At 40.4% G+C, this 288,358-nt stretch overlaps 5 protein-coding genes and 3 non-coding genes across 10 annotated transcripts in view; 1 reads left to right on the top strand and 7 right to left on the bottom strand.

Annotated features, from left to right (window-relative positions):
• Positions 1-5,771: 5,771 nt before the first annotated feature.
• LOC149313584 (protein FAM117B-like) lies at positions 5,772-43,093 on the bottom strand. 2 transcript variants are annotated; one of them, XM_089519381.1, is made up of 8 exons: positions 42,337-43,093; positions 23,811-23,959; positions 16,852-16,944; positions 15,661-15,774; positions 14,671-14,814; positions 13,241-13,466; positions 10,801-10,921; positions 5,772-8,679 (listed from the first exon to the last, which is right to left on the bottom strand). In XM_089519381.1, exons 1-8 carry the CDS (start codon positions 43,028-43,030, stop codon positions 8,361-8,363), a joined length of 1,860 nt encoding a protein of 619 aa, XP_089375507.1. In that variant the 5' UTR covers positions 43,031-43,093; the 3' UTR covers positions 5,772-8,360. The 2 variants fall into 2 exon arrangements, with proteins under 2 accessions (XP_089375507.1, XP_089375506.1); XM_089519380.1 differs by having other exon boundaries at positions 23,811-23,962.
• A 25,920-nt stretch (positions 43,094-69,013) lies between these two features.
• LOC149313585 (bone morphogenetic protein receptor type-2-like) lies at positions 69,014-187,095 on the bottom strand. The gene is made up of 13 exons (XM_089519382.1): positions 186,571-187,095; positions 138,122-138,295; positions 131,633-131,812; positions 95,819-95,929; positions 94,754-94,845; positions 91,349-91,579; positions 90,307-90,421; positions 88,422-88,582; positions 84,063-84,210; positions 79,876-80,012; positions 76,739-76,911; positions 74,063-75,345; positions 69,014-70,476 (listed from the first exon to the last, which is right to left on the bottom strand). Exons 1-13 carry the CDS (start codon positions 186,653-186,655, stop codon positions 70,226-70,228), a joined length of 3,141 nt encoding a protein of 1,046 aa, XP_089375508.1. The 5' UTR covers positions 186,656-187,095; the 3' UTR covers positions 69,014-70,225.
• A 39,935-nt stretch (positions 187,096-227,030) lies between these two features.
• LOC149313586 (nucleolar protein 58-like) lies at positions 227,031-254,330 on the bottom strand. The gene is made up of 15 exons (XM_089519383.1): positions 254,160-254,330; positions 253,531-253,607; positions 251,643-251,695; positions 250,083-250,207; positions 246,810-246,946; positions 243,729-243,793; positions 241,455-241,589; positions 240,631-240,776; positions 238,882-239,008; positions 235,523-235,686; positions 234,215-234,349; positions 233,100-233,161; positions 232,015-232,157; positions 228,630-228,790; positions 227,031-227,422 (listed from the first exon to the last, which is right to left on the bottom strand). The coding sequence occupies exons 1-15, from the start codon at positions 254,202-254,204 to the stop codon at positions 227,360-227,362; spliced, it is 1,638 nt and encodes a 545-aa protein (XP_089375509.1). The 5' UTR covers positions 254,205-254,330; the 3' UTR covers positions 227,031-227,359.
• Positions 237,732-237,819, bottom strand: LOC149313587 (small nucleolar RNA SNORD11). The gene has a single exon (XR_016281203.1). It is a non-coding gene; the product is annotated as a small nucleolar RNA SNORD11 (small nucleolar RNA).
• Positions 240,045-240,129, bottom strand: LOC149313588 (small nucleolar RNA SNORD11B). The gene has a single exon (XR_016281187.1). It is a non-coding gene; the product is annotated as a small nucleolar RNA SNORD11B (small nucleolar RNA).
• Positions 250,316-250,404, bottom strand: LOC149313589 (small nucleolar RNA SNORD70). Its single transcript, XR_016281185.1, has one exon. It is a non-coding gene; the product is annotated as a small nucleolar RNA SNORD70 (small nucleolar RNA).
• Positions 254,331-265,653: 11,323 nt separating the features above from the next.
• On the top strand, positions 265,654-282,276 carry LOC149313590 (small ubiquitin-related modifier 1). The gene is made up of 5 exons (XM_089519384.1): positions 265,654-265,933; positions 272,629-272,703; positions 277,656-277,733; positions 278,680-278,751; positions 280,055-282,276. The coding sequence occupies exons 1-5, from the start codon at positions 265,922-265,924 to the stop codon at positions 280,121-280,123; spliced, it is 306 nt and encodes a 101-aa protein (XP_089375510.1). The 5' UTR covers positions 265,654-265,921; the 3' UTR covers positions 280,124-282,276.
• A 2,040-nt stretch (positions 282,277-284,316) lies between these two features.
• Positions 284,317-288,358, bottom strand: part of KIAA2012 (KIAA2012 ortholog) — an 85,029-nt gene continuing 80,987 nt past the window's right edge. The window contains exons 19-21 of one of the 2 annotated variants that reach the window (XM_089519386.1): positions 288,304-288,358; positions 287,032-287,245; positions 284,317-285,532 (exon numbers count right to left, since the gene is read on the bottom strand). The exon at positions 288,304-288,358 is cut by the window's right edge and continues 118 nt beyond it. In XM_089519386.1, the coding sequence (XP_089375512.1) occupies positions 285,385-285,532; positions 287,032-287,245; positions 288,304-288,358 (417 nt within the window). In that variant the 3' untranslated portion in view covers positions 284,317-285,384. Of the gene's footprint in view, positions 285,533-287,031; positions 287,252-288,303 lie in introns of both variants that reach the window. The other variant, XM_089519385.1, reaches the window with a different exon arrangement.

Raw genomic sequence — 288,358 nt, forward strand, 5'->3', positions numbered from 1 at the left:
ATAATCATCCTGAACAAACTAGTGAGTAATGAAGGAATTTACTTCCAGATTCAAAATTAGGCACAAGGCTCCATCCTGTTTGGAGACAAAGAAGTAACTCAAATAGAACCCAAAGTGCACAAGGAATGGATTGATCCACTCTATCATTACCATCTCTAGGAGTGTTGCAATCTCCTGGCAGAGAGGTTTTGAGGCTCATGTTGTTAAAACAACAACAACAACAACAACAAAATCAGTTTTGGGTACAAACAATTATTCTGTTTGTTTCAAGGGACAAGTCATCTAATATTTCTGTGAATATGTATTCAATCCAATATAGCCAAATGTCATGAATTTGTTACTTGCGACTCAGGTTATCTTACCAATATTAGAATAGACAGCCTTTTTCTCCACCATTTTTCTCTCTGGAAAAAAATGAGCAATAAAAAACAACAACACCTTAGTTAGAAGTATCATGCTACCATGATCTTCCATTTAAGCTGCTGATAAACAGAGATCAGTCATTTTTCAGAATATGTTTTTATTCGACACTGTAAAATTCAATTCAAGCTTTAGTATAAATACACCATAGCATGCACAAATACTGCTTCTCCTCAACTCTTCTCCAAAGCATATTGGTCTTATGCCATTTGATAGAAAGGGAACTGAAATTTAGAGAAATTATCTGGCCCAAGAAACCTCGAGGTTTCTGCCAAATCTAGAATGCGAGTCCTGTTCATTCTTCCAAGATACCACCCATTAGAAATCCTGGTTCTATTTTTAAAAATATTTATTTTGTATTATTATTATTATTATTATTAGTAAACAACTGGGGACAAAATGACACAACAATAAACCAAAATAAAACAATTCATCTCACAACTCTGAATTATGTTGTGGGTCTCTAACTATTTTTAAAGAAAAAGCCTCCCACAAATCTGCTGTTTGTGTGGTTCTGTTTTCAAACAAAAAGTAAGGATGCCATCTTTTATGATTTAAAGGAATGGAGTCCATGGAACCCCCACTGGATGACTTTGAGCAAGTTACATGCTCTCAAGCCTTGGGAAAGCAATGGCAAACCTCCTCTGAACAAATCTTGCCAAGAAAACCCCATGAGGTTTGCCTTAGGGTTGTCATAAGTCGGAAATTATTTCAAGGTACACAACAACAACAACAAGGTGAAGGGTTGCAGTGCATAGGAGTGGCTGACATATACTTCCAAAGTAAACAATGATGTTGATAATCACATCTGGCCTCACACATTTGATCTCATTCTTTATTAACCCAGTTGCAGGGAAAAAAATAAGGAACACTCATCTTCACTTGAAATATTTATTGAAAGTGTGTGAATCCCATAAAGGTGAGTAAAACATTTTTGTAAAAAAATTCAATAAAATTTCTTGCAGACATAGGTCTTACATCAATCATTAAAATAAAAAACAATAGAAAAACAAGAAATGCCCAAACACACAGGTGTGCATTGAGAGGGAAAAGACTTTTTAAAAAAATCTTATATATGTAGACATCATTGGCCTTTGCAAATATAGTACATAGTTTACCAAAGTAGATGTGGATTTCTCCATAATGTCTTTTTCTCTAGTACAGGCATAAAACAGGATAGCCGGTAGCTAGTAAGAAAAGGTAAACCTGGAAGGGAAATACATCACATGCCACTGGCAGTGAACTGCTGTGATTAAATCACGCTACACAATATCCAGACAGAGTTAGAATGATAGGAGGAAAGATACATCTTCAGGAATATTTTATCAATTGAACATACTATAAATGAGACACTGACAGCAAACAAGATGGCGAAATCAGGAATGAGAATTCATACGTAGTAACTAAACCATCACAGAAAGTTAGTTAAATTTTTTGTTATCTAGTACTGGAGATATATGTCGGTTAAGCAATGACTCAGAGTGATCTTAAATGCTTCAAATTTTAAAGGTTCTAATTATGGACGACTGTATGTTTTTGTAGTGTAAAATCCAAATGATCGAATATACCATGAAACTTGCCAAAAACAGTGGTTAGGTTACAGCCACGTCAACATCTAGATAAAACAATACACCTTTTCTCTCGAATGGCTCAGTTTCTGGCCACTAATACCTTAAATTTAATGAAAGAGAATTTTACTGATTTCATCGCTCAGATGAAGAATTTGTGATAAGCAGCAACGTTTCAAACGCAAGTTAAAATTAGCAGCAATAATCAAGAGAATGTGTGTTTTCACGCAACTATCCTCGGAACAAAGAAAAATCGCATGTGGCAGTGTGCATGAGATTGATTACTTTTTCTGTAATTGGCTCTTTGAGGCATTTAACCATCTGCAATCTGGAATAAATCCCAACTGGAATATCAGTTTCATGACTTTGACTTTCCTCTAGAAAGTCAAGGACACAGGGACTATCAGGGAGAAATCCAATGTCAAGCAAGCACACTGGCTCACGCATGGAGACTTTCCCCACCTCTCCACTCTTGCCTTCCTCTCAGATTCTTTAACACTTTCCTTTAACTCTTAGATTGAGGACTGTAGGCCTCTCCTGTACCCTGCGATAGAGGAGGAACCAATCTTCTTTCCCTTCTTTGCCATTTTACCTCCTGGCTGGAAAGGCTGTAGCATGGGGGAAACAAATTCTCATCTTTCTCCCTATTTCTATGGTTCAGCTCGGGAGAGAGGAAGCTATCAGTGCACAGACATTGCCTTCTTCCTGTTCCCTGTACAATTCTAGAGCTGTGAAGAAAAAAGAGGGATGCTTCCAACATACACACATTAAGTTTAAGAACTGGGGAATGGAGGATGATTCATTTCCACTCTTTCAGGTCCAAATCAACCCCTGGCAGGTCAGTGGAAGAGATACTGAATAATGGATACCTTTCCATGTTTCCCCCTCTCTTTTCAGTTTCCAGAATTGTTTTGCTTTAGCATGATAGCACATGTACCTGGAAAGTAGTATTTTTAAAATATTATATGTCTTGTCAGTGAATGATTTGACAAAACCCAGGTATTCTCTTTAAACACTGACCTGGAAATCATAAGAGATAAAGGTTACAAATTTGGTTTCATTATTTTCAACTAGCATATTTATTCATGTATAAGTTAAAAAAAAAATGGACGGAAATTCAACCCCTGCAAAACCCTGGGTGGACTGATACACAGGTCAATGCTGGAATAGGGACCTAGTGCAAAGGCGTGACAAGAGGCAGAGATGGCAATCCCCTCTCTATGTGGCAGGGCATGGAAGCAGAACTCCCTCCCCCATTACCCTTTTCTTACCCAAACTTCGGAAAGAAAGGCAGCCTTCCCTACTTCTCCACCTGTTTTTTCAGCCTGAGTGGCATTCAGAAGCAATGGGAGAAACCAAAGAGAGACTGCAGTGACAATTTTTAACAGGGGCATACTATATAAGACTTGTGAAGCCTGGAAATCTCTGCAGAGACTTATACACCATGTCCCTACTAAAAATGGCCATCAGTTTTTCCCCCCCGAGTTCCTCCACGTTGCTGTTGAACACCACTTGGCCAAAAAGTAGGGAGGGCAGGTTGGAGGCCTGCCTTTCTTTCTCTGGTTTGGGCAGGGGAGGAATAATGGGGTGGGAGTGCTGTTTCCATGACAAGAAGAGCTTTCTGGCCTTTGCCACTGGGTCCCTAATAGAGACCAGATGCTTTCCTTGCTCTTCTCCCCTATTTTTATTCAAGCACATTCTCATTCTTTGACCTCATTTATATCCTTTCCCCTATCTGTATTTGTATAGATGTAGACATTTTAAGATCGGAAACTGGGAGGTGACTCCGGCACAGGGAATTGTTTTGGATGTACACACTACAAACACAGAAACCGTATGGTCTAAATGACAACTGTAATTGGTCTGCTGTTCTATAAGTATTTCAAATGTTGGCCTTCTTTTTTTCTGTTAATAATGGCAGGGACTGTTATTACTAACAGGATCGCATCCACTGCAGAATGAATTCTGATGAGATCTAACAGGTGCATTAGTTTTTGGTTTGCAAAAGGATTTAAATTTTTCCCTTTGCATAACAGCATCAGAGCTGACAAGCACTTGTGGGACACCCCAGCCTAGGTGAGTTTGATAGCAATTGGCTTTACACAAAACAGCTTTTATTGTAATCCATATTTTATCAAATTTTGCCTAAATTTTTCAGGCACGGCTCAAGGTCTGAGTTGACCTTCCACTTACCAAAAGGAAAGGTGGTTCCCACATGCTCTACCTTACAAGGTGGCTTAAGTAGGTACCTATACATTTACCATTTTCAAGCTATATGGTCTCCTTTATGTCAGTACAGTGTTTGATTTTTACTTATTTCATTCCCACAGTTCTTTGGACCACTGATGAAGACAATTGTCGAAACGCGTCTGGTCTTTTTTTGAATCTTTTGTACACTTTTATCTGCTTTGGGCATACTGTATATCCCTTTCCATCCAAGCCTCTGTCTGTGCACTCTGTAAATATAATAATATTGTGTGTACTCATTTCTATACAAGGTGTGAGACGCAGAGGAATTGTTATAGTTTTGTATTATTTTGGGAATTGCAGTTTCCAAGCCCAGTTCTGCCTATTAACTTACTAAATGTGGCTTATAAGCCAGATTAAGCCTCACAGCAGGTTTTAGCTCGTATTTTAGCATTCAACATATTGTTCTAATAAAATTACAGTTTTTTAGCTTTATTTTCCCCTAAACTCTGTGTTTTTCCATCGACATTTTAAGATCACCAATGCCATTCACTCCCCTCCCACCACCATTATAACCCCTCAAATAAACAGACCCTCTCTTTCTCTTTTCCGACATCCTTTTCTACATTTGTAAAAGGCTAGGAACCAATTTCTTATGGCCCCTCCTAAGTTCTACCCTTGACTTATCCATGGATCATAGCAAAATCCATAATTTTGGCCCCAAAGTTTCTCCTCAACTTATACATGAAGTCAACTTATACATGGGTATATATGCTAGTTAAAGATGGACTACTCTAATTCTGCCTCTCCTTGAAAGTACTTACTTTATCACTCTATCAGATAATGGCAACCAAAACCAAGTTGTAAACTAAAACCTGGAAGAATTTGCAATTGGAATTCCAAAGAACAGTAAGCAATCTGCCTGCTTCAGTTATTATTTGCTCTCAGCTAACATTTTTTCAGTGCAAAAGGAGGGCAGTATTATGGCATTTCATTTACTAGCCAAACAATTGCTGCTTATGACATTGATTCTTCAGCATTTTATCATTGTTTCTTCATACTATTACAGCCACTAAATACAGTATTGCTCTCTTAATGAAGGTTGGAGTGTCACCTATTTAATATGCACCTGCAGGCCAGCCTGAAGTACACTGAAGGCTATGTGCCATCTGCCTATCTTTTGCTCTAGCATAAAGTCATGGAAAAGTCATATCAACTTCTGAAACGAACACATTTTACCATAGCTTAAACACACCTTACAGAGAACATTCAGGTTGGCCAAGCAGCAAAACACAACAAAATCCACAACCTACAATGCAGCAATATCTTTATACACCCAACTAAAAAGGACAAAATACATCATGTAAACTTTTGAAGCTCCACTGGCTTCTTCATCAAGTAAAATGTGTTAAAAAATCATACAAAAGATGTCCATCTTTTGCCTGATGAAGAAAGCCAGTGGGGCTTTGAAAGTTCACACGATATATTTTGTCCTTTTACTTAGCTCCCCAAAAAGATCTTGCTGTTTTGTGGATTTTGCATTATGTTGTATTTTACATCTTACAGAAGCTCATTACAACAATGAAAACCTTTGAAGAATTTCAAAGACCTATATTTTCTACAGATTCCAAATTGAAATCTGGCTCTCAGATATTCAATGGAAACATTTTCACAAGAATCACCATTTAGTCTGGTAACTATTAACAGTCCAGAACATGAACTGTATTTAAAGAAATTGCAAATATCCCTCTTGCACAAAAGGAGGCTGCCTCCACATGTTTCACAAAGACCAAACATTAAGAGTTTCATAACAAAGTTGATGTGTGTCCACAGACAATACATACAACAAATATATCACACTGCTTAAATGCTGACTTAGTTTTGTCAATTCGGTTTGAAAGAGGTATGCCTCATATATAGAAAACAATATACAAGGAAAAGCAAAATAAAGAAAGAATAACTCTGTTCATTAAATTTAGTTGTCCTAGGACTTGATATGCCAGCAACTTAAGTCCATGGAATGGATGTGAGATCATCTTACTTGGCAAATACAACATTTGAAATTACAATAATACAACAGAAACAAAAAATAAGGCCAAGACAAAGTGGGCTTGGGGTATAATTAAGTAATACTTTAGAATTCCAGATGCATAGCTTTGTTAGTCTGTTGCAGCAAACACAACAAAGTCCAACAGCACCTTAAAGACTAACTAATATATTGTAGCATCAGCTTTTGTGAGTCAGAGTCCTCTTTGTCACATGGACAAAGTAGTTACTTAACTAGATAGGTACAGATACCCTGAGTATAAGGAGGTTTTAAAAAACCAAGTGAAACAAAGGCCAAACAATGCAGGAGATGGTACTGTCACATTACTAAGTAAATGCTACTAAGCATAAACAAATACGAAACCATGAGACATACTCTGAATCAGAGCTTGGAAAAATACATTATTGGATGACATTTTCCAAAATCTTCCAGCTAGCATGGCTACATGGCCGAAGTGGCAGTAGGATTCTGGGAACTGTTATCCAAAAAGGCAATGTTGGAAGTTCTAACAGATACTTTTTCCACCCAAGCCCTGCTGCTAACTACTGATGGCCAGTGATGAACAGATGCACCAAGATGAACAGCATAACTTTGCTGCTGTGGTTATTCATCACTAATGTCTGTTAGTCTGGAGTGGTTTATCCAATGCTGCAATATTTTTGTTAGTCTAAAGATACCAGAGAAATGTAACTTTCAAATGGTAACTTTTCTTTATCTCCCTAAGTTGGCCCCAGTTCATTTTGATCAATGTGCTATCAAGAGTCCTTAAATGTTGCTTAGTCCACCTCCCATGAAAATTTGGAACTCTAGAAATGTTTTGGAAACTTGACAATTTGGCCTTTAAGCAGCTGCTCTAAGTCACACTATGTCATTTAAAGGACCTCACTAAACACACTTTCATAACCAAATTATTTCAGTACCTTTCACAAGCAGATTTGGTAATATAAACTCCTTCCTATTGTTGATTGTTACAGTTACAGTTTACTTTTTAAAAGTGACACAAGAAATGAAATGGGCCACATCTGCAGACCAATGATCAAGAATCCCAAGGTCCTTAGCTTAACACCCTAATGATATTGCTCGTCAAAAAGACGTCTATGTCCACTGAAATAAACTGTTTTAACAATTACCATGCCTGACAAACTATTACCCTCCACAGACCCACAAAACAGTACTTTGACAAGCAGAAGAACCATGCATGGCCATTTCAAGGTCATATGACGACAAGATTAATATAGTACAGTGGCAAGACAGGATAGGATCAGGTATACGCCAAAGGCAATTCAAGATTTTGACAGCAACACAAGAAACCAAGATGTCCCAAGAGGCACTGATGTGACAGTTAGTTGGCATTTTTGCAGAAGAGGAAAGGAATATCATTCTGAAACATGAGTCACTCAATTAACAAGTTATTACTCTATTGGCAGAAGTGCTCTAAAATGCTATTTCCAGACAAGGAATTCTATGCATGTGCTCATCCATCCTGCCCTCACCAAAGATGTACTAATATTGCTTTTCTTTATAGTCTTGAGGATGTTAAGCTTATCTGGAGAGGGAAGGAAATCAGAGTGATCACACAGCACAATAGTTAACAGTTTCAGGTCTCTGTTCCCAACAGTGGAAATGATGCAGCAAGAAAGTGCAACCACTCTGCTCTCCGGGATGTGTTAATCCTTCCCCTCATGATATCTTAATAATTTTTGGTGAAAAAAATATTGATTTTGGAGTACCATTTGCTTGGTTTTTTCCCTTGTCGATCTTCTGTTAAGAACAGCTGGTACATTTTGAATTTTTCCTTTTCCAAAACTGAAGTTGAAACTGGGACACAAAGCCTCAGAAAAACTGGTTCCTCTGCTGGTTAGGAATGATGGAGAAAGTCTCCCTTTTTTATTGTACCAAAGCTTAAAAAAAAAAAGTGCAGGTGAGGGACTGAATTTCAGCTACCTCAAGACAAGTGTAGCAGTTGCTCAGCCACTCTTCTTTCCTAGATCTCACCATGGTCTAATCACGGAGATCAAGTTATTAGTATGAACTTTTTATGGAAATTGCCAACAGGAATGATGCAAACAGATGCAATTCGGAAGGCTTAATCGTAGCTAGCTTCAATAAAGTTCTCTTGAAAGTAAACAAAGCTAAATTTATCCTTCAGTTTCTTCAACATGGCCTGGCTGCTGGAGCACAGTCATTGGAGGCAGTATTTTGCTTGTTCCACGAGAAAGTCGGTCTTGGTCTGTGTTGGCTGACAGAGAGGCCATAGAAATAGGCTGCAGCAATGCAGGCGTCATACCAGATGTGACGGTTAGGTTATGAGTAGCACCTTTGAGTGTAAGATCTTGTGTGGGGAGAAGTGGCTTGAGGATACTGACAAGACAGAAAGCTGAGCCACTTTTTGGAATGAAGTTGACTTTATTCTTATCAGGACAATAAAAGGCTGGAATTTCATGCAATGGCTTTGGCCTACAGAGAGAAAAACACCACCACAGCAAAAGAAGCAAATGTTAATACAGAAATGTGAATGGTGCCATAAGTTACAGGAATTTTGGACTGTTTAAATTAATATATTAAATCTAAATAAACATAGAAATGTTATATGAGCATATTTATGTAGCAGGAGGGCATTTTAAAGTCAACTGAAAAGGCACCACTACTTTATTCTAATTTTCTCTTATTTTCATTGGTACATCCAAGATTAGGCAACTGTGTCCAGTTACAGCTATAACATTTACACTTAATTCTACTGACATTTAAATCTTTGAGCATTTTTTATTTCTCCATTGATGTCAAGGAACAGCTTATGGAAATATTTTTAGAATAGCTTCTCTTTATGAAATAGATTTCCCTTGTGTCTAGCCAAAGAGATTATTCACACACACACACACACACACATATATATATATATCCTTATCATCATCACCACCATCATTCATTAATTCATTCATTTATACAGTGGACCCTTATTATCCGCTGACGTTTGGTTCGAGGACCCCACCCTCCATGGATAAGAAAATCTGTGGATGCTCAAATCTCATTAAATACAATGACATAGCAAAATGGTGTCCCTTATATAAAATGGAAAATCAAGGTTTGCTATTTGGAATTTATACTTAAAAAACATTTTTTTCCAAGCTGTGGATGCTTGAATCCGTGGATAATAAATCTGTGGATAAGGAGGGCGGACTGTATAATGCCATCACTTCTCATGGTGCTTTACAAGTAAAAGAACAGTTCCCTGTCTTTGGGCTTACATTTTTTATACATCCACATGCCACTGCCTCTTTCTCTCTTTCCAAATCTTTCCACTCAGTGGTGCATTTTATTGCACTTCTCAGTTAATATTAAGTGCCACTGACAGGACTGTTTAGGGATTTTATTAAGGCTCCTCCCCTAAAGGTTTTTCCCATACACACAAACCTAAATAATAAGCACTTTCAACTGCAAGCTCTGGAGTTTGAATTGCCAAAATTATAAGTTGTTTTTTAAGAAAAAAATGAACTAAATTCAACTGTTAGTTCCACATAGAGCAGGCCCACTGAATGATTGAGACTTTCCAATACCTACAGTATGTAAAACCCGTTCATTCAACTGATCTATTTTGGTTATAACTAAGGATTTAATACTATGTAAGTAAGAACCAAGCAGCTTTGCCCTTGCTTCTACACAGTTGTGTGTGGATAAAAAGGCTAGAGATGACTGGATTGATGATTCCCAGCATGGTTTAATTGTTGACTTTCACCATCCATATCTATGGACAGCTCTCTTTTTCATTCTTGAAAACATTTAATATTTTTTCCCCAGTGTGCCAGGGATCCACACTAAATTACTGCCCCCTGAGTATGATTATTTATTTCTTCTCTGAAAACTTGCCAGGGACCAGCAGCCCATGGCTCAGAGATCACCACTTTGAGTAGCACTGCTGCAAGCTATATTCAGAGGAAGGCAATGGCAAACCACCTCTGAGTATTCCTTGCCCTAAGTCGGCAGGTGATTTGAAGGCAGGGGCACATGCAGATGCGCACGCACACACAAACAAGTTATAGAAAATTCTATGCTATATACTGAATTATCATGGGGTTGTCTGTTTTCCCCCTTATCCTTTTATTCCCTATCCCAGATTTTTAGCCTATCTCAAAAGCCCACAATTACAAGTCTATTGAAAACCCAAATTGGTATTAATGGAAGAGCAGTGGCTAACCTTTTATCTGTTGCCACATTGCAATTTTTTAAAAAGTATTGTGGGTGCAACCACAGCGTGACCACTTTTGGGGCATAGGGATGCTTGTACAAAAACCTAGAAGCCTTCTGCCACATACAAAGATAGAGGGAGAGAAAGCACATAAAAACATAGCCACATACTTTCCTCTTCTATTCAATTCAATGGAGCAATCTTCCACTGACTTACTTAAGAGTAAATCCTGCACTCCCCAAACTGGACTGCAAAGAACTTTAAATAATTATTGCATGTACAGCATAAACTGAAAAACATATATCAAACTTGAATGTATGAACCCTACCATAAAACAGAAATTCAGGCATTTAACATTTAGGTTTTAGAGGACTATAATGTGCAAGGCTACTTACAAGCTATCTTCAAACACTTTAACCTTCTCACAGCCCTCAGGAGGTTCACGTTTGAACATGTAGCTGTTGTTGGGTTTTGGTGAGGTGGCATATTTGGGCAGGGGAGAACTGTTTCCATTCTCTGTAGTAAACATATCAAAACATATAGAAAATCACTTTCCTTTGCATCTCCCATCCCTACCCACACCTTGTTCTGCAATAACACTGTTAAAAATTAAATGAAATTTTGTCCATCATATAGAAGCACCCTTTTGCTGTTATGTATACTTAAAAGGTTTTTATAGATTTAATAGATACTAATAGATTTGTTAACTTAATTTAAAAAATTTTTTTGCATCATGTAGGTTTTTCCTGTCCTTGTTGGTCCCATACAGGGGGAACGGCAATAAATAAATAATGTTATACGCACACACACACTTTCACTCTGTATGCGTACAGACCTCTCATACCAATGTTACAGCTGCAATATGACATCTGGCTGGATTTGCCTATACAAGTGATGGCGAAACTTTTAGGGGCTGAGTTCCCAAACTAAAAGGTCTTCTTGCACTGGGACTACTGCCCTCTTCCCCCTGCTCTCCCAGGCCTTCAGCTGCCTCTCCGAGGCCCGAGGGGTGGTGGTGGTGGGGGGAGGAACAGGTGTGTGCCTCTTTTTCCTCCTCCCCCCAGGCTCTCCCCTGCCTTCAGCTGCCTCTGGAGAGGCATCTGGAGGCCGAGGAGGGTTGGGAAGGAGGAGGAACAGGTGTGCACCTCTTCCTCCTCCTCCCACATCATATGCAGAAATGGTGTCATGTGCCAGCTCTGGCACGCATGCCGTAGGTTCACCATCACGGGCCTCAACGATCCAAAATTAAATTATAATTTACTTTGCTTTGTTTACTATGGAATAGATGAGAGTTATTTACAACCCAGGGGTGTTTAAAAGTGAAGGGTGTGTGCGAAGAGTGGCCCATGGACTACATGCAACCCTCAGGACCATTTTTGTGGCCTCCAGGCCCCCCAGGAGGTCCAAAACTCTTTCCCTCCTCAATTTTTTTTGCCCCAAAATGCATTTCCATCTTGTTTGGAGACCTCCTTGGACACTTCCTCTAGAGTTCAAAACACATTTTCTCAAACATTTTCTTTTTTTCCTTTTTGCCCACAAAGACTGAGAATGCCTTCTACAGGTCCAGGAAAGTCATAAAATGTGGCGAGAATGCTCAAATGTCCCCTAGAGGGTTATTTGAGGGGAGGGATTTAGGCCAAAAATGATTTTTTCATAGCCTCCCAAGTTGTCCACCCCCCTGTATTAGTAAAATAAAGTGGACCCTTGCCTTACGGGGGGATCCGTTCCAGATCCCCCCACCCCGTGTAAGGCTAATTCTGTGTATGCTTGAGCCTCATTCATTTGAATGGGGCTCATCTGTGCGGCAGCGCAGGAGCGCATGGGGCATCATGGGCGCGCCCCCCCCATTCATTTGAATTGAATGCACTGCCCCCCGCAACTTGAGCACGTATGCTCAAGTCCGCATATAGCGTGCCCACATATACCGTGGGCGCACTGTAGTTATTTATGCCTATTTATGTCATCTAAATGTTTCTTTCAGCAGTGCAAGGCACAACATAATCCAACACTTTATCTATGAAATATTCACCCTCCTCAAATTAATCAGACCACATCACATAATTATAAAAATAACTGCAAACCTTACATGTAGACTGCAAAAGGAGTTAAGTTGTGTCTTGTTAGCTTACGATAATAATGAAACGTTTCAACATAGCTTTTGTAAAAAGGAATCACAACTAGCTAGTTATTTGTAACTAGTTATTTTCAAGGTCTGATAGAGAATAACTCCATACCCGAAAGATGAGTACTCAATTCATGTTTAAAAGAAGGTTATTATATCCTCCACCACACAAAGAGTTTCAGCAACTAAGAAAACTGTTATGTTCCTCTACGAAAATAATGTATTAAAAGTGACAAAACAAAGATAAACTTGCCTGTAAAAGTAAGGCAACAAACTGGTGGGCAAAGGAAAGACAGAAAAAAAAGAACACAGTATTATAAGAAAGCTATTGAAATGCTAGAGGAACTAACAGCCAAAATACTTTCAAAACCGAAGAAGAAACCTTCCTTACTGAGTTCTTGGCATGCTACTCCTTCCAAAAATGAACAAATATAAAAACATACACCTTAAACAGGGTGATTTATTTTTGTTTTCAAAATGTGATATGAGCAGATTTTGTGGATTTCTTTTTGAAATGGTAATATCTAAGAGTTTATGATGTGAAACAAAGGTGAAATTTCACAGATCAAATATTCTTCATGAGCCTAAACAGTCCTCTGGATTGTAGCCCAGACATCAAAACCCCATGAACCAAAACAAGCTTTTATGGCCCAAGTTAAGGCCTAGTCTGTGTTATGACTGAGGTACTATAAAAAGTACTCTTCAGGGAGTACCTTTTTCTCTGGGGTCCCCAAGCAAGTCATCAGCAGAGCATGGGCTCTCCTCACTGCCCTCACTGGAGATGGCAAGGAATGAGCCAGGAGACACAGACTGAGATCTGCTGCTGTTGTTACTGCCCTTCTCTGCTCCACCCGGAGTCTGTGTATCAATGCTGCGAGTACTGCTGCTACGTTGCACCAAAGGAGGTGGAGCTCGATGCCCATCTGGAACATCTTGCGGCTGTTAAGTAAAAACACATTATGCATCTTGTGCTGTAAAGCAGACTATTAATCTTGTCTAGCTAAGAATTACATTACAGGTTAAGAGACTATTTTAGCTCTTTGTATAAATAAAGCTCTTTAGCAGATTAGTTATTTTTCAGACTCCAACAAAAAGAAAAAGATGGGAAGCCAAACTTAAGTAGATTTAGGGTCTTGTAAAGCATTTTAAGGAAGGAGAGGAATAAACACACACACACATTAAAGAGGATTAAAAGGGTGATCCAGTACAAAAACCAACTGAAATGCATTACATGAAATAGGGTGCCTCATGAATGACCCCTTTCTTAATGTCTTGTTTTTTTTCCTTTGGAAAGGCATTAGTGTTTGCATGCATATGTTTGGTCTTGGAAGAATTTCATGCACAACCAGCTGGATATGTTCTGAGATAATGAACTACCTTCAAAGTAACACTTGTGGCTTAATAGTTTATTATGTCAAAACATAACAAAACATAACATTCCTCTCCATGACTTTCTCCTGTTGCATCCCTACTTGAGTCTTAGTTGAATAAAATCAATTACCTATTATGTCCAAATTGAGGAACTATGATTTAGTTTCCTTTTATTAACCCAGATCTTAAATCAGTCTGGTCCCAATTTCCTGTATTATTATGTATTAGTTATATGTATTATGCTATTATTTCTTAGCTTGTATACCATGGGCAGGTTTACTCTTGTCTATTTTATTGTTTGTATGTACAGTGCTGTGCAAATCTACAGCACTATATAAATAAAGCATAATAATAATAATAATAATAATAATAATTATTATTATTATTATTATTATTATTTAAGATTATATTTAGAAAATATTAAATCACTGCTCTTTATTTCAGACACAAAAAGGGCCTGTAGTTTCAAAGAAATAAACTGTCAGCCTACTGCCCATTTCTGGCTTCCTAAATTATGGTTTAAGAAACAAAGGTCATTATGTCTAAAGAGGACCGGTACCTGCTAGTCCTCATAACGAAATGTTTGAACCTTCCCAGTTATGAATTCATTGCCAAAATACACCTTCACATAACATCTTTAATTCTCTGCACAGAAAGACTGCCCTGTCAGTTTCTAAGTGATTTGTTTGTATTCCAGGATCTACAAATCTGCATGACTGATCCATTACAGTTAATGGTAGCAAGAGATACTTGATTGCAATCGTTTACTCACAATAAGTTGTTCCTCTTTTTCGCCTGTCTCCTTTATGATTATTTCAATCTCTTGATTCAGCCCCTCTATGCTGTTACGGAAACGTGATCCTGTTGATTTGGCAATTGGTATCACAGGAACTAGCACACCCTTTGGGACAGGAGCCTGTAACCGCATACCAAAAGGAAGAGGAAAATGATGATTACATTTCTATGGACCATAAAGAAAAAAACAATGATACTGTAGCTTCAGTTCTCATTTTTATTATAAACATGACTTCCTGTCTGGACAAATTTATGTCACAATACCTTTTACTTATGCCCTTCACCCTCTTAATTCTTCATGATTCAGACAAGCATCATTTTTCTGAGTTCAGTCACTGAATTTATTTATTTCAAGGATTTATATCCTGCCTTTCTCCCACAGTGGGACTGAGCTAGATGCCATTCTGCCTAGGAGGCTGGCCAGGGATTAAGGGCCTAGCAGTGGGAATGCAAATGTTAAAATCCAAACAGGGCTGTATTTTAATAAAAGGATCTATGTAGAAGACTATCATTACCATCTCAGAAAAGGTCAGAAGAGACCAGTATTGTCACTGTCAATTCAGCGGTGGTTGTACTGCAGTCAGAAGTCATATTGTTACATCTTTGCCCCAAATACTACCTTAACACTTCCATTTGTTCTCCCTCCGCTCCCAGGGGAGCAGAAATGCACTATGTTTTCAAGTATTTGTTTACTGCTTTTAAAAATATCAAGATGCAAACTATCATAATTTAGAGATTATGACCTGAGTATTTCATCCAATATCTCTAATTCTCAGTCAGCTGCATAACTATGCCCATGCAGTGTGTGGTGAAGATTCAAAGCATCCATAATTATCTGAGAAAGATCATAGTCATCCCTCAAAACTTAACCCTGTCTTCCTCTTCCTCTATATGCTATACATGCTGAAATACACTGAATTTTCCTGACTCTGAAGTAACTCTTACAATATAAGTATCATAATCTTACCTGGCACTGGTTAATGGCTGCATGATTACCATGGAATGGAGACTGTCTTTCTTTGTCTCTATGATGCCTGCTACTGTGTTTACTTCTTTGCAGTTGCTGGCGAAGCTTGGCAATCTGAAAGGATAAAATGTTATTTAAAACTAATAATGAAATTTGCAAACAATAATGTCAAGATTTATATTATGTCCTATGAAAATTTATGTACTACAAGAACATGAAGTTTGCTGAAGTTAACACGTTTATTCTCCCTTGCCATTAGAGGCATGCTGGCAATAATTCTCTACACTGGCCAGAACAAGAATATAAATGTTTATACATTAGTGCAAGGGTGGGCAACTGTAGAGGAAGAAGAGGATCTCCAGTTAAATTTGGGAGGGCTACATCCCTCTACCACAAAGATCCCCCCCACTATGCATTTTTCCTCCAAACCCCCCCCCCCCCATGACTCCAGAAATTTCACTTATGTTTTTGCCTCATTCTGAGCTACTTTACTCCAGGAAAAGGCATTCTTTTCACCAGGAAATGACCCAGATTTGAACCTGAGAAGAGTGACAACTGACACTTTGGGGTGCAAATACTGGAAGTTTGCTGTGACAAAACAAGGAACTACTTATACAGTCATATTATGGTTCTAACTCTGGTAGTATGGGAGGAAAAAGGCAAAACTTAACCAAAAAACAAAACCCACCAAACCTATTTTGGATCTTATGTCATTACCATTTTCACTGTTACACCAGTGCCATAATATGGCACAAGTCATACGGTAGCAGGTTAGTCCCCAAATGCACGATGATGCTCTGCTGCCTATTATTCTAGCTTGGAGCCAGACTGCATTCGTGTCGACAAGAGCATCCCCTGAAAAAAATTCCACTTTGAGGGTGCTCTTGCCAGTTGGCACTTTTCCCTTTTCTTGTGCACGTTCTGAAAATCTATTTAAAAGACAGTGTGATCCTTCATAAACAATATATGTGTTGACACTGGAGACTACAGAAAGAATTGGCAAAGACTGTCTCACTTCCACAAGCAGGGTAACTTTTATGGATCAAAAGTCTTTTACAGACGGAAGAGTACCCAATTCTTATCTTGTAAATATCATTTTTGGCATCCTCTGTTTCAGTCAGGTGCAGACAAATAGAACTATTTTGCTAGACAATTATATTGATTTAAGTACAGCTGTGCATATATCTCAACCTCTTTAAGCTGATCTGTGCTGCCCCAAGACGCTGAACGCTTATGGGATCCTTTCTTCTTTTCCAAGTATTCTTCTGCCCAAGCACTCTCCGTCTAAAAAAGAAAAATAATAAACAAATGTGAGTGAACAAGCAGCAAAAATCTGATCAGAACAATGCTCAATGCCTGGAGATTTTATAAGACCTTTTGGACAGCCACACTCAATATGCTTCCTTCAAAATGTTACCAGTTAGCATAGGCTGGAAGAAGAGCTGCATTAAGTCACTACCTGATGACTACTACCTCTTATTGACATGCACTTCTGCACACATCCCTGCACCCTCTCCAAGATTTATATACGTGGATGGCCCTTCCCCATTCTCCCCAAAGGCAGCACTTGCACGTGACCGTTACAAGATGGTCGCATGCATGTCACACTGCCATTGGAAAGAAGGGAACTTGAGCTCGTGTGAATTTTGCTATCTGTGGGTGAGTCCAGAATGAAACCCCCACAGATAAAAAGAGCTGACTATATGTGGTCTTCCTCTCTTTCTACTGCCCTCCACCTTTCCTAGTATTATTGACTTTTCTAATGAGTAGTGCCTTCTCATGATGGGTCTGACGTGTGACAATTTCAATTTGGCCATCTTGGCTTCTAGGTGCCTTGACTTCTAGTTCAGTCTTGATCTGTTCTAAGACTCATTTGTTTGTCTTTTTGGCAGTCCATGGTGTGGTGCATAGAACACCCAACTAACCAATCAGAAGGCAGCTGAGGCTCAGCCTATAGAATGTGGGCTGGGACTTGTGAAAATTCTGAGCTGTTAGAGGAGAGAGTCGGTTGGGATTTGACAGCTGAGGGAACACTTAAGCCCAAGAGAGGACTGTGTTCCAGGAGTTCCTAAGGGAATAGTTAGGGCTTGGAATCCTGAGAGTGAGGGTTCCAGGGATAGAGAAAGACGGTGAGGGGTAGAGTCTGCGTGGAAGAGGGCTCCCTACTGTTATACTTCCAGGACTCTAGAAAAGGGAGTGGCTGGACTGTGATATCCTGTGGGATACTGTTAGCTTTGGTGGTTGTTAGGACTAAGTTTAAAAGAGGAACTTAAAAGAAAGACTGAGTGAATCTTAGTTATAAGAATCTAGTGATATAGATAGAGAGTTATAAAACCAATGGTAACCATAACAAAGTGAAAGTAACAATTACATAAGATATCATATCAAAAACAACACTGTTAAACCTTCTTATAAATAAAGTTTTATTTGTTTGATTCAAGGATACGCCTGGCCTTGAGTTAATATCATGCTACTCATATTACAAAACATTGGTGGCAGAGGTGGGATCAGAAAACCCTATAGGACTGCCATCTTAAGAAAAAGAAATAAGGTGAAGGAGTGTTGTCTTTACATATTTTGGTGGCAGCTTGACATCATAGGAGTGGTTTGTGGTGGGTGTGCATCACATAATTTGGTGGCAGTGGTGGGATTAAACAGCCCAAGGTGCTATCATCAATGAAACTTAGTTGTGGGCGTCACACATGGTATCTCAGCACACTCTCCAGCACCATACCCAAATTTCTGTCATCCTTCTTCACTGTCCAGCTCTCACATCCATACATGGGGAATACAATGGCTTAGACTATACTCACTTTAGCATTTAATTTTATGTCTTTGCACTTTAGAATCTTGTCTAGTTCCTTCATAGCCGCCATTCTCAGTTCCAGTCTTCTGATTTCTTGACTGCAGTCTTCTTTCTGACCAATGATTGATCCAAGGGCCTCATTCCCACTTATTTTTTGAATTGCTGCTGAATCGAATCCTGGATTCGGTTCCAGTAGTGAGTGTAATTCCTATTATGTTTGCGCCGGGTCAGGCCTTGGAGTGGGGGTGGGGAGCTGCAATGGCCCCGGCCATCTCCCCGTCACCAGCCTCTCCTGCCCCTCCATACTTGGCTTCTTCTCGGCCTTCCACGGCCTCCTTCCGCTCTATGACATCCTTCCCAGCTTCCCCAGCTTCTCTGCAACCTTCTTCCATTCCCCATGGCCGGCAAGGAGATCGCAGGAAAATCGCAGGACTTCCCCGGGCTTCCCTGCAACTTTCCTGTGACCTCCTTTCCCTGGCTGCGGGGAATGGAAGAAGGTCACAGAGAAACCGGGGAAGCTGGGAAGGAGGTCACAGACCTGACATGATTTGATCTAACTTTGCATTATATCCTTTCACTGATCTTGCTACATACATCTCTCCTCACTATTACTGCCACCTCATTTCTTCTTGTTTAATTTCCTAAATAATACACTGTATAATTGTCTAACTCACAATGACTCCATCCATTTTAATTCACTCACTCCTAGTATTGCTATGTTCAAACGTTCATATGTAAGCCACCCTGAGTCCCAATTTTGGCAGAAGGGCGGGATAATAATAATAATAATCAGAAGTAATTCCATTATGTTTTTTACTATGTTTAGCTTCATTCGGCTCATGCTTCTCACATTCCATATTCCTGTAATATGTGTATCACAACTTATCTCAATTTGTGATTGTCCTCTGACCCCTTTTAGCTTTCTGTTTGTGCTCTAGTATTGTCTTTTGTTTCATTTTGGGTTGTCCCATTATAGGGTTTTATTGGTGAGAGGATCTTGCAAGTGGCCTCTTTTCACACTGTTAGCTATGGTGACACTGCTGCCTCTGTAAGCTCTTCCACCGGTATCACCCACCAATGTCTTTAACTTTAACTGTAATCTAACCTAACTGTAATTTTCTTTAAAGCATTGGCGCTTGTGTGAGAGGAAAGGTTTAAGGAGACAGCAGTGGTTTCTTGTTGTTTAAGTATGAGGTTGCAAGTTGGTCCACTGTCATTTCCTCTTCAGCTCATTCTTTGTTCTTATACCATCGATCTTCCCCCTAACCTTCCTCTGATTCTAACAAGGGGAAAAGCTTTTATTCAGACAGGAATCTGAAGGCACAGACATTTCTTTTCAAAGGAATAAATACACTGTCCACATTCCTGGTAAGGTTTACACATCTCTTGCATTCCTCAGCTGGGTGGCTTTGAGTCTGGTCTGGTGAAGGAAGCTAACAAAACAAGCTAGTCTACTGTCCTCTTCAAAAAGTGGAACATCATTTTCTTCCTTTCCATATCACTATTAGTGACCTTATTTCTCATTTTTCCTATTTATTTATTGTTCCACTGAGTTATGTTATGATCACCCGGTATGTTTCCATGGCTGAGCTGGGATTTGAAACCTGGTCTCCAGAGCCATAGCCCAATGCTCAAACTGCTACACTAGACTGTCTCACCAGTTCTTCCTTACACTGCACTCATCCCTTCACATTCAGTGGGGAGTAGGGCCACAGGACCCCCCATGAATGTGGAAAAACTGCAAATAACACAAATACTATTTTTTATCTGAGAGAACACCTCTCTAGGAATCTCTAGGTCCTCCAGTGCAAATCTGTGGTCAACATCTGCCAGACACTGACCATAGAATTGTGCTGGAGGAGCTACAAATGCCTAGTAGAGTGTTCTCTCTAGGTCCTTCAGTGCAACTTTTAGTTAAAGTTGATCACAGAGTTGTGCTGGAGGATCTAGATATTCCTAGAGAGAATATATTAATAAAATCCATGAATAATCAAATCCTCAAAAGCCAAAGCCACAAATGTGGAGGATGAGTGTATTTGTTTTCCATTTCTAAGGGGAGCTTTTAAAAATCTTTTTGTCCTTTCCCTCCTTTTTAGGAACTTAGTGAGTTCTTTTTTTTTCTTCTTCACCTTTTCAGCTGCTTTTATTTTTTTTTATACTTTTTTTTTATTTCACACATCTCAACATGCTTACATTCACAAGATACAACATTTCTCTTGCCCACCTTCCTTCCAACCTTTCGTTATTAATTTACTCTACATTATCTTAAAAATACAGTTTATTCAATATTTTAAATGTGAGAACTCTCAGACAAAACCTGGAAGACAATCCTGTAGGAAAAAAACAGGAGTCTAAAATAAGAAAGGGTGCCCTCTGGTGGTCAACCACCATGTTTATAAGGCTGACCCTCATAAGTCAGTCTCTGGCACAGCTGACTGGGATGTCATTTAAAAAGTATTTCCTGCAATGAGCATTCTTAATTTCAAAAAGTCAAGTGTCAAGTTTATTCGTGCCTTCTAATATGAAACTCAGACTAAATGTGACTTTATAGCACACAATAAGGCAAGAGGATAAAACAGCTTCAAAGACTGGGAAGAGATCTCCACCAGTCTGAACGTGGCTAGAAGAAAGTGGCCGTTGGAGTCACCCTGCTTGCCACATAAATGGAGTCTTTAAAAACATTCAGACCCAGCAGACAGTTGGACAAGGCACCTGGTGACAGAGATGGAATCCTGACAGACCACTGCAACTCAGCGTCCTGACCCCCAAGTCTTGCCTACTACTATACACAGAACCCAGGCAGATAATGGCCAGTAACCCAAAGGGAGATATGCAAGAGTCAAAAAGACTCCGCCCATTCTCACTACAACACATTTATCTCAAGCCTAAACCACAACAGTCCTTTTATATTGTTCTAACAGATGACCACCAAAACACTTGGGTAACTTCAAGAAGTAATTTTCCCATCACATCTTCAACAAAATGGCAATCTGGACTATGGCATTTCCTAGTAAGTGGTGTAATTAAAAAAAAATTAGTGAACTAAATGTATTATTGGATCTCATTACAGATTCCCCTGGGGCCAGGTTTTTGTGCAATTAGCCAGACGTTTTCCAAGTTCCTCTGCTGTCTTGGGGAATGGTATATCAAGAGTTTCATAGTGTGTTGTTATGTCATACCAAAAGGCAGCTATTACACACCCTTGAATACCATTAACTTAATGGGAAACAACACTGTTAGCATATACCATCATCTTTTAAGGCAGTAGTTCCCAAACCTTGATCCTCCAGATGTTTTGGACTTCAATTCCCAGAAGCCCCAGCCAGTTTGGCCAACTGTCAGGAATTCTGGGAGCTGAAGTCCAAAAGATATGGAGGACCAAGCTTTGGGAATCACTGTTTTAAGGCATCAGAAAAATGATAAAGCTCCCTTCTTTTATGTTTCAGAAAATAAGTTTTGGTATACCATTATTTTAAAATTTTGATATTTGATTACTTGAAGTTTTTTGCAGGCACTTAATGGGTTTATTGGGAAACCTAGCAACTACATCCATCAGCTTCTTTAGATTCTGAGGGCATGGCTCCAGTGCTCTGTGCATCCATACTAGCTACTTTATCACACAATGAGCAATGTGTCTCCATCCCAAAAGAAAGGAAAGTGGGACCAATTTGAAAATAAACTCAATTACGTACCATCTCAACACATGCAAGACAAAATAGCATCCATTCAGAGGAGAAAGCAGGGTCAATTCGAATGAATTCATCACAGAAGTACATGTCGGTCTGCTTTCTATTGCAAATGAGAGCACAATCACATCTGGAGGATTTTGGAAAATTGGGTCTAAGAACCCCCCTCCACCAGCTATAGATCCCAGGGTGCATTCCACACCTGGCAAAATCGAATTCACTGCCCATTTGGAGGGGAACAGTTGGCAGTTGGAATAAGGCTATGAAGAAGTACTGAAAGACAATGTTTTTCTGAGGTTGCTCTTCAAACAGAGGTTGAACAGATGATGTTATCCAGGCCTTTACTTTTACACCATTGTTTGGTAGAGACTTTCCTTCTCAGTCTTTTTGTATCTTCCTGACAGTAAGGGCTGTTCGACAGTGGAACACGCTTCCTCAGAGAATGGTGGAGTCCCCCTCCTTGGAGGTCTTTAAGCAGAGGCTGGATGGTCATCTGTTGGAGATGGTCATCTGTTGGATTTCCTGCATGGCAGGGGGTTGGACTGGATGGCCCTTGGGGTCTCTTCCAACTCTACAATTCTATGATTCTATGAATTTATAAATCCTCTGTTTACCCAAATTTACTTAACCCTCAAATGACCCCCCGTTGTGTTTAAGATGCCTCTCCATTGTGTTTGGAGTCATGTTATATTCTTTTGCGTAAAAACTTGAAACCCCATGATTGCTCCCACATTGCCTTCACATTGACCCTGGGATAAACTTCCAATTTTGCTCGTGTGATAAGGTCCTAGGAGGTGCTTTAGTAGGTGTAGATCTGATCAGATGTCTACTAGCCAGGACACCAGTAAGTTAACCACATCTCTGATCTCATCACACACTGGTGGTATGCCTCTGAAGTGGAGATTTATTCTTAGGCTCTGATTGTCAAGATCTTGGATTTCAGTTTCCAGAATAAAGTGAGATCCTGGAGCTTTGTTCACATTTTTGAATTAGACTTGGAAAATGAGTTTAATTCAAAAATGTGTATAAAACTCCAGGATCTCACTTTCTTCTGCAAACCTAATCTCATTAGATATGCTCTCATTACTTATCAGTTTTCTCACCAGTTTTGTTAATTTGGTGTACAAAGCAGACTGTGCTCCTGTCCAATCATTTTGCTATTCTGATCTTAATTGCTGGAGAAATCACAGAGTTTCCATCTCCAAGAAAAACCTGTAGTCTTATTTTGCGCCCTAGTGCCATGGTGGCTACATCTGTCACTTTTTTCTATGCCATTTACTCAGTAGATTCTTTAGCAGAAAAATAAGCCTAGATGAGATATAATACACTTCAAAGACTAACTGTGCTGCCAAAAACTGTACTTGCTTACAACTTACCACACTTCAGCTTCACTTTTTCTTGGCCTTTAGGCACAAGTCAAAACTGGGAAGGTGAAGTGAGTACCATGAACCAAGGAAGAAGCTCCACATTGTCCCAATCCTGAATTATGAAAAATCTGAACCTTACTTCACTGTTAGAACATGACGTGAAATATGCCTGTTTGTTGTATAAAACTTCCTTGGCTTGAAGTTCTGTGAACTCACGGAAGCTGCAAGGAGTGGTCAGAGCAATCCCTTTACTTGGCAAATGTTTTCTTAGCTGTACATAAGCTCTCTTACCTGTGTGGATTTGTCCCTCATGCAAGGTGCAGCTTGTCCATGATTCTCACGAGGCCACTGTCCAGCAAGGTATGGAGCAGCAAGTAGGTCTAGGGAAGGGGTACGGCGAGCAATACTAGAAGGGCTTGATGATGGTGGTCGTGGCTTATCTACTAAAAAAAAAAAGATACACTCCATAAGTAGAAATAAAACACATTTTATGTTCAGGTTTTCATTCTGTTAATTTGTTACTAATTTCAGTATATGAGACACTTTTAGGTGTAGGTCTCTTATGCTAATTTGAGCAAAGTTCATTCATTATTTGACAGCAGAGATTTGCCTTGAACAGATGTACCAAAAACTACAAAGGCTTCCTTTGATAGGCCGTAAGAGCAAGCTTGGATCCTAGTTGGACATCAAGATCTGCCATCCTTTGACAATTGCAAGGGTCTCAGCACTTTTTGGATCTGTATCATCAAGTCAACTTCAATTTACGGTAATCCTGTGAATAACAGACATCTCAAAGATCCTACTATTAAGAACCCTGCTCATGTCTTCCAAACCTAGGGCTATGGCTTCCTTTATTGATACAATCCATTTTCAATGATTTTTTTTCCATTTCCTTCTATCTTCAATTTTCCACAGTATCATCTTTTCCAAGGAGTCATGTCTTCTCATAACAGGTCCAAAGTAGGATAGCCTTAGTTTAGTCATCCTGGCTTCTAGTGAGAGTTCAGGCTTGATTTGTTCTAAGACTTATTTGTGTTTTTGTTACCCATGGCCTCTAGGACCACAATCCAAATGATACCATACTGTGTTATCCTTTAATCAATTTCCCCAGTCTGGTGTTTCAAGCAGCATCAGGTAGCTAAGTTCAGTTGCTACTCAAACTTCCACTGTAGCATCACACTGAAGGACTGTAAAAAATTACGACTGCAGCCCAAGGCTCACTGCTGCCATCGCCACGAGTCACCACCCTGATCAGATAAGCATGCCATGGCGCACCAAAGTGCTCTTTGCCCACTCTCAAACCCAATTCCTACGCTCAATTCACTCCATTTTCTTTAGCAAATACCCTCAAGTGTCAGTGCGCAGTATCATTTAAGCTTCATATCATTATTTTCTTTTACATATTACTACATTTTCTGGGAAATTTTGCAGTTCTACTTTTTCTGTAAAATCTGCATCACTGTGCAAAACAATCTAAAAATGGTAACAGGTAAAATTGAAAATTGTTCTACACTTGTATTGAAAGGTAACATTGAACACATTTTTAGAGAACAAGAAACGGCATTTTTGAATTACAAATACTAAATAAAGAATTTCATTTCATATATTGGACATTATTTTCTGTTTGTTTTTTTTTTACATTTTATTTTAAGAACTAGTGTGGAGGGGAGGGGAGCTAGATTTGAGTTTAAGAGAGGAAAGACATCTCTTCCAGCAATTTTCAGGGAGTGCTGTGATCAAGAGGTGAGAGTTTTCCAGTTCAAGGGAGAATGATACTTCATATGCTCACTGGTAACATCAGCCATTACACAGATGGGACAGAGATTATGTTTAACTTGGTTTCATCTGCTAAACAAGAATGAGAACAACAGATGCCATCTCTATATATTCTGTCATATGCAAATCCAAGGATTAAGTCATGCAACCCCTTTCATATAATGACCCATCCCTAATAGCTTTCTTGCATTTAGTGGCATATAATTTGGTTCACCGCAAGTCCTGAGACTTATTTCTTCTAAACAGAATGTGTGATAAAAATCTATTTCATTTTTATCATACATGATAAACAATCAGCCATTTTAATTTATTGCAGTTTGAATACAATGCAAAGTATGGCTGGCCCTCCATATCTGAGGTTCTGACTTTTGTGGATTTGATTATTTGTGCTTTCAATTAATGTTCTCTCTGGAAATCTCCAAGTTCTCCAGTGCAATTCCACGGGAAGCTGGCCACAGAGTTGTGCTGGAAAACTTAGAAATTCCTAGAGAAAACAGTTCTCTGGCATGATTCTGTGATCAACCCCTAGCAGAGGTTGACCATAGAGTTACACTGAAGGACCTGGAGATTCCTAGAGAGGTGTGCTCTTAGGTAAAAAAAAAAAAATAGTGTTTTTTTTTTATTTCCAGCATTTCTTTTTTTTAATTTCTGGCATTTCTTCTTTTTTTTTTATTTCCGGCATTTCCACCTTCACGGGGGTCCTTCGCTTCTAACTCCAGCAAATATGGAGGGACCATGGTATGCTGATGCCCTGCTATGTGGCATAAAGACTGTTTGCACTCATTATTTTTAATGGTTATATCAAACAATAAATATGCAATTCTGCTTTTCAAAAGATGTCACTAACCTGCAAACTGGTCTACTGTTTTAATTAGGAATTTTGGAAATATTATATACTGGGGTCTAAAGTGCTTTGATTCAAGATCTCACAAAAACATCTGTCCAATTCTGAGGTCCACTTATTTCTGTTAAGCCCTTGAACACTAATAACCCATGTAGCTATTTATCCACATACTGAAAGTGTTCCTAATATACTGCTTTTATATTCCTTAACATCAGTGAAAAATATTTTAGAATTTTAAAATAAAAATCAGTATTATTTCAGTTGTCTGGTAAAGTACCAATTATAATGGCATGAATATCACCACATCTATTCATGAACAGAAACAGTCAGCTGGTCACCAAGAAAACACCACCATAGATAAAACTCTTTGTCCAGATAGCTCAGTCAATACACACCACAGGATTTAACTTTACCTCCTTTCATCAAATTGCTCTGCTTCTCATTATTTATATGAAGCCAATGTTGAATTTATCACACACATCATGCATGCACACACACAAAACACAGCTCTGTTAAGGACACAAGACTTGTCCCATAGCTGTATCATGTTGCCACCAAACTGACAATTATTATTTTAAAATGTACAAGTCATTTTAATTAATCTTTTATACACCACCCTGAGGTAATAATAAGCCATTGTAATTATGCTTCATATGACTTATGTTCTCTTATTTGCAGATAAATGCATGCATTTATTGGGTTGATGCTAAAAAATGCACATAAAACAATTAACTGTACTAGCCTGCATACACCAGCTGCTATTAATCTCACAATAAACTTTAATGCTATTTTAAACCATTTTATTATTTCTAAATCCATCCAATATGTTTACTCATCTAGCTTCCTAAGCTATTTGTGAATACTTTATTTTAAAAATCAACAACACAAATCACATAGTATTTTCATTGTCATTTTCCCTCCTGTCAGTCCACCCACCCCCTTTCCCACAACTGCTCAGCTGCTAGCTTCACATGATGTGACCTACATAACAAGAGATGCACTTGCTTCAAGATAGCAGTTACAACAGCTGGGCTGATGAACAATAGTGGTATTTCAGTAATGTCGTATTTTATTAGACCCAATTACACTAAGGCAGTGGTTACAAAAGTATGTTGATTCTGCAGCTTTAAGTCTTCCTCTCATAGGATAATCAAGTCATTGGTACTCTAATAAGGACAACAGCACTTAATTTTAATAATTGCAATTGTCAAGAGACAGTACTCACCTACAATAAAGATTAATATGTGTGTATGTGTATTGTGTAGTAGAAAAGAACTTAGTTAGAAAATTATAAAGCAGAGTGACTAATGTTGCGTTCCAGAATCTTCAATTCTGAAATAGCTATTTTACAACTCAACTAATCTCTTTGTAGTAAAACTGCACAAAGTTCAATACATCAAATTTCATTTAGCTACTGTATGAATGAAGAAATATGTACTCTTAGCAAATAGTATGACTTAACTTAAAAATATATATATATCCCATCATTCTACACCTTAAGACATTCTTTAAAAGCTCATAAACCACACACATAGCAAATATAAGGTTTAATAAAGATCTTTGCTCAGTGTTTGTGAGAATCATGAAAAGGGAGCTTTCTAGCTGCAAATGACAAGTATATATGGGTCAATAGGCAAACAGAATGGTCATTTCTATGGACTTGTTTTCAAGACTATTTGAAACTAAAACACATAAAAACCCATCAGCAACACTGATCATACTGACAAGTGTAAATGGGGTAGGATTTCTTTTTGTCTCCTTCGGGCAAGACAATTCAAATGTCCTAAACTAATGTGCCACGAGAACAGTTATCCTTCAAATGCCATCCTTCTCTGAATTCTATGGTACAGTTTTTGGCTTAAAATGAACAAAAATGTATTATTTTTCCATTAGATGCATGCACATTTTTGTACAGTTACTATAAAAACACACCTACAGTTTAATGCAGAAACAGACTAGGAAGACTTATGAATGAACACAAATTAAACAAAGAGGCTGAAAACACTGATGCATCTTACTAGCCAATTTTTCCAAAAGCCTGTCAAAAGGAAAATCTCTGCAGAAAGGATGGCAGCATAGAGAAAGCCATGATTCCAGTTGCCAGTCACATAAAATCAGGAAGGCAAGGCAGTTAAAAACCATTAGAGAAAGTAGACTGGTCAATTTTTAACTAATTCTAAAGAACAGCAAAGAGTATTGTGGCACTCACTTGAAACTGTGAATTCACAATTTACAGAACTGAGTATGAAGGATCGGTTTTACTCTGTGGAAATATTCCAAACTCACTGGCATATCTATGTCTCTGTTAATGTGAGTATCTAACGCTTTTGTTCTACTACTATGTACACAACAGGAATGGGTGTTTTTCCATAGTGCCTAGGCTACAATGCTTGCCATCTGGTAAGCAGAACTGAAATCCTACTGCTCCACAATCAGTACATGGATTGCTTCTCCATGCCATTCAGAGAATTCAGCTAGCCCTAATCAGATAACAGATGTTATCTTTCCTTGCATGCATCGCGCCACCACCACCATCACCACTTTGCAGGCAACAATCTAGAAAAGTCTTCAGTTCCCTCAAAACATGTTAGACGGTTTAATGTGTCAACACACAAGAAGTCCAAACAGAATAGACAAAGCAGCTTGCTAATGTTGTTGTGTGCTTCCAAGGCATTTTTTAAACTTATGGCAATAGGGTTTTCTTGGCAAGTTTCTTTAAAAGAAGTTTGACATTGCTATCCTCTTATGCTGATAGTGTGTGATTTGAACAAGGTCACCCAATGGGTTTTATGCTCAAGAACCTTCAGGTGCCTCTGGACTGCAACTTCCAGTATTCCTCACCATTGACTTTATTACTTAGGGGCTGTTGCGAGCTGCAATCCAACATCATGGGAGCGGGGAGGCAGGATGTTTCCAACGCCTGATTCTAATGGATGTCCAGCAGCAGTGACAACTGTAGCTCATGTTGGGCCAATTAGGGACAGCCTCCAACCCCTCCAAATTTTGGGGCGCAAGGACTTGAGGAAAGCCCAGCTGAGCCACAAGAAGCTCCTGGGTACACTTTCCCAACTTAGATTTAATCTAATTTCAAAACTGATGCCAACAACCACCTTTCACATGCTTCTGATGAAAGGGGCTGATTTTATAAAAGCTTGAGGTTGCACGTAGCCAAAGTATACTATTTACACTAAAACCTTCAAGGATTACAGCTTCCATAAAGATGTAGTCACTTCCACCACACTGCAACAAGGCAAGACAAAAATGCAGCACGTTAGCATTTACATATAATACTTTCTCAGGTCACACCAGTGGTAGCCATCTTTGCTTATTTCTTTCTAAATGTGTGTTAGGAAGTGAGGACCAGTTGTTTTTCAATCAGAACTCCCCAAACAGGCTTATCTACTCAAACACACAGTTTGCTTCCAGTAAATCTTCTATCATGCTTGCTTCATTCACAGAATTTCCCTTTCCTCTCATAACCCCTTTTAATTTCCCCTTTTTTCTTTCCACAAGAAAATTTATCAAAGGGGAAAAGACAGAACAGTTTCACAATGTCTTTTGATTGATGGCACCAGAGGTCTTCTGGCCAGAAAGCTCTGACACACACCCCCCAGAAGCAGCCTTTCAGCCTAGACCAGACTTTTCCAAGTTGGTGCCTTCCAGATGTTCCAGGTTATAATTCTCACAGTTCCTTACCATGACTATGCTACTTGTGGCTGATACAACTTGTATTACAAACATCTGGAGGGCCCTGAGTTAGGGCAGCCCACAAGACACAAATCTCCAGCCATTCAAAGAAAAGCCTGGCAGGTGATTTGGGAGTGACCCATAAATCAGAGTCACTTGCAGTAAATCAGCAAAGAATTCCTATTCCAACCTTACTGACAACAGGTATCTGAAATGAAGTAACCTTAGAACAGCCTAAAGTCAAATTTCCTGTGAAAGGACAAGCTCAGTTCAGATCACATACTTTAAATAAATTTAGTACTTTATTTGTGGTATTCTAAATAAATTTATGCTAGTGTTTTGTAATAATTATCTTATTGTATACTGATCTGACACACAAAAAAGATGTTTATGGTGAATGTAAAACTAAAAATTAGTAGAGCAGCACTTTTGGTGCTGCAAACCAATTGCAGTAGTATGTTTTCAAAGAGCTGAAATTAATTCTTGTTTAGATGAGAAATATAGTAACTCTATGGAATGATATGTTCAGCTTTCATTTTGTTACACTTATTTTATGTACTATATGTATAGCGTAATTTTGCTGTGACCTTTGACTGTACTACAGTTGTTGTTAAATAAAACATAATACGGTATACATTATGCATTTTAGTATACATTTAGTATCAGCCAGAGCAGTCACTGATTAGCCTTTTTACTTGTCTGCTGAAATGAATACGCCTTTAAAACCTAAGCACACAACATCAACTTTTACCAAAAATAACCATGGAGAATTAGAGAGCAAAACACAGGAAGAACTCAAAAGAGAAAATAAAGAATGTCACTGGTACCTGTACAGACAAATAAGGGAAAGATTTCAAATAGATAAAAAGTTAGACGGTATCCACAAAGAAAAGACGGAATGGGAAAAGATAATAGGAAAAGGAAAAGATAAACTGATCTCTAAATATTACAAACTTCTACTGAAATGGGATACGGGAAAAAAAACAATAAAGGATAGTATGGTGAGGTGGGCTCAGCATGTTGGACATGATATTGAATATGAAAAATGGGAAGGGATATGGGGAAGAAATCTAAAATAAACAATTAACCAAGATCTAAAAGAGAACACTTATAAAATGATCTACAGATGGCACCTCTCACCTCAAAAGCTATCCTTTATGTACAAAAAGTCTCAACCAAACTGCTGGAAATGTTCCCATAATCCCGGTTCATATTTCCACATGTGGTGGGAATGCAAGGTAGTAAAAAAATTCTGGATAGAAATATATAACATAATAACAAAAGAATTAAAGATACAATTAGCATTCTGCTCAGAAATAATATTATTAGGAATGTTGGACAACAAAACAAGGAGAAACCATGGTAGATTAGTGTTTCATTTACTTTCCTGTGCCAGAATTGTATATGCCAGACAGTGGAAGACTAACACGACACCTAGTATGGACGAGTGGTTGAATAAAGTTTATGAGACAGCGGAACTTGATGTAATAACAAGCGGGAAATTAGGAAGAATGGAGGAATGTGCCAAAAAAGAGTGGAAACCAGTTTTTGATTGGTTGAAAATGAGATGGCAAGGTTTCACAACTTTGTAGAAGCATAACGTAAGATACTGTATAAAAATATGGGAAAAGAGAAAAACCAAGTACTTTTTACTCACACAGTCTGAGCAAAGAGAAGGTCTAGAATATGTATTTGAACAAAGCTATGATCAATTTACTTTGTCTAAGATCAGTTTTACTGAAATATATCATAGTGTGCAGTTTGCATCCTTGTATGACTTATCGTATTATAAACAATACAAGTGCAAAGTTAACGCTTAGATTAACAATTAGATGAAACACGACTGGAGTCAAGAAGAATCCAAGTAATAGGAAGGACTGTTTTATGTTAAATGTTTTTTAAGAAAATCAACTGGCTTAATCACAATGTTGAATGTAACATGTCGAAGGTAGTTTAGTTGTCTCAGGGTTTTTTTTTTGTTAGGTTGTTACTATGTATGTATATGTGGTTTTTTTTACATGTTGGACTCTGTTTTTTTGTTGTGACGCACTTTATTTTAAAAAAAAAGAAACCAAGGTGTCCATATCAAAAGCTGCAGAGAGGTCCAGGAAGATCAACAGGGTAGCACTCCCCCAGCTTTCCCCCAAAATAGGTCATCAGTCAGAGTAACCAAGACCATTTCAGTGTCATACTGTGGCCTGAAACCAGACTGAAATAGGCCCAGATAATCTGTTTCCTCCAGGAATACCATCAAATGTTCAAAGACCTTTCCCCAAAATGTGATATTTGCAATCAGGCAGTAGTTCTTATATACTTCTGGATTCAGGGAGGTCCTTCTTCACACAAACATGTAATTATGAACAAACACTGGTAACATACCAGCTTCCCTATACTTCCCAAAGACTAATGATTCTGTAGCCCATGACTCTCATCCAGGGATTGCAAAATAGTCTCGTAAGATGTTTAACCCACACATTCACTGTGACTGATGTTATTCCAAGACTCTGACTCTCACCCAAGGTCTCTCCTGCTAAATTATGGAAGAAGGGTTGATGTCCCTGTCTCGATGTTTCCGCAAAGTGGTGGTCCAAACGGGACTATTATGAGGTTATTATGGAAGCTATGTAATCTTGAGTTGGGGCTTCTTATGGCAGGTACAAATCCTCAGAACATAATGGGCAGGGAGGGTATGTGGCAAGTAAACACAGACATGCAAGGATAGGTAAATAGGTACTTGGTAAGGGAGGAAGAATCCCAACATATCACAGAAATCACTGTTCTGCCCATTGAGTCTGGGCAGCTGCAGCATAATCCCAAGAATACGCAGCAAGGAAAGATCTGGATATCTATATGAACTTTGAGCCATTATGCAGCAGCAGAGGACATTTCACATAGAAATGTCCCTTGGTTATCATGGCCACTGGCACTGCCATTTCCCAGTTGTCAGTGGTGCCACCACCCCCACCCCCACCCCCCTGGGCAAATGCCATATGAAGGATTGTTCAGGAACCACTTTTCTTATGCTGGGGAAGGAGATAGAAGATTTATGAGCAGAAAGCAGAAACTGAAAAGAAACAAAAGAAGTGAAGAATAGGAATAGGTCAAGAAAAAAAATCCCAGCCCACATGGAGAACACAATGCAAACCTGAGTATAATCAATTCCAGAATAGGTACACATATATGGGCAAAGAAATTCAATCACCACATCCTGTTTTTTTTCTTCTTCCTACCCACTGAGATTGTTAAGCCTAAAGGCAGAGACCGACTAAGCACTCCTCTTTTGAAAGCCACTATGGGAGCCTTTTTTGGCTGAAGAAAAGGACAAAAATAAACAAATAAATGGCCTCATGTTTAATCTCTGAGCTTTCCATATAGAAGCAGGGCAGACTTATGTCTGAAACCCTGGAAAGCCAACCACTATAGGCAGTGCTGAGCTAGATGGACTCATGGCTAACGTAAAGCAGCAATTTATGTTTGTGGGTTTGTAGTCAGGTTTTAGTAACAGACCAAGACATCTGGTCTCCTCTGTACTGGCCTGGTGTTGATCAACAGCAATTTATGGTCTTGCCAGGAAAGAGATGGCTGACATAAAGAATGGCCCAAAGATGCCTTGCCTTCCTCACTTTACCATCAATATCCTATCACACACTCTTAACACCACTACCAACTCAATCTCTAGGTACCTCTAGAACCCCATAGAACGTTTTCGGATAGCCAACATCTCCAATTAACAACAACAACAAAAATAGGCAACTTTTCCCACTGAATGCAGAAACACACACTAGAAGAAGAAAAATAAAAAGAAACTTGCTGGTCTCAGACTTATGGTCCTCCATCTGCAAGAAATACCTCCTTTCCCACAACTGGCAATCTGGATGGCAGAACTTTAATTCCTTGAAGAAACAGGCAGGAAACCCACTAGTTATCTATTTAGATTAGCGCTAGAATACACAATAGGAAGGTAACCAGAAATTAGAATGTATTAGTGTCTGGAAACAGAAGCTAGTTAGGCAAATACATACAATATATTTTCAGTCACCAGGAACTATGTATCTAGATCAGTAGTTTGCCTAACATTTGCATGTGCTTATTTATATATGTAAATTCAAAATTACTAGAATTTAAATTATAAAAGTTAAGTCAAAATAACAGTGCCTCTGGGTATGAGCCAGCATGATATAGTGGCCCCTTGGTATCCACTGAAATTTGGTTCCAGGACACCCCATATACAGTAGCCCCTTCCAATTCACAGGGAATCCATTCTGGACACCACCACCCCACAAACATGGCGACTTGCAAATATTTGAGTCCCACTGAAAATAATGGTGTGCACGCTGCCATTTTGTCCCTCCTGCAAAGGGCAAGACCACAGACTCTTAAGTCGTGAAAAGGGAGGGACAACTGTATACCAAAATCTGTGGATGCTCAAGTCCCATTAACTACAATGGCATGGAATATAAATTCCAAAATGCAAACCTTGATTTTGCCATTTTATATAAAGCACACCATTTTACGACACCATTGTATTTAATGGGATTTAAGTATCCATGGATTGTGATACCCATGGGAGATCCTGGAGCCAAACCCCCATGGTCCACTGTACTTCCCTCCTCATTGTTTATAGATAGGTTCTTTTATCTGCAATGACTCCAGCAGGAACAGCTCAAAAGTTTCAGCACACATGCCCTGATATGCTCAGCAACACCCATGCCTAATGGGACAGAATTGCAAAAAGAGTTTTCACAGGAAGGTGTAAGAGTCAGCCCAGGTAAGATAACAAACCATTTCTCTGCTTATTCATATGTACTGAGGAACTACAATACACATTAATCTCTTAACATTTGGAGCGTGTCCAAAGTGAAGCGTGTCCAAAGGAGGGCGATTAAATGGTGAAGGGTCTGGAAACCATGCCCTATGAGGAACAACTTAGGGATCTGGGGATGTTTAGCTTGGAGAAGAGAAGGTTAAGAGGTGATATGATAGCGCTGTTTAAATACTTGAAGGGATGTCATATTGAGGAGGGAACAAGCTTGTTTTCTGCTTCTCCAGAGACTAGGACCCGGAGCAATGGATGCAAGTGATAGGAAAACAGATTCCACCTCAACATTAGGAGGAACTTCCTGACAGTAAGGGCTGTTTGACAGTGGAATGCACTCCTTCCTCGGAGTGTAGTGTAGTCTCCTTCCCTGGAAGTCTTTAAACAGAGGCTGGATGGCCATCTGTCGGGGATGCTTTGACTGGGATTTCCTGCATGGCAGAATGAGGTTGGACTGGATTGCCCTTGTGGTCTTTTCGAACTCTACAATTCTATGATAAGCATGAGTCGTGTTTCTTTTCCTTTAAATGTCTGCCTTTTCTGTCCAAAAGATTATCACTTTAAAAAAACAACCATGAAATATTTACCATTAGTTAGCAAGAAATAAGTGTAGCCAAATGCCTGCATGACCTAACATCTTGTTTTAATGAATATGCATTTATGAAGATATTTTTCAAATATGGAGGGAAGTTCAGAAAATGCAGTAAGGAAACTGCTACAGAGTCAAAACAAACAAGAACAATTAAGTATGTTTCCTAATTCCCCATATTTAGGCCAACACCAGTTGACTGAATATTCTAAAGATACTTTAATAAATAAATGCTAAACTGCATTTTAGGTAGATGTTGTTCTTGCTATCATTCATAAATGATTTGTTCAACTCTTCTCTCATTTTATATTTCCATTATGATTCATTTTAAGGCAGCACATTGTCTTCTCGTTTCAAAAATCTTTGTTTATTATCCTGGTTCAAAAAACATTTTGGAATAGCAGAGTGCAGTAAAACAGATTATTATAACAATGATTTCTTCAGCAAACTACATTTTCAGTGTTCTTTTCTGACTCTAAAATGTGGACATCCCAAAAAGGATATTGTAGAGCTGGAAAGAGTGGGCAGTTAAAAAAAAAAAAGGAGGGGAGCTATTCTCCAATGAAGAAAGGCTACAGCACTGGGAGTTCCATGTAGCGAAAAACACAAGAAAAAGTAAATGTGAATGGCACTGAAAAACTAGAAAGCTGATGGATGGGAGATTTGGAAAATAAGAAAGTGCTTCTTCACACAGTGTAATTAGCTACCAATTTAGACAGTTTTAAGGGGGATTCAACAATTAATGGATGAATAATGGCCTCCCCTCTGTACCTTTGCCAAAAATTATCCATGTCCTGATCATCTCTTGCTTTAACTACCATTATCTTCTCTCTGGTCTTTGTTCACTCATATCCATCCAGGTATCTCCTAACAACATTATCCATATTTCTCATCATGTTGTCCATGTGACAGCAGTCTCTCTACAGATTCTTCAGTCTTCTTGTCTATATTCAATCCCTTTATGTGTATGTTCCAACCCATCATTCTCTGTCACTTCTGTTTATACACCTCTACCAGTGTCAGCCGTTCAAAGGTCTCCTACTTCCTGAAACAACTGTTGCCTTTTCTTTTTTGCTGTCCTTGGAACTGCCTCTCAGAATAACAACATGTAACCACCATTAATTTTTTCAAAATTCAGATATTCCAGAAACCTAACATTTTACTAGTCTTAAACCAAAGTGCAATCAAATGAAATAGTCACATACTCTTCCACTTTTTACCTGTCCCTCTACCACATTTTTCTATATTTTAGATTGTAAGCCCCTTAGAGATAAGGACTTAAAACCTATTCTGATTAAGTTTAAAGACAGTACTTTATAAATAAAATGACAGTAGTAGTAGCAGTATAACCACTAATCATGATAAAGTACTACTACCAGGATCAGACCCAACATGCTTCCAAACTGCAGCTGCTGAAAAACAAAGAGATGGATGTTGCCTCTATACCATATTCTGTTTGTGGGTTTTCCAGAGGAATCTGCTTGGCCACTGGATAACAGGATGCTGTGTTAGGTAAGCCTTCAATTGGATCCAACTGGGATATTCTTCTGGACTAATTTCTTAACAGTAGGAAAACATGGGCAGTCTTGTATTTCAGCTCAGTTGGGCAGATCATGTTTTACTATGAATGGTCTGTTTTTGGCTTGAATCCAAACACTGAGCTTCATCAATAAAAAGCTCTACAACCTGCCTGAGATCAGAAGGGTCTCCAGCCTTCCTGAGTTGCTTTTCAGTAACCAATGAACCCATTCCAATTAACAGCAAGATTTCCAGAATCAAGCTCTTGCTTTGATAGACTGCACAAACAGAATTCAATCTACATAGCCACACATACAGGTGTTAACAGATTCAATAACCAGTAACTGAGGAACCCTGAAGTCAGTAGGTGGTTACCACATACAAACAAAACCAAATTTCTTTGCCTACTTCATGGTCAGAGAAGAAATCCTTTGTATTGCATTCCCTAACCAGACCTTTCCTAGTTCCTTCCATCAGTAGTAGTAGTTGTTATGGTGACTCAAAGGCAAGTCTATCACAGGGTTTTCTTATTTTTTTATTTATAAATTTATTTATTATTCTTGGCAAGATTTGTTCAAGGAGGTTTTGATAGTGCCTCTCCTCTGAGGCAAGGTCACATAGTGGGTTTCAATGGCTGAGCAGAGGTTTGATCCCTATTCCCCAGAGTCATATTCCAATGCTCAATCCGCTACACCATGGTGGCTGTGTTTCTTCCATCAAATACCAGTGTGTTCTTGCTGTAGTGCCTTTTTGCTATTATACTCATGCCCTCTTGCTATTAGTAAAAATATTATTTTTCCATCAGAGTGGCCTACACTAATAGTTTGTCTTGCTTCTTTACATTCCAGGCAACATCTACTGCAGACAAGCAGCCTAGAAGAAATGGGCTAGCACTACTTAATCAAACAAATGCACAGAAGGGCAAAAATATTTCATATTACACACTTAAATAGAAGAACTATTTACATTTGTAATCTGCTCTATATTCAAAGAGCTTGGAATAATTCACATATTTCCAGCTACTCTCCCATTCAGGTCCCATTGCTTCAGAAAAACTGCTTAATCTTCAAACTATTTCCCCTCTAGTAGTACCTTAAACCCTTAAACTGCTGCTTCAAATGATGTTTTCTTCCTTTTAATTAACTTTATAAAAATCTATAACCTGCTTTGCACATGTCAGTATAGATATAGAAAAGTTAATATTTCTGGGTTTCCACTTTCAAATGAAATAGCCAGACAACAGACCAAAAAGTTAAAGTCAAAGGCTTTAACGGCTGGCATCCACAGTTTTTTGTGGGTTTTTCGGGTTATGTGGCTCTTCCAGAACACGGCCACATAGCACAAAAACTATAGACAAAAGGCTCTTTATTATTTTGCTACTGACAAGTCAAGGCAGGTTTGGGGGCCAAAATTATGGATTCTGATATGAGGGTAAAACTCACAGGCATGTAACAAATGATGTAAGGGACACAGCAAAGGAACATTATGCCAAAGAACATACAACATTCCAACAGGCATAACTGTTTGTGCTCACCTTAAAGGGTGGATGGATGAAGAGGGAACAATGGTAAATGTGGCAGTGTGGTGTGGGTGGCAGGCAACCAGGCATGGGTGGAGCTAAGAAATCATGCATGTGTCAAAATTGTAAAGGCAAGAGTTAAGGTACAGTATTATCCAAAAAGGAACCATCCCTCCTCTGAGTAGAGCAGAGAAAGACAAGAACTTAAACTGCCCCAGAGGAATGTAAAGGAAGCAGTGACCCCCTCTATGCTCTCAGAAGTCCTTTGAGGGGAAGCACTGCAACTGCTATTTTCCCACCCAGGCTTTTCAAAAAAACTAGAAATGGCACCCCATGGTAGAGAGAGTAGAAGAGGTCAGATTAAGCTCTCACCTTTCACTATTTCACTCAAGAGAAGGGGATGGTTCCTTTTTATATATATGAGTCACGTGTGTGTGCGTGTATACAGAGTAGGCCCTCCACATTTGCGGGGGTTTCATCTGCTCCTGGGCTCAGGCATGGTGGCGCTGTACCTGCCTCTCCTTCTCTCTCCCTCCAGGGCCAAGGCAGTTGGGATGGAGGGCCTTCATGTGCTTTCATACTAGGGTTTGTTTGACTACACTGCCTTGTAAATAAATCAAAAAGTAATAGGGTCTTGCAACATTTCAGCAGCCTGCTTGCCTGTTTAAAAAATTATGGCACAGTGCAGGGGTAAGCGGCAAACTCTCCTATAATTTGCAGAAACTGACTGGCAGTACTTGATACTTACCAGAAGTTAAAAACAAAACAATAATATAATGTAAGATATAAGCAGTAACACTAGTTACACAAAATTCAAGACTTTGCCATATCACTGTTATGACAACATGCTGCCTCTTCTTAGCATTAAAGGTCTCCTCAAATAGTGGACAGCTTAGATATGCATTTGTAAATTATCTAGGGGCCAACAGCATTTCCCAGGGGGCACTATTATTGTTGTCTCTGACCCCTTTGCATTATGTATCTCCATTGAATAAACGCGTTGGAGCACCATTCTGCTCACACTTCTGTTGACTGACTGCATCGAAGGCTACTCAGTTAAGTTTATGTAGTATTTATTTTGGGGGGATGTTATTGCTTCCTTGCAATTCGGATTCAAGTCATATCCATGCACCTGCAAAAGCCCAGTCCTATTTTGAAAAGAACTAACTTTCATCCTAGAACTAACAAGATACAGAAATGAGAACAGAAAAACTCAAAGCAACATTCTCCACTAAGTATTTTTATCCATGTGCCTGTCCCATATAACATATAGAAATATGGCTCATTTGAGTCAGTAGAACTTCCCGGTATAGCCAGCCCTTCGTATCCATTGATTTTTTTATTCACAGATTCAAACATCCATGGCTTGAAATTTTTTAAAAAATATCTTGAATTGCAAGAAGCAAACCTTGATTTTGCTATTTTATATAAGGGGCACCATTTTGCTATGCCACTGTATTTAATGGGACTTGAGCATCCACAGACTTTGGTATCCACAGGGGATCCTGGAACCAAACCCCAGTGGATACCAAGGGCTCCAACTGTACTAGATATGAAGAATTCTGAAGAATTATTTATCTGGCAAGAGATATTAGTTGGGAGGTTTTCCAGTATACAGAAACATTAATAAACCTAGGAATGTTCTATTCTAAAAAACTGCTGGTTAAAATACATAAATACATCTCTTAGTATTGCTGTTGTTAACTGCAGTCAAGTCGACTTGGACCTCTGGTGACCCTAGGAATGAGAGTTTAATGGCATTCTAGCTCCCTTTCTTGAGAGTGAATGCACTAATAATCTTTACACCCCATGCCTCTGAGGAAGGAGGCTCAAGTCTATGAAAGCTCATGTTCCCAGCTCCTTTCTTTCAGTTGATCTCAAAGGTGCTGCAAGATCCCTTGGTGCAGATTTTCCAGACTAACATGGCCAGGTTTCTGAATTCTAACATGAGTTCTGGTATTCCTTATGTGCTATGCCTCCTTTCATCTGTTTTTTCTTCTCACTGAAGGTTATTACTATCCTCCCTCCTGAAGTACTACAGCAGAGCCTTCTCTCTTTGAATTGAACGCTAGAATTTGTGATGTTTACACCCCACTTCATTGTACAACTGCATTCGAGTCAGACATGTCTAGACGTGTTCATTTACCCCCTTCATTCCTCCCCTCCCTTCAATTTTTCAGGTGCTGCTTCATAACGTTTTACGTCATCCTCAGGTAGCTGCAGACCCTCAAAAGACAGACTCCCTGAAGGGAGATTTTTTTAAAAAGTAGTGCTCCAGTTACAAAGGAAAAAGACAAGGGGGAAGAAGCAGATCAAATCACAGGGTTGAAATAAGAAGATAGGAGAAGAAAACACATGCGCTCTCCCCCTCACACACAAAAAGACCCCCTTTGGCCTCCCAACAATGGGGTCGGGGCCCAAGGGGAGAGCGAGAGTTGGGAGGACCACCGGCACTTCAAACCTACAAAAGGCACCCCTCAGCCTCCCCACATCCAACTGGGAGGACCCCTCCCTTCTTTTTATATTTTATTGTTTTAATAGCTGTTAGTCTTCCTAACTGTTGGACATGTACTGTTTCTATGCGCTTTTATCTTTCACATTGCATTTTATTCTTTTAATGTTGCATTTCTATCCTGTACGACTAGGTTACCCGTATAAACTCGACTAACGTATAACTTGAGGGTTGGTTTTGGGGCCAACATTATGGATTTTTATATGACCTCTCAGTAAGGCGAGAATAGAATTTAGGGGAATGTAACAAAGGATCTAAAGGATGAAGCAAAAGAAACTATTGCCCAAATATGCCACTCTTTCCCCACCCAAGCATTCAAAAAGGCCAGAAGCGACACTGTTGTGGGGAGAGTAGAGGTGGCTGGTGCTTCTTTTAGGTTGGCAGTGGTCCCCAAACTGTGCTCTTTAAGGGATTTTGGACTTCAGCTCCCAGAAGCCTCAGCCATGTTGCCCAATAGTCTAGGATTCTGGGAGCTGAAGTCCAAAATCCCTTAAAGAGCACAGTTTGGGGACCACTGGGCTAAATTCTGGCCTTTTGCCACTCTCCTCAGAGAAGGGCATAGTTTCCTTTTTTGGTAAGAATTACAGTGCAGTTCTTGCACTGACCTGTGGCTAAGTCAACCTGGGACTTTTGGGGTCCATTTTTTGACTAACATTTCTAGACTTATACAGGGCTAGATCTAAATGAATCTGAGGAAGCAGACTTTGCTCTAGGAAAGCCCATGCTCCCAGCTTCTTTCTTTCACTTAGTCCCAAAGGTGCTACAAGAGCTCTCTCCACCCAAGGACCAATTCCATTTTAATGCCTACTTTTCTATATTTTTGATCATATTGTTGTTACTTTTCATTCAGAAGCCACTTTGTGTCCCAATTTTGGGCTAAAAAGCAATATATATATATATACACACACACACACACACACACCCCACTTTGTTATTTGCCTTCCTCTTCCCCCTCAGGGCCACTTTGTGGGGATGTACTAAAACAAATGGCAGCGCTTGCCCACAGAGAAACCACACTTGCCCATAGGGAATCATGGGGAATACTTGTCCACAGGGAAACATTGGGTGATACTAGGCTATAGAAAACCCCCATGATTCCCTACTATGGGCAAGCATTCCCCAATGATTCAGCATAGGGCCACCTGTGACTGAAAAGCAGCTCTGTCATGTGCCCTGGTGGCACAAGGGTTAAATGCCTGTACTGCAGCCACTCCCTCCCTCCCTCCCTCCCAAACCCTGAGGTTGCGAGTTCAATCCCAGCCAGGGCTCAGGCTGGACTGTGTGGCGGAGTCTCCTTCCTTGGAGGCTGTCTTTAAGCAGAGGCTGGGTGGCCATCTGTCAATGGGGATGCTTTGATGGGGAGTTCCTGCATGGCAGAATAAAGGGCTTGGACTGGGTGGCCCTTCTTGGGGTCTCTTCCAACTCTATGGTTCTATGACTCAGCCTGGCATCCTTCTGAGGTCCCTATAATGAGTACCAGGTGCCTGATGGGGGCAAGTAGCATCGTCAACCGCTTTAGGGAGCGCTGAAGAGCGGTCTAGCAATGGCCCTCTCACCTTTGCTCCCGGGGGAGCCGGGGCTCTTCCTCTCCGGGGAGGCCCTGCTTTGCTCCGGGGAGCGCCTCCGCTGCCGATGCCGGACCCGTCCCCCTCCGTTGGCGGCGGCGTTGGCGTTGGGGCTGCTGCTGCTGCTGTTGGCGCAGGCGCTGCCCTCGGGGTCCGGCGGAGGGGGGGAGGCTGGCGATGGGGCCGAAGGAGAGGAGGGCAGCCGAGGGGGGCTGCTGCGGGGGGGCGGAGAGGCCGGAAGGGGCCCGGCGCTGTTGCTCTCTGCGGCGGCGATGGCGATGAGAGTCTGGGTGGCTACAGCAGGGCTGCTGCTTCCGTTCGTCGGGGGCGGCGGCGGTGGCGGTGGCGCTGCTCCTCGGGCGCCGTTGCGCGTGGGGCTGGCGGAGCGAGGCGAGGGCGGCGGCGGCGGAGGTTGGCGAGGAATAATGCCTCCTCCTCCTCCGCTTCTAGTAGGGCTTCCGTGTTGCTTCAGCTGGAAAGGCACCGTCGCCCTCATGGGCTGGAGGCGGCTGCTGCTGCTGCTGCTGCTGCTGCTGGTGGCTGCCGTCGCCGCCGCTGAGGTAGCCGCCGCCGCCGCCGCCGCCGCTGCTAGTGCCGTCCCTCCTCCTGCTGCTGCTGCTGCGATGGCGGTTGGGGAGCCACTCGGCCTCACGCGCGAAGGCGGCGGCGGCGGGTGGGAAGACATTTTATTTGGCTTGAGGAGACCAGGGATTATTGCCGTTAACGGTCAAACAAGGCCCCGCCCCCTTTTCAGGCACACTCGCCCCCCCTTTCTTTAATCCTCCTCCTCCTCCTCCTCGCGCCACACCGAGAGAGAGAGAGAGAGAGGGATGCTCCTCCGTCCGCCGCCGCTGCTTCATCAACAATAGTGCCTGCTCTCCCTCCCCGGCCCTCTCCCATTGGAGGCGCCTCCACTCCGCTCCGGCCGCTACAGCGCCCTGATTGGTCGAGGGGCGTGGCCTACCTTGCGAGGGGGCGTGGCCAGGGTTAAAGGGACGTTAGGCGAGAGAGTGAGTAACGGCGGCTGCGTCGCCCCTCCTCCTCCTCCTCTCAGCGGAAGACGTTTTTCTGAAAGAAGGAGAGAGTATTGCGCCCCCAGCGGGAGAAGAGGGAGCAGCAGGTCCAAAGCAGGCCTCTCTCACCTCCTCCTCCTCCTCATCCTCACTGTAAGAGACGTCTTCCTGAAGGGAGGAGAGGATATTGCGCCCCCAGTGGAGGAATAGGGAACAACAGGCCCAAAGCAGGTCGCGCTCTCTCTCCCTCCCTCCCCCCCTCCCCATCTGTGGAGGTTTAAGGTGTTGTTGTTGTGTGCCTTCCAACAAGATGACCTGAGATGGCATATAACTAGAAAAGGAGGACCATGCACTGCAAAATGGAGGACCTGACCAAGCAAAAGCTAAAAACACCAACATAAATAGAGATGCATACTTCTTATTCGTGCTCAAAATGGAGGATGTTTTGGCACTCCTCCTGGACACAAGGCTGAAATGGAGGCCTAGGTGCCACCCTTTCCTGACCCTCCATCTGCTGGCTGGTGGCCTCATCCAGTGGCTTCTCTTTGCCTAAGACAGGAGCAGAGTTCATCCTCTCAATTTCATACATATTTTAGATCCATCATCATCATCATCATCATCATCATCTATTGTATTTATACCACCCCTCTGCAGAAATGCGCTCAGAGCAATTTACAGATTGTCACTTAGTTCCCTGCCCTCAGTCTTACAATCTAAATAGACATGACACAAATGGAAAAAGGAATGGCAGTGGGGAAGGACACTAAAGTCCAAAACACACTACAGAAATGATCCAGTTTGAGACCACTTTAACTGCCCTGGCTCAATGCTAGGGAATCCTGGAAACTGTAGCTTTGTGAGACATTTAGGCCTCTTCTGTCAGAGAGTTCTGGGGCCACAATAAACTATAATTCCCATGATTCACTGTCACTGAGCCAGGGCAGTTAAAGTGGTCTCAGACTGGATTATCTCTGCAGTGTGTTTGGGACCTAAATCCAGTAGATACTCCCAGTTCTTCTCTTCTTCCTCCAAGACCAGGGTGGTATCAGATAACATGGAGGGAGGGCCCCTTTCATCTTCCTCTGAGCCCAGGCATAGTGGAACTGTGCCTGCCTCTCCTCCCAGGGCCAGGATGCTAGCAGTTAAGATGGAGGGAGGGCCTTTCGTCTGCCATGTTGTTGGTGGGACTCTCGTATTATATGGGTGGGGGAATGGAAGGTAAGAGTGTATAGGATTGCAGGCTGAGGCCAAAGGAGGTACGAATCCAGGATTACTGTCTCTGGACGACCCAAATTACTTGTTTGAAAGGAGGCCTGAGACACAGAGCGCTCACTCATGGATTTGGAAATATCACATACCGCAGTCTTTCTAGGCCTGTATCACTTCAGAATAGACTGAGGAATCCCATGATGGATTACTCCCTTCATGTCCAACCTCCCTGCATGCATAAAATTAAGACAGTTTAGATCAACCTTTTCTCTTTCACCTGTGTCCAGACCACCTTCGCCTGCACTCTGATGTGGAAGACAAGAGGGCTAGACTGTATTGGTTTTGACCTTTTACAGTTCAGTCTGTACATGTCTACACAGTGAGCTCAGTTTAGGGATGGGCAATTGCACTAGATCTGAAGGCTGCTAGAACTGCCAAAATGCCAACAAAACAGAGTGGAATATTATGCAACCTATTTAAAAGGCAGATTGCCACTTCTGGAGGCTCCCACAAAAGGTAATCTCTCACCAAATAGAAAAGAGGGTGTAAAGGGGGCAATCCATTGAGTCTTGAACATGTATCCTCCTTAACTCAGCCTTTTCACTGACAGAGGAGAAACCATCTCATTTCTTTCTCCTTGCAAACTCTTGTCAATATCAAGGTAATTTTAATGGTGGCCAACGGAACAGAGTGAGACAATGCTTATCTAAGGACATCCCAAGATCAATACCTGAGCAAGGAAATTAACCTGGATCTCATGCTCAAGTCACTAGTAGACTCTTGATCAGGGGTAGGCAACCTGCGGCCCGCGGGCCGGATGTGGCCTGGCGAGGCCTTGGGACCGACCCCAGCCTGGTCCTGCCGCTGATTGCCGCCGGAGCCTTTGGGGGGCAATTGTCTTTAGAAGCCTCAGAAACATGCATTTATATTAACATTTTTTAAAAAATCAGCAAATTTTTTCACGTGTCCTCCATTTTTTTTAAAAAAAGTGTCTTCCATTTGAAAATGTTGTCCTACATTTGTCCTGGTTTATTTATATATTTAATTTTTTTAAAAAAATTATTTAATTATTTATTTTTTGGCTTCGGCCCCCCAGTTGTCTGAGGGACAGCAACCCGGCCCCCGGCTCAAAAAGATTGCCTACCCCTGCTCTTGATTATGTTGTACTCAAGCATCTGTTAAATCTCTTTCTACAGACACTCCTCCAAATTTGACCAGCTGTCGACAAGCCCAATCTTTACATGATGAAGAGCACGCAGAGATAAGTCCTTAATGGTTTGATTTTTTCTTTTCTTTTCATTTGTTGTTCTGTTTTGTTTGAAACTGCTCTGCCCTGGAGTCAGGCGTCAAAGTCAGGCTGACCTGGGAAAATATTTGTTCACCAGCTTAGTCTTAGAAGTGCAGTTGCCAGATTGAAATCTGGAGAATGTGCCTACACCTTTGATGGCTGCACAGAAGGGAGAATTTCAGCAGGTGCTGCTTGTCACACAGCCAGTGGAAACCCCACCCCTTGGGTCACCTGGTGTGGGGGCATGGAGCTGATGGGAGGACGACCAAAACAGCGTGCTTGGCCCTCTTTCGCTATGCCAGTGGTGGACTCCTCATGAGACCAGCACCACCACAGCAAAGGCAGAAGGGGACCGCTTGGTCCTTCTCACCTCTTCTGGGATGTCACCCACTGCAGGCCACATACTCCTAGTGACGTCACTGCACACAACCAGGTAACAAGCAACACCTGCTGAAATTTCCTCTTCTGCACAACTATTAAAGATGCAGGCAACCCTACTTTGAACTCTTAGAGCCTGAACAAACAGGCCAAGATAAAGCTACTTTGGGTCACTTTGGAGGTATGCTGTTTAAAAGACACATGCATCTTAAGAGGCCCAAAGCTGCACCAAAGCTGCGTCCAGTCCTTAGGACTGGAGCGCGGCTTTGGCGTGGCTTCCAGCCTCTTAGAATGCATGCAGAATTTAAACAGTATACTTCCAAAGTGACCTGAAGCAGCTTTATTTTGGCCTGTCTGTTCAGACCCTTAGTTCCTTTTAAACACATTCATTTTGTATAAAGATTTTAGCATGTTGTCTGTAGATCAACAACCAGTGGACCAATTGAGGCCTTCTGGGAGTTGCTACTGGCCCACTCCATAACCACCTTCAGAGGCAAAGGAGAAGTGGAAATGTCCAGGAAGTCATTTTGTGGCATAGGGTTTGTGCATTCCAGTGTTTCTTAGTCAGGTTCTCCTGCTAAGCATGGCCTTGAAGACCTTAGTTTAAGACTTTCTACCCATTGTTGTGTATGTTATTTCAGAACTTCCCTTTCTGTTCCCTGCAACCTCACTGCTTGTTCCCCTCTTTTTATGACTACAGATGCCCCTATGCTTTCTGGCAGGGCTGGAGGATTGATGCTCATTCAGATATTGTTGAATTCTGGCTCCCATCAGCACCAGTCAGCCTAACCATTGATGAAGAACCGTGGATGCATTAGTTCATCTACATCTGGAGGAACCTGTTGTTTCCCGAGCCCTGCTCTATGGCACCCTAAGCTAAACGCTAATGGCATCCGAAGCTAAAATCTACAACCCATTCCCATTGTAAGGTTTGTCTGCAGACTAGTTCTGAGGCTGAGGAAGGGGTGTGGAGCTAGGAAACAGAGGAAGGGAGAAAAGCAGCAGGTTGAAACCTGATCAAGAAGCCACCCCATCCATGCCTCCCACCCACGTTTCAGGCCCACTGGATGCCTCACTGCCGCAGCATGAAAATGAGAAAACCTGCCCATCTGCTGCTGCAGCAACTTGTAACAGCCGTCTTTTCAGCCTGTTTCCCACCCTGCCTCTCAGGAGCTCTGAATAACACTTGAGCCTCACCAAAGCCCTGTGTGGGTGGGGAAGACTGAGACAACAGCAGTCGCCAAACAGAGGCTGAACCTAATCCTGGCCAAACCATATTCCGCCTCCCCATCAGTCCAAACATCTTCTCCTTTAGAAACTCATTTTCAGGGCCAGCCTTTCAATCACTCATTTTTCGGTATCACAACCATAAATCTCCTCTTTCCTCGCCTTATGTCTCCATTGGCAGGAAGCACCACATGTGCCATCGTTCCCCCAGTGTCTGCAGAATGACTGTCCAGTGTCCACTCCACATGCCACAACATGTGCTCTTTACACACAAAGCAGACATGCATAGATGTTTGATTTAACAGATACACATTCTGCCAGCTTCTTACACAACCCCTGAACTGACAACTTACTTTGAAGACAGCTGCCTAGATGCAAACAGATGTAAGTCTAGGATATATACAGGGAGAGAGAGAAGAAAATAATACCTAAACCATCTTTAGAAATGTTTTCTAATACATGAATTCCTAACTTTCCAAACAGGAAAAAAAATTGTCTGCTATTTCATCAGACGACCATGGAATACGTTGACTTTCTTCACTTCCTTTTGAATCAGTTATCACATCTGACTGTACACATCTTTGAATTTTAATCTATGTAGTTAGAGACCCAGTGTCGCATAGTGGTTTGAGTGTTGGGTTGACTGTTGCAACTCTGGAGACCAGGGTTCAATATCCTTTTCAACCATGAAATCCACTGGGTGACCTTGGGTAAGTTATATACTCTCGGCCTCAGGGAAAGGCAGTGGCAAACCTCTGAAAAAATCTTGCCAAGAAAAGCCCATGATAGGGGTCACTATAAGTCAGAAACGACTTGAAGGCATGCAACAACAACAATTTTTTAAAAGTAATGTTGCTATGTACCAATGTTTATTTCATATTTCATGCGGTTAATTCTGACTGGTTCAGTTCAGAAAAACACTGTTTTTGTTCCTCCCCCCATGTACAGTACTCACAATGTTAGGAAATAGAGACTTCAAGAGGTATTAAATCTCTCCAAGTGATTTTATAATTGTGGCCTAAACCTATAGACGATTTCTTTCAATGGGAAACAGGTACTGAAAATGGGGGTGAAACTAACCTAAGCAGTATTTTTACAACTAAGATAGTTTGGGCATGACTCCATTTACAAAGGAACGTGGGAAAGAAAGTAGGAGAAGCAATTACTGTAGATAATTTTATCTACAGTGTAGTTCTGTCTGCCAGGGCAGTTCAGTGAGTATCCTAGAGCAATAACAATCTCCTCATGACACAAAGATTGGAAGAGCTTCAAACCATTATTCATGGCGCTCTGCCAGTTTTCCACTGTTTTGTTACTGCATGATAAATTGAGGAGGGGCGGGTGGGGATCTGTTCAGTCTGGGCCTGGAAGTCCCAGGTTCCACTTCTGAGTCAGCAGTGAATTCCACTTGGTTGTTCCAGAGCCATTTCCCACCACAGCTTAGCTTCCAGGAAAGGTTTCATGCAGTTCATGACAGCACCGTGCTTGTACATCACAGGACTCATTCACCCATGGGAAGCAGCTGCAGTCGCCCATTTTGCAAACCCATGGCATTTGGCTGCCATTAAAATGTAAGAGGGTCAAAACTGTTGGAAATTAAATCATCGCTGTTGTAAGAAGTAACCTGGGAATGGGATGTGTGCAGGATGACCAGGTGTCTTCTTTCCCCAGACATTTGGTCCAACCAGAATTTCAAAATGTCCTCTATTTTGAACATGACTAAGAAGCATTCATTTATATTTATATTAGTGGCTTTGGCTTTTATTTTGTAACAGCCTACATTTTTCTTGAATTCCTACATTTTGCAGTGCTTTGTCTTCCTTTGGGGTTATGACATCTGGTCACCATGGATGTGTGAGAGTCAAAAGGCTGATAGTTTTTCCCATATCTTTTCTAGATCTATGTGGCAACAGGCACACTTAGGTTTTAATTCTTCCCTGCTTGCTCTGAGCCTTCTTTGTGCTGCTTCTTCTGCCCTAGAGAGGGGCAGGCAGCATAAGCAGTCTTCATATCGGCTGTCTGAGAAGACTTGCACACACAGAAGCCACTTTTAGGGATTTCTGTAACAGAGACTGCATCCGCACTGCAGAAATAATCCAGTTTGACACCACTTTAACTGCCATAGCTCAGTGCTCCGGAATTCTAGGAACTGTAGTTTTGTGGCACCAGAGCTCTCTGACAGAGAAGGTTAACTGTCTCACAAAACTGCAATTCACAGAATTCCAGAACATTGAGCTATGGCAGTTAAAGTGGTGTCAAACTGGATTATTTCTACAGTATGGATGCAGCCAAAGATTGATGATAAATTGTGGGCTTCACTGTTATTAATAAATCACCCAGTCAGTGATGAAAAGCAACGTAGTCAGATATGCAGATACATATAAAGAAATATAGAGATAGATTTTTGATGTTAACCACCCTTGAGGGGATTTTGACCCATTTCAACCCTGTGGATGAGACATCTCCAACCTCTCTGCCCTCCACTGGCTCTGCTTAGTTCCTGCAAACTCATACCCGAGACCTTCCTAACAAAGTCCATCCATTTAGCATGTGGCCTTCCTCTCTATTTCCCTCCACCTTTCCCAGCATTATTGTCTTTTACAATAAGTTCTTCCTTCTCATGATATATCTGAAGTACAACAGGCTCAGTTTTATCATCTGGCTTCCAGGGAGATTCATGGCTTGATCTGCTCTAGGACCTATTTGATTGTCTTTTTGAGAGATATTATTTTATATTATTCAGATTTAACCAGCATAGAGAGCAGTGAAGGAGGATGAGAGTTGCAGTCCAACAGTATTTTGAGAACCATATTTTCCGCATTGTTTGTGTATGCAAGTAATTAAAGAAATAGTCTTTCTAAATGGGTTGGCTGGGCAAAAGAAGAGCAGATGAGATTCAGGTCCAATGGCATTTTTGTCACTGTTATGTGCCTTCACATTGACTCTGACTTATTGCAACCCGTTGTTGTTCTTGTTGTCGTTGTGTGCCTTCAAGTCATTTTCATCTTATGGCAAACCTAAGGTGAACCTATTGTTGTTGTTTTTTGGAGGGGGGGTATTCAGAGGGGATTTCCCATTGCTATCCTGTGAGACTGAGAGTGTGTGACTTGCCCAAGGTCACCCAATGGGTTTCATGGCTCAGCAGGGATTCAAACCCTGGCCTCCAGACATAGTCCAACACTCAAACCACTGTAAGGTTTTCCTAACAACCTTTATTCAAAGAGTGCTTGCCCTTGCCTTCCTCTGAGGTTGAAAGAGTGTGAAGGTTGAAAGAATGTGACTTGCCCAAGGTTTCCCAGTGGGTTTCCATGGCTGATCAGGGATTCAAACTCTGGTCTCCCCGAGTGCCAGTCCAATGCTCAAACCATCATATCACACTGGCTCTCAACCATCTAGGAAATGTTATTTGGAGCCACTGTAGAAGATCTGGTGGGAAAATAAGGTTGTTCTGCTCTAACATATGAAAATGGCAGCTATCGTAATGCCATTATATGTATCTGTGTTATATATTCCTTTAGAATCCTCAGTGCTGTTCTTTTTTTTCCTAATTATGTTTTTTATTGAGTTTTTACAATTAAACATATAAAGTCTGCATGACAATGACAAAAACAACAACAACAACTATTAACTACAAGGGCCAAGGGTATGTATCATAAATAGTTATTCTGCAGCAGAATCAGAGAATTAGTTCTCAGCAACAGCCAGAGAATCTGGCTTGTCAAGTTATAGAGTGTCCATCCAAAGATCCATGTATGAAGCAGGAGGTTGGATCCAGTGGGAGTGTTGATTAACAGAGTCAATAAAGATCATCCAGTCTTCTTGAAATGTGTCTGTCCTTTTGTGGCCAATGCAAAAACCCTTCAATAGCAGACAGTTTCTCCATCTACCACATACCCCAAACCCTAAACCACCTGACTTCCAACATATGGCTACTTCTAATCTGGCAGCAGTAATGAGAAAAATGACTAGTTTCCTTTATGTTTCAAGTTACTTTTAACAAATATAGAAGACGAAAGCAAAATTGGACATAAATTTACGGTTTGATCAGTGATACATGAAATGTGACACAGAACTGCATCCCAGAATTTTCTCACTTTAGGACATTCAATCCACATGTGCATATAATAGCCTCTAGATGTACAACCCCACCAGCAATCCGGAGAAAGCGTTTTAACCATTTTAGACAGCGTTACAGATGTGAGATACCATCTATGGATGTTTTCAATGTATTCTTCCTCACAGATGTTGAATGGGATTTGTATGGGGGTGAAGGCCAAGTATGAGCCCACGCAGTGTCTGAAATCATGGTTTTCAATTCTGCTTTCCAAAATGAGTGCAGATATTGGTCTTGCCCATACATGTGTTCCAGGAGATGTTTGTAGATGACTGTCAGGTAAGTATTGCGCTGTAGATAACTGTCGCCATTCCTTTAGTATGAGATGCGACATTCAAACAAAAGTTTTCAAAAAAGGAGAGCGGACGTGGAGATTCTCCTGCTGAGGTTAGATGTGATGCAAAGGAAGCATTTTGGTGTACTTGAAGCCAGGTATTGTTAATTTGGTGTAGGGAAGTTTTTATGGTGACAGTGGGCTTTGGTAATCCACCAGAGAACAGGTCTAAGGTATGGAAGAGTCCACATCTCAATAACCTTTGTGGGAATTGATCATCTACATGAGAAAGAGGATGCCCCCCCCAAAAGGGGGGGGGGTTAATGGGAGACGGGTTTGGAGCCAGTATGTTTTTTTTCATTGATGCCAGATGAGTAGAGCCCTCAGTGCTATTCTCATTACTTTATGTGTTTAAAAAGAAAGTAAAATAAAGAGTTAAAGAAGATATACAGAATTGTTGCAAGAGTGACATCTGTAGCCTTCCAGATATTGTTGGATTGCGAATTCCAGCATCTCTCATGATCAACTGTGCTGGGTAAAGTTGATGGGAGCTGTGGATTGAACCATGCAGCTCTCCAGCTGCTGTTGAGCTACTGATCCCAGCAAGCTTAAGCAAGCATAGCCCAAGTTCACAAATGCTGGGAATTGCAGTACTTCTAGCAGGCTGCATGATTCTAACCCCTGATCCTGCAAGCCATACATTCCCATAAAATTAACAATGATGGAATTTTGTTTGTTTTTACTAAATGCCCAATTTTTAAAAGAAAAATGCTGCTCTGAGATTTCTTATAAACTGTGTTAGGGAATATTTGAATTCCAGCTTAGATTTAATGTGAAAAATATGGTTCTCTTTAAATTCCACTGACAAAGTATAAGCATTGCTTAAATAGATACAGATTTAAGACCTCTTGGTTGTTATACTACATATAATTTGACATTATGCTATAATTTAAAAGAAAAAAGCCCTCTCATGTGGCTTTCTCCTGGCAGGGGGTCATTTTGTCTTTCAGCTGCTAGATTGTGGATAAATACCTGGCATTTTTATCAGGGTGGTTCTTACCCTCCACCCTATTAATTCCATCTAATTCCTGTTGGAAATTGTTCCACATTCCACTAATCTGCAAGATCAGTGGTTCTGAGCCCTGTATTGAAAACCAGTTAAATCCTTTGGTGCATGTGCGTGTTAAATGACTTCTGACTCTGTTTGGAGAAAGGCCTGTTAGAGAAGCTTTTCTGTCTTGTGAAGGCCAGACGTGCCCTGGAGTGTGAATAGATTATGAATTAACAGTTAGTAAAAGCTTGTCTTTCCAGTCTACTACGACAGCTCTAGCAGAGCCTGGCTCCTAGACTAAAGCACAGGCAGAGCTTGCATACCTTAGCACCAAGTGTCAAGAGGTGGTGGTCATGGACAGTGTGTTCTCTAAACCAGTGGTTCTCATGACATTAAATCACTTGGGAACCCTTTACACACTGATCTAATTGCTAGGCAATTGCTGCATATTTCTGAAGGATTTGCGGGTACACTACAGATTAACCTTTCAGTACACTTAGTGCACTTAAGACCAGGGCTTGGAAACGTTGCTTCCTCCTCTTTTTTATTTCTTCTAACCACCCATTATGCTTGTAAGGAAGTTCCCAGGAATTGTAACACTTCCAAGCCTGAAATAAGCTCATTCCAGTTTCACTGGGCAATGGCATCACTGGCTGAAAATAATTATGAGGGGCGACAGGGGGTGCCAAAAATATTTCTCACCCAGGGTGGCCAAATACCTAGAGCCAGCCCTGGTGCAGCCCTCCTGGCTTCACTGCTGACCAGCTCCCTCTTCATAAGGAAACCACATAGTAGCAAAGAAGGAGCAAGCCTGGCCCTCTTGGCTTTGCCTCCACCAGGCTTCCTCACCAAAAGCCAGGCAGAAGCAAAGGAAGGGACCCCTAGTGTTGCAGTGGTTAATGCCAGTTTTGCAGCCACAAGGTTGTGAGTTCGATACCAGGGGTAGGTTGACTCAGCCTTCCATCCTTTCATAGGTTGGTAAAATGAGTACCCAGCTTGTTGTGGGCAATTGGTTCTCTAAACCGCTTAGAGAGTGCTGAGTTCACTATGAAGTGGTTTAGAAATGTGAATTGTTAGGAAGGATCTAATTAGGGGAATTTCTGAATTTAGGTCAAATTGCTGAGAGGGAGGATTCTAACAACACCGTCACGAGACCATGTCCCATGGTGTATACCAGAGGTCCACAATAATCCCTTGAGAGACAACACTGAGATAGACTGCTCCAATTAAGTCTAAATATTTATTAAAAAGGGAAAACACCCATGCATGTGCTGGGTGACACATAGGGAAGAGGCAAGGCAGGATAAAGATAGGGTGACCAGATGTCCTAACTGTAAAGAAAGACAAGGGACTGTAAAATGTAAGGCATTCAAGAAAAATAGAAGACAATACAAAATAAAAGGGAAAAACACTAACATAAATATAAACTCATACTTCTTTGTCATGTTCAGAATGGAGGCCATTTTGGAATTCCTTCTAGAAGGCTGAAAAGTAGGTCATGTCCTGGAAAAGGAGAACATCTGGTCACCTCAGACAAAGAGAGAAATAGGGCAGGTTGTGTAACCTATTGATAATCACTCAAAGAACCACAGCTACAGGTAATCAGCCTGTCCTGCTTCTTTGCAGTCTCTGTGATGCACACAAATGGGAGGCAAGCAAATAATTGACCTGACTGGTGGGGAAACATGAGCCATGAGTCTTAAGAATCATAGGAAGCTGTACGGAAGAAATGGATGGCTCCACATCCTCCTCACCTTTGCTTTATACCTTGTCCTTCCTCTAATGAGCTCCAGGCAGAGCATGTGGATTTCTTCCTCTTCACATTTTCCTGACATCAATCCTGACACGTTGGTAGGGCTGAAAGAGAGTAACTGCTCACAGGCAAGTTTTATGGCTCCATGGGGACTAGATCTTGGAAATCCAATCTGGAGTTTCTCAATCAGAGTTCCTTACATTCTTGGGGTTGTGTGAGAGGCTATTAGAGGTTCAGCGAGAAATTATGATTGAAACAAACTTATTTTAATCTGTAGATATAATAATTTTTATGCAGGCCTTCATTGAGCCTGATAATTATTTAAAGGGTTCTTCGGGGTCAAAAGGTTGAAAAAGGCTTCAATCACAATACCACACTAGCTCTCACTTATCTAGTATTCGAGGCAGATCATTCACCTGAGCAAGTAAAGCAGTTTCTATCCTGTCACTTGGCCTAAATACTCAAAAGGCACAAAATCCCATCTAATCATGAAGCTAAAAACAGGTCAGGCTACTTGGATGGGAGACCACCAAGGAAACACCAGGTGCTGTAAGTTATATTTCAGAGGAAAGAACTGGCAAAACCATCTACCCTTACCTAAGAAAACCCTATGAAATTCATGAGTTGGCAGAACTTGAAGGTGCACACACACACAATGTGTCCTGACCCTGGACTGAAACAGGTTTATGGAATTTGATTCATCGTGGTTGGTACCCACCTGGAAGCCCAGTCTATTGCAAGCTCTCTTCCAGGTACTCCTTCCTTCAAGGGCCAACTGTAAAGCATTAGGTGTCATAGTTTATGCATCCAGGGCGCAGTTTGGAAGTGTTCCTTTTTAAGATTACAGCTTCCAGAAACCTCCGGCTAGCATGGCTGTGTAATCATGCCAGCTAGGGATTCTGGGAACTGTTATCCTATGAAGTAATTTTTCTAATCTTTGATCCAGGACAGTTCAGAATATTAAAGGAAAGGTGATACCCATCTGTTCCTGTGTCACTGTATACTAGATCAACTAGACCTGCACAAACTGACTGTGCACAGTCCAGATTCCAGTTGTGTCACAGACAGGAAGAACTAGAAATACAATTGTTTACTCACACTGGCAGCCCTTTTTCATCCAAGAACAGCATGTGCTAAAGAGCCAGCATGTGGCCAGTCACTTTGCCCTAGAAAAATAGATTACAGATTGGGTGCAATAATGCTTTGGAGAGGAGCAAATGGCTTCTTTTGCCACTGAACCAAAAGCAAACAAGTGGGCATAAGCACTCCCTTCTCATAGGAAAAGGGACGTTTCTCATTGCCTATTGGAACTAGAGCTTAGAAAAGTAACTTGTCAGGGTTGAAATAACAATTGTTAGTCTGACTAGAACAGGAAGATGGAACCAATAGGAAGCCGATAATACATCATTTATATTCATTTCATTGATTCACTGTTTTTGGGACTAACAATTTGATTTAGGCCAGAGTATTATAGGAACTGTGTGGCCTCCCAGGTGCATTCAGACCAACTATGGGAATAGTAACATCTCCAGCCTCTTTCTTATACATACACTTGTCCCTCCATATTTGCATGGGTTAGGGGCACAAGACCGCCCTGAATATGGAAAAACCACAAATAACAAAAACATCATGTTTTTACTTGAGAGGACACCTCTCTAGGAATCTCTAGGTCCTCCAGTGCAACTCTGTGGTCAACGTCCGACAGACACTGACCACAGAACTGCACTGGAGGAGCTACAAATGCCTAGTAGAGTATTCTCTCTAGGATCTCTCTAGGTCTTTCAGGGCAACTTTTAGTTAAAGTTGACCATAGAGTTGCACTAGATATTCCTAAAGAAAACATATTAATCACATCCGTGAATAATCAAATTTGCAAATATCAAAGCTGCGAATATGGAGGAATGAGTGTAGTTGCTTACATACATAGAGTTATTAGCTGTTTCCTATTTTAGGGGTTTTCATCCAAGCTTGTCAATGAAGAATTCAGATTAATTGCCTTTTTAGTCTAGAGTTTTCTGATGAAAGCTTGTTGATTATGTGTAAGTTCTAGTGGTGAGAACAAAAATATATAATAGGTACAGGGATTGTTCTTAGGTTAGGTTTTATTGGGAAATAATAACAACAACAACAACAACAACAACAACAACAACAACAATAATAATAATTCCCTACACATAATAATTTATTTACACCATAAAGGTTCACACATTGCTACACCAGTTACTTAGGAGTTCCCTAGCCCAGGTTTTGTTGTTGTTTTCTAGGTGGGCTCCAGGGTTTATCCCTTTCTTGTAATTCAGACTATGACTCCCAGAAGCTTAGCCAGCAAAGCCAAGCTGAAAAATGCTGGGAATGGCAGCCCAACATCTGGAGGGCCACACAGTTAACACCTTTGATCTTGGACTCCTGTTGGATTCTGGAGAAGTCACTGCTTTCTCTGCATGAGTCATAATAAAGAGAAAGGTTGGCAGACCTTAGAAACAGATGTTTGAGTTAGAATGCTTACATTCTGCTATCAGCTTGAGTTCAGTCTGGGGCAAGGGAAGAGAACAACATCTAACAGTGCTTCAAAATGACAAGCCCAGGCAACTAATACCTATTTAAGGTTTTCCTCTTGATTCCATCTTTAGGGCATGAGCTCATCAATGAAAGGAACTATCTCTGATATAAAACTGATGTAATGTGAGCAAGAATAATTTTGTTTCTAAACGCTTTTAATATTCTTTATGTTAACCTAAGAAGGAAATAGACCAGAATTCCCCTTGGAGTTATACTCAGTCCTAATCACACACAGATGAGGATGGTTAGGATCTGTGCTTTATTGTGTGCCTGCATTTGTTTAGCATTTTGAAAAAGAGTTTTCTTGCCCACAAGAGTCAGCAAGGGATTCATGTGAAACAGGATAGCATTTGCAAATGTACCATATCCTTAGGCAAACAAAAGTCTATTTAGAAACTTGGTACAGTGCAGTGGCTGGTTAAGCAGGCAAGCCATTAGTTCAATTCTGAAAACTGATGTTTTCAATATTTCTAACTGATGGTTCTAATTCTCCAAATTGAGAAGGCTAGGTTTGATTTTATAAAAGACGATTAGCACATACTATAGTTTGATCTGATGTTTAAACTAACTCTGTGTTCTCATATGAAATATGACAATAATCTATATATTTGCCTCTGTTGTCATGTTCAGAGATCTGATGAAATGTATGCTCACACTGAGCACCTGAACTGTCTGTCTATCTGTGCCTTCCAAGTCACCTGTCATTTTATGGAGACCCCATGAATTTCATACGGGTTTTTTATGCAAGGACTCCTCAGAGGTGGTTTTGACAGTTCCTTCCTCTCAAAGTGCCTACAGCACTTGGTAGTCATTGGTGGTCTCTCATCCAACTATTACCCAGGGTTCATCCTGCTTAATGTATATTCTTGTTAGCTATCTTCAAGTTGACTTCCAACTCTGTGGATGAGACATTGCCAAGACCCCCTATCCTCTACCTGTCTGCTCAGGTCCTATAGACTCAGGCTTGTAGTCTCCCTGATTGAGTATAGCCATCTGACTTGCAGTCTTCCTCTCTTTCTGTTGCCTTCTACTTTTCCTAGCATCATTGATTTTTCTAATGAGTCTTTCCTCTGCACTGTGTATCCAAAGTATGGCAGCCTCAGTTTTGTCATCTTGGCTTCCATGTAGAGCTCTGGCTTGATCTGTTCTAGGACCCATCTGTTTGTCTTTAGGATCCTCAGCACTCTTCTCCAGCACCACATCTCAAATGAGTTGATTTTCTTTCTATCTGCTTTGTTTAATGTACCAAATGTTAAAAACAAACAAACAAACAAATATTGCCATTATTTACAGATAACAATCCAATGGAAAATGTGTGAAGAATTTTGATTTAAATCTATATTAAATCATACCAGGTTATCATAGTTTATATATAACCCATATCCCACTTCTGTTCCTTTTTCCCCCCGTTTCGTATATCCAAACAAAATCTGGAAGCTACAGGCTTGTCATCTTATGATAAAAGACAACTAAACAAAGCTCTTTCTGCATGCTTAGTGCATTAAATATATTCAACTGTGGGAAATTTTGAAGGTTTTCCCTTGGAGATAATATTCAGTATCCTGTGGACCAACAGAACTGTGATAATCATCTATTTCAAATATGAAAGCTTCAGCTCCTAATTTAGTTATCAGTGTTTAAGCCAACTTTGCTTGTTCAAAGAATTATTTGATAACAAACACAAACTAGGAAGCATTTCCTGATCTCCCTTTCTTCTAACAAAAAACAGCATAGGTTCTGAAAAGCTGTCCATTGCCCCCACTCTAAAGTAATGGTATAATTACCAGGATAGTTTAGAATGTATCACTGATTTAAAACGAGTGGAGAGTTTGAAATAAGATCTGCATCATTTCTAAGCAACAATTAGGTCAAAAACACACTGCAGAAATAATCCAATTTGAGACTGCATTAACTGCCTTGCATCAATGCTAGAGAATTCTGGGAACTGTAATTTTGTGAGACATTTAGCCTTCTCTGTCGGAGAGCTCTGGTGCCACAATAAACTACAATTCTCAGGATTCTCTAGCATTGAGCCAGGGCAGTTAAAGAAGTCTCAAACTGGATTATTTCTGCAATGTGTTTTGGACCTTCTTTTACTCCCGAAGAATCATTTTAGTCATCTACTATGTTTTCAGAAGTATAAGCATTTTAATATCAGGGATCACCATAACAACAACAAAAACATTTCTTTATAATGCCCTTTCCACCGACAGGCAAAATATCAAACATATACAATCAAAGACAGAGACAATAAAACATAACACTATAAATATACACAGAATCTCCAACATCCCACCAGCCACTACCCACCCCAGCAACCTCAGGTACAACTCAGCAGCTTAATTTGGTGAATCATAGAGGAAGGCCTTCAACCCTTTAAGAAAATGGGTGAGATCCTGCTCCAGCCAGATGTCCAAAGGAAGACTGTTCTACAGATGTGGAGCCAGATCTTGAAAGGCTTGCAGCCTTGACAGAGCTTTGTGCATCAGTGGAACAAACAATAACCCTTTTCCTGCAATAGATCTTAAATTCCTAGACGGTGCATCCCATAGTCTCTGAGCTGTCAGGTACTGGGAGAGATTAGAGCACAGAGTCCTAAATACAAGACCCACAAGTTTAAAATGGGCCCTGGCCTTAACTGGCAGCCAGTTAAAGACTCTGGAGTGAAGAAACATGTAAATGTTTGGGGAGATTGCAGACAACCCAGATGGCTCTTTTTTGAGTTAAAGCCAGAGGAATAAGCGAACAAGAAGGCAAATCTGCTAGTAGCCTACTGTACTAATCCAGGTGTGATATAACCAAAGCCTGGACAAGCAGATGGGGCAGTCTGAATGGTCAAGAACCTATGAATTGTATGGATGTTCAAAAGAGGGAATTACATGCCCTTGCTGTTGCCTCAATAAGGGATATAGAGACAAGCCATCATCCAGCAGGACTTGGAAGCTGGAAAAGGAGCCATGCTGTAAACCTGTAAACACAGTGGAGTGAATAACATAGAGGGGCTACTGGATGGTCAGGCTGAAACACTAAGATCTCAGTTTTTTTCCATATTCAGCTTAAGACAGTGAGTGCTCACCCAACAATAAATGCTCAACAAGCAGTGCATCACAGACCTCCACACAAAGGCCTCTGGAAAATCTATGTGTCTTCTGAATAAATATGATACTGAAAACCCAAATCTAAAATTTAAAAAAATCCAAGAGGGAGGGTATATAATGAACAAAGAAGAAGAGCCAAGACTGAGCTTTGTGGCACCCTTAAAGTTACATGAACGCTTTTGACATAGATCCCCAAAATGAAACAGAGGTGGAACAATCAGCAAAAAAATAAAAATAAATATTCCTAATGATGCCAACTGTAATAGTAAAAACTGTTGTTCTTCTAAACAACAATTTTCGTACTGCACCATTTAATTTTACAGTAACAGCCTTACAAACAAATCCATTATTAGCCTACTAAGAATTTAATAAGCTGCCTACTCACATGTAGTGGTGGTCACTAGTAGGACACAGCTTGTGTGAAAGACACTCCCTTTCAATTTAGAAAAAGCTTTTCACCTGATTGCCTAGAGGCGATTCTTATTCACCACAAGCCTCCAAGTGAGCACTACTTGTAAGTCTGATTTATAGCATGTAACCACAACTGAAAGTACTGACAGATATTCATTATGGGTGATATATAGAAACCTGTATGTGGCCACATCCTCTTCCAATATAGCAGCCTGTACTGGCCAACAATATACTGGCAATTATAATAATAAAAAACAGGGTCTAATACTCCAAAGGTGTCAGATCATGTTTGATCTTGGAAACTAAGCAGAGTCAACCCTGGTTAGTACTTGGGTGGAAAACCTCTAAGGAATACCAGGGGTTGTAGGCTATATTTCAGAGCAAGGAACTGGCAAAATAATTTCTGAGGATCCCTTGCCCAAGGAAACCCTATGAAATTCATGGGGTCACCATAAGTCGACAGGCAACTTGAAGGCACATATACACACACATAATCAAAAATACCTACTTGTATCTTATTTTCATTCCACATATTGAATACCAGACACTGACATCTACTGGTCAAAACACAGTTACTTACAAACAGCATACTTTCATGAAGGTGATTTTTATTAAATGGATTAATGCATCATTTTACAGCAAGCCTTTCCCCCCCTGCCCTCCCCTCCCCAAACCGAAAGAATATTTTTTCAATGTTGTGATCCAACGTCTTTGTATCAATACAGTCTTTTTATATATGTTCATTTATAACAAAGCATTTTGTTACAGGTATTCATAGAAAACTCTTGAAGTGGCTTTCAACAATGTCAGGTTTCATAGTGGCATCCACAGATGATTTTTAAAAAAGCAGTACATTTCATTCATAGTCACTCTGTTCTCCAATACACAACTTAAACAGCATAGCAAGATATTGGGCAGCTTATACAAAAGTAGTAAAACTGATCACTTATAAATTCAGGATTTCAGCAGTAAAGAGAGAGAGGCTACAATAACAAAATGACTAGCTATCAAGATAATGCTAAGACTAGCATTTGAGGGCTTCTTTCACCCCTTTCAAATCTTACTGTGGATATGACTGCAGTGTAGCTTAGTGTTTTTCCAGTTAGAGAATAATACACATGGCTTCATATCTATGAATATTACCTAGTGTTTGGCCACCATCCCTATATCTCTCTGTGGGGATGAAGGCAACCCCATCAAATGATGTGTTTCAACTCTACATGTCTGTCAGTAAAAGCTTTCAACCTTACATGCACATCAATACAACACACACCCTCTGGTCTGAAAAAGCAAATATGAAATACAGTCCAATATTGTATAAGCAATACAAACTAAAAGAACACCAAGAGAAGAATGGAATACTAATTTCCTTAATTTGTTTATCAGCTTCTTTTACAATTTATATTTGATCCTCCCCGCCATTTTCAAACTCCAAGTGCTATGCATACCAAGAATATAGCTGCAAGAACACTGTTAAGAATGCACCATTAACATTATCATAGTACAGGGCATTGGAACAAAACTTAGGTCGTTGTGGTTGTAAAAGACCCAAGATTTCAGGTTACCAAATCTGAATCAAGTGCTTTTAAACAATCTAGAAAATACTGTTGCACCAAAGATAAAGGGAGATAAAAGGGAAAACTAGACACTTCATTTCTGACCTTGTATTCAGCTCTGTTCTTAGATTTGAGTCTACTGGATGTGATTAAGTATTTTATATGATGGATTTTATTTTATTTTTCATTAGCTTTTTTTGCAGTATCATGGCTTCTCTGCTGCACAGAAGCTCCCAGAGTTTCATGCAAATATATATGTTACTTTAAAGGTATCATAGGACTCTTTGCTGTTTTGCTCCAGTTTAACCATTTATAAAGCAGCTTTGTAGATGGAACCTCAAAGCACTCTTTTAACATATGGATCAGCACAGTGCTGAAGGCTGTGTCTAAATACAATATTCAAATATTTTGAAAGTACACTGTATTACTCAAGACTACATAGGTATCATATTATTTATCACTGCCATCTATTATGTCCCCAAAGTTCAAATTTTATGGAGCAAATCAGTATGGACAAATTGGTTAAAAATGTCACTTTTAACCAGTGTGAGCATATTTTTTTTAAAAAAGGGGGATATGGGCTATTTAGTACCTGTATTAATTTGGTATTTCTGGTCAAAAATGTATACAATTAAAGTTATGACGTAAGTATGTTCCAAACCATGGGTGAATATGGCTGCTTGGAAAAGTGAGCATCTCTGCTCAAATGTTGCAAGAAGGTTGGAGAAGAAGCCCTGTTTGTTCTAACCTTGAAAATGCTTGCTGTCACTTTGACCTCCCTGGGGATCCCGGTTTCTTGCTCTAAAAGCTGGGGGAAACTGGAGGTGGAGGTAGGCACTGTGCCAGTCTTAGTAGAGTGGCTTTCCCTGAAGTGGGTTTGCAATTACCAATGGACACTGGGGAGAAAGGTGTTTCTCTTGTGGGCCTTCTGCAGGGACATAGCTAGGCCTTTAGGAGCCTTGGGGCAGAAAGTAGGGCTCAGTAGGGTGGAGCGTTCGTACGCTTCCGAGTTCTACTGCGTGCCATGGGCACCATCTTAGTGCACCGCCGTTTGCGGCCCCCTTTGGCTGGGGCCCTGGGGCGGCGCCCTGGTTGCCCCAGCCTAGCTATGGGACTGGCCTTCTGGAGCATCTGCTGTGTCTACTGCTTCCACCATCTTTTTCATGGCCTTCAGGGTGTGGAAAGGGGATGTAGAAGGTACTCTTATGAGCCCTCAAGCTTTTTGCAAGTGTGCAAACTGGACACTTGCCAAAGATTTACGTTTGCAGCTGCTTTCGCTAGTCACACTCAAAAAGTTCAGCCTGTTTTAGGTTAAGAGTAAGGATGCTTGTGCATCACTGTGAAAAATGGGAAAAGCTAGATCCAGATGATTTTCCACGAGAAAGTACTTCTTTTCCCCGAGCTCACAGAGCCACTGGAATTCAGTGAGCTTTCTGCAATACTGAGTGCTGAGAAGAGCTGTTGGAAAAAGGCCTATGGCATCCTATGATCTTTAACAGCCCAGGCTGCATTAGAGATGGAACGGACTACCCGGTCTAGTGACTCCAGGTACTTTTCCTTTTTAAAAAAGTGCCCCCCCCCAATAAAAAGGTTGCAAAGAATAATAGGATATGCAGGGAATGCATAACTCTGTTGAGAAGGCAACTTTCTCTCTCAAAACTGGTTCCTTAAAGTATTTCTTTCAGAACAAGAAAAGGGGGGAAAAAGGGAGGGGGGGGTCCTGGAAGGAAGGGAGGGAGGAGAAAAGCAAGTGAAGTTATTTGGTATGGATGATTGAGTCAGCTATGGTTCAGAATTAACCTGAAGGTCAAGTCAGAAGCATTAAGTCACTAATGAAAGAAATAAAAATGGCTAAGCGAGTAATTGTAAAGGCTTAGCATTTCCTACTGAAACTATTCTATCATACAGTATGTCTCAAAAGATTGCAATAGAGTCTAGAGGCATGTGTTATCTGAGGGGAAACACATTAAATACATAAATAATTTAATCACAAGAAACTATTCTTCATTCTATGGTCTGATGGAATAGGATTTTAATGTTATAGTACAGTGGGCCTTCCACATTCGCAGGGGTTAGAGACACAGGACCTCTGTAACAGTAGAAAAGGCATGAATATTTCTAGCCTCTTGAACCTTAACTCAGTCTATACTCTTAACTCAATAGCTAAGGAACATGAAAAAAGGGCTGCTTTTATCCCGCCATCACAGGGCATGCTGGTTCTTGTAGTCCTAGATATGGATGGAGAACAGGAAAGAACCTGAAGCAGGGTAACCAACACTAGGTGGGACTCCCAGGGTGGAATGGAAAGAATGGTTACTCAGTGTCATTTTATGCATTTATGACTTACTAAACATATTAATGTTTTCTTTACATTTTCTAGTTTATGCACACTGACTGCAATTTCTCTCAACAGGCCACAAAATTTTTAAAAAATCTCACACTATTTAATTATTGAAGGCAAACTCAAAAATGATCAAATCCACAGAAGTTAAACCTGCGAAAGTTAAGGTTTGGCGGTTATATTTATATTAAAGTAGTTTATCAGGGATAATAATATAGAAGAATACAATAAAAAGAGGAGCCCATAGCAGTACAGCCAGTGTGAAAGAACTAATTAATATGATGCTGTGAAGAATAGGTGGTGGACAGTTTCATTCACAGACATGAACACACCATTTTGAGAAACCTTGCTGATACTATAGCAGAATAAGTATGTAGGTCTGTAACTTTTCCAGTTGTTCACGCAAAGAAATTCTGAACTGCTGCTGCTGAATAGATTTTTCTATATTCAAATGAGATAGCAAAAACAATATAAATTGCTGCATTGGTTAAATCTTACATGAAATCCATATTTTCTACACTGGTTCTCCATGAACACTTGAATACCATATCTTTTTTTTTTTTTTGCTTACTTATAGGACTTGAGCATAACTACAGGAGTGAAATTGCTTAATGCATGCATTGTTTCTCTTCCCCTCAATTTCTGTATGAGCAAATTATTTCTGGGATTTATGGGTGTAGAATTAAAGGGGAAAATTGCTATTAGAAAAATAAATCTTCCTTGACTTGCTTTGTAATGGAACACTGACACCAAGTTAGCATCCATTTTTAGAGATTTTTGTTCTTACAAAATGGTAAAAGGACACATTGTCTGACAAAATACTGTCTCACTCCAAACGTTACCTCTCTCTAAAAATGCTATTTTATTGACACAATACTATCAGTACTTTTAAGGAAAACACCAGAGATTTTTTTTGACAATTCTGCGATGATTATTGAAGGGAAATATGGTGTCGTTTCCACAACACAGACAGGGATGACCTAAGTCGTCATGACCATTAAAACTTTGTACACTGAAATATGCAGATATAATACACTAGTGAAATCACAATTAAACCACACCATTATTTTCAATAGATCTTGAGGAACAGAATGATATCAGAAGTCTAAAATACAGCTGAGCCAAAATTGCTCACACAGTTTTGTTTGTCCAAACACCTATTCTTTTGATTTCTTGAATAAATGTTTTCCACATTTTTGCTAATTTTCTTTGGGGTTGTAGAAATTCCAGTAGAAATCCCAATAAGGTGATATCTAGCTTTTTGACAGGAACTGTGACTGAGCCAACATAAAAGTATCCAACTCAGGGAAGTTCCTGGCCCAAAATGGAGCTCAAGGGGTAAATGTTCTGTACCTCTCCAATCCTTTTTAATACTTGGGATATAGAAAGGGAAGTGGCCTGGTAAGTCTGGCTGGTAGTCATGTTATTTTGAGCTAGCTTGGTTTACTGTGCAGTAGTTCAGCAGAATTTTCTGAAGTGTCCCTTTAGATCTCAGGTAGGGACCCTGTGCTATGTCAAAGGCTGCTGAACTACAATTTCTCTAATCCTTGGCTGTCTAAGGCTAATGGGAGTTAAGGGTCCAAAATATCTGGAAGTCACACTTTCCTTATCCCTGCTTTAAAACATATATGCACATCCCATGACTCATTTATGGTCCTCAGAGGCCTCCAAAGTACAGCCTGAGATTATGCCATGGCAATGTCCAGTCACTGAAGTTGGGTCTCCTTGATGTAAGGCCCATTCCCTCAAGATATCTGGCAGATTAAAAAGAGCACAATTGTGGAAGTTCAAAGTTCACTGGAGATGCCAAATAGTTTTACACAGCTAAATATTCAATTCAAACCTACCCTAACACAAAATCAGAACAATGTGTGGAAGGGCCATAAAACCCAACAAACATACATTGAAAGAACATAACCCAAAAGTCTTTAAAGAGCTGGCAGCCTAGACTTAGCCAGACACTTCCACAGGGATACTTAACAACTGTAGGGCATTGAGAACTGATGTCCACTGAAAACTCATTATCAGGCCATAATGGGGAGAAGTTATCAATTTTTCGTGACAAACTCAGCTAAAAATTTCAAAAATTTATAAATTCACCATAGGTTTGTTTCCCCACTTTTCTTTCACGCTGAAGCAAAGTAAGAAAAAAAAAAAAAAGGGGGGGGGGATCAACAACAAAGCAAAAAGGAAGTGGGCACTGGAGGGTCAATCATGTAGGTTTTCCAGAGGCAGCACTACCTTTCAAGCTGCACCAAAGTCCTGATGAATAGCAAAAGGTGTGTGAGAAACAATTTGAAATTAGTTGCAAGGAGTTCTACGCAGCCGACAGGCTGAACCTTTATCACTATATGGAAGGCTCAACGTGATTTTATTCATTTTTTTAAAAAAATGTCTGTGATGAAGAAAGAAAGTGTTAATTAAAATATGACATTTTTGTTCATTTTGAAATTTTCAGTAAAATAATATTGTTTTTGATGTGTATATTTCAATGTTTCCATATGCACCAGACACTGTGGTAAAATAATTATGGATTAGCTCCTAGTGAACAGACAAATAAAAACAACCAGTCCAAAAAGAAGTGGGATGAAGGTTTGATGAAAACTACATGAGGATCATCTGTCATGTGAACTACTGACACTAGCTAAATGTTGCTACTGATACTGATGTGAATGGGAAAGTGGAAAAAAATTTTTTTTAATGGGCTATGAGAGGGATGAAGATGGGAGCACTTTTTACACATACTGGTCGAGCAACCCTAATCTAGAATTGCAAAAACCTCCAAAACACAAAACCTTTTGCCACCAGCCACCCACTTCCATTTTGGAGGCAGCAGCTGTGGCATTTCTGCCTGTTCATCTCTCAGAGCCTCAGTCTCCCTCCAACCTCACATCTCATACACAACACAAGTAGTGAACAAGCATGAGGCTGGGGAGAGATGCAAAGAACTGTGAAGTGACAGATTTGCGCTGAGCACTATGCTTAAATTCCTGCCATTTCACAGATCTTCAGTCTCTATCCTGCCACATCTCTCTTCAGCCTGCATCTTTTACATCAATCTCCTGCTGCGTCTTTCTCCAGCTGTATGTCGCTCTCCAGCATTGCACATACACTACATACTATGCTAATTGTGTCGTGTACTGTGTATTATGTATATACAAATCCTTAAAAGTACAAAATACGAAACACCCGTTTTGGATAACGGGTACTCAACCTGTATATCACATAAATGATTATCTTTTTTGATGGAAAGCCTTAAATATTAAGATCATAATGAATTCTAGATGTTATCCCAATTTATGTTTTTTATCTTGAAGAAGATTTTAATCTCTTTTGAACCAAGTTAAATGACTACTTTTGTTAGCTAATAAACCAGCTTACATAGGCACAATAAAAGAGAAAAAAAATGGTTTAGTGTTCTGTAACTGGATGTCTATCATGGCCCCAAGGACAGGGTTCAAGATCTGAATATGGAAGGATGTTGGTAAGAACAAATTAACAATATAAACAGTCCAGCAGACATCTGAAAAACATAGCTGAACTACAGAAAGTAGGACGGATATATGCTGCAGAGATTTTATTGTGTGGACTAAAAAATTGTTATGTCAGTCCTGGTTCATGATAATACAAAACTAAATATTTTATTCAGAACCATATCATATTAAATGCTATTTAGCTTATATAGATATAGATATATATTGGTAATGTTACTAAAGCCTGAACAACAACCGAGACAAAAGGGCTTAGTTTCATGCTGGGACAAGGGCCAGTAAGCAAATATTTACTATCTTCTGTCTAGGCAGATGTCCCTACTGACTTTTAAAATGGCATTTAATTGGCCAGACATTTTAATAGCCATGCACAAATATGTAATGTTACATATATTCTGAACTCTTCCTGGGGGAGGGGGGATACTTGATATGTTGTCATGATAAGCAGCAGTAGTGTTTGAAGGGGAGCAATAATGCAAAGGGGATGGGGGGAGTCTAAAGTAACTGAATCCATTTCATTATTTTCTAAAACAGCAAATTACATATAGGCAATCTGATGCAAGACTGATCTCAACCATTTGGGCAGTGAAAATAACAGAGCCATAGAAATTACCACATTACTGTCAAACAATCATGTCCATGCTTTTGCTTCTCTATTTAAAACCTGTCTTTGCAACCTAGCTACAATAAGTTTTTCACACAACATATCAAGATTATGTAAAAATGTACTTTTCAATATGCACTGAAAGCATTCATTAAGGAAAACATGTACATAAATACTAACTATGGCCTGTTACAGACTGCCAAAATAAAGCTGCTTCGGGTCTCTTTGGAGGTATGCTGTTTAAATGATGCATGGGTCCTATGAATCCGGAAGCTGCACCAAAGCTGCATTCCAGTGCTTAGGAATGGAGTGTGGCTTTGGCGCGACCTCCGGACTCTTAGGACCCATGCATCATTTAAATAGCATACCTCCAAAGAGACCCGAAGCAGCTTTATTTTGGCAGTCTGTAACAGGCCTATAATTGTCAAATTTGTATAAAAGATAAAATGAAAATGATAGGCAGCTCGGGTCAGTTTCCACACACAAACAGTTTCAATTCTCTCAGGCATCCTGGTTTTGTGAAAGATATACCATAGATCATCTATCCAAGGTACAGCTTTCTTGGCCGATAACAATTCAATGGGAGGCATGGTTATTAAGAATCAAGCTAACTGCGAAGATAATTACTCCCACTGGTTGTATAAATTGACAACTTGACTCCTTACATTTTGTTCAACATTTTCTTCCTTAGTTTTCCAAACCTGCAACATTTACTATGATTTTTTATTTTTTTTTTACAATTTATTAACTTGGAAGGATGAAAGAAAAAGGTTTGTTCTTTTTGTTTTAAGCCTTTTCAAGGCTGGGAAAAGCATGCATCAACTGTGATCTCAAAGCACACATACTGATACGAGCAGCTGCTTCAAAGCTGATTATGCTGTGCAGAATTCACAGTTGGAAACTATTGGTTGCCCAACTGTTAAGATTTTTTAAAATTAATTCTAAAAGGGAGAATGTGTAGTAGGGTTGGAAACACAAAGCATACTGTGAACTACAGACTATTGCACATTTCAACATAACACAAGTGAAAATAGGGAGTTCAAAAGATAATACACTTTGACATACAGAAACATACAAATGGACTTGTGCACAGAACTCAAAACATGAACAGCAGACACCACTGTTGCCAACTGGCTTATGTGTTTAGTGACCTTCAAAACTGGTCCAAACTGATTATCGGCAATACATTTTTTTCTTTTTGTTTTTTAAAAAAAATATTTTGAGACCACAGCCATTTAATACACATATATAATTCTGTGGTCAAGGACAGACAGATGTAATTTTGCAATACTAAATAAAAAGTGCAAAAATGTTAAAAAAATAAGAACAAAATTAAAATTATGGAAGCATAAGCTAAAAATTGTCTGCATAGCTGAAATCTATTTAAAGCAAGTCCTCAGTAAGGGATGCTGACAGAAGAAAGCAGTTTCATGTATTTCATTTTAAAAAAATGTCTTCTGCATGTTTGCTTAACAGAATGCAAAAATGTCATTTTTGTCAGCTTTCAAACAATTCACAGACAGTTCACTCCTGCATCCTTAGACACCATAGTTGTGGCAGTACCTCCTTCGACAAGGTAAACAGCTGTGCTGGACTTAGAACTAACCACCCTATCACCACCATTGTTGTTGACCTCGCAGTCCAGTGGTTCTGTAGAGATGACCCATGTGGAAGGGCGCCACCGCTTAAGGGAATATGGTGTTTTCACACGTTTCTTGATCTTTTCTCCTGAGCCAGGTTTGCCATCAAGGGATGACTCACTCACTAAAAAAGGAAGAAGACAAAAAAGGGTCATGAGGCAGAGTTACCTTAGATGACAAGCTCAGTCAACATCAATTGAGCCAGTTTTGGAAACCAATAAAATCTCAAGTAAATACAAAAATTAAAAGGCACCTACCATAAATTAACCTTCATATTTTCTCCCTGATTGATATGTTTCTAATTTAAAAAATTGGATTGAAAGGATTATATGTTTGAAGAGAGGTCTGATGTTCTCTGTTGGATCTATTTATGTGTTTGAGAGATGAGTTACAGAGTAAAGCTCTTGCTAGATAGTAATGCTTTGGACTGTAGATAATGGATTGCATAATTTAATGTTCTCCCATATAAAAACCTAGAACACTAACTGTGCCCGGGAATATGATCTCTACTCTTGGTAAACAAAGAGTTAATTATATGATAGGAATAATGAACTCTCCCATTATTCCTATCGTATCATTAACTCTTTGTTTACCAAGAGCAGAGACCATGCTATAGAATCAGATTTTAGTGTAGTATACCCCGTGACTTCATGGCCCATACCAAAGGACTTTTTAAATGGGGGAAATTCAGACGCTTGGTGCCTACTGGTAGTCTAAAATGTTACAATCCAACAACAGATACACTATATCAGTGGTTCTTAAATGGTGGGCAGAACCACCAGGGCAAACACAAGAGTTGTTCAAGGGGTGTGTGGAGGGTCTGATCCCTTCTCCTCCTCCTGCTCCTGTTCCTCCTTTTCTCAAGCTTTTTATGTGTAAAATTTATGTGTGTTAAATACTGAATGTACTTAAATAAAACTGTGCTAATTTGAATGATGTTATTTCCTTATAAAATATTAAAATATGAATAAACATGAATGTGGGAATGAAAATATGCACACTAAATAAATAAAATATTTTTATTCATACAATATGCTGAGTGGGATGGTGGTGATGTCAGCATGTTGATTGTAATGATCACAGACTTTGACTCTGAGAGAATGAATGACACAACCGAATACCAATGGATCCTCTGTTATTAAAACAGCAATTTCAAATAGTAATTAAAAATGTAGTACTGCTTCTACACTGTGTTAAAATTACAAGTCTTAAACTTGCTTTAGCAATTAAGGTGATGGATCATTCAGATAGTAAACCAAAACCAGTAATCACTGTTTGGGATTTGCTTGTGTCATAGCTTGACACAATGCCTAAACTGAAATATAGTCATAGTTCTGCCCATGAAGGTCATCACACAAAGAGACCAGTGTGTGGTGCTATAAGAAAATCAGACAAAAAAGATCTAAATCAGTGGTTCTCAACTTTTGGTCCTCCAGATGAATTGGATTTCAGTTCCCAGAATTTCTGAGCATTAGCCATACTGGCTGGGTCTCCTGGGAGTTGAAGCCTAAAACATCTGAAGCTTCAAAGATTGAGAACCACTGTCTAAACCATGGATTACTTGTAAGTTTGGAAGTGTTATTTGATGGTTTATGTTCTAAGATATATCTAGTGGAAATCTTGGCTATCTTAAAGATCTAGCTGAACTAATGGAGAAATTTTATGTGGACTATCTTCTTGCAGACAGCAGTGAATATGTAACTACCAAAGTTGCTAAATTCTTTGCAGCTGCTATTATTTATCATAAAAACTTTTTAAAACAGATGCAGGAAATTACTATATAGCTTCTTCCAGAGATATTTTGATAGTATATAGTCAATTATCTTTGTTATACCCTTATATTTAGTATACTGTTAAATCCATTTAGGTGCACGTCTCTGGATTTTAGTCTTGACACACACACACACACACACACACACACACACACACACACACACACTCATACGAAATGCTAGAATACGATGTTTCCGATGGATGCAATGCAATGTAATTTCTGTAAACATTTTATTATTTTGTGCTGGCCATGTGCCATAATAAATTATTCGCTTCGCTGAACTAATGACACTTCAATGAAAGAAACCCTATATCTAGAGCCTACTGGTCTGGAACAGGAAGGCGAGTCCATCCTCCCTTATTCAAACCTAAAAATAAATTACCCATTGCCGAGGCATATGTTAAAAACAAATTACTATGTTGGGATTGAACTAAACCAATTAGGGGAGCTACAGGAATGTGCTGTCAGCCCCTGCTCTTCCACTGTGGTCCATCTACAAGACATTGGAGAGCAGTTCATAGGATATAAAAGCCTCCTAAAATGTGGAAGAATTAACAGTAAGACTTTTACAAAAAGAAAGATAATTATTTCTCAAAGGAACTTAGCATATAATGCATACTTCTAGCTGTAGACCCGGTCCTGGACGGGATCACACTTCGCCTAAAGGACTGTGTTCGCAGCTCCTGGATCTGTCGCTCCAGATGTCAGCTCAGATAGATGTGACGGCCAGGAGTGTCTTTTATCAGCTTCGACTGATACGTCAACTGTGCCCCTTCTTGGAACTTGAGGACCTAAAAACTGTGGTGCATGCACTGGTAACCTCACAACTTGACTTCTGCAATGCGCTCTACATAGGGCTGCCCTTGCATCTAGTCCAGAAAATTCAATTAACTCAAAATATGGCAGCCAGATTGGTCATCAGGAAATCTAGAGGTGACCATATAACACCTATGTTTAAGTCTCTGCCTATTAGTTTCCGGGCACAGTACAAGGTGTTGGTTATAACCTTTAAAGCTCTTCATGGCTTGGGCCCAACTTACTTATGGTATCGCCTTCTCCCATACAATCTGCCCCGCACACTGATGTCCTCTAGTAAAAATCTACTGCAGCCAGCAAAAACTAGGCTAGCAGCTGTTACCCAGAGGATCTTCTCTTTTGCCGCTCCTAAGTTATGGAATAGTCTCCTGGAGGAGATGCGACATATTGTCAGTCTTGACTGCTTTAAAAAGGCGGTCAAGACGTATCTCTTCTGGCAGGCTTTCCCAAATCAGCCTCTCAGTGGCTTCCCATCAATTGCCCCCTCAATTGTTCCTGCTTGGTTTTATAATTAAAATGTATTTTTATAATGGATGGATTTATGGGTTATGATGTTTTACTGTATTTTAATGTTATTTTATTATTGGTAGCTGCTTCGATCTGCTTGGAGAGGTGGGAGATAAATACATTTATTATTATTATTATTATTATTATTATTATTATTATTATCTGTTAAATAGAGTTACAATATCTTTTAGTTAAAAACTAAAAGACTCTTTTTAAAATTCAACTAGAAAAACATTGGCTCAGGGAAATTTACCGTGCCACTTTTTAAAAAGAGTCAACTAGTGCCAGTCATTGGCATGTTTAAAGAAGAAAGCTGTACACTTCTAAGAAGACGATAAAAGTTACTTCTGAGTTGTTCGGGTATGAATGGGACTTCTTCAGGAAGCAGAAATGTTCAATGCCTCTTCATATATTATTTTTGACACTACAGTAACAGGAAGGTCATATGTAAAAATATGGAGTTTAAGGAGTGCATTTAGTGGGAAAGAACAGAGGTAGTTTAAGTGGGATAACTAGGGCAAATGACAATTCGACTATTTCTCACCCAAGTTAACATGATTAATTTCTAAGAACATTTTGTCAATGCATTCTTTTAAATCTCACCAGTACTCACACTGCATACTACAGCTGTCCAAAATATTTGTGGCTGATAGATCCAGTGAGTTAGGCCTCTGTGCTCTTTTAGTGTGGGTTTGTTGAGAATTTGGTGCCGTCCTCAAATGGCTGAGAGTAGAGACACCTTGTTCTGGACATGGGTTGCTGTTGTTGTTGTTGTTGGCATTTGTTCGGCCATTATCCAGTGAACGTTCTCTCCTATCAACCAGACGTTCCAGAACGCCCTCATCATGGCTCACTTGCTGCTCCCTTCTTAATAAGGGTTCATGCTCATCAGGGCTTGAGTTAATATTCAGACGACTGTCCTCTCCACTGAATTGGTTCTGCAGCATTTCCTGGGCCCTGTGTGCTCCTGAGCTGGTAGACTGGCCAGATGGCACTATACCATTGACATACTGGGTTGGCACAGCATGAGAGTTAACTATATGGCTCCTTCCTGCCACTTCATTTGTGGTAACAGTTACCACATGAGGTTCTGCAGCATTGATAGTGTTCATCTTGGCAACTCCAGTTTCAACTTGCTTCAAGTTTGATTTGTGCTTCCCTCCAAATTTCAGTCGAGGCTCCTTTGTGGAGTTTTTGGTGTTTAAGGGTAGGGTGGTAGGCCTCTTTGGGAGATTCTGTTGCTTAGGAAGAGGATAGACCTGAGCAGGCTGTACATCTGGGATTAGACAGGCTTGACCATTTGCAGTTTGGGTGAAGTCCTGTTGCCCTGTTGCTTCTACTGCCAGTTTTATCAGTGGGTATAGTAAGCTGGAGCTGGTGCTGCTGAGTGGATCTGGTGCACTGAACTGCTTAAGGGAATGCTCCATCAGGTTCTCATCAGAGCTTTCTTTTAAATTCTTATCCACTTCCTTTGGATCCAATTTATTGGTCTCCAAGTCCTCCTCTGTTAGCTGTAGACAAACAGGAGTTGGTCCAAGTGACTGGACACCATTTGCAGCACTGATGTTTGTTTCACCTGAGTAGGGCATCTCGGATATGGTGGTCATGCCAGTGCTTGGAGTGAGGCCTGTTGTGTTGGTGGTGGCTGTGTTGGTTGACAAGCTTGTGACACTCGTCTCAGGACTAGGAATACGGGCTTGTGCTTGCTGCCGCTCATAGTTAATTGAGTTTCTGTTCTTCTCCCCAAGCGTCAGTGGTGTGCTTGATAATGAAAGCTCAGAGGAAATATTCTTCACTATGCTATCGTTGTGGTGAACTGAATCCTCAATATAAGATGAAGAAGAATAATCTTGATAAGGTCTGATCTTTGGCACACGCCTATGGTGTGACAAGTTTCTTAAAAAGAAAAAACAGAATGCTATTAGGACAATGTTAGGTACCAATTTATTTCATCATATACAGTTGAACCTCCACATCTGTGGTTTTGACTTTTGAGGATTTGATTATTCACGGATTTGATATGTTCTCTACAGGAATCTCTAGATCCTCCAGTGGAACTTTATGGTCAACTTTTGCCAAAATCATGCTGGAGGATCTAGAGATTCCAAGAGAGAACACTTCTCTATGCATTTGTAACTCCTTCAGTGCAATTCTATGGTCAGCTTCCAGCAAATGTTGACCAGAGAGTTGGCCTGGAGGACCTAGAGATGGTGATCTCTCCGGTAGCGTTTTTTTATTTGCAATTTTTCTATTTTCATGGGGGTCCTGTGCCCCTAGCCTCAGTAAATGTCAAGAGTCCACTGTAGTGTGAAATGCAAAATAAGTAGTTACAGTAGCAAGCACAATTATCATGGGAGGTTTTTTTTTGTGGGAATGGCTCTATTGCCATGTTACAGGCTTCAGTGTGGGGCTCTAGATTTTGTTTTCTGTCTTCTTCAGGAGGAGGAATGTGCTCACTTTTGTAGCAGCCTTATTAGAGTGTTTTGATCATGGTTATCTCATAAATAAAAGCAACACTTGTATTTCTGCACCCTTTAAAAACAGCTAGTGCTGGTTATGGCTAGTGCTATTTTGTTTTTTTGTCTGGAAAGACCTGAAATGATCATGTGATGGTGACATCTATTATGTAGTAAACCTGTGACTATCATCCTATGTTTAGATCCTTACCCCTTGCATGATGTGGACAGTAAAACACTTCTCATGCCATTGCCCTTTGAAAACAGATATTTTTCATTAGGATTAAGCAGTCTTCTCTCACATTCCCTGACATTAAAGTCAACTGAAAAAACTTGTGTTGTACAATTTAAAGACTCCTTACGTAAACATTATTTTTGCACGATTTTCACAATCAGTAGAACAATTTAAACAAAGTTATACAGTGCACAGTGATAGACTGCCTTTAACTCCATCACACCAATGTTAGGACATCAAAGGCTTTTATAATATAGCAGCATGTGCTATGGCAGTTCTGCGGCTATGTACATCACAAAAATATTCAGCAAGGTCTGTGACATTTCATTCCACATTCCACACAGCATTCATGACAACTGAATCATCTGGGGAAGCATCACTTTTTCCCAGGTATCAAATTATTGTGACTTCAATGCTCTGAAAATGTGATATCCCTATCATCAAAGCACAACCCTGAGAGAAGGAATTTGGACAGAAAACAAAAACAAAAAACAAGTGTGAAGCCTAATGCATACACAGTAAACTTTAAAAATGGTCATATCACTACACAGGTTTTAGGAAGAGGATGTGAATGAAATCCACACATAGTACTACATACCGTTCATTTTGCATAGCTGTAGACATAGGGTTAACTGTTGGGCTAACAGATTTATTCCTCTCCCAAATCATCATAAGTTCAGCCATCCTCTCTTCAGCGCACTGGGCAGTCAGCCGAGCTTCAGCATCCTGATCCCAACAGTCTTCAATTGTTTCCTTCAGTGATCTCACAGCCTGTAAAGTAAAGTAAAACTATGTTTTCTTCCCCTTTCTTATAACCTCTAATCTTCAATAGGCATGTTAATACCACTTGTTTTGTTTGTCTGTTTATTTCTTAAAATATTTATATTCCTCCACGTATCTGCAGGTTTCAGGGTAAAATACAATAAAATCAAATTAGGACAATTTCAAAAGATAATAATAATTTTTAAAAAAACTAAAAATATATTACATCATTTATAACTTAAAAGAAGATGAGATTAGATCACTGATTTTTTAAAGTTAAGCACCATGTGTTTTAAAGGTTCACATATTGTTATTATTAAAGTAAGAAGAACTGTGCTGGATCAGATCAAAAGCCTACCCAGTCCAGTATCCTATTTTCCACAGTGATCAACCAGTTTCCCAACGGAAGGCCACAAGAGGATACAAATGGCGCATCTAATTTCTGCTGCTGTGACTAGCAATCAGAAGCATGGTGCCTCTGATCCAGTAAGCAGCACTGAAGTGATATATAGCCATTGTGACTAGCAGCCATGGATAGTCTTGGGATCCATGCATTTGTTTACCCCCTCTTTCAAAGCCATCTAAGCTGCTGGCTATCACCATATCTGGTGGAATTCTTTTTCATTTTATCTATGTGCTGTGTCTTTATACTTTCTTGCCTTATACTCGCCGCCCATGTATCTGCCTTTGTCTATCCTGCATCTCCAACTATTAATGTTCAGTGATGAACCTGGATTCTATTATGAGAGAGGAAGAAGCATTTTTTTCATTCCACTGTCTCTACACTATGCATAATTTTATATGGTTCTATTCCCTCCCTCCCCATTACTCAGACTTTTTTTCCTAAACTAAATAACTACTAAACTTTCCTCATAGGGGTGTTGCTCTAGCAACATGGCAAATTGTGTAGTACCTTTTCTGGACCTTTTTCAATTCCATAATATCATTCCTGATTCTAATACTTTAACAGCACAATCCCATATACCCAGGAATTAGCAGCAAGTAAAAGTATATAGCACTGCAGACATATATGTGCTAGGAAATTTTGACTATAACACTTGGTAATTTTGTCTCTTAACAGGTATGTCCAAAGGAGGGCGACTAAAATGGTGAAGGGTCTGGAAATCATGTCCTATGAGGAACGACTTAGGGAGCTGGGGATGTTTAGCCTGGAGAAGAGAAGGTTAAGAGGTGATATGATAGCCCTGTTTAAATATTTGAAGGGATGTCATATTGAGGAGGGAGCAAGCTTGTTTTCTGCTGCTCCAGAGACTAGGACCCGGAGCAATGGATGCAAGCTCCAGGAAAAGAGATTCCACTTCAACATTAGGAGGAACTTCCTGACAGTAAGGGCTGTTCGACAGTGGAACAAACTCCCTCGGAGTGTAGTGGAGTCACCTTCCTTGGAGGTCTTCAAACAGAAGCTGGATGGCCATCTGTCGGGGATGCTTTGATATGGATTTCCTGCATGGCAGGGGGTTGTGGTCTCTTCCAACTCTACTATTCTATGATTCTATGTCAACATGATGACAACAAAACAAGTGGTATTAACATGCTTACTGTCTTCTTGACTATAGCTGACCTACTAAATCAAGTGGATTTACCTACCAGTGGACTCAACATTCAACAGTTGATTCAATGGTTGTACTTGGGACTAACCAACAAGATTCTGGTAAATTTGATTTGAGACAAGTAAGCTTCTCCTCAAAAGCAACTCTGCTAAGGTTCATTTGGTAAGAGTGTGTATAATTGATAAAAATAGTGTGTGGTTTGTGTTAGTAATAAGAAATGTTAAAGTATTCTGCATATGTAATGACTAAAACAACACTTTGGAAGGTTACATTCAAATGATTCAGAAAAAAAATGCTTACATCTGATTCTTTTTAAAATTCCAATTAAGGAATAGAGCAAACGAAAAAGACTTTAATCAAAGGCCCAAGTGATAGTAATGTACAGTGTTTTTCACTGTGTTGAACTGACACTATAATGACATCTGCAAAGCAATAAAAAATGAGACAACAGAAGGCGTGAAACAGTGGTGTCTCTGCCCAGGGTCTCACCCGGTACGGGGAAGTGGGGCTGCCGGAGCAGAACCTCTAGCTGTGGGGCCAAAAGGCCACTCCCCCCACCTTGCTGCCACGGCACATAGAATTGCGCTGAAGAAGCGAGATGGGGGTGCATTCGACCCTCACAACAGCCCCCTGGCCTTCCGGTCTCGCACAACCAAAGCCACATGGGACTTGGAAGGTGTGGAACTTGTGGGTCCCATGCAGCCATGGCCGTGCGGGACCTGGAACACAGCTGCCCACCACCCAGGTTGTACTACCCCATTGGGTGACACCCCCCTCTGGGTTGTCACTTGCTACGGTCCACACCATTGCACCCCCCCTAGTGACACCAGTGGTGTGAAAATGGATCATCTGAACTTCTGAAATCCTACTATTGCCAGTCTGGCTATACAGTATGTGTGCATGTGTTGGGGTGTATATCTTATATTCTTCTTTAGAAAATTAATTTTGCCAAATTCCCCCCCTCCCTGGCTTCAATAGAAAACCTGCCTCACTCTCTTGGGTCTATTGTTATCAGAAATACCAAAACTGGCACAGCTGCTAAAATGAAAAATGAATCCCCCATTTGCTGAGATTTTTTTTTCCAGCCAACAGAGGGGGCTCATTCACTTATGAACAGAAACATAGGTTAAGACATATTCCTGTCTCCTGCTTAATAGTGGTCAAGCTATGATGACCTTTCAAATAATTACTAAAATTATTTCCAAAATTAATATAGCATATATTACTAAAATATTAACTAGTCTTTCTATTTTTCATCCAGTATTTCCAACATTTGAAAATCTCTATAACAACAACCTTTCGAACACTAAATCAACATTGTGCCTCTGTTTACATGTTCTAAAAGTTTACATATTACAGTCAAATGAAAAGAGGAAAAACACAACCATTTTGCTTCTCTCACCAAACTGTTCTCTTTCCAGGCCTCTGGGAATTTTGGTCGTTGCTTTTCCCTCGAAACAAGGACTTGCATATCTTCAAAAGTAGGGTGGTTTCCAACTTCTGTTTGGAAAGCTGTCTGAAATTCTGGCACTGATTCTCCTGTTTGCACAGAAAGTTATATAAAAGTACATTACAATGAAGCAAGAAAAACAAGTAAGGCTTTGAAATGCAGGAATGTGTTATTATATTCTCTTGCATCTGAATTAAGATTTTATCTGTTATCCTAGATAGCCAAAGAGGTAGAGCAGATGTGGAGGAAATGCAACTGGTGATATTGTACAGTGTAATTAATTGGCAAGCAAAGCAAGAATATGTCCTTTCCAAGCAAAACTGGCTTGCCGACACTGTTGGCTGACTGGATGTAATAGTTTCCCAGTGGCATACATATACATCCTCCCTCTGTACTATGGCTATCTTAGAATAAAACATTGGAACAGAATGATCAACACAGGGAGGACTGACTTAGCCAGATGGAGAAATAATGAACTAAAGCTTCATATCATGTACTAACAGATGGCACCTGCCCTCATATTTAGTCCAAAAATAAAGTTGATTACTTTTCAGCCACCCAGCATAAAAGGTGAACATATCCTGGATACGTGGCTTCACTAGGTAAGAAAATGAGATTGTTACAGGTGGGTCTCAAAAAAATATCTTACTGTGTGTCACCAATCCTTAACAGGAAGACTCCTGTTTGGGGACCCATTCAGCCTGGAACAGAAACCTTTTAGGACTGTCTGAGGATCAGAGAATAGGGAGAATTCAGGAGACCCAAAGAAAAGAGAGGTATATTTTTGTCTGTTTTTTGTTTGTTTCTCACCATCTTGAAATCTTCTCCCTGCTATACTATGGTAAGCTAGCTGCCACCCCAAGTCTAAGGGTTCTATAGCAACATTTGGGGAGATTTTGTTTCTCCTTCCACAAATTTTCTCTCATAACACAGTGTAATAAGCTAGTCACTGAGTGTATATGTGGCTTCAAGTCTCCTTTTGACTTATGGCTACATCATGAATTTCACAGGGTTTTCTTAGGCAAGGGATCCTTAGAAGTGGTTTTGCCAGTTCCTTTCTCAGAAAGATAATCTACAGCACCTAATATTTGTTGGTGGTCTCTCATCCAAGCATTAACCAGAGCTGATGCTGTTTATAGTTTCCAAGAGCAAATGGGATCTGGTGCTTTTAGGATATTCAGGCCCCAGGTTAGTCACAGTAGCTGTTGCTGTGTGCCTTTAAGTTGTTTCTGACTTATGGTGAACTTAAGGCGAACTATCATGGGGTTTTCTTGGCAGGTTTCTTCAGAGGGAGTTTGTCATTGCCATTCTCTGAGGCTGAGAGAGAGTGTGACTTGCCCAAGGTCACCCAATGGGTTTACATGGCTGAGCAGGGAAATCAAATCCTGGTCTCCAGAGTCACAGTCTGACACTCCACTGCGCCACACTGACTATCAACCTGCAGTAGCTACTTCAGAGCAAAAAATGTGTTAGATCCAAGCTGAAGTGATTGCACACTGTGATCTGTATGGTGCACATAAAAAGTAAAAAACATTCTTTTTGGGGAAACTGTTTTACTAAAACTGTCCAGGCTGAGAGCCAGCTAAATAAAGATTTTAAGATAGTACCAATGTAAGCAAGAGCAGAAGCCACATGGTAAGTCCATCATGATGTCTTTAAGGAAGAAAAATGAGAACTCATCTTGAGCATTTGGCAATATAGCCAACCCATCTAGGTTGAACCACCTCCATCATGAGGCCTCAATCATAGCAGGAGACCAGGACTTCTCTCTCATATGTGGTACTTTTGAGACATACTAACCTTACTGGACAAAGATCATATAAGCAACTATCAGTCATAGTAACAAAAAAACACCCCAGTCAAGTGGGGACAGTCCTATGGTCAGTATATCTACACATGTAGTGGACTGTTCAGGATACTTTGAAATGCTGGTTTAACAAGGGAGAAACAGACTCTTCTCTGAAGAGGTTATTATAAGTATGCTGGATGAACAGTATCTGTAAATATACAATTATGAATTAAGTTTTAAAAAATCTAAAATTTATTGTATAAACTGCTAGATATCTTTAAATGTACTGCGATGTACTGGAAATGTTGAAAGGCTAACAAATATTCCACCAATGCATATACATTTGGCTCTCTGAATCCACAGATTTTTATCCACAGATTCAAACATCCATAGCTTGAAAATATTTTTTAATATATAAATTCCAAACAGCAAACACTGATTTGCTATTTTATATAAGGGACACCATTTTACTGTCTTCTGTATTCAATGGGACTTGGGCATCCATGGATTTTGGTATCCACAGGAGGTGCTGGTACCAAACCCCAGAAGATATCAAGGGCCCACTATAACTGCCTGTATAAGAATACCTCAACAGATGAAAGATGAGTTATGATGTCTCAATATTGCATAGCTAATCTTCTTTACCAAGTACCTAGTTCATCATAAATATAAAATGTGTTCCTTATATGATAAAAATAACAGACCTAGATCCTTAATGCTATTAAGGATGAAATGTCTATAGAAAACATGTGCCTAGACCAAGTAACCTCTATGATAAGAAAGCTAATGTGCCCAGACTAGAAATGTCTAAGTGAGGTGGTGCTTCTCCACAAGGACTGCATAAACTGCACAACGTAATTGTTTTAGTTTATAAACATAAAAAAGAGATAAAACTGCATGATTATGGTCTTGTGTTATAAAATTCCTGAAAGTCCAAAGCCTGAGAGATTCTTAAGAGGTATGTTGATGTTAATCTGCCCATCAAACAAAACTGTTTACAGTCTGGAGAAGTTAGGTGACCAGAAAGGTAAACTCCAAGGAACTCTAGTCAAGATACAGACAACAAACCTTCAGTCCCATAACAGAAAAACGAGTGAGTGCAACTATACCTATTTCAACAGGGAGCAGAATATCCTGACCTTGTGACATTCCCTCTATGTCTACCTTCAGGATCCTACAGTGGGTCCCTGATATCTGCTGGAGTTTGGTTCCAGGACCCCTCAAGGATACTAAAATCCATAGATGCTCAAGTTCTATTAGATACAACGGCATAGTAAAATGGGCCCCTTTTTTAAAAATGGCACTATCAATTTGCTTTTTGGAAGGGGGAGGCATATTTTCATGCCTTGGAAGGTAGAATCCATGAATGCAGAATCCATGGAGAAGGAAGGCCAATTGTACAAGCTGTCTGAGATTCAACCAGGCCTTTTCCCTCTCAGTGCATTTTTTTCTCAGTTAACACGATCAAAATCCCAAAGGTCTCAGAAGACTTATAGTTTCTTGTAGCCCACTGTATTATCATATTAATTTATGACTGATTAAGCCTTTTCATATGTTTGGGGTGCCTGTCCTCCTGTATGTGGAAACTACTACTTATTAGGTAGTCCAATTTCAGCATCATACTAGTAGGCACCAGGCTGCCCAAGCATGATACTGGAATGAATGAACTTGGACCTCTATTTTAAAATCACAAGTATGATTTATAAACCAAACTTGGAACGTCTTACCCTCATAAGAAGACATATTCTACCTTATATTCTACAGAATTCTGACATTTTATTTTAAGAGATACAGTATATACCTACAGAAGCTTCTCATTCTCCATGACTTTGTTGGAAACAAATTTCAAATGGTTTGAAAATAATATTTTCTCTTAGTGTGAGTTGTGCTACATGTATAGGACTTCCAGTGTCTCTGGTTTAGCATCACTGGGGTGCAGTGGAAAGCTGGCTATTTTTGTGGGGTCTGGATATACAAGAACTGTTACAACACACAGCCTTCCAAAAGAAAGAAAGAAAGAAAGGAAAAGAAAAAAGCCTTCATGTGGCTATATCCTTGGTATCCATTCAACAGCACTACCAGTAAGCTTGTAAGCTTTTCTTAATACCAAAAGCTTATTGGGTAAGATTAAGTTATTATGTAACCAAGGCTACATATTTCAGCATAAAAAAAATCAATCCCAGTCTGCAGCACTAGATGGCACTGAATTCACTATGACAAACAAACAATAGCACTGAGCTTTAAGACAGGCTTACAGATCTATATTCAACTGCAAAAAACAGCCACCACCAAAACTATCAAAAATACAGCAGATAAAACTGAAGCAGAACTTCAACAGTTTGTGTATTACCTGGGAACAGGTCTGTGCATCTCATAAAAATCTCCCAGTAGATTAGACCTAGTGCATACATATCTACTTGCTTCAGAGCTGATTCACAATCTCTCAGATTCACCGCTCCTTCCAACACTTCAGGAGCCATGTAGCGGATTGTACCAACCTGCAAAAACATGTGGCATTCTTTATACTGGATCAATATTTATCAAATAGCTCCTACCTAATTCAGTAGGAAAACATGTTTTCATTAGGTTTGCTTTCATTTGCAACATGGTATCACCAAGAATATACTGTATAGCCTTTTCCAGGTCCTGCTGCATGACATTTATAGTAACATAATAGTATAGTGCCCTCATTCTCACTAGATGTTTTTAGTGGCAGAGTGTAATATTCAAACAGTACAGTACTTTTATGAAATAACCAGTGAAATATAAACATAGGAATGCCTGGCTAAAATGTTCAGTATTTCCTTGGCCTCAGAATTAATAGCAAAGCTTCTCTTGTTTCAAACAGGTGCAGGAAGAGTGACAGCTGCATGTATGGGAGATAGCCCTAAAAGAATATATTTATTTATTCATTCATACTGAGTAGATGACGGGAATAGATTATTTATCCTCTTCTTCCTACTCAACAAGAGAGAAAAAATCAGGAGCTCTTTCTCACCTTTTTGAAGATTATAAACTATCTCTTTAATGCATTTTATACTATTCCCTCATTCTCTATGAAAAGATTAGTTGGAAAATCACTATTTTGAGAACTCCTATATTTTACATTAACATCAAGGAACACATTTTATATTGCACCTTGAAAGTGAAGTCAGATTTATCTGGCAAACATTGAGGCTAACAGGGAATTTCAATTTATCCAGAGCGAAAAAGCAGAAATTAATCCTCTCTCAATTTTACCTTTACAGCTTCAGTTACTGCACCATCTGCCAAGGAGATCATAGAATCATAGAATCGTAGAGTTGGAAGAGACCACTAGGGCCATCCAGTCCAACCCCCTGCCATGCAGGAAATCCAAATCAAAGCATCCCTGACAGATGGCCATCCAGCCTCTGTTTAAAGACCTCCAAGGAAGGAGACTATCACCTTCCGAGGAAGTGCATTCCACTGCCGAACAGCCCTTACTGTCAGGAAGTTCCTCCTAATGTTCAGGTGGAATCTCTTTTCCTGTAGCTTGCATCCATTGTTCCGGGTCCTGTTCTCTGGAGCAGCAGAAAACAAGCTTGCTCCCTCCTCAATATGACATCCTTTCGAATATTTAAACAGGGCTATCATATCACCTCTTAACCTTCTTTTCTCCAGGCTAAACATCCCCAGCTCCCTAAGTCGTTCCTCATAGGGCATGGTCTCCAGACCCTTCACCATTTTTGTCACCCTCCTTTGGACACGCTCCAGTTTCTCAATGTCCTTTTTGAATTGTGGCGCCCAGAACTGGACACAATATTCTAGGTGGGGCCTGACCAAAGCAGAATACAGTGGCACTATTACTTCTCTTGATCTAGACACTATACTTCTATTGATGCAGCCTAAAATAGCATTGGCCTTTTTAGCTGCCGCATCACACTGTTCACTCATGTTCAACTTGTGGTCTACTTGGACTCCTAGATCCCTTTCACATGTAGTTTCATTCAGCCAGGTGTCACCCATCCTATATCTGTGCATTTTATTTTTCCGCCCTAAGTGCAATACCTTACATTTCTCTGTGTTGAATTTCATTTTGTTAGCTTTGGCCCAGCTTTCTAGTCTATTCAGGTCATTTTGAATCTTGATCCTGTCCTCTGGGGTATTAGCTATTCCCCCTAATTTGGTGTCATCTGCAGATTTGATAAGTATGCTCCCAATTCTGTCATCCAGGTCATTGATAAAGATGTTGAATAGTACTGGGCCCAGGACAGAGCCCTGTGGGACCCCACTGGTCACTTCTCTCCAGGATGAAAAGGAGCCATTGTTGAGCACCCTTTGGGTTCGGCCGGTCAACCAATTACAGATCCATTTAACAGTTCCTTTGTCTAGCCCACATTTTACAAGCTTGTTTGCAAGAATGTCATGGGAAACCTTGTCAAAGGCCTTACTGAAATCAAGATATACTATATCCACAGCATTCCCTTCATCTACCAAGCTGGTAATTTTGTCAAAGAAAGAGATTAGATTTGTCTGGCATGACTTGTTTCTCTGAAACCCATGTTGACTTTTTGTGATTATGACATTGCCTTCTAGATGTTCACAAACTCTCTGTTTAATGATCTGCTCCAGAATCTTTCCTAGAACTGATGTCAGACTAACTGGACGATAATTGTTGGGATCCTCTTTTTTCCCCTTTTTGAAGATGGGGACAACGTTTGCCCTCCTCCAGTCTGCTGGGATCTCTCCTGTTCTCCAGGAGTTTTCAAATATGATTGCCAATGGCTCCGATATTACTTTTGCCAGTTCTTTTAATACCCTTGGATGGAGTTCATCTGGTCCTGGAGACTTAAATTCATTTAGATTAACAAGGTGTTCCTCTACTATCTCTTTACTTATTCTGTGCTGAAATTCCCCTATTCTGTCCTCTGCTCCATTATCCTCAGGTTGAGCACCCTTTGCCTTTTCTGAGAAGACTGAGGCAAAGAAGGTGTTGAGTAATTCTGCCTTTTCTCTATCTCCTGTTAGCATTTTGCCATCTTCTCCACGCAGTGGCCCTACCGTTTCCTTCTTCTTCCTCTTGCTGCGGACATATCCAAAAAAGCCCTTTTTATTGTTCTTAACCTCTTTAGCAAGCCTGAGTTCATTCTGCGCTTTAGCTTTTCTGACTTTATCCCTACACATGCCTGCTATTTCTTTGAATTCCTTTTTTGTGATTTCCCCCTTTTTCCATTTCTTATACATGTTCCGTTTCAAACTTAGCTCGGTTGAAAGTTCCTTAGTCATCCATCCTGGTTTCTTGAGACACCTCCCGTTTTTCTTTCTCACTGGAACTGTTTGAAATTGTGCCTTCAGTATCTCCCTTTTGAGAAAGCCCCATCCGTCCTGAACTCCTTTATCTTTTAGTATTTCTGACCATGGAATCGCCCTCAATACTTCTCTAAGTTTACTGAAATCTTCATGGCTTTACCACCTCTCAGGTTTAATAGGTAGAGTTATACACTCTATACATCTGTGGAAGCAGACTTAAGTCTGTGAAAGCTTATGCTACCAATTTCTTTCTTTCTCTTAGTCTCAAAGGTGCTATATACAAGATCCATCCATCCATTCTTCAATACAAGGTCCACTGGACTATAAACTAAGGCTGATCTATGCACTATGTCCTTCTGGTGTGGGAATTAAATCATCTGGAAGCAGACTGTATCATACTGGTGCATTCAAAGGGCTGCCTACACAAGGGGAAAAACTTGCATTCACCTCTAATTTGGTGCAATCACTTCAGATGATGTATGACCAGTTCTACAGCAAAACTGCTTCTTTTAGTCTTTAATTCCACTAAGAAAACTCGCAGGTTACACTGGAGCTTCCAGGAAATTCCAGTGCTAATATGGTGCTTCTGAAGTGTGGACAGCTGGAACAGGTTGGATGGGGAGTGATCCAGTTGTCCACATGTCAAACATCCACTTGGACAGACTGGTTCTAGCAAGTGTTAGCATTTTCTGTCTCACTCATTGATCAGTGCTGGAAAGCCTCCCTGGGGCTGCTTCCTTGTCTGCCAAGCAGTTCCCTTGCTTTGCATCGCTTTGGGGCAGCTCCAAAGCAGAATGCACCTGGATTATTCCAGCTGGTGTAGACAAGCCCACAGATGCAGGATTGGTCTATAGAGGTCTCTTAAGAATACCTGCGGATGAAAACTTGGATTTGATGCCACATTATATAGAGGAAGATCTAGTATATTCTAGAAACAGTGTAATCTCTGCTATAATGGAAAAGAGAGGAAAGCTTCCTTCCTTTGACAGCAGAGTTTATTAAGTAGCCAGATCATCATGAGGTTGGCAAGGGAGGCAGACACACCCAAAGAGACCTAATGTCAACCGATTAAGACTATACAAGGCCACTGTGCCAGATATGAAGAACTCAACGTATTTCATGCTTGGCCTTCCTCCTTCATATTTTCAAGCAACAACCAAGAAACGATAAAACCATGTCTGTGAACATCTTAACAACAAAGATATGTCTGACGTGCTTCTAAGTGCTGCTCCTTTTATTTAGGCAAGGGAATACTTACTGCCTTGAGAATAAGCCCATCAGGCTATGGATTCCCAATTATTTATTCTCAAAGAAGATAAGCAGTTATTACATTCACCCTGTCTCTTTTTCAGGTTTCTGAAGGTATTTCTGTATATGTTTTCTTCCACTTTGCATTATTTAACCACATCCTTTCTTTGGATTCTCATTTTATACTCACCTCACTAATTGCAGCATTGTCCTCCTCACCTGGGCGCACTAGTCTATTTCCTGTTAGCTTCATGGAGAGACCAAAATCACTGATGACACATGTTCCATCATTCTTCACCAATACATTGCGGCTGTTCAAATCGCGATGGGAGATGGCAGGTTTATAGTGATCTGTTTGAATACATGAATATATTGTTTTAGGATTTCTAATTGTTCCTTTGCATATATTATGAAATAAAACATAGGCATTTCAGCAAAGACATTCTTCACTTGGACCTATGGGTATATTTTCTTGCTATAGTACCTGAATGCTCAAGATAACTTTTTAAAAAGGGGAAAACAATACAAATTTCCCCATCAGCAAATCCATAGAGATCTTTTATTCTCCGTAAAACTGAAGGCCAACTTCAGTCCTCGTGCCAACTGAGATCTTTTGTTATTTGTTTGTATTTACAGCACAGGTGGGCAGCTTGCAGCCCTAAAGATGTTGTTTAACTGCAACTCTCATCAGTCATAGCAATCCTAGCTAATGATGAGGGATGATGGGAGTTGTAGTCCAACAATATCTAGAGGGTCACAGGTTATCCACCCATTCTTTATAGGACATGTATGTAAATATACACCTCTTCTAACTTTTTAAAATAAGGTGTTTAAAAAGTCCCCTGCAGCACAACATCCTCAAACATTTAATTCATCTGGTTAATTATAGGTCTAAAATCAGTGCTGCACTAGTTATTTCTATCTGGATAATGTACAAAACATACATGAACACATATACTCATACATACAGAAGCAAGAATGTACGTTTCAAGGAGGGCTGTATGCACTGAAAGCAAAACTAAGGCAAGTTAAAGTCTTCATCATATGGAGCAGTTTTAATCTGAATACTGTCTCTAATAGCCAAATAACTATGGGGATTCAACTGTTCTGTTGAACTTAAGAAGGCTACCTCGTGCTCCTTTTTTCTATAATGTAGAAAGTTTATATAGTGGATATTCTCATTCACTGATACATGATTAAGTTGTAAAGGTTTTCCTGACAACAGGCATATCCTTCAATTACTACTCTTATGTTGTTGTTGTTGTAAGACTGACGAAAACTGTTTTTGAAAATGTGACAACATGGGAAATATAAAAATGAATGGTCCATACTATCCCCCCACCCCGACTCAAGAAAGTCAAGTCATTACTCTGCATACATTTATTCAGAAAATGCTCAATATCTGGCACACAAACACTGTGGAGTTCTGTTGCTGCATTTCTTATTTATATTTCTGTTATATTTCTATTTAAAACTTTTTCTAATAGCATTTCATAGAGCTGCAGTGTGATAACACATTACTGAAGAGAGTTTTGAATATATGAATTTTGATTTCCCCCCTAATTTCTATTATCAGTTTTTCACGTTATGTACTTCTTTTCCATTCATACATAGTTTTCTTAGCAGCATGTACAGTGTGCCCGCGTCATAGACAGGTGCATTATATGTGGCTTTCAACATACGCTGAAAGTCGTACCGGAAGAAGTAATGGTGTGCACACTTGTGGTGCGCATGCGCGCCATGAGCACAAGCCCCATTACTTCTAATGGGGCTCAAGCATACATGGAATTTCTTTTACATGGGGGAGTCCGGAACGGATCTCCCGCGTAAGAGAAGGGACCTCTGTATGTATAAGAGCATACCCAAACCAAAATCAGATATATAATAATAGTTATATTTTAAAGGATAACTCCAAATAAATTTACACAAAGATCAAGCAACATAAAAATGGATCCAATTTACTTCTGTTGACAGAAATATTGGCATCATCTTAAATATCTAAACATCATATGACTCTGGAATCTAAAATGCAACCCAAAATTATCTTCATGAAAAATTGCGCCTCCTAACATTACCTCCTCGTGGTAATTCTGTATGAAGATACGCTAGGCCTCTAGTTATAGAGTGTGCCAAACGACAGGAATTCACCCAGTCACTAGCATGAAGACTCAAATATCTGCACAAAGAACCCTGGAAAGAGAATATGCAGAGTTCATTAGGTTCATTAGCTAAATTAATCTACTATAGAGAGGATTTATTCAAACTACGTATGCTCTTTTGTCCCAGTGATTGCAGGGATACAATTCTTCAAGACCAGAGCTTGGAAATGTCAGTTACCACTAGTGTATTAACATTCAATCATTAAATAACTTTTAGAAGAAATGTGTTAATGTTAAAAAAGTTAAGATAAATTGATAAAATAAATTCATTACATTAATAATTAAGAAATTATTAATATTTAAATCATGAAATTTTAAAACATTATTTAAAATTATCCATATAGTCACCTCCCACTTATCTGCATTAATATATTTTTCTGTGTTTTTAGCTGTACTGTTTTAAATCTTGTAAGCTGCTCTGAGTCCCAGTTTAGGGGAAAGGACAGGAAATTAATAATAATAATAATAATAATAATAATAATAATAATAATCTGCAAGAGTAGCAAAGCAAGTTAACACAAAATATTAACTGTTACTAAAAACAATGTTATTTATGTTTAATTATTAAAGTATCAAAATCTTTAAAAGTTGCTGGATTTTTTAAACGAATTTAGAAAAGTGCATTAATTTTTAACAAATTATTTCCAAGCTTCATTCAAGACTATGTGTTCTGTAAAGCCCTATGTTTTCTTCTTCTTTTTGAGTGGGATGCTAGAATGAGACAAAACTGTGGAAAAGGGTTTGTATAAAATTCAACTCTTGGCTTGCTCTTCTTTACCCTGAGTTCTACTGTTTAAAAAAGATGCAATGCTACAAGATTAGTATACTTGGATTTCTGAACATTCATTTATTTACATAAATTCCCACAGAATACTTTTGCTGTAACTACCATACATACATTTGCCTTTACTATATATTTTCCCACAGATCTCAAGTAACTCTTCAAATTATTACTTACATTGGGATAATATTCCATCACTAATAAATACTCCATGCGTCCATCTGCAGTGAATCTCTCATCCCCAACAATGAAGTGGGCAATGTTGTCATGTTCCATCAGCGGGATTCGGTATATGTTTCTCTCATTGATGAAGTTTTGGCGATTAGTGAAAGAAAACACTTTTACAGCCACTGGACGCTCATCTAAGGAACCTTTGTACACTGCTCCATATCGCCCTCGACCAATCAGCTGTGAATTTTTTGTAAAATGGTCATTAGTTCAACTTCTAAATAACATTAACTCCATATTCTGGACATTATCCAACAAAAACACACTTAAATCTGTTGATCTGAATGAGTTTGCATATTCAGGTATCAGTGTTGGACTGTGGCCTTTCATCTGTTGCACAGCATTTCATTCCCATATGTACAGTCGGCCCTTCTTATACACGGATTCAAGCATCCACGGTTTGAAAACGTTCCGAAAAAGTATAAATTTAAAATATCAAAGCTTGATTTTCCATTTTTTATAAGGGACACCATTTTGCTATGTCATTATATTTAATGGGACTTGAGCATCCACAGATTTTGTTATCCACGGGGGATTTTGGAACCAAACCCCAGCGTATAACAAGGGTCCACTGTACAACTTGGCAAGACTCAAAAAAAGCAAGAGTGCATCTATGTGTGCACACTGAGGGCTGTCAGTTTGTTTTCCAGCTAACACATCTTGAATTTAATGGATCCTGTTCCTGAGTGAACACCCAATAGCCAGGAATAGTTTTGCTAAGATAGTAACAGACTAAACATGATAATAACCATGCCTTTGAATCCTGTGATTAAAATACTCTCATTTTCTCTTCTCTTCTTCAAAAAACAGCAACACCAACACTCCCCTCAATCTGGACTGAGACTTCAGTTCAAAGAAAGAGATCTTAGCTCTCTCTCTTGTGTTGCTCCTGCATTGAAAACCAAGGTGGCCTTTACAACAACAGAAGCTGGGATGTGAGCGGATTTTTTAAAATGGGAAAATAGCATGGGAAGGTGGGGAACCGTTAATCTTCCTACACAAAAGCCCCAATTTGGATCAGGATCCCCTGAAGATGCTGTTACTTTAAAAAGGTGGGGACCAAATCCTGCTCACATGATTTAATAATGTAATATTTAATATCAAATTGACTTTGGTCCAAAACACACTGCAGAAATAATCCAGTTTGAGGCCGCTTTAACTGCTCTGGTTCAATGCCAGGGAATTCTGGGAACCGTAGTTTTGTGAAACATTTAGGCTTCTCTGTTGGAAAGAGCTCTGGTGTCACAATAAGCTACAACTCCCAGGATTCCCTAGCATTGAAAAAGGGCAGTTAAAGTGGTATCAAACTGGACTATTTCTGCAGTGTGTTTTGGACCTTTATGACACAAAGCTTCACTCAAATTAAAACAGTATTTATTATTTATTTGACTGTATTATTATTTATTTTATTTATCTCTTGACTTTCTCCCAACATAAGATCCAAGGTGGTCTACAGCACAGATGAAAACAAAGGGGCAAAACAGACGGTGGGTAAGGAGCAGCTTGCCGCCTCCCCTTTGCTCGCCAACCGCTCACCATGGCCCCAACCCAGCCTTTTCCCGGCGCAAAAGGGAGCAGCAGAAAATTATTTGCACCGAGGAAAGAGTGGCTTTGCCGTGGTAGTGGTGATTTTTAGCGTTTATTCAGCGCAGCGTGAGTAAACGCTGCACTGCCAAATGCTGTGGATCTGCCACATGTGCAGTTGGCCGTGTGGCTTCTTGGCAGACTGGGGGTGTGTGGCTGTCTGCCAGGAAGCTGGCTCTTTTTGACCACTTGTTTTGCCTCTAAGTCTCTAAAAGCCTAACAAGGGAAAAAAAGTTTTAAAAAACCAATTAAGTACATTATTCTAGTAAAACATTACTAACTAAAATAATATAAAAGCATTTTTAAAACATAACAATAAGATTAAAAACACACCATGCACACCCCATGGGTCTCCATGATTGTGTTCAAAACAGGTACTCCTCAACCCTGTGAATATTAGTAATACATGAACTGTGATCCCAGATGGCTCTAGGAGAACAGAAAACTCTGTTCCCTCTCCCTGAGTGCAGAACACACCTGTATCCTGTCACCTCTCCCACAATCACTTGGTGGAGGTGACAAAGTAGTGACCAGCTATGTTACTATATGTGGATGCTTGGATGCTCCCTGACTACATTTGGACACTGCAAGACTGGAAGAGGAGCTGTCAGGAGACAGGTGGGTTGTGTGGATAGGGAGTTACTGCACACTTCTCCAAATGACCACTAAAGAACATAAGCAGGCATAGTTCCATAGCATTCTGCTTTTTTTTCTTTCTAAATGACAGCTATAAATGTCAAATTGAATATTTTCTTTACAAACATTCTTTAGTGACATTATAGAAGAAGTATAGAGAGGGAGCCATCAGGCAGACCCAGCAACATCAGGGACTGCCTGAAGGAAGAGACCCCTCCCTACTCAACTGTCATCTCGGCCTCAGAGGGAGCCATCAGGCAGACCAGCAACATCTTGGACTGCCTGAAGGAAGAGGCCCCTCCCTCCTCAACTGTCATCTCGGCCTCAGAGGGAGCGATCAGGCAGACCAGCAACATCTTGGACTGCCTGAAGGAAGAGGCCCCTCCCTCCTCAACTGTCATCTCGGCCTCAGAGGGAGCGATCAGGCAGACCCAGCAACATCAGGGACTGCCTGAAGGAAGAGGCCCCTCCCTCCTCAACTGTCATCTCGGCCTCAGAGGGAGCGATCAGGCAGACCCAGCAACATCGGGGACTGCCTGAAGGAAGAGGCCCCTCCCTCCTCAACTGTCATCTCGGCCTCAGAGGGAGCCATCAGGCAGACCCAGCAACATCAGGGACTGCCTGAAGGAAGAGGCCCCTCCCTCCTCAACTGTCATCTCGGCCTCAGAGGGAGCCATCAGGCAGACCCAGCAACATCAGGGACTGCCTGAAGGAAGAGGCCCCTCCCTCCTCAACTGTCATCTCGGCCTCAGAGGGAGCCATCAGGCAGACCCAGCAACATCTTGGACTGCCTGAAGGACGAGACTTCTCCCTCCTTTAACTGTATTTTGTATTGTATTACGATTTTACTGTACACCGCTATGATCATCGCGGAATAGCGGTCTATAAATAAAACATATTATTATTATTATTATTAAGTAGTGCAACCCTTTATCTTAGCCTAGTTCCGAACAACAACAACAACAACAAATGTACCATGTCACCAAATAATTATCAGCCTATTTGCTGATGAAGGAAAATATTTATATACTTATTTGCACTGGTAAGAACATCTGGTACTAAATGGAACAAATGATTCATAAATCAGGTGAAATGCCAAGAAAGGGTTCTCACTACTCCAGATGGCAAATTTACCTCCAGCAGCTTCAAATTATCCAGGTCTAATGAGGGTTCTGATGCTGCTGCTTCCATCATATCCATACTGTGCAGACCTTGTTTACGGTCCCCTAAGGAAAAAGATCCAAACATAAGTTAAGGCCTGGATCAAAATGCTCATGCAATAACAAGCCAGGAATTCTGGTTTAATAAATCACAATGTAGATAAATTATATGCTATTAATTCTTTTCAACTTTGCTCTTCCCTTCACGTGAGCCAATGAACAAAATAGGGAGGGATGTTCAAATCTGGGATTATTATTAAGTGTACCCAAACAAGGCAAAACATACAGGGTGTATTACTGGTATACATATCTTGGCTTGTTTTCAGTGTATTTAACTGAAATGTTTGATTCCAAGATAATGACAAGGTATTTCCCTCCTGGTGTGTTTAGCCACTCATGCAAAAGGGAAAGCTCAGCAGGAGTGAATGGGCTGGGCTGCACACACCTGAATATGCTAGTTCATACTGTGGTTTATTAAAACAAGTCTGAATTATGGTAATATATGAATACTTTATAGCACCGACTATTTAAAAAACGTTTTCAAACACCTTTAAACGCTATAGCGGGCTCTCCCAATTTTGTGCCCTGGCTGCATTTGGGCTACAAATGCCATAATCCCAGGGATTATGGCTATACTGGGTGAGGACGATGGGAGCTGCAGTCCTACAACATCTGTATCCCATGGGTCATCTTCATCTCATGTCTGAAGATCTAGTACTGATGAAGCACCTCAACAAAGGATAGGGAGGCCACATGGGCAAGGTGTTCTAGTCATTACAGTTTAGGAATCTCCCTGAGAATCTAAAACCTAATTTTCTGGAATTATACTAAACTGACAGTAAACTGATAACCACATTCTGATCTGTTAAACAGGTTTCAAGACCATTTTTTTGAGAAATTTAAAAATTCTATATTGACAAATAGAATAAAGTTGTGAGTAAGAAAGAGCAAGGGATAAAGTAACAAGAACATAATGACAATGAGAAAAAAATGACAAAGAATTACTTCTATTCCTGCTTACAAAATGAATAAAACTTACCTACAAGCATCCTGTATCCAAAGAAAAGAGCAACCACCAAAACAGCCAATACAGATAGTGATGCCAGAATGATGACAGTTGTTTCATCTCGACGAAGTGAATGAGATGAATCTGAAAGAAATAAACCATTCTGTGATTATCTTTTCATATGGAACCAGAAGGAATAAAAATACCCAGCACAAAATGGAATGGAAGTGTTACACTAGCAAATGAATTATACATCCCTAATAGTTTTTAAAACTTTGTGAGTTCGTTCCAGAAGCAGGCCCTTAAGGGAGATCTTTTTTCTTCAGTTGCCTATCCTGCTAGAGGCCTGAATAAAATCTCCCCTACATTTCAGAGCCATCCCACAGGCCCACAACAGTTTGTGAGTGGATGTAGTGGGCTGCAGAGGGAAGAGCAAAATAGAGAAAAACCAACTCCCCCCCCCCCCCGCCCCATTCTGTCAGTGAAATTACTCTGCTGTACCAGAAACTTTCCATGGATGAGGCCCTTCCTTCTGTAATAGGAAAATCCTGGATGAAACCCTACATCTTAATTTACAGATTAGAATCTAGCTGTTGGTGATTTTTATAATCCAAGCAAATCTTTTAAACCTGAGCTATGGACTATAACAAGTTGCTCAACATTGTTCTTTAGAGTACAATATGACCCCTCTATCTGCAATACCCATGGTTTCATTCATCCATGTCCGAAAAAATATGTACACTCTGGTACACTTTAGGATTCCTGGTGGCACAGTGACTAAAGGCCAGTACTGCAGCCATTCACAGCCACAAGGTTGTGAGTTCAATCCCAGGCAGGGCTCCAGGGTCCACTCAGCCTTGCATCCATTCGTAGGTAGCTAAAATGACTACTCAGCTTGTTGGGGGCAATTGGCTTACACATTGTAAATTGCTTAGGGAGTGCTTAAGTACACCGATAAGTGGTATAGAAATGTACTTGCTATTGCTAGGCATTTTCTATCTCCTCCAGTGCAATTCTATAGTATACTTCTGCCAGGGGTTGAATACAGATTTGCTCTTAAGGACCTAGGATTTCTAGGTCTTCCTATATGACTCTATGGTCAACTTCCACCAAAAGTCATTCATTTCAATAAGTTTCATGTTTTCATGGTATGTCTGGGAAGGCATCCCATAGGTTGTATTGTACTACAGTGGGACCTCAGTATCTGTGGGGGATCTGTTCAGCGCCTCCCCCCCTCGCAGATATCAAAAACCACAGGACCGCAAATTTCATTGTTCCCAATGGCGGTACATGCACGCGGCTGCAATGCCATTTGGAACAGCCCCCATTGTCCCCAATGGTGGCATGTGCACACAGCGGTGCAGCCATTAGAGACAATGGGACTGCCAAACAATCGGGGCTTACTGAAGTCCCATTGTCCCCAAAGGCAGTGCACGCTGCCACTGGGAACAACAGGGCTATTTCTAATGGTGCTATGGCTGCGTGCATTCACTACCATTAGGGACAATGCAGGCTTGCTGTCCATGGATGCCCAAATCCGCGTATAGCAAGCCCATTGATAACGAGGCCCAGGTGTATTTTTATGTGCATATCTAACTACAGTATTGAGAAAAGTCAATCTGCCAATTTATTCCAAGCATTGAATTCAATAAGTGTGACAATCAAGTATAAGTGAGGTTTGTGAAAAATTAAAATCCCTTTTCAATTTCTTTTTATTAATTAGTTCATATCACGACTTGGACAGATGGAAAGAGGAGGAACCAGAAGCAGAGCTTGGAAAAAAATCATTCCCTAATCTGAAATGCTTGAGACAAGAAGTGTTTTAGAATATTTTGGAATTTATTTATTTATTTATTTTTGATCTATGGCAACTCACAGGTCAAACATTTAAAATCGCAAAAAAATTCAAAACCATTAAAACATATCCAATATAAAATCACAAAAAATATACAAAAGTTAAAAACATAATCTAAAACAACCTGCCACAAAATAAAACCAGGCTCGCATGACTTCAAAAAGCCTGCCTGCATAGGAATGTGTTTACCTGCCAGTGAAAGGCCAGCAGGGAGGGGGCCAGTCTAGCATCCTGTGGATGGGTATTCCAAAGGGTGGGAGCAGCCACCAAGAAGACTCTCTCTTGTGTCCTCACCAGGCGAGCCTGTAATCTTGGTGGGACTTCTGCAGATCTTAGCGCTCTCACAGGTTTGTATGGAGAGATACGGTTCCTCAAATAGTTTGGACACAAGCCATGTAGGGCTTTATAGGTCATGACTATAGCACTTTGAATTGTGCCCGGAAACAAACAGATAGACAGTGAAGCTGCTTTAACAAGGGAGTTATATGTTCCCTGTAACTGGCTCCGGTCAGCATTCAGGCTGCAGCATTTTGAACCCACTGAAGTTTCCAGACAGTTTCCAAAGGCAGCCCCACATAGAGCGTGTTGCAGTAGTCCAAATGGGATGTAATCAAGGCACGTGCCACCGTAGACAGATCTGGCATCTCAAGGAACGGGTACACCTAGCGCACAAGTTTAAGCTGTGCAAATGCATTCCTGGGCACTGCTAAGACTTGGGCATCCAGGCTCAGATCTGAATCCAGGAGCACACCGAAGCTGTGAGCCTGAGATTCCAGGAGGAGTGTAACCCCAACCAGCACAAAGGCTGAACCCTATTCCCTGATCTGCTTTACGACTGACTAGGAGCACCTCTGCCTTGTCTGGATTAAGCTTCAATTTGTTTGCCCTCATTCAGTCCATTACTGACAGCAAACACTGGTTCAGGACAGAGACTGATTTCCTGGAATCAGATGGGAAGGAGAGATAGAGTTGATTGTCATCTGCATACTGGTGACACCGCACTCCCAAACTCCAGATGACCTCTCCCAATGGTTTCCTCTAGATGTTGAATAACATGGGAGACAGAACTGAACTCTGAGGGACCCCACAGGCCAATGGTTAAAGAATCAAACAGGAGTCCCCCAACACCACCTTCTGAGTTTGTCCCTCCAAGAAAGACCTGAACCACTGCATAACAGTGCCCCCAAGTCTCATCCCAGAAAGGCGGCCCAGAAGGATACCATGGCCAATGGTATCGAATGCCACCAAGAGATCCAGCAGGACTACAGGGACACACTCCCCCTTGTCCAGTTCCCTGCGTAGGTCATCCACCAAGGCAACCAAAGCTGTCTCCATCCCATAGCCAGGTCTGAGGCCAAAATGAAATGGATCTAGATAATCCATTTCATCCAGAAACCCCTGAAGTTAGGAGGCCACCACTTGTTCCAGAACCTTGCCCAAGAATAGAATATTAGAGACTGCCCTATAGATATCCAAAATCGTGGGATTTAGGGTGCTCTTTTTCAGTAACGGCCTCACCACAGCCTCCTTTAGACAGGATGGAAATCTACCTTGCTGCAGCGAGGCATTTGTCACCCTCGTTGCCCACTCGGCCAGTTCCTCTCTGGTTGCTTTCAAAAGCCAAGAAGGGCAAGGATCCAGTATGCACGTAGTGGCTTTCACTTCTCCAAGGATCCTGTCCACATCCCTAGACTGTGCAAACTGAAACTTATCCAACAATGCAGGGCAAGCAGGCACCAAGATCTGCCAGAGCTTCGACAGGATCACCTGCCAAGGCAACAGTAAACTTTCCAAGAGCCATCAGGAATCCATCCGGAACCATAAGCCTCCTGGGGCGGATCATCTTAATCTGCTGTCCCTGCAGAGGCTCTGCATAATGAGCTATGTTTGATGGGATTCAAGTCTAAACATGAAGTTCATTTATGTTTCGTATGCATGCTATACACATAGCCTGAAAATAAATTTTTACATAATATGAAGTTTGTGTACACTGAACCATCAAAAAGAAAAGATGACACTATCTAAGTCACCCATGAAAAAAGCTTTAGATTTTGGAGTATTTCAAATTTTGGAATTCTGGATAAGGGAGACTCAACTTGTATTTTAATTTGCTAAATTATTAATACAGTTGATTATTCTCCAATGTAACTGGATTCCATAGAATGATTGGCTATGAATTAGTTATTTTAGGTCATAAGAGTTTAGAAGAGGTTGGGAGGTGCCCTCTGTGCTAGATCCAGTAAAAAGTAGGATTATTCTAAATTATTCTGTATTATTTTTTATGCAACCAACTCTACAATGAGAGGATTAGGACTGGAGGAAATGTATCATATGGCTCTGTGCTGTCTTGTTCCAGGATGTCTACTGCCTCATCAATTTTAAAAGCAAGAGAAATGTATTGATTTTATTTTCTGGTTTTGTACATTATTATTTGGGCTGCATGACAATTAACCGCTTTGTACTAAGTCAATAGATGATTTGAAGGCACATAAACACACACTCCTTTAGTGTGTTTATTATTTTGACAGTGCTAGGAACTTGAATCATTCAGTAAAACCTTTCCTCAATGCCCTCCAGTCAATTTCCTCCTCTCTTGGTTTCTCCTTCCTTTACTCCCTTGCCAGCCAAAGCCTGCTCCAGAATGTTACACATTTTAATCAATGTGGCTGCAGCTATTATGCCATTTTATTTGGGTGATGAGAGGGTGGGAAGGAGGTTTCAGGACTTGGCCATAAGGGGCCAACATAAGCAACAAAGCTGGGGGTGCTTTAATGATTATGTATTGATTATGTATTATGTATTGATCACTCCCCGAGTTAATTCCTTCCTGAATACTGATGTCAACAGTTCCTTTAAAACAGGTCACAAAACAAAATGAATGTTGTGCAACCATCACTTTACTTCATTAGCCTCACAGTGCAAGATTAAGAGACTGAAATAAATATTAATGTAAAATGAATGAAGAAAGCAGTGGGGTTCTTAGCTACCTGATTTTTTAAACTAGAGAATGCCAGAGACTGAAACTAGGATCCCTGGCTCCTGCATGTAGCTCTAACTTTGATCTCTGTAGGTCATGCTTTTTCCTTGGAAGTGGGGAGCAGTGACTCAGTTGTGCAGGGAAATGTTCTGTATATGCTAGAAAGCGTTCAAAACATTTCTACTGAGAGCTCTTCCTCTTTGATTCACTGTCTGGTTTTGGTATCCTGCCACATGGCACCTCCAGGGAACAAATACATTAGAACTCTTTTTCATCTTTAGCATCACTTCTCATTAATAAAGAAGAGTTCTGAAGAGACAAAGTATATGTCAGTGGAGGGTAGAATTAAAAAAAAAAGATACAGATCTGTAACAAAACGTAATATTGTGTATTTATTTATCGAATTTATATCTCGTCTTTCTCCTAAGATGGGATTCAAGGCAGTTGCTTGATGAGATCCCGTGCTTTAGGGCAATGTTTTCCAGCCACACAACTTCCAGATGTGTTGGACCCCCATTATATCCAGTTGAAGAAGGCAAGTGTAAAATGCCAAAAAGAGCACTTTTAAAAGAGATGACAACAAACTGTACCCCTCGCAGCCAGTGGTGACTCTCTCCATGTCATCCTATGTAAATTCCATGGTCTAATGACAATTCAGTGAATTTAATTATTTCAGCTATTAATGTTAATAACAACAAATCAATCTCATGATTTTTAACTTATAACACCAACAAATTATACAAATCTAATGTTCCAAGCTCTGGTTGCAAGCCACTATTTTTACCAGTGTTCCTCTTCATGACATGCAGTATCATTCTATCCCACCTACTGGACCCCAAATATTGTTTTATAAAACAAATTATAAATTGTGAAAATATAGTTAGGGCTGCATACTCATTAATTTGTAAGTGAAATAGGACTAACTAAAAATAATATAGAATCATAGAATGCTAGAGTTGGAAGAGACCATAAGGGCCATCCAGTCCAACCCCCTGCATAATCTCCTTTATCTATCTGGTAAATCCTCCAAATGCCCAGAAGTACAAATGTTTGTGCATTAAAACAGAATTTTCTCCAAAACTGCCTGACAAGAACTTGAGCAGAGTAGAATAGGTTACCAAGAGAAACAGGAGGAGGGAAGCATTTTAAACATGGTGTCCCGCTAGGACCTAGGAGCCTGGGACCTGCACCTCTTCTCAGTATTGTTTAGGTAGCAAGGGCCTCCAGGCAGCAAAATTAGGAGGGGAGCTGCTTCAGTTTGCTCAACCACTACTTCATCACACACACACACACACACACACACACACACACACACACACAAAACCACCTTCTCTTTTGACTGAAATGCATCAGCTACTATTACTTACATTAAAACAGAAAGCAGGCAGCAGCATCTGGGAAGATGAAGCTGGACCACTCTGGTGAAACCTTATTATAAGCTTTTCCAAGTCCTATTTGCATTCCTCTTCTCATACCTCTCACTTAAAGCTACTTTGCCTGTGGCTGTGCCTCAGGTTTGGCATACCAGTGACTGTCCTGCCTACCTGGATGCTGGCCAAATAAAGCAGCAGCAAGGTGAGGGAGTGGAGTGCCAAATATTTTAATGAAATCACACTTCTAGGCTCTGGTTCAAAGAAAACAGAAGTGAGGCAGCCTGTGTAAAATCTACAGGTCACATTTATGAATCATAGCTGTTTCAGGTGAAGAATGTTTGTGGCAACTGCAAACAGCTCCCATATCCCCCAAACAGCAGGCAGAAGAAGAGGGAACTGACCTGCTCAAGTGTCTAACAGCTTAGGGGGTCCCATATATTAAGGGGCACAGTGAAATATTATGTTGTATGTCCTACATGTACCCTCCTGTTTCAGACTAAGATTGCAGACTGCTTTTCTATCTGAAATACACACAACCAATTTGAAATAATTTTTTTTATATAGATTCGTTTCTTGCCAATCTGTGAATCAAACATAGTTGTAATAAGTGGTTTATTAAGTATAATACAGTTGTTAGAGCAAGATTAAAAGATCACTTTGCTCAAGCAGATGTTTAGGATGATATCATCTTTCCCCCAAAAAAATTATGATTATGTTGATTCATATTCAAATGTCTGCATATTTTTCAGGTAACATGAGTATAACATTTTAGAATATAATTTGCATTGTTCCATATAGTACCATAAACCATATAGCATTACTGTACAGAAATGAGCCTGTTGCTGCCTTGGGCCTGAATGCTCCTCTTCTCTCTTTCTCCATATGCCAAGAGGAGGAGGAAGCTACTAGAAATTTATTTCCTAATTTAATTTAAACTAATCACAGTTTGTAATTACAGTGTGCCCTTGCCTTATGCGGGGGATCCATTCCAGACCCCTCCACATAAGGCAAATAGTGTGTATACTCAAGCCCGATTGAAAATAATGGGGCCTGTGCATGACACGCGGCGCAGTGCACGCACCATGGGAGCACGTGCCATTGCAACCTCATCGCACACTGTATTTCTCAAATGGGCCAAACTTCAGTTGTGAAACTGAAGACAAACTTCAGGTTCTGATTACGTCAATCCTTTCTCAACATTTTAGTGAAGATCTGAAACCGTAATTCTATAGTTTACAAGTGGTGGATTTTTCTACAATATCACAGCTAGATGATTAACTGTAGCTGTAGCCACTGCAATAGATACAACATCAATTCACAAGTCCCATATTGGTGACACTGCACCCCAAAACTCCAGACGACTTCTCCCAGAGGTTTCATGTAGATGTTGAATAACATGGGGGTCAGAACAGAACCCTGAGGAATGCCACAGGCCAGCAGCCAAGGCGTCTGAGTCACCCAGCACCACCTTCTGAGTCCACCTCTCCAGGAAAGACCAGAACCACTGCATAATAGTGCCCCCCAGTTCCATCCCAGAAAGGCAGCTCAGAAGGATACCATGGCCGATGGTATCGAAAGCTGCTGAGAGATCCAGCAGGACCAACAGGGACACTCCCCACGTCCAGTTCCCTGCATAGTCCATCCATCTAGGCGACCGAAGCTGTCTCTGTCTATAGAGCTTTCTAAAATCCTAAATGTAAACACTCAGATGACACTGATGACTGATCATTTTGATAGCTTCATCTCCTAGTCACAGGGCAGATGATCATATAAAACTGAGGTTAAATGAAGACCACACCTAAACGTTAGCTGGATGACCTTCATATAAAGTGACACAACTGAACAGAAACATTCTCTTTTAAAAAATCACATCTAGTTTGAATAGAAGCATTAGTTTGAATTATGTTTGTCTTGGACACACAAAAGTCATTTGTGTCTTCATCCTGCTTTCATTTGTCAATGGATCTCAAAGAGCAAGAAAGTGAGAATATGATCCGTTTAATAATGCCTTCTAGTAAATCTGGGTTATAAACTGAAGGAGGAAAAATATGAATTTTAAACATTGTCCTAATCCTGTCATTGTCTAAATCTCTGCAGGAATAAGGTGATTTTTCTGGTTACATTGTAAATTTAACTGACTTCTTTCATTGTGATGATTTCATTTTTGACTCAGAGTTAATCACTCAGGATAGTTGAGAAAATTGTAACAACTGCTACAGGCTCGGTGTTTAGCAGGTTTAGCTCTAATTGATTTTGTGCTGCTAATGCAATATATATTTGTTAGATTTCGTTGAGATGCTCAAGAGGTAATAAGCATTCAAACTAAAATCCCAAATCTTTTTTCCATATTACATAAGACTTTTTCAGAAGCAACAGTGAAGATAAAACTTTATTATTAAGATGTTCTATATTTGGATCAAATTTGGCTACAAATTAAAATGAAGTATCAGTTTTTTAAAAAAATATTACTTGCACAACATGTTTTAAATTGCAAGTCATGCTTATTCGATCAGACAAACATTTATAAAGAAACATACCACTTACAAGATGGCAAAAAGGATTTCCCCCTCTGTATATGTAGATTTTCTTTCTTCCAGTAGTGTGTTATATGGTTTGCAAACATCATTTATTGTTTAAAATGTTAGGCTGCTTTTCTTTGCATGTAGAGACTGACAGATATGCCATTACAGCAACACTGATAAAGGATTTCTCAAATACTGTACATTTTGCTATTTAAGCTATGGCAGAGGCAGATTAACCTACAGCTCTTGAAAGTGTGGTCTGAAAAAGGAGAGTTTTCCACATGAGGAGGAGAGTCACCTCCTAAAATAATGGGGAAACTTGAACTTTCAGACTTTCATTTTAATAAATGAGGGAGTAATCTGCCAGCTGGGTTGATAGGACTGTTTTACCTATTTTATGCTTATATTTATTCTAGTGTTATTTAGCCACTGTGTTAAACCACATACTGTTCTACAAGTAAAATGGCTCAGTATGAGTCTTGGAAGTGGATAGATAGGTCTACCTTTGAAGTATTCAGAAACATCTACTGGTGCAAAATCTAGAATGCAGTTATGTCTGGGACATGCTTTTTGAGCCATATGTTTCCCATATTGTTCAAGCTGTGGTGAATATTAGATTGTTTTCAAGAACAATTGAAATTGCTAGTCATAAAATAAAGCCCTAAGCAGTTTGGAAACAAAATGTCTGAAGGACTGCCTGCAGCTGTCTCTGTCTTCACTGGATTGGGGCCGTGGCAACTACATGCCATGGCCCTGATCTGGCGTTTCTGCAGAGCAAAAGGGAGCTGCAAAAAGTGGCTCCTTTTTGTGCTGTGGAAAGCACCAGAGGAGTGCCATGATGCCGCCCGCCATGTGGGGGGAGTGCGGTGACATCCTGGTATGGGGGCATAGTTGGGGCGTGCGTTGTGCAGACGCCATTTCCCCACTCCGCCCCCATGCCAGCCTTTCATGCCAGTCTGTACAGCCTCTCACTTGGCAGGAATTGGAATTTCAGGGATACAAATAAGGAGAGAGTGTTTGGAATAGGTTGACAGGTTTTTGTAGAAACAGGTCTCAGGAAGAAAAAGAACAGGACAACATTTGGTTGAGGACCTATTTTTTAAAATACTTCATCTGCAAAAAGAGATGGGAGTAGAAATGTCAGAAGAGAGGGACATCAAACTGGCTCATATGCCACAACAAACCAGAGGTTATCACAATGAAAACGAGCCACACTGAGACCTGAGCTCACACACTGCTTCCCTCATCTGCTTCTAGTGGTATGGCTATGAAGAGTAAGAACTTTTTGCTTCCATTTTTCATCAATTGCAGCTGCATATTTTTTTCTATCCCACAGCAAACGTTGGTTAATTTTAATTACTGCCTGTTTGCAACAAACCAACTTTAAACAATAGCCAATAAAGCCAGCCTATTTTAACAAACCATAATTAACATTAATTGGTGTTTAATGTTTGGCTATGATGCTCATCTGAAATTATAACCAGAAACAAAAGCAAAAGTATTCGATCTCATAACCACACCAGGAACAGAAGGAAACACATGAGTGGTTCTCAAGGTTTACTGCCACAGTTCCCATCATTTAAACCTTAATTGATTGTGTCATCTGAAATGGTCCAGTAAGGAAAGGAGGAGAAATATTGTTAGTCAACTTTAACTAACTAACTAGGATGGCTGAGATACAAATCTAATAAATACAATATTTATGGAAAACAGGTGAGATTCTGTGCTGCCAAAAAGTCATTTTGCACTTGATACTAGTTCTCCATAAACTATGAAGCAAGCTTTTGTTCAAGCCAAACTATAAAAACAGAAGTCAACCCGTTCCACTTTTGAGATCGTGGAATTCCTGTACTTTCTCACTTCTGTCCATGCTGGTTGAGGCTTCTGGCAGCATCCCAAAACATCTGAAGACAATAAGTTGCCTACTCTTGATGTATAGACATGGAGGAAGATGAGAAAAAACCTGGACTGAAATAATGGGAAATGACAACTGATCTAAAATTCCCTGTTCTGAGATGTATGATGAAAAACTGAACATGTATAATTCACTAAAATCTAAAAATCAAAGTAAGTAATCTTAAATAACAGTTTGGGGTGATATCAGAGCTACTTGGAAAATGTAATTATTTTTTCAAACACAAAGATATGTATCAGAATGACACTTTTCAAGAGCATGAATTAGGTATTATATTGCATTAAAATATCACTTTTGAATATCACAGAAATACCACTGGAAAAGAGAAGTGTTATCTGAAAGGTTTTTATTATGAAAAAATGGTTTTGGTATGTGATAGACAAAGAATGACAGAACACAGCACACAGATTTTGTATATTCTGTATCAGAAAGCTCTTGCATAGCAAACTCTGTAATTAATTCTTTGGTTAATGGCACTAAAGTAGGTGAAATTTGCAAGTGCTTTTAGCTATAAAGTCATATTTCTAAATAATGCTTACATTTTTATCAGACGATTGCTTATCCCATAACATATGAAGTTTACTTTTTCAAACCAGCAGCTAGAATCCAACACAGATTAACAACCTGAGAACTCCTCCTTTTTGGCTATGATAAGCATCCTCCTGGACAAATTCTTATTGCTGAATCAATTTTTCCTACCATAATAACTGGAAACTGTTCCTTTATTTGTTAGATTCCCACAGAGTCCATATCCTTTCCTCAAAATACCCACCATGCTCTCAGTAGTTACCAATCTTTGTGATAATAGCAATATATAAAAAACGAGCTAATAACAGCAGCAGCACATTTATTCATATATATCACTGAGACACTACTTATGTTTCTGTCTGATTTGTAGTCATAACCTCATTCTACAAAAGGAGAATCGTTTTTATGAATTGGGAAATGTATTCTACGCTGGAGCTCCACAGACAATCTCAGAACTGGTTCTGTCATCCAAGTAAAGTAAATAATTTTGCTGAGCCAATTCCATTGCTGCTTTTATGGCTCAAAGTACACTCATCCCTCCACATTTGCGGCTTTGACTTTTGCCGATTTGATTATTCACTGATTTTATTAATATGTTTTCTCTAGGAATATCTAGGTCCTCCAGCACAACTCTATGGTCAACTTTAGCCAAAGGTCGCACAGAAGGTCCTAGAGATTCCTAGAGAGAACACTTCACTGGGCATTTGTAGCTCCTCCAGCGCAATTTTATGATCAATGTCTGGCAGATGTTGACCACAGAGTTGCACTAGAGGACCTAGAGATTCCTAGAGAGATGTTCTCTCAGGTAGAAACATAGCATTTTTGTTATCTGTGGTTTTTCCACATTCATGGGGGTCCTGTGGCCCTAACCCCAGCAAATGTGGAGGAATGAGTGTATATTTTTCCAGACAGTGCCTCAATTAAGACACAGCTATGTATTTATTTTTAAAGATTTTTTCCTGGCTCCAGGCTTTTACAAATGGAGGGTGTTTCCCTCCTATATCATTGTGGCTAAAATATGCAAAATGTAGGAAAAGATAATGATGACATCATGGTTTTTCAGATGCTACAACATTAATTTACTACAACATACATTTAAATGTGCCCATAGACAAAATGTATTTACAACATTGCATTTTCCAACTTGTTGACAGCTGTTCCAAGGTTGTCTTCCCCAGGCCTCACACAATACTGCTTTGCAATGGGTGAAAGAAGTGTGTGTGAACACCTGCTCTGCAGCAACTTAATTTGGTCCTGAGCCATCTAATCGTTTTGACAAGATTTGGCAAATATATACTGAACTGGAACGTCTGTGCTTCATAAGGCACACCCTAAGATTTTATTTGCTTCTGTGCTGTGTTCTATAAAATTAGGTTCGAACAAAATTATGAGTGCTGACATATAAAGAGGTACTAGTATAATACAGTCTGTTTCACAGAGCTTTAATAATGCTATCCAAATCAACATTTGGCTTAAGCAAAACCAGTTTCTCAAGACAATGCCCTATATTTATGTTTCAGCTTCTTCCAAAGACAGATTATCCATTACTTTCTGAGACATTTAGTGGCATATTCTATCAATTTAATCATGTGCAGCTATCTTAAATTAAATGTCATTGATTATTTAGCAGAATGTCAAGAAAACAAGAAAACGATACTGATGAGTTGGTGTAGGTGAACACTGGTTAAATGACTCAAATTCCCTACACATTGCAATGGGTTTTCTTATTCTTTGCATTTTATCCCAATAGTTTTTAACTAATACATCAGTCACTATCCCAGCTTTTGAAGCTCAAAGGCTACATATATACATGCAAATATATATACACATAAACATATATGATAATCTTATTGAACTGATTTCATCTGTCAGGCCAATTCAGTGCTAGAGGCAGGGCTGCAAAGTTTTTTCCCCCCTTGACGGTTACATTCCTTCTGTTAGAAGCTCCATGCTGTTAGAGCCAGGCCAGACCCACCCCAAATGCTCTCTCTTTGGATTGTCACCAAGAGTCATACATTTTCTTTGTTTATCAAAGTGTTAAGAAAGAAATAGGATATTGTGGGATGGTGATGAGTTAAGATCACCACTCAAGTCTTTCTCTTTCTCTCTCTCCCTGGTTTATTTATTGATTTGTATGCTGCCTTTCTCCCAGAAACTGACCCAAGGTGGCTCACAGATTAAAACTTTTCAAAATTTTTACAGTAAAACCATCTAGTTAGAAACAGTATGAAATCAAGATCAACAAGTTAAAAGGCATGACTAGAACACATATACGCCATAAAAACCATCCTGGCATGATTATGTATTGAACGCCTGCTTACAGAAAAACGTCTTAGCTTGCCAATGAAAGGCAAGCAGGGAGGGGTCCAGCCTAGCTTTCTATGGAAGGGCATCCCAGAGGGTGGGAGCAGCCACCAAGAAGGCTCTCTCCTGTGTTCTCACCAAGTGCAACTGTGATGATAAAAAGAAGAGAAAGCCTTCTCCTGAAACTCTTAGGGCTCTGGCAGGTTCATAAAGGGAAATATGGTCTCTCAAATAGTTTGGACCCACACCATGTAGGGCTTGATAGGTCATAACCAGCACTTTGAAACAAACCAGTAGCCAGTGAAGCTGTTTCAACAAGGGAGTTACGTGCTCCCTGTAACTGGCCTCGGTCAGCATTCTAGCCACAGCATTCTGGACCCACTGAAATTTCTCAATAGTTTCCAAAGGCAGCCCTATGCAGAGGGCATTACAGTAATACAAACAAGCTGTAATCAAGGCATGTGTCACCGTAGCCAGATCTGACACCTCAAGGAACAGGCACAGTTGGCTCACGACTTTTAGCCATTTTGATACATAAACCATAGATGCTAACAGAATCCAACCAAACACTAACCTCTAGGATACAGTCAAAGTGCCTCAGATTTGTTAGAATAGGGTGGAAAGCACAAATTAGCATTTTTTAAATCTGTCAATAGCAAGATTTCTAAAAGACAAAATTTGAATGATAAGCATTGAGAGTTTATATTTCCATGAAATTCTCACTGATTTTTTAACCGCCTCATTCTACGCTGCAATTTTACTGAGCCCAGTAAAATTCTGTAAGCTCAATATAACTTAATGTACTACAGTACTTGGCATAAAATGAAAAATGGATTGTTTTGCAGAAAATTATGGATAGAAGGAGATATACAGGCACATTAAATTTTATTCTGACTATATTTGGCTAAAAATGTGTTCTAAGTCAAAATGTAAACATTATGTATGACTACATATATTAAATAAAGATTTAATTTCTTTCTTAGTTACGATAACTCATCCTAAACCTTTGGTCCTAGAACGAAACTACAGCAGATATCAAAGGCTCACTGTGTTTATAATTTGTTACTTTCAAGCTGTGGTATCAATCATGCTGAAATCAATATACTTGACAAAGTGATTCACCACATAATATTCTTTGCTTTAAAGCTGACCTAGTTTAATACTGAAGACTGACTGTATCAGCAACCTGCAATAGATACTTATTCAGAAACTTCAGGGAAGGGCCATTTCTGCCTTCTAGAATCTGATGAATTACAATACTAGGACTTAATTATTATCTCATTAAGTAAAGTTTAAAAATGGAAAAATAATATCTATATCAATTTTTATAATCATTATAACTGAAATTTTTTATCAAGGTCTAAAAACAATATTACAGCCTTGCCATTACATTTGAAGTATACTGAATTTAACTAAACATACTAAGCTCATACTGTTTGTGGACCTTCCAGAGCCATCACAGGACCTGTTGGAAGTTAGAGTTTCCCAGGGTGTTAGCGCTTGTTTTGGGAAAATATCAACATTAAAATGGTTAGGAATCAGCTTTGTTTTAACTGAGTAGCAGAGGAGTATGCCTCAATCTGACTTTACTTCCCCTTAACTCAGTGGTTCTCAACCTTCCTAATGCCGCGACCCTTTAATACAGTTTCTTATGTTGTGGTGACCCCCAACCATACAGTTATTTTCATTGCTGCATGCACATATATGTTTTCTGATGGTCTAAGGCGACCCCTGTGAAAGGTTTGTTCGACCCCCAAAGGGGTCCCGATCCACAGGTTGGGAACCACTGCCTTAACTGAAACTGACTCAAAATAAACAAGGCCGTCAGTTTCAAGTTACAAACTGTAAAAAGTTTACTAATCACTTTTATGTTTGCATATGCATGTGGAGAACCTACATCCTAACTAGCTAATGAAAAGATTGGGTAAAAGAAACAGATTCAGTCTTAACTAGGGTTGCCATAACCCGGCTGCAATCGTGAATTTCCCGATTTTGGGGGCCCCGGGCCCCTCCTGCCACGGGTGCCGCCCAAAAACCAGGACCCCCCCCCCCCGGTTGCAGCCGGGTTGCTGCAGCCTGCAGGGCCTCGCTGCCCTCCTCCACTTCCTCGGGGAGGCGGGGAGGAAGAGGAGGGCAGCGAGGCCTGCCTGGGGCGCAGGAGGCGAAGCTGGAGGCGGCGTCTCCCCGCGCACCACCCTTCCCGCGCGCCCGCGCCACCCTCCTCCTCTGCCCCCTCTCCTCCAGGCCGCGCGGAGGAGGCGAAGGTGGACGGAGGCACACCTCCTCCGTGCGGGGAGGGGGAGAGGAGGCGGGGGAAGGTGGTGCGGGCTTGCGGGGAGGGTGGCGCACCCGCGCGCAGGAGGCGCTGCCGCCTCCATCCACCTTTGCATCCCCGTGCGGGCGCGCCACTCACCTCCTCCTCCTCCTCCGCCCCCTCTTCACCAGGCCGAGCGGAGGAGGCGAAGGTGGACGGAGGCAGCGCCTCCTGTGAGCGAGCGTGCCACCTTCCCCCGCCTCCCCTTGCCACCCACCTCCTCCTCCTCCGCCCCCTCTGCGTGGCGAATGGAGGAGGAGGAGGAGGAGGAAAAGAAGGAGGGGGAGGAGAAGAAGGAGGAGATGGAGGAGGAGGAAAAGGAGGAGAGGGAGGGGTGAATGAGTGGCCAGAGGCCTCAAGGTGGGTTTTTTTTGGGGGGGGGTGCTTTTAATGCTAACAAGTCTCCCTTGTTTTGACAGTGATAGTGTGATGATGATGATGATGATGATGATTATGATGATATGACTCAGCTTGAGAGACATGCAGGCACTGTTTCAGAAGCTGAGTGAGTGTGACTTTCCAAAGTGCCTTTTCTGTGTGTTTTTGGTTCTGAGGCATGGTCAATGTAAATTGCTGTGATTTTTACAAACTCATGTGCAGTGAAGAAAAACCAAAGTCCCTTGACACACACTTCTGAGAAGTATAGTTGGTGCAAGAACTGTGAAACCACCTGGACATGTTCAATATGCATAGCCATGTTAAACCATGCTAAACCCAAGGGGTTTGGTTATGGAATAAGCCTCTGAAATATGCAAGAGGCCATGTTAAGTAAAGCCATGTGAAATGCCCAAATGTGCTGTTGTGTGTGTTTTGGAATGGGGGGGGGTGTTTGGCCAGAAAGGGAAGTACATTTCTGCCATCTGTCTAGAAATAATGCCAAAATGTCCTCCATTTTGATCATGCCTAAGAAACAGGCATTTATATTAATTTTTTTTAAAAATCAATTTTTTTACGTGTCCTCCATTTTTTAAAAAGATGTGTCCTACATTTGAAATTTTTGTCCTACATTTGTCCCGGTTTGGAGGTCTTGACTTATGGCAACCCTAGTCTTAACCGACCAACTTGTTGGTTGGGAAGTGAACATAAGGGAGAGATCAGAAAAGGGAAAATAATGGAGAAAGTGTGAAACTGAGAGGAGTTGAGCCTTTACATGACTAATGATGCTAGGAAATTTCCCAGGTCACATGGTCTAGTAAATTGGATACCCAAATGGTATTTAAGATCATGTATTTCAAAGAATAGGCAGAGCAAATAGGGAGGAAAAAATCCAGAAATATTTGATATGCAGGAAGCTGTCTTACTCAGTTGCTCCAACAGCAAGGGTGGGGGGTTTGAGAGAATGCTGGAACTTTCCAACAGTAGCCACAGTATGAAACGGTACACACCTCCAAAGCGGCTGGAAGCTGCACCGAAGCCAGTCTTTAGGACTGAAGCAAAAAGGAGCTGGGATAATCTGACTCCTGGTGGTGCTGGTCAGCCCCTGTGTCCATAGCCTGCCTTGGGAGCGGACCATGCAGACAGCGGAGTTCTAACCTACTTCTGGCCAGAGTGAACTCAGGACCTCTTTCCTGCCCTTCTGTTCCAGGCCCATGTTTAATAATTAGAAACTTTGATTTCCTCCTCCCATTCCCTAAACAGAATTTAGAGCTTCTGTTTGCCATTTGCCATAATGTTCGGGTATAGGAAACTATGGTTAGTTACAAATTACAAATGGAAGCTTTAAACTTTTTTCCCTCATACAACACAAAGAAGACATGTGAGAGCTGGAACGGTGGGGAAGTTCATACATGAAATCGTAGTTTAGCATTAGGATGGTAACTTAGCCTCATTAATCAGGATTCTCATATTTGTCCCAAGGTAGCAAGGAAATATGGATTGAAAGAGGATATGTGCTTTAAATTACATCAAATCTATAAAAGAACCCTGGTGTACTGTATATTTACTGTAATGCTGTTAAAAAAGGTTTTATGACACATAGTTTGAATTTACATACAATTGTACAGTAAGACTGCTGTATCCACAGGACCAGTACCCACACTTTTAGTTACAGCGCGCCTGCTCTATATGAGGGCATGCCATACAAGGATTCCACTATATGCGGAAGCCGCGCTGCAATACTTTCTATGGCGTGTGCGGCCACCGTGCATGCGCGCTGCACCACCACATGCACGAGCGCTGTTTACTATAATGGAGCTCGAGCTTAGGTGGAATTTGCCTTATGTGGGGGAGGTCCAGAACGGATTCCCCGCATAAGGTGAGGTTCCGCCACCGGCTATCATACTTCCTTACCTTTTCCTTGTGCAAAGTTGTGAGGGAGAAAAAGAGGGAAGCAGTGCCACCACCTGGCTTTTCCTTCCTTCCTTCCTTCCTTCTTTCCACATACCTCCCTCCATCCTCACCTGTCATGGAACTAGAAAGATGGGGGGCTGCCTCCTTGCCGCCACCCACCCTCCACTTTGTGCAGCACCCAGTAGACAAGCAGCATATGCCTTGGATGCACCCACCTCGCTGCTATTTCCTCTTCCACCTCTGGTTTGTGCATCTCAACTGAGAAAGGTGGAGGGACAGCTGTACAATGCCGAATCCCTCTCTTGGTGGTGGGTGCTGCACTCTCACATGCAAGAACACAAGTAAGGAAAACCAGCCAGAATCTGCCTCAGCCTAGTCTAGCTGGCTAGCCTTTTATTCTCACATGCAAGAGTGCAGCACCTGCCACTAAGAGAGGCACACAGTATCGTGCTTCTGGGGACCCCCATGCCTCTCTTGGTCAAGAAACACAAACTGGAGGCAGCAAAGGAGGATGTGGCAAGCCATGCATGGCCAAGGCAGATACTGCTGGTCATCTGGCTGTTGCATAAATTGGGGCAACAGCAGTGGTGAGGAGGCAGCCTCTCTACCCTCCTCATCTAATAACCAGGGAGGATGGAAAGAGATGTATGGGAAGCCTGCTAAGCCCCACCAAGAGAGAAGGAAGAAGGGTGGCAGGCAGGAAGGGGGAGCCAGGCAGTAGTGCTGCCTCCCGCCTCCTTTAATATCTCACCTGGCCTGGGATTCATAATTATCCACATTTTTTTGTATCTGCACAAAGTCCAGAAACATATCTCCCATGGAGATGGGAATTGCACTGTATTTGTATTTTCTAAACTAAATGATACGCTGTGTGCTTGAAATTGTACCTTTACTCTTCTGATAATACTTGGCAAATGAAACAAACAATGTGCTTCATACATGGTTAAAGAATATTAAATATAAGTGATACATGAAGAATAATATTGCTGAAGTACAAAAGACCTATTCCAGTATGACATTTTCTGTTACAGAAGAGTAACTGTGAAAGAGCACTCATAAAAAAGCATTTCAATCAGAAGGCAACAGTCATCTGAATTATGCAGTAATTTTTTCCAGGCAGAATGCTAACATTGCTGCTATTAGATATTTCCTGTAAAAGCCACATAGATTTTACCTGTCTTCAGAGGAAAAATGCAACTTAACAATCAATCCAGGAATGCTTTGATTCAAAACATTTTAACATTTTATTTTAAATGTGGCAAAAACCAGAATAAGATACCTCATTATCACAAACTCTGCCTACTGCTGGGTAAATGCAAGAAAGCTGCAATGTATTATTCACTATCATATGTCATTTTCCTAGTTGTACTAGGTCTAAGTAATGGAATTTCCTTCTTATGAAACCTCATAAAAGAAGAGTAGCAGGTTAATACTTGTTCCAAGAGGTAGTCCACACTACTAAACTGACTTCAAACTGACTTGAAACCTACCTGTTCATACAATGTACAGGCCAAACTGGGAAGAAATTCACATGCAGCTACACTCCAGGGCTAAATAGCAATAGCAATAACAGCTTCATTTATATACCACTTCATACCAACCTAAGTAGTCTCTAAGCAATTTAAAACTGTAAGCTAATTTCCCCCAACAAGCTGGGTACTCATTTTAGCGACCTTGGAAGGGTGCAAGCCTAAGTCGAGCTTGAACCCTGGCTGGTATTGACTTTGAGTGAGTGGCTGCAGTACAGGCATTTAACCACTGCGCCACCAGGGCTCTAAGAAATCTTAAATAAAAGTTTGGAATGATATCCAGACCTGCTTGAAAAATGTAATAATTGTCTCAAACACAAAGATATGTGTCAGAATGACACTTTTCAAGATCAAGAATTAGGTATTCTATTGCATTCTATTGTTTGCTGAGTTGACCCTCAGCCCCTGGCTGGGATTGAACTCACAACCTTGTGGTTTGTGAGTGAGTGGCTGCAGTACCGGGATTTAACCACTGTGCCACTAGGGCTCCTAAATAAACAGCATGGTGCAAGTGGAGGAACGCAGGAAAGCCCAGGCAGCATATGGAAGTGGTCTGAAGCATGTGCCCAGGAACTAGTGAGTCTCTGACATAATTGCACACCGTATGTTTTTTTTTGTTTTTGTTTGAGCATACAGGAGTATGAGTGGCCAGATGCACCATTGACCCATCACACCATTGAGCTGTTTCACACCCACCATGATGCAAAAGTACAACAAACATGGCAAGCTGCCAATAATGCAATGGGTGTAATTAAAACATAAACAAAACAGACAGTCCAACAGGGAGGCATGGGGTGAAGGGGGGAGTGGGCATGTATGGAGGGGCCTCCATGATTGTGTTTTGCCAATGTGTCACTAGCGCACCAGTGCACTTTTTGGGCGGTGTACAATTGTACCACAAACAGAAATACACTTTGCAGTTAAAGGAAAAAGAGGTTGCATAACTATAACTATAGTTCACTAAAAGTGAACTCAAACAACTGGGTTATTTGAACTTGTGCAATGTATTGTCTGGAACCTTCTAAAGGTGTTATGTAAGCTTTTTAGCAGTGTACTGTGCAGGTGCAGATAATGTGTTTTCTTGGTGAGAAGGTCTAGTGAGGGAGTTCACTATTGCCTCCTTCTGAGTAGTTCTAACATGTGTTAGCAACGATATCACTGGTTTTGTCTCTGAAAGATCATCCACCAATGTCACCCATCACCACTGTTACTGCACAGTTGCTGCTTGGTACTCTAGTGCTGCATCTAAAATTATTTAGACTAAGCTTGATTAATCTTTACGTGCTTCATTGCCTCCCCTCAATACTCCCCCCCCCCAGATCTTGTCCATTTGTTGTGCTGGTCTATAGGAAAACAGGCATTATCAAAGGTTCCTCCCCCTCAAAGTTCATCAGTGTTCTGCTGGGCTAAAAGAATAAGGCTTTATAAAAATAGATACTACCCAACACTCCCCTTCCTGAAATTACTCCTCTTTTTTAAAGGTTGGTATTTTCAGAATGGCGTTGGCATTGGTCTGGCCAATGCCTTCTGTGACTGCTACCTGTTCTCTGCTCTTCCTTTCCCCATTGGGGTCTGGTTGGTGATGATGGAAGCATTGGTCTGGCCATGCTAGCTGCTCCCCGCTCTTCCTTTTCCCATTGGGGTCTGGGCAGTAATAGTGACGGCACTACATGGTCCAGCCATGTAGCTGGAACCTACATTCAAGTAAATCTCCACTGCAGACAGCTTATCTATTCACAAAATCCTTACAAACATTTGGCATATTGTGTTCTATCCTGATTTCTATATTACCCTGACAAATAACATAAAACCCCTACTGTATAAAACCCAAGGTCCAGTTCAGACCTAATTCTAAAATATAATTTAATATTCTTTAGACTATTAAACATCAAAATTATGAAAAAGAAAAAGCAATCAAACCAGCAGCAAGAATCCTTGCCCACCCAGGATGACAAGACTGAGGTTTTCTGGCTGTAATAGCTCCTATGCAAACTATAGCTGTAACACTGGTTAGGCCTGATGCTCTGAACTGAGCTCTCCCCTTTCAGCTAATCTACCTTCTAGAGCTTTTGGGCGACATAAATACAGAGTAAGCCTGAACTACAAATGAGAAGAAAATCAAGCCAAGCCATGCAAAAGGAACATGGAGGCACACACATTAAAGACAAATGGCTTTGCCTCAGTTTTTGCAGCCATTTTCTGGACACAGAGTAGTCCTCAAGGGAGACTAGTCAGAGGACAGTTTGAAAGCAGAGCTGTTTCAGAAACTATCCCGACGTGTATCCCTTTGAACTCTGAAAATGTTATGAAGAACTGTATGGACAGAAGTAACAGATTGTTCCACACTATATCTTTATGAAGTGGAGTAAATTTGTTGTTGTTTTTTTTTAAAAAAAATAGATTTAGAAATAAGTCTAAAGTGTAGTTTGTTTATTGCAATTAGCTAAGTAATAGAACATTCCACACTATGAATTTATGGTTGTGAGCAACTTTACGGTTTAAAATTTGATTTGGAATTAAGACAAGACTGTAGTTTGCCTTTTCAATTTAAACATACTTAGCCTTTCTTTAAAATCTGAAATTATGTGGATCTTTATACGGTGGAGGGAGGAAAACAGCCACACCTCAGTAAATGTAACATGACTGCATGGGCTTTCACACTTAGACATGCTGTATATAAAGGACATTGTGTTCCCCTCTAAGCAGTTAAACACTCACGTTTCTCCAATATTCAGAGTAAGGCAGCTCTGGTAAAATTTAAACAGCTCATGGGTGCTTATACGCAATGGCAAGGCTTGTGCAAGCAGGCACTTCCTGCATGCAGATCAGACGGGAGAGCCGCCGTCTGCCTTATTGGAGCCTGGGATGTTTCTGTTTACAAATCCTGGAGCCAGACCGGGGCACTGACTGGAGGCGTGCCGTCTGCTTCCTTGCTACACTCAGCCTTTGTCTGGTTCTGCTGTCTCAAAGAAAGAACAACCCTGACGTATTAGCAGCAGCAAAGGGTGTTTTCAATACAATGCATCAGCCCAGGCTCCCGCCTTCTTTCTTTTCTTTTTTGACAGTCTTGCTCACAAAGATAATTTAAGGAATTTTGCACTGAACATTTTTTCCCTGAAACTAAAGGTCAGGGGAAGAGAGAGTGGCTTTCACCCAAAATCAATTTACTCTCTCTTAGACAAGAACCAACATTAGCATTCACACACTTTTATAAACATGAACAATGGGTATATGAGATTCCTTCCCTATTGACAAATGTAGTTTTGTTGTAAAAAGCTGCACTTCAACAGGGATTTACAAATTTGAAATATGTATACAGGAGTAACACCATTGATAAAACCTATAATTTCACCTCTTTCTTTAATTATCTTGTTCTGCTCTGATAAAATGTTTTCAAACAACATTCCATTTTAGATGTAAATGTTGTGTTGTCCTAGATCTGCACATTTTCTATTTTGTTTAGTGAAAGAGCCAAAAGAGCCCAAGTTTATATAGTGGTTTAGTAATTCTGTGACAGACTGAAAACAAAAACAGATCTGTCACCACTCAAACTTAAGGCCTCAGAAATCCAGAGCTGACTGCTTTTTAGACTTTTTATAGGTGTAACCACTGTTGGTTCGGACTGCTATATGTGGTTCAATAAATGAACAATGTTCTAAACCACCACAAAATTATGCTAAAATAAACCTGCTAGTCTTTCAAGACTCTCCATTTTCCTTGCAACGGATTGACATTTTGTGAATTGACAAAAATAACTAGTGCCTATATGCTCTACAACTTCTATTCTAGAGTGGGCAACCCATTTATGGCAATTTACTATTGCCTCTGACAATTTACTATTGTCCTTCGTACTGAACTATATGGCCTAGATCAGCCCCACATAAACTAATTTTACTGAATCAATGTAAGTTTCATAATTATTGATATACCAAATTCTCAAACATTCAAGTGTTGGGACTGACAACCCACCTTTAGACTCATGCAAGCGAACTTAAGGTGCATTCAACTTACTTTTAATATTAAACTTACATCTAATATTAATATTTAACTTACAGCTAGAGAAAATAGCAATAGTAGGCATTTCTGAAAAAATTATGAATGTTTTGCTAGATCAGATAGGAACCTGTGCTCAGAATGTAACTAGACAAATTCCTCTGAGACAAGTAATTAGGAATAAATGCACAAAACTCTTTCAAAATACTTTCAGGAAATTATACTATGCTGTTTAAGCCACCTCAGTAATTCAGTTGTACAAGCTACCAATTTTATGGAATTGCAGTTTCTGAATAGCTTTGTTAAGAGAAAAAAAAATAGTTTTCTATCATCTTTGTGGAAAAAAAACCCCTCTCACTTAAACAGTCGGTTGAAATATTGACTTTACAAAGAAATGTAGAAATGCACACAAGTGATGAGATCCAGGCATTTAAAAAAAACCAAAAAAAACCCTGATACTTATACTAATCTACTCTGCTTTTAATACTTGTTCAAATGTTTTGATAGTAAGCAGTCTCCTAACTGGTGGGGAGGGGGGGAACAGGAGAAAAATGTCAATTAAGCATTCTTGAACCAGTGCTAAAATGAAATGCAGCCAATAAAAAGACAAGCGTCTACTAAAATGATCTTAGTTTCTATAACAACTCAGCTGTGTTCTTCTTCTTTATATGTTTTAAATGTATTTGCTAATATTCAAGCAAGATATAATCAGTGAGTAGTACAGCATAATATAGTCTTCAAGGAGTGGGACATAAGAGAATGCTTAGAATAGTAAAAGCTGAATATTACAGCCCTGTGGACAGATAATACAGTATCTAGTTGTTGATTACAGAATGTAAATGTCACATGACCTTGGGGGCTTTCTGGGGGGGGCGGTTACACAGTAAATGTGGAGCGCCAGCAAGGCATAGTGGTTTGAGCACTGAATAACAATTCAAACCCTTATCTCCCTGCTCAACCATGGAAACCCATGGGATGACCTCAGGCAAGTCACTCTCTTTCAGCCTCAGAGGAAGGCAATGGCACACCTTCTCTATACAAATCTTGCCAAGAAAACACCATGACAGCTCTGCATAAAGATCACCATATGCTGGAACGACCTGAAGGCACACAACAACAACAAAGGTGCACATATCTGCACAATTTGTGCAGTGAAACAATAAATTGATATTACAGTATTCTTGTCTTGTTATTCTAATAATTTGGCCTAAGACTAAGAAATGAGCAGGAGAGTGACTGATTGAATTCTGAGAGGCTAGCTGTTTGTTCATCACCAACAACTTCTTCAGGCAACCATAGAGACAACTGTATACATGGACATCACCTGATGCCCAATGCAGAAACCAAATCAGTTACATAAATGGAAGCAGAAGATGAAGAAGTTCCATTCTCTTTGCAAAAACAAGACTAGGAACATATTGTGGCACCATCAACTACTAAGATAAAAAATTAGAGTAAAACTAAATAAGAACACTAAACCAACCATCGTGCCAAAATACTATGTGAAGAACATCCCCATAGAATTTAACAATAATGTAAAAATAGCTTTGTGCTATTACTGTATATACTCGACTATAAGTCGACCTCATGTAAGTCGAGAGCAAGTTTTGGGGACAAACTTATGGATTTTGTTATGACCTATGGATAAGTCGAGGGTAAAACTTAGGAGCATGTAGCAAAGGGGGAAGCAAAGGAAAACAATGCTAAAGAATTTACAAAATTCCAGCAGACATAACTCTTAGTGCTTGCTCTTAAGGCTGGATGGATGAGAGAGTAAAGGGGGGTTGGTGCTTCCAGAACAGATTATACTCTTGCCTTTCATCAGGGAACGGTTCCTTGTTTTAAATAAGAGTTAAGATACAGCTCTTGCATCGACTCATAGATAAGTTGACTCAGGTTTTTTGGGTCAATTTTTAACCTAAATTTCTAGACTTATACATGAGTATATACAATAATCCTAATTTACCAGAAGTCAGAAGAACTGTGGACCGAAGGGCAAGCCACTCTCTCTCAGCCTGTCAGGAGGAAAGCAAAAAGATACTGTCTGTAGCCAATGTATATACAGTGCACCCGCGTCATATGCAGGCGTGCTATATGCGGCTTTCAGCTTATACTGAAAGCCGCATGACATACAGCAAATGGCGCACACGCCACGTGCCACCGCATGCACGAGCCCATTATTTTCAATGGAGCTCGAGCATACACAGAACTTGCCTTATGCATGGGGTGTGTGTGTCCGGAACGGATCCCCCGTGTAAGGCAAGGGCACACTGTACATTGAAACAGTTCAAGATTTTCCATACCTTGGCTAAGTCTTCGGCAATAGCAATAGCAGTTTCAGTTACATACTATTTCATACTGCACCAAGTATCTCTAAGCAGTTTACAACTAATTAAAGCTAATTGCTGTCAACAAGCTGGGTACTCATCTTGTGACCTCAGAAGGATGCCAGGTTGAGTCGACCCTGAGCCACTGGCAGGAATTGAACTCACAATCTTGTGGTTTGTGAGTAAGTGGCTGCAGTACAGGCATTTAACCACTGCGCCACCAGGGCTCATCAACCAGGTTGGAGACTGCAGTCAAGAAATCAGAAGCAGACCAGGACTTGGAAGGTCAGCTATGAAGATCCTGAAGTGTAGAGATATACTAAAGTTAGGATTGTCCATGGCATTGTATTTCCCATGTCTATGTATGGTTGTGAAAGTTGGACAGTGAAGAAAACTGACAGAAAGAGAACCAATTCATTTGAAAAGTACTGCTGGAGAAGGGTTCTACAGATATTATGGACTGCTAAAAAGACAAATAAATGGGTCCTAGAGCTAATTAGAGCCAGCATGGTATAGTGGCTTGAGCACTGGACTACAACTTGAAGTTACACAACGAGAGCAAATTGAGCCTGAATTCTCCCTAGAAGCCAAGATGAATAAACTAAGACTTTCATACTTTGGGTATACCATGAGAAGGCATGACTCACTAGGAAATAAATTAATGCTTGGTATAGTAGAAAGCAATGGGAAGTAGACTGCTGATGACATGATCACTTACAGGTCTCTCATTCATAGTAAACGTCAATTTGATGGCAATGAACAACAACAAACCCTAATAATTTTTTGTAGGGTGGGGATGGGGAATACATCCTTCCCTTAGCTGACATATGAACTACAAATGCAAATGCTGTGTTCAATTTATCATGTGATGCCTGTGACATAATTAGCAATGATTAAGACAACTCCCTCCTCCCACAGCCAAACTGTTCATGTAGCTGTGAAAAACTGCAAGAATACAGCCAAGGCCACTGCCTTCCTCCCAGAGCAATGCCATGTACCATCTTTTGTACATTTGACTTTTTAATTTAATTTAATTTTCAAGATTATTTGAAGGTGACACATACATTTCTTCATTGCTGAACATCACTATGCTATACATGCAAAACCAATCTATTACCTATCCATTATTTTAGGGTAGGTGCGCTGAAATATGTCCAAGCTATGTAAAATTCTATGTAAAACCGGACATGGTGCTTTAGTGGTTAAGATTCCGATTCTGACAATTGTAATAGCAATAGCAAGTACATTTCTATACCGCTTATCAGTGCACTTAAGCACTCCCTAAGTGGTTTACAAAGTGTAAGCTAATTGCCCCCAACAATCTGGGTACTCATTTTAGCAACCTCGGAAGGATGCAAGCCTGAGTCGAGCTTGAGCCCTTTTGCTGGTATTGAACACTGAATTATGGTTTGTGAGTGAGTGGCTGCAGTACAGGCATTTAACCACTGTGCCATCAGGGCTCCTTGCACCACCAGGGGTCATAAGGTTGGCAGATTGAGGCCCAAGTGCCACATGATGGGGTGAGCTCCTGTCACTAGTCCCATCTTCTAGCAACCTAGCAGTTCTAAAGCATGCAAATGCAAGTAGATAAATAAATACCACTTCGGTGGGAAGGTAACAGTGTTTTGTGCAGTCATGCTGGCCACATGACCACAGAGGTTTGGACAACGCTGGCTCCCTTGGTTTGGTAACAGAGTTGAGCACCACCCCCTAGAGTCAGTTACGATTAGACATCCATGTCAAGGAGAAACCTTTACATTTATCTTTATGTAAATTGTACAGCATTGTCTCAATGTTCATCTGACACCAGAATATATGCTGCTGGGAGAATAGATTTTCCTTTCTTCCAGCACCATTTTAATCTGTTCAGGAAGGTTAGGAGCCCTCTAGAGCAGATTTCCTGGGTGCAAAAGGGAGGAGAGGAAGTGGGAAATGTCCCAGTATAAATTGAAGTCCGCTCACATTCACTGAGGGTGAGTGTAGCCCAATCTAAATCCAAAGACTATGAGATATGAGAAAGCAACAATAGAAACAAACAAACAAACCTCAGCCAGTAACACGATGTATAAAATATACCACACAGTGAGCAAACATCCCAGGATCTTAAACAATATACTGTTTCTCACCTAAAGATGTGTGCATGAATGAGAAAAAAATTGTTGGCTAGGCTTGTGTTTATAGGTTTGAGTTTTGAAAAATAATTTGAATACCTTCACTCTTCTAAACTATTCCACACAAAACATGTTGTCTTATCTGTAGACATGCCTTAGTTTGGAGAGAGTACATTGTAAATAAGTCCATGCAAGTAGCATAGAACAGGCTCAGACAAATACCATAATTTATTTCAGAATCTGAAGCTTTCCCTGAAAATTCCACCATTTGAGTTATGAGAAAACATATCATTTTGTAGCTGATGTAAACAGAGGCAAAAGTAGAGCTGTCTTAAGTCTACATAGCTGTTGCTTTAATACCTCTACTAATGCCAATACTTGCAGTAGCTTGAAAATATGGTCAGTCTTTAGCAGTTCCTAACATTGCAAACAACAGCAGGACACACAAGGATAAGTTTTATTTTATGCTGGACCATCCTGGGTACTTCTGATTAAACAGATAAAAATACCTGAGGAAACAAACTAAAATAGGTAATAGCTTTTGTAATACTATAATTTCTAAATGTACAATGTACTAAAGCTCCAACAGTAATTTTTAGAAGGGTTGGCAATAACTCTTCTAGACCTTGGGCTCAGAAATGAACTTCAAGAGCCTCATAAAACCCTGCCTCCAATGAAAGGCCAGTAATTAAAGCCCTCATGTAATGCTCCAGCTTTGATTAAAACCAGTTCGCCCTCATCTCTTCAAAGCACAGTCCTCCTGCTTCCCACATTGAAGATGCAGAAAAAGGAAAAGTGGAAGAGAAAAGCGGAGACAAGAATGATGGGGCTTTCCTCAAAGGAAATATATTTCTCATGTTCCTCTGCACTATGCTGTTAGCAGTACATTGGAAGGGAAGGAAGAAATTCTGTCCCCTCCATCTGCCCATGTTGTCTGTTGGCCCTGCTGTTGGCATAGTTTTGAAAAGTAGTGCTCTTCCAAATGGCTGTTACAATGCACTGGGATCTTCTATTTGACCATTGTCTGCATAGATATTAGATGTGTTTCTCAATGGTTGTGGGTATACATTGAGATAACTGTGGTAGACTGCACTATGACCTATCATGAAACTTGAGGAACTTCATTTCCAAATATAGTTTGCCACAAGACAACAAGATACTTACAATCCCCATTCCCCACATTTTCTTTTGGTAACATTTTGTTATTATTTTACATACTATATATACTCATGTATAAGTTGATCTCACGTGTATGTCAAAGGCAGGTTTTGGGGCTAAAATTAGGGATTTTGATATGCCAAGGGTCATTCCTCCGAGAGGGGCAAGTGCCAGCACTGCCTCAGGAGCCCAGTTGCCCCTGGTTGCCACCGCCATTTCCCCACCCAGCCATTCAAAAGGGCCGTTTGACTCAACTAGGAGAACGAGATGGTTTCTTTTTGGTAGGAGGTAATACTGTACTTTAACTTTTATCAAAAAAGGAACCATCCCCATCTCTGAGTAGACTGAGAGCTTAGCCCGCCCTGGGAGAACCTAAAAGAAGCACTGAGCACCTCTACCCTCTTGGCACTATTTTAAGGAAGAGTGACAAAGAGCTGCTGCCACCACAATTTTCCTATCCAGGCATTCAAAAAGGCCAGAAGTGGTGCCATGGTGGAGAATGTAGAGAAGGTTGATGTTTTTTTTTTAGGTTGTCCCAAGCTGCATGAAGTATTTTCACTACTCTACTCAGAGAAGGGGGTGGTTCTTTTTTTAAAATAAGAATTTAGATACTTTACTTACATTTACTCTTTGATATGCTAACCCAGATTTTTTGGGTTGATTTTTGGAGTAAACTTCCTAGACTTATACATGAGTTTATACAGTACTCACCATACAACAACATCCCACGGCATTCTGGACAGCTTCCTGTGACTAGCCAGCATCAGAACTGTTAATTACTTATGTTACTGGCTAACAAATTTTCATATGAATTTGAAATTAGAAGAATCACACAGCAAAAAAAGAATGCATTTTACAGCTCAATATATTTATAGAGTTTTATTTATCATTCTCCACTATAATTTTTGCCACTGGACATTCCCTTTATAAATCATAAAATCACCTCCTTTTAAAATTTCCAACAACCATTTGGATATTTATTTATTTATTATTTATTTATTGTGAGTAGTGTCATACACTATCTTGCCATTACATATTTTCTACAACTTACATTCATGAAAAATTTTATCACTTGTGCCACAGGCTTTTCTACTGAGATATTTTCTTAATACATTATGTTCACTTAAATCAAGTAATCTTTCATTGGTTTCTCACCATTTGCCTGCTCTTTCAGGGGTGCGAGGCTCATCTAGAATTGGCTGCACTTCACCTATACAGACTGAGGAACCACCTGTTAACAATATCTCTTTCTTATATTGCTGACATTCTGCCAATGTGTAAGACAGCAAACTCAGAAAGATATACTAGACCCGTGCTGGTGAACCTATGGCACACAATTTCCCTGTGGAATATATGGCACACCATTTCCCCCAGCATGTGGAGGGCGGAGAGGAGGAGGAAGAGGTGTGTGCCTGTTCCTCCTCCTTCCCAGCCATCCCAGGCCTTCAGCTGCCTCTCTGGATATCTGAGAACTTCTTTCCTAAAACACTAACGTACTGTGGATCAACATGAAGAGAGACAATAAAGTCCAAAGTGAGTTTTCCTGTATGCTTATTCACTCTTCAACATAAACGTTCAGTTTCGATCAGATACAGAGAATACTGATTTGGCTCTTTTCAGATAAAGTTCCAATTATCCCACAGTTCTGTTACTGTCTGATAGTTCCATTACAAATTTTAATGAAAATAATCAGCTGAAGTACCAAAAGAAACCTGAACGAAGAGAAGATAATTTTAGCACTCTATCACTAACTTGTATCTGTGTCTTTAAACTGATTATTAAATTGTTATGTGCTTTCAAGCAAACTCCAACTTATGGCCCATCCTATCCACAGAGTTTTCTTGGTAAGGATTTCTTCAGAGCATGTTTGCTATTGCTTTACTCTCTCTATACCCTTTAGCACCTGGTATTCCCTGGCCATCTCCTACCAAGCATTAACCAGACCTGACCCAACTGAGCTTCTGAGATCAGACAGGATCTGGTGCCTTCAGCGTATTTAGGTAGCTTACATTAATCACTAACAACAGGTTAATGTAATCATCATTAATCCTTCTAACAGAAAATTTGGTGGCTCTGTGCTTATTTGCAGAACAGCAGAAAGGCCAAAGACAAGGCAATTCTTGTCTAAATATGCAGGAAGGTATTAATTTGTACATTTCAAAAGACAAAATTATGATAACCAAGAATGCTGAACCTGTTGATTTCAGCAGTCAGCATTTCAGCAGTCAGCATTGGATTACTGAAGATCAGGGTTAGTTTGACAGAAAGCTGTTCATCCAGTTCTGGAATCCAACAATCTCACCCTACTATGCTGTGGAAAAGAGATTTCCCAAACATTTACCACAACATAATTTCTTGCAGACCATAACTGGTGAATCTAGAAAATCAAACCATAGCTATCTCTGCCATTCAAACATCCCAATCTCTGACTTGAAATTGTCTGAAAATATTTAAATTTATTTAATTATTATCTCATGCTAGTGTTATCAAATATTTAGATCAGTGGTTTCAAAACTTTCATTTTCCAGATGTTTCAAACTTCAGCTCCCAGAATTTCTGACTGCTGGCCAAGGCTTCTGGATGTTTAAATCCAAAACACCTAGTGGATCAATATTTGGGAATTATTGGTATTATTCAACATAGTAATTTCCCCTTCTCCTTCAATATCAGTACCACATTTAAAACAAATTGGAGCATACATTCTTTTCAGAACATTCATATAGGTTACACAATAGAATTAGCCTAGTTTGTCTTCCAAGAACTTGAACTTGGAAGTTTAAAAGATAATATCAATTTTCAGTCTACAAAAGTGCAAAATGAAATAAACACATGAAATGTCTCCTGCAAGTTTGAAAATTAAGGAGAGCTTTAGGTAGTGCTTCCAGGAATGAAAGTGTGGTGATTTTCATTTTACAGGAAGATTTTCTGGCTATTTCCTATCACTGTACCCCCTCAATTTACACTTTCCTTTCAAGTTCTTTATCACTGTAGGTCTAAACATAATACAGATTTGAGTGTCCCTTATCCAAAATTGGGTCCAGAAGTGTGTTGGATTTTGGATATTTTAAGATTTTGCAATATTTGTAAAGCACAGAGGGAAAGCACTGCTTTGGAGGAGTCACTCTATGCCTATGACTCCCTAGCCCCATTGTGTCTTCCATAAGGATGTAGTAAGACGATAGGCAGGGGAGGATTGCAGGAGGGAGAGTTTGGTGGGTTTTTTTAAAAAGGGAGTTGAGTTTTGAGTTAAGAAAGATGTGTCTCAATTTTCCTGTCAAGGCTCCTGGCATGCAGGGTTCTATGCTTCAGCATCTGGTACTGTCGCACTGGTAGGACTATTTGAGTCAGATCTTGTATTCCTTGACTGGTGTATGGGTCAACTCATAGGTGTCTCTCTGCTTGGCCAGGAGACAGGGGCAGACAGTACAGCCCTTGCTGACCACTCTCCGCATCCTGGGCACTGCCTCTTGGTGTTGCAGGAATGAGAAGAAGGGTTGCTTGCTGTTGTGGGGTGCAGTGGAGTGGGGGGACTTGACTTGTAGCTTCAGCTCTTTGGCCCAGCTGATCCCACTGCCACAGATGAAGCAGCAAGTGCCACACCAGCAGACGAGGATGATGACTGCTACCACCGCAACACCCATAACTGCTGCTCTTCCCTGGTGCTGCGACTTCTGCACACACATCCATCTTGGATGCAATCGTGGCTATGAGCTTGAGACACTTCTCCAGACACTTGCTTGGGGAGTCTGAGATGGTGGCAGCTGCTGCAGGGTCTTCCCCAAACTGCTCACTCAGCCTGCACTCATTGGGTTGTTGGAAATGCTCATGAGGAGGGAGGACAAGAGAGAGCAGCCCTGTCACTGCCACAACTATTGGAGTTGGCTGATTGATCTGGCAGTGAAGGCAGCAGAGAGAGAAGAGGGGGGCTGTTTTTTGTTTATTTTTGTGTGGAGCTCTCTTCTGGGCCAAAGCTGGAGACAGTTGCCAGCCACCGGCTGCTGTTGTATCCCACTACAGACCTCACTTCAGCTGAGGAGAAAGTGTGGTGGTGTTGGAACAGCAGCAACAGCAACCTCTGTGCAAAATTTGACTGCGAATGCAGCCACACTGTCTCCCTCCCTGCCTTCACTGTTGCCCTATCACTTTAGTGCTCAAGAAGTTACAAATTTTGGAGCATTTTGGAATTTCAGATAAGGGTGATTCAACCTGTAATTTTGGATTCTGTACATACAACACATTAAGCAAAACTGACATCAGCTGTATTGCTCAGAATAGAGCACAAAGTTCATTTGATCTGGAGTTATGCTAGCTATATTACTGGTTTTCAGTCATGTGGGAACAAACTTGGGAAATACCATCATGTGTCAAACACACTGGGTCTAACAGATTTCCAGACATATTACATCATGTTCATTTGTCTTTCGTCTCAGAAATGCTGTTCAGAGAACTCATGGAGATACAGAAACACTGGTTTCTTTATAACCAACTTCTAGAGAGATTCAAAGCAGATGTAATTCAAAAGAGTTTTGAAATGGAAAAAAATAAACTAGATAACCTATTACTAAAAGATAACCATAAATTAACATCAAAATTCTATAACTACTGCTGCAAAGGAAGTTAGAACAAGATGTCATAAAAGATACTATGTTACAGTGGGCTAAAGATATTGGCAGAGAAAGTGATTTAGATAGTTGGCAATATGCCAGGAAAAAAACCTCAAAATTTGCCTGTAGTCAAAATTTACATGAAAACTACCTGAAAATGGAATTCAGATGGCATCTCACACCAGTAAAGATGGCCAAAATCTACAAAAGGAAGAATAATTCTTGTTGGAAATGCCATGCGGCAATGGGTACCTGGTACCACATCTGGTGGGAAAGCCCTAAAATAAAGAAATTTTGGAACCATATTCACTCTGAGATAACTAAGATACTAGAAACAAAATTTGATTAAATTACTAGAAATATATCTCTTAAACATGTCTAACAAATTACCAAAAAAAGTAGAAACCCAGCACTGGAAGAAAATCCTCTATACAGTAACAGCAGGAAGGATGCTTTTGGCCCAATACTGGAAAATGAGCATCCTCCCTACTACAGGCTAGTAAAACTATAAGACATGATGGAAATGGATTGTTTGACAAACATGATCCCTGAGAAAGCTGAAGAGAAGATTGAGAATGACTGGGGGATTGTGGTGAAATATTGTGAAAATAGATGGAAATTATAATATGACATATTTTAAAACCTATTTATAATAACAATAATAGGACTGGCTAATCTAATAGAGCTATAGGTATACTGAAGTTATCCATGAATGATAAAGAGAAAGTAATAGTAAACCTCTGGAAATATAAACACAAGACAAATGCTATTGAATGGAAGTATATTTAATAGAAACTAGTAGAAACTAGTAGAAAAAATCAAAGACAAAAGAAAACAATAGGATGGTTTAAAGATACGATTGTATTTAAACACGGGTTCTTTTGGTTTTGTTTCTCTATTAAGCTAATATACAAATTATATAAGCATATTAGTGTGATAATATGTTAATAGCTTCTGTAATTAATTTTTGTAATATGCAATAAAAAAAGAAATGCTGTTCATTTCAGATGTCACGGCATTTTGTAGTTAATCATCGAAAGTAAGCAAACTATATGAAAGTAAGAATCTCCAAATATTTCAGGCAAAAACAGACTGTTAGGGACAAGATAATCAAAAGCACAGTACAAAGTTGTCTGATATTTTTAATGCAGCTCTTCAGACTTCCTGTTTTACAGCCCTCCAGTTTTTCTGTTGGCTTTTTTTTAGTTGTTAATACATTGCTTCTGGATTGACCAGGAGCAGTCTGCCACTTTATATATAATAGAATGTGAGGAATCAACCCACAGTTGTAGCTATTACTTATCTAAGTTGCTTTCATCTGACAATGAGAGGTTGCTAGGGAGTGCCTCATGTATTTACGTCTCCCTGTGGAAGAAAGGAAGGGCCAAGACCAGACACTCAGAGGAACTAGTTGCCACAAGATCCTGGTTTTATAAAATATATCTCTGTGTAAATCTTACCAAAACATTTCTGAATTAGGCCTATGGTGCAGACTGCATAATTACAGATCACCAGAAACAGGCCAAAAAAAAATTTAAATGTTAATGTACAAAATAAAATCTTAATGGAGTAGGTACAATTTTATGTTGCTGTCATGTAATAATAGTCTAATGCTATACAGGACACCAGATAAACAAATGATCAGCATTTCTTTTAGGAATTCACTAAAACACTATGTGAATCTAATTTTAAAAACCTTCTAGAGTGATAGGAAAGCATTGTATTTTAATTTCTTATCTAAAACTAAATGCATTTCATGTAGATTTGCTTAGAAATAATTTCCTAAGCTATGTAGAGAGATCTTGTAGCATCTTTGAGACTAACTGGAAGAAAGAAGTTGGCAGCATGAGCTTTTGTAGACTGAAGTCTACTTCATCAGATGCAGAATGCTGCCAACTTTTTTCTTTCAGTTAGCCCCAAAGGTGCTGCAAGATCTCTTTACATACTAACTCTACAGACTAACATGGCTATATCTTTGAATTTCCAATGAACTGTTTCGTAAGAATTGGAAATAATTATTGTTAAACATTTGAAACATTCGGACTCACTGAAAGGTGTTGCATCTGTCGGGTCTGGTGGTGGAAAGTTCTCTGTGAAGTTGACATTGCACAGGTTGGTACTACAGCAGCAGAAACGATATGTCCCATTCTGAACCAAGGAAGGAGTGGTTGTTACTATACACTCCTCAGAGTGGCACTCTTGAGGATCTCCTATATGAGACCAACATCCTAAAACACAAAAAACAAACAAATCAATGAAATGTCATTAAATCAAGTTTCATACTTGGGTATTATATTCAGCTTGTATAATGAACTATTATATAGTTTACTTATCAGATAGCCTTATCACTTACACAAACCTTTCTGCCTTGTAGGCCTTTGCTCCATCCCACCATCCTCACAGTATATCTGGTGGGAACAAGAGATAGGGCATTCTCAGTAGCTGCTCCCAGGCTCAGGAACTGCCTTCCTAAAGAGGCTAAACTACAGCCCTCCATGGTACCCTTCCAGTGACAGGCAAAGACAATTTTGGCATGCCTCTGGGAACTAACAGCTCACAGGCAAGGCATTTTAATAATGTGCTGTATTGGCTGCATTTGTTGTTTGTTTTAATGGTTAAATTTTAAAATTGCTTTTAACTGTATCATTTAATTATATTTTAACTGCTGGGGAAAAGATGAAAAATAAGTAAGCAAGACTGAGATGCTCTTATCTGAATCTCTTCAAGAGATAGATTTCCTGTGGCTAGGAGAAAAAGCTTTTCTCTTGCTGCTTTTCTGTTGCAGCGCCACGTTTTGTGAAATCTGTCAAGGTCTTAACTTTCTTTTTTTGTACATCCTCTTTTTGAATGAAACCCTGGTTTATAAAACAGATTGTATGTCACACAGACAAAATACACTAGACAATTTCAGTGTATTCTTATGTATGTTTAATTTAATTATTGAGAATTACAGGTTGCACTGATATTTTAAGGTGTGGAACTGTTCATTTTCTGGGTTTACAAAGCAGGCTTCCTTTTCCCAAGGACAGACATCCACCTGGATTTTGGATTATAGGTATGGCAAAAAACCTAGGAATGCTGATAAAGCTGAAGGTGATGGACCAGTATGGAAAAATATGTAGTCTGTCAGACCCAGCATTCAGTTGCTCTTGCATGTACCCTGATACAATTTTTAAAATGTCAGTTTCCCCAAAACAATGGAAAATTGCAGTTATAGGTTTCTGTCTACCATCCTGTTATTTAGTGAGTACAGGATCAATGTTTGTAGGGTGGTAAGGAGGGAGGCAAGTCAGAAAGCAGGAAAATTTGTGGTATCAGTGAATGAAAAGCAATACTCATTGCACAGCTAGGCTTCACTTCTTCAGTTTGCTTGTTTTTAATTTTTGCTTCTGTTCCCATTGTTTACCAGCATTTTTTCCTCCCTCTCTCTCTTTTTTGGTGCCCCTTTATTTGAAAGAAAATATGGTTTTTCCCCCCTCCAAAGTCACTTCCAGCCATTTTCCTTGCTAGCCCTTTGGGGATGGATACATGGCTCACAAATACACACACACACACACACACACACACACTTTTCACTGTGAGGTTGTACCTCACTATTTTATATTGAGGCTTCCCCCAGACTCCTAATTTTTTTCTGATATATACAGTGTTGCCAACAAGCCTCGGAGATAATTCCCGAAAATGTTTGTCCAAAACCCGCTGAATCCCCCCAGATCACACGGAATATTCAGTCACAATTCCCAGAAAATTCCCATAATGTTAAAATGGCAGATGTTTTGCAAATAAACGTAAACATAATTGAATAAAAATAATTGTAACTTATTTCAACTCTCAAAATCACCATTGAACCAAACAAAGAATGTTTCAGTCCTTTTAAGATATTTATTTTGACATGAAGGGGGTTCAGGAAGCTTTGTGCCAAATAGAAATGTGTTCGGATGCAACCGCACTGCAGAAATAAATCCAGTTTGACACCCTTTTAATTGCCATGGCTCAGTGCTAGGGAATCCTGGGAATTCTAGTTTTCGGAGACATTTAACCTTCTCTCTCAGCAAACTCTGGTGTGACAACAAACTACAATTCCCAGGATTTCATAGCACTGGGCCATGGCAGCAAAAACGGTATGAAACTGGATTGTCTCTGGAGTCTGGAGTGAAGATGCAGCCTGAGTTGGGTCCAAGACACACTGCAGAAATAATCCAGTTTGAGACCGCTTTAACTGCCCTGGCTCAGTGTTAGGGAACCCTGGGAATTGTAGTTTTGTGAGAAAGAGCTCTGGTGCCACAATGAACTACAATTCCCAGGATTCCCTAGCACTGAGCCAGGAGAGTTAAAGCGGTCACAAACTGGATTATTTCTGCAGTGTTCTGGACCTTCGTTATTAAAAATGCTCAAGGTCCAATCCATACTGCAGAAATAATCCAGTTTGAGACCACTTTAACTGCCCTGGCTCAGTGCTAGGGAACCCTGGGAATTGTAGTTTGGTGAGAAAGAGCTCTGGTGCCACAATGAACTACAGTTCCCATGCATCTGAGGAAATACGCTTAAGTCTAGGAAAGCTCATGCTGCCAACTTTTCTTTCAGTGAGACTCAAAGGTGCTACAAGATCTCTCTATCATCATCACCATTATTATCATTATTAAATCCAAATGCAGCTGAAGAAGTGGACTTAAACTGGCAACACTGATATCCTGTAGACTCATTCTCTGGGGCTGGGATCTGGAAGCGTGCAGGCAATTCCCTTGTTCAACCAGGGAATCCTGGGAATTGTAGTTTGTTGTGACATGTTGAGACACTGCTTTTACCGGCAGCCAGGGCTCCATGCATGAAATTCTGGGCTTGGTGGTTTGTTGTGCCCAGAATCCCATCATTGCAGGGAGCCTTGCAGTTAGAAGCAGTGCCAAACTGGATTATTTCTGCAGTATGGATGGCAATGGAAAAGAGAACGAAAAGAGAGCCACAAAACAAAATTCTGGGAAGACAGGGCAGGGATGCCAACTTACCAGGTGCTCTGCCCATGCTCAGAGGACATCACATTCACATCACACAACCCAAATGGTCCACCTCACAGTACAACAACGACCCTGAGAGGTAGGCTTGGGGCACTCTGCCCAAGCTCAGGAATTCAGAAATTCAAATGTCACTCTCAGGCAGACACAGAAGTCCACAACATCAAGCCATGATACCATGATCAAGTATTGCCTTTGTGTGCCTTAAAACTTATGTCTTACTTGGAAATCCAAGGCAATTGGGATTAAGCCAGCCAAGATCCCTCACTCCCTGCCTCTCTCCAGCACTGCAGCCACTGTGCTTTGCCCCTGGAGCCTGAGAATGCCTGGGGGGGGGGGGGCAATCACTGTCCTCTCTCTGATTGGCTGAACTGTTAGTGTGAATGTGATTCCTCCAAACAGTTGGGGTTGGTTGGGCTTGCTCCCTCCTGGCTCTCAGAGGGAGTCAGAGAGAGAGAGAGAGAGTGTTTTTCTCCAGCCCTCTTGGCTGAAAACTGTTACACTCCAGAGGGTTGGTTGCTCTGCAGGCAGCAGTCTGGAGCTGAAAGGGCCAAAGTCGCCAAAAAGGCACTGAAACAGAGCTAGGCGCGAAAATCACACGAAAAGCTCTGAAAAGTCCCCGTTTTCGCGTGAAAGTCGCGAAATTGGCAACACTGGATATATAGTCCACCCTCCCATACATGGGGATCCGTTCCAGACACACAGACCACCGCGCCCCGGTGTATGGGGAAAAGAGCGTATGCTCAAGCCCCATAGAAAATAATTGGGTGTGTGCTCGCAGCGGCGCACAAGGCACATGGCGTGGGTACACACCCCATTACTTCTGCTGGGGCTTGCCTTCCACGTAAGCTTAAAGCCACGGAAGGCAAGCCTGCCTATGGGGAGGGATGACTGTAATTGTCTTATGAAATTTTCTGAACTTTATGTACTGGGAATCCCCACAATTGGAATAAATGGCTATTATTTCTCTTTTTGTCACATTTTCTTGCATCAATAATCTCTGGCCCATGGATGAAATCCAGAGTTACTTTGTATCAGAGGTAAAAGATAACGTCACGGCTAGAGACTAAACCAGGGGTAGGCAACCTGCGGCCCGCGGGCCGGATCCGGCCCGCCAAGGCCTTCCAAGCGGCCCCCGAGCACTCCTGCCGCTGATTGCCGCCGATTTCCCCCCTTTTTTTGCCGCTCCGGGCGCCATTTTGTTTTTCAAAATGGCGGCCGAAATCTCGTGAGACCTCAGGATGGCAAAGGTCACACGAGATTTCGCCACCATTTTGAAAAACAAAATGGCGGCGCCCATGTAGCAGGCCCCTTGCAGCCCCTAGAGCACTCCAACAGGGCTCCAGGGGCTGCAGTGGGCCTGCAGCAGGCTCCACCTCACCCTCCGCCCTCCTCCTCCCTAAGAGCAGGGAAAGGAGGAGGAGGAGGCAGCAGAAGGAGGGCAAAGCCAGGGAGAAACGGAGCCAGAGCAGCAGCTGCAGCCACAACTTGGTTCATTGGGGGAAGGGGTTAGGTGGGTGTTCTTTGCAAAATGCCCTCCCAGTAGTACTTTGTGGCTTTTCTTTGCTTGCTGCCTTTTATTTTGAATTGCATTTTAGTAATCTCCATGCTTGTAACTTTAATATTAATATTATTATTTAATTGCCCTGGTGTTCTTTGCAAAATGCCCTCTCAGTAGTACTTTGTGGCTTTTCTTTGCTTGCTGCCTTTTATTTTGAATTGCATTTTAGTAGTTTCCATGCTTGTAACTGATTATTATTGTTATTATTATTATTATTATTATTATTATTATTATTTTCACTTGCCCTTGGTGTTCTATGTGCAAAATCCCCTCTCAATGAGAAAGAGGAGGAGGAGTGTGACTTTCCAAAGTGCATTTCTGTGTATTTTTGGTGCATTTATTGCTGAAAGGTCTGCTGTAACAATGATAGCAGTGGAGGTGGTGGTAGTGATGATTATGATGATGCTTCTGTGGAAGCTCCACCCCTGTTATGTGGCTCTGCCCTGGAGGGTGGAAGCCCCACCCCCAGCATGCGGCTCCGCCCCGGGGGTGGACGTTCCACCCCTGTTATGTGGCTCCGCCCCCGGAGGGTGGAAACTCCACCCCCGGCTTCGGCCCTCCAGTTGTCTGAGGGACAGCAACCTGGCCCCCGGCTCAAAAAGGTTGCCTACCCCTGGACTAAACTCTGGGTAGCTTAGGCTCTGCTTTGCAGCCTGGTGATATGTTACAGAGCTGAGCTGTGCTTTGAACGTACAGTGGGGAATGTAAAAATTACATCTGGTCTCATCCACTTGGATCTGACCCCACTTTGTGTCCTAGTCTTTTTCACTACCAGAATGTGATCCCCAAGTCCTTTTCCAAACTGGAATTTGGACCCCAGGCCAAAAAATGTTTGCTGTTTCTGCCTTAAATTAAATATTATATAGCCGGGAACATAGTAAACTAACTAGTGTGGACTCCTGAGAGTCCTAAGAGGTGCCAAAATCTATTATTAAAAGAGTGGGTGGGTTTCGATTGCTAGAATTTCTCCAGTCCAATAGAGCATGATCTTACTTCTAATGCTAGGCTATCCCTTCCCACTTTTTTATTTATTAGTGCAAAGCAAGAATAAATAGGGAATGTGCAAAAGTATGCTGCTTATTCATAATATGGTTTAATAAGCAGAGACAGCTAACAAATGGGAAATGCTATAGTACCAGAGTAAACTCTGCAAGGTTTGGGACAGTTATAACGACCACTGGAATGATCTATGTGTTCTTAGTATAACATGCAGTAAAGTAACAGAACAATGGGCCATCCTGACCAAAGGATTCTTGGAACTGTAATACAAACAAAATAACCTTTCCCAAGTCTTTTTGAGTCTAAAGAGAAACTACTTATCCCAGTGACTTAAAACTGCTATTTTGGAGTGAAGGTAATGCTGCCTTCCATGCCAATTTTGCAAGTCCGTATAGACGTGCAGAAATCAGAATGTTTGCAGGCCATGAATAACAGTTGATTAGCTCCAAATCTCTTTATATACAATCAACATAATAGAATCATAGAGTTGGAAAAGACTGCAAGGGCCATCCAGTCCAACCCCCTGCCATGCAGGAACTCTCAATCAATGCATCCCCGACAGATAGCCATCCAGCCTCTGTTTAAAGACTTCCAAGGAGGGAGACTCCACCACTCTCCGAGGGAGTGTGTTCGACTGTTGAATAGCCCTTACTGTCAGGAAGTTCCTCCCAATGTTGAGCTGGAATCTCTTTTCCTGGAGCTTCCATCCATTTTCCAGGTCCTGTTCTCTGAAGCAGCAGAAAACAAGCTTGTTCCCTCCTCAATATGACATCCCTTCAAGTATTTAAACAGGGCTATCATATCACCTCTTAACCTTCTCTTTGTATATTTTTATGAGAATAATAAAAAAGTGGCAAACACTTCAAGAAAACAGCTATGTAGCTATTAAGTTAAGACAGACAGAACAGAAATAAAATTTACAACAGATACAGAATTTTAAAAAGCAGTGTCATAATCGTGAAACTTACCTTGTTTCACAAGATGTATTTCTCCTTCTCGTGTTTTCTCCCAAAGACCATAGCAGGTGTTGCCTTTCACACACAAGATGGTGCCATTCTCCTGAGAAATTCGATTTTCACTAATCCCATGGTCATTTTGGTAAACATCCCGAAAAGCACATGTTATCTCTTCACTCTGGGCAGCTAAACAAGAAAATACCAACAAGCAAGTTCAATTTTTATGGTAAATTATAAGCTTCTACAAGATATGAGCATAGTCAATTTGTGTGTGTACCAGGACAGTTTCTACTGTAATTTCTTCTCTCCTTTCCTCTTTAAAAATATATCCTACTGGGATAATTCCTTTCCCCCCAGCAGTATGTTAGCAATCACCATGTACCAGCTTTAAGTAAACATCTTGTTTGCAGAGGCATTAGCAACAGACTTGACAATCAGTAGTATAGCTCAGAAAAAGCTCTTAAAATCTGCTGATAGCAGTACTGCAAGTATTGCCCTTTTAATCATATTCATAAATTATGACACTTTTTATAATTTAGTAAGGGAGATCAGATGAAAAGGAACACGTGAGTTCTAGGCCACATTATCAATAAACCTGAGATCCTTGTCATAATTAGCCTTTCCAGTGAGCATACATCTCCCTTGAGCTAGAATATTAAAAGAGCAAAAATATCTTAAGATCCCAGAAATTCAAAGCCTTTTCTGTCTACTTCTCTTTTTGATACTTAAATTAGGTCACAGTCCATCATAATAACACATGTACAACTACATTAGAAAAGAATAAAAGCTCTTTGGAGTAAATGAACTGATAAATAGTCTTTTACTAATGCACTGAATTTAAGCTGGTTGTACTTAGCAAAACAAAATTCCTGTTCAAAGCATTTCCAAGTTTTTCACATATGTGTGCTCAGTGGATTGCAGTGCATATGCAAAGCGTTTAGTAACGGGTGTACAATAAAACAGATTAACTGGACAAGAGAGATTCCAGATGGACTACCTTACTAAAATAGTTAAAGGAGAAATAAATAAAGGCTATATCTACTACTGCTACTACTACTACTATTTCCCTTAAATCCAAATTTTGCTACATTCAAGAATACAACAGAAGAGAAGTTAAATTCCAATGCTCAGTATTATTGTAATTAATATTGAAGTTTATATGCTTATTGACCTTTTATATATATTCTATTCATAGACTAAAATGCTAAAATGCTATTTTCATTATTAACTGAGTGTAAATGTTATGACTGCGATTTGGTCTAGTAAATTCAACCTCGTCTATCTAATGATTCTGAAATTCCTCTACTCTATTTTCTACATTAATGGAGATCTTACAATATTTTTAAAACAATTTTACTTCTAAAATCAGTTGATGTTTAATCTCCAAGATTAATAGCCCTCCCATAAAACTGCTATTTTAAAAATTCAAGGCCGCCCCCAACCACTGTTTTTCCAGAGCCATGTTAAGCTTTTCCAACCTCTGTACAGACATTTCAAGGGGCGAAAATCACTCTTTAATTTATTATTTGTCATTGTGATCATTATTCTGCTTTATTGGATGAGTGGATTCATCTTCTTATGGTATTTATTATACTGTTATATGTTTCTATGAATACAACTTTTTACACTTCTGTACATGCTATGGCATTCTTTCAAGTAAGGGCAGTTAATGAAATATTTTAAATCTAAATATACAGTGAGCCCATGGTATCCACTGAGGTTTGGTTCCATGACCCCCTTGGATACCAAATTCCATGCTCAGTCGGCCCTTCTTATACATGGATTTCTTATACACAGATTCAAGCATCCACGATTTGAAAATGTTCCAAAAAAGTCTAAATTTTAAATATCAAACCTTGATTTTCCATTTTTTTTTATAAGGGACACCATTTTGCTATGTCATTATATTTAATGGGGCTTGAGCATCCACATATTTTGTTATCCATGGGGGATCTTGGACAACAGCCTAAATTTCGTCATCCTGACTTCCAAGGAGTATTCTGGCTTGATCTGATCAAGGACTTATTTGTTTGTCTTTTTGGTTGTCCATGGTATCTGCAGCACTCTTCTCCAGCATCACATCTCAAATAAGTTTATTTTCTTTCTGCTATAGCATCCCACCACCTAATGTTGCTTCTTTAGCATTCAAACAGGCACAGTGAAAATAAAACCCTTGCTTCTATATAATGCTCAAACTAGGATTTCTAATTCTTCTTTGCTAGCCAAATCATAAGACAAGGTTTGTCAAGTCATATACCACTAGGCTTGCCATATCCCGTCTGGGGGCGGGACTTTCCCGATTTGGGGCGGGTCCGCACGGTCCCGCCCCGGTTTGCCCCCGCCCCCGGGCAGGATGTGACAAGCTGAGGGAGGCTTTCCCTCCCTGCCTGGGCCCCGGGCCTCGCTGCGATCGCGGCAGGGGGCGGAACCCAAGCAGCGAAGGAAAATGTAAGACAAAATTTTCAAATGTAGGACACACGGCTGTGTGTCCTACATTTGAAAATTTTGTCCTACATTTTTCCCGGTTTCGAGGTCTGGAGGTATGGCAACCCTATATACCACACCAAATTATACATAATAATGTCAATACGCATTGTAATTTGGGGACAGGATATATATATTGTACAGTCGTTCTGCCACATTTGCAAATGAGACCCCTGTGAATGTGGAAAAACTACAAGTAACTCCCCCTTCCCACTCAGAAGCAGTTAAAGGGAAGGGTAGGCGGGGGAAGAGGCGCATGGACCACACTCCTTTTTCCCCACCCTCCCATCCCTTAAACTGGCACTTTCTCAGCCAGATCACTGCCTTCTCCAGGGAGCAATTGGGCAGGGAAAGGGAGAAGGGGCTTCCATTCCCTCACAATACTTTTCCTGCCCCATTGCTCCCTGGGCTGCTCAGGCAGTGATCCGGCTAGGAAAGGGAGGCACAGCCTCCACCACCTGCCATAACCCTTTCCCAGCTGGATTGCTGCCTGGGCTGTCCAGGCAGCAATCCACCTGGGAAAGGGTTATGGGGGATGGAGGCTGCTCCGGATCTGTGTCTGGCCAGCTGGGAAAGTAACAGAATTAGCTCCTGGGCTCCCCCCCCCCCGGGCTAGCGGCCTTGACCTCACAAATAATCAACACCACAGGTGTTTTGCGTATACAGCCACATATGTGGAGGGCCAACTGTATAAGTACAATAAAAATATTTTGACTTGAGGAATAAAGTGGACTATAAGATATTAGCTCCCTTTAAGATGAAAAAAAGCATCAGAGGAAAGATGAAAAATGATTATGAAATTCAAAAAAAAGTGCTCCATGCCCATGTGGATAAAATTCTAGTACTCCCTGACCAATAATTTCCTATAGTAATCACACCAGATTATACATATCTCTTGCAGTAACACGTGTCAACCCTGTTTCCCCAAAAAATTATAGCTGAAGGGTGCTATGAAAACTTACAAAATCAGTTTGACCACAAATGATGGTAGTGTAGCAGAAATTCTATAATACAACACTAGTGTAGTCTGAAAACAGCACTATGGGATATGTATGTTTGTAAAGCCTCACTTCATTTGTGATACCTCTGCTTATCTTAACATTATAGAATCACTGTTATGTTCATTGTGTGTGCTCCAGGTTCCCTCCGGAGTTTCCTGAATCAGGGAGGATGACCTGCTGTCTGCACGTCTCACTCCCACAATGAGCCAGACACCCACAGACAATCTGTACCGTACGGCATCAAGCCATGATGCTTGATTTTTCCCCACCTCTGAGTACATGTGCACCATCGAATGAACACAGCCTGTGACAACCAATTACCTTCCTTATCCCACCCAGCTGCCATTCCATTGGACACCCCATCTGACCGGCCACACAGTTGCACAAGCAATACACTGCCTATACAGTGGGTCTGCTACTTTCAGCTTTCCCTCCTGTCAGTTTTCAAAAATGCATTATCTTGACAGCTCCCCTCTTTTCTAGAAGAACAATAACCTTCTGGAATTTTTGTGCTCACAACTGAATACAAGGCCAGATTCTTACCACCGCTGAACACAGCACCACCCTTACTTCCTGAATTTTGGAAACAATGCTTCCGTTAATACAATTTAAAATAGCACAGATCTCTCAGGTCACAAAACCACATTCTTGGTATATGATCAGTTTCTTATCTATTACAGAACATGAATCACTGAGAAAAGCATCTAACTTACTACTAACCTCTTAATTCCTGCAGATGTGTTCCTTCCCGCCCCCCCACCCCAAAGCTTAACATTTACATTTGCCTTTGCTTGCTTCTATGTATCAAGCCCATTATTTTATTTAGATGTTTTTGAATATAGTTTCAGTCTGAAATATTCATTAGATGTATCTGCCCAATTCCAAAACATCTCCACTACTTTTCCAACTACACTGGTGACATTCACTTGTGTAACATGTCTCACTTTTCAACTTCGTCACTAGACGGTCATAACTGCATCCACAGTGGTCCATAATGTCTAAGGGCACTCTTCCCTTTTAGAATTTCCTTCTTTTTTCACAAGCCTAGAGAGGTAATGCTCCACATTTAGAAAACCTTTAGCCCAGATTAGTCAGAAAATAATTATCAATAAGACAAGCAAAACTTTAATACTTGTGTACCTATTTCTAGCTGACATCCCCCATTTCAACCTAGAAAAGTGTGCATTCTAAATGGATAAAACCTACTTTAGTGGTCATAGTTTTGGGTCATCCAAAATCACTGAGACAGCCAATTAATACGGAAAATATTAACTAAGTATTTGATTATAAACATATCAAACCAGCACTAACTTGAAAAATATTTCTGATTACTTCTTTCCAACCTTCAATCTCACATTAAACCATCATTATATTTACAGCAGTTTCTTTTAATTCTAAGGAAATCTGTGAAATGCATAAAATTGGAAATAGAATCAGGTCATGAGACTTGGTTAATTTTAAGCAAATCAGCTGATTCCTCTTTTTTATTTTAAGGAAACAGAAAATAAATTGACAAATTATAGTATTTTTTTTTAAATAAAGCTACTTTAATTGATAGTTGTTCTTCATGTTACTCATGGTAATTCCAAATTCAATGCTTAAATGATTTGCTCCAATACCATCTCAGACACCGAAATCAAAATAAAACTACAAAGCTCACAACTCTATGTGTGGTTCTCCTCCCACTGATAAATATATTAAATAATAAATATATATTAGATAGTTCTCCTGATTTTGCTGTTCTTGACAGAAAAAATAACAGGAGGATTCAGGAACACAGAAATTAACACAAAAAGATCCTAAGTTTGGCCCATTCAAGGACTAATACCGTCCTTATAGATATATTCCATCTATACAATACATACTCTATTTAGGGAAACTGCAGAGAAAAATCATAAAATGTTCACAATGTAATAATCCAGCTGTCAATTGACTTTACTAAGTTAAAGCCTATACAACCTCTAATCCATTACACCACACACAACCTACAAGTCATATAGGCAGCCTATTATGGCCCTATTATACTTCTTGACAATGCCTGTGTAAAACTGCAAGATGTTGACAGCCACAATACTTGGTTGGTGTTATGTCTCTGGCATGACAGATCCCAGGTATTGCTAATATGAATCATTAGATCTAATTGTGTTACTTTTGCAGGTAATGATCATAAAACAATGTTTATTCCACAAATAACATAAGAGTAGGTGACAAAAGAAGTACAGTATACTCTTGTATAAATTGAAAATTCCTGGCCCAAAAACTGACTTAAAAGCCATGGGTCAACTTACACACAGATCAATACTGGAATAGGGATCCAGCGCAAAGGCAGTGACAAGAGGCAGAGGTAAGAAGCCCCACTTGGCATGGAAGCAGTGCTCCCACCCCAATACCCATCCTTTGCCCAAATTGGAGAAAGAAAGGCAGCCCTCCCTGCTTTCCTACCTTCTTTTCCGACCTGAGTAAGTTCAGCAACTACATGAACCCAAAAAGAGACTGTGGTGGTCATTTTTAATAGGGCCTGATATAGACAGCCAAAATAAAGCTGCTTTGAGTCACTTTGGAGGTATGGTGTTTCAATGATACATGCGTCCTAAGAGTCCGGAAGCCGCACCAAAGCCACGCTCCAGTCCTAAGGACTGGAGTGCAGCTTTGGTGCAGCTTCCAGACTCTTAGGACGCATGCATCATTGAAACACCATACCTCCAAAGTGACTCGAAGCAGCTTTATTTTGGCTGTCTGTATAGGGCCTAGGTCTTCCTGTATAAGCCTCTCAGCAGAGAGACTACCAAGGCTCATGAACCTTAGACATTTTTTTCTTTTAGGAATCAAGATCAATAGAATTCTAAAATTAGTTTTTCTTCTATTGCTTTGCATTTATGCTCGACATGATAATGGAAACACTGATTTTGATAGAACTGTACAGAGGTTCCCTATATAGGACTATTTCAACAACACTGTGTGTGTGTGTGTGTGCGCGCGTGTGTGTGTATTTTAGTTTTACTTTAGAAATTCTCAACAGTAGGAAGGTTTTGTGTTCAGCTTGTTTTAGAATAACTAATTTCCTTCTCTGTTTGATAAAAAAGGAGAGCTCAATGTCCTACTTTTTAATTTGCAAGAGGAAACTGGAACACAAAATGCCCAACAACAAAGCTGCAGAGTCAGTGCCTCAGAGAATGAAACCATGATGCCTTCTTCTATGAAAGCTGACTGTCACATCTACTGCAAGTTCCTTGGGGTTTTTTCCATTGATTTGGTCAACTGGCAAGGCACTGTTCCTATGGTCTCAACAGCTGTCACAATCCCAAATAGGCCACGGCAAGGAGCGGATAAAATCCGCTCCTTTTGTGGTCAGGTTTGGGCTGTCTTAAGTGGCCCTAGTGCAGGTTCCACACAGTTTGGGGGCATGCGTCATCTAATCACCACACACACACACACCCCAAACCATACAGAAGGTGCCTTTTTTGCCTGTCTGTTTCAGGCCGTAGTTTAGTACCTTAGGTAGAAGATCTAAGCACTCTAACCCATCCCTGTAGCATCAGAAGTATAATTTTGCTTATTTTGCTTCCATTGGTACCCATAAAAAATGATTATAATGATGGTGGTGGTGGTGGTGGTGACTGGAGATCTACATGGCATTTTCTCCCCATCCTGAAGTATTCCCAAGGAACACCCATCATTTACAAGGACTTTTGATTCCCATACCTCAGGTCTGTTTAAATTAATTCAGAATTTTCTCGAATAAAATGTACATCTAAATGACTGTCTGCCTGTGTTACCCTGGAACTAGTTTAAATGGCTGCCACCAAGAAACTAAGTGATTGTTCCCAGGACAGCAGATTCAAAAGAAATCAAAGCAAGGGAAAGAGGAATGCTAGCAGTAACAGAAAATGATCTTAATGCTTAACTAGTATACTACTGCACTTTTAACACTGACTGTAACAGTTGCAGGCTGAGATGATTTGATTGCCAACTCTGAGGCCTGGAAAAATACCTATAGCATATGGAGTATAGCATATAGGGTATAGGATATAATGTAGAAAGCTAGATGTATTAGACTGTGTGTATTATTGAAAGCCTAGTGGCAACTTAGGTCTACATGACATGCCTACTCAAATGTAAGCAAGGTAAGAGATGAAAATGCCTGCACTTCTATCAATATTAAGATGTGATCAGTGGGAAGAAGAACATGAGGGAGAGGAGAGTGAGGAAAGCCCTGGATATCTCAAAAGTTTGGATGCAAAACTACAAATGTACAGATAAAATCATGGGGAAAACAACAACAACAACAACAACAACAACCTGGAATGTCTCAATGCTTCCATGAATTTTTTCCTTTACTGATAGGCCTTCAGAGACCTTTCTAACAATAATTATTTCAAGCTAAATTATGGGTAAGGCATCAAATCAATCTGATCGTCAAAGCACTGATATTCAAAGGAACGTACAGAAAGAACAATACATTACAAGAAACCAGAAATTTCATAAAGTCAATCAACATAATAAAATATAATTGAATAAGACAGACTGGGGTTGGACTCGATGGCCCTTGGGAACTCTTTGAACTCTATGACTCTGTGCATCTAAGAATGAAGGCAAACTGGTTTGCCAATTATTTGGCATTTAAATGTTACTGCTTTGTAAAAAGGTAATGACAGGCTACTGTTTCACAACTGTGCTACAATGTAATAAGAATCTGTGTCATCCAGTAGCTGCAAAATATTTATCAGAACTGGAAGAAACTGAACCTCTTATCTGTGATCCGAAACAGAGTTCACAGCCTTTTTCTAGATTGGCTTCTCTTATCTGAGCTGCACTTGCACTGAGAACACAGGAAAGAGCAAATCAGCGGACAAAACAAAAATGTTGCAAAATGCCCAGACTATATTGCTCAGCTCTCTTTTAAGAAGTTATTTGTAATTTCAGGGAATACCGTTGATTTATTTCACTGGCGTCCTTTCCTGGAATGGGCTATAAATATCAACAGTCTATTTGTCTATTGAGGTCAGGCAGGATACTAGGGCCTTTTAGATTCTATCCTGAGCTTGGGAAGACAACAAACTCTAGCAACATCCTCACTTTTCCATCTCATAACAGAACTTCTGCAAGTATTGCTTTTACTGACAAATCACCCAATTCCTGATAAACAAAGGGAGAAAGACTTACTTAGATGTTAATGAAGTGTAAGTGTGAATCTTGCAAGCACACAGTTCCTCAGTTTACTACAGTGAAGGTTACTATAGTGATGGCATGAGTGTCGATATGGTCCATGGTGTAGGGAATGCATCTCAGAAATATAGAACAATACAGAAAGCCTTCTTTATGATCAAGAAACTGGGGAGAGTAGCTTTGTTCTGAGCTAGCTCTGCTCTGGTGCCACAACAAACTACAGTTCCCAGAATTCCATAGCATTTAGCCATGGCAGTAAAAGTGGGGTCAAACCTGATTAGATCTGCAGAATGGATGCAGCCTTAGTTATGGAATGCCCTCTCAAGGGGGGCTTGCCTGGTGCCATTATTATTCCCCTAAATGCAACAAAATCCAAATCCCACAAAAGAGGAATACCTCTATTTGCCAACCAAAATGCACAAAATACATCATACAAGCTTTTGAAGCTCCACTGGCTTCTTGATCAGGAAAAAATGTTTAAAAATCATACAGGAGAAGAAAAGTGACAGTGTTGGAACTGCAGGCCTACATTTTGTATCAGATGCTGTTTCAGATGTTGCAGGCAAAGGATATCCCTCTTCTTGAGCATGTGGAGACCAGGAACAAAGGACTATTAAAGTCAAATAACCAAATTTCAACTCCATTAGCAACTGAAAAATAACTTCCTTTGTGACCCAGGGTGTCTAAGTCCCTGTACTGTTACAGCTGGGGGGAAAACTTTTAGGTGCTGTATAGGTAAAACCTGTCTACTGTAGTTCAAATGAATGCAGATTTCTATCTTTGTTGGAGGTAAAGATCTCAAAGAGTTAAGTTCCTGTCCATTAGCCCCTTCTTCTTAAAATTTCCCCATTACAAAAAAATTGAGTATCTTAAAAATCCAGGAAACATATTCAAGGATAGCCATGTTGGCCTTGTTGCGAAATATAATATTCAGCAGGGCATTTAAAATATTAAGTAGGGTTTATGTTGTGTCTTCACAGTGTATTGTTAAACTTTTTATTTGATATCTGAACTATTTTGTAACAAAATGGACCTAGATTCTATTGTAGGGAAGAGTGTGGTGGAAATATTGTAATTAAAGAACTTAACTCATGATTAGTCAAAACGTAGATCCTAAGGAATAAATACAATGATGTTTACTCACATTTTTACATATACATAACAATATCAATGTTAATGACTAGCAGGGTAATTTTTAACTGGAAAGCATTACTGGAAAAAACAGAGGGATAAAGAAGCCAATATTATCCAAAACAAAGAACTGTGCCAAACAGCTAAGAAAAGCGATAGGTATAAGACTGCTGAGAATATCTGAATAACTAGCAAATCAAGGTGCAGGGCATGAAATGAATTAAGGAAGATTTGTTTTCAGTATACATTTAAATGTCAAATTAAATTCTGCCTCAACTGGCCAGACCAACATAGTCCCTAATTTACTGGTTCTTATGGACAGCTGCATTATTTTAATCTGGAGAGCTCTCTCAGGGGAGTGATTAACCAGTCAAAGCTTCAATCCTTTCATTAATCAGAACTACAGAATTACTGTTTTAGACACTGACCCACAAACTGTCAAGTGAATCCAAAATAGACCACCTTGCAACTGTATATGAGATAATCAGCCCCAACAGAAAAAAGCTCTCATATCAATTGGGTGCCATCATTGCATCTGCATCAGGTGCCACGTATCATATCATTTTCATCATCATCATCATCAATTTTTCTTTCTTTCCCACCTCACCTCAAGACTATTAAAATAAAAACACACAATTAAAAAGAAAACACATAAAATCAACAGTTAGAATATAATACTATAATACTATTGAAGTACACTCATGAGTACATTCTTTAAAATATACAAATTAAAAAGTCATAGTTTAAAATTGACTGGGTAAGTCTGCCAGAAGAGATGTGCCTTTAATGTTACTTTAAATGCCATCAGTGTTTTCATCTGTCATATCTCCTCCAGCAGGTCATTCCACAGTCTGGGGGCAGCAGACGAAAAGGTCCTCAGGGAAACTGTTGCCAGTCTAGTCCTGGCCAGCTGGAGCAAACATTTCCCAGAGGGCTTGAGTGTACAGGGTGGATTGTATAGGAGAAGACGATCCTGTAGGTAACCTGGACCCAGACCATGGTAAGGCTTTAAAGGTAATAGCCAATACTTTGTACTTTTCTCAGAAACTAACTGGCAGCCAGTGCAGTGATTTTAAGACTGGTGTAATATGATCAGTCCTGGATGTACCCATAATCAGTCTGGTTGCCATATCAGGAACCAGACTTGGTACAAAGGTAGCCCAATGTAGAGTGCATGTAATTTTCACTCCCTCTTTTCATTAGGTCTATAGCAGCTGTTGGGTTTGAGTACTCGGTTACTGAAACTTTTTAATTGGCATAATGTCTGAAATACAGTGGGTATAACTTTAGAAAGCTCATTTATTTTTCTCTATCCACAAACAATGTTACATCTAGCCTCCATTTTGCAATTTACTAAGCCAACTGCAACATGAAGACACTGCTTTCCCAGAATACAGATCTGAAAACAGATACCAAGTTATCCCAAAGGGCAGATACATATTAACAGCAAAAATTATTTGGGTGGACTTTTTCTTACTGTATTTTATCCCATTTTAGCAGTTGACCTAGAGAGCAATAGTTAGAAGAACTTCAGTCATGCAGCTTAATTTAAAGAGAAGGAAAAAGCTCTTTAAAGACAGCTGCAGGGCAGATGATGAGGGCTCATGTGTACCTATGACTATGGTAGAACTGGAGAGAAATAGTACAAAAATGACCCAGGAAATGTAAAAATGAACAAATGAATGAATGAATAAAAAAACCCAACTGAATAGATTAATACATAGACTGACACACAAAGATCTTCTTGAATGTATGAAATATTTAACAAATTTTCTAGTATCCAAAAGCTAGAATAGGATGGTCTACAAAACACTGTACCTAGTGACTACCAGACAAACTGTTCAAATTTCTACAGGCCAGGGTTAAGTAGTTAGTAGCATCTACTTTACATTATGATTGTTTGTATTTACTTTACTGTTAAATGGGCATATTGATCAGAAGCAAATGAGTAAACAAATACAAAATACAAAAATAATGGGTTACAAGGTACTACAGAATTAAGCTGTACAAACGACGGTAACTTTTAAGTTTACACTACAAACAAACCTTAAAGACCAGGCTGTCCAACTGTCCCTAGAGATTGCCAGCTAACAAGAGTTAAGTTCACTATCCAGGAAACAGAGGGACTCCTTGTTCTGCTTCAGCTCTTTTACAGTCGACAGCATGAATCTATTAAGCAATCTGCTGCTATACAAAAAGGAACATTGTTTATCAACACTGCGTTCTTGTAATGGCAGTTTATCTTGTTTCAATAACTTCTACTAGTTTAAAAAAAGAACATTTGAATAGGGATGCTATTCCTCACATCTAAACACAGCTTCATTAATTAGTTACTTATATACATAAATTACACTTTACAGAACTCTACATTGTTTAATACGTGTCAATAACATAAACCAAATATAACTGCATAAAATATACTATGCCACGAACACAGCAGAAAAAGAACGCAGTATTATATTTTAAACAAAGTACACAGGGAATAAAACTTACTATTTTGCTATTTGTAAATGCACCAAATTTTATTTACTTTGTGTTTTCCATGTTCTTACAATAAAAAAAGAGACTCACTTAAATAAAAGATGGCAGTTTATCTTGTTTCAATAACTTCCACTTTTTAAAATTAGATTTTTTAAAAAAATAAAGGACATTTGAATAGGGATGTTATTCCTCACATCTAAACATATGTTCATTAATTATTTACTTAAATGCATAAATTACACTTTACAGAACTCTACATTGTTTAATACGTGTCAATAATATAAATAAAATATAAGTGCATAAAATATACTATGTCACAGACACAGTAGAAAAATAACGCATTATTATATTTTAAATGAAGTAAACAGAGAATAAAACTGACTGTTTTGCTATGTTTAAGTGCACCAACTTTAATTTACTTTGTGTTTTCCATGTTCTTACAATGAAAAAAAAAAGACTCACTTACATAAAAGTTATCACTATCACTATTGTTGAGAGAGCCTAAGAATTACTGGCACCTTTCCCCAATCTGAGGGAACTTCCCACTGTTCCAACTGGGCTAAAGGGATATACATTCTTAAAGATGCTTTCTTAAGACCAATTCACAACTCCTTTCACCAGTAAGCCACTTCTTAAAGCTTTAGCCGGATAATTTGCAAAACAAATCAGCTAACATAAACAAATGTCATCTCTTGCAGCTGCCTAACACCACACTGCAGCCAATTATGCTTTTTTTTCAGCTACTGAAAGCTTAGAAAAAAGGCACAAGAAAACAGAAAGGAGAGCCATGAAGGCGTATCTAAGTAACCAACACTTCAAGCAAGGTTATATTCGTATTGGCATGTTTCAGTATACAGTTTTAGATCTCAACTACTCCCGTTCAAACATATGTCAAAGAAAAATCTTTCTACATTACAAATGTGACTTTCAGATCTTAACGGTTAAGGAGCATTGTATTTAATTTTATCTACATTTCTGAATTTGAAATTCTGTCACCAAACAATAAACTTGTAGTATAAATGTGAAGGCACAGACAAGATAATCAGATCAGACACCATTTTCACCTCCTAGACTGATTTAAAGAGATGCGAAATAATGCTAATCTATTGTCTAATAAAATCACAAAGTGTTTCATTTTAGAAAGCAACATATTTTAAATTAAATGGTAAGCAGACACGAGTTGCACGGGGCCTGGAAAAGCAAGGTTTTCTGTTTCATTTTTACGTAAAACAAATATAAAACAATATTTTCATTTCTGTTCTAGCTTTTAAAATACAGTGGGCCACAATATCCACTGGAGCTTGGTTCCAGGATCTCCCATGGAGACCAAAATCTGTGGATGCTCAAGTCCCATTAAATACAAGGACATTGTAAAATGTTGTTTCTTAAGGTTTGCTTTTTGGAATGTATATATTTTTTGATTATTTTCAAACCATGGATGGTTGAATCTATGAATACAGAATTCATACAATAAAGAGGAAAAAATGAAAATGAAATGCAATTTGCACATATCTAACTATTAGTATGCAAGATTAATTTCTAACTATACATAAGGGGCACAACAGGGCAAAAAACAGTAGTTTCTTCCATCCTCCCCTCCTCTAGTATTCCACTTGGTTCTTAGAGAAAATGATGAAGCTTCATGTGAACTTCTGGGGATCTGACTGTCCAAAAAGTACTTAAGAAAACCATGACAACTCCTTTCTGTTACATATGCCTGCACAGAACCAGAGAAAACTCTACCACATGCTTAAAAAAAGAAAAAAGGAGCCAAACTGTGTACAAAAACAGTAAATTTAAAAAAAAAACCTTCCAGAACAATAATGGATGGGATGCAGAGACATTATTCCATAGAAACACTTCTTTTTATGGAAATAAGTCAGATCCAGTGTAAACTGGGTACTGCCACACGCAGAAAAACACATTTTCATCCATCCCCCTTCCTTCTTCAGCCTCTGTAAATCTTTGGTGTGTTCAGGGACCCACCAGAAAAGTGTGGGGAGTGGTGTTGGAAGCTGCAGGGGTGAATGGGAGCAAACTCCTTCTTGTGCCAGTATGAGCATCAAGTTGACAAATCTGGAGCCTCTGCTGGATCCAACCCAGACATGAAAAGAAGGATTCTTTCCATTCATGGAACAACAGGTCCAGATCCAACTTCATAAAACAGTAAAAACAGAAATTACAGAATAGGATATTCATTAGTATTAATCCAGGTGGCCTATAAACATCATCTTCTGAACCCTCAAGATTCCTGTTACAATTTCCTCAGCAGTACAACAGGCATTACAATACAACAACAACAACAACAAACATTTAAAAACCTTTTCAGAAAGGCTGTTTACACAGTGAGATGGCAAGCAGCAAATATACATCCAACATATTTAACTGTAGCTACTTAACTGTTGTTGTTGTGTTCCTCCAAGTCATTTTTTACTTGGGGCGACTCTAAGGTGAACCTATCATTGGGTTTTCCTAGCAAGGTATGTTCAGAAGAGGTTTGCCACTGTCATCCTGGTGGCGCTGTGGTTAAATGCCTGTACTGCAGCCACTCACTCACAAACCCTAAGGTTGCGAGTTCAATACCAGTGATAGGGCTCAAGCTCGACTCAAGCTTGCATCTTTCCGAGGTCGCTAAAATGAGTACCTAGATTGTTGGGGGCAATTAGCTTGCACTTTGTAAACTGCTTAGGGAGTGCTTAAGTGCATGGATAAGCAGTATAGAAATGTACTTGCTATTGCTATTGCTATCCTCTGAAGCTGAATGAGCAGGACTCGCCCAAGGTCATCCTGTGGGATTTTATGCTCAGTGGGTAATTGAATCCTAATCTCCAGATTCGTGGTCCAGCGCTCAAACAACTATATCATGCTGGCTCTAATAATATATTGGCTATGATGTAGATCACACAAATCTATGGATGTAACTTAAAGTCATCCAAGTGCCAACACATCCCATAATCCTGAGAAATCTGTACTTAGGACAAGAGGCTACTCTTAGAACAGAATATGGAGAAACAGAATGGTTCCCAGTTGGCAAGGCTGCATCTTATCACCCTACTTGTTTAACTTGTATTCAGAAAATATCGTAAGAAAAGAATTGGAATCAGTAAAGGGAGGATTGAAGATAGAAGGAAGGAACATCAACAATGTAAGATATATAGATGACATCATACTGCTAGTGGAAAACATCTCAAAGCGGGTAAATGAAGAAAGTGCAAAGGCAGGCTTAATGGTGAGCATATCAGCCCCATGAAGACTTATGCTAGTCTTAAATAATAGTGCAATAGTGCAAAAATAATAAACAATTTTCATGAATATTTCATTTGAACATAGAGTTGGCTTTCATTTTCTCTAATAATGCTAAAAACCACTTTGACTGCTTTTGAAAAGTTGTGTTATATTTAGACAAGCTCTACTAATGTCACTCAATTGTTTATATTCCTACCTTTGAGCCTGGTAGAGAATGTATTCATAGAACAGCAATCATTTCCAATTAACAGCAACCGACTTTTCATTTCTTGACAAACTGTTTAGACAGTTTGACAGCCCCCCCAATATCTGTTTTCTATGGAAAATTCTCTCACATCAGTTTCTTCAGGAAACTGAAACAAAAATAATAAAAACTGGGCTGCTGAAAAAAGGCCTGGTTATCAATTTAAGAATGGAATTATTTGGCTCAGAGGAGTCACAATTTTAGTTTACAGACTTAGAATCCTGGCATCTAGAACACTGCTGAAAAGCAGAGACTGTCAAATCTTTATTACTCTTTGCTTTCAAGTATCGCTACAGCTACACATTGACTGTTTTACATTGCCAATGATTTTGTACCTTAATAGCTCTCTATTCTTTTTAAAGAAATAGCTGTGTTAGTCTTTTGCACCATAAAAAGGAGGAAGGAAGGGGGAAAACAACAACAAAAAAGAAATGTGGTAGCAACTTTAAAATTTAGGAATATAAACAAGTAGGCTGTTTTCAGTTTTGCATGTGCTTTTGTAAATATAAACCTATTTTTCAAATGCAGTATTGAGTGGTATTAAAGTCTCAGGCACAAAACTATACTGTTGTGAGAGTGGGATAGAATGTAATAGGATCCAGAAATATACAAACCATGATCCTTATCCTAAATTTTCAAAGGGATGCATAAAGTGATACAGGACTTTCAGGTCTTTAGGATAGTCAATTGGTGTTGAAGTGTAAAAGCAATAAATCTGCTTAACTAAATCAGCTTCCCTGGGCAGATGACACCAAATTAGGAGGAGTAGCTAACACTCCAGAGGACAGGATCAACATTCAAGATGACCTGAATAAACTAGAAAGTTTGGCCACAGCTAACAAAATGAACTTCAACAGAGAGAAATGCAAGGTACTGCACTTAGGGCGGAAAAATAAAATGCACAGATATAGTATGGGAGACACACGGCTGAACGAGACTATGTGTGAAAGGGATCTGGGAGTCCAAGTAGACCACAAGCTGAACGTGAGTGAACAGTGTGATGCGGCAGCTAAAAAGGCCAATGCAATTTTAGCCTGCATCAGTAAAAGTATTGTATCTAGATCAAGGGAAGTAATAGTGCCACTCTATTCTGCTTTGATCAGGCCCCACCTGGAATATTGTGTCCAGTTTTGGGCGCCACAATTCAAAAAGGATGTTGAAAAACTGGAACGTGTCCAAAGGAGGGCAAGTAAAATGGTGAAAGGTAGAAACCATGTCCTATGAGGAACGACTTAAGGAGCTGGAGATGTTTAGCGTGGAGAAGAGAAGGTTAAGAGGTGATATGATAGCCCTGTTTAAATACTTGAAGGGATGCCATACTAAGGAGGAAGCTGACTTGTTTTCACTTGCTCCAGAGACTAGGACCCAGAGCAATGGATGCAAGCTACAAGAAAAGAGATTCCACCTCAACATTAGGAAGAACTTCCTGACAGTAAGGGCTGTCCAACAGTGGAACACACTCCCTCGGAGTGTAGTGGAGTCTCCTTCCTTGGAGGTCTTTAAACAGAGGCTGGATGGTCATCTGTCAGGGATGATTTGATTTGGATTTCCTGCATGGCAGGGGGTTGGACTGCATGGCCCTTGCAGTCTCTTCCAACTCTATTATTCTATGATTCTATGGGTTCAAAATTCACTCTGAGAAGATTTCTCTAATTACATGTGTAGCAATGAGGACCTTTGTATTAATATTCATAGTGTGCCATGAATCATTGTTTTCGTTCATACTTCTGCTAATGGATTGGGATTAGTGAATATAATTCAATTCAGCAGTTTCTCTTTCCACTTTTCCTTTGTAATTTTCTTGTTCAAGGACCACAATCTTTAAATCACTTACTGTGTGTCCTAAAAGGTTGAAATGTTGTGCAACTGGTTTTTAGGTATTTCCACTGCTAATGTCAGATTTGTGTCCATTAATCCATAGAGACTCTCCTGTTTGTCCATTGGTATCATAGAGTGTAGAGGGTCACTGGTGGCACAGATCAGTGCATATATCACACTGGAGGAGGAGCAAGGGAATGCATCTCTGATTCTCCAGAACTGGTTGCAGCTCACTGATGATGCATTTGAGTGGTTTCTGCTGAACACGAGGGGTGTGGTTTTGGTCTGTCTTATAGTAAATGGTTCCAGGATATTCACCTTGCTGTATCAACTTATTTCATGACCTCCTTAAATAGGTATTGCAGTTTGAGAAATGCCTGTTGTAAATCCAAATGTTTTGAGTCTCTGTCTTGATAGTCTGAGAAAATGCAGTTGTACTGACCTAGCTATAAATCGTAGATTTAGTAGTGTTTTCTGGGTGGAAAGTAGAGGCATGTCAGTGGTTTTCAACAGAACATAGTGATTACAAGTCCACTGTGCAATTGCACAGTTGTGTCAAGAAAATGAATTTGTTATGTGAGTTGTTCCAGGCTCAGGCTAAAGGCAGAGTGGAGACTGTTGAAATCCTGGTGAAACTTCTTAAGTGGTTGCTTTCCATGTGGCCAAATTACAAAGATGTCAAGATACAGTAGGAAAAGGAGGGGGTTTTGGGTGCATGTGCCAGGTCAGCCATAAAAATGTTTGCATATTGTAATGCCATCAGGTGCCCATGGCAGTGACACTGACTTGGAGGTACATTTTATTCCCAAAAGTGAAATAGTTATGAGTAAGTACAAATTGGCAGAGTTGTGTGGCTAGGCCTGCTTTAGCCTCTTTCAATATGGTATTCTTAATGACTGTCACGTTTCTTTTTCCCCTCACTTCATTCCTCTTTTTTATTCTCTTTTAAAACTCACAGAACTATTAACCTAAATGTGGACACCATATTGAGTGTGAAATGCGCAGCGTGATCTTATACAGGCCTCAAAATGCTGCCTGCCTTAAATTATCACAGGATGCCAAATTATATAGAGATTACCCTGCATCTGGTGCTGGTGCAAGGGAAATAACCCAAGTGATTGTTGATTGCTCTTTTGCAACACCCAGAGAATGTATAATCTTAATAATCAAACTATTTTAATTGTAGTTTTTACTACTTATGTGGTGTCCACCACATTCTTTTCCGCTGGAGGGAAGTGATTTTTAAAAACTTATTACTGATAACAAACCTATTACCTACTTTTGTAGGTTGCATGCTCTATGTGAGGTTTCTCTTGAAGAGCACTTTGAAATGTCTAGTGGCAAAGAAAGCGATAGTTTACTAGCTATCAGAGTGAGTATGGGAAAATGGTAGGTAATCTCCAGCCATTATTAGCAAATAAGAGACTGATGAATATTAAGGACAGGTTCTTTTCAGTGGTACCTCTGCAGCTATAGAACTCTCTTCTGAAAGATTGCTTTCACCTTGCTGGGCCCTGAAGAAACCTTCAATTCGCAATGAATGATTCTGTGCTGGCTCTTGTATATAAAATCACAGTGTGTTTTAAATTAGTTTTATCAGTACATTGCTTTTAATAGATAAGATGCTATGAAAAAAATCTATCTTTTAAGGAAGAGTACAGATGGCTGAAATAAAAGATATAGTACTACCAAAAGCAACTACTGGCCTGGAAAGCTATAAACAGCCTCAGCTCACTCTCTTTGAAGATAAGATGTACCTCTCTTCACATGAACTCATCTACCATGTTAAAATATTCCAATAAAGCATTTCAATCTATCAGCTTGATCTCGGTCTATGGCAACTCACCATCAGATAATGGGTGGCAACAGTAGTCCAGGCTAGTTGCAGCTATCATATGATAAGCCACACTTCCTTACTTTACCTTTACCACCATGAAGCTTGGCTTGGCTCCTTTACTAGTATCATCTGGAATTATCTTTTTGAAACATGCAAGCTTCCCATTTGTGACACACTGTGAAACCATTTGGCCTCTTATGGTGTGATGGAAAGATAGTTTTGCTTTGCTGTAGTGGGTTGAGCTAGACTGCCTTTGTTGTATTCTGTTAATACAATCCTGAAAAAACTGCTGATGCATACATAATCCGAAGTAAGCTGCTGCCTTCAGGTACAACCAATTTATTGGGGGGGGGGGGGGAGGTTGGCCAGCTGCAAAGCCTACACAGGATTATCAGAAAAGAAGTAGCAAGAAGTAAGATGTTGATCAATGGAAGTCAGTGCAAATGACCTTGTGCACTGATTGCAAATAAAACTAGATTATCCTGCCGCCAACGTGAAAAGACAGACAGACAGTGCATGAACAAGGGCAAAAAGAAACAATAATCTAGAATCCTGGCAACAAACCCTTTTTGCTGTAAGGGACCTGGTAAACCTATTCTAGGCAAGGGCTGGGACATGGGACAAAATAATTTGTAAACTGTATTTTCATATTATCTTAGCACTGAAGGATTTTCTAGGAGTATGTTTGTGTGCCTTCAGATCATTTCTGACTTATGGTGACCCTAAGGTGAATCTATCACAGAATTTTCTTGACAAAATTTGTTTAAAGGGGGTTTGACTTTGCTGTTCTCTGAGGCTGAGAGTGTGTGACATGTCCAAGATCACCCAGTGGGTTTCCAAATCAGAAATGAGGAAAACAAGCCATGGTTTCTTCAGCATTGTGCTGGGAGAATTATTATTTAAATAACAAACTACAGTTGACACAGAAAAAAGATATGAATGCATCTTGTATCTCCCTAGTTCAACCTCATTTCAATCCCTGAATTACACATTTTTAAAGATCCTCTCACTCAGATGAGTGAACAAGTTCAATACTTTCACCAGTGGGATAAAGTAAATAGTCGCACACAAAAACCAAAGAAATAGCCGTATTTGCCTGTTGCAGCATAAACAAATTAATTCTGTGGCTCCTTACGCCTGAATACAATTATCAAGTAGAGTCGACCCAGTTAAACAAACTGAGCTAACATAAGTGTTGATTTCTCAAGTTTCCATTTATTCAATGTGTATACTCTTGCTTAGACTAACAAGCTGATTTAGGCATAAATTCAATATAAAGTAGAATTTTTGAAAACCACAGCATAAAAACAACGTAAACAGTATGTACAATTCATTGCCACCCTACCATTCCTAAAATGTCTTCTGTTGCATACCTAAACAGAAGGGATTGTAAAACTTTCTGAGCATTAAAAGACATAAGACATATGGGGTAATACAGTGAAAGTCAATATCTTAGAAATGCAAGGGTTCTGGCTGACTGCAGTACAAGTACCAATGACCATCTATTTTATACAGGAATCAAATGATATCCTTACCAGTAATTTTCTAAAAAAAAATTTGCCCCTTTGAGTAAATTTGAAAGATGCTCATATGTGACAATTTGCTCACATGACAAATTTCTCATTTTCTCACTGTCAAAATGTAATAAAAAGTATGGTTGGTTTTATTAAGATTTCCTAAAAATCTTTCTTGCATCTGAGTGATGCAAATCAGACTAAAATTTCTACATAACCTTCAAAGTCAATAATTAAATATGTGATTCAACTACTAATTCATTAAGCTGGCAGAAACATACAAGTCAGAGTAGGGGGGGAAAACCCACATACACAAGAAATGTGGGTTTCAATGAAGTAAAATGATAGACATAAAACTGTCAGGACTCCAATGAATTGATTCTGCTTTTGATATGAAAATTAAAGGATTTAATTGTCATGAAATCTAATTTCCTAGTCCTTACTTGAGTCCCGAACTGGAGAAAAGGCAGGATAGAAACAAAACAACAACAACGACTCCAGCGAATTTGATTAATGAGTCATAATGACAGGAATATTCTTAGAAGTGTTTATTGTCAGGTTTTTTAAAATCATCATAGTGTTTTAGATACTTCTAAATGGGTAGGTATGTTGTAAAGCTTTCCTTGTTGCAACACCTTACAAATAGTCAGTACTGGATTTGCTTACCCTCTGGCACTGGAAGGCTCTTTGATCCAGCAAAAACAACACACTTTTTCTTCCACAGGAACGTAAACAGAAACAGTTCAGAACTACAAATTCTGAAAAGTAATCAGCTTGTTTTCCAAAGATAATTGATCCAAAGCCCTCTAAAGAAACTGATTAATTCATTCAAAACACCAAGAATGTCAATTAAGAATGAAGCCCAACCACAATGATGAATTCAATCAATCAATAAAATCAAGTTGCTGATCAAGAATGAGAGCCCAAACCTTAAGAAAAAAGCTAGTGAAAATGCAAAAGACAGGCCAAAGTACTGCATTAGAAGTTAAGATCAGAGGACAGGGCAGCAGGAAGACTTGAGGGTGAACATTAAACAATATCTTACATGCTAATTACATTTGTCTTAACATTATATGTTAAGGAAAAAACAGCTGGATTTCAAGCTGCAATCTGTAACAGCAGTGATTGAAAATGTGGACAGCTGGGGGTTCATAAGCAGCAAGCAGCTGGTTGGCTCTATGCAACTATTCTGAATTCCTCAACTTGCAAAATGATTTCCAATCTTCCAAAGCAAAAAGACTTCCTCAGCACAGCTGATCTTTATAGAATGGGTGAAGGCTCCTACAGATAGCCAGAAGCACTCCTTCCAGTGTTTTGAGAGATCTGCAGCTGAATAGAAAAAGGGATCATCTGCTAATTTTCACTTTTCCTGCTGTTCTCTATGATCCTCAAAATTGGCTTCAGAAAGCTGGAGGATCCTCCAGAACAAATGTGGGATGTAGGCTGGAGATTGAACAGAAAGATAAATAAAATAAAAAATAAAAAAGCAACTCCCCCTCCCTCCATTGCCATTTCCACTCAGGAGGTGCATTTTGAGCACAACTCACCAAATGAAACTGTATCCAGCCCTGTATGTCTATAACTTTTTAGGGTTCAATGAAAAAGATACAGTAATATGCCTATATTTGTGAATGTATACAAGACTGTTCTAGCTCCCCAGAACACACACTGATGAAGAACAGAAGGAAAACAGAATTGGTGAAACCATATGATTCACTGTATCTGTAAAGTTTTAGGCCTGGCCAATGTCATTTCATGAAAAGTGTGATTGCTACTACAGTGGACCTCCTGCACATCTCCATCCCCATATTATCCAAGGCATGCAGATCTGTCAGTACCACTGAATAATATAGGGTGTGACAGTCCACTTTTTTTGCTGTCCACCATAGATTCCTGCAGATAGGAAGGGCACACTGTATTAAAAGGTATAGTTTATCTTAGGCTGCATCTGAACTGCAGAAATAATCCAATTTGACACCACTTTAACTGCCATGGCTAAATGCTATGGAATTCTGGGAATTGTAGTTTGTTGGGGACCCAGAGCTCTCTGACAGACAAAGCCAAATATCTCACAAAACAACCACTCCCAGAATTCCATAGCATTGAGCCATGCAGTTAAAGTGGTGTCAAACTGGATTATTTCTGTAGTACAAATGCCCTAGATGCCTGAAATTAATATCCCCCTTTTTCATCACATCTCTCTCTTGCACAACCTTATTAATAACCCAAGAGCAAAATAAACCAACACCCAGAACAGTTGCTGCTCTGTGCCTTAAAGTAATTTCCAACTAATGATGAGCCTAAGGTGAACCTATCAGAGTTTTTCTGGCAAGACTTGTTCAGAAGCGGTTTGCCTTTCCCTTCCTCTGAAGCTGAGGGAGTATGATGTGCCCAAGGTCACCCAGTGTGTTTACATGGCTGAGCAAGATTCAAACCTTGGTCTCCAGAGTCATAATCCAATGCTCCAACCACTATGCCACACTAGCTCACCTTGAATTACCAAGTGCAAGTAAAAAGAAAAATAACACAGAACTATCCAGTGCACTGATTTTAAAATGGTGTAATACTTTATGATCCAACACAAAACATTTAACTTTACAGAAAGTTAAGAAGTATCTTGAGCACTTGAAGAGAGATGGAATCCAGATATAATCATGTTAGAACCAACATCTAGTGCTTATCATACGAAGAACACCAAAGAACAGTAAATGAGGCTCTCACCAGCATATAAATCAATTTTAAGGAAATTGACAGAATCTTCCATATCCACAATATGTTACTTTTGTGAGCTACTTTTCTCCCATTTCATACTACTATAAGTATCATGATTTGTGCAAATCACAGTTTAGTGTTACATCCAGGCCAAGATATGAAACAAAAACTATAATTTTTAACCCCTCGTTTTGGGGCCACGTTTACAAGAAAATACTTTAGTCTTTTGAAAAACAATTTCCATGAATTTAGAGGCATGTTAAATATGTTTAAGTTACCCAGCTGACATTAGTCAATCTTATAACTCACTAATTTAAACTTGAGGGCACTAAGTGTATGTTTGACTGTATTACTGAAATAAATCAATGTAACTTAAACGTATTTAACATGCTTCAATAATTTACAGGCATATGTAGGCTCTAGGATCTAGCTCTGCTTTTGAAGAAAAGCTGTATAGCCTAGGGCAGGTACAAAACACCTACAAAACTCTAGACCCACAATGTGAGATACATTTCTTCAGACTATATATAATTAACATAAAGCACTCCCCACTACAAGTGGTAGCTACAGCTACCACTCATGGACATAATTTTACAATTACCCCTTTAGGCATCTGTATATAAGTTTTTCTTGTTAGAAAAAAATACAGCGAACCCTTCCCATTTGTGGGGATTCAGTTCCTGGGCTCCCCCGTAGATTGCAAAAAAGTGGACAGTTGCACCCCATATTTTTCAATGGCAATGACGTGTGCCCAGATACACCAGTGTCTGTGCCACCACTGAATAATCTGACAGTCCATGGATGGTTAAATCTGCAGATCTACTCTTTCTCTTACTTTTGCATGGATTTATGTTTAAGACCAGTTTAATCTACTAAGGAGATGAGCAGACGGGCCAGGATAGTACAGGCTAAGCCTGTGCTATTCTGGCCCAGGTGTTCACTCAGGTTGGTCTCCAGGTCTGTGCAGGGATAGGTGGGTATTTACCGACCCATCACAGCACCACCCTTGGACCTACCACCAGCACTAGCTCCTTCCCTTGCCATGTGTCAATCCTATTGAGAAACCCCCCCACTGCCATGTCTGATGAGGGAAGGGGGCATCTGGCTGCACTCATGTGGGTTTGTGCTTGCTTAAACAGCCAGGGGTTGCAGTGGGGTTTCCAGGAAACTCCACAGCAAACCAGGGGTCAAACTGACTCAGGGTAAAGGTTGTTCCCTGGGATCAGGCCATATCCGCCTGATCTATGGTCAGTCTGCCAGGATCTGGCACGATTCTGGCCCCAGGGTTTTGACCTGCATCATCCAGACAGGATGGCATAAGTTTTGAGGAAACACAGGTCTTTGGGCCCATTAAGACAACTACAAAATGTACACACCCTTGAAACAACCATTACTTTGGGTGGCAATAACTGGGCTTCAGCAAGCCCCCTCAGCCTTTAAATACCTTGGTATCACAATATCTTAGGTCTAAAATCAAGTTGTCCATTGTAATAGATGCTGTTACAAAACAGATATGTTTAAAAATTAAATTCTGGTCTAGCCTAAAATTTTGGTTTTTCATTTGCATTTGCTGAGTCCTTTAAGAGTCAGGGGCTTTCCCAGCAGATAATGATCACCAATTAACAGACATTAATCCTCTTTTGCATTAGCCTCCCAGCCTGAGGCTGGCCATCAGCACAGAACAAGACACATGCAAATAACTCCTGCATTCCCAGGCTCACACAGTATATATACACCCAACTTTTCCAGGCAAAGCATTCTCTGAAGATGCCAGCCACAGATGCTGGCGAAACGTCAGGTGGAAAATCTTCTAGAACATGGTCACATAGCCCGAAAAACCCACAAAAAACCATGGATGCTGGCCATGAAAGCCTTCGACTTCACATAGCATATTAACTATTTTGTACACTGCCAGAAGATTCCATCTTTCCTGTTCTCTACCACCATCATTAAACTACAGCTATCTTTATTACAGTGGTATTTAAATTTTCTCAAAAATAATCTCCTTTGTATTAACAACTTTCACTTCTCTGAAAACAAACATGGGACATAGTTTATGTGACAGATAGAATTAATTTTTTAAAAAATTAAATAGATTCAGAATAGTGCCCCCAAAATATCCAAAAACACACACACAAAACATATCTGATAGTAAGATATTAACACTTTATGATTATTGCTTGAGTCTCTCTCATCCAAAATGCTTGGGATCTGAACTGTTTTGCATTTTTGTCAGATTTTGGAATATTTGCATACACATAATGAGATATTTGAGATGGGAACCAAGTCTTAACATGAAATTCATTTGTTTTGCATACAATACACATAAACTGGGGGCAACTTTATATATAACATTTTAAATAATTTTGTGCATGAGGCAAAGTTTGTGTATACTGAACTATCAGAAAGCAAAGGAGTCACTATCTCAGCCACCCATTAAAAAATTTACTATTTTGGAGTATTTCAGTTTTTGGAATTCCAGATAAGGGATACTCAATCTGTAATGTACCATATCACTCTCCATTTCTATAATACAACCTCCAACCTCCAATCTTTTACAACCCTTTAACACCTATTTAACGCCATCACTGCTGCATATCTGACAGATCACTTCTTGCCCATCTGTTTTGGGCCAAGGCTACAGAAAGAAAAACATAATAACTGGGTGCATTTGAGAAGGAGTGTTCAAGTGTTCTCTTGAGGACTCATAATGATCCTGTTGTTTCATTTAACATGTTAGTTTTAGATGAAAACTTTGTTGAGACATGCTGAATTGCTCTTCTTTATTGGGATACATGATCCTATCCCTATTCCTTCCATATTATCTACCTCATTAACTGAGGTATACCTCTGTTTGGAAACTCAAAGGGCTGCAGCCCTAGCTGCAACTAGGCCTGGTTACAGGGAGCACACAATTCCCATCTTACAATAACTCCAGTGGATACTGATCTGTTTCACACAATTCAAAGCACTCACTATAATTTATAAAGCCCTATATGCCTCAGATCTGGGCTACCTGAAAGACAATTCTTTCATACAAACATACCTGGGGCCTTTCTTTTGGTCTCACCACCTTGACAGACATGACTGCTGGGAATGTGAGAGAGGGCTTTCCTGGTGGCTTCTCCCAGCTCTGGAACTCCCTTCCTAGGAAAGCTAGAATGCCCCCTTCCTTGCTATCCTTCCACTGGGGTTGGGGGAAATGTTTTTAAAGAGAGGGCTTTAATAAGGTTTTGTGTTGTCTGCAACTGCTTCCCCCTTTTAATGTATGTTTTAAATTGATTTTAAAAATACTGACTTATCTATACTGTCTTTGGTTTAATTTGTAGCCACTTTTGAGTCCCAAATATGTGGGGAAAGTCAGGATGTAAATAACACTGATAATGACTGATGACCGTTTTTGCAGTCTTAGTAGGGCCACGCTGGCTATGATCATTAGCAGTTGTGGATAATGCAAAAATAATTGGGATGAGCTTGAACTAAGAATGCTATAGAACTGTGGCACAGGTTTTGTACAAAGAGGACAACGTTGGATTCTGGGGGATATTCATTAGCAACTCCAGTATGATTTGTTAGTTACACCTTTTGGTTGGTGCTACACAATTCATGGTTAGTGCTACAAAATGCCCTAACAGGGCTGCCACCAACATTGTATTTTAAACTGCCTTGACCAACTTTTGTTTTGCTATTCACAAATATCAGCAAATCTAAAAATAAATATCACAGGTTATTTAAGTGAAGGTTTTGAATGATTTAAAACAACACAAGTATCGAAAGTGATTTTTTTGTCAAGGCAGGAGGAGTTTCATTATGAGCTTCTTTGAACATGAAATGTTAACTGGAGAAGCAAAACTGTTTGTAAACTGGACTAAAATTACATCAAGATAGAAACATCAATACAAATAATCTCCCAACAATGATAAATGACAAAATATTTTGATTTTGTTTTAAAGCAGTAGTAGGCATCATGCAACTCTCAGGATGCTGATGAACAGCTATTTTCCCAGTGGTCCTAGGCTATGTAGCCAATGATAGAAAATGCGAAGAGATTCTGTTCATAACACCTGCAGGGCCACAAATTCCCACCCATTTTAAAGCTCCATAAGAAATTACATAATATTTTAAATGTTAAATACATACAAACTCAAATTTCACTGCATATTTATTTTAAATATGGTTCAACAAGCTACAAGTTATGGAATTGCAATAAAAATCAAGTTAGAAACAGGAGTACTGTACAATTACTGACTAAAATGTGAAGTCAAAGGCTTTCATGGCTGACATCCATAGTTTTTTGTGGGTTTTTCGGGCTATGTGGCCATGTTCTAGAAGAGTTTATTCCAGACATTTCGCCAGCATCTGTGGCTGGCATCTTCAGAGAATGTTGGCATAGAAGAGAGCTGGATATATCTATGCCTCCCAACAGTGTGTGTGTGTGTGTGTGTATCCAGCTCTCTTCTATGTAGGCTTGCCATATCCCACCTGGGGGCTGGACTTTCCCGATTTGGGGTGGGTGCGCACAGTCCCGCCCCGGTTTGCCCCTGCCCCCGGGCAGGATGTGGCAAGCTGAGGGAGGCTTTCCCTCGCCGCTTGGCCTCCGCTCCCTGCTGCGATCGCCGCGAGGCTGGGGGCCCAGGCGGGGAGGGAATCCTTCACTCAGGGAGGCTTTCCCTCCCCGCCTAGGCCCCGGGCCTCGCTGTGATCGCGGCGGGGGGCGGAGCCCCAGCGGCGAGGGGAAATGTAGGACAAAATTTTCAAATGTAGGGCACATGTTTGTGTGTCCTACATTTGAAAATTTTGTCCTACATTTTTCCTGGTTTCGAGGTCCGGAGGTATGGCAACCCTACTTCTATGCCAACATTCTCTGTAGATGCCAGCCACAGATGCTGGCAAAACGTCTGGAATAAACTCTTCTAGAACATGGCCACATAGCCCGAAAAACCCACAAAAAACTATTTATTAAAATGATTAAACAGAAATACACAGCTTTGATTTCATCTATTTTCTCCTTCTGTTTTGAAGCACCTTTAATTTCTGAACAATTAGTTCTCCTTCATCTTGGTTACTTTTCTCTGTCTTTTTTTAAAGCATGTTTAGCCACTGAATTTCTTCCAGAGCATTGGTAGCAAGAGGCAAAACCTTCATTTCCCAGCTATCATCCCTTCACAAGTATGGATCCCAACAAAGGAACTGTCTGATGTCTGTATACAGCAAGTGTGGATATATGTTTTCAGTTACTTTCTACTGTAAATCTTCTATGTGGGTAAATGTAGTCATGGAAATAATGTTCTGCTGCAGGGGATAATATGCAGATTTCTTAAAACTGGATAAATGTCTTGAGCTGCAGCCACTGTTTGATTTTTATCTGTACCAGACTAACTCAAGAAAGCCACCCTGAATCAATTTGGGTCTGGGTGTGTCCCAAACAGCTTCCAATGGTCCTATTTTTATCCATTCCTTTCATCTAACAGCATTGTAAAAATGCACATTGAGCTGAGTATGTGGGCGTTTTTATGCCTCTGACATGGTATAAAGAGTTCCACAAGCTAAAATCCGTAAGTGGTCTAGAAAACACACTTAGAATAAATTAACTGAAAATTATTTTAATTAACCGAAAATTACTTATTTCTTTAACAACTTGGGAAATAGTCTAGTGTTTTAGGATAGAATGGGTTCCATTTTCCTTCTGTTTGTTTATTTAGGCATTTTGTGGCTGTATCGTACTTTGCATACAGTCTTATTTTGTCCAATTGATGGTTTTTAGTTAACTAGTAAAAGGTGTGTGTTTATTATTTTTCTTCTTTTTTATATAAAATAAACTTATATTTGTTCCAAAACGGAGGTGCTATAATTTCCTTTTGAAAAAGTAAAGAGAGGTCTGAATGTCAAACTACATACAATAACAAGTTAAAATTTATAGTGCAGTGTTTGAAATAGCTTTCCATTTATTAACATAGGTCTGCAAATAATCTGTTTTATTTTAAAGGAAGTACATTTTATTGCTATAGTGACCTTTCTTTCAAAGGAAAATGAGACAGCAGCCACTTTGAGTCCCATTTCAGATGAAACATCAATCAAATAAATAAAAATATTTATTTTTGGTTTTGGGGTTGGCTTTTTTTGTTTTTTGTAGCAAGTTAGTAAAATGAAATAAAACCACATTTGAGATAACTGGAACTTGCCTGACATTTCATATACTCTTCAGGCTTGGCTCAGGGCTTGAAACTCATGAAAACAGCCAGGCTCCTGTGAAGTCAGAACCTTGTTCAGCTTCAGCTCAACACATATTAATGCTCTTTTTGTTTGAGAAGAACATTAATGGAACACGGGTGTTTCTGACATTTGCCAGGAATGTTTAGGCAAATTATCAGATGCTTGCTATTTCAGTTATAAAAAGCAATTTCCACAGCAGGTGCATTAATAGTGATTAAGTCTGTCGCTTCAAAAGGCTGCATAATACTGTCAACAATTGTTTCACTGCTTCAGGGAGCCATCCCTTTACTATGTGAAAATCTGTCCAAGAAACTCTGCCCCAACAAATCAAGGAATATACCAATTTGATATAACCACCCAGAAACAGCTAAACATTCTCAATCTCTACAATCACAACATGTAAAAGTAATTTGAATTAAAAAAAATAACATATTTCTAGCAAAGATGAAGACAACATACTTGGAACAACTTCAACCATAAAGATATATGCAACAGATTTTATAGAATACAAAATTATAAATGTATTGTGCTAAACCTTTTGTGGCTGTTTCTTCTTCTGGTTTCCTATTCAACTGACAGATTCCTTCTGCTCTAGTGGAACGTCGTAAGGTCAAAAGGTGCTCCTGCTTAATACCAGGTTTGTGACTGGGAAGAACTATCTACAAAGATTTGATCATGAGCAGGGAAGAGGACCTGGCAGATGTGACAGAAATCTTGCTGAGCAAAGAGGAGGAGTTCCTACTTGATCCACCTATGCCCACTAATCTTCCAAGTACAGCAGCAGGCAAGAACCGATAGATGGGAAGATACAAAGATGATGAGCTACTGGGAGTCTACCTCCTCCTGAGGTAATCTATCTGGAAGACTTCAAGGGTTGAGTGAATAAATCTGGTAACAGGGCAATAATATAGATGAGGATGCTATTGTGTACTACCCACCTTGCTGCTGAAATGATTCTGATCTTCCCCAGGCTAATTGTGCTGGGTAATTTTAACATTCACACTGAGGCTCTGTTATCAGGGCTGCCACAGGACTTCATGGGCAACTATGGGTCTGTCAACAGATATGTGACTCTACAAATGTGACAAGGCAAACTCTTCATCTGTTTTTTGTTGGCCAGGATGTGGGTAATCTATGGATAGGACAGCTTCAAGAAACTCTGGTATTATGGACAGATCATTATATATTATGGCCTACATTTGCTGGGACTCCTATTTCTGCAGAGGTGGCCAGAATGATCCACCTACAAAGACTAACAGATCCAGAGAGATTCCTTCTTAGAAATTTTGCAGATGCTACAGCTGGCAAGGCTGTGTGTAACCTGGCTGACTTGTGGAATAGGAGATGATCCTAACAACTCACACAATTGCTTCAGAAGTCCAAAACACACAGCAGAAATAATCCAGTTTGAGACCATTTTAACTGCCCTGGCTCAGTGCTAGGGTTTTTTTGGGAACTGTAGTTTTGTGAGACATTTAGCCTTCTCTGTCTGAGAGCTCTAGTGCAACAATAAACTACAATTCCCAAGATTCCTTAGCACTGAGCCAGGGCAGTTAAAGTAGTTTCAAACTGGATTATTTCTGCAGTGTGTTTTGAATCTGAGGGCCCAAACAGACAGGCAAAATAAAGTTGCTTTGTGTCACTTTGGAGGTATGCTGTTTAAATGATGCATACATCCTAAGAGGCTGGACGCTGTGCCAAAGCCATGCTCCAGTCCTAAAGACTGGAGCGCAGCTTTGATGCAGCTTCTGGACTCTTAAAATGTGTGTGTCATTTAAACAGCATACCTCCAAAGTGACCTGAAGCAGCTTTATTTTGGCCTGTCTATTCAGGCCCTAAGTGTCCTTTTCTTTGGTACACAGCATAGGCTCCTTGGTTTTCTGATCGAGTTCAAAGCAATGAAACACTTGGATAGATGCTTGGAGTGAGGAGGCAGAGAAACAGACATAGTGAGGAGCAGCCTTAAAAACCTGATGTGATGAATCTACGAAACCATTTATACAGATGACTGTTCAGGTCTCTTCTGACATGGACTCTACACTGAGAGCATATTTTTGGGGAGTGTAATTTTGGTGAATAGTTACCCACTTTTAATTTATGAGTTTCAATTTGTTCAACCTGAGCATAAGTTCTTTAGAAAAGGAGGCCAACTGCTTGTATGTCAGGTCTACATGTATCCTGGCTTATTAAGGCTTCCAGAAGAGAGATAGCAAATTGGGTGGTAGAGGTTATAAATACTTCTCTGAAATAGAGCTATTGTTCTAACTCCTCTGGAAGAAGCAATTATAAGACCTCTATGGAAGAAATCTTCACTGGCCCACATCGCCCTAGAATAATTACTGGCATCTTCCTTTTCTAAGGTCTCAGAACAAACGGGGGCAGCACAGCTCCAGGCTTCTTAAAAAAAATGGATTATCTGGATCAATTTCAACTTCAGTCGATGTCTCATGTTAGGAAACAGACCATGGCAGCATGTCCTTGTGGGTTCTGCTGGCCTTTTCAGTGACACCGAGTACTGTGGTATCCTTATGGCTAATATTATTTTATCTTTCCCTTTAAACCAGGACTCATGGTGTCTTACAAATTAAAATAAATGTGTCATGCAACTTAGGGAAGGGCTGTTTTGCAGTGGAACTGGGAGACTCTTTTAGCCTTAAGGTTGTTAAGACTGTGGGGTTCTGCAAGACTCAATACTGTCCCCTGTGCTTTTTAACCTCTACATCAGTGATTCCAAAAGTGGGTGGTACTGCCTCACCTGGGCAGTGGAAAGATCCAGGGGATGGTAAGGGAAAAGAGGGAGGGGGCATTCAGTGAAAATCTTGGCATGCAAGAAAGACAAGGACAACCACTGATGGGGACGGGGTACGCACAAAACTTCTCTTTTCATGGTCACTTAATACCACCAGGCAGCCAAACTGATTGCATATAGTGGTGTCTCCCACTCTTCACCTCTCCACACAAGTTCACTCCCTTAGCCACATCTTTCACTAGTAATGGCAGCAGCATTTAGGAAATGTTTGCAAGCACTAGGCACAGGGCATCACTACACTGGCTTGAAGTGGTGCCATTTTGGGGCAGACAGACTGAAGTGAAGAGTTAGAGCACAGGGGGCAGGGAAGAGAAGTGGCAGCAAAAAGGAGTCTTCACATTTGGGACCCTGCTTAAGCTTTGTGAGTTTTGCTGGGACTTGGCGGTCAGGTTGAAGTTATGCTGCTGATCCTGTTTTTGTCAGACAAGCCAGGAGAAGAGGTAGCAGAAGAAATGTTGGGGGGATACAGCTTGAAGCTGTGTAGGGAAAGGCATGTCTTTGGGGCAGGAGGGGGTCAATTTTTGGAAAGAGTCCTTTGCCTTGCAGCGACTCCTGAACAATAATTTATTATTCTTGTGCCCCATACTATGGAAGTCAAGCAGTAGGCCCCTTTCATAGGCTCACTGATGAGATGAAAGAATTGGTAATCAAAAGCCAAAACCCAGCAAAGATATGGAAGTTCCCACCACACCTTGGTATGCAAACTCTATCCCATCTCTCCTACAGCAATCTAAGCTGAAGCGATGCTTCTTCTGCAGATAGTTTCAGCTCTCCAAGAACATTATGACATTTTGCCTAGAGATCTGTGCTTCAAATGCATATAAAAAGCTACAGGTATTGAAACCAAGAGCTCAGACAATTAAAAAGTACACTTTAATACATTAGAAGCAGCTTCGGTCAACTATAGAACCCAGATAGAGGTCATCCATCTTTGACAGCTACAGAGAGGCTTGTATCCAGGCTTATTCCAAGAAAAGCAAACTACTGAATGAACCACTTATCTCATTATGAACCTGCCTAGTTGATGTCTGAATATCACAAGAGAATAACACTCTTTATCAGATTATGGAATATATTCCTCCTGAAAGGCCTTCCAACTCACTCTGTCTTAATGAAGAAGGTAAAGATGCATCAACTGGCATTAAAATGTTTTTATTCTTACAATTTTATTGTTCTACTATTTTAATTTTTTTCTATGATGTTAATTGCATAAAGCATTATTTTTATGGAATAAAATTAAAATAATTTTTGTAAAGTAAAAATGCAAATAATAATAATAGTGCCAATGAAAGTTGAATTCTAAGCCTACTCCACTTGAGGAAACTATTAGTAGGGTTAGTACAATTGCTTACACTGAAAGAAATTAAATAGGCAGATTTCAGAGCAGGTCCTCTCAGAGTACCATATATACTCTTGTGTAAGCCAAGAAATCTTAGTTAAAAAACCCCAACAACAACCAAAAAAACTGGTTCAATTTATCCACAGTTCAATGTAAAAAGATCAGAAAAGGTGAAACTATCTGGACATCCCCTGACACAGGAACACAATTATCACGTGAGGCATCATAGGGGCTTCCTTGCAGATAGGCCCAGGTACAGGATCAGGGCCATGCTGCACACCATACATCCCAACCAGGTGGACGGAAGAGAAGCAAAGTTGAGAGCAAGCCTCCTTCAGCCAGGACTTACAAGGCTGCAAAATTACCACAGGGATCTCCAAGGGGGGCCGATATCAGAAAGGGTGTAGCTAGGAGGAGGCAGAGCCGATGGACAGATCAGGCCAGGCTAGGGAGTCATCATAGGGCTGCTCAGCTTCACCCATGATCCAGTGCCACTCCCTGTCAACATGCAACAGCTCAACCAGCTGAGCATCCAGGTGCCACTGTCACCACCACATGCCTGCTGCGCCTCTCACTTCTCAGTGCTCTTTTCAGTTTAAATGCCAAAGAGTTGCTGCTGCCTTTTGTAATCCTAGTTTTATCTTGTTCCTCTGTTGATTTGTTGGTCAGTCCCTTCTGCACACTGGACAATTTCCACAAGTGAAGTCGGTGAAATTAGCCAAGCTCGCTCACCCAAGCTGCTGCCATTTTCCCATCCAGGCATTTAAAAAGATCAGAAGCAGCAGTGGTGCAGGTGAGCAAGGCATGATTTCGCTGGCATGAATGAGATGATGTCTTGAACAAAGGGGTGAAGAATCTGTTCATCTGTTCTCTTTTATCTATTTTTTTTTTTTTTTTTTTGGCAGAGGAAAAAGTTAATGCAGCAGAAACCTAATCCTTGCTCCATGAACTGGAGAACCCAAACTGAGAGAGAAAGGGAAGGGAGCCTCTCAAGCAGGATACATACAACAGGTGCTTTGAGGTGCTCCTGCCAAGAACAAGATATTAAAGAAATAGGATTCTGGGCAAGCTTTGATTGCATAGGTTGTCCAATGGGCAGAGGGGACTGACCAACAAAACAGCAGAGAACAAGATAAAACATCACGATTGCAAAGAGTAGTGCCTGCTCTTTGGCACTTCCCCTAAAGGAGCGCCAAGAGACCAGGGGAGGATGAGGATGTGGCGGTAACACCCTTGAATTCTCCACAGGTCATCTCAAAATCTGCAATTTTGCCCCCAAAACCTGCCCACAATTTATACATTAAGTTGACCTATATACGAGTATATGTAACAGTTGAATTCTAGATTATCTTAAAAGAGAGTATACCAAAGAATACCTTCCCTCAATGTTTATAAACCTGCAACTTTTATTCTGCAAATAGCCTGGTTTAAAAAAAAGAAAAAGGTTACTTTTAAGTTTTTATAGTACTACCTTCAACTTCTAAGATATATTTTGTCATAGCTGATTCACATAGTTATAGCTATTTGTATCATAATTGCTCCTTCATTATCAACTATTCTCTCTCTCACTATTTGGCTTCTGGTATCAATTACCTGCTGTTGATCTATTAATATGATATTAGCCAACAAGCAACCTACCAATGAAAAACTGTGTGAACCACTACAACTCCACAAACTATGATAGCAAAATTTTCTCCCCACTGTAATAGGTTTTCACATGTTCAGAAGCTGTATTTTTACCTGAAGCTATTTTACCCAGGAAAAATAATGCAGTCCACATCTGAATCAGTTCCAGTCTTTAAAATGGAGAGCCAGACTCCCTGTAAAATCAGTGAAGTCAGTCCACCAACCAAAGGGTCAAGAAACAGTCTGCTTCCAAATGCTTTATCATAATCAGATGGTACAGCATAATAAATGTATTATTCCTTGAAAATATTTTAAAATTAATAGTTACTATTACTGGGTTAGATCTAGATTCTACAAAAAGAAGGACTCTTAAATATGGAAGCGTGTCACCTGGGAAAATGGATAGACAGCAATTTTTAACAATTCCCTCTGCAATACTCAGTACCACATGCCCTACTGTCTTAGATATTCCTCCAATAAGTTGTAAGATTCAGAGGAGAAACTGTAAAAAAAATGACACCAAATCAACAGTGATATGGTTATAAATATGTTTATAATCTTTTACAAGCACGTGTTATAAAGGAAACACAAAACCCAGTTTATTCAAGTGAAATTACTAAAGAAGTGTTAATAATTGTTAAGATCTCTGGCCAATAAAAGTCTAGGATAGTGCCATCATAAATCTGAGTTGAGTTGAAAACACATAACAGCAAGAACAGCTGAAGCTGGAAAATCCTTAAAGACCAAAATAGGTTATGCTACTGCTAGATATCTGAGATATTTTTCTCCATGTAAATAATGTAAGCTAGTCTTAGCCCAAATAGGAAATTCTTGACTCTTTTATCCTATTACACAAGATCAACCATTCTGAACAGACTCTGGGTATCTCATTTTTAGACTATGAAAAGGCTTTTGCTCTCTGAAAACAGCTTCATGTGTCATTCTCCAGATATTTTCTTGTGGCATGGGAAACAACTCCAAATTACAGTACACTTCATCAAGCTACTCTCCTCTTTAATGAAGATATTACTTCATATTCGCTGTAAGCAATCTGATAAACTATATCACTGTGGGATCTACTTGACATATATCAAAGGTTCAACTATCTTCCTTCACCGCTTACTTAACTGTTTCTCCCTGTTACATTATAGGGGAAATCACACTTTTCTTTTCTCCTGTATAACCCAAATAAGAAAAGCACTGAGATGACATGAGAACCCAGATTTAGTGTATTCTCTGTGTCTAATTTTCAGGAATACTATAAAATGTATTTTAACATCCATATTTTTATTAAGCCAATTGAAAGGTCATAAAAATGAACAACCCTTCAACAGAGAACTTGAAAGTTTGTACATTTGTGAAGAATCTGGGCTAAATATATACTTTGGGATTTTTTCTTATGGCCAACATGGTTACTTTTGCTTTCTCTGAAAATATATTCTACATGTATTTAATTTATTTGGGAGACAATTAACTAATATGAAGTGTAGCAAAGCTAAATGAAACAAAATTTGTTCATGCATTTGATCTTATATTTACCATGAAGTTTATCAATTCTTATTCCACAGTCTTAAGTCAATGTAAAAAGATATATTTCTTTGACACATTCTTTACCTTTCCTCTTATGTCTTTTAAACGCAGTTAAGTAATCATACATCAATAGTGGATGGGGTCACCATATGGTCAATAAGCAAAAAGCAATAAGAAATTTATTATTTTCAGAGGGTTTATGAAATTAACATCCAACACTAGACAAAATGAGATTTATGATGGCATCAATACTTAAGGGGGTGATAATATACTATTAATGAGTAGAAACTTTAAACGTACAGTAGTTGACTTCAAAGCAAACTCTATACTAAGTTCACTTAATTTCATTTTCCTCATCTTTCTTTTGCATGTCTTGGAGTCAGACTTTGCTCCCACCAGTGCCAATTTCCTTTTCTCCCTGTGACCTCCAAAATTCAGCTGCAGAACACTGAGGGATCCTCTAGAACTATGGGAGAGGTGGCAGTGGGGACTGCAGAGGAGGATAAACACTGACAACATTGTCTTCTCTCCCTTCTTTCACCTTCACTGGACCTAAAACTGCCAATACACGTAAAGAGAATTTCTGTTCAAGCAATTCTAGATCCAACACAGAAGTGAATACTGTAATACTCATGTATAAGTCTAGAAATTTTAGTCGAAAAATTGACTCCAAAAACCTGGGTCGACTTATCCATGGGTCAATGTAAGTACTGTACTTTTACTCTTGTCCAAAAAGGAACCATCCCCTGGTGAAAGGTGAGAACTCAATCCCTTCTCAGAGCACCTAAAAGAAGCATCAACCCCCTCTACTATTTCATCCAGCCAGCCTTTATGGTGTCAAAAAATTCTAAGTTCTTTAGCATCATTTTCCTTTGCTTCATCCTTTACCTCCTTTGTTACATGCTGCTATGTTTTACCCTCGACTTATCCATGAGTCGTATCAAAATCCATAATTTTGGCCCCCAAACCTGCCCTCGACTTAAACATGAGGTCGACTTATAGTCAAGTATATATGGCAGTGATGGTGAACCTTTTAGAGGCCGAGTGCCCAAACTGCAACCCAAAGCCCACTTATTTATTGCAAAGTGCTGTGTCCCTCTGGCTTTCTAGTAACAAACTCTGAGCTGCAGCGATGGCACATGTGCCCACAGAGAGGGCTCTGAGTGCTGCTTCTGGCACGCGTGCCATAGGTTCGCCATCACTGATATATAGTATACCACAGGGATGTAGCCAGGATTTTAGGAGGGGGGGTCCAGACTAAGTGCCACCATTATATTGGGGCTTGGGTGCGGCGGCACAGCAGCACACACCATTCATTTTTCTAATGGAAGGGGGGGTCTGGACCCCAAGAACCCCCCTTAGCTACGTCCCTGTATACCATCTTTATTCCCCCCCTAAAAGAAATACTCTACCTCATCTAATTTTTCCTGCCCTCCAATAATTGAAGACTAGCTCAGCAGGTAAATTCATTTTTCTACAACACAATGGCTTGATTATCTAGAGTACTACAAAAAGGGTTCATCCATTTTTGATGCCATACATCTTTAAGCATGGTTACCACTATTACCAATGGTAAATCCTCCCATTTTTCCCATATGATGAATGGCAAGGGGCTATATTCTTGGGCTAACTATGTAGCACAAACTGCTGTTGGCATTCTCTCACCAACCACAAGCTGTCCTCAAAGCTTTTTCCAAAAGAAAGGTTGGGGGAGAAAAGCACACCAATCTAGATGACATTAGCTAACAACACTGAATGTCTTCGAACTACCATAAGTTGTCCAACAAACCACCATAAGGCTTCTCCAATCGATGGCTGGGTTGAAGTGGCCAGATGGGTGATGCTGGTTAAAATATGGATGGGTATCCAGCCCTCAAGCCATTCCTTGTCTTGCACCCCAGGATTTCCCAACATTTCAATTTTTTTAAGTGATGCAGCAATTTGCCTCCGAAATTTGGTGGCATATTGTTAAATGCATGATATACAATGGTAAAAGGAACTAAGGCCAAAAGAAGTTGCTTCTGGAAACTTTGGGGCATGGCATTTAGATGACGCATGCCCCCAAAGTGGCTGGAAGCCACTCCGACATTGCCCTTCAGTCCAAAGGACCACATCAAAAAGGAGTTGGTTTAAAATGACTCCTAGCAGCACCAGGTTGGGACTGCAGGCGGCAGCCCACTTTGGGCGCAGGCTATGTGGTCGCCCCCATCCTGGTTTGATCTCGGCCAGAGGCTGCTCCAAAGTAGCTTTAGTTCAATATTAGCAAAATCATACTGCAATTATTTTAAGTATTTTATGTACGTAATTTATTTACATAGAAACAGAAATAAAATAAAAATCAAGAATACAAAGAATATTTTATCTAAGAATATTTAAAGAAGAATAACTAATTTTAGCTTATTTTTATTTTGTTACATATATAACATTAATATTTATGTGTTTGAGCAACCAACCAAAACAAACCCCAGTCACCTAAAAGCTTATTTTTGAAAGCAGAAAAAATAAAGAGCATTAATTTCCATTGAAAACATATTCCTGAACACTTGTTCAATGGGAAATGTGGTCCATTGCCCTACAATTGCCCATCCCAAGACTTAAGGCACCCTAACTACCTACAGCTAGCAAGATCCACTCTTCCCTGGTTGGTAGGCTGGGGTGGAGAAACAGGGGCTTGCCTTTGTGTGGCCAAGGCCCTTTCGGCATCGGGTCACGTAACTGCCAAATAACTACCACTCTTCCTCTCAACACTAGAAACGCTGTCCACTTAAAAGACAGTAGGGTTTGCATTATTTTAAAAAATCATTTGAGTTTTGGTTTATAAGGTTCACACTTTATTAAGGAACCATATTCTTCTCTCCAAAACAGTCCTCACAGATACACTGTACGATGAGTAGCTGGATTATTATTTTTATATACATTATTCTTACTTAAAATGTCTGCACATGTAACTGTTTTTGAAAATTTAGTCACAATGTAACGCTTAATATGGAAAATAAAAGGAAAATTATTATACAATGTGCATTGTACACATTTAACGCTTTTAATAGCATATGCACCCTGCTCCACTCTCAACCCCTCACAAACATTCCACACACATACCAACACGACTTCAAGGATACAATTACAGTTTCTCAGGAAAGGGAGAAGTATACTGAAGAGAGAGGAAATATTTAAATGTTTCTATACATTTTGAAAACCAATGCAAACATGATCACATATTAGGTGTTAACTGTTATGGCAACATAGTTTTTTATGGTTTTTTTGGGCTATGTGCCCATGTTCTTGAAGAGTTTATTCCTGACGTTACACCAGCATCTGTGGCTGGCATTTTCAGAGAAAGATAGCAGCCACAGATGCTGGCGAAACATCAGGAATAAATTCTTCTAGAACATGGCCACATAGCCCAAAAAACCCACAAAAAACTATGGATGCCAGCCATGAAAGCCTTCGACTGCATATTGTTATGGCAACCTTATGAATGAGAGATCTCCAAGTCACTGTTAACAACATCTCTGCACAGTCTTGCAGACTCCAGGCCAGGGGTAGGCAACCTTTTTGAGCCGGGGGCCGGGTTGCTGTCCCTCAGACAACTGGGGGGGCCGAAGCCAAAAAATAAATAATTAAATATTTTTTTTTAAATGTAAATAAATAAATAAACCGGGACAAATGTAGGACAACATTTTCAAATGGTGGACACTTTTTTAAAAAAAGTGGAGGACACTTGAAAAAAATTGCTGATTTTTAAAAAAATGTTAATATAAATGCATGTTTCTGAGGCTTCTATAGGCAACTGCCCCTGCGCGCGAGAGGCCAAAGGCCCCGGCGGCAATCGGCGGCAGGACCGGGCTGGGGCCGGTCCCAAGGCCTCGCCGGGCCGCAGGTTGCCTATCCCTGCTCCAGGCCATGGCTTCCTTGACTGAGTCCATCCACCTACAATGTGGTCTTCGTCTTTTTCTGCTGCCTTCTACCTTACCAAGCATGAATGTCTTTTCTAATGAGTCATGTCTTCTCATAGTAAGTCCAAAGTACAACAGTCTCAGTTTTGTTATCTTGGCTTCTAGGGACAGTTCTGACTTGTTTTTCTCTTGGATTAATTTATTTGTGGTTTTTTTTGCAGAACTCTTCTCCAGCACCACATTTCAAATAAATTGATTCCCTTCCTCTCAGCTTTCTTCACCTCCAGCTTTCACAACTGTACACAGAAATGGGAAATACAATGGCATGGGTAATCTTGTCTTTTGTATTCAATGATATATCTTTATACTTCATGATTTTGTTTAGTACTTTCACAGCTGCCCTTACAAATCCTAGTCTTCTTCTGATTTCTTGACTGAAGTCTCCATTCTGACTGATGACTAAGCCAAGGTATGGAAAATCTTGAACTATTTCATTGTTTTCATTGTCTACTTTAAAGTAATGTAAATTATTTATGTTTTCTTAATGTTCAACTGTTAACCTTTCTTCCTTAATCATTCCAAGTATTTGCTATTTTCTGCTAGTAGTATGGTATCATCTGCATATCCTCAATTGTCCATGTTCCTTTCTCCAATTTTGATGCCTCCTTCCTCTGAGTCTAATCCAGTGTTACATATGACACAAGAGAAACAGATAAGGAGACAGAATGCCGCCTTAGCTGACCCCGTTGTCAACTGGAAACCTTTCCATTTCTCCATATTCTGACAGTGGCCTCTTGTCCTGAGTAGAGGTTACACAATCAAAGCAATCAAAAGTTGTGGTACAGCCATTTTTTTAAAAGTGATCCACAGTTTTTCATTATCTATCATATTGTACCAGTATCTATTATTTCTTTTTTGACATCACCCTATTATTGACATACGTGTGCATAAGTGACATTTACATGAACACAACTCCCTTTTTGGTGCAGGTGCATAGGGCAATTATATTAACCTTCTGCTCCATCCAAAATTTTCCCACACCTGTCAAGTCCCAAACATTAAAATCTACTGCCATAAACAAAGAACAAGCAGTGAAAAGTGTTAACATGCTGCAACAGTACTCAAAATGATAGGTAAAACTAATACCTGCATTCCAAAGCAACAGGAGTAACTGGAGTTCAACAAAGGTAACCACAGATTACTACACCTCTAATCACAGATAGTCTATATTGCAGCATTCTGCTTCGTCCCTAGATAAACTCATTACTGATGATACCTTGCTCTACTTCTCTTTCCCAGCACTTTTCCCCTCCATCCAGTTCCACATCTCTAAATGGTTTTCTGTTTTCCCCCAGCATGGATGCTTTGGCATAATCTGAATATCAGTATTATGTTAAATACTGAACTTCTCGCTTTCTTTGTATGCTCTTCTATTTTACTTTTTAACTTTCTTGCTCATATCTATTCAGCATCCTGCTGCCAAACCATATACCTCACTCGTTCCTCTGATCACATGATGTCTCTTCTCAAATTCCGAAAAACACTTTCTGTCCATTCCTGGATCTGCACAGGTTTCTCATACTTACCTGCAAAATCTTCCATAGGGTTGCTTACTCCTCTTTATCTCTCCATAGTCATAGCTAAACACATCTCTGCTTTTGATCTTCTTCAATCCCACTCTACCACTCTCGGTTATTGAAAGAAACCTTGCTCCTTTAAATTGTTCTTGCCCCTTTTTCTGCTAGATCCCTCTTATTCACCTACTTGCTTCTCAGAAACACCTCATGTCACCTCTCTTGCTTTCACAATTCCCTGAGTACAACCATTTTCTCCATGAAAGCTTTGCACCTAATCCTGAACCCCCATATCCTATTGCTACTAAACCTAAGTATGTGACACTGCAATAATCACATATTCTTCTTCCCCTCCCTGTTATCACCCTTGAATCCAGGCCAAGATTGTAAGGACCTGAGCAATCCTGTGCCCTTTCATATTTTTTTTGCAAGTGATAATATTTAGTAATAGACTAATGAATTATATAAATTAACATAAAAATAATACAAGAAATTAGCATACCCCTCCATATTCCCCACAAGTAAAATGCTTGTCTTATCTCACAGAACTGATTATGGAGTATAGTTAACACCCATTTTCATGTGCATTATGATTTGACATTAAACTTTCTCAATCAACAATGCATATGATTAGATATAAAACTTGATCAAACAACTATGTGAAAGAAGTCATACTCCGGTTTACATGGGGAAAATTAGAAACAAAGTTCCTAACAGCTTTATAGTGAAGCCAGGGCACATTCCAAAGCAGAAATGTCCTAAACCTATATTGGTCTTCATATTAGCCCATAGCCCTAACAATTTACTTGCCAAGTATAAATGCTCTTTAAATTTTACTGTAGAAATAAAAGCAAAGAGACAAAATTAAAAATGAAATTGACCATCTGGACTGAGAATCACAGAACTATAATATATTCTGTGTTCTAAAAAAAAACACAGTAGAAACCAGGAACTATGATTTATTCTACATATGGGTTGTAAGAGCAAATCGCTGGAATGGATAAACATCCGTTCAAAAAGAAGGTTCTTTGTTGCCAAAATGAAGAAAAAATACCAATGCTTCCCACTCTGCCAAGATTTCTTCTGAATGTAACGCAAAAGCCATAAATTCAGTATTTAGATATAGACAGAATGTGTTTTCAAATTAAACAAGTACTGTATTCGTCAAAATTATATTCTTTCTGAAAAAGCAGATCTGTTCACTAATACATAGGAAAATTAAAAGATGCTCCTCTAGTCCACAAGACATTATAAGTAGTGCCTTCACCTCTGATCCCACCCCTGCATTAAATTATATTAAGACTAAGGCTTCCAGTGGAAGATTTGTGTGCTTTCACTGGATCCATCCTGCTACTCCCACCTCTTCTACAGGTGCTATGGAGTGTTCCTGCTGACTTAATATTGCAACAACAAAGAATCTTCTGGCATCTAAATACAGTACTAGCAAGTTTTATTTGGCTTAAGTTTTCATATGTTCCAGAGTACATGATGTAGTCTTCTTTAAAGTGCCGTAAGACTCTGTTGCTTTTGTTATGAAGACTAATATGTCTGTTCCCTGCCCACCCAAAAAGTGAGTGCCTGAGATGGGGCAGGTAGATACTTCAGACTTGTTTTGAAGTGTAGCAAGATAAGGCGTTTTGCTGGATACGCATCTAGACTATAAAAGTTAGTCAGCAGTTACATTGTTCATCAGAGTACTTGTACTGTCTGAGTTCCCAGAAGATACCAGATGGGCAGATGCCAGGGATTTTTCTGGTGTAGGAGGCAGACTAGATTGCTCTTGGGAACTTCCCAAGTCTGTGATTAAGCAGGGCTATGCTGTCAAATCTGAGCACAATTACCCACAGCCATACAGAACAAACACAGAGTTGCTGCTACTTCCCAACAGGCTCAAGCCCAGCTAATTATACCTTTTTTTTTAAGATGCCATTTTTAGCACACAAATATTTCAACATTTTGGTAATTAGGTCATGGAAAAGGCATAAATGTTTAGTAGATTAAATCATGGAATATTTTAATTACATCTGTAATATTATAATGTAGAAATATGAGATTCAAGGACTAATTCTTAAAGGAAATTAGCTTAAAGAATTTTGTTGTTACTGTGCACATTCAAGTCATTTCTGACTTATGGCAACCCTAAGGCAAGCCTACCACACAGTTTTCTTGGCAAGATTTGTTCACAGGGGATTTTTTTGGCAGGGCCTCCCTTGAGCCTGCAAGAATGTGACTTGCCTAAGGTCACCTAGCAGGTTTTCATGGCCAAGAAGGGATTCGAACCCTGGTCTCCATAGTCATAGTCCAACAAACCACTACAGTATGCTGTCTCTTTAAAGAACTACAAAAGACAAATTTGATGGGCTTCAGTTTTAAGTACTAATGACACAGCCAGCTTTAACTTATTACTGTACACACAAATGTTCCATACATTTAGTTCACTATTTTCCAAGAAACAAATTCCTATAACCCTATAAATTATTAATTCCAACCAGAGCAGAAACACTGAAATCAGCGGGATTTACGTAAATGTTAACTTTTATTCAGCAAATGGTCCAATGGCCCTATTCTAGTTGAAAGCAGTGACTGAGTTTAGACCTAAATGTACAGCATACCTCTAAAAATAATTGTTCAGGATTATTCATTCTACGGTTCCGGAGAATATATTGCTTAACCAACCTAATATTTTCACCCGTGTAACGTAACAAGATAGCACATGAAGACTTCTCATTTGTTTGCTGTATGTGATATTTGCTGACAATAATAAAACATTCCGGAATCATAGAATCATAGAGCTGGAAGAGACCGCAAGGGCCATCCAGTCCAACCCCATTCTGCCATGCAGGAAATCTCAATCAAAGCATCCCCAACAGATGGCCATCCAGCCTCTGTTTAAAGATCTCTAAGGAAGTAGACTGTACAACTCTCCAAGGAAGGAGTTTGTTCCACTGTCAAACAGCCCTTACTGTCAGGAAGTTCCTTCTAATGTTGAGGTGGAATCTCTTTTCCTGGAGCTTGCATCCATTGCTCTGGGTCCTAGTCTCTGGAGCAGCAGAAAACAAGCTGAGTCCCTCCTCAAAATGACATCCCTTCAAAATTTTAAACAGGACTATCATATCACCTCTTAACCTTCTCTTCTTTAAAATAAACAAATCATGACATTTCTTGTTTCAATACAACTCCTAGATAATTTCCCACAATATCTGCTTACCTATCAAACAACTGTATTGTCCATTAAAGGCGGGGAGAAGTAAATGAAAGTTGTTTGCTATCTCAGATGGTGTCTAAGCTTAGGCAGATGTTTTAGGTTTCCTCTAAAGCAATCCTATGTGTATCTGTTCAACAGTAAGTTCAGGAGAACATATTCTCAAGGAAACCTGCATAGGACTGCAGTCTAAGAGTTTGGATGAATGCTTGCAAGGAAGAGAATTGAAAGCATAATGATTTCTCAGCACTTCAGACTGTTCTTTCATTCCAGTTACCCAAGCCACTACTATCAGGCTTTTCTGCATAGGACCAATGGGCGAACAACATTTCTGTTCCTTGTTCAAGTATCTAGCATTGAGTTGGCCATGAATAAAGCTAAACAATATTAACATTACTCAAGGTGCAGATATATTTTTGCACAGTGTATTGTGGAGCAAATAATTCTGCACCAGGACTCTGGCAGATTTTGTAAAATCATTTCAAAATCCACAAGACATGTGTTGTCTCACATGTATTTAAAACACATTATGTACTAAGTGATGACATACCATTGATCTAATGGGGGGTGAACAAAGATTTCATACCTGTACAATCAATGATTTTTTAAAGCACTGTGTTGTTTTTTTTAAATGTGTGTGTTATATTGTAATTCCATATCACTAGAATGGACCTGGAGAAACATGAGAGGTGAGAAATACAATCAAAAATATATTAAATCTGGCTACAGATTTTGCTCACCCTGAACACTTCAAAATAAATACACCCACAAGATGATAATAAATAAATAAATAAATCATGAAGATCAGCCCCTGAAACCTGTTACCATTTCCAAGAGAATGATGCAGACATTTTAGAGAGAGAGAAAGATCTGCATACTGGCCAGCCGCACCCCCTTTCTTCCCTTTTCCCTGTCGCAAAAGAATTAGTGTGCAGCATATATCTCTAGAACCAGTTGAACCAACGTGTTCACATTCACACCAATTCCTTCCCCCCCATGGAGTCCACTGACACTAAATCAGTTTTAACCCAGATTTCAATCTGGTTTAGTTGATCTGCAGATCCCTGGGTGGGCTGGAACCACCCACCTTTTGGTTAACAGCCAAAGGTGTCAAGTCTTTGGGCTCATGATTACCTACTGGCAAAGAAAGGTTAACAGATTCCCCTTCCCCTTGTGTGGGCATTGGCTTAAATTGCATGGGGGCCAAGGAACTCATATTTTTATGGCCATCAACGCTGCTGGGTACAATCAGACCTCTGTATCCATGTATTTTTTTATCCCCAGATTCAAGCATCCAGGGCTTGAAAAGAGTTTTAAAAATATATAAATTTCAAAATGATATAAATTCCAAAAACCTTGATTTTGCCATTGTATGTAAGGAGCACTATTCTACTATGCCACTGTGTTTAATGGGATTTGAGCATCCACAGATTCGCTATCCAGGGGGGTCCTGGATCCAAACCCCAGCAGATACAAAAGGCCCACTGTATTCATTCACTCTCCCTGAAAGACTCAGTTCTGTTAAGCAGCAGCCTTGATGGGATGACTTTTATATTGGGGAGGGGGGTTTGTTATATGAGGTGGGTATTGTGGTTTTGTTGTAGTTTTAATATCTGTAATTTCATATTTTAGCTGACGTTTTTAATCATTTATTGCAATATATTTGTTAGCATTTGTATTTGTGAGCCGCCGCCTTGGGTCCCTTGCTGGGGAAAAAGTGGCCTAGAAATCAAATAAATAAAAATAAATAAGAGATAAATTCTGAATTGCCTGTGAAGCACTGAATATTAGCCATGGTTGTCCCAGTATCCTCACATGACTACTGTCACTGCTGCAGTGCCTTCAGATGTTATTCAGAGAGATCTTGCAGCCCTTTGGAGACTCATTGGAAGAAAGAAGTTGGCAGCAGGAGCTTTCCTAGAAAGTCTACAACATACCAATGACGCATATAGGTCCGTCCCTGGCGTCCACTCCTCCAAATGCATCTGAGGAAGTAGACCTAAGTTTTGGAAGGCTGCTGCTGATGTCTTCCTTCCAAAGATGCTGCAAGATCTCTCTATGCACTGATTCTACAGATTCACAGGGCTATGTCTTTGAATCATGACTCTGCTGTTAGTCCGGAGCTATATTCTTTAAGACTATATAGACGAATAACACAATACTTCACTACGTAGAGAGATTCTGTAGCACCTTTGAGACTCAAGTTGGCAGCACAAGCTTTCCTAGAAAGTCTACACTGCAGCATAGCAATAGGTCTGTCCCTGGCTTCCCTTCCACCAAATGCATCTGAGGAAGTAGACTGAAGTCTAGGGAAGCTCCTGCTGCTGATGCCTTTCTTTCAGTGAGTCTCAAAGGTGTAACAAGATCTCTCTACATAGTGATTCCACAGACTAGCATGGCTATACCTTTGAATAACAATAATAATAATAATAATATGCATCTGAGGAAGTAGACCAAAGTCTTGGCAATCTGTCTTTCTTCCAGTGAGTCTCCAAAGGTGCTGCAAGACCTCTCTGCGTCCTGATTCTTTACAGACTGAGGGGGCTATACCTCTGAACGAAGGCTGCCCTTCTTTCCAAAGAGGCCTCTATCCCCGAGGCCTAGTGCCCCAGCCTCCCTCCCTCCCTCTCCCACTCACCAGCCGCAGCGCTGAGCATCCAGGTGGCGCTGGCCAAGAGCAGGGCCGGCCAGAGGCGCCGCAGCAGGGGGAGCCGGGCGGGCATGGCGGCCGCAGCGGGAGCGGGGCCTTCCTGGGCCAAGGCAGGCTCTCTTTCGCCGTTGGGCTCACAATCCAGCCGAGGAGGAGGAGGAGGCCCTTACTCCATGACACGGACCCTCCTCCTTCATGTTTCAGGGCTTGGGAAAGCCCAGCCTCGCCTCTCAGGGCAACGCCACCAACCAAGGACCACTCATTACAGCCCACCAGACACAGTTATTGTTATCACAAGAAGAGCCCGCTTGGCTCAGTCCACCGCTCCTCCTCCTCCTCCTTCTTCTTCTTCTTCGTTATAACCGACGATGCAGGATTATTGTTATTATTATTATAACAACCGACTACATACAGTTATTACCGTCATCACAAAAGCGAGCCTGGCTCTCGGGGGAAGAAAAGGGCTGCTCCTTCAAGGCTAGAGGTCTCACAGGACTCCGATTCCCAGAATCCCCCAGCACCCAGGCATCACAACCCATGACACGGAGTCACGATGATCGATTACACACAAGCGCTGGAACAAGGGCTGGCTCGGCCCTCCTTCCTTCGGCCGAAGGAGTCATTGGCGTCGATGGCATATCACTATTACTATAATCGATTATATATCTATCTCTATATCCGCCGGAGGTCATTATTTAACCCTGAAAACTCCCGGCTGCTTCTTTCCCAGGCGCCTCCTTCGCCGCCTCCAAGTCTGCTTTCCAACGAATCATCACCTCCGCAAGTGAAGAAGAATCCTCTCTGTGTGTCTCTGTATAGACTCTCTCTCTATATATATATATATATCTCGATTGTCACGAACAAGCAGCTCTCCTCGAAAGTAAAGGCAAGAGGGAGGTTTCGAGGCCCAAGCTCCAAACGGCCGCAAAGAAGAAGAAGATCCGAAGCCTTGAAAAAGGAGCAGGAGTCCCAAAAGGAAAAGACCCCAGATATGCTCTCAAGGCGCCTGGCGTCGTCGTGGTCGTGGTCCCATGGCGCTCCTCCAGCGTCCCAAAAGGGAGGAAAGAAGAAGAAGAACCTCGGCCTATTTAGACCAGAGGCGGCCAAGGAGGGCAGGGAGGAAGGAAGGAAGGCGAACGTTCTGTGAAGCAGCAGCAGCAGCAGCAAATCTGGGCTCCTCAGTCCTTGGCTTGAGCCAGCCCCAAAGGGAGGCAAGGCCTGTGTATCTGTCTATATAGAGAGATATAGATATGTCTCTCTATATACACACCTATATAATATATATAATGTAGATATATTGTATAGATAGCTCTATATAATATTACATATATATATATATATACACACTTCGGCGTGCCTTCGTCCCAGTTCCAAGTGGGGCTGGAGGGAGGGAAGAGGGCCGCCAAAGCCCCCTGCTCCCATCCACAGTCCCTCCTCCTCCTTCCTCCTCGGAGGCCTCTCTTCTTCTTCACAAGGAGCTCCCCGCAAGCCCCTTTTTCCTCCCTTCAGCTGCGGCGGTGGCGGAGGGATCAAGCCGCCTCGCCCGTGCCTTCAGGGCGGAGGGATTCCCTCCTGGTCTCCGTCCTGCGACGGATTTTCTCTCTCTTTCTCTTCTCCCTCCGCCCTTCTTTCTTTCCCCTCAGACCAGACACAAAGGGGAGCCGCCGCTGCTACTGCGTAACCGCGCCAGCCTGCCTGACTGAGCGCCCGGCCTGTGGGCGCCGTGAGGCCACGCCCAGGGCTGCTCGCGCCACGAAGCCACGCCCCCCGCTAGCTCGGGCTCCTCTCAACTGCTACGAAGCCATGCCCCTCGCTAGCTCCAGCTGCTCTGAACTCCCAAACGCCACTAAGCCACGCCCCCTCGCCAGCTTGTGCTCCCTTCAACTCCCAATTGCTACGAAGCCACGCCCCCTCTCTAGCTCGAGATGTTCCCCTCCTAACTCTCAACCACTCCTTTCCTTCCTCGCTAGGGCCTCCCTTCTCCTTCTCCTCCTCTCTCCCGCCCACTTCGAAACCTCTGATCATAGAGACGCAGAGATAGAGTGACACCCACGTCGCCGCCGCCGCCGCCGCCGCTTGCGTAAGCGACGCCAGCTGGGTGGCTGTCTTTGCTGCTGTACTTGGAACGGTTACTGGGAAAGTGAGAAGGAGGTGTTGACAGCGTGTGTGTTTGTTTTCTGCGCCCCGCCCGCACCGCCATCTTGGTATGAGTTTTGCGTTTGCCAGATGGACGGCCTGGAGGGAAAGTGCGTGGGAAGGGCTTTTGTTGGTTTTGAGGGTTTTTTTGACTTTGATTTCTTCTCTTCTTTTTGGCTTTTAGGGTTTTCATTTGTTTTTCCCTTTTTCCTCTTGATTTTTTCGTGAGAAGGCGCCTTCTTCTGAAGCCCTAAGATGCTAATAAAGAAAATCTTATTATTATTAATGGGCTGGAGTGGCTGGCACCTCAGGGAGATTTTATATATATATATATATATATATACACACACACACACACACACACACACTCCTTTATTTTCTTTTTGTATTGACAAGCAACGTCCCAGTCCTGAGAACTATGGACTATGTACTCCAAAACACACACTGTGGAATAAATAATCCAGTTTGGGACCACTTTAGCTGGCCTGGCTGAGTACTGTGGAATCCTGGGAATGTCTCACAAACACTACAGTCTTAGACTTAAATATTGTATTGTGTATCGGATGTTTTTATACTGTAAGCCGCTCTGGTTGCCTTACGGTAGAACAGCGGCATATAAATAAAAGTTTTATTTATTATTATTTATAAGTCTACTTCCTCAGGTGCATTTTAGGGTTTTTCAGAGATTTACAGGCATTTCCTTGTGCCCCAGTGTATGTTGGAGAGATGTTCAAAGCAAAATGTGGCCTTGCGTGAAACACCGCCCTGTGGAGCAGTTTGAATCATAGAACCCTAGAGTTGGAAGAGACCCCAAGACGGGCCACCCAGTCCAGCCCCATTCTGCCATGCAGGAACTCTCCATCAAACATCCTCGACAGATGAAAAATAAGACCTGCTGAATATAGTGGGACTCGCATCTCAGTAAACATGCAAAAGATTATAGGTCACATCACATGTCTTCAATGGTCAAGATTTTTTTTTTAATGTCTGAATATTACAGTAGCAGCAAAGAATCTAAAAGTCGAAGGCTTTCATCGTCAGCATCCATAGTTTTTTGGGCTATGTGGCCATGTTCTAGAAGAGTTTCTTCCTTTCGCCAGCATCTTCTCTGAAGATGGCAGCCACAGATGCTGGTGAAACATCAGGAATAAACTCTTCTAGAATGTGGCCACATAGCCCTAAAAACCCCACAAGAAACAATCTAAAAGTCTCCTGATGGTCACCCTGAAGGCTATTCGTCCTATGACCATAATAGTACTGTAACACTTGATGATAAAGCTTCCCAGTTTTAACACACGGCAATGCACTTGTGAGAACAAAATGTATTCAGACTGGGTTGGCTTTTGGCATAGGTCCATACCTAGAAATGTTGAAGCAAGAGCAGTTGTGAGTCAAAGATATTCTGGGATGTTTGCTGTTGTGAGCCTTCAAGTTGTTTCCAAATCGCAATGATCATAAAGTGAACCTATGGGGATGGTGAATTTCTCGGCAAGATTTGTTCAGCAGGTTTGCCATTGTCTTCTGAGGCTGAGACAGTGTGACTTGCCCAAGGTCACCCAGTGGGTTTTCATAGTTGAATGGGAATTCAAACCCTGGTCTTCAGAGTCCTGATCCGACGACGCTCAGACCACTACACCGCCCTGGCTCCGTGGGGTGTGTACATGATAGCAATTACAAGTGGATTACCTGACGTCATCTGTTGAGTTCCTAGGTAAAATCACACTTGAGCTGAAATTTCCCAGCTCAGTCTCTCAGCTGCTGTTTTACAGCAACTTGCTCTGTGTTAACAGGGCACACATGTCTAGTAAGAGCCCTTTATAGAAGTGGTTGCCCCACCAGAATCTACTGTACAGGAAAAACACAAGCAGCAAGTTTATCTACATAGGAGTGTTAACCTTTCAAAAAAAAAAACTTCAAAGAAAGGGGATAAGTCCCCTCTACAATTAATTACTCAAGCAGACTTAATGTTCAAAGGCTCGTTATCAAAATGAAGTTAACAATCCTATGGGGTAAGATTGCGCCAACAAATTACCCATTCTCTCGGTACATGCCGTTTGAAACAATATTAACATGCCCGCGATGTACCTTATTGCATCAGCTAACTAGTATCACTTGTTTGCATAGTTGCTTAGTAGCTGGCATCTGCCTATCTTGTTCATCAAGCCATCTTGGAGCCATTTCCAAAACCAGATTGCTCTTACCTCTACTTTTATTGCCAATGCTGAGTTTCAGTCTCAAGGTTCCCCACTCCCAAACTCTTCTTTCAACATTCAAGGCAATGGGCACAGCCATTTTTGAGAAAGCAAGAATGATCAAGCACTGTTTAGAGCACTGAAGTTTCCAGAAAGTGCATCATGAATTACACACATGTGCCCGGTTTTAGCAGTTTGTTACAATAGAGCTCTTTCTTCAGAATCGGCGCCTTTGGACAGGGACATAGCCAAGGGGGTGGGTCCGTGGGGTCCAGACCCCCCCTTCCATTAGATACAATGAATGGTGCGTGCCGCTGCACCCAAACCCCATTATAATGGTGGCACTTAGTCTGAATCCCCCCCCCCCTTCCCAAAATCCTGGCTATGTCCCCGCTTTGGAAGAATTTGAAGACATAGCCTTGTTCAAATGGAAAATCAGTATTCAAAGGGATCTTGCAGTACCTTTGAGACTAATTGGAAGATAGACGTTGGGAGCATCTGAGGAAGTATCTGAGATGCATCTGAGGAAGCATGTTCGAGTCTATGACAGCTCTTGCTATCAACTTCTATCTTTCAGTTAGTCTCTTGCAGTTAGACTGCAAGATCCCGTTGCACATCTTTGGGAGGGTAGTCAGACTAGGCTTATTCTGAGAAGCAGAAAGCTGGAGTTGTAAATTGGTGATTGCCACATGCTCCAGATAGTTTGTGTCATGATGTTCAAGATGCTGTTTTTACCTGTAAAAAACAACAACTAAAAGACAGAGGAAAGTCAGGTATTGCAGAAATTTTGTGAAATTTGATTTTTAACTATGGAGCAGCCCCCCAGAGATTTAATTGGCTAGTTTGTTAATAAGGTTCATATATCTGTACCATGAATTGAGGGAGAAATGGAAGTTGTCCATAGGTAATGGGTAGTTTTAGGATAAAGGTTTTTATGCCTTAAATATTGGAGTTTATAACTTTTTTGAAAATGTCAGTGATTGTTGGCCTAGTTAATAAATTCCTGGTTCTTGTTCCACCACTATGTGATTGTTCTTATTCATAAAGAAGGTGAAATATCAGACTTTTTGTGGACACCTATAGAGCTATATAACTGTTTGTTCTGTAATTATAAAACACCTGCAGAGATTTCAGATGGAAAAATAATCATTTTATTAAAAATAACAAGTCATTAGATATCACGGGAGGGTGATTCATAATACTGATAATGCTCCATTAAAAAAGGGTGCAATATCTTGTACTTTCTTGACCAGAGAGAAGGCTAACCCAGGTGGAATAAGACTATTTTTTGTAAATCATGGTGAAATTTAATTTGGACAAATATTTTTGCTAGTAAGTACATTTGCTTTAGGGTAAATACAAAAGCTCATGTCTTCCAAAATCTTCAATTAAATCAGGGGAAGGGAAAACAAAGTATAATAGTAATTAAATAGGTAGGCCTATTTAGTAGATTTGAAGCACTATCCCAGATTCTGTCACTCCGTCCAGAAATCACAATGATAATGAATTAATCTATTGACTATCTCTGCTCAGCTGCTTGTGTATGCAGTGTATTGCGGAAATATTCACTCTGCTGATTCTTCCACATTTTGTTGTGCTACAACCTGAAATTGAAATGAATGTACTGTAATTTACATCAGTGCCATTTCATGCACCCAAGATGCTGAACACTGTGAAAATGCAAAATATTCTTAATGTGGCACCAAAGTTAACTAAACCAAAACAAACTGGCATCTATTGGTTGCACAAATGTTCAGCTTTAAGTCAATACTTGGTAGAAGCACCTTTGGCAGTAATTATAGTTTTTGTGGGGTTCTTTGTATAAATTTATCTTTATAAGCATTTTCTCAGAGTAGAAACTAACATGATGTTGTCCAATTCTATCACAGCAGTTCACTCACAATTGTAAAGTTTTGAGCCAAAGAGCACAGTCCTGAATAATCTTATCAACACTAACACAGAACTCAAACAATCTCTGTTCAGCAAGTAGTAAAACCTTGTCTGTGTAACGCAACCTTAGATTAAGCAAATAGATCTTTATTAAACAAGGAATTTGACACAACATTCCATTAAGCCTTTGAGCCAGCAGAAACCAGAAAAGTTTGGGTTTAGGACAGTTAGGTTAAAGGGGACCAGAAACATTTTATATCACATAGAATCCAGTTCCAAAGTCTTTACTATACCCACGTTGTTCTCTGTTTTGGTTGGTCCCCAAACATTGTTTCAAAAGAAAGGCATCTAATATCCTAGAAAACTTTAACTGCACCTCATGTCTTACTGGGGTGATTTATATGTTAGAATATAGTGTGACGATTCTCATCTTTGGCTCTCATTCTAATTATAATGGCAGTGTTGTACAGATTTGAATGTATTGCAATCTGCATTTTTAGAATTTACCTAGGTCAATAGGTATGGGCCCTTATCACACATGAAACTGGAACTCCAATCCCAGAGCCAATCTGAAGTGAAGGGGAAGCAGAGTCAGTTCGAATCCAAGGCAATTCACATGATGAATTATCACACGTGAAGAACGAAATTGTGCTCATTCCTGAGTCAAAGCAGAGCAAGTGCATATTAAATTACCACACCAATAAATACCATGCGGATTCACCAATGCGAATTGGGATCCTTGCGCATGCTCAGTGGGGGTCTGAATGCATTGTGAACCTTTGCACTTCTGAGGTGAAGAAGGGGGCCACTTCCTGGTTCCATTTTCACATGAATGCTAGCCTCACGTGAATGATAGGGAATGTCACCTATCCCTACATGCCCTCTGCTTCATCCAAATGTATCACTGGCAAAATTATTATTATTATTATTATTATTATTATTATTATTATTTTGCAGTGAAAGAATTTTTTATTAATAAATAGTAATAATAATAATAATATTTCCTTAATAATAATAATAATAAATTTCTTTCACTGCAAAATAATCAGTTTAGAAGCTACAGTTTTACTTGGAAGTAAATCCTTTGGATCTGAAGGAGACCCATTTTGGAGGAGTGCAGAAATGATCCAGTTTCTCTTATTCTCCATGCTCCCTAAAATACCACCTCCCTGAATCCAATCCACTCTCCTTCCCTTTGTAACAATTGCCTTCTCGGTTGCATCCGCACTAGGGAAATAATCTGGTTTGACTCCACTTTAACTGTCCTGGCTCAGTGCTATGGAATTCTGGGAACTGTAGTGTCATGAGACATTGAGTCTTCTCTGCCAGAGAGTTCTGGTGCCTCAGCAAACTAATAAATTATTATTATTATTGCAGTGCCTTGTTCTCCATTATTATTATTATTATTATTATTAAAGAAATATTATGCAGTCTCCATTCTTGAAGGAGCACCGGAAGCAAATGGAGCAAAATTGCAGTGCAGCATCATGGGAAATGTGGCACCTTGTAGGTTGTGGGGGGTGTACCAGGACGAAAGCACTTTGGATTGACTATGGATCCGCCTCAGAAAGACACCCCCCCCATAGAAAGCAATCACGTGAGATAATACACGTTTTAATGTGAATTCGCATCGTTGGACCTGCAGTGGCTTTGGATCAGAGCTGCAAAACCCTCCGTATGATAAGGGCCTAGGTATGGTCTCCTACATATCAGGGTTAGTGTTCACTGATCATAATGCTAGAAATCATATGGAGTTGTCCACCTATCCCACCATTTCCAACGAATGTGAGGACTTCTACATATCCCTGCTTCTGTGGCACCACATTTAAAGATTTTCTAGATGTCTTTGCCGTTTCTGTGTGAGATTTTATTCTTACAATCCCTCTTTGGAATACCACACCCTTAAACCACTGCTTCCACCACAAGCATGGTGTCTCTGAATTCGAACACTGTGTAGCATTCCCAGAGGTAACCCTCCATTCTCAGGCTTTCTACCCTCGAAAGCTGGGGATGCTGACTGATTGCTGGCAAGAAGTGTTATACATCCTATTAACTAAATGTACACAGTAAGAAAACCTGAAAAATGTATTAAAACTTGTACTGATTAGCAAAGCTTTTTTAACATTAATGTGATTTCATGATAAATAAAAATCTTAAGTAATATGTTAATTAATGGATATTAATTGAAATTTCCCCCTTTTATAATATGGTTCATTTGCAAAATAGTTTAATCATTAATTATACCTTTACTTGGAAAGTAAGCCACTAAGAACCCATCTATGGCCTGAAGAAGTTCCGCCAATTTTAATTTTTGCCCCAACCTACTGCTATTTTAACTTGGCCCCTACTGGGAGGGGGAGTCTGGATTTACCTTTTACAAAGGTTAAAAAGTTTGGGAAACACTTTTAAATGGTTTGAAGCCTACAGATTTTTAAAATTGTTTTAAAAGTAACTTTTGGATTATTTTGTATGTTTTTTGTACTGGGCTTAATAATTTGTAAACCACCTTGAATCCCATTATTGAGGAAGAGTAAAACTATAATCAGCATCATTTATGGGAGAGTGACGCAGCTTACTCAGGACATTGATCATGTGGGGTTTCAGAAAATGATAGCAAATTGCTAGTTAGATAATGTATCTTTTGTGCAGGGGATAGGGTTTGAGCCAGAATATGTTGGCTGTCCTTGAGTACCAGGCCCCATGTCTTGGCTGGAGAGGAAGTACTATCTGTTACTGTGCCTGAGATAGCAAAGTGACTTTGGATAATCCTGGCTGCAGGGGCCCTTCACCGAAACCAATAATCAAAGCTTCCATTTGATTTTTTAAAAACTCTTTTGATCCTTTTAGCCCAGTACAGTGGACCCTTGTTATACGCTGGGGTTTGGTTCCAAGATCCCCCGTGTATAACAAAATCCGTGGATGCTCAATTCCCATTAAATATAATGGCATAGCAAAATGGTGTCCCTTATACAAAATGAAAAAACAAGGTTTGATATTTGAAATGTATACTTTTTTGGAACATTTTCAAATTGTGGATGCTTGAATCCGTGTATAAAAAAATCTGTGTATAAGAAGGGCCGACTATTATTTATAGTACAGATACTGCATGAAAGAAGTTGTCCAGGAGCTGAGAAAATATTTTTTCATACCCCTACACATAAGTGCCAAGGACTGAATTTGGGATCTTTTGTATGGAAATTGTGTGCTGTCCCGCATAGTTTTTGGTCTTGGCAGGATTTACAATATGAGTCAGGCTGCAATCTTTAAGGCACTTCCTAAAAAGGCACTTCCATTGAATTCCAAAGAATTCACATTTGAATAAATATGGATAGGATTCTTCTCTTAATTTACCTTTTGGGAAAAGTTGTTTGAAAAATACCGGCTGCACTGAGGCTGCATCTGCACCACAGAAATTATCAAATTTGACACCACTTTAACTGCCATGGATCAATGCTATGAAATTTTGGGAACTGTAATTTGTTGTGGCACTAGAGCTCTCTAACAGAGATGGCTAAATATCTCACAAAACTACAATTCCCGGAATTCCATAACATTGAGCCATGGTGCTGTCAAAATGGATTATTTCTGCAGTGCAGATGCAGCCATGGTTGTAGCTGTTACATCTTTTTGTCAAGATTCTAAGGGGGAAAGTATTACAGATAGGGTTGTATTTTAAAACTGGAAAACACACATTTTCTAATGTTGAAATTGCTGAGTTTTTCATGCAGTATATCTAAGCATTAAGCTCTTACCATAAAAAGTTGTTGGTAATATCAAAGATTGAGATGGTACAAACAATTAAAAATGGGTTGTATAATTTCCTGTGATAGAATGACTTCTGTTGTTGAAAATGGATGTAGATGCATGGATATGGACTGTCAGGACCAGTTAAAAGAAGAAAAGGTATTTTTATAATGTGACACGGATATTTATCTTAATTCTTTTTTTACTTTTATAATGTATCATTCCATTTGTTTGTTTCATGTGAATAGCCTGCTTATCATTCTGATGTAAATACAGAAATGTACTTTTCTCATTCTTCAATAGACATTGAAGCCAAAGCAGATTAATTTCACCATGCTTCCTAAATATCCACATCATTTCAGTACACGAATTAATAATCTATTGTGTTCTTGCATGAGGCCTGTGAGAAAAATACATGTCATCTTGCATTGTACCCAGAAGGGGAATAGCAACCTAACATCTTTTGGCTCGCTTACCATAATGTGGGAAATGTTCCCTCTGAGCAAGATATCTGTCAGTAGAAATATAATTTGCTTATTCATTAGGTTCAAATGACCTTATCAGAAAGAGAGATGCCATCGAAGCAGTTTAAAATTAACCTCCTCTCTCAGGAAAAATGTAGCTTGTCCATCATTGTCACATTCGTTCTTCCATATTTTAATGTTTATCTGCTGCAGCCTGCAGATAGAAGCTAAAAGTTGTGGGTTGTTAAACAGAAACGTCCGTTATCTCTAAGGCTGGAAGCAGAGAGACAGGGAAAGCCAGTTTTGTTGTTGTTGACTGCCCTCGAGTTGATCTCGATTCATGGTGACCCTGTGGATGAGACATTTCCAAGATCCCCTGTTCTCTGCTTCCCTACTAAGGTCCTGCAGGTCCCTGGCGTGTGGTCTTTCTCTCTTTCTACTGACTACTACTTTTCCTAGCATAATTGTCTTTTCTAGTGATTCATGCCTTCTCATGATGTGGCCAGAGTATGATAGTCTCAATTTAGTCAACCTGGTTTCCGGAGAGCGTTCAGGCTTGATGTGCTCTAGAATCCATTTGTCTTCGTGGCCGTCCACAGTATCCTCCGCACTCTTCTCCAGCTCTACATCTGAAATGAGTTTATTTTCTTCCTATCCACTTTCTTCACTGTCCAGCTCTCGCATCCCTACATTGTGATGGGGAAAACAATCTTTTGGAATATCTTAACTTTAGTGTTCAGAATTGTTTCTTTTCACTTTAGGATCTTGTCCAGTTCTTTCATAGCTGCCCTTCCCAGTCCTAGTCTTCTTCTGATTTCTTGACTGCAGTTTCTGTTCTGGTCAGCATTTGACCCAAGGTATGGGAACATGTTGACTATTTCAATTTCCTTGTTATCTAGGATGAATTCTTGTAGATCTTCTGTGGTCATTATTTTTGTTTTCTTAGCGTTCAGTATTAAGCCAGGGTATCCCAATTTGTGGAGAGATTCCCACTGACCATACCTCTGACTCTCACAACTGCCTCCATCTTGCTGCAAGGAAGGTCTTGTCAAAATGGAGTATTCCTGGTTACAAGCTAAGCCGCACTAATATTTTCTCCCATTCAATCGCAAACACACACACACACACTGGCACAAGATGCTCCGTCAGCAGCTGCCGTTTGTCCCCCTATACCATCCAACAGCCATCCCATTGGACGCCCTTGCACAACTGACTGCTCAGTTGCACACTTGATCAACTGACCGTACAGCACATCGGATGTGCCCAGTAACACATTGGCACAGCATGATCATGGTGCCTCCTGTGCATACTCTCTTTCTTCCCCTTCCCCTTCCGGCTCCTTGTTTGACTGGCTAGTTTGTTATTCTTTTATTAAATCCATTTTATTGTTGGTAACTTGACATGTCTGTTGTCATTTTGCAATATAGGGTGAGCAGTGGATCAGTGGTGCAGCATTTTCTGGCTTGGAGCAGAGAAACCAGGATTTATTTATTTATTTGCTCTGGAATTAAGCCCCAGAGCACAGCTTGGGTCAATTTTCCTCCCATTTTGACTACGTACGTCATCTTAACAAGTAAATTTCAAAATGGAGCAGAGCCATTTCTTGTATCCTGTGTGGACAACCCCTAAGACTGTAGCTCCCCAAGTGTCTAGGCACATGCACCACTGAGATAAAATTCGGCTTACTCCTGGCCTAGTAAGTCATACACACAATTACCCAGTTTACTTGTCAGTAGAGTAATACTGGAGTGCAAACCACCTAGTATGCACATCAAGTTATTAATCAACATAGTACTTACCAAAGTCACAATCGAGGCACAGTTAATCACTTTTAAGACTAATTAATTTCAGCTCTATAATTAAGTAGATGTTTTAGTCTTTCTCCTTGCTTAAATTTCAGTGTACTGTGCCCTAGTTATTTTCAGAAGCAGATCTTAAAAATTTCAGCTGGCAATTTAAACAACAGATCTCCTATTTATCTGTTAGATGTACCGTACTTATACCGAGATAATAATTCACAATTTATAAGGGAGAGAGGAAACCAGAGGCCTGATGAAAGAGCAAACGAGATCTGAATATAGATGTTGTGCTATCTTCATGCCTTTGTTGTTTATTAAAACCTGACAAGTAGGTCAATGATATAAAATATACATACATATTCAAGGAGCACGCTTATCCTATGCATATTTACTTGGAACTGAGTTCCTTTGTATTCAGTGGGGATTACTCCATCCATGCAGTAAGTGTGCAGTTTTGAAGCTTCAGTGATGCTTCAGTTCACCATGAAAGCCTAGGGACCAGAGTCTGTCTTTAATCCTGGAGCAATTGCTCACAAAAGGATGAGTGTCATTAGGAGAAACACTCAACATTTGGGATAACGGCTGCTGAGAGAGCTCAGATTCTGCAATCAAGCCCAATTAAACAAATTCATCAAAGCTGCAAATTACCTACTTTGCATAAGCATTCCTAATTTTAACACATGACATAAATTCACCTAAATCTGGTGCTTGAATGCTAAAAGAGCACAAGAAATAAACTGGCAAGATGTGTGACATGGAGCAGGGGTGGACAGCCAGATAAAGTATGCCAGACTTCCCCACCTGTGTTTGTTGGGCTCCAGATGTGTTGCCCTCCAGCTGTGTTGGACTATGGAAGGTGGATGTGGATGCGCTGACCATGTATTTTATTTATTTATCAGTTAATTTTATATCATGACTTTCCTCCAGTGTTCTTAAGGTAGCATACATATACCGGTAATGCTATTCTCGCTCAGACTTTATTATCACAGCCTCATGAACCTGGATCTTATAAATCTGAGTCTTAATACTGTACTCCAAACACTACACCACTGGCTCTCTGTACAGCTTGTTAACCTTGCACCTCATTGATTCAGAAGAAACTTGAAAGCCTAAGAAAAGATTCCAGGAAATTCTTAATTGCATGGAGGATCTACCGAGGAACGGTGCTGTGATTAGAAATTTCCCCACTACATCCCAGGGCTGGTGAAGCAATATGTTTCAGGCAGCACCATGGGCCATCTGGATAGCTGAAGGCCAGAAATGAAGTCCAAATGGGGTAACAAGACTTTTGTTTCACTCATATCGTGGGCTCCATTTCAAGCAGTAAAATGTCTTGGGTCTGCACTGCTATAGCCACAGAAAAGTAACCTCAACAATCACCATTCTGGAATTGTTAATGTTTGGAGAGACTCATGTGTTTTCTATATTCTCTGAAATCTTCAGAAGTTTAGGGAATTTTACTGTTGGCATCGGCAATAACTTTCCTTGGACTTTTCCCCCTTTTTAACTTTTAGAACCATTGGTTGCTGGCGCTCATACCAAGGCATCCTACTAAAGAGATAGTGACTATCAGCAGGCATTTACCAAATGGAGTTTTGTCACAGCTCTTACTGGTGATAGGTGTACCATATTTTCTGACTGATCCTCTCACCTAAGCCCCATATAAACCAATGTCTGACTTTTAATTTATCCCCTTAAGTATATACCTCACTAAAAAGATGATAGAATTTTCTATATTTTAATAACTTGTTGTTTCTTTCTATGTATGCCTATCTAGCTGATGTCCACTTTGTGCCCAAAGAAGGCACTAATAGTTTCCTTGAGTGGAGTTGCTGAATGGATGACTACCTTATGGATGCACGACCTTCATATCTGGAGGTAAAATTTAACTACTTCTGCAAGCTTTGTAAGATCCTCAGTCAAATCTGCTCAGTTGGACAAAAGTTGTAAAATGTGTCTAGCTCTAATTATCTTTTCAAACGGTAGCCTGTTGCAAAGTCTGGAGGAAGAGATACTTCACAGTACATGTTATTTTTGCTTCCAAGTTCCTCTGTGTGTGAGTGTCTGTCTCTCTCACATAGTAGAAGGAATGTATAGATACACTGGGTAAGCAGTGTATCCACTTAAACATGTTCAAGAGAACAAGTTTGATTTACTGCTTCCAAGCCTGGTGTTAATGTGAAAGATGATGCTGTTCACTTGCTGACCATGCCTCTCAGTCTCACCATCTATGCTCTTGGGCCCAAAATATTTAGACCACCCAGGCTGGCCAAACTGCAGCCAAACCCCTTCCTGCCAGAGTGTTTTTTCCCCCTTTCTTTTTTGTCTTCATCTTCAGGCCACCATAAAATTACAGTGCCAAGCCACAATGGAGACGTTTCTCTTTCCTTTAAACCATCAACTCCTTTAAAATAACCTTAGCAATGACGAGCCAGAGCTCGAAAATGAATAGAGTTATAATAGTTTGCATTGTGTCCAAGTCTGGGAAAATTTTATACACATTAGCAAGAATTTATTGATGTGTATATCGTCAGTATGGGAGCCAGTGTAGTGTAGTGGTTTGAGCGTTGGACTGTGGCTCTGGAGACCTGGGTTCAAATCCCTGCTCGGCCATTAAAACCCATTGGTGACCTTGGGCAAGACACATGCTCTCAGTCTCATATGTTGGTAATGGCAAACCCCCTTTAAAGAAATTTACCAAGAAAACCCCACAATAGGTTCACCTTAGTCGGAAACAGTTGAAGACACACAACAACAATATCGCAAAGAGATATATGTGCCTGTTTCCAACCACCCACACACTTCCTAGCAGTTTTCAAGAAGTACATGTAATGGACTAGTTTCACTTCCAAACTGTTCCTTGAGACCATTGTCCCAGACTTTTGATGATGATAACTGTTGAAGGTGGATACTTGACTATTTTCTGCACTCCTGTTAATGTGTGCACCCTCTAGTATGTATGTTACAATCACAGGCCTACATTCTGTCTCAGATATTACTCCGTTGTCCTTTAAAATGGTACTGAGGGATTTCAGTGCAGTCAGAGGCCACCGCACTTGTTGGCCATCTGAGAACAAGGGACAAAGGCCAAGTAATAACGTTTCGACTCCATTAGCAACAGAAAAGTAACTTCCCTTGAGATCCAGCTGCTCCTGTCTTGCATTGAACTCCCTCAGTACCATTTTAACTGACAGTTGAGTAACATCTGAGAAAGAATGTGATGCTGACATTCTCACTTTTTTTTCCTGTATGGTTTTTGACATCTTGGCCTGATGAAGAAGCTGCTGAAGTTTTGAAAGCTTGTATAATATATTTCATGCTTTGGAGTTGGCCGAATAAATGTATCACTAAATTTATTTTTGGATTTTGGATTTTGTTGTATTTTGCTGCAGCCCTGAATATGTTTCCTTTGATTAGTAGGATTAGGGATGTCATCTACCACCTCTTTTACCCAAAGCTACTACTTCTAAGTTCAGATGCCATCTTGACAATAGTGGAATTATGGGGTTTGTAGTTGTATGAGATATTTAGCCTTCCCTGCCAGAGAGCTCTGGTGCCCCATCAAATTACAAATTCCAGAATTCCCTAGCATTCAGCCATGGAAGTTAAAGTGGTGTCAAACTGCTTTATTTCTGCAGTGTGACAGCAGCCCAAGATGCTCGAAACAAAGAGGAAAAATTAAGGATTGTTTAAAAATAAATAGTTTAATATCAGTATTAGTACACAACTCTTGTATAACCTGTTTATTATAAGCAGTTCATTTAAGCAGTGGTATCCATTTAACATAAATGACAAAAGCACACAGAACAAGTATTGGAAACATGGAAGAAACAAACCCAGTCTTGACTCTGAAAAGAACAATGGGGGTTATTTTCTTTTCAGTTTAGGCCAGAATGCGCACAGAGAAAGAACTACTGCAGCTTGGATTTACAGTTTGTATCTCTGCTGCGTATATCAATATAAAACCAGTGAAATTGCAAAACAGAAAATTGCAGCTGGCTAGACAGCTGAGAAAGCATGGGTATTCTGCCAGAAAACCTTGCAATCTCCTTCCCTTGATATGTGGTAAATTTTTATCTGGTCTTCATGACCTCCAGTGGAATCTCAGAAGCCCAGTGTTTTCCAAATAACCAGCTACTGTATTTTTCCACAGATACATACAAGGCCCTGCTTCTTAGTCTGCTTACAGCTGGTTATTTCTGCAGAGCAGAGTGGGTTGGTGGGTTGCAAATGTAGGAATTCTGGATGCTGTTCTGTTGAAGAAACTGATTTACTGATGCAGTTGTAATGGATAGGACTGGTTTCTGTGCCTGTAACCAAAAATGGTAACTTACACACCAAACTTTCATACTCTCTCTCATCCTTTCTGAGGCAGTGCTTTCAACAGTCCAGAGGGAGAGTCAGTATTGCACTACACCATTATAGTGCTATTATTCCATTTTAATGGCTATGGCTGCCTCCTCTGGCATTCTGGGGTTTGTAGTCTACTGAGGCCTAAGCGGTCTATGGCTGAGAATTCTCAATGCCATTCCCTAAAAATCCCAGGATTCCCACAGGAGTGGAATAATAGCACTATAATTGTAATTCAGTATTGGTTTTTTATAGATTGTTTTTCTGTACTTGTATTGCATTATTTTAATGATGTAATCCTGCTTCGATCCTTGGGAGAGGAAGGAAATATCAATAAAAATTATTATTATGATGATGTAGACATTTATTTCTTGAGAAAAGGAAGCCAAAATGAAGCAGAAGAGCAGGGGTAGGCAACCTGCGGCCCGCGGGCCGGATGCGGCCCGGCAAGGCCTTGGGACTGGCCCCAGCCCAGTCCTGCCGCTGATTGCCGCCAGGGCCTTTGGGGGGCAATTGTCTATAGAAGCCTCAGAAACATGCATTTATATTAACATTTTTTTAAAAAATCAGTAAATTTTTTTGCGTGTCCTCCATTTTTTTTTTAAAAAGTGTCTTCCATTTGAAAATTTTGTCCTACATTTGTCCTGGTTTATTTATATATATATATATATATTTAAATTATTTAATTATTTATTTTTTGGCTTCGGCCCCCCAGTTGTCTGAGGGACAGCAACCCGGCCCCCGGCTCAAAAAGGTTGCCTACCCCTGCAGAAGAGGAACGTATTTCCCTGTGCTTCTCCACATGCATTTTTGTTCTCTTTGCGTGGAAGGCAGCTGTAAAAGCATGCCTTTTGTCACACTGGAAAAATGCATTTGACCAACGGCACCCCTTTAACAACCATTTCCCTCTGGAGGAGAACATAAGTGCTGCAACGGCATGTGGGGAGGCATGGGAAAGCTGCCATTTTGGGTGTGAAGGTTGGAGGAATCGCAAAAGGTGGAGGAGAGATATTATACTGTGATGAAGCTCAGTTTTAAAGAAAGGAAGATTGAATAAGCAGCCAAGCTAACATTTTAAATAAATTAATTAAAAGAAGAATGTAAGAGGGTAAGTTTTAATGAAGTTTATAAAAGACTGACGAGAATTAAAATTGCATGCTGACGTAGAATAATTTTTAATTAAAGCAGAAAATGCTACCTCTTCCCTATAGTAAATCTGATGGTTTACTAGCTATTGGAAGAATTATCCTTTTTAAGGCTTACACAACCATTATTTATAAATGGTAATACATGCATCACTCATAAAGATTTTAATTATTATGAAGTCACTTTAATCCTCACAAAATCATTCCTAGGAGGATAGTGCCACCATTCTAAGCTCTTTGAAAATCCATAGCTTCTCTATCCAGCATAGAGAGTGTTTGGAAACTCCAGTGTGACAGCAGAGGCCAGCTTAACTACTTAGAAACTTTACAATCACAAAAAAATTGGATTACTAAAAAGAATTACACAAAGTTATTAAAGAATTCATGGGAGCTGAGGCTATTAAATATGTTATCTAAAACATTGTATTACCAAAGACTTTCAAGGAAGACAACATGTTCTGGTGCATTTTCTTAGAAAGGAAAATATTATTTTTGTTTGCCCCATTTAGCTATTGAACCAAGATTTAAAAATCTGCCCCTCTGTATTAGCTAGGAGACTGAAAGGAATGCTCCCTATGTATTTTAAGATTAAAAGGGACTTATAGAAGGACATTGGTCAGCAACTTGAGGTAACGGTTTAATGTACTACATCTAAATTGTCTTAAGGAAGAGTAGACAACCTGATGCCCTCCAGATGTTTTGGATGACAACTCCCATTATTTCCATACATGCCACTGGGCCTGATGGGAGTTGGTAGTTCAAAATACCAGAAAGGCAGAAGGTTGTCTGCACTTGGACTTTCTTTTCCCTGCACACAGTGGCGGCTTTTGATCATCTTGGCAGGCTTTTTCTACAAGGTGTCATAAAATAATTGTAGGTGACAGTGGGTAGATTTCTAAGAATGAAAAATTGTCTGCTATGGTAATCCAGTTGACAGGCTAAGCATGAATGGATTTCTTACTGAGGAGCTTAGGTTGCTCTGAGAGGCCAGCCATTTGGCAATACAGGGCTGACACTGTAAAAGAGAGGTGTGGCCCTCTAAGTGCTTTTTGCATCCCTCATTTCTTCCCCAAAATCTAGCAAAGGAAAAAAAAGAAGAAGAGTGGTTATTTCTTCCAAAATCTTCCTAATTAAGTCCAAGAATCAGTGATATAGCAGTGTGAGTGTTGGATTCGGACCCCAGGAGACCATGGCTCAGCCATGGAAGCCAACTGGATGGCCTAGGGCAACTCACAGACTCTCAGCCTCATAAAATCATAGAGTTGGAAGAGACCACAAGGGCCATCCAGTTCAACCCCCCTGCCAACCTGGAAATCTCAATCAAACCATCCCCGACAGATAGCCATCCAGCCTCTGTTTGAAGACCACCAAGGAAGGAGACTCCACTACACTTCGAGGGAGTTTGTTACACTGTCAAAAAGCCCTTACTGTCAGGAAGTTCCTCCTAATGTTGAACTGGAATCTCTTTTCCTGAAGCTTGCATCCATTGCTCTGGGTCCTAGTCTCTGGTGTAGCAGAAAACAGATCAGCTCCCTCCTCAGTATGACATCCCTTCAAGTATTTAAACAGGGCTATCATATCACCTCTTAAACTTCTCTTCTCCAGGCTAAACATCCCCAGCTCCCTAAGTCATTCCTCATAGGGCATGGTTTCCAGACCCTTCACCATTTTGGTTGCTCTCCTTTGGACAGGCTCCAGTTTCTCAACATCCTTTTTAAATTGTGGTACCCAGAACTGGACACAATATTCCAGGTAGGGTCTGTCCAGAGCAGAATAGAGTGGCACTATTACTGCCCTTGATCTAGACACTATACTTCTATTGATGCAGCCTAAAATTGCATTGGCCTTGCTAGCCGCTACATTGCACTGTTGACTCATGTTCAATTTGTGGTCTACTTGGACTTCTAGAGCCCTTTCACACATATAAGTATCTTGTTCAGCCAGGTGTCACACATCCTATATCTGTACATTTCATTTTTCCGCCCTAAGTGCAGTATCTTGCATTTCTTCGTGTTGAATTTCATTTTGTTAGCTTTGGCCCAGCTTTCTAGTCTGTTCAGGTCATTCTGAATTTTGATCCTGTCCTCTGGGGTATTTGCTACACTTCCTAATTTGATGTCATCTGCAAATTTGATAAGTACTGTATACCCCCAATTCTGTCCTCCAAGTCATTGATAAAGATGTAGAATAGCACTGGGCCCTGTGGGACCTCACTGGTCACTTCTCTCCAGGATGAAAAGGAGCCATTGTTGAGCACCCTTTGGGTTCGGCCAGTCAACCAGTTACAAATCCATGTAACAGTTGCCTTGTCTAGCCCACATTTTACAAGCTTATTTGCAAGAATGTCATGGGAAACCTTGTCAAAGGCCTTCCTGAAATCAAGATATATTATATCCACAGCATTCCCTTCATCTACCAAGCTGGTTATTTTATATATATAAAAAAAGAGATTAGATTTGTCTGGCATGACTTCTTTCTCTGAAACCTAAGTTGACTTTTTGTGATTATGGAGTTGCCATCTGGATGTTCACAGACTCTCTGTTTGGTGATCTACTCTAGAATCTTTCCTGGAATTGATGTCAGACTAACTGGACGATAATTGTTGGGATTCTCCTTTCTCCCCTTTTTGAAGATGAGGAGAACATTTGCCATCCTCCATTCTGCTGGCACTTCTCCTGTTCTCCAGGAGTTCTTAAAGATTATTGCCAATGGCTCCGATAGTACATTTGTCAGTTCTTTTAGTACCCTTGCCTCAAAGGAAGGCAATGGCAAACCTCTTTTGAATAAAGATACATTCAGAATAAATCTTGTCAAGAAAACCTAAGACAGTGTCACCATAGAGCTAGCATGGCATATTTGTTTGAGTGCTGGACTATGACTCTGGAGACCATGGTTCGATTCTCATCTTGACCATGAAATGCTCTCAGCCTCATAGGAGGACAATGGCAAACCCCATATTGTGTGCCTTCAAGTCATTTCCGACTTATGGCAACCTTATTATGGGGTTTGCCATTGTCCTCCTCTGAGGCTGAGAGCATTTCGTGGCCAACATAGGAATCGAGCCCTGGTCTCCAGAGTCATAGTCCAACACTCAAACCACTATACCAGTTGCAGCCCAAAACTCAAATCACAACAAACAACATATACAACATATATCAGAGTTGATTTGAAAGTACACAGCAACAACAAATAATATTCAGGATTCTCCCGCTTGATTATAAATAATAGCTAAATGGAAAGCAAGTGTTAGAAGAACCATGGTAGTGAGGAGAGCAAAAAATCCTGTTTTGCTACTGTTATTTCTTCTTTGTTGTCATCCAGCAGAACTGATCTTAGTGGTGAAGAGCTTGTTGGGACTGAACTCAAGAGAGGCCAGGGTGACCTGCTAGAGCAAATTTGCTAGACATTTTATGAAGACGGGTTTTCATACTAACTCAGAATGTGACGCCACTGTTACGGCAGTGTCTAAGAATGTATCTATAGCACCATCTGGGCAGATTTCTTGGATCAGTTTCAGTTGATGTGGTGTGATAACCTGGGCAAAACACATTAATACATGCAAGCTTTGCCCAACTTGGCTAGTAAAATCAAGCTGAGATGGATTGGATAGGTTGATCCAGCTGGTGGCAAACACCACACTATGATCCAGCTGGTGGCAAACACCACACTATGTTGGGGGAACTTCTTGCTCCTTGAAACAGATGGTGGAGGATCTCCCTAGATCTAGATACTAATGAGCACTCTCTCCCTATTGCACAGACCCACGTGTGTTGGATGAGCAGCATTCTGATCACACTGGCCTCCCATGGGACTTTGAAAACTGCACTCCCCTGACATTTTTAACAAACTTTGTGGAGGTCACTAAAAAGGCCCTCCTATGCTCCCTAGGGGTCTTGGGGCCACATGTTGCAGACCCTCACTTTTCCCACCCCTGATTCAGACCTATTTCAGTCTTGTTTCAGGCTGGGTTTTGGCACTGAAACAGCCTTGGTCGCCCTGGCTTGTCCAGATGAGTGGTGGAGTGCCCCTCCCCTTGATTCTTCTGGGTCTCTCCATGACTTGATATCATCCATCATGGTATTATGGCCTATATAGACTCTGTGGTGCAGGATGGCACACTGTTACAGTGCTTCCACTCTTTGCAACAGGACCACTTACAGAGTAGCATTGGAGGACTGCAGCCCCACATATTTCCTCTCTCTTTGCCATGCTATTTAAAATCTTTGTGAAGCCATAAATATGTCATCAGTTTTGGAGCTGGGTGCCATCAATATACTGATGACACTCAGCTCAATTTCACCTTGTTGACAGAGACAGGTGAGTCTGCACTTATGCTGGATGTTATAATGAGCTGGATGGTGGTTCTATGGATTGGTTTGTGACTGCTTTGCCCTTGGTGGGGCTGAATTTGATCTAAAGAAACAGATGTGGGTGGTCTAGGAGTACACCTGGCTCTGACCATGTTACTCAAGGCCCAAATGATCAGAGGTGCCTGAGGACAACTTCATCTGACCTGCCAGCTATAATATTTTCTGGACAAGGATAACCTAGATGTTGTAGTTAATGCAGTGCAACTTCTCATTTAGATTACTGCAAACCACTCTACTTGGGACTGCTCTTAAAGAGGATACAGAGACAGCATTTGTATTGCTGGCTGGGATATCTTATAGGAACCATATGACCTCAGTTTTGATGGAACTGCACTAACTGACACAACACACTTTCAGGGTGAATTCAAGGAATTTGTGACAAAATTTGAATTTGTACACATTAGACACTCTTCTAGGGTGATTTAAGTAACTTTGGACTGTTAAATTGTTTATAGATCATCTTAAACTGTTTTAAATCACTTTAAGTGGTTGTTTTGCTGCCTCTGCCTCTACACTGAGCCCTGAGTACTCTAAATGCTGCACTCTATTTACTCTATCACACTGATGCTCTAATAAAATAGTGATCATCACCAAATTGAAAGGTGAAATGGGAAGGCCAACAGATATTAAGATTATTGTACAGCACTATCAAATAGTGGCTGTCTGGCTGGTATAAGACACCGTTCATTCCTTGCCCCATGAGTAATGGAACTGAAGAGTGTGAGAAGGACAATGCTATCAGCCTTTTCTCAGGGTCTCTCTAGTGCAAGGCAAAGTTGAAAAGAGAATGGAAAGAGCAGCCAGAAAAAACAAGCTTGGAACTCGGGTCAAGGAGCATGCAATCAGGCTTCTTGCTGTCAGCAGTCTTGGTGTGTACACTGTTGAAAACAGATGTGGTGCCAGGAAAAGGCAGTTCTTTGTGTTGAGAGGGAAAATATCTTTACAGTGACAAGGCAGAGTCGAGCAGAAAAAGCTGGGGCAAGTGCTTCTGTCTCTCTATCCTATCTTTTTCTCTCTCCCTCCTGCCTTCCCCCCACTCCACTCTTTGCTTGGATTATCAGAGACATACATATAGCTAAATCCCACATCCTATTTGTTGAAGCTCAGTGATCTCAACCCTTTGGAAAGGGTTGCAAAATCAGACTTAAGAAAATCTGGAATGTTTCTCCTGTTTCAACAAGAGAACATTCTTGTAAGTAGCTTTTTGCCGTTTGCCTTTTTCTTCTGGAGTCATGGCACCTCCCTTCAATGCATTGCACTTGCACATCATCAGCCGCTATCTATCTCGAATCTGTGCAGTCTCTTCCCTTCTTTGCCATTGTTGATGCCATGCTGCTGAAACATGCTATGAAATTTGGTGGCATTGGGGTGGAAAGTCTGCAAAGATGAGCCAGGGGCCCACCCCAATCTAAATCAATGGCTTGGATCCAGAACAAATCTGGCCAAGAAAACTCCATGATAGGGTTGCCATAAGTCAGAAGTGATTTGAAGGCACACAGCGTGCACACGTGCCTTTATCTGCACCGTCTTCTCCACTGAGCCTCCATTGACTTCTTCTCAGTTTATAATATGTCGGAGCAGGGGTAGGCAACCGTTTTGAGCTGGGGGCCGGGTTGCTGTCCCTCAGACAACTGGGGGGCCGAAGCCAAAAAATAAATAATTAAATAATTTTTAAAAAATTTAAATACATAAATAAACCGGGACAAATGTAGGACAACATTTTCAAATGGTGGACACTTTTTTAAAAAAGTGGAGGACAAGCAAAAACATTTGCTGATTTTTAAAACAATGTTAATATAAATGCATGTTTCTGAGGCGTCTATAGACAATTGCCCCCTCTTGCCCCTGCGCGCGAGAGGCCTAAGGCCCCGGCAGCAATCGGTGGCAGGACCAGGCTGGGGCTGGTCCCAAGGCCTCGCCAGGCCGCATCCGGCCCGCGGGCCGCAGGTTGCCTACCCCTGTGTCGGAGTATTTGCAATGGCATGATTGGTAGCATATGTTGAACCAGTACTGGAATGGTGTAAGAGTTGGTGCAGGGGTCTACAGTTGGGGGGAGGTGGAGTTTGGCACATATGCCTCCCCACATACACAAACCAGTACAGAGAGAATAACATCTTAGGATCCAAGCCAATATATGATATTGTTCTTTGAATCTTGGGTTCCAGGCCAGCCCTGCCACTAGGCACAGTAAGCTAACTAACTCAAACAGCAGATTTAGGGTATCACAAAAAGGCAGAACACTTAGTTATTAAATATTCAGTTAGTTATTAAGTAATTATTATTGTATGTATGTGTTTTGTTTTTGTCATTTGCTACTCTGCCTCAGGCGCCAAGTGTCTTCTGGTTGGCATTATCACTATGTTTCAAAGATGTGGATGCTATGGACAGCCAAAAACAAACTCCCAGATAAATAATCCCTGCAGCAAAAACAGCCATGAGTCTTGTGATACTTGAGAGCTAACTAGTTGTGCATTCCACAATAACTTTGGCAATCTTTATGGTGTCTCAAGATTCTTTGTTGTCTTCTGAAAACAATGTTTATTACCTTGCACCAATTTATACTACTATGAATCCAAAATTGCTGAGTAAAAATGCTTCCTCCCACAGATTTCCATCGTATTAGTTTGAATTCCTGCCTAATACCCAATTTTCAAAGAGCAAGCATGTGAGACAAATGTGCCGTTCCAATTAAGGATCTCTACTTACAGATTTAGCATTTTCCCAGTTAAAATTTACATACCAGCGTGCTTTGACTTTGCTTTCTTTACAAGGAGAGTGGAATTTAATTAATTTTTTTGCTCTTGCTCTGATGCCTCTTTCATCTATTAACATTTTCAGACTGCACTTTATAAGAAAATCTGCTGTCCAGTTTTGAATCTAAAATAACATGATAAAAATGTAGATTATCCTTTATGCTAATGACCAAACCAAAGCTAGAGGAATTCCCTGCAAAATCTGTGAACACATATAAAATTAGAATATCACCCAGTGAAATAACTGAATATATAATGCAGTTAGAGTAACCATCTGTGATTGAGTTGAAATTGATATTACCGAAGGGAAAGAAAAGTGCTCTGCTGTGGCCAAAAGAGAAGCTGACATTTGTTTAGTGCACCATTTAAATGGGGAAAATGCTAAATCGGTCTAGGACAGTGCCTCTTAATTAGAATGGCACATTTGCCTCTATGTTCCTGTATCAGAGGCAAATATGTTGGACTAGGATTTTGGAAGACTAGGATTCGAATCCCTGCTTGGCCATGGAAACCAACTAGGTAACCCTGGCACATCATTCTCTCTTAGCCTCAGAGGATGGCAAAGGCAAACCCCTTCGGAATAAATCTTGCCAAGAAACCCTTAGGATAGGTTTCCAAAGATCGGAAACAACTTGAAGGCACACAACAATAACAACAGCCCTGTACCAGAGGCAGTGATCCTATGACATACTAGATGCTATTGGACTCCAATTCCCATCATCCCTGATTATTTGCCACAGTATTAGGATTCAATGGGATCTTGAATCCAGCAACATCCAAGGTCTCCTCATTCCTAGCCTATAGTCATCTGTGATGGTAGTGCCAGGACAAAAAGATAAGCATTCTGAAACACATTTGTCTACCTCAATAAATACCTGTTATGTTTTCATATATCCACATTGCAAGTGCCACTGACTTGGAAGCATATACTTTGAATCACAGTTAAAAGTGAGTCTAGGCTGACCAGAGCATAGGCCTAGAAACTGGTTTGCCATAACTCAGCCCTGAGACTTATGGCAGGGATGAAAATGCTGCTAAGCATGCAGGAAAAGCTTGTCCCTAAACAATGAGCACCCAAATCTGCACAGGTGTATCTAAAATAATAAAATAAAATAAAGGAGGGGGGAGAATACAAGGGTCTCAGATGTTTAAAAAATTTGCTTTCCAGTAGTCATCATGAACCTGAGAACACTGCATCTTAGCAAAGGAGATGACAGCGGGAAATGTATGGGGCCCAGAGTGTCATTGAGGAGTGTGGGCCACACCAGGTGACAACCAAAGGGGGGGTGACACCACTGCTCCCCAAACATCTGGTTTTTTGACAGAGACAGGTGGTGGTGTTCACCTGTGTCCCTTTAAAGCACTAAAGAGATGGTGGGAATGGGGTGGGTGTGGGAGGGGAACAGAGAGGCCCCAGGTTTTAAATCTTTTTAAAATCTTTTTTTTAATTTCAAATCTCAAATTTGTTAAACAATTTTTATTATTTATTTATTTTTATTCTTTTACATCCCATCATACCAAATTTTCACTTCAACCACATGAAACTATGAATCTGTAAATACATTTAAGCTGTGTGTATGATACTTAATTTAAAAGTATAATTCTAATTGTGCTAGTTGTTTATGTCACAACTATTACCATTACATTCAGTGATATGCAGGACAATGGCCTCTTGCTCAAGCGTAGTTGTTTGCACCTGATTTATCGTATACAACAGTATGACCAGTTGGTGGTTCCCTTTTTGGCCAGGCAATGAATCTGCTCAGAGTTCTGTACCTCCATTGACCTCTTCCCTTACCACACCATACAGAATACGTAGTAATGTTTTTCATACTAATACGACTCATACATTGTAATTCCTATATATCACTGAATGTAATGGTAATAGTGATATAAACAACTAGCAAAATTAAAATTATACCTTTAAATTACAATATCATACGCACAGAAGAAATGTGTTTTCATGTACATACTTTAATGTGGTTAAAATGAAAATTTGGTAAAATGGGATGTTTTTAAATAATTTTCAAAAAGATAATTCAATTTAAAAAAAATCAAAAGCTTAAAAATGTTAAATTTTAATTGTAAAAAAACATCTGGGGCCTTTTCTGTCTCCTTCCACTGAGCCTTGCCCTGCTCCCACCATTTCTCCAGCATTTTAAAGGGATGCAGGTGAACTCCATAGCCTGTTTCTGCCAAAACACAGATATTGGGGAACAGTAGTGTCACCTTGGGGTGTCACCTAGTGCATTCCGTACTCCCTGCATCCCCTAATGATGCCCCTAGATAGCTTTTTTTAATTCTCAGACTAAAACCTGTATCAAAGCCACCACCCACTGTCACAGAAACCTCCAGCCAACACTGATGACAAGTGCTGGGTAACTGGATTGTTCTTGGGGCTGAGATGCCCTGCTTTCTTATCCTTCTCTTAACTTTCTGGAAACAGCAGTCTGAATTAGCTCCCTCTGCTGGTTAATGCTAACTGTAGTTTGCAAGGCCCTGTTCTGAACTTTTATACCCTTAAAGCTTCATAAAAAATTATTGCCTATAGGTACTGTATGATTCCAGTGTGCCCCATGGTTATTTTCATTTGGGTGACAATGGGATGTAGAAGCCCTGCTGCGACCCACCGAAACTGAAATAGTGCTTTGCTGCAATAACATAATTAGGAAATTGTGACCAGAGCACAGCATCTTCTGCTCTGATGATTTGCATTCTAAACAGATTCTGGTTTTACTTTTTGATAGTTTAATCTTGCTTTAACCTTTGTATCTTGTGAATCTTTTATGGTAAGTTTTTAAATTTGTGGTAAGCCACTTTGAGTCCCGAGCTAAGGGAAAGGCAGGATAGAGATAAACGTAACAGTACACAACAAAACAGTAATTTTAAATTTTAGAGAGACTAGGGAGTGCCCATAACATAAACATGCAACAAATACAGTCGTCTTTTGCTTACATCATGCACAACAAAACCATCCAATATTTGAATTGGAAGCACAGAGCCCTGAAATAGTGAGGGGGAAAAAAAAACTAACTCAAGAGCAAATGCACAGTGCAAACAAAAAATATAGGATGAAAAAGAAGGTATTTTGTAGATACTACTTGCTCAAAGATGACTGATGAACATACTGTTGTTGTAATAGGCTTTTGTGTTCAGATTTTTATCTAGCACATACATGTACAAAATGGCTGCTGGCTCTATTTGCTGCAGAGTAGAAATGAAGTTGGGGAGGCCAAGCATTTCCAAAAAGAGATCCCCTCCACCCTTCTTTCTTAATGTTTGCTTCTTGAAGGACCTGTCCCAACCCCACCTGCTGCCACTGCCTATTTCATTCTGCAGACACTAAACTGTTGACCCAACTGAACCAATGTAACCTAGCCTTGATGATAACACATTTGTTAAAATAAGGCCCACATTTTGCCAGTTGTTGAATGGTGAGTCAACCTACAGGTAAATCCCATTGATTCACTAGTTCTACTTCTAACAGCATGGCAACATGAGTTATAGAAGAGGCAATCTTTATAAGCCAATATAACAAATCTCAGAGCACACAGTTGAACAATGGGATTTCCAACCACAAGATATACTGCTTGGTCAGCTTTAAAGGGGGTTGGGACAAAGTGAAAGATAATTTTACCAATAACTTTTAGTCATCATGGCTAAAGAATTTTTCCAGGTCAAAAGCAGTATACATCTAAGTACCAGCAGCAGGGGAATATGAGCTAGGATGAAGCTACTGCATTCATGTCCTGCTTGTGGTCATTGATCTGATGTAGCATGAATCTCCTGGTGTTCTTGCCAGCTTTTGGTAGCAAACAGAGGTTTGGGCTTTATTCCCCCTGTGGCATATTTGTATTATATTCAGGACCACATATCAAAGTTGACAACATTATTTGTGTTATGTTAAAGTATTGTCTGTTGTTTTCAAGTACAACATGCAATGAAAATGGGTGTACTGCAGATTTGTGGGAGAGAGAAGCAATACGCAATTTCCTAATAAATATTTGATTTTATCAAATACAAGTTATTATGGTGAGTTAGTCCCGAATGCACAAGCATGCTGCTCTTGACCATGTCACTATATAGCCAAGGGTAGCCTGTAGAAAGTAATGATGTGGTTATTCTATTGATTGTTATGTATAATCTTAAATGAAGTTCAGTAGTCCTGAAGGGGTTATAAGACTTTCTGTTCTGGGCACTCTTTGAGCATTGCAGAATCATTTATTTCTATATTATGTTTTAGACAACGTGTAGAAGCCCTTCTGCTCTTCTGATTTAATCCAAAATAAATACATTCATGCTTTGATGTTTCCCCTTTAAGAGCAGGCATAATCTTCTAAATCGTCTCTTGCAGGGATGCTGTTTTATGTGCCGCCATTCATTTTCCCGTGGTTTTATCATCTCTCATTCTCTCATACAATTTTTGACATTATGGGATGATCTATAGTCAAGGAGTGGCATTCCCTCTGATTCACATGCCAGCATTTTCTGCTCCGTCTTGTATATTCCCTTTAATGGCCCTGATTTTGTTTGCCTTCTTAGTTGCTTAACAGTAGAGCTCAAAATGAATGTGTTTGCATGTCTCTTTCACTCTGAGCCCAGTGATGAATAACTGATGTTTCTGTGTATTTTAGACTTATCCCCATATGTACCTGCTTAAAAGCTGGATTCAAGCTTATATATATTGATATAGTACTGCATACACCCTAGTATTTTTCCATGACATTGCTGTTAACTGTATCATTTAAACTATGCTCCCAGTCTCCATGGAGATGGATACCATGAATGCAGTCTTTCTGTCCACATTACACTCTTTAAATTTTTGGGAAAACGGGAGGATTTGGACAGCAAAACCTGGCATAATAATCATGGTGCACTCAAGGCATATATAGGACAAAGAGCTTAGTTCCAAATGTTGAAAAATGGCAGACATTACTAGAACTTGGCATAGACAGAGCTAAGATTGAAATCACTTTTTGACTTAAACCTAGACTTGTGGCTTTGCCAAGAAACAGAGATATGTTAATGGAGATCTGAGGCAACAGGTTTAAGAAACTGAACATCTGCTTTGGCCAATGTCTGAGTTGGCCAGAAATCAGTCAGAACAGGTTACTGAAACCAACTATTGCTGTTATTCAGAAAGAAAACAGTTAAGTACCAACACTGTCCTTTAAAGCTACGGTAGTTTCCCCCCCCCCCAAATGCTATGTGTTGACAGTATTTTGAGGAAAGCCTTCATTTTTATTTTAAAAATTTGAATGCTACGATGAGAAAGTAAAGATATGATGTTACTATATAGCTGATACCAATTTTGCTAGCTTCTCTACCCCCCCCCCCAATTGATTTTGATTCTCCTATGAATTATGCAACTTTCCTGTTTCCTAATATGTTGATGGGCTTCTTTTACAGAGCTAAAATAGGAAAAATGAATATGAGCTTTACGCCCACACATTAAAATCAGTGGGCGTTAAAAGTTCTTCTTTGGAAAGATTGCACCTCTTGTTTGTAATTTTTCTGCGAATGTTTTTTCCACAGAAGATAAAATTGGCTACTTCATTATCCTGAATTAATCCTTCTCCGTTAATTTGCTGTTGTTGCATGCCTTCAAATTGTTTCCGACGTATGGAGACGCCTAAGTGAACCTGTCCTTGGGTTTTCTTGGCAAGATTTGTTCAGAGGAGGTTTGCCATTGCCTTCCTCTGAGGCTGAAAGTATGTGGCTTGCATCAAAGTTACCCAGTGGGTTTCATGGCCAAGCAGGGATTCGAACCCAGGTCACTAGAACCGTACTCCAGTACTCAAAACCACTATGCCACATTCAAAAAATATTGAATTGATATGTTTTTGTTGTTTTTGTTGTTAGCTGCCTTTGAGTCAATCTTAACTGATGGTGACCCTGTGAATGAGACATCTCCAAGCACCCCTTTCCTCTACCTCTCTGCTCAGAGTCTGTAGGCTCAGGCCTCCCTGACTGAGTCTGTTCATCTGGTATGCCGTCTTCCTCTCTTTTTGCTGCCTTCTTCCTTCCCTAGCATTATCATCTTCTCTTGTGAGTCCTGCATTCTCATGATATGGCCAAAGGATGACAGCCTCAGTTTCATCATCTTGGCTTCCAGGGAGCGTTCAGGCTTGAATTGTTCTAGGACCCAACGGTTCGTCTTTTTGGCCATCCGAGGCATCCTCAGTACTCTTCTCTAGAATCGCATCTCAGATTAGTTTTCTTCCTATCTCCTTTCTTCGATATCCAGCTCTCACATCTGTACATGGCGATGAGGAATACAATGGCTTGGATGATTCTAACTGTAGTGTACAGCTGTATATCTTTACACTTTAGGATTACGTCTAGTTCTTTCATTGCTGCAGCTTTTCCCAACCCTAGTCTTCTTATGATTTCTCGACTGCAGTCTCCCTTCTGATCAATGTTTGATCCAAGGTATGGGGAATCTTTATTTTAATTTCCTCGTTATCTAGATTGAATTTATGTAAATCCCCCGTCATCATTATTTTTGTTTTCTTTATGTTTAACACTTTCTTCTTTGACTTTATTTTAGTGATTGTTCCACGTCTGTGATGCTTTCCACTAGAGGTATGGTGTCATCTGCTTATCTTAGATTCTTGATGTTCCTTCTTCCTATCTTCATTCCTACTTCTTCCATGTCTAAACCTACTCTGCATATGATACTTTCTGCATACAAGTTGAGCAGATATTTTGGAACATCTATACTATGCAGTTCTTGTTTCTTGTCATCTTTTCCCCAATTTCCAATTAGTGCCCCATTGTTGTTCTTTTGTACCTTCAAGTCAACTCCCATTTATGGCAACCTTAGCCGAGGGTTTTCTTGGAAAAATTTATACTAGGTAGATTTGACATTACCTTCCTCGAAGACTAAGAAAGAGACTGTGACTTGCCCAAGATCACTCAGTGGGTTTGTATGGCTGAGCAGGGATTCAAACTGGACTCCTGCTACAATGTTCAGACCATTACACCATACATGCTCCCTAGGCATGGGAATCCACTGGGTGAGCTTAGGTAAGTCCCACTCTCTCAGCTTCAGAGGATGGCAATGGCAAAGCCCTTCTAAAGAAGCCTAGCCAGAAAGCCCTATTATAGGTTTAGAGTTGCCATAAATTGGAAACACCTAACAACAACAGTGCCCAATACCATTTTTGAAAAGTTTCATTTCCTAATAATGGGGAAATAGGTGGCAGCAACTGTTGTGTTGGGGACGAAGCAAGACAGAAGATGGCCTGTCCACTGCTGTGACTGGCAGGTGTTATGTGACGGTGTCTGGAGCAGTGATGTGCAGATGTCCATCAGCTAAATTACTGTCAGAACCAGAACATCCTTATCGGGAGCTCTATAAAATACAGTGCAGGTAGAGCTGAAGGCAATGTGTGGTGTGTGTTGTAATTTATTTCCATGCTATTCATGTTGCAAAGTGAGCATGGGAGTGAAGGGGAGAGAGAAGGGAGAGGGTATGTAACCATACGATCCTTTGTAATTTGAGTTTCCAGCTCTTGAAATTAAAACAAACCTGTATCTGATTGGGAAGTTCGGGCAGAATGCTGTAAATCCTACTTGGGGTAAACAGCTTTGTTACAGCAGTTCTGGTATCCAATTCAAAAGAAAAAAATCTTTTCCTGGTTGGTGAGCTGTTTGTGCTGTTGATATATACCTATAGGAAGAACCAATATGAACCAGTGTGGCACCATGTTTTGAGCGTTGGACTACAACTCTGGAGGACAGGGTTTGATTCCCAGCTTGGCCATGAAACCCACTGGGTGGCCTTGGGCTAGTCACACTCTCTCAGCCTCAGGGGACAGCAATCACAAACCTCCTCTGAACAAATCTTGCCAAGAAAACTTTGTGATATGGTCACCATAAATCAGACATAACTTGTAGGCACACAACACACACAAACCAATGTTGTCTAATGGTTAGAGCACAGGGCTGGGACTTGAGAAACCAAAGTTCTAGGCCCCCCTTCCCCTGCAAATGTCCTGAAATGTACTGAATAACCATAGTCTCTGACATCTCTCTCTGACAGATCAACCTCAGGGTTGTTTTACGTGCAAAATAGGGAGGAGAGATATGTATGTTGTCTTTAGATCCTTACAGGAAAAGCTGGATATAAATATAACTTACTCAATATTCAATTAAGTTTCTGATCAGATTTCTTTTAAGAACACTCCCACGGATCTTGTACAGATTCCATCATAGATATTTCACCAGGGCAGCCAAATCCATCTGTTATGATCAATAGTTTATAATAAAAACTGAAGTGCAGGCCCTCACCAGGACAGTCTGTAATATATATCTCCAAGGGGTCTCTAAATCTAGAGGTGGCTGGCTTGATCTGAAACAATTTTTAGCAGTTTTCAACTCTACCTGGATGACAACAATGATAGCTCATAACAGTGCACTGTTGCTGGGAAAATTAATGTCTGCTTCAGATACTGGGAAATTATCAGGAGACATGGGAGCAGCAGATGAAGTCATAGCCCTTACTAACCAAATAGTCCTGGGACTTCAGCCCTGTGAGTTCTAGCTCAACTGCAACACTGGTCCTGACTGAAACAGTTTCAACTAACCATTTGTCGTTGTGCGTCTTGAAATCTTTTCCGACACATGGCAACTCTGTCACAGGGTTTTCTTGGCAAGATATGTTCAGAGGGGGTTTGCTATTCTGCCCTGTGAAGTTGAAAATGTGACTTGCCCAAAGTTGCCCAGTAGGTTTCTATGGGCATGAAAACCCTGGTCTCCAGAATCCTAGTCCAACGCTCAAACCATTATACCACGCTGGCTGTCGAGGCTTTAGAAATACTTGAGTGTGATATGCCACTATATGAGAAATCCATGTAACTTTTGCTATGAGCTCTAGCTCTAGATCAAGCAGTAATGTTATAAAGCCATTCCTTGGGACAGTTGTATCAGACCTCAGAAACCACTGAACGGATGACCTCTCAGCAACATTCCCTGACAGGACCTCAGGTCACTAACTCCGTTTCCAAGAGGTGACATGAAAAGTCAAGAAACTGGGCTGATTTTATTGCAGGCATTCACATTTCTTGGGCTCTCTTGAGATGCTTATTAGGATTGCCAAGAAATACAGCTTACTCAGCCCATTTAATAACCCACGTATTTGTTATTGCCAAATGGCTTTAAGCACATTTTTTTTATTTTTTGGGGAAAAAAAACTTCCATTAACTCATTTAGTTGAGAGCTTAATCCTTGGTATTAAAACTGTGGTACCTTTGACCAGAATTCAAAGATATAGCCGTGTTAGTCTGTAGAATCAGTATGTAGAGACATCTTGTAGCACCTTTGAGACTCATTGAAAAAAAGACATCAACAGCAGGAGCTTTCCTAGACTTCAGTCTCTGAAAGCTCATGCCGCCAACTTTTTTCTTTGTTAGTCTCAAAGGTGTTACAAGCTCTCTCTACATACTGTAACTTTGACAAGTTACTAAAGGCCTTCTTTAATGCCAAGTAGTTTAGTCCTCATCTGTCCAGGTTCTCCATGTTATCAAAGCAGGTAAGCCAATGACACACACACACACACACACAGGTCACACTTTTGCCATGTGATGAACACACCCAGTGACATCCTACCAGATCTACTAAAAGCATAAAGAGATGTAGAGCAGGAGGGAGGACAGAGATCAGAAAGGAGGAAGCTACAAATATGAGATTGTAAGATAAGGAAGCAAGTTGGTGGGGAAAATGACAAACCAGCATTTTATATAGACAAGAAGCCCTTAACCAGCAATGCTGTGCAGCAGTTTACAGGAGCTGTGCATGTCGAGAATTACGAAATATAGATCCCATCTGATCTTGGAAGTTATGATGTGGCAGGCCTTGTTAGTACTTGGAAGGACGTCTCAGAGGAAGGAAATAGCATGACCACTTTTGAGTATTCCCTGCTTAAGAAAACACTTCATGGGGTCACCTTAAAGCCACAGGAAGTTTGAAGGTGCATGCGTGCACATGAACACGTCTCATTTGCTTTTGTCAGATACACAGCTATGCTTTTGCTCTGCTACATTACCAATGCCAGCCTATTAACAGAATTCAGGGAAATATTACCCTTAAAAATATTCCTCTTGCTTCAATTTCTGCTTCATCCTCACCAACATGTATGCTGTCTACTCATTTGTCAAAGACCATGGATTATTTGTCTGAATTGGGGGGGGGGGGGGGGGAAGAGAAATGTTTGAATCCATGGATAAATCTGTGGGTACAAATGTCAACTATACTTGCTAATTTTTACTAGCCTTTTCTGAGCTCTGGTTTTGTTGTTTAACATTTTCCAGTTTGTTTGAATCTCATATTCTGCTTGGATCAATTTCTGCTTCATCAGAGAAAGGCTGAAGCAGCCAGGAAAAAATCCTTGGTTGTCACATAGCTCTCCATGATTGGCTTCACAGTATGTTACAAAGCATTTATTGACTAAAGGTAACCATTTTCTCCTCCCCCTCCTCAATCTTATCTCTAATGCATTATAATAATGCACTCCAAAGCTCTATAAATAGCAATCTGTCTTCCAGACTTTTGTTGTCAGCTCATAAAACCATTCCATCATCAATGAACTCTACCAGATGTAAGCACATTGAATACACAGATCCATATTTTTAAATGAATTTAAAAAGTAGAAATGTACTGTAGACTAAGAAGCATGTCGATATTTAAAATAAAACTTCAAGCAAAACGTAGCAGACATAATTCTACCAAAGTTAAGTATTTTGATTTCAAACGGGGAGTTCAATATTTGCTTCATTTTATCACCCTTTTTTACTGACACCTTCAAAAATGATATTCTGGAAGTTTACATTGCCTTCCCCAGTCTGAGGAATTAGACTGCATGTTCTACAATGATGTTTGTATGGGATTTATGAGATTTGTAATGCAATATGTCTGGAAGCTACCAAGTTGGGAAAGGCTGTCTTAAACATGGGATCTAACAAGTGATCTACATCTTAGTTCTTTCTAGCCTCACCAACATGTATACTGTTCACTTGCTAGTCAAAGACCATAAATTGTTTGTCTGAATTGGAAAACAAGAAATGATGTGTTAATTCTCTCTACTTCTCCAGTTAAAGGTGGACACTGATCCACTATAATACAAAATATAGCAATAAGTGGCTATAAAGATCTGGTGGCGAATCACAATTGGGAACTGATTTACAGACCAGAAACACTGTCTACAGAAATATATATTTTGGGCACACATTCTGCATGCAAGGGCCAGTGTCCAAGGTCAGTCCTTACTGGCAATGGTTTCCAGCAACCTCAGTGCTTTCCAATAACCCTCTCCTCTGGACTCCTGCACTGCAATGAAAAATGAGGCAAAACAGGAACAGTGAATTCTATTGACCAACAGATTTAGCAGTGCTGGGCTAGTGCATAACTAGTAAGACCCCGCTATTTATTCCTGAATGCTGAAAGAAAGTGTCTTACCCGAATTAACTTGTTCAGCCTCAAGAGGAAAGGGAAGAACAAGTTGGCATATTACTTGCTAATTTTTACTAGCCATTTTTGAGCTCTAGTTTTGTTGTTTAAAATTTTCCAAATTGTTTTTGAGCCTCAGTGCTCTTCTCCTGCACTACACAAACAACAGACTACTCACATATTAATTTTATGTTTTTAAAGGTAGCAAACAAACAAGGCAATTTTCTCTCCTACCCATAGAAGATAGGCCCAAGATAGTGCTTTTTCTTACATGGCCAGTTCCTCAATCACCTGGTGTTTCTCTTGTTATCAACTATTCCATATATTACTTCAATAACATGAGTACAGCCACATGGGACTGAGTTGTTTGTCTTCTCTCTCTCATTGCAGGGTTGAAAATACATCCACATCCAAAGATATTTGTCTTGATGTCTATGGTATGTTGTATTTTATTATTTATTAATATATTTAATGTCTGTGCCACCTCTCCTAGAATAGGTCAAAGGGTAGGAAGAGGGGACTTCTGTGCAGTCATTTTTGCCATTGGACCAGAGCCTGAACCTTCTCAGTCCAGACTCAGGCATGGCCACTAGCCCAAAAAGGTAAATCCCTAGTTTCAGTTCTGAAGCAGAGTCCAAAATAATATCTCCACCCCAGCAAGGCCTAACGGTTCAGAAAAACCTCCTATACCTCTTGTTTTCAATCTGTGAGAGATGTAATTTTATTATTTATGCTTCCTGCCTTCCATTCATACCACCTGAAGTTGTTTCACCTGCTGTACATGGCGTTCAACCATGTCACAGAAGCAGCTTGCCATCATGACACTTCTCCCCCTCCCCAGCATGGTATAGTTCACTATATTCCAGTGTAGTGCTTACTTATCATGATGCTGGTTCTAGACAAGAATGAGCATAAATAAGAATAAAATTACAGCTCTCACAGAAGTACTTAGATAGCATTTAATTCAGCACACCAATGTCGAGGGTGTAGCACTATTACTAACCTAACAGGAAAGGTTGGGTTATGCTAAATTTTTAAAAGGTCATTCATTTCATTCTGGGAAACAAATGGATACAGTAGGTATACTTTATTATATAACCTGGCACAGATGTGTATGGGTGTTAATTACATCTGGCCATTAGAGAACTGAAGTCCAAATGTAGCTTATCTAAATCTCTTTCACTTATTGTTGACTGCAGGAGCTCATGTATTTTACTTCATGTTATTCAGCAAACTATGTTCATGCCAATGTCTTAGTCACCGTTTCCTGGAACTAATGCGAAGAAAGTGAAAGGCATCCAAGCAGATGACTGCAAACCAGCAAAGCAAAAGTTTCCCTAAGCTTATTAGACCACACTGGTGTTCACCATTCTAAGAAGTAGTGTGCATACCTGCAAGATTCTCACTCAAGTATAAAGACTATTCTTGAGTAAACAAGATGCTGAATTGGAATATTGTTTATTTTCAAGAACATTTGTTGAGGAGCCTTTTCTTATACCCAATGCACACACACTCTTTGAATGAAACTGAAATGTTTTGTTAGAGTTAGTATCATAGTTCACCAGTTACTACAAATGTAGATCAACCAGTCTGTTCTTCCAAACAGGCATCACTTACCCTGAAATACCAGTTGGTTGGGGGGAGTGGGGGAAGTATCACTGGCTTTGCATAATTCATTACAGAAATAATTATCCACCCACATCTCTGCATACATCCTATGTAGATCTCACCTAGTTACTTTGTACAAATAATTATGATTCCAAAGCCCCAAACTAGCTAGCTTCTCTCGTAGTTATCCTTTTTTTAAAAAAAATTATTGATTCTCCCCTAGCTACTAAACTAAATTAAACCCATGTGGTACAAAATACACTCTTCTCCTGTCCCCCTTATTGCCATCTTTACGCTACTAGAAAGCCAGAGGGATGTGGCATGTTGCAATAAATAAGTGGGGTTTGAGTAGCAATTTGGGCCCTCCGTCTCTAAAAGGTTCACCATCACTGATTTAGTACAACATTCTGTTCACACAGATGCCAACAAGACTAGGCTTCTAACAGCTGAGAGACAAGAGAGACACCCCTTTTCTGCTCTTATTTCCTGTTAACCAGTATTCATATTAGATGTAGCATAAAACCATCATGACTAGTATCCACCTATATGTTTATCCTCAGTGTACTTGTCCAATTCCCTTTTGAAAACAGTGTGAACAGCCTTTTCTGCTAAAGTTAAAAGTAACTGAACAGGGTGCAGAAAGAAACACCAGGATCATGGCAACCGTGTTGCTGTCTCACTGGATTGTATTCCAGAATTCAGCTGCTTTTAGTCCTAGGTTCTTTCTTCCAACAGCTTCATTCTCAACAATGAGAATATCCATGACACATCATCATAGTGCAACCAAAGATTCATAAAAAATGTATTTTTAAAAGCTCAAACTCAAGCAGCTTTTCTATCCAGGCTTCTGTGACATTCCAACACCATTTTACTGGAAAACGGGAAAGAAAATCAAAGGGAGGTTCAAAGATTACTACATGAATTTACTGCTTGTTCTGTCTCTTGATCGTCTGAGACAAACAGTATGCCCACATCAAAGATATTATAATCTCAGCCAGAAAAGTATGTGAAGCAGTCCATTAACTTCCTATTTCTGTTATCTCTCCACATAGGCAGAAGGCTTTTTGGGCTTGCAACATAAATGTGGTGTATCCAGAAACCAGCTTTAACTTGCCATTTATTGCCACTGAAGTTTTCAATCACATCCATCCCAGGTACAGCCTTCCCACAGCTGCTCCCCTCTATCAGCCCAAGCTTTCCTGCTATATTGTTTACACAAGCTTTTCTCCAACAAAGAGACATTCTACTATCTTGACTTTGGAAAAAAACATAATCACACATTACTTTCAGAGAATAAGCCAGCTATAGATTACATTAGTGCCTGCACACTATAAATCAACAATTAAAAAAATTAAATATCCATCTTAAGAGCTGGAACTTGGTCACAAAGAATTCCTCTAGCTCTCCTCAGCCCACACTGGAAAGTAACACAGGGTAAAATCTTTGTTTTCTCTGATTCTACCCCACGCCCATTTGCCTTCCCACTGGGGAGGATTAAGGGGACAGCAGTCACACAAAACTCCACCTCTCTGCACAGAGAAACCTGAATTGGGCATTGGGTCACATAACACCAGGGAGAAGAATGGGGCTTGGAGTGGCCAATCTAATAGCATCTCATCTGCAAGGCCATTTGCTCTTAGAGGGAAAACGCTACTTCCAGCAGTGAAAAATTTCCCTTCCCCTATTGCATTAGGTCCAAGTACGTGCTAGTATATTAGATGCATTATTGTGACATCTGGTTTAAAATTCCAAGATCAGTAGGATCACAGATTGCCTTAAATGAAATGAGAAGGGGAAAATGGTGCAGAACATATGTTTTACCATGAATATGTTGTGCACACATTTGTTGTTGTGGTTAACTGCCCTCAAATTGACCTCAACTCATGGTGACTCTGTGGATGAGACATTTCCAAAACTCCATCTTCTGCTGCTCAAGTTTTGCATACTGATGCCTCTGACCTCCCTGATTGAATCTATCCATGGCATGTGGTCTTCCTCTCTTTCTCCTGCCTTCTACCTTTCCTAGCATTATTGTCTCTTCTAAAAGTCATGCCTTCTCATGATGTGGCCAAAGTATGGTAGCCTGTAAAGTTATCGTCCTGGCGTCTAAGGAGAGTTCAGGCTTGATCTGGTCAAGGATACATTTGTTTTTCTTTTTAGCTGTCTTCTGTATCCTCAGCACTCTCATCCAGCACCACATCTCAAATGAGATGATTTTCTTTTTATCTGCTTTTTTCACTGTCCAAGTTACATTCGTACATAGTGATGGGAAATGCCACGCCTTAGACGATTCTAATTTTAGTGCTTAGTTGCGTATCTTTACTCTTTACATGAAGTTCCCTAAAATTAACTTTGTGTCAATGAGATCTGCAAAAATCATTATCTACAGAATACATAAATAATGGCCAGCTCCTATCTGGGGAGGTTGCTGTGATCATTACTTTAGTTCTTTCACAAACTGGTATAATTACAATTTTTCCGAACTAAGGAGAAAAAAAATATGAAGACAGATGGAAAAGAGTACTTTTATCCAGACTTAGGTCTGCAGGAAGGGACTCAGTGAAACATTATTTATGTTTTTAAGTATTTATATATTGCTTTTCAGGTGTAACTACCCACCTCAATATTACAGTACAAATATAGTAATATTAACACATATCAATAAAAAATTACTGTTAGGGAAGTTTTCGCCTGTAAGATCAGGCTAAAAAACGAATACCCAAAAAAACCAAAAATAAAATTAAAAAAATCATCTGCCCCAAGAAAGATAAAGTATTTCTCAGCCATCCCTACCCATGGAGCAAAATATAACTGTGAAGCAAATGACCTAGGAAACATAAAACCAACGCAAGTCATCCCAAGAAACTGTGCTTTCTTCTCAGTCATCATCTTCAGGCTCCTCTTTAATTTTCTTCTTCTTCTTCTTTTTCTTCTCTGTACTCTGAAAATAATCATTGCTATATTCAGTTCATAATAGTTAATTAATTCATGTTGAATACTATTTTGTAATTAATACTGAATATACAGAAATGAAAGCATTTTTCCTTTTTAAGGGAGAGAGAAGTAGGCATGCATTGTCCTATTCTACTTCTCCTTGCTAATCTCTTTAGACAGAGCAGCTCAGGAACTGCAGGAATCCATGGTTACCATCGATATGACCCTAATGAAATGAGTCAACAGCACTCAAGTCACAGAAGATAAAAGCTTTCATCTCGTAAGTATCTCAGCAGAACAAAGTCATTTGTCCACAATTTATGCAGAGGCTATCAGCCTTAAGAAAGACTAGCTACTCCTCAATTTTTGAGGGCGATTGTAAATGGAAGCAAGACACGCAACAACCAAACATTACAGCTTCCTTCACATGCACCAAAACATCTCTTCATAACTTACCTTCGCCATGGCTTCATTCGCCTGCCTGCAGGCAAGTTACTACATTTTGCTCATGACTCACAAGGCACAAAAGAGATGATTTCTCCTCATAACCAGCATGCTAAATTCATCCTAACCATGAAAGATTCTAAGAAATGGGATGGTCTGAACAGGTTGAAAGAGACTGGGCTATGAAATATATAAGCAGACAATTGTGTCATCTGCTGAAATGTCAAACACAGTTTGGAGGCTGGGATTAATGTAGATTCTCTGGAAAGTCAAATATTTTAAATCACAGGAATGGGTAGGCTAGTTTACCTCCATGCAAAGGAAAAATCCTACAGAAGCTGGAATGGGGGGAAGGAGAGGAGCTAAGGAATGCCCCTTTCCAGTATCTTTCTGTACTTACAGAATTCACAGTTGTGAAATCTACTTTGGTTTTGGGATTGTTCTTTTTTACTAGAACTCCATGATCCATTAACCATAGCTTAGTTCAAATGATACACACATAGAATGGAAGGATGCCAAGGTCAGGAATTCATTCAGAGGACAAGAACTGAATGGAGCTCATAGTTTTCTCACACAAAAAATCCTAGTTAACTAATGGTCTCTTCATTTCAAGGAGTATGACTTAGGTTGGGAAAAAAGCAATTTTGCTGCTATTATGGGCATCAATAACTGAGCATCAGAGAACTCTGCAGAATGAGTGCAAGTTACCCCACAATCTGTCAACAGATCCATGTGTCCTTTCTCTCCACTTGTGTTCCTTGTTGCCTTACCTCTACTGCTGCACTTGTTGATGGTTCTTCTTCATCTTCTTCCACCCAAACTGCCTCTTCTTGAGCTTTCTGTTTTTTCTCCTTTTTCTTTTTCTTCTTTTTGACACATTCACTGTCATCTTGCTCTTCCTCCTCCGCTACTGCCTCCTCCTCTTCCTCTTCTATTTTTTTTAAAGCAACGTAAGAGCCTAGATTTATCATCCATCAAACCCTTTTCAACCACAGCAGCAAATAAACTACAACATAATGCAAAAATGTTCCTATAGTACTAGAAACAAACTAGTATTACTATTTAAGTGCAAACCAAGCTGAAGAATTTGATGAGGAATGTTTAACAAGAATTAAAGCACAATCTTTGGAACTGTACTGTGCCATTATGTAACATATACTGTCTGCATAATACCCTTGTGCTTTGGATGAAAAAAACGCATTACTTCAGCTTTTACGCACCCATCAGGAGGACTCTGGACAAAGAATAGCCCTTTAAATAACAAGAACAATAAACTATAAAACTCTTCTAAAAAGGAAGTTAGAACTAGCCAACAGAAGCAAAATCTAAACAAGAAGGCCTTACAGTCTGGCCAAGATTTGGACTTTTGGCAGTTTGCCATGGGAGAGAGACTGCAAAGTTCTTTACTTTTATTATAGACTATTCCTGTGGAGTTCTGTAAATGAGGGACAGTGGTAGCAGGAACAAATGAGAGGAAGCAGCAAATGCTGAACTTCCCTTCACCGCTACCAAGGAGCAAGGAACCCTGTCTTCCTTTGCCCAGGGTCATCAATGGCAGCCCATCTCTTCAGGAAGCTGTGGCCCCCCTGATAAAACAAGCAGTGGTGGTGATGGGAACATGAATCCTTCATTCCCATTGTCACTGCTGCTTGTCTCTTTGGGGCTCATGGCTCCCTGAGGTAATGAGTGGTGGTGGCAGCAAGAACATGATGGCCTGAGACCTCCAACCACCCCTGCTCCTTGTCTCTTCAGGGTGCTCCGGACCCTGAAGAGATGAGTGGCAGTGGCAGCAAAAACACACACACACGTTTTTGTTGGGGAAAGGTGTTAAAATGATCTGCATCAAATGCAAAATGTGCCCAGTACACCACTGTTTTTGCCTCTAGTATTTATGTAAGTTCTCCAACCCACCGTGAGTGTGGCTAATGCTTCTGAGCTGTATGCTGTGCCTAGGTATGAACTACACACTCACATACACACACATCACCCAATCCATTAGGGCTTGCTGAAGTGAATGCATCTGCAACCTTTTAAGTAATCATGCAAATATCCATTTCCTCTATAATAAGTGGTGCTATCTAGCAGAAAAACACTCAAGAGTGGCTATGTTGGGGACACTATGTTATTACTCCAGCAGGAGTCAACTGTTATACCCAGCATGGGAGCCCATCACAAATGACAATGTGGAATAACATAACCTACATTTCATTGCCACTGACACTTGAGAGCTGGCAGTAGGTGCCTTTGTGGACGTTCGAACTGCTTCCTCCCAACAGTATTTGTCACAACACTTTCAAGCCAAAATGAGGAACGAGCTCCTTAGAAGCTCTTTCTTTAACCTTCACCACTACCTAGAAAGCATGTTAGTTTGGGAGGACATCTTTCCAAAATACTGCTGCAAATGAAACTAAGAACATCTATATTGTATACATCTATACAAAGCAGAGGAATGGGATTTATATGTTCACTATCAAGTCAAACCCCATCCAAGAGCATATCAACTCTCACTCAACTCAACACCACTTCCTTCAGTATCTTAAGCAAAAAAAGAAAGAGAAAGAAGTGAAAAAACTAAAATTCTGCATATCACAATGAAACAAGAATTTTCAGAATACACATAATTCAGGTTCCAAATCTATGTGAAGAAAACCACAAATTTTCAAAAAGGGAAAACTATACACATTTATTTACACACACCACCTAAGTGTGAGTTACACCAGTAAACCAGACTTTATTATTATTGTAGAAACAGCTTCCACTATTGTGTGTGTGTGTGTGTGTGTGTGTGTATGTGTGTATGTGTGTGTATGAAGCTTTTACATACCCTTAAAAAATGGGATGTACCTTAAAAAGAGCACCAGCATGGTATAGTGGTTTGGGTTGGACTATGACTCTGGAAATCAGGGTCTGACTCCGCACTCAACCATGGAAACCTACTGGGTGACCTTGGGCAAGCCACACTCTCTCAGCCTCACAGGAAGGCAAAAGGCAAACCCTTCCCTGAATGACCTGAAGGCACACAGCAACACTAAAGTGTTTTGTGTGTTTTTGTTTCAAGGCAAAAACGTCTCTCAGACATTTTTTATAATAAAAAATAATAAAATAAAAATAAAGACTTTTTCAAGGTCATAGGGAAGGGTTTTTCATGAAGTTTTTGTTACAAGCTTTCTATGCTGTTGCATGCATGACTGGAAAATAGCAATAGCAAGCACATTTCTATACTGCTTAACAGTGCACTTAAGCACTCCTTAAGCGGTTTACAATGCTTACGGCTCCCAACAAGTTAGGTACTCATTTTAGCCACCTACAGAAGGATGCCAGGCTCAGTCAACCCTGGAGCAAAAGATCATCCAACTATTACATACTAACTCCTGATAGTTTCCAAAAAGCAACAAAGCCCAGGCTTTGAGAAAATAGTTTTTGAGGGAGATGAAGTAATTCTATAAGCCATAAGCATGCAGTGAGCTTTGGGCTTCACTTAGCATATCAACATTTCTCTTTATGTCTTATGTTGTATAAAACTGCAAATTAACTGATGATGTAACATAGGGCATGTATATATATATCTTAGATAGCAAAATAACACTTGTCTAGTGTGCTTTGCTAGAAAGAGACAGGCCAGCTGCTGCTTATGCTGAAAAGACAAAAACCAGGATAAAAATGGGGTTGTTTTGAGAGAGCAGACTTTCAGGTGTGCCCTTCTTCCCACTCTACCAGGCACAAGAAGCTAGTCTTAAGTTTTCTAACCCTCCAAAGCAGATTTGAAGGGGGGGGGGGGGCTGCAGGAGGTAGGAATTTATGGAAACTGGTTCTCTCCCCCTTGGCTAACATGGCTCTCCTGAATCTTACAACCTTCTGTCAACGGAAGGACTAACTCAACGCAGGATACAGAAAGCAGGCAAACAACTGTATCTACTGGACATGTTTAATGGGAGGGCAAGTTTCTGTTCTTGAGACTTTCACACAGAAGGAAACACTTACCATCACATTTGAGGGCATCCAAGAGATTTAATTTGTTAGACATAACACAAAGAAGGTGCTTACATTTGCCCAGAAGAAAGTGTCTGAAATATTCAGAGGGACCACAAATAAAGCTAGAAGCTGATCAGATGCACCAAATAAATAAATAAATTCTCCAGAGACATAGCAACTAACCTTTAATTTCTACTACTTTAGTCTTCTTCATTTTTTTGGGAACTGGCATCTCATTTTCTTCTTCCACCTCTATTTCACTTTTGCGTTTCTTTGGGACCAGAGGGAGTGTAGATTCCCCAGAAGGATCATATGTCTTCACTTCACTTGAATAACAAGAAGAGTTGTTGTTTTTTAAACTGTACGTTTGTGAGGCAAATGCACCAAATGTTTTGGATACAACAAGGATCACACAGATTCCTACCTAACCTTGAAAAGACTCCTACTCAGTGTTTCTGTAACACTAACAACATGCTAGGCACCCTACTGGGTGCAAAAATGGTGTTACTGTTCTTGAGTTACACTAGACACATAAAGGGAACTAATATGGCAATTCAAAAGTAGTATATGCCCTAGGAACTTCATTTTTATTTATACCTAGTATGCCTGACATCATGTTTTCACATAATGAATGGAAGAAAGAACTCTGCCATCATTCTTTTTATGAACTTCTTCAAGCCTGTTTCACATTGAGAAAAACATCCCCCAACGGAATGGACTAAACAATCTAGTCCAGGGATGGGGTGATTGTCCACCCTCTATACGTTGACACACTACTATTACCTTCAAAACTCACCACTGGCTAATGTGAACAGATATCTAAATACAAAACCCTGCACAGTACTACACATTAAATTAGCTTACTTGCTGTTCACCGCTATGATCTTTGGAATAGCGGTATATAAATAAAACAAATTATTATTATTATTAAATGAGTAGGCAGCTAAAAGCATTCTAACTAGCCAAGATGTCACAAAAGCCCCCAGTCTGAGATTTAAAATCAAAAGAACTCCATTACACTATTCATTCTAGCTGGGTGTCTAGCTATTCCTTTCCTCAGAAAATGCTTCCTATACTTATATCCATTCAACCAACTCCATAAATGGAAAAAGCAAACAGGTTGCGGTGATACTGAGAACACTGAAAATATTTCTGTTGATCCAAATAGCAGGTTACTTCCCTGTATCCAGCAAACCTTGAATTAAGTTATTAAAGTAGTAGAATTAAAACAAAGAGCCACAATAAATCAAAGGCAAAATGCTACCCACCTCTTATGCTGATATTTGTCTGCCCTGGCTATGGCTTTTCCTGTGCCACTTATTCGTCTTATCTGAGGGAAGAAAAGTCAGAACTATGAAAAACAAATGACTCATAACAATAATAATAAAAAGGTAGGTATTCTTTAGTCCTTGAAAAAAAATTAAAATTGAATGGTGGTGCTGGAGTGGGAATGCACAAAAAAACTAGAGTGACAGCATAGCAAAGTGCTCTGTGCTCACAGAGAAGTACAAAGTAATATCACTTTAATTTATCCAGACCTATTTTATGCTATAGCCATAGCAACTTTTGGAAAATTATTAGGCCTCTCTCAGCATTCTTTATAAGAGGCAGCTCTCTTGCCCAGAAGAAAAGAGGCAAGACTCCTAGGTCTCAAAAGCCATACGGCTGAGGATTGAGCAAGAAGCATCCCACAGGAAGCCATTTTATGGCTTAGCAGTATAGGAGAGTGCGAGAAGCAGGGCTTCGACATCAGCCCTGGCACTATTATAGCTCTGTTTAAACTAACCTGAGGTGCAGGCACAGCCCTGCAGATGTCCTCTGGCCCCCAAAAGATGGGGTTACACTCTCAAAAGCTTTATACTCCAATTTGCTTACAAAATATAGGGAATTCTGATGTGAAGCCCATGTCATGGCAACATAGCCCTTCTATCCATAATTGTAACCATCTGGCTTGAAGATATATTCCCAGATTTACTGCAGATAGTGAAAATCGTGGATCATAATGAGCCCTATATTTACAACAGTGGTTGACCATAGAGTCATGCTGGAGGACCTCTAAATGCCTAGAGACCATATTTTTCTGGACAGCAGTAAATGAAATTGTGGGTACTGGTTCTGCAGATTGGGGCAGGTCTTGCTGTATAAAATGGCATTGTCTAAAATGACACAATGCCTCCTTCCTTATGAACCTGCCTGTATGAGGAGTTCTACAATAGAGGCCTTCCTCCAAGACAGCCTCAGAAAGCTGTGACAATGAAAAAGGCCTTCTCAATTATGATCCTCATCATAATGGCATGTTATCCCCAGGGAGGCCCAGCTGGCTCCAAATGATTTTCTTTTCAGCCCCAGGGAATAAGGTGTGTCTCTACTTCAAAGCACTCACCCCTTTTTCTTCCAGGTGCCTTAGTCTTGTTTCTACTTTCAGTCTGTTCTCAGCACCCATCTCAGCACTGGTACTCTCTCCAAGGGCATCATAACGAATAGTCAAGGCTGTTTTTGCTGCCAGCATTCGTGAGATCTTAGAGGAAAGAGTGAAATATTCCCAGTGAAACCACAGTGCCAATTTATAATACACATACAGTTGCAAGTTATGCCAATGAAAGGAAACACAATGGAAAATTCTGGATGGAATTTAGAAGAGAAAGAACATGGTATACAATATTTCCCATGGTTGTTTTTAAAAAGCAAGCTTGGTTTAAATTAAAGCCTAGTATTGTGATCCAAATAGTCTAAATACCCTGAAGGCATCATATCCTATCTGATCTTGGAAGATAAGCAGGGTCAGCCCTGATAAGTACTTGGATGGGAGACCACCAACAAATACCAGGTGCTGTAGGCTATATTTCAGAGGAAGGAACTGGCAAAAACCTCCTAACAAAATCCTATGCAATTCATGGTGCTGCCACAAGTCAACAGACAACTTGAAGGTGTGCATGTGCGCGCACGCACACACACACAGTATTTCAAGTCAAATATCTTTTTCAACTGCTAATAAAACAAGTTGCCCATTCTTTTAATTGTGGAACAATTTATTTTCTTGACTGCGTATCTTCATAAGAATAGCCACAAGAACAGACAAGACAACTACCCAGATGAATTAAATACAATAATCTTTTTATGGAATTAATTTTTAAAAACAGGAGAAAGATGCACACCTCATTTTCTTTCCAGTAACCTATTATATGGATTTCTATACACAGGACTGATGTAATTTTGATACCAACAAAAAGCCACTTTTTATTGCATCCAACCAGGTAAGATTCCTTTAATTACAGAGTAGTTTACCTGTCAAAGGCCTGCCCAAATAAAACATCACTCTAATAATTAGGAAGGACAGCTACTTTATTAGGTCCTGTTCTCTTTCAGTTTTAATGCTGGATTAGTATATCAATTCACCAAGGCTGCTCAAGAAAGACTTCATGTGTTTGCCTATGGAATCAATTATAGGTAATGCACTGGGGGGAAATGTGGCATAAAACCTTTTGATGTAATCTCTTTTAAAATCAGTAGGTTAGATTTAGAGAATCAGTAGATTAGATTTATGATCAAGTTCCAAAAAAAATTAGACAATTTTGGATCCTTAATTACCACTTTCTCCTCTGACCTGTCACATATATTTTTGCAAGTTTTATGAAGACAATGATGGTTAGGGGAGGAAATAACCCAACACTGGTAACATAGGACATCTTACCTTTCCCTTGTTTTTGGCTGTTGTTTGCCCCACAAGAGAAGCATGATAAATCAAACCAAACTTTGGAGTGTCACGTTTAGTCTTCAGAGCTCTAAAAAGTGCTTTTTCAGCACCCAGAATTTGAACAGTTGATGCTGGATGCTTAGCCAGATTCAAAAGGGAGCCTGCAGCAAAAGAAATGCCAAAAAGGGTTTCAAAGAACAAGTGTCCTCTGCAATTTGTCAAATCTGCTGATAATAATAATAATAATAATAATAATTATTATTATTATTATTTGTATCCCGCCTCTCCCTGTATTGGATGGAGGCGGGTAACAACAAACATAAGAACAATAAAAATAGAACACAACAAGCCACAAGTAAAAACATAGCAAAACATATAAAATCCAATTCCCTATCTCCCTCCCACCTTAAAACAGCATTAAAAACAACAATTCCCAATAAAATACTACCAATAAAGTAGTCAATAAAATCAAGCACAGTCACAGTCTGGTGGGAACAGCTATGCAACAGGAGAGTGAACATTCCAAGGAGGTCAATTTGGGAAGGCCTGCCAGAAGAGATCCGTTTTTATTGCCTTCTTAAAGACCTCCAAAGACGTTATATGGCGGATCTCTTCCGGCAGGTCATTCCAGACTTTTGGAGTGGCAACAGAAAACGTCCTCTGGGAAGTCGTTACCAGTCTGATTTTCTTAGACTGCAAGAGATTCTTCCCAGAGGACCTGAGAGTGGAAGAAGGATTGTATGGGAGGAAGCGTTCCCTCAGGTAAGCTGGACCCAAGCCATGTAGGGCTTTAAAGGTAATAACCAACACCTTATACTGTGCCCGGAAGCTAATAGGCAGCCAGTGTAGGGATTTTAAGATAGTGTAATAGGATCAAATTTAGAACTCCCTGTAACCAATCTGGCTGCCATATTTTGAACTAGTTGCAGCTTCCGAACGAGGCATGAGGGTTGCCCCATGTAGAGCACTTTGCAGAAATCGAGACGAGAGGTTATCAGTGAATGTACAACCGCTTCTAGGTTTTCCCGTTCCAGGAAGGGTCGTAGCTGGCGTATCAGCCAAAGCTGATAACAGGCACTCCTGGCCGTTGCATCCACCTGGGATGACAGCTGAAGCGACGAGTCCAGGAGTACCCCCAAGCTATGAACACAGTCCTTTGGGGGAAGTGTGACCCCGTCCAGAACTGGAGAGCTTATCACCATTCCCAGATTAGGATTGCCTATAGCAAGTCCCTCCGTTTTATTTGGATTCAGCTTAAGTCTATTTTCCCTCATCCAATCCATTATTGACCTCAGACAGTCATTCAGAGGGGAGATGCCATCCTTGGTCACCGAAGAAGTCTGAGACATGGAGAAGCAAATTTGGGTGTCATCAGCGTATTGATAACACCCTGTCCCATGTCTCCAGATGATCTCACCCAGTGGCTTCATGTAAATGTTGAATTGCATTGGAGACAGTATCGCGCCTTGAGGGATATCCAATTTGAGCTCCCTCTTGGCCGAACAACTGTCCCCAAGCAACACCATCTGGAACCTATCTGAGAGATAGGACCAGAACCACTGCAAAGCAGTGCCCCCAATTCCTAACCTTCTCAGGCATTCCAGAAGGATATGATGGTCGATGGTATAGAAGGCTGCTGAGAGGTCCAAGAGCACCAACACGGTCACACTTCCCCTGTTGATGCACAGACAGAGATCATCAACAAAGGTGACCATGGCAGTCTTGACTCCATATCCCAACCTGAAGCCAGTTTAAAATGGATCAAGATAATCGGTGTCATCCAAGACTGCTTGGAGTTGGTTGGCAACTGCCCTCTTGATCATCTTGCCCAAAAATGGAAGAAGAGATACTGGTTGATAGTTAGATTTCTCCAGGGGATCAAGGGAAGGCTTTTTAAGAATAGGTTTAACCATGGCCAGTTTTAAACTAGCTGGAAAACTGCCTTCCCTGAGGGAGGCATTATATGAATCAAGCTTAAACTCTTGCAACAAAAAAGATCTGTAGATATAAAACTGTCCTCTGGACTGACTGAGAAGTCTTGGGGAAAGAGACTGGAGTATCAGGCCATGCTGTTGCTGCCAATCCAATTACTGGAAACTGGTTGCAACAGAACTAAAACCAGATTCATCTGTCTCTTCTCATGATGCCTTGACTTAAATACATCCCCTTTAAAATAGGATAGACTGTAACGAGCAGGGCCCAAGAAGCATCTCAGAAGAGGTAGTGACTAGAGTTGCCTTCATTTTTCCAAGATGAAATCAGGCAAACTTCAGAAGAGAATCATCATTGATTGCTTCTAGACTCATGACAACGTTGACAACCCTGTATGATGCCATTTCAATTTAGAAAACCATCAGTTGAGGACATTTTAATATATTAAATCAAGCACTATACTGCTTCCTATATCTCACAATATCTCAAAATGGCCTAAGCATAGTCAATATGCATTAATTAAGATAATTTAGATATTTAAAAGGGCAGGACTGGGTAAAATACTGTTACACAGCCAAAATGCAACACCCCTAGTGCAACAGCCATGCATACGCCCGGTTCAATGCCTTACCTACAGCAGTATTGGAAGGCAGGTTTAAAAGAGTGCCCTATAAATCCTGTCTTTGCCCATGTGACACGGGTGTAATTGAAACCATTGAGCACGTTTTTTTATATTGTCAATTTTACAAAGATATCCGTCTCCAGTTGATTGCCCCCTTGTTGGGAAAATACCCTGGTCACTCTGACGCTTTTTACATCAGCAATTTACTAAATAGCCAGGTACCCGAGGTGGTATTTAGGGTAGCAAAGTTCTGTTACATTGTATGTAAACTCCGACCCCAAATGGTAAATGGGAACTAACATAGGCAAGTCTGTAAATCTGTTAGGTTAAGACATTTAGGGAAGAACCTAGGAAGTAATGAAGTTCGACCTTGGACATGTCTGAGTTCAATGTTTGTCAACAAAAAATTGGGATCATAATATTTTAGAATATGATATCCGCTGTTTGCCATCTAAGTTGCTGCCTTACTTTGCTTATGCCTCAAAATCTGTGCTACTATAGACATAAAGTTTTAACGCAAGGGCACTGGGAACTGACAAAGCCAATTTTGTATAGACCGTATGATCTTAGGAGAATCCTAGGAGAGTTGGCGGTTGGCACCAGATTTGCCTTAATTATTTTTTGAAATGGTAAGAGCCTTTGCTTTTATTTATGATTTTAATGCTTGTATAATTGTGTATGATGTTAATGTTCATAATCGTGTATAGAAATCTATGAATTTCTATTGTGACTTTCCATATTTATATGTTGTGATTTTGTTGGTCAATGACCGAATAAATTTTTATAATACAGCCATGCATACCTGCATGAGCAATAAGCCGGGCTCCTACGAGCTCTCCCACCATGATTGTAAGGTTAGGTGCAATTGCCATCATTCTGTTTTTAAGATAATCATACAGTTGTGCTCGATAGTCTGAGATCTCAATCACCTGGAAGACACAATAAGACCGGTCAAAACTTGCAAAGCTAAGTTGCCAAAGGCAAATCATTAAAAAAAAAAACATTCAGTAAGAGGACAGGTAAACAAGTTAAGCAGCTAGTTACATTTTGCCAGTAAAGATTATAATTTTTATATGGTATATTTTGGTTTTCTGAACTTCTGTGAACAGGTGTACAGAATTTAAACACACATAGAGTTACAATCCAATGATCCAAAAAAGACAGCAACATATAAAAGTAGCATATGTAAAACCACATGGCATGAGCCCATTCAAACAGAAAAGTTTTTTAAAATACAGATTGACAGTGAGAAAGCATGGCAGACCTCCAGCTGGAGAGCATTCTCCAACTTTGGCATCAGCACTGAGAAGGCTTAGTCTTTCATATTCCATTCATACAAATATGAACTGGTAAATGGGACCATCAAATCAGGTCTTAATTGTCTGAAAGACTCAAATGTGAACAAGTGTTCCCCTCAGATAACCTGAGCCCAGACCATTCAATTGTTGAGAACAGACATGACATGCATAAGTCCAGAATGTTTCCAAATATGAAAGGTACACTACGTATTTTCTTTTAATAGAACCTTATTTCTCAAGTACTCATGAAGGCAAGACATTTTGAGGTACTTCATCAAGCCATGTTTACCAGTGAGGAATACTCTACAAAGCACCCAAATGGAGCCAATCCAGAACGAAGTCACAAGGACAACTTCCTTCCTTCTTTCCATTCGAAAGTGATACATTTGAACATAATCAGAATACACGTTTCAACCCAAAAAGCTTTTTGTTAGGCTGGACTTTCCACAGAACTTGCACTGGCCTTTCAGCTTAGATTTAAAAGTGGAGGCAAAGTTACCTGGTGGTATTTTATCATATTTAAAACCAAGGTAGGTGGAATAATGAGGGTATCTTAATATATGTGGAAGCCCTACTTCTGCATGTCTCAGAAGAGACAAAGAGTTAGTATATCATTCAATCAATTTCACATCTTGAATATATTCAGTTACTCTAAATCAATGATTCGAGATGGCCTCAGAAGAGGTAGTGACTGTGCAGCCTTCAGTTTGTGTATCAGGTATGCATCATCACAATTATCATCACTGCCATCAAGAACATTCACGTGAAAACATTTCTAAAACTGCTTCTTTAGAATGTTCAGCTCCCAAAATATTTTAACTCTGAGCTGAGCAATAGTCATGTAGTATCCACATACAACCAGATGGTATGAATGGGCCTTTTTGCTCATGCACACAACTCTTTCACTCCACTCCTCACAGCCTGAGCAGCTTCTTGTTATAAATGAATTGTTGAACTACAGTTATCCTTGATTAATAACAGCTTTTGTCAAGGAGCCAAATGCTTATTGGTATTTTGGCTAATCAAACAAGTATATGGTTGCCCAAATTAACTTTACTAGACTCAAGTAGTTTAGAATCAAAACTGATTTAACCCCAATTGACAGAAGTAGCATTAAAGTGTTTTAAATGGATTGTCAACTGGATGTGAGCTGCTCAGAATTAGCATTAAAGCTTTTTACTGAATGTTGGTGTGTGTTATTTTAGCCAGCTATGGACTAAGTTCCCAAGTTCTATCCAACATTACATAACCACCTGATCACACAGGTGTTGTATGTTGCTTATATCTTCTTCAGACACTTCAGTCCCCATGGAGATCTCTGCAGCTGCTTTCACCTCTTCTTCAACTTCCTCAGGAAGGACCTCAGACAGATCAGAACAGGAAAAGTTTTTTCTGTCTCCTGTGTAAATAAATAACAAAACAGGAATAAAGATAAGCAGCAACGGAAGTGAAGCTTCGTTCTGCAACCCACATGGGCATAATGTATAAAGTCAAACTCAAAAGGCTGAAACAGGAGGAAGTGGGTGATTTTCAATGGTTTAAATCCACCAGTGTTATCCTAAAAAGTCATAGTCAGCATCCTCCTCCACCACATTATGTTTATTTAAAATATAAATTTCCACACTGTGGTATGAATGACAGACTAGGATCTGTTGAGAAGTAGTTATTATACAAAGGCTAGAGAACATGCAGCCCTCTAAATGGTGCTAGACTGCAATTCCCATCACTTTCACCCTGTATAGTCAGTTATGAGGGATTCAAGGTGGAAGTCCAACATCATCTGGAGGACCACAACTTCTCCCTAAGCCTAGCTTTCTGTTTTCACAAAGTTACAAATACATCACAAAAGAAAACGCTCTATATTTAATAATTTAATCATTGGTTCAATTAGGAATTGAATAGAATGCAAATAACAGAGACACATAAATGATGAAACATAACACCACAACAGGGATTAACATCACTTAAAATAGTGTAGATCTCATTTGTGGATGGAAAACGAGGAGCTGCATGGTTTCAAAACAGTGAATACACTATGGACTTCACAAGTGATCTCTCAGAATTCAGCATTACTCACCAATTTTCTGTACACATTTACAGTAGGTTAGATTATCTGTGATAATTTTGCCCAGTTCTGGAAAGTGCCAACCGTACCATTCTCTGCAGCGCATTATGTAGTTATTTAATTCTTTGTCCAAGTCATCAAGAAGGGCTGGAGGAGAGAAATAACGTAGCATGCTTTACTTTCTCTTTAGAAAAGATACATAATTGAAATTAGTATCAGAAATTAAGATTTTAGAATGGCTTCTGAAATGTTTATCTTGACTTTAAACACTGCTTTTAAACAAATAAATGAAAGCGATCAAATTATATGAGAGCCGGAATAAATTTTGCAAAATGAAATGTTAGACTGTTAGGACACCTTTCTTTAGCTGTACCTAGTAAGAAATATTAAGTGGCAGCCTATTATACAAGTTGTCTTAGAGTAGCAGCTTGAAAAGACAGGGAGAGTTTGGCCTCCAGTATCATTCACTCCACAATATCTACCAGTACTAGCAAGCACTTATTTCAAAATCACAGTACAGGGCCATTTTGTTATCTGCACATTTGTCTATTTACAGCATTTGTGCACTGTGTCTCAGTCTTGTATTCTAGACTTTTTATTTATTATTTTTACTTTTGCAGCTTCTTTTATGCCTAGTGCTATTGCTCACTTAATAAATGATAGTGTAAATGTGTTTTTAGACTTTTATGTGCATTGGAAAGTTAAAGAAAAGTCTGTGATTCATGTTAAGGTGATTTTGTCTTTACATGTGTGGTCTGGAACCTATTAGTGAGATATGTTTATATATTAATTTCTCCCTTTGCACTTTGCTAGTTGATCTTGCATCCACAATTAGCTGCACCTAGCTTTATTTTCATTTCATGGTAGGTAAAATCCCAGGGTGTCAGAATGCATGAATAGGGAGATCTAAAATATTGTCATTCAAAATTCCTGCTTCAGAATTTATTCTGTAACTAGAAACATGAACCAGTGAACTATAATATTCAAAAGCTCTTCTACAAAGCTAGACTGATTCAGTAGCCAGAACATGGACTTGAGCCATGAACAAGAGCCTACTTTGGGCTACTGATGGTGATTTAGTAGATGTGGGCTATTACTGATTTAGTAGATGTGGGCAGCCTGTGGCTCTGCAGTTCCCATCTGCCCTTACCATTAAGGGACAATAGGAGTTATAGTCCCAAGACCTCATGGAGGTCCAAAATTTGCCAACCTTGATTTAACAGGGTTCTCCAGTAAGCCAGCTATGTCTTGAGCTCAAGAAGACCACATAATCATTCCCCAGAATGTGATGGGAAAATAATGAACAAAATGAACTCATATTTGTTAAAATCCGTATTTCAGCTACAATAAACCTTCACAGAAACTGAAAAACGTTTAAACTGGCTATTAAGAGGTAATTCTCATACTGGCAAGAATAGAAAACAATTCCTTATTTACAGTCAAATATTCCTGTTATATTGTCTCAGTGGTAGCGATAAAGCACAATTTCAGTGACAATGGCCCGGTACACACCACCAAGTGGTGTATTGGTGCTGATACTAGGGTTAAGGACCGTGCGGCAACGGCACAGTCCCTAACCCTAGTACATCGTGGCGGTGTAACAATGGTGGCGTCCCGTCCATACGGACACTGCCATTGTGATGTAAGCGCCACACGGCGTCTGCATGGCACTTACTTCGCGAGTGTGACAGTGGCGCACTCGTGACATCATTGCGGTGCCCAAAAACAAACCCAGAAATACCGGGTTCTTTTTCCTCCACAGTGACGGCGCACCTTTTCGGGCAGTCTATCCTGTGCCAATGTTTACAAAATCCCTGCCTCCATAAGTGGTATTTTCTACCTTACATTCAATACAGTAGTGCATCTTTAGATGTATTACTATCCAACTACCTCTCCTCCTGCAAACATCAAAATTAAGCTACTCAATCAAGCTGCAATACATCTACAGTATGTCAGTTTCAAAAGGTTTGCACAAGATATTAAGCAGGAGTCCACTGTTTTGGTGAGCCACAATATATATCACAGACCCTTGTCTCCCTCTTGTGTATGCACCTTTTTTGAGATATCAGCTCCAGGTGTATGGAGTATCTGGGGCTCCTAGACTAAGATAAAGCCACTGCCGTTTTACCCAGCATCAGGTTGGATGGGAGTGAGAGTTGTTGGAATAGTCAGCTGAATTTTTTTTTTTAAAAAAAAACTAGGTAATTTTCTTTTAATTTCAGTTTGTGGGCCCCAGTATTAAAAATTCAAATCCCAGACTCAAAGTGTGTATTCAACTGTACTCACAAATTGCTTGGACAATCATTGTGTCAACTTTGTCCGGACTGAACTTCAACTTGTATCGGGAGAGGCTGAAAAACAGGCATACACAAAATGTAAACTACGTGACATGTAATCAGCTACCAAACTAAGAACTGCCTAACTTCTCTTTCTATTCTGAGCAATAAGGCATTTGCCAGCCACTGCAATGGAGGGGACTGTGTCTGACTGTCTGTAGCATCTCAGAGAGCCTGGCTGAATACAGTTTGCCCTCCACATTTGTGGCCTTTGACTTCTGCAGATTCGATTATTTATGGATTTTATTAATCTCTAGGTCCTCCAATGTAATTGTCAACTTCTGTCAAGTCACGCTGGAGGACCTTGAGATCTCTAGGCATTTGCAGGCCCTCCAGCACAATTCTACGGTTACCTTCTGGCACATGATTGATTGATTGATTGAAATTTTATTTCTATACCGCCGTTCCTACGATCACGGCGATTTACAAACAGTACAAATACAATACAATTCAAATTAAAAGAAAACAAGTTTAACAATGAAAAATACCCCAGATAAAACCAAACATAATTATACATCATTAAAATCCATCATAAAAACAGTTAAAAATTACTAATCAATCTAAAAATACAATACAATACAATCCACGATACATAGGGGAAAAACAATCAGGACATGTGAGGGAAGGCTTGACAGAATAAATGTCTTCAGGTTCTTCTTGAACGACTCCAGGGAGGGGGCTAAGCGGAGCTCCTCAGGGAGAGCGTTCCAAGATTGCGGGGCCGCAACAGAAAATGCCCTTTGCGCCGTTGATACAAATCTAGTCTTGGGAACGCTCAGAAGATTTTTCCCACCTGACCTGAGTGTGCGGGGCGGATTGAATGGGGAGAGGCGGTCCTCCAAGTACTCTGGGCCTAAGCCATTTAGGGCTTTATAGGTGACAACCAACGCCTTGTATTAGGCCCGGAAGCGAATTGACAGCCAATGCAGATCTTTCAATATCGGTGTTATGTGGCTGGCCCTGGAACTACCAGTGACCAGCCTAGCGGCCATATTTTGAACCAACTGCAGCTTCCGAGCTTGGTACAAGGGTTGCCCCATGTAGAGCGCATTACAGAAATCAAGTCGAGAGGTTACCAGTGCATGCACCACTGTTTCAAGGTCCCCCCAGTCGAGGTAGGGACGCAGCTGGCGTATCAGCTGAAGCTGATAACAGGTGCTTCTAACTGTCGCATCCACCTGAGGAGTCAGGCGAAGCGACGAGTCAAGAAGCACCCCCAAACTGCGAACTGAGTCTTTCACGGGGAGCATGACCCCGTTCAGGACAGGTGGACAAACCTCCTTCCCAGGACCAGGAGAACCTATCACAAGCACTTCCGTTTTCTCTGGATTCAGGCTGAGTCTGTTTTCCCTCATCCAGCCCATTACCGACTCCAGACAGGCATTGAGCGGAGAGATGCCATCCCTAGTCACTGCATCAGTCGGAGACACAGAGAAGACTATTTGGGTGTCATCAGCGTGCTGATAACACCGCGCCCCGTGTCTCCGGATGATCTCTCCCAGCAGCTTCATGTAAATGTTAAATAGCATAGGGGACAAGATCGCTCCCTGATGGCCACAGAGTTGCCCTGGAAGACCTACAGAAGTCTTATTTGTGGTTTTTCAACTTTCATGAGGTCCTGTGCACCTAACCCCAACGAATGGGGAGGGTCCATTGTATTGAGATGTGTTAGCCCCAACCACTGCTCATGTCAAAGGGCAGAAAAACTGTACAGATCATATCTGTCTCAGAGGCACTTCAAGGTGGCTGCCACACTGCAGAAATAAAACAGTTTGACACCACTTTAGCTTCTGCAACTTAATGCTATGGAATTCTGGGATTTGTAATGGGGGGCATGAGACAGGAAAGGCTAAATATCTGACAAAACTACAAATTCTGGATTCCACACCATTGAGTCACAGCAGTTAAAAGTGGTGTCAAACTGCTATATTTCTGAGGTATGACAGCAGCCTAAGTGTGCCTTCTGAAATACAGAATTATCAGCTATGATCCTGCAGCAGATGTATCTCCAGCATGTAGCTGATATTGTTGCGTGTCCACCAAAGTGCTGCTACCAAACTATGGTAAGTGCTGTCCACTGACACAAAAGTGGCCATCTGGGTGTGTGTGTATGTACGCATACAACAGAATTCTGATTTCTGCAACAACCAAAGTGGATTACACACCACTGTAACTCACTAACAGAATGCTAACTTTTTCTCTAATGAAATGCAGGGATACTGTCCAGTACAACCTTAAAACACCAACACTTCCAGCGTTAAGGATGGAGAACATGGGGCCCAACAAGCAGCTGGACTGCAACTATCATCCTTCCTTACTACTGGCTATGTCAGCAAGGCCTGATGAAATCCAACCACATCTGGAGAGCTTCAGATTCCTAATCTGAGTTTTAAATAACACTAGAAATATATTTTGAGTTTTACAAACTTTCATCAAAACTCAGGAAACTATTATTGTCATTGTTATAATCAGGAAGCCAGGGCTAATGAGCAGAGAGCACTGGACTGGAATGAAGGAACAAAGATTTGAGCCCAAATATTCCTCTTGATTGAATCATGGAACCTTCTACATATCTAGTATTTGTTAGCTGAACCTAAGCCAATATTACATGTTTAAAAGGTCTGAGATAATTACAGGAGGCACTTAACATAGGAGACTTCTTCTCAAAATGCTTTCACCATTATTAATCCTCTCCCTTACTGTACTACAAAACCTTGGTCTCAGAAATGTTTGGTGTTGATACTACTTTCCCAAAACACAAGATTTTCACTCCTACATACAACTACTTGGGAAAAGAACTCAAAAAATTCAAAAGGCTTATCTTCAATATATTTGTACCTAGACTTGTTCTGTAAACAGATGCTAGTGCTTAAGCTTGGCATGCTATAAAATGGCATTTCCAAGTGTAACACAGCCTACCCGAATCTGGTGCTAAAACTCCCACTTTCTTCATCCAGCATTGCTCAGGGGGTGGGAGCGAGCTAATATACAACAAAAGAAAGAACAAAGTTGGAAAAACATTTAACTTTACCTGTGTGCCAGTCCTAAACACATAGCTGCCATCTCCCGTGCTGGAAGGCCACTGATAAGCCCTTCCATTTGTGAACGAATGCCTCTCATTAGTTCAGTAACCATTGGGCTGTGGATGCAACTTAAGTTCAGCTTGTCCTACAAAAAGGGAAAAGCAGTAACATTCATTCTGTAAGTAAGGTCTAGTGTGTCACTGCAACGATATATTTACTAGTCAGTATTCAACAGGCAAACATCTGCCCAAGAGTGATACACTAGCAGGTAAGCTTCTTGGCTGAGCACTTCTGGGAATCTGGACTGTTCAAACCAAATTGGATTGCCTCATGCAGGGACACAGTAGTTTAAAATTTCCTGTAAATATCATATTGTTATGAAATGGCAAGTTTTCATTGAAAACATCTGCACAGCAGGAAAAAAAGACAAATACAGTACTCTCAAGGAAAGTGTTGCATTTACCAATTAGTGTACAGTCTGCCCTCCGTATACGCGGACTTGCCATACGTGGACCTAAGCATACGCGGATGGCAAGTCCGCATGGGGGGGGTGGCACTGGCAGAGGAAGGAGAACAAGAACAAGGAAGGAGAGGAGAGGAGGAGGAAGAAGGGAAAGGAGGCCAAGCAGCAGCAGCGCAACAGAGTGGGGAAGGGCTGGGGAGCAGGAGGAATGCAGAGATGGTGGGGTGGGCTGGGAAAGATCCCTGGCAGCTGAGGGGCAGCAGGCACAGGGGCTTTGGGAGGCCAGCAGAAATGGAGGAACCAGGAAGGTAGGCAGCTTCTGCAAGATCCAGGCGCCTGCCTCCACTTGCCACCACCTGGCTCTCAGTCAGCGGTGCTCCACAGCCGCTCCCACCGCTGCTGCTGTCCACCATCCTCCTCTTCCTCCTCCTCGGCCCCATGGCGCATGGCCGCCCACAGAGACCAGGAGGCAGCAGAGGGACAGAGGGAGGCAGGGAAGGAGGCCACCCCTCTGCCTGGATCAGGCCTGAGCCCACCACCCTCCGCTTGGCTCCGCTCTGCCCGGCCCTTGGCCTCTCCAGGAGGGCTGGCTGAGCGGCTGAGGGCCCCATCCTGGCCTGCCATGCCCACCTGCCTTAGGGGCCCGAGTGAGGAGAGCCTGCTGTCCTTCTGCTCCCGAGGGTCACTCCTAGCCCACCCTGCCTCCTGTGTATTCCTCTTGCTCCCTTTCCTCACTCCATTGCGCTGCCGCCCCTTGGCCTCCTTTTCCCTCCTCCTCTACTCTGTTCTTCCTCTTCCTCGGCTGCAGGTGTGGAGGAAGTGGGAAGAGAGGGGAAGAGGAGAAGGGATGAAGAAGAAAAAAAGAAGGGTGAGCAGCAGCAGGGTAGTGGAGGGGAAAGAGGAGGAGAAGGAAGGAAAAGGAGGAGGAGGAGGACAATGACGAATGGCAGCAGGGCAATGAAGGGGGTAAAAGGAGGAGAAAGAGGAGGAATGAGGAGAAGGCGAGGGAAGAGGAGGAGGAGGTAAAAGAAGAAGAGGAACAGGAAAAGGAAAAGAAGAGCAGGAGGAAGAGGAGGAGAAAGAGCCCCCAGGGCGGTGTCATTGGCAGAGGAGAAGGAGGAGGAGGGAGAAGGAGAATGAGGAAGAATGGAGAAGAGGAGGAGGAAAAAAAGGAGGGCAAGCAGTAGCAGGAGGATGAGAGGGGAATAAGAGGGAGAGGAGAAAGGTAGAGAAGGTGAGGGAAGAGGAGAAGGAAGAGCTGCAGCAGCGGTGACAGGGAACAAGAGGAGGAGGAGAAGGAGGAGAGGGGGAAGAAGACAGAAGAGGTACCCCCCTGCTGCCTGCCACAATGAGAGCAGCGAGGCTGACATTGGGTCGTACCACCATTGAGTTCTATGGGACTTGAGCATACGCTTATTTTGTTATACGCGGGGTGTGTGTGTCTGCAACGGATCCCCTGCGTATAACAAGGGCCCACTGTATTAGACATATGCAACAAAAATTTGGATTGTAGATTCCAACCTAAAAATCAGAAAAATGTAGCCTTAACTCTTTTGCAGTCACTGCATTATCACAAGGATTTAAATTAGAAAAAATGGTGCATGTCTGATCAGGCCATGGTGATGCATGTTTTAATAATATCTCATTTGAATTATTTTGTAATCCAAACTTGCCTTTAAAACATGTTCAAAAACCTCATCTGGTTCATAGACCTACAGCCAGATTGTTAATTGGAGCTGGCTACATTGCTCAGATCCAGGCTATCTGATGGACCCTATCTTCCTATATGAGCCTTCTCAGGCTCTCTGAGGGAAAACTGTTTCAAAGTGCATCTACAGTGTAGAAATAATGCTGTTTGACTCCACTAGCTGCATCCTATGGAATCCTGGGATTTGCAGTTTTACAAGGACTTTAGCCTTCTCTGGCAGAGTGCTGGTACTTTACAAAGCCACAAATCCTGGGATTCTGTAGGCTGGAACCATGGCAGTTAAAATGGTGTAAAACTGCATTATTCCTATAGTGTAGATGCACCTTCAGTCTCATCACTTTCACAGGCACATCTGGTGGGAACAGGAATGGGGACTTCTCGGTGGTTGTTCCCATGCTTTGGATCTCTTCTCCCCCTCCCCCCCCCCTTTTTAGGAAGGCTGCAATGGCTCTGTCTTTGTTGTCATTCTGTTGGCAAGTGAAAATATCTCTGCTCCTACTAGCTTCCCAAGAACTGACTCTGATGCTTTTAATGGTGTGCTATTTAAAGTATGTTCTGCTATTTTTTCTCTTTTGTTTTTTGAGGAATCTGTTTTAATTTGAGGAATCTGTACCTAATTCTAGGTACTGCTTAACCATATTTTAATAATAACTTCTTGTATGTTTTTACTTTTCTTTTTGTAATTGTTTTTAATTGAATTATTTTTAATTTTTGTAAGCTGCCCTGTGTAACAGTACTGAAGAAAAGACAGAATACAAATGAATCAATCAATAAATTATCATCATCACCACCACCACCTCACTTTTATCTTCTCTCTTTATTCTCTTTCCTATTTGTGCAGCATTTATTAGATTATGAACCTGCAGAGGGGCTGCCTTGGTTTTAACTCCTGTAGAATGTTTAGGAAAATGTATATTCTTTGCAAGTAACAACCACAAGTACCAGGCAGCAGGATTCCAGGGAAATAACAGCAGCAAAGAAAGGCAAAAATATCCATTATCAACTGATAACAGATAACTAAATATACTTGCATGAAGCACTAAAGGCAACGATCATAAGCTTCCCCATCAGAACGCCACATAGTGTGTACACACACAAATCAGGATTTACCTTTATTACACCACCCAGTTTAGCATCTGCCACAGCCAACTGTTCATGGGCATCTTTGGCAACTATCTTCTTTAAGATTTTCTTTAAATTCTTGCTAATCTTGCCTTCCACCAGAGCTGTGGATGCTTTAAGGGAAAAAAGAGAACACTGAAAAAGGTCTGCATATTTCTAAACAATCTCAGTCATGAAAACTAAAGAAGAAACAAAAAACAGCAGCTATTGGGCATTTATTTTTAGCTGTTGTCTCAGTGGTAGTGACGAAATGTTGTGGGCAATCACAGGCATTCAGTTCCACTAACAAATCATCACTGACAACAGAACACAGGTATAAACAGAACACGGGTATAAAGGGCTTATTCTATATAGGTGTAAAGGTGCACTATTGTATAAAATCTTACCTATATGAATAAACATATAGACACATACGCATGACGGATTTGGTAAAGAAACATCACTAGCCCATATACTGGTGTATGCAGTATACACTGCTGTATTTAGGCACACAACCATAAAAGGTAAAGATTATATCCCCCATGTTCATAAATGGCCTCTTGCGTATAGAGCAGTCCACTGGCTGGGTTGAAAGGAGATGAAATTAGCTGCAGTCTGTGAGGGCTTCTACTTTTACCACCACTGCCTCTAATGTGAGGACCTCCTCCTGTCCTACCACTATGGCATCAAATGTGGGGACCTTCTACATGCCCTCATGGTTCCTGTTTCTTCATCCCTACCTCACATGAGTAACTGCTGCCAACAGACACTATGTGTCTTGAGCTCAAGCTTTCCAAAATCCCTTACAGTAGCATTGTCAGATAAACACGTGTATAATACAAAAATTGACTTATTAAGAGAGCATCACATCAAAGATTATTAAATACATGTAAATCCCGACTGACTCTAACTCACTCCAACACACATCTCTCTCCGATATTCCTAACACCAACGCTAATCTCTCCCTATCTCTATCTCACATTCAATCTGAGACTAACTAATTTCTATCTCTGACCCTTACTAACCTGAACATCTCTTAATGTCCAGTCATCATACAGCCAAACCTTTTAAACATCCCTTCAAACATTCAGCCCATCACCAGTCACTTTCAAGATCCCATGCTCTCATCTTCTCCCATGCTCTCGTCTCTTTCCTTATTACATCCACTATGCTTCACTGGCATAAACATTGTTTACCATAATTTCTGTAGTAATCGAAACAAATTTTTTTAAATGAAAGCCTACAACAGTGGTTCCCAAATGTTGTTCCTCTAGATGTTTTGGACTTCAGCTCCCAGAATTCCTGACTGTTGGTCAAGCTGTCTGGGGCTTCTGGGAATTGAGGCCTAAAAATCTGGAGGGTCAAAGTTTGGAAATCTACTACATGGTCTACGACATCACAGTCCAATACATCTGGAGCTAAACATGTTGGGTGCAGCTATAGAGCAGGGAAAGGCAACTTATGGCCCTCCAGATGTTGCAGGATTGCAATCCCATCATTCCTCACCATGATCTAAAGTGAATGCCCAAGAAAAAAAAGAGAAAGGATACATTTTAACCTGCTAGTTACCTGCAAGTGCTTCTGTGGTGTCCTGAAACTTCTCAAAGTGTTTCAATTTCACACTAAAGGGGAAAAAAAGAGATCACAAAATTTTCTAAGAATAATGAAGAAGTGAGCCTCTAACTACCAAGCAAATTAAAGCAAGCAATTGGAATATTTCTAAATCTGGAGTGCTTGGCACTATTTTTTTTTTAAAAGAAGCATTTGATAGATATACAGGTAAATCTCAGTTAATGAAGTGCATGTATTCCTGAGTGTTACTTCTTTAACAGAAGCTTTGGTACAGAGGCAGAAATAATATGGAAATAATAGGGATAGGTTCCTATAGCCCCCCCCCCCAAACAAAACAAAAAACAAGAGCAGCTTGAACATTTTTCAGCTGACTCTTTATTTCAGAACTAGAGAGATGCACATGAAATGAAACAGCTAGTTCAGGTAAGACATGCCTAAGTAAACAAAATCATTTGGAATCTTCAAGGCTTCTCCAAAAATGCATCTAGGGATGATTTTTCCCCTTTTACTAGCCTCTATTTTTCTTATAATCCTGATTCTGGTGGCCAAAATTATAGATCTTATTTTTTTTAACATGCTGGGGGAAGCTGTTGAGGCATTTTGTCTTCCCTTTTCTCTTTATCTTGCTGTTGATATATGTTAAGTAAAGGATCCCACAGGCAGCTGTTGTTAAGGAGGCACACATGGCTACACTTGGATCAGATAAAGTAGTATCCAGCTCTTTCCCTGCTCAAACTTTATTGCACTGCTTACTACAGATGTGCTTCTGCAACACTGAAAGTCTATGGCCTGTTACAGACAGGCCAAAATAAAGCTGCTTCGAGTCACTTTGGAGGTATGGTATTTCAATGATGCATGCGTCCTAAGAGTCCAAAAGCCACACCAAAGCCACGCTCCGGTCCTAAGGACTGGAGTGCAGCTTTGGTGCAGCTTCCAGACTCTTAGGATTCATGCATCATTGAAATACCATACCTCCAAAGTGACTCAAAGCAGCTTTATTTTGGCCTGTCTGTAACAGGCCTGCGTTTCTCCAGACCTCCTTCCCAATGCAAATGCTGCTAAAAAATTTCTAGATAAACAGAGGAAGAAGAAAGGGGCTGGGCAGGCATAAAAAGACTGTAAAAAAGCTTCTCTCTCAGAAGCTTTAACTGAGGTATACTTTTACTGGTTCACCAAGTCAATCCCCCTATACAAAGAGGAAAAATGACACCTATTAACTTAGGTGCAGACATAATAGTTTTAATCCAGACGTTTCACTTGAAAAACAGAAAAGGTATATTTTAACCATTAGAAACACAACCCATGAGCTGGAAGTTCATGGCAGTCTTCAGTTCAAATGTCAATTCAGTCAAGTGTAGCCATAGGTAGCAAGTTCACTTTCAGCCGCCGATGGGTAAAAAGGAGATGTTTTACCTTAAAGGTCTGTATGCAACAATTACTGACATAATGGAGCACACTGAGAATACAGGAAGCGTGTTGAAACACTTGGTATTGTTTTTGTCATTTAATGTAACAGTTTCAAATAGTCTTACCTAGTCTACAAGATCCCATGTATTATTTAATAATTATAACATTTACTCTCCCATCTCTTCACATTCAGCCTGTCTGACACAATTACTGTACTTACAGTATTATAAACAAAGATGTCCTTCTAAGGTATGGATCTGAAAGCCAGTCTCCATTCTGGGTGATTTGATTCCCTTTTATAAATACTTTGGAAGCCTTTCCTTGTTAAGCTTTCATTATCCATCTCTATTATTTCAGTTGTTATGCCAGGACTGCTGGCCCTTTGTTGTTCTTAAACTAAAAGATTAATACACTGAAACAAAAGAAACCTTTCATTCAGCTTCAATGTGTTCATAACTTCTGTTTTAAAAATGCTTACATTTTATTTGCTTTTTCGGGAGTTTCAAACTCTTTCCACAAACTATCAATTTCTTGGAGTTTCTTCTCATCCAGAACCTAGGGCACAAAGATGGTAAGACTAATTAAATACACCCAACATTTGGCAAGGAGTTTCCCAAGTTCATTCATTGCTATGCAAATAAAAATCAGGAATGTAAAAGGATTTCCCAACCCCAGAGGCCAGACAATGCTCAAATATCCACACACAAGTGATCATGCTAACAAGAACACCAGCCCTTTTTAACTTCTCTGCCCAGGGCATCTTCTTGGGCCTTCAGAACAAGAAATCCAGTTGTTGTTATTATTATTAACCTTTATTTATAAGGAGCTGTAAATTTACACAGCGCTGTACATACAATCTTTTAGTCAGACGGTTCCCTGTAAGCCCCTCGGGCTTACAATCTAAAAACTGCCTTGGCTCAGTGTTGGGGAATCCTGGGAACTGTAGTTTATTGTGGCACCAGAGCTCTCTGACAGGGAAGGCCCACAAACTACAGATCCCAGAATTCCCTAGCCTTGAGCCAGGGCAGTTAAAGCGGTCTCAAAGTGGATTCTTCCTGCAGTGTGTTCGGGACCTTCCTTCAAAAGGGGTCTTCCCTCTGCGCTCACCTTGAAAATGGCGTATCCGGCGGCGGTCTCGAAGAGGACCAGCATGATGATGATGGCGATAGCGGCGGCGGGACGCCTTTGCCCCCTTCAAAGGCGAGGAGAACGCGGGCAGAAAACCACGAGGCCAACGGCCACTCGTCAATGTCCCACGAGAGCGGAAGTGACGTCTCCTCTTCCGCCTGCCCTACCGCAAAGGCTTCTGGGAAGGTAGAATAAGTTGGGCGGGCGAGAGAGAGAAAGAGAGAAAAGAGTTAAGCGCAAAGGGCTACAGTCCCGATAGTATTCTCACACCACGTCCGGTTCCCGTGTGGAGCACTCTATAGCCTCCATTTGCAGGACAGAAGACAACATTAACCCCTAGTTCCTTTGGATTCTGGACTTCAGCTCCCAGAATCTCAGGCTATTGGCCAACGTGGCTGAGGCTTCTGGGAGATGTAGTCCAAAACCTCTTTAAGGCAGTGGGCCCCAAACTGTGCTCTTTAAGGGATTTTGGACTTCAGCTCCCAGAATCCCAGGCTATTGGCCAACGTGGCTGAGGCTTCTGGGAGATGTAGTCCAAAACCTCTTTAAGGCAGTGGGCCCCAAACTGTGCTCTTTAAGGGATTTTGGACTTCAGCTCCCAGAATCCCAGGCTATTGGCCAACGTGGCTGAGGCTTCTGGGAGAGGTAGTCCAAATCTCTTACTTAAAGAGGACAGTTTGGAACCCATTACTAAAAAAATAAAAACATTGTCGTGTGAGAAAAATGAATACACACAAGCCTAGGGGCATTTCAAGAATGAGGGAGTAATAATAAGAATGAGTGGCCTAGTGAGTGAACAAGGTCCAGAACACACTGCAGAAATAATCCAGTTTGAGACCGCTTTAACTGCCTTGGCTCAGTGTTAGGGAATCCTGGGAACTGTAGTTTTGTGAGACATTCTGCCTTCTCTGTCAAAGAGCTCTAGTACCAATTTCCAGGATTCCCTAGCACTGAGCCAGGGCAGTTAAAGTGGTCTCAGACTGGATTATTTCTGCAGTGTGTTTTGGACCATAGTGTTTGACAACGGAGATTAAAAGAGGATTGTTTCAGCTGGTTGAACAGGAAATGAATTTCAACTGAGCTCTTCCATTTTATAGCCATTACTCCTCCTGTTCTTTCCACACATATCGAAGATTGTAGGAGCTGGACTACTTTGAAACCACTTTAACTGACATGGCTCAGTGCTATGTTGTGGCACTAGAGCAGACCTATGGCATTACAACAAACTACAGTTCCCAGAATTCCAGGGTTCAAATCCTGCCTCACCCATGGAAACCCACTGGGTGGCCTTGGGCAAGTCACACACTCTCAGCCTCAGATGAAGGCAAAGTCAAATCCCCTCTGAACAAACCTGGCCAAGAAAACTCCACGATAAGAATCACCATAGATCAGAAATGACTTGAAGGCACACAAGAACATCAATAGAGGATTGTTAAGTACCTCAATAAAATATAAGTCCCAGATTTTCATAGACTAGGAAGCATGGCAGTTAAAGTAGTATAAAGCTGAAGGCTTTCACGGTTGGCATCTACAGTTTTCTGTGGGTTTTTTGGGTTATAAGGCCGTGTTGTGAAAACAGACCAATACAGAGATTAACATGTAAATCATGTAAACCATTTCCTCTCAACCAAAGGACACAAAGTGTATATATACCCCGCTCACTTCCATGCCAGCATTCTCTGAAGATGCCAGCCACAGATGCTGGCAAAATGTCAGGAATAAACTCTCCCAGAACACAGCCACATAGCCCGGAAAAAAACACAAAAAATAAAGTGTATAAAGCTTGTGTCCTGTGGGATACTCTCCCAATGGGGTCATTTAACAGAAATCCATTTTGAGGATGTGGTGCTATTGCACATGGATTTTGTGTAAGAGGTGATGTAGAGTACACTATTATTGCCCAGAAATCCTACTCTCTGAGTTTTGCAAAGGAAGCTGGTTGGCCACTGTGGAAACAGAATGCTGAGCTACACAGTCCTTTCCTCTAATCCAGCACAGTGTTCCTTATGTTTTCAATTGCTTTGTATTGTAATCATTTGTTATCAAATGGCTTATAATGTGGATCTAAATATTTCAATTATGTTAATAATAAATTTTAAAAATTGCACTATTGTGCATTCACATGTTTCAAAGTCTACTCAGGGCCAGGCCCATTTCAGAGTTAGTAGTTCTGAACTGAATCCAAGCTGACATGGTGCAGTGGTTTGAGACGTGGACTCCAGGGTCCAAAATACATTGCAGAAATAATCCAGTCTGAGGCCTCTTTAATTGTCCTGGCACAATGTTAGGGAATTCTGGGAACTGTAGTTTTGTGAGACATTTAGCCTTCTCTGTCAGTTTGGTGCCACAACAAACTACAGTTCCCAGGATTCCCTAGGACTGAGCCAGGGCAGTTAAAGTGGTCTTGAACTGGATTATTTTTGCAGTGTGTTTTGGACAAGACCACGATTCAAATCCCCAGTCTGACCTGGAAACCCACTGGGTAACCTTGGGCAAATCACACACTCTCAGCCCTAGAAAAAGGCACTACCTCTGAAACAACCCCTATGATAGGATCATTTTAAATTAGAGTCAACTTGGAAGCACATAACAACAAATTATTGAATTTAATGGATCTTTTTCAAGTTAACGTATATACAGCTGGACATTTGACTCTATAATGTATGCATGCAAATTTACAGCCCAGGCCTATGCATTATTCCAAAATTATCCCCACTGGAAATTCCAACAGGATGATCATGAAAATAAGTAGTTCACTATCCTATGGCTTTGTAATTTGAGGTGGAACATACCACATGCACATTATGTGATGATTCCAATGTGATTGCAATATCTGTCAAGCAGCACGTGGTTGAGATACAATCAAGAATCATGTATACATTTTCTTGGGCATAGCAGCAAACTTGGTGAGACGTGACTTGTGGGTTAATGCCCATAGGTAGTGGGCCATAATTTCCAGGATGTTAAAATTGCCTCTTTTCACTTTTCACCAGACAACACTAAAGTGTGATATAAGGCTTTGCACAGTTCACAAATGCTGACTGATTAGAGAAATGATTATTTGACAAGATCATTATGTTCTCCTTGTGCTTGTTCAGAACTATGCTCCAAGAAGGTGAGTGTTCACTCAAGATGCTGTAGCAAACCACTGTACAATGCTATAGGACAAATCTTAATAGTCCTGGGGAACCTTTAGACCTCCAGTCGTTTAGGCATGCAGCTCTCTTAATCCCCTTCTGAATGTGGCCCGTGACTCCAAAGTCAGTGGTATACTGAATTTGTTCCAGGTTTTAATCCAAATTAATTTGCCCAAAGTGCTGAACCTATTCTGGGGATAGAGTTCAGTACCTTGGGCACTCCTTTAAAATTCAGAGTAAAACCAGGGGCAGACTCGCTTCCCCACTGACATCAGAGTCAATAGCCAGCACTATCTCTTACCATTGACTATGATAGCTGGGACTGCTGGGATCTGCAGTTAAAACATCTGGAGGACCAGATGTGCTAAAGTTATGCTTTATGGCCATAAGTGTCATTGGCATTATGAAAGATGCCACTATTACCACCATCAGCATCCAATTGCATCCACTTAAAGCTTTTACAACTTGCTTCATATATCCACCTGATACCAATTGCTCTAAGAAATGCCAAATACAGCATCCATCTAGGTCTGTGAGAATGCAGAATCCAACTCTGTTACAAATTATAACTTCCCATTCTGTGTCAAGGTAGAAAAAGTGAAGTCCCCAAAGAAACAAGAACAGGGCAGGTCAGTCATTAGCACAAGGGGTGTGAAAACTGAAGGATTAATTCAGTCAGACAAAGGTGCATGTTCCATCTTAGCCCCTGCTGGCACATCTAACAGAACCTCTTGTCGCGGCAAAGAGACGCAGAGACAGGAATGGGGGTGCAAAACTTAGCTGGCCAGGTCTTGGCCAGCCCCTTTTATTCACATCAGGGTTACATTAGGTTTACATTATCTCATAGTACATCAGAAGGCAATTTGCGGAATCAGGGACCAATGTGTACTCAGGAAAATCCTAATTAGCAAAGGGAGCAGGATGTGTACACTGGCTCAGCCGAATCAACATGGGCTCGTCCGATTATGGATAAAGCATTGTCAACCAGAAGGCGAGTCATGGCCCCGTGGTTTGCTATCATTGCTATCCTGGGAGGGGGCGCATCCCCTGGCCTTCCCAGGGAATGCCACAACCTCTGGTGACACTGAATATGAGAACAAGCCCTTGGCTTGAACACAGTTCAAAATGTGCTAAATGTAGACAGAGACTGAACTATGAATGATGATGCAAATGGTGTAGTCTATGGGCTATTTCTTTTCCACTTGACACTTCAGTGGAATCAATCCTGATTTATAAGGGAAAGGTGAACCAAGTCTCTCCAGGCCTTGGCATTATTCCAAAATAGCTGAGCACATCGACACAAGGGAACTACACATACAGACTGCCCTTTCTTTCCAGTTTGCATGTAGTTTCCAGAGCAAAACAGATGGTTTAAATTTTGCAATGATGGCTCTAGAAAGTACTGTGGGGGTTGAAAACGCACCTCTTCCCCACTCTTTACTGTCGAGAAATTGTGAATAGCCAAGTTATATAACATTTACTTTCAAAAACAGCACTCATATTAAATATCTAGGTTATCAGGAGCTATCTGACCAGTATTTATCTGCACAAACATGTGTTAAAGCCTGAAGCCTCAACTGAAAACTATTCAAAAATACTGGAAATTTTATTAATTGGTTTATTTATTTGAAGGTGTATCCCAAACTTTTTAAAGGAGAGCCTTCACAAGATGTACCATTAGTCAAGAATAATATGATTTTAAATTATAATAATCATAAAACATCAGTTTCATTAAAGCAATCTTATTAATCTCAGCAGATGGCTGCAAGATGGGGGACACCTGGTTGAATGAAACTACATGTGAAAGGGATTTAGGAGTCCAAGTAGACCACAAGTTGAACATGAGTCAACAATGCGATGTGGCAGCTAGCAAAGTGAATGCAATTTTAGGCTGCATCAATAAAAGCTTAGTGTCTAGATCAAGGGAAGTAATAGTGCCACTCTATTCTGCTCTGGTCAGGTCCCACCTGGAATACTGGGTCCAGTTCTGGGCACCACAATTCAAAATGGACATTGAGAAACTTACTAGAGCGTTTCCAAAGGAGGGCGACCAAAATGGTGAAGGGTTTGGAAACCGTGCCATATGAGGAATGACTTAGGGAGCTGGGGATGTTTAGTCTGGAGAAGAGGTTAAAAGGTGATATGATAGCCGTTTAAATACTTGAAGGGATGTCATATAGAGGAGGGAGCAAGCTTGTTTTCTGCTGCTCCAATGAACAAGACCTGGAACAATGGATGCAAGCTGCAGGAAAAGAGATTCCACCTCAACATTAGGAGGAACTTCTTGACAGTAAGGGCTGTTTGACAGAGGAACACACCCTTTCTTCAGAGTGTAGTGGAGTCTCCTTCCTTGGAGGTCTTTAAACAGAGGCTGGATGGCCATGTGTCGGAGATGCTTTGACAGAGAGTTCCTGTATGGCAGAAGGGGGTTGGACTGGATGGCCCTTGTGGTTTCTTTCAACTCTACGATTCTATGATTCTACAAACACATCAATAAAAACCTTTCATAAAATCCAAATAAAGCCCATAAAAACATTTAAGCAAGCATTAATTAAGCTAAAATCAGTTAAATCAAGATTCTTCCCTAAGTAACTTTTATTCTTGCACATTTTCATTCATTAGTTTCTTGATGCACTTCTGTATTGTGCCTGTGGTCCACATACCCCCAGGGGGTCACAATATCCTCACAGGGAGGCTGCAAAGGCCCAGCTCACCACCTCCTCCCTCCAATGAACCTGCCATGTGAATGGCACCAAGGCAAAGCCTGGCTGGTTGGTTTGCATGGCTACTCCCTGTGGGGAGGAGATGGGTTGAGCAGCTGAGTGACAACCAGCCTGCCAGCCTTTGTCCTTGTCTCTCTCTTCCTTTCCAGCCAGGAGCAATGCAGTCTCCTATTGGAAATGCTTCAATCCTCCTTTTCTTATTATTATGCTTTATTTATATAGCACTGTAGATTTACACAACGCTGTACATACAAACAATAAAATGGATAGTTTTCTTGATTTCTTCATGAGGAAGGGAGGAGACCAAGATGCAAGAAGGAAGGAGTGGGTGAACAAACCAGACAGACAGCAAAAGGGTCTGGCACCCCTCCTCACCACTGATGCCTACTAACACTAACCTATTCAGAGTTAACTGGGACATTTACACATCATGCAGCACTTCACCACCACTTGTCTACCCTGCATCCTCCTTGTCCTCCTCTTCTGCACCTGCTTTCCCACCAATAGCCCCATTCCTGTGTCACTCGAAGAGCCCCTCTACCAGACCTCAAACCCTCCCACTCTGTCTCTTTTCTGCTTCTCATTTCATTTCAGAGCCCATCAAAACATTCTGAGTAGTATGATAGAAACAGAATGACAAAATCTTGGAGCTGTAAGAGGCTGTAAGAGGAGTAGAGTTATTGACTTCCAGGTGCATATATTCCTTTTTGGACATTGCTTCATAATCCTCCACTTCTGAGGAGCCACGTTCAATCCACTTTGGCCTGAGGACAGGTGGCTGCTCTGTTCTCACTCAGCTCATATCCTCCCTGGAGCAGAGCAACCATTTGAAAGAAGCCAAGGCAAAGGCTGGCTGGGCCTACACATCGCCTTTCTATCCACTCCGGTTGCAAGCTGGAGGGAAGAAACAGGAGAAAAGTCTTCTTTCCCCCTCTGGCGCCTCTTAGGGAAGATGTAATTGTTAGTGGTTCAATGTTCACAGGTATTATTATTTATTTATTTGAGTTTTAAATCTTGAATTAAGTCTTAAGCAACAAAATACAGTACATTTAAAGGGGGACTGTGGTAAAGAAAAGATTAAGAACCAGTGCTCTAGGCAATTTCTAGGACGCAACATGGTGTAATGGTTTGAGTGTTGGACTAGGACTTTGGGAAAATAGGGTTCAGATCCCCACTCAGTTATGGACACTCCCTCTAAACATATCTTGCCAAGAATGCCCCATGATAGATTCACCTTTGGGTCACCATTAGTCAGAAAGAACTAGAAAGCAAACAACAAGGCAATCTCCTGTGCTAAGTTATTATTACCAAGGACGGTTTACTCTTGTATGTAGTGGTGTCATTAGGAGATATGGAGGGTGTGGACCACTCTGGGTGTCATCCCAGGTGACATGTGTACATCCAGTAGGGCTGGACACCTGGTGGAACTGGCATGGCTACTGGGCAAGTGAGAAAGGGCATTGAAAATGGAGAGAGACGACTGTATACTCAACTATAAATTGACCTCACGTATAAGTTGAGGGCAGTTTTGGGGACAAAATTATGGATTTTCATATGACCCATGGATAAGTCTAGGCTAGGGTAAAATTTAGGGGCGTATATCAAAGGATGTAAAGGATGAGCCAAAGGAAAACAATGACAAAGAACTTACAAAATTCCAACAGGCATAACTGTGCTCACACTAAAAGTTGGATAAGAGAGTAGAAGGCCTCAATGCCTTTAGTACAGATTACACTCTTGACTTTCACCAGGGGATGGTTCCCTAGAGTTAAAATACAGTACAGTGGTCCCTCCACTTTTGGGGCTTTGACATTTGCCAATTTGATTATTTGCAAGTGTCATGCTGAGTGCATGCCTATTCCTTCTCCTTCACCCTCCTGGGCTTTTCTCCTTGGGGCGCCAGAGGAGGAGGTGGGTTGGCACCGCAGCAGCTGCATTAGCGGCAGCGGCAATGGCTGGAGCGGGCCCCCAAACCGGGAACAAGGCACGGGTGGGGGCCCAAACCGGACCGGGAGGGGCCCCCCAAAACTGTGATTGTCACGGGGGCCGCCAGGTTATGGCAACCCTAGGCGGGGGAAGCCCAGGAGGGAGTGAACAGTCTTCCGGAGAGGAAGCCTTGCTCAACACTGTTGGTCTTCCTTTTGAGTAAACATGGTACTATAAATAATCTTAAATCAAAACTGCTCAGTTTAAAAGATCCAGACTAGCAATTTGTAGAATGTGAGAAAGCTTTTGTGTGTCTTTCTTCAGAAGAGGTGGGAATCTTTCTTCAAAAGAGAAAGATTTTCAAAGATTTATCTGCACCATCTGCTGGTTACATTTGAAAATGCATCCCACTATGTACTTACTTTCAAATATGAATAATGGAGGCTGTGCTATGTTTTCCTGATCTAGGAGCAAGGCCGATTTAACTCAGTGGGTTGTACAGTATTTCTGAAAAAGAGATGCAGAAATACTTACATTATATATACTTAAAGGAGTAAGCAGTAAAGCAGTAAACCATGTACAAACCAATGATGGTTTCTAAAGTCTCAGTAGGAAATGGCCAAGAAAATGGTACCGTCTGAGTAAAGAATGCAGCCCTGCGAACAAGGAAACAGGACACCTTTTATTGTTGCTTTAATGCAAGATTGGGCTTGCAGTGGGGAAGGAAAACACTGCTGTAATTTAGCGTGCGCTCTGCAGTGAGAAAAAATGTATTTAAGATGAGGGTAGGGAATGTTGTTGTTGGACTGAAACTCCCATCTGCCCCAGACAATCGTTGAGGGATGATGGGAGTTGCAGTCCAGCAACATCTGAAGGACCATATGTTCTCCAATCTTGGTTCAAATACTGCAGTGGGAGCTGGAATGCAAAACATGACTGCAGAATTGTCTTCACTTACAAAGCCCCCAGCAACACATCTGCTTGAGCAGAAGCATACCATTATTAATTATTATTATTTATTTATTTATTTATTTAGTGCTATAAATTTACACAGCGCTGTACATACAATCTTTTTAATAAGATGGGTTCCTTGCCCTCAGGCAGATTGTGTAACCGCATAATAATGCCCACCTAGGCTCCATTGACCTAGTCACAGCCTTCCCAACCTGGCATTCTGAAGACGCATTGAATTACACACCTACTGGCCACACTGGCTGGTGAAAGTACCACCACGAGATGCCTGCTTCTGCTTGGGCCTTTATTTTTTCTGTCCAGCTTGCCCTGGTTAATTTGGATCAGGAATTCCAAATGTGGAGCAAAAAGCTGGGAGGGCTGCCAGACACCATCCGGATGATTACTGAGAACTAGAAAACAAGAGAGCTCTTTGAGGCACTCCTGTTCAGAGTCCTTTAGAAAAGACAGAAACCAAGAGAGGGCTAAGGCACTGATGCTAACATATCTGAGGTTAAAAGGAGTAGGAAAACAAGGGCTCTTCATGGTACAGCTGGTAAAATTCCTGAGGTTAAAAGCAAAAAGTGAATGATGGAAAACAGGACGTCCAATGGATCCCTCTCAACATATTATTTATGGATCTGGGCAGCACCGGGCATTTTTCAGTTAGTGATAAACAGATAAAAAAAGATCAAGGCTGCTAGATCAGCTTAAATGTTGCTAACATTACTATTGGGTCTCTACTGTATTTATTGGAAAATATTCCTCACATACAATTTTAAACCCCTTTTTTTTAAAAAAAAAATCAGCAACTAAACCTGACTTCAAGAGCCACTAAGTGCAGGACCTGACATTTCTCCCTGCTGAAGTTTATTTTGTTAGTTTTGGCTCAGCTTTCTAACCTATGTCTTGGCAAAAAGATTTATAACCCCTACCAGCCTGCCGAACAGCAAGGAAAGAGAAAAGAAGATTGTCGAGAATGAGAAAGCCATGAAGAGGTGCCCCCAACCATCTCTGGCTTTGGCACGGCACAAAAGGCCACAAAAGGTTGCCAGTGTGAAAACTGGCAAGGGCTCCTGTACCTTTAATGGTTGTGTAGAAGAGGGAATTTCAGCAGCATAACAAGCAACACATCTTGAAATTCTCTACGCAGCCATTCAAGGTACAAGAGCTTTTGCCAATTTTCCTTTTGGCAACCCGTCTCAATTTACAGGAAAAATTAATCCTCTGGCAACTTGAACACTGAGTTTGGCACACTATTGTTTTCTGTATGAGTATGACACGCTGATCCCATTTGAGCAATGGGTCCCAGAGCATCATCCTACTACAGCTCAGATATGAGCGGCTTACCCGTGTGGTTATTGTAATAATCCCTTTTTAAAAAGTAAAATGTGACCAAGTAACTTTACTCCTTATTCCGACTCCTGTCAAAACCTCTTACTCCTTTACTCCTTATTCACCAGCTCTGGCTACAGTACTTAAAGTGGTGTCAGAGAGCATTGTTTCTCCAGTGTAGATGCACCCTAAAATTAAATCTTGTAAGGTCTGATGATTAACCCATATTTTATTTAAAGATATAGCCATGTTAGTCTGTTGAATCAGTATGTGGAGGGATCTTGTAGCACCTTTGACACTGACTGAAAGAAAGAAGTTGGCAGCATTAACTTTTGTAATCTACTTAATTCGGTGGTTCTCAACCTGTGAGCCATGACCCTTTCACAGGGGTGGCCCAAGATTGTTGGAAAACATGTGTTTCTGATGGTCTTAGGAAAACAATTTTATGGTTGGGGGTCACCACAACATGAGGAATGGTATTAAAGGGTTGTGGCATCAGGAATATTGAGAACCACTGACTTGAATGCATCTGAGGAAGCAGAATGGGGGAAGGTTGAGGTATGGGACTGTTTATGATTATGAATTTTTATTCTTTATTGTATTTTATTGTTATATGTGTCCTGTAATCCACCTTGATTCCCTCGTGAAAAGGTGGAATATAAATAAATTTTATTATTATTATTATTATTATTATTATTATTAGACTGAGGTCTGGGAAGGCTGACGCTGCCAATGTCTTCCTTTCAGTGAGTCTGAAAGGGGTGCCACCTTATTTTATTTGGCGTACGTTGTTGCAGGCTGTGCCTTGGTCCCCTTGACCCTCAGCGGAGGGACAGACAGGGCTGGCGTGACTCTGAAGCACAGGGTTCGAATCCTGGCTTGGCCATGGAAACCCACTGGGACAACCTTGGGTGAGGAGAAGCCACACTCTCTCAGCCTCGGAGGATGGCTGTGGCAAACCTCCTCTGAAGAAACCTTGCCAAGAAAAACCCATGATAATTCAGACAGGGCTTGAAGGCCCAGAACAACAACACCTAGTTTCTCCATCTGGAGAAGGCACCAGGCAGGCCTCCAGTTCATTTATTTATTCTGGTATTTATACCCCACCCTTCAGCCCCAGAGGCTCTCAGAGCAGCTTACTATTATTGTTATTATTATTATTTAGGTGTTTCCCTGCCCTGAGGCTTACAAGCTAAAAAGGCAGGGCCCAAAGGGAGACGGGAATGGCGGTGGGGAAGAAGGGGACCAGGTCCAGCCCTCCGAGGCCTGGACTCTGGAGGGAGGGCCCTGGCTGCTTCTTGAGGGCACACAGCCGCAACCACGAGGGCAGAGCGCCGTGTGGCCACTGCAGCTCCATTGCGCTTAAAGCGGTGTGGAAGCGGGCTATTCTTCCCTTGGCCCTGACGACGTCAACAGGCGGGAGAAGAAGGGGACGGAGGAGGAGGAGGAGGAGGCGGGCTCCATCCTCTCCCCCCCTTCCTCCTCCGGGCGAGCGAGCGGGAAGTGAGCTCGGGCGCAGAGGAAACCCCGGCCTACTGCTCTGCTCTGTCTCCTGCCGCCTGCCTGCCTTCCCTCCCGGAGGCCCGAGGAGGAGGAGAAGGAGACGGAGGCCACTGCGGGGCTGGAGCCAGGCTCGGCGGGGGACGCCTTGGCCTCTCACCCGGGAGCCATGTCGGACCAGGTAGGGACAGGCCGGTCTCCCTCCCTCCCCGAGGCCTCCTTCCCTTCCCTTCCCTTCCCGGGCAACAGACGGAGGAGGAGGAGGAGGAGGCGACCGGGAAAACAAAATGGAGGAGGAGGAGGAGGAGGATGAAGGGAGGACGGCTGTCTTCTCCGGAGACGCTTTCTCTGCCCTCCCCGGAGAACAAGGGCCTCTTGGGGGAGAGGCTTCTGGCCTTATCTGGGGCTCCCCTCCCCCTTTCGCCACCAGCCTCCCCTTTTGCTTCTCTGTGTGTGTAGATAGACTATATATATGGTGTGTTTACATATATATCTATATGTGTATATATATCTGTGTATACATGTGTGTGTGTATGTATATGTGTGTGGATCTGAGTGTGTGTCTGTATACATATATGTGTGTGTGTGTCTGAGTGTCAGTGTGTTTGTGTATATATTTGTGTGTGTGTCTGTGTGAGTATATGTATGTGCATATATATATTTGTGTATGTATATGTATGTGTGTGTATTTATATATAGGTGAATATATATGTGTGTGTGTGTGTGTGTGTGTGTCTATACACACACATACACTCCCCATTTTTGGGGGGTGAGGTTTGTTCAGAGGAGGTTTGCCATGGCCACCTTCCAAGGCTGAGAGAGTGTGATTTGACCACTTACCCAAACACAGGTTCACCTTAAGGCTGCCATAAGTCGGAAAGGACTTGAAGGCACACAACAACAAACTAATATGTACACACACACACACACGACTGGAAGGTGCACAACATATATGTGTGAGTGTGTGACATGGAGGCACACAACAACAAACCATTTATATACAGTCTGTAAATGTACACACAACTGTGTGAGATGAAGGCACACAACACATATATGTGTGTGTGTGACATAAAGGCACACAACAACAAACCATTTATTTACACACACATATATATATATACACACACACATACACAACTGGAAGGTACACAACATGTAAATGTGTGTGTGTGAGAGAGAGAGACTTGAAAGCACACCACATCAAACCATATATATATATATATATATATACACACACACACACACAGCTGGAAGTTAAACAACACACATGTGTTTACCTAGGGCAAGTTGCACTCTCTCAGCCTTAGAGGATAGCAATTGCAACCCCCCTCCCGACCCTGACAAAACATGCCAAGAAAGCCCCCTGAATCAGAAATGACTTGAAGGCACACTACAACAATGTATTGTTCTCACTTTTACCCATTTAGCATCCCAGTGACATTATCCTTCCTTTCTTTTCTTCCTCCCCTTCTCTGCTTCTACATCATGGGAGCAAAATACAACAACACCCCAAATCCACCAAACAGGGGGGCCTTTATAGGGCCAGCCAAATTGGGAGCTCCCTGCTCTCCTCACCCACCTATTTGGGAAACGAAAGCGAATTGGAAACAGATTACCAGGAAACCAAAACAGGACTGTCAGATTCTGTGCCAGTGACTGGTCCTATTTGCCAAGGAATCAGCCCTTTGGGGTTGTTTTGGATTAGTAGGGCCCCAATAACACCCCACTGTTTTGTTTTAATATGGTTTCTGCTCACTTTCCATATTGCAGAAGTTAAAAGTATAGGATTTGGACCCTGGTCTCCAGAGTCTTGTAGTCTAACACTCAAACCACTACGCAAAAGAAAGTAGCCAACAAACTGAAGATCAGGGCGTATGTTGTTGTTGTGTGCCTTTAAGTTGTTTCCTATAGTGATCCTATCATGGAATTTTTCTATCATGGGGTTTGCCATTTCCACCCTCTGAGGCTGAGAGAGTGTGACATGCCCAGTGGATTTACATAGTTGAGTTGGGATTTGAACTCTGGCCTCCAGAATCATAGTCCAGTGCTCAAAACACTACACCATACTGACTCTCATGGCATAGGTCCAAACACACTGCAGAAATAATCCAATTTGAGACCGCTTTAACTGCCCAGGCTTGGTGCTAGGGAATTCTGGGAACTGCAGTTTTGTGAGACATTTAGCCGCCTTTGTTAGAGAGCTCTGGTGCCACAATAAACCACAACTCCCAGGATTCCTTAGCACTGAGCCAGGGCAGTTAAAGTGGTCTCAAACTGGATTATTTCTGCAGTGTGTTTTAGACCATAATGGAATGTTTTTTATTAATCTGATTTTAAATCCCATTCTCAGGCTTATTTGGTTCGTTCTCTCCCTCTTCACTAGAACAACTATGAAGAATTGAAAGATACAAACTCAGTCTGCGTCAGTATGCAAAGGGATAACCTTCAAAACTGAGAGAAAGAAGTTTGCAGTATAAGCCTTCCTAGACTGAGTCTACTTCATCAAATGCACTCTACAAATTTCTTTCTCTCAGCTGTGGAGAAAATAGTGAACTTTTGCTTTCGGTTTCAAATTAACTGTGGTTAGTTTTATACACAAAGTCTGTAATACAGTTAAGCTTAACTGTGGGTTATATGGGCTACCTTTGGCACTCCTGATTGTTTTGGTCTACAGCTTCCAACGTTTAGCATAGCCACTGATAAAGGATTGTGGGAGTTGTATTCCACAACATCTGGAGGGCTGAAAAATCCATTGGTGGTTGTGTGCCTTCAAGTCATTTCCAAATTATGGCGACAGTAAGACAAAAAGCTATCATGGGGTTTTCTTGCGCTGAAAGTAATTTCCTACTTGTGGTAACCCTAAGGCTAGTCTTTCATGTTTTTTTCTGGGGCTGAGAGTGTGCTGGCAGATTTCTATGGCCAAGTGGGGACTCGAACCCTGATCTCTAGAGTCCAACGCTGAAACCACTACATTATGCTGGCTCTCCAAAGATTCCATATCCGTGGTTTATTGAAGCAAGACAGCCTTGTAAACCATAGTTTAAAGTCTGCTTGTTTCAATAGACTCTAGTTTGACTAACCACTTCTGCCTAATAATAAATAATAATAAATTTTATTTATATACTGCCTTTCCAAAGGATCGAGGCAATTTACAAAGTTACATAAACAAATACATAAAACACATAAATGAAGGTTTGGACGTAACAATAAACTGTTTGGTTAAAAGTAGAATTGGAAAGTTCAAATTGTTTTATGATCAGGGCTTAGAAGGAAACTGGAGGAGGCAGCAAATGCACCCAGGTCTCATAACCACTGTGTCATTTCTGAACACACGTTGTGTTGTTTCACGACTGTAGGAGATTTGTTCCTGTTAACATGAGTTCAGTAAAAAAAATCTTCCAAATACTAGGAACCTCTCACCGTTCATCATAACCACCAACAACTATTTCCCCTCTGCATTTTCTTTATTTTCATTTACTAATTCAACATTTCAACTTCTCAATAACTTCTAATTAGTAAATGACCAAAAAAATGTAGAACTACTGTTAACTCCCTTTATTTACATTGCACTGATGGCTTGATGGTTAGTTTTTACTACTTTGGTTTTTTATAATATTAATGACAGTAATATTTCTCAAAGCAGCTTTTGCAGCTGGACCTTAGACATTTCAAAATATGCATTAAATACTGTTGATGAAATCAAAGTAATAGGGAAACAATCAAAGCAACAAAGCAATTACTGTAGAAGCAAAGCTGTAAGTGTTTGAATAGCTGTTGCATTAACTGCAGTGACACATCCCAGCCATAGCTCACAGGTTTGCAAGTTGTTATTGGTGCTTAATGTCTCCAGGATTAAACACATGTGTCTAATGTCTTCCAAGATTGTCCACAACAGAATATTGTGTTTCTATCTGGTCTCTAATACCAGGTGGAAATCTGTGTACATTTGAATTGGAGCTGACTATATGCTATTAAATAACTAAGATAATGCCACAATATTATTGTATTTAGGACCAGAAGTTTGGTAATGTTTACTGATGGTACCAAATGTCTGCCCATATGTTTCTGGTTGTTGACTCTTCTGTTGGGAGAATTACAGACATTGTTATTACTGTATTTTATATTATTCTCCCCAGGTATTGATCAAGTTTAGACTGAACGCAAATATTTCCAGAGAGCCAGACAGCATGGTGTAGTGGGATGTGTGTTGGACTATGAGTCTGGAGATCAGGGTTCAATTCCATGCTCTGTTATGAAAACCTGGATGGTGACTGTGAGCATGTTGCACCCTCTCAGTCCCAGAAAACCCTGTGATAGTTTTGCCTTAGAGTCTCCATAACTCAGAGATGACCAGAAGGTAACGCCACCAAAACAAATATTTCCTTGGCAAGAAATTTAATACTTTAATAAGTGCTAGAATATCTTGAGTTTTCATTTTTTTTAAAAAAAAGCATTATTGTAGATGTCTTGCCAAAGAAAAAGAAAAGTACCAGTATATTCTATGCCCTTCAGAAAAATGCTGTTCGGTGGCTGACTTTAAAAATGAAATAAGGCAATAAAATGGTATAATGAAAACAATAACATAATTGAAGCCATCAAGGTGAACGCACTCGGTGCAGAGGGGAATAAAACCACGTTTTTCTGTGGTTTAAAACTGCCCCATGTAGGATAAAAGAAGTCTCTTCCCTCCACACACAAAGACAGGAAAATAGCCCAGGCAAGTCTTTCTTGGAAGAGCATTCAGCTGGAAAGCCACCTCAGAAAAGGCAGTCTCCCTAGCCCTTACCTGGGAGTTTGTTGCTGTGTGCCTTCAAGTCATTTTCTACTTACAGTGATCTTCTCATGGGGCTTTCTTGGCAATTTTTTTCTGAGGGGAACTGCCATTGCAATCCTTTGAGGCTGAGAGTGTGTGATTTGTCCAAGGTCACCCAGTGGGTTTGAAGTGCTCTTGTCATTAAGTGATATACGTCTCCTCTCACAAAAGTGCCGATGTTCTTTCAGATGCTTTCAGATCAAGAATAAATATTTGTAAAAGCAAGGTGGATATTCTTCTTCCACTGTAGTGCATTAATAACAACTGATCTTTTAAAAAAAATTGTGCTGGGACTGGTGCTGTCACTTAAATCCAACTTTTCTTCCCAGCCCTATGCATTGCCTTGGTTTTCCAGGGCTTGTGAGAGCTTATTGCTAAGTGGGGAGAGCTACTCACTAAGAAGCTCCAGTAATGGCTGGCAGATTCTTGTTAAGGCCCAGCTGGTCCATGGCTGCTAGTCTTCACCTGTGGTATACAGTCCCAAGAAAGCACTAGATGTGCTGTAGGGAAGGATGTGGAAAATCTCTTTAGTCTCCGTTTGTGTTTCTTCAAATCCTGCCTGCATTTTCTGCACATCCTTATTTTGTATTGGGGTTGCAGGACTTGTTTCTTCCTGCACTGAAACGCATGCATATTTTAAGTATCAAATCATCATTAAACAATTCATTTTCCTAATGTTACTTTTATTTGTCTAATTAATGCAACTTTTCCCCACTGACCAAAGTTCTGTGTCTGTGTATCCCTCCCGCCCTCAATGAAGTGCACTTTAACCCTTTTCACGTTGTAGTGGTTTGAGTGTTGGACTACAGCTCTGGAGACCAGGGTTCAATTCCCAGCTTGGCCATGTCGCATACTCTCAGCCTCAGGGGAAAGCAATGGTAAATCTCCTCTGAACAAATCTTGCTAAGGAAACCCCATGAAAGGTTCGCCTTAGGGTTGCCATAAGTTAGAAATGACTTAAAAGCACACAACAAGAACAAGAAAATGTAAAATATGGACATTTTTTGGCTTGTACTTCATTTCTTGGAAACGTCCTGTAAACCTCACAAATATTAAAAGTCAGGGGAACATTTTAAACTTAAGGCACTTTTATAACAAGTTGCTAAGCTATTTAAGGCAGCATGTTCTTCTCTTCCTTAGTAAAAGTAGGTATGCTGTAATGAATTACATTATATGAGTTTGTTTATATATACACACTTTCTTTCTCACACTTGTTTTGTTTATGTATACATATTTTCCTCCTTGGAGGAGGTTTGTTTGGCTGGATAAGATTTTGTATCAGCTTTGTTTTTTCAGGAAGTTTATTGCTTTTCTCAGGTTGTTATAATGGACTTTTTTGTCATGCCAGGGATAGACATTTGGAAGATTCCCACATAGTTTGTTACAGCTTATTTTAAAACTCCTGTGTCTAAATATCAGTTAGCCAAACAATCATGTTTCAATAAGAAATGAATAATGTGCCTGGAATGTATTCTCAGGTTTAGGAATATTGTGTGACATGATGTGTATTAATACTAAAATTGTGACTCAGGGGCTGTAGATACATCACCTACCTGGATCGGGGGCATGGCAACCGCAGGCCACAGCCCCAATCTGACTTTTCCAGGGCGCAAAAAGGAGCCGCAAAAAGGCACGGATTGGCAGTGTTTCTTTGGACACAGCACCAGAGGAGTGCCTTGACACTGTGCACCATGTGGAGTGGCACACGGCATCATGGCACGCTGGGGATGGAGTCAGGGTGTGCATCATGTGGACGTGATGCCCCGAGTCTGCCCCTAGGCAGGCCTTAATGGCCAGTATGTACAGGGCCTCAGTCTTTCATTTTTACATAGTCTTAACAATTAGTATTATTTAAAAAGTTGGGTTTTTGGTTTCTTCATTGATTATTAAATGTAGTTCTTCCTGCCCTAGTCTTTCATGGTGAATTCTTTATTGAATGGAACTTTGTGAACTGTAAATATGCTAAAAGGGGCTGTAGAACTGTTTAGTGAAAACAATTTATCTCTTAACTTAATTCTTAATCCCAGCTCAGTCCATTAATCTTTGTTTCTTCTTTCTTCTAGGAAGCCAAACCTTCAACAGAGGACTTGGGGGATAAGAAAGAGGGAGAATACATTAAACTCAAAGTCATTGGGCAGGTGAGGTTTTTCATAACTCTCTTTAACGTGGATACTTGAGCTTACAGATGGATGTACTTTACACATGTACAGTTGATATCTGATAGCAGTATGTTCTCACTTAGAGCATATATCTGCACCAGTAAATGAAGATGTTTGTATTTGCAAAAACAAATAGATATTGCTAGCTGCTAACAGAAGTAATCAGGGCCTGAGTAAAGTAAGCAATAGAACTGATGTGTTACAGCCCAACACACCTGTGACATCAGCTTCCTCTTTGAGAGAGGAATAGCTTCTGGTGGTAGGTGAAAACAATCTCTTATGTCTTAAGAATTCAATATAAAAATATCAGGCTTCTGTAATCATCAGCAATTCTTCATGTGTACCTAATGCCATCATATTTTAGTGCAGAGTGGGGAACCTTTGTCACCTCTAAGATAACAAGATGGTTTCACTACAGCTGTACTGCTAGTTATTTCTTTTCTGATGGTCATGGTGCTTGGGACCTGAGTGGCTGTGGAGGCCAAAATAACTTGCAGCCCAGCCTAAGGTTCTATTTCTATATCATTTAGTTATTTCAAGTACTTATACATCACTTTTCTGAACTCTCATGTGATGTGATGTCTCCTAGCTGTATACTATAAGCTTAAGATGTTAAGATGAGAGTATCTTAGGGGCCAAGCAGACAACTGGGAAAAGGTGGCTTGGGGACATGGGGTTTTGATGCCTCATGCCCCCAAGACACTCGGATGCCACCCAGCTGTTCAGATGGTGCGGCTTCAACCTGCTCTGGGGTCATGGCATTTTTACTCCGCACACCCCAGAACAGCTTGAAGCCACCCTGGGATTGTGGCGGGGCCTAAGGCAGCCCCTTACTAGCTCAAATAGGAATGGATCTTTTCTCCTCCTATTTGGGCTGGTGTCGGGGCGGACTGGGACCACAGCGTGTGGTTGCTGCAACTCTGGGGTCAGCAGCTCCAAGGTGGCCCCAATCCATCCCTTAGTTTGTTTATTCATATTGTCCATATGAGAGAGAAAGGCATAGATGTTTTGTTCTTTTAAATTTTTCTAGTAATTATGGTCTCTTAGACTTTTCATCCTAGATGTCATCTTTCTGAGTGGTGAAGAAGTACTGTGACTTTATTATTATAAGGACCATCAGCTTACACTGTTACAGAGTTTCATAATAAGTAAAAAATTCTATGGCTCCAATCATCTGAAGAGAATACAGCCTAAAAGAGACATTGAGAAGGTACAGATGAAGAGCCAGGGAGACAGAGAATGTGAGAAACCCTGCTACTGTGAGGGTTAAAAAGTTAAAAGTTGTGGTATGAGCTGGTGATACTAGAGTGGTAGGAGGAAATAAAGCCAATGAGGAGAGTGTTTAAATGTCTCACTAAGCAAGGTCCAGGTATTTTTAGAGTACTGCATATATCATTGCACTGGAATTTATTGGGCCAAAATTGTTCTTCCACATACTGGTTGGTAGGATACCAATGGATGGATGTGTATATTTAAAGCAGTCATTGGATGATTTTCCAACATTGAAGAAATTTCTTTATTTCATTTATTTATACAGTGCGCCCGCGCCATACGTGGGCTGCCATACGCGGCCTTGAGCATACGTGCTCAAGCTGCAGGGTGCGCGTGGGGCGGCGTGTCCCATTCAATTGAATGGGCGCGTGCACCCATTGCGCCCCGCCCGCGCCGTCACGCACGAGCCCCATTGTTTCCAATGGGGCTCGAGCATAGGCAGAATTCGCCTTACGCGGAGGGATCTGGAACGGATCCCCTGCGTAAGGCGAGGACGGACTGTATATCACACTATCTTTGTATGTGGCGCGCATTACAGAGGACGTGTTTTCCTGGTCCAAATCATAAGAGGTTTGTGGTCCAAAAACAGACATAGGGAAGTAGCAGAGGAAAGGGAGAAATGAAGGCAAAGACATTCTCATTTTCCTGTGATATTTCCCTATGTCATGGGAAGAATATGCCATTTTTCAAATTGTGTGTTCTTTGGTTTTATTGAAATAATGTGTGAGGCAAGAGCATTTTATCCCTTACTTTGAAGGTGACCTAGCTGCTAAAAAGGGACACCTGTATCATTGATGAAAAGAAAAAAAAATACTGTTGATTGTTAATTAGTGGATTGGTTCTGCAAATTGAAGGCCTGAAATATAAGGGACGTTCCACTCAATGGTATATTTGCCAGTGTTTGCCAGTTTCCTTTTTGTTGTTTAAATCTCTGCATGCTACTCTTCCCTGAACTGAAGAGCTGTCTTTCAAGAGACAGGGGGCTGCAGGGGATAAGAGAAATCACAGAAATGGGCAGTTTCTCTTCCTCCAATGGGAGTATTCCATGAGTGGATTTCTGCTCATAGGAACTCTAGTTCCAGGCCATAAGCACCAAAAGGCAAGCCAGGTTGGGAAGCATTCCTTGTTCCTAGTTAACTAGCCAAAAACTGATAGGCTGGAATGAATGAAAATTGTAAGTTGCTTTGGAACTAGGTTTCTTATATAGTTGACAACCCATCCATATTTCACATGTGAAAGCAAGAACATTTTACCTGATTCTGATTTAACAGAATTCCCACAGATTATCCACATTAAGACAAGAGCCCCTAGATCATTAATTCCCAACCCACTTCCTCCAGGTCCTGTGAACCTAAGGACCCGAAAGACTTAGTCATCTTGGCCAGTGATCTGGGATTCTTGGAATCACTGCCCTAGATCTTGCCTTGGAAAAGATATGGAAGGTCTCATTCTTGTGTCTTAAAAAGGTTATTCCCACCATTGCTTCTACTTTAATAGATAAACAGTCACTTAGCATCTTGCTTCTCAGAGCAGTCCTGTGTGTGTTTACTCAGAAGGGAGATCCTTCTCTGCTCACTGGAACCTAACTCCCTGTTAAATATGTTTAGGTTTGCAACCTAAAAGTGCAGTCCTGAACAAGTGTATCAAGAAGTGAGAGCTATTAATCGTATTTTGATTTCGTCATCTACCTGGATACCTTTATTTATGTTACCTATTTAAGTATTTCTAATCAGCAGGATATAATCAAAATTACCTCAGAAGTGTTCCGAACAACCTATATACTTTAAAAACGTTTTTTAAAAGTTTTAATAATTAAACAAGCCCAAGAAGATTAACATTTAGAGCCCAAACCATGATCTGACTCAGTCTGATGCTCAGATGAACAACTAGGTTTTAATTAAACCAGGTTTTCGCATGGTGGCAAAATAGAAAGAACGTTGTTACAAATCGTGGTTCCCTGGGGCAGGGGATTTCACAGCCAAGGTGCAGTAACTGAGAAAGCCCTTCTATGTGATGGAGCAATGTGATGACAGGGACTTTTAGTTGTATTTATCAGAAGAATTCAGGGAAAATAAGGTTATGCATATATAATAAGGTATTGGGAAGGGGTGAGAAAGAGGAGTGTTGAAAGTGACTGGTGATTGCCTGACTGAAGAGATGTTATGTATGGCTGGCATGTACTGTATGACAGGGAGACTGCTCAGGGCTATTAGCTTTTGGCTTGGATTGTGAGGAGATAGGGAAAGAGTTAGTGAGATGTAGTTACCATATACACTCAACTATAAGTCAACTTCACGTATAAGTTGAGGGCTAGTTTTGGGGCCAGAATTATGGATTTTGATATGAGGTATGGTTAAATCAAAGGGCTTGAACAAAGGCTCTAAAAGATGAAGAAAACAGTGCCAAAAACTTAGAAAATTCCAGCATGTTTGTGCTCACCCCAAAGGCTGGATGGATGAGAGAGGGGGTGGGGTTAGTGCTTCCAGGGTAGGTTACATTCTTGCTTTTCACCAGGCGGTGATTTCCTTCCTTCCTTCCTTCCTTCCTTTTAATAAGCGTTAAAGTATTGTACTTACATTGACCTGTGGATAAGTCAACTCAGTTTGCCGGCTCTTGGGCCCCTCCACAGGCCCTTCTTCACTCAGGGCTCCCTCTGGGAAGGGAGCTCTGGATGAGGAACAGCCGGGGGACCCAAGAACAGCGGCGTGCCACCTCCCCCTTCCTCTCAGGGGCCTTTGCCCAACATGAGGTGCCCTGCCAGGGACGTCACAGGTTGAGCAAAGGTCCAGGGGAAAGAGGATGTGGCGAGTGCAACCTACCCCTTCCTCCCATGACTGGCCTTTCCTCATCCCGAACAGGCTCTATCTCCCACGGGCCTTTTCTGACCCACTACCTAAGAGCACCTCAGACTGTGAACTCAATTCCTTTAGGATTTGTTTATCCTCAAGTAGGCTTTAATGCCAAACAATATTGCCAGCTTGTTTGGAGTGAATCTTCATCTATTGCCTCTCTTCTGTTTCTGGGTCAGAACATTATTTACCTCACCTGCTTTAGATGGAAAGGTGAGATATATCGGGTGTCATACACATATTGCTGACACTTAGAACCACAGCCCCAGTTAAATTCACACAGAATTTTACATAAGTGATTAAAAGTACAAGGGAGATCCAAAAGTACAGTGCTGAGGTCCAAGCAAATCAACAGTTATATTTTCTCTCATCCTTCTATCTGAACAGGCCATCCACAGAGCAAACAAGGCAGCTCGTTTTCTAGAAGCAGTCAGGAAACAAGATTAAAATGTTCATCCAATGTGTGCAATATGTTAACTCTCAAGGTTTTGATATAAGTTGATATGCATAGGTAATACTTGTATCACACATTTTTTGGTCATAAGAGTTGTACTAGTGAAGTGAAAGTTGGTGAACAATATCTGATAAAGATATAAGTACAAAATTTAAAATACATTTAACTGAGATAAGTCTCTTTTAAAAACAGATCCCAATTAAATTTAATTTAAAATGTAAACATATGGAAGGAACATAAGTGTTGGATCAGCCTGTTAGTAAAAATTTTCATTTTAAAATAGCTGTTGCAAAGACAGCCAATTCCTTTTTAATACTGCATAGGAGGCTAATAATTTTTTTGTGTTCTGTTTATAGGACAGCAGTGAAATCCACTTCAAGGTGAAAATGACAACGCATCTAAAAAAACTTAAAGAATCATATTGTCAGAGACAGGTTTGTGAAATTTTTGGATTGAGGCGAAGCTTGGCCTCCTTTCTCTTTCTTAAATGTAAACGTGACTGAAGTGGGATGGGTGAAACAAACAGGAATATATATTATAATATGCTGAGACATTTTATGACCATGAAGCCTCCATTAGGAATTCATGGCAATCTTCCAATGCTGTGACATCTTCATAGGCTTTCATACTAACTATTCACAAACAGTCCTGTGTTGTAGGAGAATTAAAAACTAGATTTTAAAAACAGCTTGATTTGAGTCAATCAGCAATTTCATTAAAACCACAAAGATAAAAGTTTCCCTCAACCTGCAGAAATAGATTGATGCTAAAAGATCAAGAGAATGTAGCATTGCATGAAGACTAAATCAGTGGTGTGGGACCCCAGGCTGCTGCTGCTGGTGGTGCAAGAGTTGCTCAAAGGGGGCACATTACTTGGAGGGCCAGATTCCCCCCCTTTTCCAAACCTTTTTATGTGTAAAATTTACACATGTTGAGTTAAATATTGAATTTACTTGAATAAAATTATTCTTATTTGAACAATGCTATTTCCTTATATAATGTTAACATATGAATATACACAAATGTGCAAATGAAAATATGCACACTAGATAAACAAAATATTTTTACTCATACTATGGGTTATATCGGGGGGGAGGGGGTTCCGCATTGACATGTAAATGGTGGTCCCAAGGGTAAAAGGTTTGAGTATTACTGGGCTAAATTATTAGTGAGGACAATATGAGATATGCCAGAATAAACTTACTGTTCACTTGATGCAGAAATTACACTTCCATGATTTTGGAACAAACATTAGTTTGTATGTGCTTTCATTTTCTTCCCAAACAAAAAGATTTAAAATGGATAGTAGTAATTAAGAACATTTTTTTCAATGTTACAAACTGAAATAAATTGTGATTTCTCTCCCTCTGCCCTCTTTAGGGAGTTCCAATGAATTCACTCAGGTTCCTCTTTGAGGGTCAGAGAATTACTGATAATCATACTCCCAAAGAGGTAAGTGTTTCACAGTGAATAATTCCAAATACGTTTTCCAGTGATTTGAAAACTGGATGTGGTGACTTTATCAGTTGCATTCGGAAAGGAAGATCAAAGCAGCTTTAGTCACTATGAAGAGAAACCCGTACTGGTTCAGTCTATATTGGATCCAGCTTCTTCTGCTTTGATTGCCTTTTGAACATAATTCAGGTTGTTAGGCAATTAGAGGCCTATGCAGAATTTTCCTCTTTATAGTGGAATTATAGTGGAAAAGAGGTGCAGAACATTTTAAAGCCTCTTCAAACTTAGTTCTATTGTCTCTATGAACTAAAGATTTGGGTTATCAAAAGAACATCTAAACACTTTATTTTCCAGGGGCGTGGTACCTAATACCTATGAGAGATACACAGGTATTAGATATTAAGGTTGTATGTAGAGCAGTGAGTTGTAGATTGCTTTATGGATTGTGCCCCATGTTGAGATCTATTGATATAGGGTGCATTAGAAATCATAAATAAATGAATGCCCCAGAACCACTGAGAATTTGCTTTACTGTTTGTGGCACATTTCACATTGACTCCTGTGAGCAGGGGTGACCAAATGAGGAAACCTCTAGCATTAGTTTGTTTAGCATTAAGTCTGAATCAAGGTTCCTGACTTGTTTTTCTCTTATAATAACTCAGGAATCAGAACACGATCAAGCTCTGGCTTTTTAGGAAAGCAACAAACTAGCATTGTCCTGTTTTTCTAGCTGTCCCTACTGGCAGGAAGAGCCAAGGAGGAACAGTTAAGTAGCAGGTGTGAGAGACTCACAAACAGTAAGCCAGAATTCTTGGCTACCTGAACATCATCAGCAGGAGGCATTTTGATGGATGCAGCCCTGAGTAGTTAATTTCTAATTACTGCCCTGATGTGCTTGATACAAAAAAAATAATAAGTTATCTATAATGCAACATGTTTGGCACCCTTTTCAAATATTTACAACGAGTTGCTAATCTGTATTTTTATTATTTATATTGGGGAAAGATTTTATCTTTTCAAAAGGAAATTTATAAATGGAAAATGGGGCAGTGTGATTTTTAAAAAAAATCCCCCTGAATTAAAATTTGTAACTGACCACAAAAATTTGACCACATACTTGCTAAGGTGACCTGTAGAATAACAACTATTTCCTTATGTATAAGCTTTTCTGTTACCTGTTATGGCTCAAGAATCATGACAGAAATCAGATCACGTGCTGTGAATGCAGAGACATCTAATGGTTGGGAGGGGTTTAATCCCCCCTTGCATTTCTTAACCAATTATGTTTCCTGTTTTACAGCTGGGGATGGAAGAGGAAGATGTGATCGAAGTGTATCAGGAACAGACAGGAGGCCATTCAACAATTTAGAGTGTTTGCTTTTTTCTCCCTTCCCTTTTATCCTTTTTTATTTTTAAATAATAGTTCTTTTGTATTGTGGTATATAACACTGAATTGAAATCAGCACCCCATTCCCATATCTGGGGTATTATTTCCAAATGTCTGTTCTGAATTCTTGTGGTCATTATACACTCTCATTTGTTTTCATTGTGCCGGATTCTTGTGATCCCACCGCGGTTGTACTTCCCTATTTTTCCTGTTTCCTTTTTAGAAATACACCCTCCCATCTATGAGTTTGTGTTTTGACAAGACCCATGTGTTCAAGCACGTTAACAGATTTGCCAGATGGGCAATGGTTCCTTAATATGTTCCATATTGGCCCCCAGGTTTTGATGTATGATTTCCTCTTGTGGATTTTAAGATACAGAGGAGATGAAGCTTTTCTGAAACCTAAACAGAAGAATTATGTCCTCAAGTTAAGAACTGTTTTCTGTAGCTTTTGCTGATGGCCTAAGACAGAAAAGTATCCAAGTACTGATGGGAGAAAAGGCGTCTTTTTCTGGTAATATATTTGAAATGGCTTCATTGAAGATATGAAAAACTCTCCTGCTTTTTACTGATGGAAGAGCCTAGAAAAGTCCTAGGTTTAGTAGCTAATAATATGTTCATGCATCAAGAGGTGGCTATGATTTTTACATTGTTGTATCTTTTGATCTGGGATGTGGTTTTGAATGGGCATAGACTGTATTGACTTCCTTTTAAATAAATGAAACAAATGTATAAACCTCTGCATTTTCTTTTGAGATGTCTGAACCTGTGGGACTATTTGGCAAAAGCAGTGAAGGATATTTAAGGAACATTAGTTTCACACATTGACCACTGCTTGAGAATCTTATAATGTAAAAATGTTTTTGTTCCGATTCCTCTTGTGAGCCAGGATCCTGTTTACTGCTTGCCCTCAAATATTAAATAGAGTTTATTTTCAAGTAACTCTCAGTTATATTTTGCATATGCGGTGTGTACCTCTAGGATTCTGAAAACCCATGCTAGTGTAATATTTAAAAAAATAATAATTTGTAAGACTTGAGGGGGGAAAACATCCAAGAAGTTGTCAATCTGCATAACACTGTAACATTTTTTCTAGGTGTAATACCTGTTCGGGCCCACCAAAGTCTCCATTTCATAGGAAGTTCATCCAAGAAAGGGTCAGTAACATTGATGGGACTCAAATTAGTTATGACTCTCTTGATCCACTCCTTTAAATACGGCATAAGCGTAACTTTCTCTTTGCTGAAATCTAAGTGCCTAGTGCACCCTTGGAAATCCTAAGTAACTGGACCCCAGTTTGTCAAATGCCCTGTTCCATAGAAATTCACAAAATGTATTATTATTTATTGAAGGGGCAGAAACAGTTGAAAGAGCACTGGTCTAATGTCAGTGTGCTCATGCTTTGACATTCTGCGTATTGCCATTTTGACTTCAGGAGGATCAGAATTTTGAAACTTATACCAAATCCCATCTCAATGTAAGATATCCCTTTCTAGAGAGCTCACATCTATGTAAGTGTTCTTAGGGTTTAGGTACCTCTCAGAATATTTAATAAGTGGATGCTATGGTGAAGTCCAATAGCAAAGAGGTAGAACAACTTCCTGAAACAAAAGGTTTCATTGGTTTTGTGGAGTTCTGTAAAGAGTTAGAACAACTTTCTGAAACAAAAGCTTTCATTGGTTTTGTGGAGTTCTGTGAGTAGTGTTCTGGAATGAGGATTCTTTCCTTTTTAAAGAAAAAATTCCCTATCAGTGTCTAGTTCAGCATTGATCACTTTCATACCTAGTTTAGTAAGTTGCAGGACTGTGTCATAGAAAGCCTGTCATGCTAGAAGGGATTTTTAGCTCAGGTTTATAGTATGATGATGGCAGGATTAGAAACACATTGCTCTACCTCTGCCTTTTTTTTCCTTGCAAGGGGAGTGGGAAAAGAACAGAAACTGAGAATGCAATGTTACTAAGCATGTTTTAACAAACCCGTTAATTGTAAGTTAAACTTTTTTTTTAAGCTGGCACTTACTGTAAAGTGTTAAATGGATCTTTTCCAATGCTTGTAGTTTCCATACCCCACCTCTGATGCCTTTTTGTACACATGTTAAACTTTTTTTAAAAATTAAAATTTGTTTTCAAAAATCAGCATATGGGGTTAAGTGTTTTCCATGAAGAAACAATCCAGGTGGAAAGTGAGTGGAAATGCGTTTTGGTCTAGTACCTCCTCTTTTCAAATCAATGCTCGCATTGCTTTGTTGGGTCACAGTAAAGCATTCAGCTGGAAGAACAGCCTTTTCCGTTGCTGTGGATTAAGTCATCCCTGTGTTCTGTGGGAATGACATTTCTTCTCTCGGTTAAAAATCAAAGGCAGAGATAATATAATGTGAGTGCTACAGTGGGATTGTCTACGTGGACAAATTGCCCTGAATTTTCCCTGGCTTACTGTGTCCTGTTCACATGAAGCCAAAACCCTGAATTGAGTGTGGACTGTTCACATTGCCCACACTCGATTTGTGGCTTCTTTCCCTAGCCCACATTTAAGTAACGCCTTTTGCTGTGGGTTTTCGGCTCTCTTTGCAGTGACGATGGCAGCTGCCTTCACTGGCAGTCCCTGTAAGCTGCCTGGCGCTGCAGCTGTGTGCACAAGTTGCTCTGAGGTCACAACAAGCACCCAGCGTTGATAGCATGGCTGGGCGCTTCATTCTGAGCTCAGTCGTGGCATTGGGTGATAAATGGGGACTGCATGGGAAGGCAGCCACTTATCGTTTGCTGCGAAAACCAAAAACCTGCAGCAAAAGAGAATAGGTAAGAGTCAAGTTCAGGACCAGAATACTCTGGGAGCAATCTGGAGTATTCTGGCCAGTGTAGACCTGCCCATCTAATTAATCTTTCGAAGCATTCATTAAAATGCACTGGTTGATTTCCTCTCTGTTACGAAGCTTTTTGACTTCCTCTACCCCACGAAAGAAGTGAGTCTTTTGCATGAAATGTATTTACATTCATCTAAAAGAATGTCAGGATGGTAACAAGAAGTTCTTGACCAGTGCCTGGGAGAATGACGTAAAACTAACTGACTGCACTGAGTACACAGTAGAATTATCAAAGATCCAAAAAAGAACAGATGATCATATATTTTGCTAAGGGAAGCTCACTATTAAGTTCAGGAACAAAAGTCTGAGAAGCATGACATTTGCTGAATGAATTATGATAACAGGTATGTCAGGAAAAAGTCAAGAAATGAGCAGTAAACCATAACAGTAAGATGCCTAGAGAGACTGAGGTCTCTGGGTGTCTTCAGATAGAGGTTGGGCAGTTAGTTACCTGCTGGTGATGCTCTACCTGGTCTTGCACTGAGCAGAGGATTGGAACTGATGGCCCATAGGGCCTCTTCCAACTCATGTTTCTGCCATTTTGGGCCTTGTCATTTGCTAGGTTCCACGATTCCATGGTTCTTGTAACAGTTTCTGGTTGTCTTTGCAGGGTGAAAAAGACTTAGATTGCAACTTTTACGTCGTCATGCATCTTACTATTGAGTTGCTGCTGCTTCTGTTGAGTACAGTGCATACTTAAATCAGATGGAAGGCTGGGTAGAATTGGCAAGTAACGATCAAGGTCTACTTGAGTGAAAAAGACAGTGTGGTAGATTGAGTATTGGACTAGGACACTGGGAAACCAGAGTTTGAATTCCGACTCAGGTCTAATCTGCACTGCAGCTATAATGCAGTTTGACACCACTTCACTGCCATGGTTCCATCCTATGAAATTATGGCATTTCTAGCTTGTTGTGGCACCAGAGCTCTCTGACAGAAGGCTAAATATCTCACAGGATGGAGCCATGATAGTTAAAGTGGTGTCAAACTGCATTATTTCAGCAGTGCACATCAGACCCCAGTCATGGAAACCCACTGGCTGACATTGGTCAAGTCATACTCTTTCAGTCTCAGAGGAAGGCAATGGAAGTTAAACTCACTCCAGAAACTGGAGAAATGAGAATCTGATATGTGCTCTTAGAATTTTTCTTAAATAAAAAGACTGGTGCGTCTGTTCCAGGAAAAGCCAAAGCAAGGTACTGCTTAGGGAGGGAATAAGGTAGCCTCTCTGTGCTCCTTTTTTACTGCATTATTCCTTATGAGGAACTCTATCTTTGGTTATTATAAAATAAAGTAGTTATAATAAATCCATTTCTTTATTGAAATTTAATCTTGAATGCATCAAACAACAGGTCCTTAAACCATGATATTTGTTCTTTCAATTGTTGGAAGCATTTCCTTGCTTTCAGGGCCAGGTCATTCATGTACTCTAGCAATAGCAATAGCAGCTTCATTTATATATCACTTCATACCACCTAAACAGTTTCTAAGTGGTTTACAACTGTAAGCTAATTCTAAACTTTAAAGAAGAGACTGTCATTGTACTCAGGAAGAGTATGTTACTTCTCAAACTCTGAGAAGACACCTGCTTCCAGTCACTGAAGAAACTGTTTACAAGAGGGGAGGTCACTTTACCCAAATAGGAAACTGGAGAACAGCTCTTGTGCTGTTCCCTATTCTCCTCCCCATTGGTTCAGCGGTGGGACCTCTATGTGTTTTCAGCATTATCCCAGCTGTAACATCCCTCCATTCACCCACCCTGCTACATACAACAAAATGTACGGAGTTTCATGCTTCTTTGCATTGCTAGAAAGAGTCACTACTAACAACCAGCATGCAGGTCACATGTCTATGGACCGCTGTGTTGCAGAGCCAGTCCTATTATGCAGACTGAGGCCATTGCTTCAGGCAGCAGATGCTGAGGAACAGCATCAAGATTCTCCTGACTATATTGCATGATCTGATCCCCTAAAACAGCCTGTTGTCCTGTGCGGAAAAGGCTGTTCCCTCACTAGTGTAGAACTAATATTCAGCCAAAAATGCAACCTGTATATGTGGAATTGGGGAAGAAATGTCATCTTGTCTTGGGCCAAGCTACTTTAACATGGCTGTTTTAGAGTATAGTACAGCTGATTTACATCTTCATCAGACTTGATGAGCAGCTCACTTGTTTGAAGTTTGCGAAGAATCTTGCAAGCTTGTGAAAGCTTAAGTCCCTCTTACCAAGAAATTAGACTTGAAGACCCAAAATAGATCAAGAATCCAGAGCAGGTTTTTTCCCTCTCCTATTGTTTGTAGAATTGAAAGTTGGAATAGATGAAAATGACTACTGCCTCTTAGTGGTGGTACTCGTCAGAAAAAAAATGAACTGTATGCATGTTCTTTAATCATCATCTCCCACCTTTAAAAAACTATGCTGGAAATAGGAGTAAACCCACGGACGGGAAATGTTGTGCCCTCGTTCCAGGCCGGTGGCTTCCACAAACAGCTTGTACTGGAACTGCTGCTGCTTCTCCAACTCTTCCCTTTGTCTGGAAACAGAGAAATTGACTGACATACATACATACATACATACATACATACATAAAAAATATCACCGGCTAATTCTAAGGTTGGAGCTTTACTCTGTACTACAAAACTGTTTACGTTTAAGTCTCATAGCTTGTCTGCATTTTTCATTATGGAAGGGTATCACATGCCCTGTTTGACTGTTCTAAAACAGTTATGTAAGAAAACTTATATCCTACCCTTGATTAAGAACAGTTTACAAACTGCAGAATGAATCACCAAAAAATAAAATAAAATAAAATGTATACCATAAAACAAAAGGCTAAAGCCAGAGCCTGGTGCAGCAGACTTAAAAAGAAAGGGCCAGACTATTAAGACCTTTCAAACCAGAAGATTGAATACTTGTAAATATAGCAATCTTTTAGCCAGATTGCAGGAAGCATGGAAAGAAGAGCTAAAAACAATCCCTTTAAGGCTGGGAGTCCCATAATCTAGAACACAGATGGGGAATATATGACCCTCCAGATGTTGGATTGTACCTCACATCAGTGTTCCTCATTGGCTCTTTTGGCTAGAGATGACGAGTTGCATTCTAACATCTGGAATGCCACACCTTGCCCATCACTGATCTAGGCCACATGTCCTAGCCCAATTTGTCTCACAAACCACAGGTTTATGGTGCAGAATGTAAAGGAGTGGGCTGGTTGATAGACAAGGACCAGTCTGCTAAGGACCCTGGGCCCACGCCATGTAGGCTTAAAGGCCCTCAGCAGTACTTTGCACCTGGGAATAAATTGGAAGCCATTGTGTCTTTGTAAAATAGGGATTAAATGCTCCCACGATCAGGAACCTACTAGCACCCCCGTTCCCATATTCCAAATCAAACAGAAGCTCAAATCAAAGAAACATTAGGAAGCGCCTCCAAGTTAGCCCCATGCAGAAGACACTGTACTAGTACAACATAGACTTAACTGGCCTGGCATCAGGTTTAAGCTATTTGTATGATATCATGCTGTGAAGCACACCCAGATTTTCAGCTATTGGGCAGTACAGTAAAGGAAAGCAAATTCAAGGAGGTTCACAGTCAGACTGCAAAACTTAAAAACAAAAGCTGGCCCTGTACAGAGAGGCCAAAATAAAGCTGCTTCAGGTCACTTTTGAGGTATGGTATTTCAATGATGCATGCGTCCTAAGAGTCTGGAAGCTGCACCAAAGCTGCACTCCAGTCCTTAGGACTGGAGCGTGGCTTTGATGTGGCTTCTGGACTCTTAGGACGCACGTATCATTTAAACAGCATACTTGCAAAGTGACTTGAAGCAGTTTTATTTTGGCCTGTCTGTGCTGGTAAAATGCAGTTTTTGTCCCCACCAAGTACAAGGGAGTCATCCATTGGTGGGGGTTGTAGAGGAAAATGTGACATTTTGATGACAACATAGAAATCACTGCTTATTAGATAATTCTTGCCTGGGCTGGGACATGAAAACAATCAAAATTAAAAAAATTATTTCATGAAGACGTGTACCTTGCCAGTAACAATGCATGCTTCCTTGCTTCCTCTAAAGCAATTCTTGCCTCTTCCTCAACTCTCTTTCTTCTCTCCTCAGCTTCGCGCCTCATTTTCTCCTCTTCTTCCTGTTTCTTTTTTTCATACTCCAATCTTTGCTCCTCTGCCATCTCAGCTAGGCGTTGGCGTTCTTCCTCTAGTTGGATTTCCCTTTCTTTCTGTCTGCGTTTTTCTGTTTCTAAGGAAAGGATAGCTCCTGTGATCTAGTTGAAGTTAAGAGACTGTTTAAAATACAATATTCCAGAGATACCTAAATGTGCACAGCTAACTGGCTCCACATTTATGGTAAACTTCATTTGATATCTGTATCAGGATTTTATTGTGTAATAACATTTAAGGGGCCAAAGTGAAAAGATGTGCAAGTGAATCAAGGCATGCAAGCGCTTTGGGTAGTGTGGTGCTTTGGCCTAGGGAGATCCACTTTCCTATTCCCATGAAAGGGTGACCTCTGTCCATCATTCTCCCTTTCGGTTTAACAGGCTTGTTGCAAAGATAAAATGGAGGCAGGGAGGAGAAACCTGTATGCTACTCCGAGCTCCTTGGATGAAGGGTGAGGTATAAATGCAATAAGCATAAAAATGAAGGAACATCATATAGTAAAAAGGACAAAACCTCTAATCATTTGGCTGTGGAGTGATGGTTTGAGTATTGGACTATGACTCTGGGGACCAGGGTTTGATTCCCAGCTCGGTTATGAAACCCACTGGGTCATCTTGGGTAAGTCACACTCTTTCAGCCACCAGGGAAGGCAATGGCAAACCTCCTCTGAACAAATCTTGATAAGAAAAGCCCATGATAAGGTCATCATAAGTTGGAAACAACTTGAAGGCTCACAACAACAACAACAGTTAAAATGCATGTTGCTGGGGTAGAGAAAGGGTAACCTGAGAGCGGTGTGTATTAGTCAAACATCTTCACTGGTGTTTCTCTGTGTCAACCTCCCCCTACTCACAAATATATCAGTAGGTTATACTTTTTTTTTTAAAAAATGGCAACTCAAGGCATTGTAGGAAAATTAAAATGGCATGAATGACACTATGTTTGGCACTCAGGGACACTACATTTGGCACTCAGGGGCATTATGGAAAAACTTAAAATGCAGCTTGCAGCCACTCACCACCACTGCCAGATAAGCGAGTGGGGCTGCTGGTGTCATAGGTCAAAATAATGGAGGTCAGTTTGCTAAGGAATCTGGAGTTGGCCCTGGCTTCAAGCCCTGCCGTAGAGCACCTGCACGTTCTTGTTCCTCCGCTTGTTTTTTCTTCTGCATTTCTAGAAGTTTCCT

The sequence above is a fragment of the Sceloporus occidentalis genome, unplaced genomic scaffold (genome assembly GCF_023333645.1).
Source record: "Sceloporus occidentalis isolate IW3139 unplaced genomic scaffold, rSceOcc1.0.p SCAF_4, whole genome shotgun sequence".
NCBI lineage: Eukaryota > Metazoa > Chordata > Lepidosauria > Squamata > Phrynosomatidae > Sceloporus > Sceloporus occidentalis.

Coding starts and splice junctions, on each gene's coding strand:
- LOC149313584 (XM_089519380.1), bottom strand. CDS start 43,030: ATGTCTTCCCACCCGCCGCCGCCGCCTTCGCGCGTGAGGCCGAGTGGC. Junction 15,775..16,851: donor GCACAGATCAGCTTAAAGAG/GTTGAGATATAT, acceptor TTATCCTTTCAG/ATTGCCAAGCTTCGCCAGCA. Junction 10,922..13,240: donor TGGGGACCCCAGAGAAAAAG/GTACTCCCTGAA, acceptor TGTTTACTACAG/AGAATGGAAACAGTTCTCCC.
- LOC149313585 (XM_089519382.1), bottom strand. CDS start 186,655: ATGCCCGCCCGGCTCCCCCTGCTGCGGCGCCTCTGGCCGGCCCTGCTC. Junction 90,422..91,348: donor TGATGGAATATTATCCCAAT/GTAAGTAATAAT, acceptor TTCTCTTTCCAG/GGTTCTTTGTGCAGATATTT. Junction 84,211..88,421: donor ACAATGCTGCAATTAGTGAG/GTGAGTATAAAA, acceptor ATGTTTTTGCAG/GTTGGTACAATCCGCTACAT.
- LOC149313586 (XM_089519383.1), bottom strand. CDS start 254,204: ATGCTGGTCCTCTTCGAGACCGCCGCCGGATACGCCATTTTCAAG. Junction 251,696..253,530: donor CCCGAAAAAGCAAATAAAAT/GTAAGCATTTTT, acceptor TTTCCCCTTTAG/TGTGAAATTGAAACACTTTG. Junction 232,158..233,099: donor GACAAATATCAGCATAAGAG/GTGGGTAGCATT, acceptor TTGTTATTCAAG/TGAAGTGAAGACATATGATC.
- LOC149313590 (XM_089519384.1), top strand. Junction 272,704..277,655: donor AACTCAAAGTCATTGGGCAG/GTGAGGTTTTTC, acceptor TTCTGTTTATAG/GACAGCAGTGAAATCCACTT. Junction 278,752..280,054: donor ATAATCATACTCCCAAAGAG/GTAAGTGTTTCA, acceptor CCTGTTTTACAG/CTGGGGATGGAAGAGGAAGA.